Raw genomic sequence first — 288,358 nt, 5'->3', positions numbered from 1 at the left:
CGGCCAATCCCATTGTCAAGTTTGCTGATGACACGACAGTGGTGGGGCTCGTCACCAATAACAGCAAGCCGGTCCACAGAGAGGAAGTGGAAGAGCTCGAGGCCTGGTGCCAGGCAAATAACCTTTTCGCCAATGTCAGCAAGACAAAGGAGATGCTTATTGACTTCAAGAGAACTTGCACTATTCATACCCCTCTTTACATTGGCAGCACAGCAGTAGAATCTATGAGCAGCTTCAGTCTCCTGGGAGCGCACAACTCGTACAAACTTTCATGTTACCAGGACACATTCTACACAATCAGGAAAGCTCGCCAATGCCTCTACTTTCTGAGGAGGCTGAAGAGAGCTGGACTTTGCACATCTATACTCAAGTCATTCTACAGATGTGCAATAGGGAGCATCCTGATAATCTGCATCACTGCTTGGTATGGAAACTGCACTGTGGTGGACTGGAAGGCTTCACAACAGGTAGTCAAAACTGACCAACGCATCATCAGCACCAGCCTACCTGCCTTCAAAGACATACGGTATATAAAGAAAGGTGCTGAAATAGGACCAGTAACGTCATGAAGGATTCCACCCATCCTGCTCATGGAATATTTGTCCCACTCCCATCAGGAAGGAGGCTACATAGCATCCACAACAGGACCACCAGACTCAAAAACGGTTACTTATCCCAAGCAGTAAGGCTGATCAACACCTCCACCCACTAACCCGCCCTTCCACATCTCGAACCACCACTGCTTTATCATTTCCTGTCAGTCACCTTATGTACAGACGCTCCCAAACTTGAGAAAATCAGCAGATGCTGGAAGTCCAGAGCAACGCACACAAAACGCCGGAAGAGCTCAGCAGGACAGGCAGCATCTGTGGAAAAGAGAGATCAGTTGACGTTTCAGGCCGAGACCCTTCATCAGGAGTTTCTCAGCCCGAAACGTAGACTGTTTACTGTTTTCCATGGATGCTGCCTGGCCTGCTGAGTTTCTCCAGCATTTTGTGTGCATTTGTATATAAGCTATCTTATGTGAAGAGTAAACCTGCAACCTCGAGGACAGTGAGGAAATGGTCGGAGGAGGCTTATGAGGCGCTCCAGGGTTGTTTTGAGGTGACAGATTGGCAGGCACTCTGTGAGCCACATGGAGAGGATATTGATGGGCTCACAGAGTGCATCTCTGGTTACATCAACTTCTGTGTGGACTGCAATATTCCGACAAGAACTGTCCTTTGTTATTCAAATAACAAGCCATGGGTGACAAAGGATATTAAGGACACCCTGAACGCTAAAAAGAGGCCGTTTAGAGATGGAAATAGAGAGGAGCTGAGGGCAATACAGTGGGACCTGAAAGCCAGGATCAGGGAGGCTAAGGACAGGTATAGGAGGAAGCTTGAGTGGAAACAACATGAGAGAGGTCTGGAGTGGGATGAGGACCATCACTGGGTTCCGGCAAACTGGCAACAGAGGAGCTGAAGGCAGTGTGGACAGGGCCAACGAACTTAACCTGTTCTTTAACAGATTTGACATTGTGACCCCTGCCCACCCCCCACATGATTTATCTGTTGTCGGCCCCCAACCAACACATATTCCACTCTCCCCTCCTACCCCTCCTCACAGTCCCCCACCCTGCTCTCATGACTATACCCCTTCCCCACACAAAACCACCATGGTGGACTTCACAGCTGAACAGGTGAGAAGACAGCTGAAACGTCTCAACCCAAGCAAGGCTGCAGGCCAGGATGGTGTCAGTACCAGGGTGCTCAAAGCCTGTGCCCCTCAGCTATGTGGAGTACTTCGCCATGTCTTCAACCTGAGCCTGAGGCTCCGGATGGTTCCTGTGCTGTGGAAGACGCCGCGCCCCAGCGGCCTCAATGACTACAGACCGGTGGCATTGACCTCCCACATCATGAAGACCCTGGAGAGACTTGTTCTGGAGCTGCTCCGGCCTATGGTCAGGCCACACTTAGATCCCCTCCAGTTCGCCTACCAGCCCCGACTAGGAGTTGAGGATGCCATTGTCTACCTGCTGAACCGTGTCTACGCCCACCTGGACAAGCCAGCAAGCACTGTGAGGGTCATGTTTTTTGACTTCTCCAGTGCGTCCAACACCATCCGCCCTGCTCTGCTGGGGGAGAAGCTGACAGCGATGCAGGTGGATGCTTTCCTGGTGTCATGGATTCTTGATTACCTGACTGGCAGACCACAGTACATGTGCTTGCAACACTGTATGTCTGACAGAGTGATCAGCAGCACTGGGGCATCACAGGGGACTGTCTTGTCTCCCTTTCTCTTCACCATTTACACCTCAGACTTCAAATACTGCACAGAGTCTTGTCATCTTCAGAAGTTTTCTGATCACTCTGTCATAGTTGGATGCATCAGCAAGGGAGATGAGGCTGAGTACAGGGCTACGGTATGAAACTTTGTCACATGGTGTGAGCAGAAATATCTGCAGCTTAATGTGAAAAAGACTAAGGAGCTGGTGGTAGACCTGAGGAGGGCTAAGGTACCGGTGACCCCTGTTTCCATCCAGGGGGTCGATGTGGACATGGTGGAGGATTACAAATACCTGGGGATACGAATTGACAATAAACTGGACTGGTCAAAGAACACTGAGGCTGTCTACAAGAAGGGTCGGAGCCGTCTCTATTTCCGGAGGAGACTGAGGTCCTTTAACATCCGTCAGACGATGCTGAGGATGTTCTACGAGTCTGTGGTGGCCAGTGCTATCACGTTTGCTGTTGTGTGCTGAGGCAGCAGGCTGAGGGTAGCAGACACCAACAGAATCAACAAACTCATTCGTAAGGCCAGTGATGTTGTGGGGATGGAACTGGACTCTCTGACAGTGGTGTCTGAAAAGAGGATGCTGTCTAAGTTGCATGCCATCTTGGACAATGTCTCCCATCCACTACATAATGGACTGGTTGGGCACAGGAGTACATTCAGCCAGAGACTCATTCCACCGAGATGCAACACAGAGCGTCATAGGAAGTCATTCCTGCCTGTAACCATCAAACTTTACGACTCCTCCCTTGGAGGGTCAGACACCCTGAGCCAATAGGCTGGTCCTGGACTTATTTCCTGGCATAATCTACATATTACTATTTAACTATTTATTGTTTTATTGCTATTTAATCATTTATGATGCAACTGTAACAATAAAGTATGACTATGACTATTTATATTTATTGTGGTGTTTTTATTATTACTGTGTTCTTTATCTTATTGTGGGTATGTTTTGGGCTGCATTGGATCTGAAGTAACAATTATTTCATTCTCCTTTACGCTTGTGTACTGGAAATGACATTAAACAATCTTGGTTTCCCTGCTCCCAGACCTTGCACCACAGTAGAGTGGTGGTTAGTGCAATGCTATTCCAGCTCGGGGTGTCGGAGTTCAGAGTTCAATTCTGGCGGCCTCTGTACAGTACCCTCTCCCCGTAGAATGTGTGGGTTTCCCCCGAGTGCTCCAGTTCTCTCCCACAGTCCCAAGATGAACTGAGTAGGTGAATTAGTCATTGGAAACTGCCACATGATTAGGTTAGGGTTAAATCGAGGTTGTCGGCGGTTGTTGGTGTGGCACAGATCGATAGGCCAAAAGGGCCCACTCCATGCTATATCTCTGAATAAATATAGCGCTCTTTGGAGCAGCCCAGTTGCCTTAGTCTGTTACTGAAAGTGCTCCTCCGTTCAGCCGAGGAGGCATACAGAGGGTGAGAAACTCTGTCCAGAATTGTCAGGATTTTCTGTTGGGTCCTTTGTTCTACCACAGCCTCCAGTGTGTCCAATGTGACAATAATAAATCTATAGCAATTCCAATTCCAGTTCCTCGCTCTGCTACCATTCTCAGTTCCTTGGTCCCTCTACCTACCCATACTCTTCTCCTGGTCCCTTCTGCTCTATCCTTCTTCCTACTGACTGTTCTACTAGCACAGCTGGGAACAGACAGTGAGTAATAGAACATGGTCAATCTAACCATTTCCTCCTTCGTAACAATCCTCCATTTTTCTTTCACTCATGGCCCTATCTAAGAGTCACTTAAGCAACACACACAAAATGCTGGAGGAATTCTACAAGTCAGGCAGCATCAATGGAGAGGAATAAACAGTTTCATGCTGCAACCCTTCATCAGGACTGGAAAGGAAGGGGGCAGAAGCCAGAATAAGACAGTAGGGGGACAAGACACAAGATAATAGTGAGACCAGGCGAAGGGAAAGGTGGGTGGGTGACTGAGGCCATACTCAGGTTGGAGGAGCAACACCTTGTGTTCAGATTGGGTAGCCTCCAACCTGATTTTTCTAACTTCTGGTAAATTCTCGCCCTCCTCCTTCCCTTGTTTTCAATTCCCCACTCTGGCACCCCTCTTATCCCTTCTCTTCTCCTCACCCTGCTGGTGTCCCTCCTTCTCCCCTTTCTCCCATGGTCCTCTGTCCTTTCTTATCAGATTCTTCTTCTCCAGCCCTTTACTTCTTCCAGCCATCACCTCCCAGCTTCTTACTTCATCCCACCCACCTTCCCTCTCACCTGGCCTACAGTGACAACTTGTAATCTTATCCTGCTTACTCTTCATACAGATCAACTCATTGCAATAGTGTACTGAGGTAGTAGAAGATAGAACAGTTACAGGTTACATAATAACGTGTTCCAGTTGCAGATAACATACAAGGAAAGCCCATAACAACGTGGATTGTGAGGTCACGAGTCCATCTTATTGTGCTAGGGAATCGTTCAGTTGTCTAATAACAGTGATAGAGAAGCTGTCTTTGAGCCTGTTGGTACGTGCTTTCAAATCTTCAGTCTGATGGGAAAGGGGAGGGGAGAGAATGTCTGGGGTGGATGGGTTTTGATTACGTTGGCTGCTTTACTGAAGCAGTGAGAAGTGTAGACAGAGTCCATGGAAGGAAGGCTGATTTCCATGATGTGCTGTTTCCTTGCAGTCATGGGCAAAGCAGTTGCCATAACAGGCCATGATACATTTCTATGGTGCATCATTAAGAGATAGTGAGGGTTGAAATTCTTTAATCTCCTGAGGAAGTAGAGGTGCTAGTGAAATTTCTTGGCTGTGTCATTAATGTAGCTGGACCAGGAGAGGCTTGTTCAGGAGGGCCACAGCCTTGTCGTTGGGGATGGAGGCTTGTGTGCCTCAATGACCTGGAGAGCTCTGTCAGAGTTTTATGCTTTGGGTCTTGGTAGGGTCACCCATGCCAAACAGGTCAAAGGGTAGAGACCAGACTAAGAATGATCTACCAGTCCTCCAGGATCTGGGGGCTTCAGCTCAGGGCTAAGAACCCTGACCGGTAAAACAAAACTTATAGAAACAACAATGAAGAAACCCTCTACATCTGAGTGTGACGGTATTCCTGAGTCTCCACCCGGGACTTGCATAGTTGGCAGTAGTGAAAACCAAGAGTGAGCTACTGGCACAATGAAGGAAGCCCTGGACACCACCAGAGATGGAGGACCTTTGTTGCTGCCCTAAATGCCAGTGGCATAATGGACAGTAAGTAAGTAAGTACCAGGGTCAGGCTATTGGCGATGTTCACTCCTAGGAACTTGAAAGTCTCAACCCTCTCAATCTCAACTCCATTGACAGAGACATCGGCACCACTCCATTTCCTGAAGTCAATGAATAACTCTTTTGTTATGCTGACATTTACCTCAACCGAAAAATTCAGGAGTTGGAACATACTTATTTATAAAAATATATACATACTTATATATACTTGTACTGTGCAACATAGCTATCAAAATAACTACAGGTCTGTTTGTCCAACCCATGGACTAAAGTTGCAGGTGAGTGGAATCGATTTCCTCCCTTGCAGACTCCAGTTGGTTCGGATTGGCAACAACATCTCCTCCACAATCTCTATTAGCGTAGGTGCACCGCAAGGATGTGAGCTTAGCCCTCCGATCTGCTTGCTTCAATCTTATGACTGTGCAGCTCAAATGCCATGTTTAAGTTTGCTGATGACACCACTGTTGGCCAAATCAAAAGGGGTAACAATTTGGCATCTAGGAGGGCGATTGAAAACTTGGCTGAATAGTGCCACAACAATAACCTCTCACTTAACATCAGTAAAACCAATGAGCGGATTATGACCTACTGGAGGAAGAAGCCAGAGGTCCATGAATCATTCCTCATTAGGGCATTGGAGATGAGGGGGTCAGTAACTTTAAATACTTGGCATTATCATATCAGAGGATCTGTCCTGGGACTAGCATGTAGTGTCATTAGTAAGAAGGCACAACAGTGCCTCTACTTTCTTAAAAGCTTGTGTAGATTCGGCATGTCAGCAAAATCTTTGACAATCTTTGATAGATGCACAGTGGAAAGTATCCAGACTGGTTATAACACAGTCCAAGCAGGAACAGAAAGTAGGGAAAACAACCCACTCCTCTGCTAGGAGTGCTGCCAAAAGAAAGCAGCATCCATGATCAAGGACCCCACTATCTAGGCCATGCTCTCTTCTCTCTACAGGAGCCCTAGGACCCAGACCACCAGGTTCAAGAGCAGTTATTACCCTACAACCATCAGAGTGCTGAATCAGCGTGGATAACTTCACTCACCCCAACTCTGAACTGATTCAACAACCTATACACGCACTTTCAAGGACTTTGCAACTCATGTTCTCAGCATTATATATTTATTATTTTTAAATGTTGTCTTCTTTTGCACATTGGTTGTTTGACAATCTTTATGTATAGTTTTTCATAAATTCTATTGCATTTCTTTATTTTCCTGTGAATGCCCGTAAGAAAATGACTTTTGAGGTGTAGATGGGGACATGTACTGTATGTAATTTGATAATTCATTTACTTTAACTTTTACTTTGAATAGCCCAGTCACCATAAAGCAGGTTACTGAATTTGCCTCTAGATCTGACTCATTGTTGGTCTACCATGTTCTTTTCTTCCAAGGCATCAGGTTATTTAAGTCCCCACTGTCTGTGTCCTATCTTGCACCAGGTCCTGTCGAACCATTACCCCGTTTCTGTTGGACTCCACTGGCACCTAGGTGAAATAATGCTTCACTGTTAATACCCTCAATCCTTGTTTACAAATCTCTCATCAGACTGAGCCCTCCTCAATTCATTTTCCCCTTTTTTTTTTGTTGCAACCTCCTCCTATGCTACAAACCATCAAAATATTTGCAAGCTCCAATTCTGACTTCACCGATCTTAGTTGTACTATTTGGTCTCCCTATCCTTCAAGGACCTAAGCTCTAAAATTCCCTCATTTCCCACCTCTACACATCTTGTTCAGCCACTAAGATGCTTACTAAAGTCTCCTTCATGAAGGGTTGGGTCATCAGCTTAATATTTCCTTGTGCCTCAGCATCAGGGTTTGTTTTGTAATGGTCCTGTGAAGTACCTTGGCCTCTTTTCTTCTTTAAGTCACTAAATAAGTGTGTATTTTGAGTCAGGAGTCAAGATGAAGGGTCTCAAACTGAAATATTGACAGTCCATTTCTCTCGATTGCTGCCGCCTGCCTGATCTGCTGAGTTCCTCTGGCGGCTATATATCATTAGGAAGTTGAAGAGGTTTGGTTTGTCACAAAAAACACTCACAAATCCGTGGAGAGCATTCTAACTGGCTGCATCACCATCTGGTGTGGGGTGGGGGGCTACTGAACAGGATTGAAGTAAGCTGCAGAGAGTTGTAAACTTAGTCAGCTCCATCATGGGCCTAGCCTCCACAGTATCCAAGACTAATTGAAGGAGCGGTGGCTCAGAAAAAGGGTGTCCATCAGTGGAGACCCCAGCCACCCAAGACATGACCTGTTCTCAGAGCTTCTTCCCCTCTGCCATCCAATTTCTGAATGGACATTGAATCCATGAACACTACCTCACTACTTTTAAAATTGTTACTTTGGCTCTAATTATTTAATTTAACTATTTAATATACAGTATATATATTTACTGTAATTCACATTTTTTCTCTATTACTATGTATTGCATTTTACTGCGGCTGCAAAGATAACAAATTTCATGACGTGCTAGTGATATAAAATGTGATTTTGTTTCTGATTGTTTATGTTGCTCCAGACTGCAGCATCTGCTGTCTCTTGTGTCTATCTCAGTGCTCATTGTTACTGTTTGTTTGCGCTTTCTTTGCACATTGGTTGCTTGTCTGTCTTCATTTAATCAGAATCAGAATCAGGTTTAATATTACCTGTCAGTACTGATACAAACAGGAATGGCTGGTTGTCTGAAATGGTTCAATTTAGCATTGTTTATATTGGGTTTCATCGGAAAAATGTAAAGAGATTATACTGGGAGCATTGTTGGTTATACCTGCAGTTGTTTCACTCTAGCCAGGCTACTGATAAGATCTACATAGAGTCATAGAAAAGTACAGAACAGAAACATCTAGTCTATATCGAATGATTTAATCTGCATCCTCCCATCATCCTGCACTGGGACCATAGCCTCCATACCCCTACCATCCATTCGCCAGTCTAAATAACTCTTAAATGTTGAAATTGAGCTTTGATGCACCACTTGTGCTGGCAGCTGATTTCACACTCTCATGACCCTCCGAGTGAAGAAATTTCCCTTCATGTTCCCCTTTAACCTCTCACCTTTTTCCCTTAACCCATAACATCTGATTGTAGTCCCACCCAACCTCAGTGGAAAAAGCCTGCTTGCATTTACCCTATCCATACCCCTCGTAATGTTGTGTACTCTATCAAAGCTTCTCTCAGCCTTCCATGTTCCAATGAATAAAGTCCTAACCTATTCAATCTTATAACTCAGGTCCTCCAGACCCAGAAACATCCTTGTAAATTTTCTCTGTACTCTTTCAACCTTATTTACATTTTTCCTATAGGTTGGTGACCAGAACTGCACACAATACTCCAAGTAAGTCCTCACCAATATCTTATACAACTTCAACATAACATCCCATCACCTGTACTCAATACTTTGATTTACGAAGGCCAACGTACCAAAAGCATTTTTTACGACCATATCTACCTGTAATGCCACTTTCAATGAATAATGGACCTGTAATCCCAGATCCCTTTGTTCTACCACACTCCTCAGTTCCCGACCGTTCACTGTGTAAGACCTACCCTGGTGGATTCTACTGAAGTGCAAAGCCTCACACTTGTCTGCGTTAAATTCCATCTGCCATTTATCAGCCCATTTTTCCAGCTGGTCCAGATCCCACCACAAGACATGGTAGCCTTCCTCACTGTCCACTACACCCTGAATCTTGGTGTCTTCTGCAAATTTGCTGGTCCAGTTAACCACATAATTATCCAGACCATTGATATAGATAATAAACAACTATGGACTCAGCACCGATCCCTGTGGCACTTCACTAGTCACAGTCCTGCAGTCAGAGAGGCAACCATGTACTACCACTCTCTGGCTTCTCCCACAAGGGCAAAGTCTAATCCAAATTACTACGTCTTCTTGAATGTCGAGCGACTGAACCTTCTTGACCGACCAAGCAGGTGGGACCTTGTCAAGAGCCTTGTTAAAGTCCATGTAAACAATATCAACTGCCTTGCCTTCATCAGCTTTCTTGGTAACTTCTTCAATAAACTCCATAAGTTTGGTTACACATGGCCTACTGCGCACAAAGCCATGCTAACTATCCCTAATCAGTCTATGTCTATCCAAATACTTATATATCCAGTCCCTTAGAATACCTTCCAATAACTTTCCCCCTAATGATGTCAGGCTCAACAGCCTATAATTTCCCGGTTTTTTTAAGAGCCTTTCCTATTCAGCAGAACAACAGTGGCTATCCTCCAGTCTTCTGGTATCCCATCTGTCACTAAGGATAATTTAGATATCAGTTTCTGCACTTACCCCCCCAACCCCCACAGGGTCTGAGGGAACACCTTGTCAGGTCCTGGGGATTTATCAATCCTAATTTGCCTCAGAACAGCGAACACCTCCTCCTCTGTAATCTGTATAATGTCCATGAAGTTGATGTCATTTTGCCTCATTTCTATAGACTCTGTGTCTGTCTCTGAGTAAATACAGATGCAAAAAAAAAATTATTTAAGATCTCTCCCATCTCTTTTGGCTCCACACATGGATTGCCATTCTGATCTTCCAGAAGACCAATTTTGTCCCTTGCAATCATTTTGCTCTTAACATATCTGTAGAATCCCTTAGGATTCTCTTTCACCTTGTCTGCTAGAGCAACTTCATTCCTTCTTTTAGCCCCCCTGATTTCTTTCTTCAATGTTCTCTTACATTGCTTATACCCCATAGGCACCTCACTTGTTCCTACCTGCCAATACCTGCTATGCACCTCTTTTTCTTTACTTAACCGGGGCCTCAATATCTCTTGAAAACCAAGGTTCCCTGCACTGTTATCTTTACCTTTTATTCTGACAGACACAGACAAGCTTTGTACTCTCAAAATCTCACTTTTGAAGGCCTCCCACTTACCAAGTACACCTTTTCCAGAAAACAACCCGTCTCAATCCACACTTGCCAGATCCTTTCTGATACCATCAAAATTGGCCTTTCTCCAATTTGGAATCTCAACTTGCGGACCAGACCTATCTTTTTGCATATTTTCTTTGAAACTAATGGCATTGTGATCATGTCAGTGCCTCCAGTTGAACTCTGTCTTTTTGTGTGTTTCCCCCTCGCTGTCAGTCTGTGGCCCTGCTCCTGCTCCTGCTCCTGCTCCGGCTCCGGCTCCGGCTCTGGCTCCGGCTCCTGCTCCCACTCCCGCTCTCGCTCTCCTCCGGCCCCTGTATTACTGAGCTCTCTGTCTCTCACCTGTTTCTCATTATTACCTGTATTGCTGCACCTGTGTCTCATTGTGCTCCACCTATCATCTGCCTCTCTGTTTATTGTCAGTGTATTTCAGTCCTGTATTTTCACCTGTTAGTTGCCAGATTGTGCCAGTGAGATTTCCTGAGCCCATCCATCTTTCGTATCTGTACTCTGTCTGTCTGAATATCAACTCTGCCTGTTTCCCGATTCTGGTTTTTGGATTTTCTCTGGATGTTTTGATCTCTGCCTGAACTTTGACGCCGACTTTGTTTGCACCTCGGGATTTGTTACTCAATTAATATCACTGTGTGCACAGTACTGGGTCTGCAACTGGAGCCTTGCTCCAGCGCCCTGACAGATCACTAGATGCAAAGTGTTCCCCTATCCAAACTTCTGTCACCTACCCTGTCTTATTCCCTAATAGCAGAACAAGTATCTCATTGGGATTCTACATACTGATGAATGACATTTTGCTGAAAAAAAAGACAAACTCCCATCTAATCCTGTTACAGTATGGGAGACCAGTCAATATGTGGAAAGTTAAAATCACCTACTATAACAACAGTCTGTTCAACATGGCTACGGTAGGAAACTTTGTCACATGGTGTGAGCAGAATTATCTGCAGCTTAATGTGAAAAAGACTAAGGAGCTGGTGGTAGACCTGAGGAGAGCTAAGGTACCGGTGACCCCTGTTTCCATCCAGGGGGTCAGTGTGGACATGGTGGAGGATTACAAACACCTAGGGATACGAATTGACAATAAACTGGACTGGTCAAAGAACACTGAGGCTGTCTACAAGAAGGTCAGAGCCGTCTCTATTTCCTGAGGAGACTGAGGTCCTTTAACATCTGCTGGACGATGCTGAGGATGTTCTACGAGCCTGTGGTGGCCAGTGCGATCATGTTTGCTGTTGTGTGCTGGGGCAGCAGGCTGAGGGTAGCAGACATCAACAGAATCAACAAACACATTCGTAAAGCCAGTGATATTGTGGGGATGGAACTGGACTCTCTGACAGTGGTGTCTGAAAAGAGGATGCTGTCTAACTTGCAGGCCATCTTGGACAATGTCTCCCATCCACTACATAATGTACTGGTTGGGCACAGGAGTACATTCAGCCAGAGACTCATTCCACCAAGATGCAGCACAGAGCGTCATAGAAAGTCATTCCTGCCTGTGGCCATCAAACTTTACAACTCCTCCCTTGGAGGGTTAGACACCCTGAGCCAATAGGCTGGTCCTGGACTTATTTCCTGGCATAATTTACATATTACTATTTTACTATTTATTGTTTTATTGCTATTTAATCATTTATGATGCAACTGTAACGAAAACCCCGGGATCAATAAAGTATGACTATGACTATGACTAAATCTGTTCTTTGTATCATATCCTTTCTTTTAAGTTGCTCTCTTTCTGTCTTTCTCATTGTACTTTGTAAATTGTGGAAGAGAGGATTACAGGTTGAGTCGGTACTGAGTAAGGCAAATGCAATGCAGACATTAAAAAAGAGGATGTGCTGGAGCTTTTGGAAAGCATCAAGTTGGATAAGTCACCGGGACCAGATGAGATGTACCCCAGGCTACTGTGGGAGGTGAGGGAGGAGATTGCTGTGTCTCTGGCAATGATCTTTGCATCATCAGTGGGGACAGGAGAGGTTCCTGAGGATTGGAGGGTTGGGGATGTTGTTCCACTATTCAAGAAAGGGAGTAGAGATAGCCCAGGAAATTATAGACCAGTGAGTCTTACTTCAGTGGTTGGTAAGTTGATGGAGAAGATCCTGAGAGGCAGGATTTATGAACATTTGGAGAGGCATAATATGATTAGGAATAGTCAGCATGACTTTGTGAAAGGCAGGTTGTGCCTTATGAGTCTGATTGAATTTTTTGAGGATGTGATTAAACACATTGATGAAGGTAGAGCAGGAGATATAGTGTATATGGATTTCAGCAAGGCATTTGACAAGGTACCCCATACAAGGCTTATTGAGAAAGTAAGGAGGCATAGGATCCAAGGGGACATTGCTTTGTGGATCCAGAACTGGCTTGCCCACGGAAGGCAAAGAGTGGTTGTAGACGGGTCATGTTCTGCATGGAGGTTGGTGACCAGTGGTGTACCTCAGGGATTTGTTCTGGGACCCCTTCTCTTTGTGATTTTTATAAATGACCTGGAAGTGGAAGTGAGGGATAGGTTAGTGAGTTTGCTGATGACACAAAGGTTGGGGGTGTTGTGGATAGTGTGGAGGCTGTAAGAGGTTACAGCGGAACGTTGATAGGACGTAAAACTGGACCGAGAAGCGGCAGATGGAGTTCAACCCAGATAAGTGTGAGGTGGTTCATTTTGGTAGGTCAAATATGTTGGCAGAATATAGTATTAATGGTAAGACTCTTGGCAGAGTGGAGCATCAGAGGGATCTTGGGGTCTGAGTCCATAGGATTCTCAAAACTGTTGTGCAGATTGACTCTGTGGTTAAGAAGCCATACGGTGCATTGACCTTCATCAACCGTGGGATTGAGTTCAAGAGCTGAGAGGTAATGTTACAGCTATATAGGACCCTGGTCAGACCCCACTTGGAGTACTGTGCTCAGTTCTGGTCACCTCACTATGGGAAGGATGTGTAAACCATAGAAAGGGTGCAGAGGAGATTTACAAGGATGCTGCCTGGATTGGGGAGCATGCCTTATGAGAGTAGGTTGAGTGAACTTGGCCTTATCTCCTTGGAGCGACGGAGGGTGAGAGGTGACCTGATAGAAGTTTATAAGATGATGAGAGGCATTGATCGTGTGGATAGTCAGAGGCTTTTTCCCAGGGCTGAAATGGCTAGCACGAGAGAGCACAGTTTTATGGTGCTTGGAATTAGGTACAAAGGAGATGTCAGGGGTAAGTTTTTTACGCAGAGAGTGGTGAGTGCATGGAATGGGCTGCCGGCGACGGTGGTGGAGGCAGATACGATAGGGTCTTTTAAGAGACTCCTAGAAAGGTACATGGAGCTTAGAAAAATAGAGGGCTATGGGTAACCCTAGGTAATTTCTAAAGTAAGTATATGTTCGGCACAGCTTTGTGGGCCGAAGGGCCTGAATTGTGATGTAGGTTTTCTATGTTTCTATGTAATGTTAGCATTCATTTGGAGAGAACTAAGGATGTAATTCTGAGGCTTTGTAAGGCACTGGTAAGACCTCACTTGGAGTATTGTGAGCAGTTTTGGGCCCCTTATCTAAGAAAGGATGTGCTGACATTGGAGAGGGTTCAGAGGATGTTCACGAGAATGATTCCAGGACTGCATGGGTTACCATATGAGAATGGGTGGCGGTGGTCGAGAAATATCTCTACCAAAGGAGGTGTAAAGCACCTCCTTCTGTTTGCTAGCCTGCATGTCACCCTTGGACAAGGGGCAGCACCTGCTTAGCCCCTCCCCACCCCAATTAGGGTCACGTGAAGCCGCGGGAGTAGGTGGTGGATGATCGTTTGAGCAGCTGGTACATATCACAAGTCCTGGATATCAACCACTGACGCCAGACAGACAATCTCTGAAGGGTATTGGGAATGGCTGGGCTTACCTGTCTTGTCAAGACACTGCCCAGAAGAAGGCAATGGCAAACCTTGTCTGTAGAAAACTTTGCCAAGAACAATTATGGTCATGGGACCATGACTGTCTATGTCTTATGGCACTGCATATAATGATGGTGATGACCATATGAGGAGCGTTTGATGACTCCTGGCCTGTACTCACTGGAATTCAGAAGAATGAGGGAGGAACTCATTGAAACCTATTGATTGTTTAAAGACCTCAATAGGGTGGATGTGGAGAGGATGTTTCCTATGGTGGGAGAGTCTAGGACCAGAGGGCACAGCTCAGAATAGAGGAAAGTCCATTCAGAATGGAGATGAGGATGAATTTCTTTAGCCAGAGAGTGGCGAATCTGTGGAATTCATTGCCACAGGCAACTGTGGAAGCCAAGTCATTGAGTATATTTATGACAGAGGTTGATAGATTCTCATTTAGTCAGGGTATGAACTGTTGCAGGGAGAAGGCAGGGGACTGGGGCTGAGAAGGAAATTGATCAGCCATGATGAAATGGCAGAGCAGACTTGATGGGCCAAATGGCCTAATTCTGCTCTTATATCTAATGGCCTTAAATTCCTACTTATTATTAGGTTTGAAAGACAGGATCAGTGACTGTAGGCAACAACCAAACATCTCATCAGAAAGTAATCAAAGTGAGGTTTTATTCAGTATGTTAATGAGTTTTGCATGAGTTGCTCCATCTGGTAATGGTTTTATGAATTAAATCAGTGGATACAATGAGCTGATCCTGAGGGAAAGATCCAACAGTGCTACATGATATTAAGTCATGTAGGAACTGGAAACAGTTATCAGGTTAGGGCAGCCAATGCTAAATTTCAATATGCAAATCACTACTTTAAATCATTGCCATCAAGTGATATTGCAAACCTCTGCAATGACGTCAATGTGAATGAAGACTTTAGATCAGTACCTCTGACTAACAGCAAAATATTTATTTGCACAGACAAGAAAATCTCCAGATGCTGGAAATCCAATCAAAACACATAAAATGCTGGAGAAACTCAGCAGGCCAGGAGCCTCTATGGAAAAGAGTAAACAATTGATGTTTCCGGCCAACACCTTTCATCAGGACACACAGAGCAGTGAGAGAGTATCTCTGAACTCCCGTCGAAGCGAAGATTTAAACTTCTTCAGGGGAGGCATCCCTGGAACAGACTTCGCAGAGTAGTAATCCAATCACAAAACGGGAGAAAATCTGCAGACGCTGGAAATCCAGAGTGACACACACAAAATGCTGGAGGGACGCAGCAGGGCAATCAGCATCTATGGACTCCTGATCAAAGGTCTTGACCCGAAAAGTCAACTGCTTACCTTTTTCCATAAGCGTATAAGATGATCGTGTGGATGGTCAGATACTCTTTCCCAGGGCTGAAATGGCTAACACAAGAGGGCACAGTTTTAAGGTGCTTGGAAGTAGGTACAGAGGAGATGTCAGGGGTAAGTTTTTTACGCAGAGAGTGGTGAGTGCGTGGAATGGGCTGCCGGCGACGATGGTGGAGGTGGATACGATAGGGTCTTTTAAGAGACTCCTGGATGGGTACATGGAGCTTAGAAAAATAGAGGGCTATGGTAACCCTAGGTAATTTCTAAAGTAAGTACATGTTCAGTATAGCATTGTGGCCCAAAGGGCCTGTATTGTGGTGTAGATTTTCTATGTTTCTAATTGCTGCCTAGCCTGCTGAGTTCCTCCAGCATTCTGTGAAATATTTATTTGCTTCACTTACACATTAGTTTGGGTGAAGGTGACCTGTCTGTGCATAAACTGGTGTGTAAGCTCTCCATCTAAATGATACATGCAGGTGCAGATTCCATTTTGCAATACTTGGTCAAAATCTTGACAATGACACAGTCTTATTTCATATATGTCAACAAATGAACACCTCCAACGCATAGGATACAGTATGGCAAAGGAAATCAGACTCAAACTGGTCTGATGCGACCCTGCCTTTAACATCGCATCTAGTGATGGCCACCTGCAGTTCAAATATTCCGTATTCTCAGTTTGATCCTCAAATCTCCAAGCTCTGAGTGGTGCTCAGATTTTGTATGTGTATCTTTCTGTGATGAAGGTAATTTCAGCCAACAAGTCTACACCTGCTAGAACATGGAACATATAACAGTACAGTAAGTTCAATGTTCCAAAGTGAATTGCTGCGCACCTTGCCAGATTGGGCTCTATCTGCCACTTCCCAGTACGGCTCTGCACCCTGTTAAGGTCCTCTCGTAACACACAAAATGCCGGAGGACCTCAGCAAACCGGGCAGTGCCTATGGAGGGGAGTAAAGAGTTGACCCTTCATCAGGACTGGAAAGGAAGTGGGAAGAAGCCAGAATAGGAACGTGGAGGGTGGGGAATAAGAATAAAAAGGTGGAGCGTCCTGTTGTAATCTACAACAACCTGCTAAACTGTCCACAACACCACAAGTGTGACGAGAGACCTGGTGAGGATGGTTCGGACCCAAGTGCTGGAGCATCTGAGACTAGAATCAAGATACGATATGAGGCAGGGTTCTAAACTAGACGTCAGGTGAGAATGCAAAGTTGAGCTGGCGATTGAGCACCGGCCTCAGTTCAGGTGCTCGTTAAGTATTAAAGTCCTGGAACCATAACTTGGCTGCCAATTAGTGGGGTGGCCTGAATCTTTAAAGGAACCGCGTCAGCTATCCATATTCCGGAGAGTTAGAGCATCTAAACCCTGAAAACTGGCGCCCTTGGGTGTCTGTCGTAATAACCAATCCCCTACACACTTCCCTGTAACCTCCTCTTTCTAATAAGCCCACCAACGCTGTCCTAGAGTGCCCCACCACTCACCTGCACCAGGGGCCACTTGTCGTGTCCTATCACGTCTTCTGGAACGTGGGAGGGAACTGGAGCACCTGGAGAATGTGCAAACTCCGCACGTCGGAAATCAGGATCGAACCGGGGCCTCTGGAGCTGTGAGACAGAGGCACTATCTGCTGGGCCACTGTGTCGACTCCCCATCTCCCTCCCAGTAACTGAGGAATATAAATTAATTACCTCATCTGGGATTTTACAACAGAAAGTATCCAACTAATAGAGAGCTCGAATATTGTCGGCAACTTCTGGACAATAGCAGAGAAGAAGTCTACCATCCTTGCCCAGCTGGCTATATGCGACTCCAGACCAATGACTTTCTACAATACAGTGGTTTATGACATCAAGAAGGGAATAGATAAGGTGAAAGGTCACACTCTTTTCCTGTGGTAAAGGAGTCCAAAACTAGCCATCATAGGTTTAAAATGAGAGGGAAAGATTTAAAAGGGACCAGAGAAATAACTTCTTCACACAAAGGGTGGTGCATATGTATATGAAACAAGCTGCCAGAGGAAGTGGCAGAGATGGGTACAATTATTACGTTTAAATGACTTTTGGATAAGTACATGGTTAGGAAATATTTAGAGTGATATGGTTTCAGGCACAAAGCTGGGTGGCAGTGTGAAATGTGAGGAGGATGTTATGAGAATGCAGGGTGACTTGGACAGGCTAGGTGAGTGGGCGGATGCATGGCAGATACAGTTTAATGTGGATAAATGTGAGGTTATCCACTTTGGTGGTAAGAACAGGAAGGCAGATTATTATCTAAATGGAGTCAAATTAGGAAAAGGGGAAGTACAATGAGATCTAGGTGTTCTTGTACATCAGTCACTGAAAGCAAGCATGCAGGTACAGCAGGCAGTGAAGAAAGCTAATGGCATGCTGGCCTTCATAACAAGGGGAATTGAGTATAGGAGCAAAGATGTCCTTCTGCAGCTGTACAGGGCCCTGGTGAGACCACACCTGGAGTATTGTGTGCAGTTTTGGTCTCCAAATTTGAGGAAGGACATTCTTGCTATTGAGGGAGTGCAGCGTAGGTTCACAAGATTAATTCCCGGGATGGTGAGACTGTCATTTGTTGAAAGATTGGAGCGACTAGGCTTGTATAATCTGGAATTTAGAAGGCTGAGAGGGGATCTGATTGAAACATATAAGATTATTAAGGGATTGGACATGCTGGAGGCAGGAAGCATGTTCCCGCTGATGGGTGAGTCCAGAACCAGAGGCCACAGTTTAAGAATAAGGGGTAGGCCATGTAGAACGGAGTTGAGGAAAAACTTTTTCACCCAGAGAGTGATGGATATATGGAATGCTCTGCCCCAGAAGGCAGTGGAGGCCAAGTGTCTGGATGCTTTCAAGAAAGAGATCGATAGAGCTCTTAAAGATAGCGAAATCAAAGGTTATGGGAATAAGGCAGGAACTGGAGACTGATTGTGGATGATCAGCCATGATCACAATGAATGGCGGTGCTGGCTCGAAGGACTGAATGGCCTACTCCTGCACCTATTGTCTATTGAAATGGGACTAACTCAGGGGTCCAGTTTAATTGACATGGACAAGCTGGGCCCTAGGCCTGCTTCCATGTTGTTTGGCTCTGTGAGGGCAGCACAGTAACATAGCAGTTAGCGTAATGCTTTGTAGTGTGAACGATGGGGAGATAGAGGTTCAACTCCTGCCGCTGTACGTGAGGAATTTGTTCATTCTCCCCATGGCTGCATCTCCCGTATGCTCCGGTCCCCTCCCACATTCCAAAGACATTGTTGGCTATATTGACGCCAGAAGCATGGTGACACTGGCAAGCTGCCTCCGGCCCAACCTCAGACTGTGTTGGTCATTGACACAAAGAGCACATTTCACTTAATGTGCAAATGTACATGTGAGAAATAAAATAAAGTTAATAATAAACCTAAATACTTCTAATAGCTCTTTGTCAGGGGCCAGTGAGTCACTCAAGCTCCAAACTTCAAAGTACATTTATTATCAAAGTACATATGACATATACAACCCTGAGATTCGTCACCTTGCAGGAACTCGCCGGAAAACAAACACAATAACGACCACACACACACACACACCCAACAGACAGTCGAGCACCCAACGTGCGAAAGAAAATCGTGCAGACAACAAAAAAGTAAACAAACAGCATAACCCGCAGAGTCCCCGGAAGTGAATTCATGGATGGAGCCAGTTCAGCACTGCAGATGGTCCAGGAGCCTGATGGCTGTAGCAGACATCCTACCTCTCCCGGAAATTCCGGGAGTCTCCCGCATATCGATAGTGGCTCCCTGATGCCTGCAAATTATATACAATATCCCGGAAATCAATTATTTTGAGAGCGAGAGCGAGAGAGAGAGAGAACAAGAGACAGCGCGAGAATGCCATGGCAGAGCGTTCCAAAAAAAGAAAATGTGAAACATACGTCACCGCAGACTACACTAAAGTGTACCCCTGCCTAATAGGGGTCAAAAATAATGACAGTGTTGCTCGCTGCACTGTTTGCAACAGTGACTTTTCTATTGCCCATGGTGGGTTAAGACTGTAAAAGACTGTTGAGGTGAGTTTAACAGGTGTCATTCATTCATTAGCATAGCTAGCGTTATTTAAACTAGCTGGCTAGCTGCTAAGGAGCTACTCTATTGCAGACATCCCACCTCTCCTGGAAGTTCCGGGAGTCTCCCGCAAATTGATGGTTCTACCTCCCTGAAATGAGTTTTTGCAGGGTGGGATGTCTGCTGTAGGCCACAGACAGAACCAGTTTAGCGCTGCAGATGGTCCAGGAGCCTGATGGCTGTAGGCCACAGACGGAACCAGTTCAGCACAGAGGAGAGTGAAGCCTCTCCAAGTAGTGAGCTGAACACCAATTCATCCTTTGCCCTCAGCTTTGATCTTTTTAATCTGGCTCAGTTCTTAAATCGGCCAAACATCAGTTCATTTTCTGCTTTTGGGCCTAGGCCCCACCAATTTGACCCGGCACAGGGTTTCAGTCTGGCCCCAAGTCCTCTCCGGCAACGGCCACCGTGGCTGTACTTGCATTCTCGAGAGTCCAGTTCGTTAAATTCTTCAGGAGCCTGCAAAAATGGAAAGTCATAAAAATGGTTCAAAGCACAGCTTCCAAAGAAAAATTACAGGCTGCAGTCTGCGGGGATTGTAGTATAGAAAAAGTATAATTAATAGAATAGCTAGTAGTTTTGTTTGCTGCCTGCAAATTGTTGCTGTGTCTCACCAGCATCATCAGGAGTTGTAACGTAACCAATACATTGAAGAACAAGACTGTGGAGGTGGCCTCCCCCCCATCATCAACTATAGATGAGTGATAGTTTTACCCTCCCCAGGGACGACCACTTCCCGAGCGTTTAACGAAACTATGGTGAGTCATTGTTAGAATGTGGAAACCCTAAAACTGGTAAGAGGGGAAGAACTGGTTGTTTTACATCGGTGCAAATTAACAACAAATTAGTCTGCTGTATGCTGGCATTGTGTTAAGGCCAGGTTCAGAGTCGGAGTCACTGACATTGTGAAAGTCGTTGCTTTGCGGCAGCAGTACATTGTAATACATAAAAATGTCACTACAAGTTACAATAAGAAATATGAAAAAATAAATAAACAATTCAACAAGAGACCAAATGCACAGGGTTCATGGCCTGTTCAGAAATCTGATGGTGGAAGGCAAGAAACTGTTCTAAAAAGGTTGAGTGTGGGTCTTGAGGTTCCTCTACCTCCTCCCTAATGGTAGAAATGAGAAACTGCATGTCCTAGATGGTGAGGGTCTTTAATGATGGATGCTACCTTCCTGAGGCATTACCCTTTTAAGATGTCCTTAATGGTGAGGAGGGATTTGCCCGTGAGGGAGCTGGCTGAATTTACAGCCCTCTGCAGCTTTTTCCAATCCTGTGCTGGCACCTCCATACCAGACGGTGACACAACCTGTCAGAATGATCCCCACAGTACATCTGCAGAAATTTGATGAAGTCTTTGGTGACATAAGCATATCTCTTCAAATACTAATGAAGTATAGTGTGGTTTCTGAATGATCATATCAACATGTTGGGTCCAGGATCAATCCTCTGACAGTCACAGAATGGCGTAAGAAAATATGAAAAAAAATTAAGACCCAGAAATTCTGCATTAGTCTTCTGTCTAATAATGGAAACTTACAGAACTGGTGACCACTACTGTAAACAAAATATTGCCAGCATAAAAACCGTTTTGGTTATACACAGTAAAGGTTTAGATGTTCAAATAAAATTGCTTTGGTAGTCACTTAATCTGTTTTGAATATAAATAATAGATTAAGTTAATTTTCCATATTTCGAAAAGCATGCTGATTGTTTTGTGTTGTTTGTGTATTGTGGCAATGGTAATACTCCATGTTCAAAATGCTGAAGGAACCCAGCAGGCCAGGCAGCATCTATGGAGAGGAATAAACAGTTGGCGTTTCGGGCTGAGACCTTTCATCGGGGCAGGAAGGGGGAAGTAGCCAGAATAAGAAATTGGGGGAAGGGGTAGGGCTACAAGCTGGCAGGTGATAGGTGAAGACAGGTGAGGGGGGAAGATAGGTGGGTGGGGAAGAGGAGGATGAAGTGAGAAGTTGGGAGGTGAGAGATGGAAGAGGTAAAGAGCTGAAGGAGAAGGAATCTAATAGGATAGTGGGCCACGGGAAAGAGGGAAAGAGGAGGGGCACCAGGGAAAGAGAAGAAGTAAGAGGGGATCCAGAATGGGAAATGGAAGAAGAACAAATGGGGAGGAGAAAAATTACCAGAAGTTAGAGAAAATATGAGGCAAATAAATCTAAATCCGTTTCACAGAGAGGTGAACAATGATCGCATCCATATTGTACTGTCTGAGTACTTTTATATTTGTGTGCTGTAGCACTTACTTTTTATTCGCAGTTATTTTGTAAATAACTTTATTCTTTGCATTTTTGGTTAGATGCTAACTGCATTTCATTGGCTTTGTATCTGTACTCGGCACAATGACAATAAAGTTGAATCTAAGCTAATCTAATCTAATGACACGGCAGCAATGAGATAGATTGGAATGGTCAGATTACATGGAAAGGAATAAAGAGCCAATATTTCAAGCCGAGACTTTTCATCAGGTCTTGGCGCGAAACATTCCACTCTCTTTTTCCTTTCCATAGATGCTGCTGAGTTCCTCCATCATTTTCTGTGTGTTACTCTGGATTTTCAGCATCTGCACAATCTCTTACTGATGGAGGGGAGAGCCTGGAGCCTGCAGATGATGAAGGATTTGAATTTTGACTCTTTGAAGTCCTTAGGCTCTGCTCTCACCTTTTTTCCCCATTTACCTTTCATCTAGTTTAACAAGCCTTCATTGTTTCTTAAGCTTTGACATTTAATATCCATGGGACCGGGAAGAGGACAACTACCTCGGTAATGCAGCTATTCATTGTAAAAGTTAAAACAAAAGAAAAATCTGAAAGTTGGCCTTTGTTTTTTCTGAATTAGATTGTGTTACAGCTTTACAGTATGCAGCTCGACTGAAGAGTGAAAGTTGCTTTCACCACAATGAATCACTTCTGCATTACTGTAAATTGATTTAAAAAAACAATGCACTAAATTGGAATGTTTCAAATTTGTTTATTGTCATTCAACTATGCAAATAAACAAAACATCATTCCTCTGAGGCCACAGTACATATAGTCACACACAGCACATATAGTTAAGATCTAACACATATAGTCACAAAATGATATTAGCACATCCCTGAGATACATGGCCTGAAGGCTGACATGCTTATGTAAGTCAGTATAATCTTCCTGGCACTATTCGAATAAAGCAAGCAGTGGTATAAGTATATGAAACTGCAGCAATAAAGGGTGAAAAGTGACCAAAGCAGGATGAGAGTGGATGGGATGAGGTTTAAAGTTTTGAGTACTTGCTTATTAAAAAAATGACTACATTGATTCAACCAGTTTCCTTATTGTTGACACTTGTAAGGAGCTTGTGCATCCTTCATGTGACCGCGTGGGTTTCCTCCGCATGCTCTGGTTTCCTCCCACATTCCAAAGATGTACAGGTTAGGGTTAGTGAGTTGTGGGCATGCCATGTTGGCACAGGAAGCGTGGCGAAACTTGTGAGCTGCCCAGCACGATCCTCACTGATTTGATTTGATGCAAGTGGAGGGTGTTTCACTCTATGTTCCGGTGTACAGGTGACAAGTAAAGCCGATCACTCTTTAATCTCGTTTTCTCACCTTATCAACCACACTTTCATGTGGCAATGTAGCAACAAGCAATGGGGAAATGGAGGCATTAGTGATCGCTTTTGGACAATGGACAATCAAAATGTTGCTTGTGGCATAAACACACTCGCATATGCAACACACGTGTGCGCACATATGCACACACATACAGTGGATATGCACATGTGCACATACAGATACAAAATGTCACTTTCGCTACATCGTAAGATACTTCTGAATTTGATTTAAGATTAAGACAGCAACACACCTGAAATGATCCTAATCTTAAAGGAGCCAGAGATATGCACACCTCAAAGTCTGCTGCCCACCGTTTTATTCGGAAAGCCACTAAGGTGATTTATTCAGAGTTCTGTTTGGAGTAGTTTATCCCTTCACAGAGACAAGGTGGCAGATGACACGTGTTAGGACTCTGCTTTACCCATGGGGATCCATTCCTGGTGTACTGGCAGCAGCCAGGATGCTTTCAGTCTGTGGCAGGCTATGGTTGGAAGACTTTGGACCACATCCTCTCTTGTTATTTCCAGCATAAACTTCCGTTGCTGTTTCAGCCACATGACCACCACTTGCAGCAGTTCACTCTTGGTTTCCCCTCAATCACAAAATCCTCTTCTTCCTCAATTTATTTGGTTGTATATTTATTTATTGAGATACAGTGCAGAACAGGCCCTTCCAGCCCTTCGAGCTGCACTGCCCAGGAACCCTCAATTTAACCCTAGCCCAATCACCGGACAATTTACATTGAGTAAGTAACCTACCAACCAGTACATCTTTAGACTGTGGGAGGAAACTGGAGCACCTGGAGAAAATCCACCTGGTCATGGGGAGAATGCAGAAACCTCTTACATACTACGGCAGGAATTGAACCTGGGGTCGCTGGTACCGTAAAGTGTTGTGCTAACCACTATGCTACTGTGCCATAAGTCCTGCTTAATTCCTAACTTTTCCAGCCTTGACAAAATGTCCCTAAACTAAAACATTAGCTGTGTTTGTCACTCTTCTGATGCTGATCTGATGGTTTCACCGTTTTAAATAGAAATAATTGTAGACGATTGGAGGAAAGTATAGGATGGATGTCAGAGGTAGGTTTTTTTACACAGAGAGTGGTGAGTGCGTGGAACACCCAGCCAGGGGTAGTGTTAGAGGGAGATACCGTAAGAGCATTTAAGAGACTTTTAGATAGGCACATGGATGATAGAAAAATGGAGGACTATGTGGGAGGGAAAGGTTAGATTGATTTTAGAGCAGGTTAGACGGTCGGCACAACATTGTGGGCAGAATGGCCTGTACTGTGCTGTATTGTTCTGTGTTCTATGTATTTAGCAATTGTATCTCACACCCCTAACACGTGATTTGCTTTTATCTTTCTCCTGGTACATACTTCAATCATCTCTTCTTATTTACATCTTCCCCCAATATGACTTTTGTTGCTCCTTGACTTTCACTGCATCAGAGCTCGTAGAGAAGCTGTCTCACTGCTCCAGTGATCCAGGTCCGATCCTGACCTCCAGCGCTGTCCATGTTCTCCCTGTGACTGGCTGCCTCCTCCATGTTGGTGGGTAGGTTAAATGCACTATAATGTGTTCGTAGTTATGCTTTGTAACTTCAAAAATATTAAACTAATTCAAAGGAAGACACGGGGGAGTCCAGGAATGTGAGTCTAACTTTGTGTTTACTTTAAGCAGACCACACACATATCCCATGGTTAAGGGATGACGCATGCATTTCATATTTAAGTAGAACCCGTAATTAAATATTTAAACAAATAAGTATACTTAATCAACTGATGTATATAGAAGAATACTCAAATATTATTGAAATATTAAATACGCAACACAGGTGAGTGGTAGAGTCTGGGGGAGTAGATATAAACATGGAGAGAGTAAAAGGAGATTAGAGCAAATAATGGTCAGCATAGACCAGATGGGCTGAAGGGCCTCCTTCCCGGCTATTTGATCCTTATGGCTCCATTTACCTTTGTGTTTCACCTGCACCATTCTATCTGGACTTTTTCATTCTCTGCAGTGATAGAGACCAAGGTAAAACTTGTCTCCTTTTTAATGATTCTAGCTTCTGCCCCCTTCCTTCCTAGTGTTGATAAAGGGCCTAGGTCTGGAATATGGACTGTTTATTTCCCTAGATGCTGCCGGACCTTATTTATTTATTTTTATTTAGGGATATCAAATGGTAACAGGCCCTTCCAGCCCAACGAGCCCGTGCTGCTCAGATACACCCAAGTGACCAATTAACCCACTGACCCCTACGTCCTTCGAATGTGGGAGGAGACCAGACCCCCTGGAGGAAACACGTGCAGTCACGGGAGAACGTCTGCGCCGCCAGCATTTTGTGTATGTTGATGATTTCAAACTGAAGTGTTAGCTCTTTTTCTCTCTCTACAGATGCTGCCTCACTGGCTGAGCATTTCCAGAAATCTTTATCGTAATTCAGTATTTCCAGGATCATTAATTCTTCGATCACTGAAACAACCTGCAAGGATTCTTTCAAACTGAGGAATCCATGCGAATACAGTTGTGACTGAATCCCAGAATTGTACATGGTGAGATACAGTACATACAAAATACTCTGCAGATGCTGGGGTCAAAGCAACACTCACAACATGCTGGAGGAACTCAGCAGGTCGGGCAGCATCCGTGGAAATGATCAGTCAATGTTTCAGGCCGGAGCCCTTTGTCTGGCCCGAAACGTTGACTGATCATTTCCATGGATGCTGCCCGACCTGCTGAGTTCCTCCAGCGTGTTGTGAGATACAGTACATGTTCTCCGATAATACATTTACTTTGAACTTTGAACTGTGAGCTTTGAATGTACTAAGCTTCAAAATTGAGTTTGTTGTTGTTCGCACAAGTACACGTGTTCACAGGTGCAATGAAAAGCTTGCAGCATCAGAAGTTTATGGATTCACAAATCAGTAAGACCTTAGTTGGAGGGATTTGGTATGTCACCAAAGGCGGGCAAATTTCCACAGAGTATTCTAACTGAGTGCACCACCATCTGGTATGAGGGCGCCAATGCAGAGGTTTGTAAACTCAGCCAGCGTCATCATGGGCACCAACATTGAGGACACCTTCGAGAAAGCCAATGTTTCAAGAAGGCAGTATCCATCATTAAGAACCCTCACCATTTAGGACATGCCCTCTTCTCATTACTACCATCAGAGAGGTGGTACTGGAGCCTGCAGACACATACTCAACGCTTTAGGAACAGCTTCTTCCTCTCTGTCACCAGATTTCCAAACAGTCATGAGCCCACGAAAACTATTTTACTATTTTGCTCTCTTTCTGCATTACTTATTAATTTTTATATTTCTCATTGTAATTGATAGTATTTTTTTGTCTCACACTGTACTACAGCTGCAAAGCAACAAACTTCATGACATATGTCAGTGGTAATAAGCCAGCTTCTGATTCTGAGTTTAAAATCGTACTGTGCACTGGGTTGATTTGTCTCAGCTGGCCTGAGTGTGTCAAAGCAGCAGTGGAGAGTGGAAGTCAGTTTAGCTCCTTGCAGCCACCTAGTGGCTACTGCTGGTATTGGCATTAGGTCAGATCAGGCCTGCTGAACTTTCCTCTCTCAACCGCAAACATCAGTATGTGGGGATGTGCTACACACAGAGCTAGAAATAACGACACGCAGTCTGTAAGTTGCACTCGAGACTAGTTTATTCAAACTTCGCGTTCTGTTCCCACCCTCTCCGGGCTGAAATGATGTCAGAGGTGCATTACAAAAGTCTCTTCCCACGCACGGGCTTTCTCCCCTTGCTGGTGAAGAAGAAAGCCCAGCGCCATTTTGTGAGCGGGTTCGCCTGTGTAGAAAGTGGGTCGCCACATAACACCGCCCCCCCAGAAACGGCGATACACCCCCCAATGTCCACAGTCTGGATCAGTCTCTGTTTGGGCGGTCTGCCTCTGCGCTGTGGTGCCTGAACCTCGACCGGCTGCGCCAAGTCCACATGGGCTGGTTTGAGTCGGTTCACCGTGAAAACCTCCTCTTTCCCCCCAGTGTCCAGAACGTACATGGACCCATTGTTCCTGATCACCTTGAATGGCCCCTCATACAGCCGCTGTAGCAGTGCCCGGTGTGCGCCCCTTCGTACAAATACAAACTTACAGGCCTTTGAGTATGCAGGTCGGGATCTGTCCGTGCTGTGAAGTTGGTACGGGGGCCAGGTTGCCGAGTCTTTCACGTAGTCTGTCCAGGACTGCTCTTGCCCCCTTGGGTCTGGTATGAACTCTCCTAGGATGACCAGGGGTGTGCCGTACACCAGCTCTGCCGACGAGGTGTGCAGATCCCCTTTGGGCGCTGTGCGGATTCCGAGCAGGACCCAGGGAAGCTCTTCCACCCAGTTAGGCTCTTTCAGGTGGGCCATGAGAGCCGACTTCAAGTGACGGTGGAAGCGTTCCATTAGTCCGTTCGACTGTGGGTGGTAGGCAGTTGTGTGGTGTAGCTGTGTTCCCAACAGGCTGGCCACAGCCGACCACAGGCTGGAGGTGAACTGGGCGCCTCTGTCGGAGCTAACGTGGGCAGGTATCCCGAAGTGTGCTACCCAGGTTGCAATCAGCGCACGGGCGCAGGAATCGGCGGTGGTGTCGGTGAGCGGGACTGCCTCTGGCCATCTGGTGAACCGGTCTACCATAGTTAGGAGGTACCACGCTCCTCGCGACACTGGCAGGGGCCCCATGATATCCACATGGATGTGGTCGAACCTCCGGCGGGTGGGTTCGAACTGCTGCGGCGGGGCTTTGGTGGGCCGCTGCACCTTGGCTGTTTGGCACCGCGTGCACGTTTTGGCCCATTCACTGACCTGTTTGTGAAGTCCGTGCCACACGAACTTGCTGGAGACCATCCGGACAGTTGTCCTGATAGATGGGTGCGCCAAGCCGTGTATGGAGTTGAAAACTCACCGCCGCCAGGCTGCTGGGACGATGGGGCGAGGTTGGCCGGTAGCCACATCACACAGGAGGGTCCTCTCAGCTGGGCCTACGAGGAACTCTTGCAGCTGCAAACCCGAGACTGCGGTCCTGTAGCTGGGCATCTCATCGTCTGCCTGCTGCGCCTCCGCCAGTCCTGCATAGTCCACCCCTGGGACAGGACCTGGATAGCTGGTCTGGAGAGTGTGTCCGCCACGGCGTTGTCCTTCCCCGAGACATGCTGGATGTCCGTTGTGTACTCGGAGATGTAGGACAGATTTCGTTGCTGGCAGGCCGACCAGGGATCAGACACCTTCTTGAACACAAAGGTCAACGGTTTGTGGTCCGTGAACGCGGTGAGCGGCCTGCCTTCTAAGAAGTACCTGAAATGCCGGATTGCCAGATGTAGTGCCAACAGCTCCCGGTCGAAAGCACTGTATTTGAGTTCGGGTGGCCATAGGTGCCTGCTGAAGAACGCCAGGGGTTGCCAGCGCCCCTCGATGAGTTGCTCCAGCACCCCACCGACTGCTGTGTTGGATGCGTCCAATGTGAGGGCGATTGGAACGTCCGCTCTGGGGTGTACTAGCATCGCGGCGTCTGCCAAGGCTTCCTTGGCTTTAACGAAAGCAGCCGCGGCCTCTTTGTCCCAAGTAATGTCCTTGCCTTTACCCGACATCAGGGTGAACAAAGGGCACATGATACAGGCTGCTGAGGGGAGGAAGCAGCGGTAGAAGTTCACCATACTAACGAACTCCTGCAGGCCTTTGACTGTGTTGGGCCGGGCAAAGTGACGGATCGCATCTACCTTGGCGGGCAGAGGGGTTGCCCCGTCTTTGGTAATCCTGTGGCCCAGGAAGTTGATGGTGTGGAGTCCGAACTGGCATTTGGCTGGGTTGATCGTGAGGCTGAAATCACTCAGGCGGGAGTAGAACTGGTGGAGGTGGGACAGATGCTCCTGACGACTACCGCTGGCTATGAGGATGTCGTCCGACTAGATGAACGCAAAGTCCAGGTCGGGTCCCACCGCATCCATTAGCCGCTGGAATGTCTGTGCGGCATTTTTCAGGCCGAACGGGATCATGAGTGCTGTTTTGGGGATGTCTTCAGGGTGTACTGGGATTTGATGGTATCCCTAGACGAGGTCTACTTTGGAAAAGATGCTTGCCCTGTGCAGGTTTGCTGTAAAGTCTTGAATGTGCGGCACGGGATAGCGGTCTGGAGTTGTAGCCTCGTTCAGTCTGCGGTAGTCACCGCATGGTCTCCAGCCCCCAGCTGCTTCGGGCACCATGTGCAGCGGGGAGGCCCATGGGCTGTCGGACCACCATACGACCCCCAATTCCTCCATCCTCTTGAACTCCTCCTTCGCCAGGCGGAGCTTGTCCGGGGGGAGCCTTCGTGCGCGGGCATGAAGGGACGGTCCCTGTGTTGGAATGTGGTGCTGTACTCCGTGTATGGGCATGGCTGCCATGAACTGCAGTGCCAGAACCGATGGAAAGTCTGCCAGGATTCTGGTGAATTCGTTGTCAGACAGCGTGATGGAGTCCGGTTGTGGGGCCAGCAACTTGGCTTCACCCAGGGAGAATGTCTGGACAGTCTTAGCATGGACCAGTCTTTTCCCTTGCAAGTCGACCAGCAGGCTGTGAGCTTGCAAGAAGTCTGCCCCCAGGAGTGGTTGGGCCACGGCGGCCAGTGTGAAGTCCCACGTGAACCGGCTGGCGCCGAATTGTAGCTGCACTGTGCGGGTGTCATAGGTCCGTATCGTGCTGCCGTTTGCGGCCCTCAGGGTGGGTCCCATCGCCCTGTTGCGGGTGTCATACCCCGTCAGGGGTAAGACACTGATTTCCACTCCGGTGTTGACCAAGAAGTGGCGCCCTAACTGTTTGTCCCAGACGTACAAGAGGCTGTCCTGGTGGCCAGCCGCCGTAGCCATTAGTGGCGGCTGGCCCCAGCGTTTTCCTGGAACTTGCAGGGCAGGCGACAATGGCGGGCTTCTATGCCCCACTGCTGGTGGTAGAAACACCACTGTTCATTGGCCTCCTCACTCCTGCCTCTGGGTTGTGTGCGCTCCGTCGCCGGGCCTGGTCTGGCCTGCTGTTGGGCGCGTGGCTTGGTAATCTGTCCGATGGACGCCCTGCTCTCCCTCTTGGCTTTCCACAGCATGTCTGCCCTGGCCGCCACCTTCCGGGGGTCACTGAAATCTGCGTCGGCCAGCAGCAGATATATGTCCTCGGGCAGTTGCTCTAGGAATGCCTGCTCAAACATGAGACAGGGCTTGTGTCCTTCAGCCAGGGCCAGCAACTCATTCATTAATGCTGACGGTGGCCTGTCTCCCAAACCGTCCAGGTGCAGCAAGCGGGCACCTCGCTCACGCCATGAGAGGCCAAAGGTCTCGAAGAGTAGCGCTTTGAATGCTGCATATTTGCCTTCTTCCGGGGGTGACTGTATGAAATCCTCAACCTGGGCAGCTGTCTCCTGGTCAAGGAAGCTCACCACATTATAGTAACGTGCAATCAGAAGATATCTGCCGAATCTGGAACTGGGCTTCTGCTTGGTCAAACCACACGCGTGGTCACGCCACAGAAAGTTGGCAGTTTTAGTGAAACTGCGTGAACGGATGAAGAGTCGATCATCTTTGGTCCAAATCCCGTTTGGACAGTCGGGGTCACCAATGTAGCGACGTTCTACACACAGTGGCAGCTAGGTATAATTTCCGCCATAGACAGGCCACTGATGTATAGAGTACAGGTGGGAGAGAATGTTTGGAGACGTCATGAGGATCAAATCCTGGATGCTCAGGTGAAAAACTCAGCAGCACCTTGCCTGGACTCCCATGACATAGAAGTACATCATGTGGATCAAATCCTGAATGCTCAGGTGGAAAACACAACAACATCTTGCCCTGACTCCCCGGACATAGAACCAAATACTCCTGATGTGACCACATCAGCCTCGCCCACAGATAAGCCTGTCATCAGTGCTGAGGACCCACCAGATGTACCTGTGGAGACTAATTCCCCAAATCAATTTGCATTTCAACCACCACTCTTCTAGTCTCTTCAATTTGATTCCCACCCCCCAACCATTCTAGTTTAAAGTCTCCCCAGTAGCCTTCGCAAATCTCATTCTCGAAGGAGACAGACTGGTGAATAGTGTGTCGCCAGGCCTCGCGATCGGAGGCTAGATTAGACTACTGGCGATGGTCAATGTGACAGGCACCAAGAGATTTCTTCAGAGAGTCCTTGTACCTCTTCTTCGGTGCCCCGTGGAGAAGGGACCAGTGGAGAGTTCACCATACAGCACAATCTTAGGCAGGCGATGATCCTCCATCCTGGAGATGTGCCCTGCCCAGCGCAGCTGTGTCTTCAACAGCATGGCCTAGATGCTGGTGACCTCCGCCTGTTTGAGGACTTCGATGTTGGTGACGAAGTCACTCCAGTGGATGTTGAGGATGGTGCGGAGGCAGTGCTGGTGGAAACACTCAAGGAGTCGTAGGTGGTGGTGGTAGGTGACCCACGACACGGAGCCGTACAGGAGGGTGGTCAGTACAACGGCTCTGTACACGCTGATCTTTGTGCCTTTCTTCAAATGCTTGTTGTTCCAGACTCTTTTGTACAGCCTGCCGAATGCGCTGTTTGTCTTTGCCAGTCTGTTGTCAATCTCTTTGTCGATCTTGGCATCTGACGAGATGGTGCGCCCCAGGTAGCTGAACCGGTGGACTGTCTTCAGCTCTACCTCACTGATGGTGATGCAGGGAGGGTGGTAATCTTCCTGAGGTACGGGCTGATAGAGAACTTCTGTCTTCTTCAAGCTGACTTCCAGTCCAAAGAGCTCAGCAGCCTCTGCAAAGCAGGATGTTATACATTGCAGGGCTGTCTCTGTGTGGGCAACAAGGGCAGCATCGTCGGCAAAGAGTAGCTCTCTGATGAGTTGCTCCAATGTCTTGGTGTGGGACTGTAGTTGCCGCAGGTTGAACAGGCTGCCATCAGTGCAGTATCGGATGTAGACACCGTCCTCATCATCAAGGTCTTCTGTAGCCCTTTCGAGCATCATGCTGAAGAAGATGGTGAAGAGAGTCAGCGCGAGGACGTAGCCTTGCTTTACTCTGTTGCCTATTGGGAAGGGTTCTGAGAGGTCGTTGTTGTGTCTGACTTAGCCATTCTGATCTTCATGTAGCTGGATGACCATGCTGTGGAACTCTGGGGGGCATCCCAGTTATCCCATGATTTGCCACAGACCTTCCCTGCTCACAGTGTAGAATGCTTTGGTAAGATCAACAAACGTCACGTACAAGCCCTTGTTCTGTTCCCTACATTTCTCTTGGAGCTGCCTGAGAACAAATACCATGTCGGTGGTGCTCCTGTTGACTCTGAAGCCACACTGGCTCTCTGGGATATGTTCTTCTGCAATGATGGGCACCAAGCTGTTCAGGAGTACTCTTGCGAGGATTTTTCCTGCGATAGAGAGAAGAGTTATCCCCCGCTAGTTGGAGCAGTCGGACTTTTCCCCCTGGTTCTTATACAGGGCGATGATGACTGCAACACGGAGGTCCTGTGGTCGTTTACCTTGTTCCCAGCAGCAGACAAAGAACTCGTGGAGTTTGGTGTGTAACGTTGGGCCCCCATGCTTCCAAATCTCAAGTGGGATTCCATCAACTCCCACTGCCTAGCCACTTTCCAGCTGCTCTATGGCCTTGACTGTCTCTTCTAGGGTTGGAATCTTGTCCAGTTCTGTTTTCTCTGGCTGTTGCGGGATGCGATGAATTGCTGAGTCTTGGACCATGCGGTTGGCGTTGAAGAGAGTCTGGAAGTGTTCCGACCGCCAGTTCAGGATGGACCCCTTGTCTGTGAAGAGCGCCTGACCGTCTGCACTGCGCAAGGGACTCTGGACCTGGTGCGAAGGGCCGTACACTGCTCTCAGGGCTTCATAAAACCCTCTGTAGTCACCAGTCTCTGCACAAAGCTGAGTTCTCTTTGCAAGGTTGGTCCACCACACGTTCTGAATCTCTCAAAACTTGCGCTGGAGGTTGCTGCATACAAGGCGGAAGGCTGCTTTCTTATCAGGACAAGACAGCTGAGCAAGGTGTGCCTGGTGGGCGGATCTCTTCTTTGCCAGTAATTCTTGGATCTCCCGGTTATTTTCATCGAACCAGTCCTTGTTCTTCTTTGTGGAAAACCCTTGGACTTCTTCAGAGGTTTGCAGGATGATGTTTTTAGGTGTTCCCAAAGCACGTGTTGGGCACGTGGCCAAGTGGTTAAGGCATTTGTCTAGTGATCTGAAGGTTGCTAGTTCGAGCCTCAGCTGTGGCAGTGTGCTTGTGTCCTTGAGCAAGGCACTTAACCACACATTGCTCTAGTGTCTGTGTGAGGAGTGGCGCCCCACACAGACTTCCAATCTGCCCCTTGTAAGGCATGAAAATGTTCGACGCAGGCCTCTCATGGTCTGGGTCGATGTTCTCTCCCAAAGCACTTCCGAAGAGGAGTCTGTAGGGAAACTGGGATCCTGAAGCCTCAACTGAAGATTTGTCTGAAAGTCAGCTTTCACTTCAGCTGACTGGAGGTTGACAACCTGAAACTTCTTCCTTGGGATGCCTCCTCTCTGTCTTAAGTTTGAAATGGAGACTGAGTTTGCAGCGGACAAGACGATGGTCCATATGACACTCTGCACTGGGCATCACTCGGGTAAGATGTCCCAAAGGTCTCTGTGATGCACCAAGATGTAGTCTATGAGGTGCCAATGCTTGGACTGAGGATGCATCCAGGTTGTCTTCAGACTGCCTTTCTGCTGGAAAATGGTGTTAGTGATGGTGAGTTGCTGCTCTACGCAAAACTCTAACAGAAGGCGCCTGTTGTCGTTGCATTTTCCAATTTTTTGCATTTTGCTTGTTTGCCAAGTACTCCTTTCCAGGCTTCTGAATCTTGGCCTACTCTTGGCATTGAAGTCACCAGGGATGAAGACCTTGTCATCTGCAGGGGCGTTCCGTACGAGGTTGCACAGATCAGTGTAAAACTTGTCCTTTTCTGCAGGATCCGCTTGAAGAGTGGGGGCGTACATGCTGAACAGTGTGGCATACTGCTTGGTTCAAAGTGGGAGGCACATGGAGATGATGCGGTCTGAGTGACCCATTGGCAATTTTTCAAGTTTGGAGGCAATGGAGTTCCTGACCATAAAGCCAACGCCAGAAAGGCATCTCTCAGTCTCTAGCATTTTTATTAATGGTATTGTTGTATAAATGGCCACAGACACAGCACTGCTTGCTCCACACGGAGAAGGGCCTAGAAAAGGTGGCCTAATCAAAGGTCATTTCCATTTCCCCCAGTTGGCTAGCCACAGTCAACAGGCATCCTGAACACTTCCAATTTCAACAAAAAAACCCAAAGATGACTTGCATCATATCTAATCTCCTTCCTTTTGTAACACTATCCCAGTAATCAGCTGTGGATACAAGACTCTGCTACCTTACTAAGTAGATCATTCTAAGATCCATGCAGCAAATACACCATTCTAAGATCCATGCAGTGATACTACAGCTTGTGCAACTCCATCGCCAACCTGGATATCTTCTGCTACCCAACTAATTTATTAATCACTTCAATTAAACTATCATTTCATTGCTGAAGGATGCACCCAGGGTTGTTTGCAAGGAACTTACATACTGAATATTGAAAGGCCTAATCAGAGTGGACATGTAGAGGACATTTCCAATAGTGGGAGAGTCTCAGACCAAAGGGCACAGCCTCAGAGTAGAAGGATGTCCCTTTAGAACAGAGGAGGAATTTCTTTAACCAGAGTGTGGGGAATCTGTGGAAGGTATTGCCAGTCTGAGGAGGCCAAGTCAGTGAAAATATTTAAAGTGGAGGTTGATAGGTAATTAACTAGAAAGGGTGTGAAAGGTTGTTCAGAGATAGCAGGAGTTGTTGAGAGGGAAATTAAATCAGTCTTGATGGGCCGAATGGCCTAATTCTGCTGCTATGTCTTATGGACAAAAAGGGTCCGGTTTGGGAATTATTGTGGTTCGTCCATCGTCGCCGATGAAGACCTCGACACCATTAGTCACTTTGAGACTGGATGCGGTGTGTCCGAAGATGACTGGTCAGGCCAATTCGGGCACGGAATATCCTGGTACACGTTGGGCAGACCTGTGTGGGCACTGCAGTTGTCGCGCTGGTGGCTCTGGACTTGTGCAGCTCGTGCTTACATTCTGCTTCAGCAATGCGCTTTGCTTCGTAAGCTTGACAGCCCTTGTGGGTGAGGCCGCGCCAGGTAGGGCGTTTTTGTGCCAGCGTTTCCCAAGAGGTCGTGTCTATGTCAAATGACTTTAGGGAGGCCTTTAGTGTGTCTTTGTAATGTTTCTTCTGCCCTCAAGTGAGCATCTTCCAGCAGAGAGTTCCCCAAAAAGGAGCTGCTTGGAATTATACAAGGAATACCATAGCAGCTCTAATCAAATTTCCCAGCCTCTCAGATTTTAACACCTCAGCTGGTGTGAGATCACCATTGTTCAAATGTTTCCCTTCTTGTCACACACTGTCCTTACTTTCAAAGGGCAAATGTGTGACTTGGTAGACTGGATTCAAAATTGGTTTGGCCATAGAAGACAGAAGGAAGTGATGGAGGGTTATTATTCTGATTGAATTAGAACCAGTATCAAGTTTATTTTCATTGATATATGTCGCAAAATTTGTTCTGTGGTAGCGGTACAGTGCAATACATATAATATACTATTACCTGTAATAAATAAATACAACTTAAACATAAATTACTAAATAATACAAAGAGACCAAAAATAGTGAGGTAGTGTTCATGGGTTCATTGTGCATTCAGAAATATCATGACGAAGGGGGAGAAGCTGTTCTTAAAACATTGAGCTGTGTCTTCAGGCTTCGGTACCTCTTCTCTAATGGTAGCAGTGAGAAAAGGACACATCCTGGATGGTAGGGATCCTTAATGACGGATGCTGCCTTTATGTGGCATTGCCCTTTGATGATGTTCTCAATGGTGGGGAAGTTAGTGTCCATGATGGACCCGGTTGAGTTTAAATCCTTATGCAGATTTTTTCAATCCTGTGCAGTGGCCCCTCCGTGCCAGATGGTGATGCAACCAGTTCAAGTGCTCTCCACGGAACATCTGCAAAAACTTGCTAGGGTCTTTGGTGACATACCAAATCTCTTCAAACTCCTAATGAAATATAGCTGCTGGTGTGCCCTCTTCATAATTGCATCAATATGCTGGGTTCAGAATAGGTCTTGGTCTTCTGAGATGTCAACACCCAGGAGCTTTGTGAGCAGTGGTGTTCCACAGAGATCCTTGATAGGCTGGTAGAGAAGTCATACACCAAGCTTGCTTTCAGTGGTCAGGGAGTTGAGTATATAAGCTGGGTCATGTTGTAGTTGTATAACTTTGCCTTGGCTGCATTTGGAGCAGTTCTGATGATTGCATTACAGGAAGAATGTGGAGACTTTGAAGAGGGTGCAGAGGAGGTTCATCAGGGTGTTGCCTCGATTAGAAAGGTTGGGAAAACATGAATTGTTTTCTCTGGAGCACTGGAAACTCAGGGGCAACCTGATATTTGTTTACAAAATTGTGAGAGGGATAGGCAGAGTAGATAGAATCTTTCTCGCGGGGTGGAAATGTCAAATACTACCGGGCATACACAGTCTTAAAGGAAGGGGGGGAAGGTTAAAGGAGATATACGAGGCAAACCTTTTTACAGGAGTGGTAGGTGCCTGGAACATACTGGCAAGGGAGGTGGTGGAAGCAGATACGATGGCAACGCTTAAGAGACTTTCAGACACATGAACAGACAGGAGAACTGAGGGACAGAGATCACATGCAGGCAGATGGGATACATGGTTAACACAGATAAGGTGGGCGGCTACAACCCAATCCAATACATCCCTCCCCACCACTGAGTACATTTACAGAGAGCGCTGCCACAAGAAAAGCAGCATCCATCGTCAAAGACCACTGTCATCCAGGCCATGCTCTCTTCTCACTACTACCATCAGGCAGGAGGTACAGAATCCTTAGGTCCCACACCACCAGATTCAGGAACGGTTTTTACCCTACAACATCAGCGTGGTCAACTTCACTCACAACTCCAAACTGATTCTACGACCTACAGATTCAATTTCAAAGACTCTTTTACAACTCATGTTCTCCGTATTTTTTAATATTTTCACTATTTGTCTTCTTTTGTCTTTAAGTACGTATTTTCATAGATTTCAATTGTATTTCTTTATATTTCCTGTAAATGCCTGCAAGGAAATGAATTTCAAGGTAGTATAAGGTGACATATATATGTACTTTGATAATTAATTTACTTTGACTTTGAAGAGCATGTAACTCTGCTGTACAGTTCTACATTCATTTCAGAGTGCCTAGGAGTACCACTCACTGTAATTTGCCAGAGAAGGATCACTATGTACTTAAGCAGGGCAAGTTACAGACTCAGAATGCATCAGACTCTTTATAAATAGATTCCCTAAATAGACTTTGTTTGCTTTGCTATTACTTAAGAAAACTCTGTTTATATATTGTCTGCAGTGAGCATTCCCAGGCCCCAGTTTATTTGACAGACTCCATACTGTCAAGAGAGCAAAAAGTGCACACAGACTTCAATGGTGACAAGTTTTTAAAATTCTTAAATTATAGATGCCAGATTTAAATATATTAACCTGCCAGAGGTTAAGATACTTTCTTCTGCTGCCTGGAAAACTCTCAGCAACATAAAACAGTAATAACATTTTAACTCTTGAGGTGCTGGTACGTGGAGACAGATGTGAAGTGGTGTTGGAAGGAGATAAGAGATCTCTAATCAGCTCAGTGCATCCTGTAAGCAGCTCAGTGGGAGATCCTTCATACAACTGACACGAACAGGATGGACCAAATGGTCTCATTCTTTGCCCAGAACTTTGGATACTTCCACAAGCATTCAATGTCTTTCCAAACAAAGCAAGTACCGAAGTGACATTTAATTCTCAATAGTGTTTGTCCATTTTTTTTTTGAGATGTCTTAATATTTTGTATTCAGTTGTAGCAAAGGTAGTCGATGAGTCTTGGGGCAATGTTTAGCTGGTGGATATCTTGCAACCTTCGAGGACCAAGACTCTTCCTCAGGGTCAGTCTGCAGTGATGTGCCAAGCTCATTGGTGTACCTGGAGTCAAAACATAACCTTTAATAACAATGATCCAACACTGTACAATCCAAAAATACTTCAATATTTTAGAATGCACTTTCACAATATCCCACCACGCTCAATCAATCTCTCTGATTCATTCATTATGGTTACCACTCTCACTCCAGCATTATAAATGCCCCAAATTTCACTTCCAATGAACTATTAAGCCTGAACCAAGTCGATACGCAATGCCTCTAAAAAGTGACATCCATCATTAAGGAGTCCCTCTACCCAGGACATGCCCTCTTCCCATACTACTATAAGGGAGGTACAGGAGTCTGAAGACACACACTCAATGTTTTAGGAATAGTTTCTTCCCCTCTGCCAAGGGCTTCACTTATCACTTTCTAGTTTGTTCTCCTTCCCCTCTCCCAAACTCCTCATTCTGGCTTCTTCCCGCTTCCTTTCCAGTCCTGATGAAGCATCTCAGCCCAAAATGTTGACTGTTTGTTCCTTTCCATAGATGCTGCTTGACTTGTTGAGTTCCTCCAGCATTTTGCATCTGTTGCTCTGGATTTCCACCATCTGCAGAATCTCTTCTGTTTATGATAATAAATCTGATTCTGATATGTAGAAACAGAGCCCACCAGGGTTCACACAATTCCAGAATCCTGGAACTCTCTGCACTGAGAGTGATTCATTGCTGGGTTCAATCACAGAGAGCGAAGGACAGCATCCCAGACTTCACATTCAATTCGCACTTAACACGAGCCAGACTACAGAACTGAGAGCAGACTTCAGGAGGAGGAAGTTGGGAGAACACACACCAGGTGCCAGCAGTGGAAAGAGTGAGCAGCTTCAAGTTCCTGGGCATCAACACCTCAGAGGATCTATCCTGGCCTAATATACTGATGCAATCATAAAGAGGGCATACCAGCGGCTCTACTTCATTAGGAGTTTGAGGAGATTTGGCAATGAACAGGGACAATTCTTTTTAAATCAATGTGCTGTGGATTTACGTTTTATTCTTGTAATGAGAATCAGGGCTGGGTGTGGTACTGTGGGAGGTAGTAGTGGGCAGCCAAGTGTTGCCAGTAACAAATCCTGGAAGAATCGCATTTGGAAAACACAGAGCCCAGTTAAACTGCCTTTTCCTTCCTGCCAACACCCCACCCACTTTCAATGTTTTCACAACTGCTCAAAGTAAGTGGTTAAACACACTATTTCTGTAAATCACTTATGGAGTGGCAGAGTCAAACACATCAATAAAAAATGGCATAAAGGGGTAAGAGTCAGTGAAAAAATTAAAAAATCATTTGTGTGTGTGTGTCTGTGTCTATATATATTTGTGCATGAGACCAAGGATGAATCCTAGACCATGACTCAAACCATCTGGAACTTTCTCCTCAGGTTAATCGTGATGAAGGATCTTGGCCTGAAATACTTATTTCTCTCCACAGATGCTGCCTGACCTGCTGAATTCCTCCAGCATTTTGTGCATTGGAACTCTCTTCTGATGAGTTATAAACTAATTAAAAATTGGGGGCGGGGGGGGGAGAATCTTTCACTCTTGGAGTCTTTGAAACATCCCAAGAGAGCAGACAAACTTGATCTGAATAGGACTTTTCTAATAACTATATTGACTTGCTTTGCATTAGGGATCAGAACATAGAACACAGAACAGTACAGCAGAGTATATTCCCCCAACCTCCGCCCTTCCTAAACTCACTGTGGTGGCATCTTTCCTTGGCCTCTTTCTTATACACATGCTGACCCTTCACAACTAAAGATAAAAACATTGCATCGAACTTTGCACATGTATTGAAGACATGCTTCAACTGAACTTCAGCGCTGTCCTCAGCTGCACTTCCAACTTAATCTTTCCAAACTCTCAGCGCTTTCGATAAATGAATGAAAAACTATTTTGCACCACTGACACAATGGGAAAACCGATCTCACTTCCTACAGTCCTGACCCTTTTCTCACCCTGACAATAGTCTTAATATTAACCAGATCAGGAACAATCTTGGTGCTACATCTAAAACAAGCCGAGCCTTTGCAGCATCTTGGAGGCTTCCTATTTCCACCCCTAAACTGAGACCAGCCATACATAGATGGAACAAGTAGCTTTCTAGATCTGCATGACCCATTTGTGTAGTGATGTGAGGGATTAACAGTGCACCATTATTTTAATCTGTGCTGTTTGAGTACTTGTTGATAAAGTTTCTTACTCTGGTAATACTTGAGGCACTCTGCTGATGGGGATCCGGAATAAGTGTACTCCAAAGGTATCCGCCCTCGATTGTCTTGTGCATATACATTGGCTCCATAGTCGATGAGCATTTTAATCAACTCCGCATTCTTTATCTTGGCAGCAAGATGAAGAGCAGTTTCATGGAGTTTAGCACCATTCACATTTGCCCCTGGAGATCACATAACATACACAAGAACAAAAACAGATGACCAAAACTGCACTTGCATCACACCTACCACATTTTTCAAAATCAGATTACACTCACTGGCCACTTTATTAGGTATCTCCTGCACCTAATAAAGTGACCGCCGAGTGTATATTCGTGGTCTTTGGCTGCCGTAGTTCATCCACTTCAAGATTCGATGTGTTGTGCATTCAGGATGTTCTTCTGCACACCACTGTTGTAACATGTGGTTGTTTGAGTCACTGTCACCTTTCTGTCAGCTTGATAGCAATTGGTATACAACTAGATGTAGTGTGTAGTGAGGCTGTGAGAAAGGTCAGGTAGATGATAGGGCAAAATTGCAATCAGTGGGATCAAGTAAAGTGTAACAGGGGGCCAAAATCAAAAAGGGTGATGAGTACAGGAGTAAAGGTTTTATAATGGAATGCACTTAGTATACACAATTAGGTAGATGATTTCGTAGCTGAGTTAGAGATTGGCAGGTCTGATGTTGTGGGCAGCTCTGAGTCGTGGCTAAAAGAAGATCACAGTTGGGAGCTTACCATCCAAGGATACACGTTGTATTGAAAGAACAGGCAGGTAGGCAGAGGGGGTGGTGTGGCTCTGTTAGTGAAAAAATGAAATCAAATCCTTGGAAAGAGGTGACATAGGATCAAAGATGTAGAATCTTTGTGGGTAGAATTAGGAATCTGCAAGGATAAAAGAACACTGATAGGAGTTACATACAGACTTCAAACAGTAGCCAGGATGTGGGCTACAGATTGGAACAGGAGATAGAAAAGGCAAGAAATGGCAATATTCAGGTAGATTGCATGGTGCTGGACCCTGAAAGAATGAATTTGTAAAATGACTAGGAGATGGATTTTTACAGCAACTTGTGGTTGAGCCCACTCGGGGGACGGAAATTCAGAATGGATAGAAACATCGAAACACAGAAAACCTACAGCACAACACAGGCCCTTCGACCCACGATGCTATCCCGAACATGTACTTACTTTAAAAATTACCTAGGGTTACCCATAGCCTCTAGTTTTCTAAGCTCCGTGGACCTATCCAAGAGTCTCTTAAAAGACCTTATCATATCCGCCATCACCACCGTTGCCGACAGCCCATTCCACGCACTCACCACTCTTTGAGTAAAATACTTACCCCTGACATCTCCTCTGTACCTACTTCCAAGCAAGCACCTTAAAACTGTGCCCTCTTGTGTTAGCCATTTTAGCCCTGGGACATGTTATGTAATGACCCAGATTTGATTAGAAAGCTAAAGGTAAAGGAACCCTTAGGAGGCAGTGATCATAATACGACAGAATTCACTCTGCAGTTTGAGAAGGAGAAGATAAAATGGAATATTTCAGTATTACAGTGGAGTAAAGAGACAAGAACGAGGAGCTGGCTTAAGTTGATTGGAAGGGATCACTAGCAGGGATGACGGCAGATCAGCAATGACGGGGGAAATTCGGATGGCGCAGGGAAGATACATCCCAAAGAAGAAGTATTCTGAAGGGAGGACGAGGCAACCCTGATTGACCAGGGAAGTCAAAGTCACCATAAAAGCAAAAGTAAGGGCATATAATGTAGCACAAATTAGTGAGAAGGTAGAGGACTGGGAAGCACCACAAAAGGCAACAAGAAAAGCCATAAAGAAAGATGAAATATGAAAGTAAGCTACAATAATATAAAAGAGGATACAAACGTTGTTTTAGATATATAAAGAGTAAAGGAGAGGTGAGAGTGGATATTGGACCGCTGGAAAATGACGCCCAAGAGGAAGTAATGGGGGACAAAGAGGAACATCGTAAGTATATTACATCAGTCTTCACTGTGGAAGACACTAGCAGAATGCAAGAGAGTCAGTGGGGCAGAAGTGAGTGTTGTTGCCATTACTAAGAAGGTGCTTGAGAAGCTGAAAAGCCTGAAGATACATAAGTTACCTGGACTACACTCCAGGCTTCAGAAAGAGGTAGCTGAAGAGATTGTGGAGGCATTAGTAATGGTCTTACATGAATCATTAGATTCTGGAATGGTTCCTGAGGACTGGAAAATTGCAAATGTTACTCTACTCTTTAAGAAGGAAGGCAGGCAGAAGAAAGGATAGGCTAAAGGATAGCAAAAAATAGGCTAGTTATCCTGACTTCAGTGGTTGGAAATATGTTGGAGTCATATTAAGGATGAGGTTTCTGGGTACTTGGAGGCACATGACAGAATAGGCCAAAGTCAGCATGTTTTTCTAAAGAGGAAATCTTGCCTGACAAATCTGTTGGAACTCTTTGAGGAAATAACAGGCAGGGTAGATAGAGGAGAGTCAGTGGATGTTGTTTATTTGGATTTTCAGAAGGCCTTTGACAAGGTACTGCACATGAGGCTGCTTAACAAGAAAAAAGCCCATGGTATTATGGGAAAATTTACTGGCATGGGTAGAAGATTGGCTGACTGGCAGAAGGCAAGAAGTGCGAATAAAAGGGGGCTTTTCTGGTTGATTGCCGGTGACTAGTGGTATGCCGTAGGGGTCGGTGCTGGGGCCGCATCTTTTCACATTGTATATCAATGATTTGGATGACGAAATTGATGGCTTTGTGGTCAAGTTTGCGGATGATACAAAGATAGGTGGAGAGGCAGGTAGTGTTAAGGAGGCAGGGTATCTGCAGGACTTAGACAGATTGGGGGAATAGGTAAAGAAGTGGCAGATGGATACAGTGTAGGGAAGTGTTTGGAAGTGTGTCCTAAATGGAGAGGAAGTTCAGAAATCTGAGGTGCAAAGGGACTTGGGAGTCCTCATATAGGATTCCCTAAAATTGCAGGTTGAGTCTGTGGTGAGGAAGCCAAATGCAATGTTAGCATTTATTTCGAGAGGACTGAAATATTAAAGCAAAGATGTAATGTTGAAGCTTTCTAAAGAACTAGCAAGGCCTCACTTGGAGTATTGTAAGCAGCTTATGCCCCTTATCTAAGAAAGAATGTGCTGACATTGGAGAGGGTTCAAAGGTGGTTCATGAAAATGATTCCACGATTGAAAGGCTTGTCATATGAGGAACATTTGATAGCCTGAGGCCTGTATTCACTAGAATTCCCAAGAATGAGGGTTGACCTAATTAAAACCTATCGAATGTTGAAAGGCCTCGATAGAGTGGATGTGGAAAGGATGTTTCCTATGGTGGTGGAGTCTAAGACCAGAGGATACAGCCTCAGAATTGAGGGGTATCCTTTTAGGATGGAGATGAGGAGGAACTTCTTTAGGCAGCGAGTAGTTAATCTGTGGAATTTGTTGCCACAGGCAGTTGTGGAGGCCAAGTCTTTATGTATATTTAAGTCAGAGGCTGGTAGATTCTTCTTTAGTCAGGGCATGAAGGGATATGGGGAGAAGGCAGGATATTGGGGCTCAGATGGAAAATGGATCAGCCATGATGAAATGGCAGAGCAGACTTGATGGGCCAAATGGCCTACTTCTTCTCCTATATCTTATGGTCATGCACTTTGGTAGAAGGAATAAAGGCATAGACTATTTTCTAAACAGGTAGAAAATTTAGAAATCTGAGGTGCAAATGGACCTGGGAGCCCTCAAACAGAATTCCCTGAAGGTTAACTTGCAAATTGAGTCTCTGGCAAATTGGGAGGACTAGAATACAAAAGCAAGGATGTAATGCTGAGGCTTTATAAGGCATTGTTCAGATTGCACACGGAGCAGATTTGGGCCCTTTATCTTGGAAAAGATGTGCTGGCATTGGAGAAGGTCCAGAGGAGGTTCACGAGATTGACCTCAGGAACGAAAGGGTTAACATATGAAGAGTGTTTGATGGTTCTGGGCCTGTACACATTGGAGTTAATAGGAATGAGGAGGGGAATCTCATTGAAACCTAAGATCTGGATAAAGTGGATGTGGAGAGGGTATCTCATAATAGTGAAAGTGTCTAGGACCTGAGCTGAGAAAAATTTTCTTTCGTCAGAGGGTGGTGAATCTGTGGAATTCATTGCTACAGATGCTGTGCAGGCTAAGTCATTGGGTATACTTAAGGCTCAGGTTTATAGGTTCTTGGTTAATCAGGGAGTCAAAGGTTATGAGGAGAATGGGTTTGAGACGGATAATAAATCAGCCATGTTGGAATGGTGGGGCAGACTCAAAGGGCAAAATAGTCTAATTCTGCTCCTATGTCTTATGACCTTGAACCAGTCTGGTCATTCTCCTCTGATCTCTCTTATTAACACAGAACTGCTACTCACTGGATTTTTTGTTTGCTTTTCATCTCATTCGCTGTAAACTTTAGAAAATGTTTGTGTGAAGATCCCAGCAGTTTCTGATACGACCCTCCCTGGCACCAACAATATTCCACGATCAAAATCACTTGGATCACATTTCTTCTCCATTCTGATGTTTGGCCTGAACAACAACGGAACCTCTTGACCATGTCTGCATGCATTGCATTGCTGCCACCTGACTGGCTGATTAAATATTTGCATTAACGAGCTGGTGTACAGGGAGAACCAAACAAAGTGGCTACTGAATGTAGAATAGCAAGGAGGGTCAACACAAAGAGGAAGTAAATAGGTTCATCGGGGAGCTTTGGAGGATGGAGTGGCAGATTGAAGGGAATTGCGTAGCAATGGAAGGTTCTAAGTTTATGGTTAATTCAGCTTGCTGCTTCAGAATATGGCAAGTCCACTTTCTGAACAGAGTCTGCTCTAGGATACACTAACAAAAGACTGCACAATACCAGGTGTGAGAGGGAATGGATCCCTGGATCAGAATCAGGTTTATTCCCTCTGACATATGTCATGAAATTTGTTTTGTGGCACCAAGAGAAACACTAAGTCACAAAATTAAATAATGAGGTAAATTATGAGGTAGCATTCAGGGTCCATCCAGAAACCTGACGGTTCCCGTGCCTCCTCCCGCGTGGTAGTAATGCAAAGACAGCATGTCTCTGACGGTGAGGGATGCCACCTTCTTTAGGCTTTGCCTTTTGCAAATGTCCTCAATGGTGGGTGGTGGATGGGGTGCTTGCACCCATGATGGAGGTAGCCGAGTCTGCATCCCGCTGCAGCCTCTTGCCACTCTGTGCATTGAAGCCTCGACACCAGGCTGTGACGCAACCTGTCAGAAGGTTCACCACCTTATATCTGTAGAAATTTTTTTATAGTCTTTGGTGACATAGCAAACCTCCTCAAACTCCTCCTTCACGAATGCATCAATGTGTCGGGCCCAAGGAAGGTCCTCAGTGATGTTGCCATGCGGGAACTCGAAGCCGCTCGCCTTTTCCAACACTGACCTCTCAGTGAGGACTGGTGTGTTCTCTCCCGACCTCCCCTCCCCGAAGTCCTTGGTTGTGCTGACATTGAGCGTGAGGCTGTTGTTGCCACTTGATCAGCTGATCAGCTCAATCCTGTAGGCGCCCTCATTGCCTTCTGAAATTCTGCCAACCACAGTGACCATCAGCGGGTTTATATACGGTGTTTGAGCTGTGCCTGCTCACACAGTCATGAGCACAGAGAGAGCAGAACAGTGGGCTAAGCACACATCTTTGAGGTGATTGTCAGTGAGGAGGATATGTTATTACTGATCTGCACTGATGGCAGTCTCCTGATATGGAAGTCAGGGATCTAATTGCAGAGGGAGGAACAGAGGCCCAGGTTTTGAAGTTTGTTTATTAGTACTGAGGGATGATAGTGCTGAAGACTGAGTAGTCATCGACAAACAGTATTGCTGATATCTGGGTGATCCAAAGCCAAGTGGAGAGCCAGTATGATTGAGTCTGCTGTAGACCTGTTGTGATGGTAGGCAAATTGCAGCAGGTCCAAGTCCAGGTCCTTGTCTAGGCAGGAGTTAACTCTAGCCATGACCAACCTCTCAAAGCACTTCATCACAGTAGATATGAATGTGATAGTGGTTGAGGCATCTCACCCTGCTCTACTTGGGCACTGGCATGATGGATGTCCTTTCGAAGTAGGTGGGAACCTCTGACTGCAGAAGTGAGAGGGTGAAGATGTCCTTGAACACTCCAATCTTTTGGCTGGCACAGGCTTTCAGTTCTCTGCCAGATGACACAGGATGTTCTAACTTTGGCCTCTGAAACAGAAGTCACTGGGTTGCCGAATGCTGTGGGGATTTGCACAGTTGTAGTTTTATTGTCCCATTCACAGCCTCCCTCAAAGGCACTGAACTCACCCAAGAGTGAAGCATGACGACCACTTATGCCATTAGTCTTCACCGTATAGGAACAAGTGGCCCGAAAGTCCTGCCACAACTGCTGTCCTTCCAGTTGTGTCTCTAACTTCACATGGAATCGCCTTCACCACTCTCATGATGGGCTTCCATAAGATGTACCTGGACTTTTTGTAGGATGCTGGATTGCTAGTCTTGAATGCCACATATCCAGCCCTCAGCAAACCGTGGATCTCCTGGTTCATCTAGGGTGTCTCGAAGGTACACACTCATCTATGCAGGTCCAGATGAAGTTGGTGACAGTTGTGGCATATTCATTCAGATTCGGAGATGAATTCCTGAGTATGCTGCAGTCCACTGATTGAAAGCAGTCCTGTAAACGCTCCTCTGCCTCCCTTGATCAGACCTTCACCATCCACACGCTGGTCCTTAGTCCCTGCCTAGATTCCAAGAGTACAATTACAGAAACACTCTTGATGGTGCTGTAACAGAGATTGAGTGTGCTGGCTCCTCTGGTTGCACCGGTGACATGCTGGTGGTAGCTTGTGAAAGTGCCACACGCCGATAGACAAGGCATCAAGGTCTGCTGTCTCGTGACTGTTGGTTATGGTGCACAGCTCCTCCAGTGCATCACTCAATGCACCAGATGTCAGGTTGGCACTGGAGGTTCACAAGAAAGCGAAAGTTCTGAGCAGGCCAACAAGAGCACGTTACATTGACAGAAACTCACCTGCATTAAGCAAAAGCTTTGCACAATCAATGTGTGGCACAGCGCAAGCCACATGTAATGGGGTTCCAAAGTGGCAGTCATAAGCCTCTAGGTTTGCACCTACGTCAATGAGCAGCCTCATACATTCTGCACTACCTGAAACAGAGGAAAGCACAGTTAGAACAAAACCATCAACATGCTCTCGTCCTGCTTCGCCCTTCCTCAGCCCTTTGGAATAGAGCATTGCACTTCACTTTTTAAATTCAGAGACACAGCACAGTCACAGCGGCCCACGAGTTCAGGGCTGCCCACTTACACCCATGTGACCAATTAACCTACGAACTGGTTAATTCTGCTCCCATGTCAGATGGTCTTTACATATATGGTTTTTTTTTACGGTCAACAACTCATCCTGCCTTGGAAAAGTAGCCAACGCAATCAGGGACCCCACTCTCCCAGTCATTTCCCTCTTCTCCACCCTCCCGTCGACAAAAAGATGGAAAACGAACCTTGCTCAAGGACAACTTCGTCCCAGTGATATCAGGTTCTTGAACAGACCTCTAATATGCTAAAGATGAGCTCATGATATTTCAATCTGCCTTGTTGTGACCCTTGCATTTTGTCTACTTGCACTGCTCATCCTTTGTAACTATAACACTATATTCCGCATCTGTTTTCTCCTTTCGTATTACCTCGATGTTCTTACCTATGGAATAATGTCAGGATGACCTGCAAAGAAAGGTTTTTCACTGTATTAAGATAAAGATTAGATTTATTTATCACACGCACATCAAAACTTGGAAACATACAGTGAATTGTGTTGTTTGTGTCAACGGCCAACACAGTCTGAGGATTGCGGCAGCCCACAAAGGTGCTGCTATACTTCTGGCACCAACGTAGCACAACCACAACTTACTAACCCTAACTGTACTTCTTTGTAACGTGGGAGGAAACTGGAGCACTTGGAGGAAACCCACATGGACAAGGGGAGAAAGTAATAACTCCTCACACACAGCAGTGGGAATTGAACCCCGCTCACTGGTGCTGTAAGGCGTTGTGCTAGTTGCCACACTACTGTGCTGCCCCACGTATCTCGGTACACATGACAATAATAAACTAAGGAAGAGGTTGTCAAATTGTTAGGGGCAGCATGGAAGCCGTAGCGGTTAGCGTAACGCTATTACAGCGCCAGCGACCTGGGTTCAATTCCCGCCACTGCCTGTAAGGAGCTTGTACGTTCTCCCCGTGACAGCGTGGGTTTCCTCCCTCATTCTGAAGATGTACAGTTAGGTTGTGAGTTGTCGGTGGCAGAATCACAGCGACACTCGCGGAATGCCCTGCACAATCCTCGCTGATTTGATTTGATCTAAATGACACATCTCACTTTATTTGTACATGTGACAAATAAAGCTAATATTTATAAAGAATAATGGAAGTTCCCCGGTTTTCTTGTTTACCAGGAACAGGTCAAAGCAGAAGAATTACTGAGCTATACTCATGGTTTTGAAGCATATTCTCTTGTTGTTGTCTCCTCTTGAGAGATACCTCCACGAAGAATCCTATTTATCCCAGATACAAGGTACAGTCTTTAATTACTGTAAGGACTTGCAGCTTACCAATCATACAGGCCTCATGCAATGGTGATGCGGTGAAATTAAGTGGATTTACATTTGCTCCGTAGGTCAACAGCATCTTGACACATTCAGTGTTACCACCAGCACAGGCATCACAAAGTGGAGTACTCCCATCAATGTTTCTGGCTTCGATCTGAGAGGCAGATTTTAAAGACATGAATAAGTTTGTTATTTTAAGATAGAATTATGTTTCAATCACAAACAGCATAACAAAACTCCTTCAGACATTGTGCTCATCTTTGACCCCCACCGACAATCCAGAAAGAGAAAAAAACACTTAAGTAGCTTAACTAGTACGAGATAAATCTTCAGAATATTGAACAGATATTGATATGGCTAAGATCTGCTTTGGTTGCGTGTATTCAGCAACTTAATGGCTTAAGAAACTCAACAAAGTTAAATTCAGCAATAATTAGGCAATATGTTTCTTTTAATACGATGAAAGGTACAAGGTAAAACTTGTGCAACATGCACAAAATGCTGGAGAAAATCAGTACGTCAGGCAGCAACAAAGGAGGGAGCAAAATAGTTCACATTTTGGGCCGCGCCCTCTGAAGGCTCTCAGCCTGAAATGTCGACTATTTATTCCCATTTATAAACGCTGCCTGACTGAGTTTCTCCAGCATTTTGTACGTTACACAAAGCATCCCACTTTTCCCACTGACCTCTAGATGTCACTGTTGACCCAGTTTCCCACTAAGCAAACTCATTGCAGTGCCACCCTGGAAGCTTGAACACAGAATCAGAGCTTCATCATCATTGACGTACAGTGTGTCGTGAAATCTGTCGTTTTGCGGCAGCAGTACAGTGCAATAATAAAAATTACTGCAAGTTACAATGAGAATATATTAAAAAATAAACAAATTGGGCAAAATAGTCAGGTAGTGTTCGTGGACCATTCGGGAGGTGATGGTGGAGATGAAGAAGCTGTTTCTAAAACATTAGGTGCGTGTGTCTTTAGGCTCCTGTACATCCTCCCTAACGGTAGTAATGAGAAGAGGGCATATCCTGGATAGTGAGGGCCCTACGTGAAGCATGCCACCTTCTTGAGAGGTCGCTTTTTGAAGATGTTCTCAATGGTGGGGAGGCTAGTGCCCATGAAGGAGTTGGCCAAGTTTACAACTCTCTGCAGTTTTTTTGATCCTATGAGGTGGTCCTTTCATACCAGAAAGTGATGCAACCAGTCACAGTGCTCTCTATGGTACATCTGTAGGAGTCTGCTAGATAATCTTTGGTGACATACCAAATCTCCTTAAATTCCAACAAAATATAGTTGCTGGTATGACTTCTTCATAACTGCATCAATATGCTGGACGCAGGATAGATACTCTGAGGTGTTGACATCCAAGAACTTGAAACTGCTCACCCTTTTCACTGCTGGCCCCTCAATGAGGACCAGTATGTTCTCCTAAATTGTCCTTGAAGTCCACACTCAGTCTCTTGATCTTGCTGATGTTGAGTGCAAGGTTGCTGTTGTGACACCACTCAACCAGCCGATCTATACCACTCTTGTATGCTTCCTCGTCACCATCTGAGATTTGGCCCACAGAAGTTGTGTCATCAGTGCACGCATCGATGGTGCTTAAGCTGTGCCCAGCCACACAGTCTTGAGCATAGAGACAGCAGAGCTGTGGGCTAAGCTCACATCCTCGAGGTGCTTAGCCTGTGCTGATTGTCAGCGAGAAGGAGATGTCATCACTGATCTGCATCGACTGTGGTGTCCCACTGAGGAAGTCAAGGACCCAGTTGCAGAGGAAGGTACAGAGGCCCAGGTTTCAAAGCTTGTTGATTAGCACTGACAGGATAACAGCGTTGAATGCTGGGCTGAGTTGAATACAGCCTGACTCTCTGTTGTACTATGCTGTATCACCGTGTGGTACCAAAACTACACTGCAGTGGACAGGAGGGCTCTACAGGAGTAGTTAAAGCTGCCCAACATATCACTGGCAGCAGCCTACCCATCACCAAGGACATGTATACAGAAAGGCCAGCAATATCATGAAAGATCCCACCCATCCTGATCATGGACTGTTTGTCCCACTTCAATTCGGGAAGTGGCTAAGTAGCATCCGCACTAGGATCACGAGACTCAAAAACAGTCACTTCCCCAGAGCCGTCAGGCTGATCAACACCTCCACCCATTAGCCCACTACACCAACCCCACCACCACGATATACACATCACCTAGTGTCATTTTATTCACAGACTATCAGTCTACGTACATTATCGTTGCTCGTACTTTGTGTTTTACAGGATTACTGTTATATTTATTCAGTATTTTTTGTTTTTCTTTATTGTTCTGTTGATGCTTATTCTGTTTTTTTTATGCTGCACTGGATCCAGAGAAACAATCATTTCATTCTCCTTTACACTAGTGCACTGAAGAATGACAAGAAACAGTTTTGACTCGTGAGAGTCCCACACTGTTAGCACTGGGATTATTTGGGCAAGACTTCACACAGAAGTTCTACAATAATTCCCTGATGTGAGGAAGAGACTTTGGTACTTTCCAGATAAGAACAGCAGAGAGCTTGTCAGAAGAATTCTCTCAGGAGAACTTGTCCCCTGTGTCTTGGACATTTTTACTTCCCCCCCCCACCCCGCCACGCGTCATTGCAAACTGATTATCAACACGAGTTGGTTGTTGTCTGAAAAAGCACACTGTATTGAGATTGGTAAATAAAAGAAAGGATCAAGGAAACAACAGGAATTCTGCAGATGCTGGAAATTCAAGCAACACACATCAAAGTTGCTGGTGAACGCAGCAGGCCAAGCAGCATCTATAGGAAGAGGCGCAGTCGACGTTTCAGGCCGAGACCCTTCGTCAGGACTAACTGAAGGAAGAGTGAGTAAGGGATTTGAAAGCTGGAGGGGGAGGGGGAGATGCAAAATGATAGGAGAAGACAGGAGGGGGAGGGATAGAGCCGAGAGCTGGACAGGTGATAGGCAAAAGGGGATACGAGAGGATCATGGGACAGGAGGTCCGGGAAGAAAGACGGGGGGGGGGGGTGACCCAGAGGATGGGCAAGACCGCTTTGCTGAACATCTACGCTCTGTCCGCCAGAGAAAGCAGGATCTCCCAGTGGCCACACATTTTAATTCCACATCCCATTCCCATTCTGACATGTCTATCCACGGCCTCCTCTACTGTAAAGATGAAGCCACACTCAGGTTGGAGGAACAACACCTTATATTCCGTCTGGGTAGCCTCCAACCTGATGGCATGAACATTGACTTCTCTAACTTCCGCTAGGCCCCACCTCCCCCTCGTACCCCATCTGTTACTCATTTTTATGCACACATTCTTTCTCTCACTCTTCTTTTTCTCCCTCTGTCCCTCTGAATATACCTCTTGCCCATCCTCTGGGTCACCCCCCCCCCGTCTTTCTTCCCGGACCTCCTGTCCCATGATCCTCTCGTATCCCCTTTTGCCTATCACCTGTCCAGCTCTCGGCTCTATCCCTCCCCCTCCTGTCTTCTCCTATCATTTTGCATCTCCCCCTCCCCCTCCAGCTTTCAAATCCCTTACTCACTCTTCCTTCAGTTAGTCCTGACGAAGGGTCTCGGCCTGAAACGTCGACTGCGCCTCTTCCTATAGATGCTGCTTGGCCTGCTGCGTTCACCAGCAACTTTGATGTGTGTTGAAAGGATCAAGGATCAACTTTATCCACCAGATACATTTACATGCATTAGGAATTTGCTGTGGTGAGTTGGTCAGGGCGTGACATGCAACAACACTCAACAATTATAAAAAATAAAGGATCATATAAAAAATAAAGTTGGATGTTAAAGTACAGATATGGAACAAAATGTGCATAAATACATAAATACCAGCATGTGTTTACATTATAAACAGCACTATGAGATGCTGTCTTCCCACTTCCTCTGTTCCCCACTCAGACCTTTTATCTCTGCTCATCTGCCAATTATTTCACCCTGGGTCCCTCCTTCCCTTTCTCCTATGGTTCACTCTCCTCTCCTCTCTCTTCTTCTTCTTCACTCTCTTCTCTTCCAGCTTTTGACCTTTCCCACCCACATGGCTTCACCTATCATCTTCCAGCTAGCCTCCTTCCCCTCCCCCCACCTTTTTATTCTGGCATCTTCCCCCTAAATTCTCAGTCCTGAAGATGGGTCTCGGCCCAAAACTTTGACTGTTAATTCATTTCCATGGCTGCTACCTGACCTCCTCCAGCAATTTTGTGTGTGTTGCTTTGGATTTCCGGCATCTGCAGAATCTCGTGTTCATGAAATGTGGTTTAAAGTGTCTACGGTGCAGTATGGTGACAATTGATAGATGGCTGTGGAGGAGGGCTAATTAGAATGGTTCATCAGATTAACTGCCTTGGGGAAGAAGCTTTTAAAATGGCTTGAAGTTTTTGATTTAATAGCCCTATAGTGTTAGACCATAAGATATAGGAGCAGAAGTAGGCTATTCAGCCCATCAAGTCTGCTCCACCATATAATCATTGGCTGATCCAATTCTTCCAGTCATCTCCACTCCCCTGCCTTCTCCCCATACCCTTTGATGCCTTGGCTAATCAAGCACCTACTTATCTCTGCCTTAAATGCACCCAATGACTTGGCCTCCACAGCCGCTCGTGGTAACAAATTCCACAGATTTACCACCCTCTGACTAAAGTAATTTCTCCGCATTTCTGTTCTAAATGGACGTCCTTCAATCCTGAAGTCCTGCCCTCTTGTCCTAGACTCCCCTACCATGGGAAATAACTTTGCCATATCTAATCTGTTCAGGCTTTTTAACATATGGAATGTTTCTATGAGATTCCCCCCTCATAGTGTTAAACTGAACCCATTAGCACTGCTCAAAGAATGGAACATCAATTTAAGATTTTGGGCAAGAAAAATAGAGGGAGATAAGAGAAACTCATGGCAAGTAGGCCTGGGCAGGGGGTGTGGTGAAGCAAAGCTTTGAGCAGCACCCACTCGGAGGGATTGGAAGCCCGAGAAGACATAGTTCACTCAGGTTCACCAACTGAGTGGAAAAGGCAGCGACTCGTGGCAGTTTGGAGCTTTGAGCAGCGGCCAATGAGCATCTGGGATTGATTGGCAAGAACAAGCTAAAGTAGGGCAGGGGCAAGTGGAGCGGCCATTGCTGGAGTTGTTAGTGTTAAGAGTGGGGATTTTGAGGCTTTAACTCTTCAAGGCGTCAGCAGGAGAAGGCAAAAAGGCTGTAGGTAGAGCCTCCCCACCTCACCCCACAGTTTATTGTTCTTCCCTTTTTATATTTGCTCAGTTAGAACAGTAGAGATGCCAGGGAGGATAGAAGAATGCTCCCTCTTGTGGGATGTAGGAAGGCAGGAAGACCTCCAGTGTCCCTGACAACTACACCTGCAAGAATCGCATCCAGCTGCAGCTTCTAACACACCACATTAAACAGCTGGAGCTGGAACTGAATGAACTCCAGATCATTTGGGAGGCTGAAGGGGTGAAAGATAGGACATGTAGAGAGGTAGTTACACCCAATGTGCAGGGCACAGGAAACTGGGTGCCACTCAGGAAGGGGAAAGGGGTTAAACTGCCAGTGCAGAGTAACCTTGTGGCCTTCCACCTCAACAAGTATACCACTTTGGACACTGTTGGGAGAGGATGACCTAGCAGAAAAAAGTCACAGCAGTCAGGTCTTTGGCACTGAGTCTAAGTCTGCAACTCAGGGGGCGGGGGGAAGAAGAGGTGAGCTGTGGTGATAGTTAGGGGAACAGAAAGGAGGTTCCAGAAACACAGAAACATAGAAAACCTACAGAACAAAGCTGTGCCAAACAAGTCCTTACCTTAGAAATTACCCAGGGTTACCCATAGCCCTCTATTTTTCTGAGCTCTATGTACCTATCCAGGAGTCTCTTAAAAGACCCTATTGTATCTACCTCCACCACCATCGCCCGCAGCCCATTCCACGCACTCACCATTCTCTGCATAAAAAACTCACTTTTAAAATCTTCTCTGTATCTACTTCCAAGCATCTTTGAACTGTGCTCTCTCGTGCTAGCCATTTCAGCCCTGGGAAAAAGCCTCTGACTATCTCCTCTGCACCCTTTCTGTGGCTTCCACATCCTTCCTGTAGTGAGGCGACCAGAACTGAGCACAATACTCCAAGTGGGGTCTGACCAGGGTCCTATATAGCTGCAACATTACCTCTCAGCTCCCAAGTTCAATTCCACAATTGATGAAGGCCAATACACCATATGCCTTCTTAACCACAGAGTCAACCTGTGCAGCTGCTTTGAGTGTCCTATGGACTCGAACCCCAAGATCCCTCTGATCCTCCACACTGCCAAGAGACTTACCATTAATACTATATTCTGCCACCATATTTGACCTACCAAAATGAACCACCTCACACTTATCTGTACTGAACTCCATCTGCCATTTCTCAGCCCAGTTTTGCATCCTATCAATGTCCCGCTGTAACCTCTGACAGCCCTCCACACTATCCACAACACCCCCAACCTTTGTGTCATCAGCAAATTTACTAACCCATCTCTCCACTTCCTCATCCAAGTCATTTATAAAAATCACGAAGAGTAGGGGTCCCAGAACAGATCCCTGAGGCACACCACTGGTCACCGACCTCCATGCAGAATATGATCTGTCTACAACCACTCTTTGCCTTCTGTGGGCAAGCCAGTTCTGGATCCACAAAGCAAGGTCCCCTTGGATCCCATGCCTCCTTACTTTCTCAATAAGCCTTGCATGGGGTACCTTGTCAAACACCTTGCTGAAATGCATATACAATACACTACATTTACTGTTCTACCTTCATCAATGTGTTTAGCCACATCCTCAAAAAATTCAATCAGGCTTGTAAGGCACAACCTGTCTTTCACAAATGTTTATAAATCCTGCCTCTCAGGATCTTCTCCATCAGTTTAACAACCACTGAAGTAAGACTCACTGGTCTATAAGTTCCTGGGCTATCTCTACTCCCTTTCTTGAATAATGGAACAACATCCACAACCCTCCAATCCTCCGGAACCTCTCCCGTTCCCATTGATGAAGCAAAGATCATCGCCAGCAATCTCCTCCCTCACCTCCCACAGTAGCCGGAGTACGTCTCGTCTGGTCCCGGTGACTTATCAAACTTAATGCTTTCCAAAAGCTCCAGCTCATCCTCTTCCTAACTATCTACATGCTCAAGCTTTTCAGTCTGCTGTCAGTCATCCCTACAATCACCAAGGTCCTTTTCCGTAGTGAATACTGAAGCAATGTATTAATTAAGTATTTCTGTTATCGCCTCCGGTTCCATACACACTTTTCCACTGTCACATTTGATTGGTCCTATTCTATCACGTCTTATCCTCTTGCTCTTCACGTACTTGTAGAATGCCTTGGGGTTTTCCTTAATCCTGTCTGCCAAGGCCTTCTCATGGCCCCTTCTGGCTCTCCTAATTTCATTCTTAAGCTCTTTCCTGCTAGCCTTATAATCTTCTAGATCTTTATCATTATCTAGTTTTTTGAACCATTCATAAACTCTTCTTCTTGACTAGATTTACAACAGCCTTTGTACACCACAGTTCCTGTACCTTACCATCCTTTCCCTGTCTCATTGGAATGTACCTATGCAGAACTCCACGCAAGTATCCCCTGAGCATTTGCCACATTTCTTCCGTACATTTGCCTGAGAACATCTGTTCCCAATTTTTGCTTCCAAGTTCTTGCCTGATAGCCTCATATTTCCCCTTACTCCAATTGAACGCTTTCCTAACTTGTCTGTTCCTATCCCTCTCCAATGCTATGGTAAAGCAGTTAGAATTGTGATCACTATCTCCAAAATGCTCTCCCACTGAGAGATCTGACACCTGACCAGGTTCATTTCCCAATACCAGATCAAGTACAGCCTCTCCTCTTGTAGGCTTATCTATATATTGTGTCATGAAACCTTCCTGAACACACCTAACAAACTCCACCCCATCTAAACCCCAATTGATATTTGGGAAATTAAAATCTCCCACCACAACAACCCTGTTATTATTACACTTCTCCGGAATCTGTCTCCCTATCTACTCCTCAATGTCCCTGTTATTATTGGGTGGTCCATAAAAAACACCCAGTAGAGTTATTGACCCCTTCCTGTTCCTAACTTCCACCCACAGAGACTCTGTAGACAATCCCTCCACGTCTTCCTCCTTTTCTGCAGCCCTGACACTATCTCTGATCAACAGTGCCACGACCTCACCTCTTTTTCCTCCCTCCCTGTCCTTTCTGAAACATCTAAAGCCTGGCACTCAAAGTAACCATTCCTGCCCGAGCCATCCAAGTCTCTGTAATGGCCACAGCATCATAGCTCCAAGTACTGATCCACGCTCTAAGCTCATCCACTTTGTTCATAATACTCCTTACATTAAAATAGACACATCTCAAACCATCGGACTGAGCGTGTCCCTTCTCTATCACCTGCCTATCCTCCCTCTCGTCCCTCTCGCACTGTCTCCAAGCTTTCTCTATTCATGAGCCAACCACTTCTTCCTCCGTCTCTTCAGTTTGGTTCCCACCCCCCAGCAATCCTAATTTAAACTCACCCCAACAGCTTTAGCAAACCTCCCCGCCAGGATATTGGTTCCCCTGGGATTCAAGTGCAACCCATCCTTTTTGTACAGGTCACTCCTGCCCCAAAAGAGGTCCCAATGAATCAGAAATCTGTATCACTGCCCCCCTGCTCCAATCCCTCAGCCAGGCATTTATCATCCACCTCACTCTATTCCTATACTCACTGTCACATGGCACAGGCAGTAATCCCGAGATGACTACCTTCGTTATCCTGCTTCTCAACTTCCTTCCTAACTCCCTGCAGTCTGCTTTCAGGACCTCCTCCCTTTTCCTGTCTGTCGTTGGTACCAATATGTACCATGACCTTTGGCTGTTCTCCTTCCACTTCAGGATACTGCGGACGCGATCTGAAACGTCCTGGACCTGGCACCTGGGAGGCAAACTACCATCCGTGTTTCTTTCCTGCTTCCACAGAATCGCCTGTCTGCCCCCCTAACTGTAGAGTCCCCTATCACTGCTGCCATCCTCTTCCTTTCCCTACCCTTTTGAGCCACAGGGCCAGACTCTAAGCCAGAGGCGCGACCACAGTTGCTTCCCTCAGGTAGGCCGTTCCCCCCAAAAGTACTCAAGCAGGAATACTTATTGTCAAGGGATACAGTCACAGGGGTGTTCTCTAGCCTCTGCCTCCTGCCCTTCCCTCTCTTGACTGTTACCTACTTACCTGTCTCCCCAGGCGCCGGTACGACTATCTGCCTATAAGTTATTCTCTATCACCTCCTCACTTTCCCTGACCAGACGAGGTCATCAAGTTGCATCTCCAGTTCCCTAACATGGTCCCTAAGGAGCTGCAGTTTGATGCACCTGGTGCAGATATGGCCATCCGGGAGGCTGGGAGTCTCCAGGACTTCCCACATCTGACACCGAGCATAGAACATCGGCCTCACACACATAGTTCCTGTCTGTATTCTACACAGGCAACCTACCTCGCCTCGACCCATTATCGCTGAAGCCTCATTGAACCAAAGCCTTCCTACTCTGTCTCCCTCTACTCCGACGCCCACTCTATAAGGTATCTCCTTTTAAACTCTTCTTGCTGTTCTCACTAGCTGACATCCACACACTTGCGCAGTCGTGCCCCAATCAAGCCGCTGAAGAAATAACCATCTCTCTTTAAACTCTTCTCACTTTTAACTCTTCTTGCTGTTCTCACTGGCTGACATCCACACGCTTGCACAGTCGTGCCCCAATCAAACTGCTGTGAACAAGAACGAGGTTCTCAGATGGTATGTTGCCACCCGGGTACCAAGGTGGGACACCTCGGATCGAGTCCTCAGCATTCTTAAGTGAGAAGGTGAACAGACAGAGGTCGTGGTCCATCCAGGTAGGTACCAATGACATAGTGATGAGGTTCTGCAAGGTGAGTTCAGGGAGTTATGTGCCAAGTTGAAGGGCAGGACCTCCAGGGTTGTGATCTCAGGATTGCTACCCGTGCCATATGCTAGTGAGGCCAGAAACAGGAAGATTATAAGATGCTAAGGAGTTGGTGTAGGAGGGAGGACAGAAGATTTTTGGATCATTGGGCTCTCTTCCAGGGAAGTTGGGATCGGTATAAAAGAGATGGTTTGCACCTAACTGGAAGGGGCCTAATAACCTAGTGGGAAGGTTTGCTAATGCTGTACGGTAAGGTTTAGAGTTGCAGGGGGATGGGAACCAGAGTAATAGAACAGGTAATGGGGAGGCTGAGGAGACAGATGCTGTTAAGACTTCAGACAATGTTAGGAATTAAAAAGTTGAGCATGGTGCGACTAGCAATCTGAGCTGTGTATATTTCAATGCAAGAAGTATCCCAGGAAAAGCAGAATAGCTCAGGGCACGGATCAACACCTGGAATTACAACGTTGAAGATACTAGTGAGACTTTGTTGCAGGAGGGGCAGGATGGACAGCTCAGTATTCTGGGGTTTTGTTGTTTCAGACATGACAGAGTGGGAGGGATTAAAGGAGGAGCAGTGGCATTACTAGTCAGGGAAAATGTCACAGTAGTGCTTAGTCAGGATGGACTGGAGAACTCGTCTACTGAGGCGCTATGGGTGGAACTCAGAAATAAGAAAGGTAGGACCACGTTAATAGGGCTATATTATAGACCACCCAACAGTCCAAGGAATTTAGAGGAATAAACTTTCTAGCATACAAAACCTGAAATGCAACATGCCACTAAAGATTCATTTTCTGCATTCCTGTTTAAACTCCTTCCCTGAAAATCTTGGTGTTGTCAGTGACGAGCATGGTGAAAGGTTTCACCAGGATGTTGCAGTCATGGAGAAACGGTATCAGGGTAACCAGAATCGATCAATACTGGCTGATTATTGTTGCACACTTAAGCAAGGAGCCTCAGACACTGAGTACGAATGAAAATCAACACAACACTTTTAGCTTAGTTACTATTGCAAAGCATCAGCACCGTTATGCAATTAAACACATTATATTCAATGACAGCTAATTTCTTGTTTCTCCAAATTCCTACATGATACAAGTAGTCTGAAATTATATTTCTGTCCGGCTTCAGGTGGCCTATCATAAACAAGAAAAAAAGTTCTGAGAAAGTAACACTTCCAAAAAAAAAATTGTTGTCCAGTGATATCAGTGCTTCAATTTTATGCCGTCATCTTTCTGCGAGATAAACATGTTGTGAACTTCTCTGAAAGGTCACGCCATCAGGATTGCTTCACTCAGTACACATTACTCATGAATTCTCTGAAGTAAAATGATACTTCCAGATGATCCTGCAAATGTAAAAATCACATTGCAGCAGGGGCAGTCATTTGGCAGGCCACTTGCCGTGTTATAGGGTAAAACTCTGAAGCAAAATAAAACTTCTACCCCCATTAAACTGTGATGGAAAAACAGCTTCAAATCCCAGTGCAAATTCACTCTGGAAACAAAGTGAATGCAGACTACGAGGAAATATCGCTTTCAAACAGAGGGAAACCCATCACTTCAAGTTCAATCTACTCTCTTCTGGGGGTGGCACGGTACCATAGCGATTAGTCTGGGGTTTGATTCCAGCTGCTGACTGCAAAGTTTGTATGTTCTCCCTGCAATTCCATTGCTTTCCTCTGTGTGCTCTGGTTTTCTCCCACATTCCAAAGATGTACAGGTTAGGGTGAGTGACTTGTGGGCATGCTAGGCTGGTGTCGGAGACATGGCGACATTTGTGGGTTACTCAGCACAATTCTTGCTGATTTAATTTGACGCAAACAACAGTTCACAGTATGTTTCGAAGTACGTGTGACAAATAAAGCTAATATTTACTCTTAATATTTACTCTTGTTCAAAAAAGATAGTAGGGATAGTCTGGGTAATTATAGACCAGTGAGCCTTACGTCTGTGATGGGAAAGCTGTTGGAAAAGATTCTTAGAGATAGGATCTATGGGCATTTAGAGAATCATGGTCTGATCAGGGACAGTCAGCATGGCTTTGTGAAGGGCAGATCATATCTAACAAGCCTGATAGAGTTCTTTGAAGAGGTGACCAGGCATATAGATGAGGGTAGTGAAATGGATGTGATCTACATGGATTTTAGTAAGGCATTTGACAAGGTTCCACATGGTAGGCTTATTCAGAAAGTCAGAAGGCATGGGATCCAGGGAAGTTTGGCCAGGTGGATTCAGAATTGGCTTGCCTGCAGAAGGCAGAGGGTCGTGGTGGAGGGAGTACATTCAGATTGGAGGGTTGTGACTAGTGGTGTCCCACAAGGATCTGTTCTGGGTCCTCTAGTTTTTGTGATTTTTATTAACGACCTGGATATGGGGGTAGAAGGGTGGGCTGGCAAGTTTGCAGACGACACAAAGGTTGGTGGTGTTGTGGATAGTGTACAGGATTGTCGAAGATTGCAGAGAGACATTGATAGGATGCAGAAGCGGGCTGAGAAGTGGCAGATGGAGTTCAACCCGGAGAAGTGTGAAGTGGTACGCTTTGGAAGGACAAACTCCAAGGCAGAGTACAAAGTAAATGGCAGGATACTTGGTCGTGTGGAGGAGTAGAAGGATCTGGGGGTACATGTCCACAGATCCCTGAAAGTTGCCTCACAGGTAGATAGGGTAGTTAAGAAAGCTTATGGGGTGTTAGCTTTCATAAATCGAGGGATAGAGTTTAAGAGTCGCGATGTAATGGTGCAGCTCTATAAAACTCTGGTTAGGCCACACTTGGAGTACTGTGTCCAGTTCTGGTCGCCTCACTAGAGGAAGGATGTGGAAGCATTGGAAAGGGTACAGAGGAGACATACCAGGATGCTGCCTGGTTTAGAGAGTATGGATTATGATCAGAGATTAAGGGAGCTAGGGCTTCACTCTTTGGAGAGCAAGAGGATGAGAGGAGACATGATAGAGGTGTACAAGATAATAAGAGGAATAGATAAGAGTGGATAGTCAGCGCCTCTTCCCCAGGGCACCACTGCTCAATACAAGAGGACATGGCTTTAAGGTAAGGGGTGGGAAGTTCAAGGGGGATATTAGAGGAAGGTTTTTTACTCAGAGAGTGGTTGGTGCGTGGAATGCACTGCCTGAGTCAGTGGTGTAGGCAGATACACTAGTGAAGTTTAAGAGACTACTAGGCAAGTATATGGAGGAATTTAAGGTGGGGGGGTTATATGGGAGGCAGCGTTTGAGGGTCGGCACAATATTGTGGGCCGAAGGGCCTGTAATGTGCTGTATTATTCTATGTTCTATGTTAAATTAGAGCAGATGAATCCAGATTTTTGAAAGGAATGGGAGAGGAAGAGAAAAGAGAATGGATTAAACTAATTATCTCTTACTCAATCAGGATCACCATCTTAAGAAGGCAGCAAAAACAACCAGGGAATTAGAAATCAGCAAGTATAATGCCAGTAATGGAGCAAATTCAAGAAATTAATGTAAAAGAACATAGGATCAGGCCCTTCAGCACGAGGTCTGCACTGACTGTGATGCAATTTTAACTGCACATCATTGATAAGACCATAAGGTATAGGAGCAAAATTAGGCCATTTGGCCCATCGAGTCTGCTCCACCATTTCATCATGGCTGATCCAATTTTCTGCTCAGCCCCAATCTCCTACCTAATCATAAGATTACATATATGAAAGAAGGTCCTCATTTCCTGTCATTAGTGAGTCCCAGGGTCAATACCAAAGATTGAGCTTGAAGGTGGGTGGGCACAGCCCTGTTCTGTGAGTCTACAGGTCCACTGGGGAAGTCGAAGGCCTGATGCCTGTGAGTCTGCAAGTCCACCGAAGCTTGTGGCCTGGAAAAGGCTTATCCTTGGGTTAGAGGTGTGTGTGTCAGTGTCTGTGTGCCTCTGTGCAAAGACTGACAAACAACCAATGAGCAAAAGAAGAGAAACTGTGCAAATAAAAGAAATTACTGTATACTGAGAAGAGGAGTTGTAAAGAGTCCTTGAAAGTGAGACTGTAGGTCAGAGTAGTGGTGATTGATGAGTGGGGGAGGATGAGAGGTGACTTGATAAAGGTGTGTAACATGATAATAGAGTGGACACCCAGCACCTTTTTGTCAGGGTGGTAAGAACTAATATGAGAGGGCATAATTTAAGGTGATTGGAGGAAAGTGTCAGGGAGATGTCATAAGGTTTTCTTTTAAACACAGAGCGGTAGGTGCATGCAACTCTATGTCAGAGGTGGTGGTAGAGGCAGATACATCGGGGCACTTAAGAGACTCTTAGATTGGCACATGCATTTCAGGCTATGTGGGAGGGAAGAGTTAGATTAATTTGGAGCAGGTTAAAAAGTTGGCACAACATAGTGGGCTGAAGGGCCCGTACTGTGCTGTATTATTCTATGTTCTAACCAGTTTTACTATTTCTCACATGTTACAGATCTTACAGCACATACTGCAGTAATACATACCACATGTAAGGGTTTCTTCTTTTATGTTACCGCTAAGGCTAATAAAGTGGCTTCTTTGTTATGTTATAATAAAATGGCTTCTCTGTAATGTTAACTGCTGAGTCAACGGTAGCAGCTTGTTTGGATTATAATTACTGATAACGGGAATTGTACTCATTTGCTAACCAATTAGGATAGATGTTATTCTTTCTTGTGTGTCTGTAAACTATTGTTTCACGGGCTTTGGGCAGAAGGCGCGATGGGGACAGAGAGAGGAGACGCGATGAGAAAGATGCTGTAAGCTGGGCAAGGATCGGACCCATGAGGGAGTCCGAGGCCCAGAGCTTTTCAGGAGGAGAACCGAAGAGGAAGGAAGTGCTGGACGCACTCTGGTCGATACCCGTGGGTGGACCCAGGCGGCGGGTCGAGAAGGTCGGAGGAGATCGACCGGTGGAAAGAAGACTCCATTAATTGAGTTCCAACAGCTGTGCACGAAGTGGTTGAACTCTGGTAAGATTGGCACCTTTTACTTTCCTTGTATATTGTATCTCTATTAATTGTATAGTTCCAGGAAGATATATAAACTGTAATCTGTAAATCGTATATTGTGTGCTGTCTGTTAATTGGTGGTGTGGGATACATCACACAGCATCCACACAAACTTGATTACCCAGTTTGGCAGGGCCGAAGGCTGCTCCCCCTAGACGAGAGTGAGCTGAGCAAGCCTGAGGCTTACCAGGAGGCTACACACACACACGAGATGTACATTTTGAACCTGGTACTGTTGGATCCTTGCTATTTTCTGAGCCCTTAGGGTTCTTCCTGAAGTCAAGAATGCCGTTTATTTTAAAGTACTAACAAACATACAAATGTGAAGCAAACTAAGTAAGGAGCTGAGAAACACAGCGGAGATGAACGAACAGCAAAGGAGGTGAAGATAAAAAGATGGCACCTCTGAAAAATCCATCACCTTTATAATCAAAATAAGAGAAATTCCTTAAATAAACTAAACCAATCACTGGTTGCACAGTTATATCAGGTGGGTAATGTGCTAACACTTAAAGCCTGATTTATACTTCTGCGTTAACTCGACACTGTAACCTACACAAGTGACTTACACGCGTTGAGAGCATTTATACTTGTGCGTTGGTGTGTCTGTGTCGCTCTGCAATTCGCGCATGTCACGCATGTGCACACACCTGCCCGTGCAAGGCTTCATGGTCATGGTAGTCTTTCTCGGGGTAAACAAGAAGCGAGCCTCTTTTTTCGTAAAAGCGAAATGTGTCCTCCATAATTTCGGAAGTCTGTAAAGCTTTATGGAAAGCATTGCAGCCAGAGTTCCTTCCCTGCCCTTCAGTCGCCCAATGGGAAGCTATTGCAGCATAGGAGGAAATGTGATGCTATGAAGTGGACCAATCACAGTTCTTACGGTCTGCGTTGCTGCAATGCACAGTTACATTTTGGGAGAGGTGCGCGTCACAGCAACGCAGGCTCTGGCATAGGGATCCGTGTCGGGTTTGCAGCGATGCAGTACTTATGGCATTGCGTTGACGCGGAAGTATAAATCAGGCTTCAGGCTGATTTATACTGGTGCATACTAGCTTACGCCGCAGCCTATGCAAGTGGGCTACGCTGTTGTGAGCATTTATACTTGTGCGTTGGTGTGTCTGCATCACTGCAATTCACCGCCAAAATGCTAGTTGGCGGTGGAGTTTCTATGCCAATGTGTTGAGTTTCTTCGTGTTGAAACTCAACACGAAGAAACTCAAACTTCAAACAATGGTGACTGAAACTGAAGGAGAGTGAATTTTCTGTGCTTGTCCGGCCACTGAGAGACAAGGACGAGGAAATGCATTTCAAATATTTTCAATGTCGGCAGGTAAATTTGTCGATTTGGTTCATCGTCTCCAACCATTTATTTCGCATCAGTGTTACACACAGTATACTCAGAGACTGGCATTCACCATTCGAGTTTTAGCTTCAGGTGGAAGTCAACAGGCTGTAGCAGCTAGCTACAAACTGGCGTCAAGCATAGGGTCCTCCATAATTTCAGAGCTCTGTAAAGTTTTATGGAAAGCATTGCAGCCAGAGTTCCTTCCCTGCCCTTCAGTTGCCCAATGGGAAGCTATTGCAGCGTAGGAGGAAATGCGATGCTACCAAGCGGACCAATCACAGTTGTTGCAGTCTGCGACACCGTGACACGTAGTTACATTTTTGAGAGAGGTGCGCATTAGGCTACGGTGTAGGGCTCAGCGTAGATACAGCGTTAAGGTTCGCGGCTATGCCGTACATTTGACACACAAGTATAAATCAGCCTTTAGTCAACGAAAAAATGAGACTGGTGATAAACTGTTAGCTTAATTGCTATACTGTTTTCTGCCAATAGATGAGGCGAATCATACATGGGGTGAAAGATAAAAGTTTGTTAAAAAGTACAAATGGTTAAACTACAACTTTAGTAGAGTACAAATGATTAAACTACGACATCAGTATCTTATAAAAAATATTTTAAAAAAGTGGTTTTCAACTGTACATACAGCACTTGAACCTGTGCCTGGTATCTATTCAGAATGAAGTCTGGTATGTCTCACTGAGTTAACAAGTTCACAACAACAATATTGTTGACACTTGCGGCAGTGTTTATACTCAATAATATTTGATACAACCTCCACATGAAGGCCTAATGTGGCAAGATTTAATCTTGAGTATGTTTGTATTTCCATGCAGTCAATAGTGATTGCACAGCTCCGTCCTTGGTAAGGTTTCTTCACCGTCCTGTGCAAGGATGATGACTCAGAACAGGGTTTTGAAAGATGATGCAGAGCATCAAGGAAAGTCATGGAGAACAGGGCATGTCCTGGGTGATGGGGGTCCTTAATAATGAGCATCACCTTTCTGCTCCTTGAAGATGTCTTGGGTACTACGAAGGCTAGTACCCAAGATACAGCTGACTAATTTTACAACTTTTTGTACCTTCTTTCTTTCAGACCTGTGCAATAGCAACCCACCACCACCATGCCAGACAGTGATGCAGTCTGTCAGAAAGCTCTCCACGGTACATATATAGAAGTTCTCGAGTGTTTCAGCTGACAAACCAAATCTCTTCAAACTCCTAATGAAATATAGCCACTGTCTTGCCTTCTTTATAGCTGCATTGGTATGTTGGGACCAGGTTAGATCCTCTGAGATATTGACACCCAGGAACCTGAAATTGCTCACTCTTTCCACTTCTGATTCCTCTATGAGGACTGGTTTCTGTCCCCTTGTCTTACCCTTCCTGAAGTCCACAATCAGCTCTTTCGTTTTACTGACAATGAGTGCAAGGTTGTTGCTGTGACACCACTCAACTAGCTGGTAGATCTTGCTCCTGTACGCCCTCTCATCTCCATCTGAGATTCTACCAACAATGGTTGTATCATCAGCAAATTTAAAGATGGTATTTGAGCTACGTCTTGCCACACAGTCATGGATATAGAGAAATTAGAACAGTGGGTTAAGCACTCATTGCTGAGGTGCGCCAGTCATCAGCGAGGAGGTGATATTATCACCAATCTGCACAGATTGTGGTCTTCCAGTTTAGAAGTCGAGGATCCAATTGCAGAGGGAGGTACAGAGGCCCAGGTTCTGTAGCTTATCAATCAGGACTGTGGGAATGATGGTGTTAAACACTGAGCTGTAGTCAACGAATAGCATCCTGACATAGGTGCTCGTGTTGTCCAGGTGATGCAAGACCGTGTGAAGAGCCATTGAGATTGCGGCTGCTGTAGACCTATTGTGATGATCGGCAAGTTGCAGTGAATCCAGGTCCTTGCTGAGGCAGGAGTTCATTCTAGCCAAGAACAACCTCTCAAAGCATTTCATCACCATAGATGTGAGTGCTACTGGGCGATAGCCATTAAGGCAGCTCGCACTACTCTTCTCAGGAACTGGTATAATTGTTGCCTTTTTGAATCAGGTGGGAACTTCTAACCATAGCAATGAGAGGTTGAAAATTTCCTTGAATACTCCCGCCAGTTGGCTGGCAAAGGCTTTCAGAACCTTACCAGGTACTCCATTGGGGAATGCCGCCTTGCAAAGGTTCACCCTCCTGAAAGACAGCTTAACATCTGCCTCTGAGACAGAGATCACAGGGTCACCGGATGCAGCAGGGATCTTCACAACTGTAGTAATATTCTCCCTTTCAAAGCGGGCATAGAAGGTTTTGAGCTTGAATGGTAGTGAAGCAATGCTATTGGGTTTCACTTTGTAGGAAGTAATGTCTTGCAAACCCTGCCAGAGTTGTTGCACATCCGATGTCGCCCCCAGCCTCACTTGGAATAATCCTCTGCAAGTCATACCTGATTTTCTTTTACAGACCTGGGTCACCAAACTCGAATGTCACAGGTCTAGCCGTCAGCAGGCAACATACCTCATGGTTCATCCACGGCTTTTGGTTTGGGAATGTACAGTAAGTCTTTCGGCACACACTCATCCACACAGGTTTTACACAACTGTAGCATACTCATCCAGATTCAAAGACGAGTCACTGAATGCAGACCAGTCCACCGATTCAAAGCAGTCCTGTAAGCACTCCTGTGCTTCCCTTGTCCATACCTTCTTGGTCCTCACTACTGGTGCTGCAGTCTTAGTCTCTGCCTGTAGTCAGGGAGTAGAAATACAGCCAGGTGATCAGACATTCTGAAGTGAGGGCGTGGAATAGCACGGTAGGCATTCTTGATGGTGGTGTAACAGTGGTCCAGTGTGTTGTTTCCTCTGGTACTACGTGATTTGTTGATGACAATTATTTAGCGACTTTTTCAAGCTGGCCTGGTTAAAATCCCCCAAAATGACAGTGAAGGAGTCAGGGTGTACTATTTCATACATGTTGACCCCATTGCTCAGATCATCTAGAGCCTGTTTGGCATTGGCCTGAGGTGGAATACATACCGCTTCCAAAATGATCACAGAAATCTCCCACGGCAGGTAAAATGGACGGTACTTAATTGCAAGATGCTCCAGGTCTGGTGAGTAGAGCTGGGACAACACTGATACATCGGTGCACCAAGAGGAGTTGATCTTGAGGCATACACCTCCACCTCTGCTTTGAGAGATTTGACAGTCTTACCCTGACGGTGTATACTGAACCCGTCAATCTGAAACACTGCTTCCAGTATGGAAAGGGTTAACCAGGACTCTGTGAAACGAAGGATGGAAGTGGTCCTAACGTCCCTCTGATACAGCAACCTAGCTCTGAGATCTTTGATTTTATTTACTAGAGACTGTACATCTGCCAGCAAGATAGTCTATATTAGGAGTCTAAAACTCCGCTTCCTAAATGCACCTGTATCCCTGACCTGCAGCCACGTTTCCTACGTGGAATCCAGTGAGAAGTACGGCCACAATCGGCATTGCTTCCATCGGTTTTAAGTAGCGATAGTTTATTCGATCGCAAAAGAGTAAACTATCTATCAATGTCAATAAGGTATATAAGGTAATCTGACTCCAAATGTAGGGGCGAATAAAATGTGATTATCACAAAATAAAAACAAGAGATCTGGGGAGCATCTGGGGATGCTGGAAATCTTGAGCAACACACACACACACACACACACACACACAAATGCTGGAGGAAATTAGGACAGGCAGCGTTCATGGAGAGATCTTTAGGGCTGAGGTTCTTCATCAGGTCTGGACAGGAATGGTGAAGAACCCAGAAGGGGGATTAGCATGAATTCATAAGTGTTGGATCGAATGATAATATGATCCAGAGGTTCTTTGGCAGTCAAGAATGAGGCTTAAAGGCATAAAACTTGGTGGCTACAGTTGTTCATTAGGTATAACAAGAACAAAGGAAAGACAAAGTAGTCATGGTCATCTCATACTAAAAGCTACTTCAAACGAGAGAGATAACAAGACTTTCCAGTGATAAGGAGTATCGTATGAAATAATCAGATCACAAACAACAGAAAATCTGCAGATACTGGAAATCCAAGTAACACACACAAAATGCTGGAGGAACTCAGCAGGCCAGGTAGCATCTATGGAAAAGAGTAACAGTCGACATTTCGGGCCAAGATCCTTCAGCAGGACTAAAACGTCGACTGTAATCTTGAAATAATTAAGCTGAGTAACGTGACACAGGCTTGAGATAAACTTTTAGAAAATACAGAATCAACTATAGAAAAGTCAAACTACAACAAAAATACACTCTAAGACCATAAGAGACAGAAGCAGAATTAGGCCATTCAGTCCTCCGAGACTGCTCCACCATTCCTTCGTGGCTGATTTATTAACCCTCTCAACCCTGTTCTCCTGCCTTCTATCTGTAACTTTTGAAGCCATGACAAATCAAGACCCTAATAAAAGCAAACCAACATTATACATTATTGGGTGGTTGGTATGGATTCAGAGGGCTGTAAGATTCATTTCCATGTCTTGTGACTCTCTATAACTCTAGAAATCATAAACCCCCTGACTTCTTGTACAAGGAATATTCTGAATTTATATAGCACCCATCATAGCAACCCAAACATTGAAAACAGTGAAGTATTTCAGTGTAGCAAATGCCCTAACAGAGAAATTAGAGACAACTTGAGCATAGCATCTCCCACAAATAGCAACACGACAGCAATAACCTGCTTTTTAACAATGTTAAATTCAAGTTCAAGTTTATTGTCTGACTGTGCATAAATACAAACAAATGAAACAACATCCCTCGGGATCACAGTGCACCCACAAAATATATAGCACACACAGCATATAAAACAGTATGACAAATGAGTAAATAAAATATAATTCAAAATGGATCAAGTGTGCAGCACATTTAAACTGTAAACTGTACATTATTGCCCTTGGCACTAGGATAAACTTAAATTTTGAAATATTAACATAATTAACAATTAAGTTCACTTGACATAGCCAATGGTTTAATTGTAAAAGGCTGCAAACACACAAAATGCTGGAGGAACTCAGCAGGCCAGGCAATATCTGTGGATAAGAGTAAGCAGTCGATATTTTGGGCCGAGGCCCTTCATCAGGACAGAAGATTTGAACTTCTTCAGGGTAGGCATCCCCGGAAGAAAAAATCTGCAGATGCTGAAAATCAAAATAATATATACAAAATGCTGCAGGAACTCAGCAGGCCAGGTCACATCTTTGGAAAAGAGTAAACAGTTGACGTTTTGGGTAGAGACCCTTTATCAGGCCTGCTGAGTTCCTCCAGTATTTTGTGTGTGTTACTTTGATTGCCAGCATCTGCAGATATTCTCTTGTTTGTGAAAATCTCTGAGCTGTGCCACTTGTTAAATTTGCAATTAATTTCATGTGGAAACTTGAACCAACATTTCTTGATAGAGAGTGTGCCACATTTTCTGTAACCTTCACGGGTTGAAAATTTAAGGATGTTATTGTGTATGGGACCCGGCTGGTGGCGTAGTGGCATCAGTGTTGGACTTTGGGATGTAAGGTCCCGAGTTCGAATCCAGCTCCAGCCGGCTCCCCTACACGCTTTCTATCCGTGCTGGGTTATGAGCTGGTGATCTCTTTGGAAACTCACCCGGCAGAAGGCAATGGCAAACCACTGCTGTAACTTGCCTAGTATGCGGTTCCCCACTACGTCAGAGAGGCGTGGAGGGAAATCGTCCGCTAACCGGAGAAACTCCGGATGCGACGTTCCTTTCCTTTCCTTATTGTGTATGGGTGTGGCTTCTCTCTCCATCACAGTAACACTTTACAAGCCAAGCCATTACCTCTGGCAACCAACCCTCCATTCCTGTTGAGGAATACATAATGGGCAGTACCCAATGAAGATTGTACCTCTGCTCCAGCAGCAAGCAGCAACTGTAGACATTGAAGTTGACCCCGGAGGCTTGCCTCATGCAGTGGGGTTATGGAGTCCACAGTAACCACATTCACACAGGCCCCACTTTCAATTAATTGCTTCAGCTTAAACACGTGGCCTTCTTTAACTGCTTCATGTATTGGTGTACGGTCAGCCCAGAAACCTAAAAAAAAAGAAGACACGTGCAAGATTACTACTTAAATAAAAATCGCAGGAATTTTCCCTTGTTCCATAAATGTTCATGTAATTTCCTGAGCTTTGGTGTTCCTTTGATTGTCTTCTTTTTATAGACAACAAGATAAAGAAGGTGCTTCTACTAATGACGATTCATTAAAATGAATGCCATTTCCGTTTATCTTTGGGTTATAGACGATGAACTCAAGGCTCAGATCGATTGTCCTAATTGTTCCCTTTGTTCCCTGTGGGGGGGGGGGGTAATCTGGCCACACATTTCAGAGCGTTAACAGGTCTGTAGATACATGCAGGACAAAATCAAGTGGGAATGACAATTTCCATTGAAAGACCATAAGATATAGGAGCAGAAGTAGGCCATTCGGCCCATCGAATCTGCTCCACCATTCAATCATGGGCTGATCCAATTCTTCCAGTCATCCCCACTCCCTTGCTTTCACCCCATACCATTTGATGCCCTGGATAATCAAGAACCTATCTATCTCTGCCTTAAATACACCCAATGACTTGGCCTCCATAGCTGCTCGTGGCAACAAATTCCACAGATTTACCACCCTCTGACTAAAGTAATTTTTCCGCATCTCAGTTCTGAAAGGACGCCCTTCAATCCTGAAGTCGTACCCTCTTCTACTAGAATCCCCTACTATTGGAAATAACTTTGCCGTATCTAATCTGTTCAGGTCTTTTAACATTCCGAATGTTTCTATAAGATCCCCCCCTCATTCTCCTGAACTTCAGGGAATACAGCACAAGAGCTGCCAGACGTTCCTCCTACGGTAACCCTTTCATTCTTGGAATCATTCTCGTCAATCTTCTCTGAACCCTCTCCAATGTCAGTATAATAAGGAGCTCTCGGGCCGGTTGGTGGCACAATGATATCAGCGCCGGACTCCTGAACAAAGGTTCCCGGGTTCGAATCCAGTTGGGGCCGCTCCCAAGTATGCTTTCCATCCGTGCCGGGTTGAGTGTTGAGATCACAACTCGACCTCACAAAATAAAGGGAAAAATACAGCAAAATGTCTGTGTGAGGAGTGGCGTGCTACACAGTATCTCTCTTGCTCCACGCCTTGCAAAGGCATGAAAAAGACATCGTCCCGCCAACATCACACATGCACGGACGCACACGCATGCATACGCCAAAAAAAAAGCCCAAAACTGCACACAATACTCCAAGTGTGGTCTCACGAGTGCCTTATAGTTCCTCAACATCACATCCCTGCTCTTATTTTCTATACCTCTAGAAATGAATGCCAACATTGCATTCGCCTTCTTCACAGCCGACTCAACCTGGAGGTTAACCTTTAGGGCATCTTGCACAAGGATTCCCAAGTCCCTTTGCATCTCTGCATTTTGAATTCTCTCTCCATCTAAATTAAAGCCTTCCCATTTATTTCTTCCACCAAAGTGCACGACCATACATTTTCCAACATTGTATTTCATTTGTCACTTCTTTGCCCATTCCCTTAAACTAAGTCTCTCCGCAGGCTCTCTGTTTCCTCAACACTACCCACTCATCCACCTATCTTTGTATCATCGGCAAATTTAGCCACAAATCCATTAATACTGTAGTCCAAGTCTTTGACGTACATTGTAAAAAGCAGCGGTCCCAACACCGACCCCTGTGGTACTCCACTGGTAACCGGCAGCCAGCCAGAATAGGATCCCTTTATTCCCACTGTCTGTTTTCTGCTGACCAGCCAATGCCCCACGCACGCTAGTAACTTCCCTGTAATTCCATAGGCTCTTATCTTGCTAAGATAATAGTGAGCCAGCCACAAAAAACAGCTGGAAGAACTTAACAGATCAGGCAGCATCTATGGAGGGGAATGAACGGCCAATATTTCAGGTTGAGGCTCTTCATCAGGAAAGGAAGGACATAGGTGAAGTGCCTCAGCCTGAAACATTGACTGTTTATTCCCCTCCATAAGTGCAGCCTGACCTGCTGAGTTCCTCCAGTATTTTGTGAGTGAGCAATTAGATTAAGACCATAAAATATAAGAAATTTTTTAATCTGTATACACATGACTGCATCGCCACCCACAGCTCCAATCTGCTAATTAAATTTGCTGAAGACACTATAGTGATTGGCCTTATCTCAAATAATAACAAGGCAGCCTACACAGAAGTTATCACCCTGACACAGCAGTGTCAAGAAAAACAACTTCTCCCTCAATGTCACAAAACAAAGGAGCTGGTTGTGGACTACAGGAGGAATGGAGACAGGCTAACCCCTATTGACTCAATGGATCTGGGGTTGAGAGGGTGAACAGCTTTAAGTTCCTCAGCATATAAACATCACTGAGGATCTCACGTGGTCTGTACATACCAGCTGCAATGAAAAAGGCACAACAGCGCCTCTTTCACCTCAGAGGGTTGAAGTAGTTTGGTATGGGCCCCCAAATCCCAAGAACTTTCTATAGGGGCAAAACTGAAAGCATCCTGACTGGCTGTTTCACTGCCTGGTATGGGAACTGTACTTCCCTCAATCACAGGGCTCTGCAGAGAGTGGCGTGGACAGCCCAGTGCATCTGTAGATGTGAACTTCCCACTGTTCAGGACATTTACAGAGTTAGGTGCATAAAAAGGGGCTGAAGGATCATTAGGTCACCCCAACCACAAACTGTTCCAGCTGTTACCATCTGGGAAACAATACCACAACATAAAAGCCAGATCAATAGGCTCCAGGACAGCTTCTTCCAGCAGGCTATCAGACTGATTAATTCACACTGATACAATTGTATTTCTATGTTACATTGATTGCTATTTATTATAAAGTAGACAACGGGGTGACCCGTTGGGGCACCCTTTGAGAGAAGACTAGTGCAGCCTGATGTGACCGGAATGAACATTAAATTTTCCTGAATGCTATTGGTATCGCTTTGCTTTGGAAACTGAAGTAGTTTTATTAAAGAAGAACGACGCATAGCAAAATATAGTTGTTCCTCATTTAACGAAGGACACTTTTGATGGCATCATTTCTGGTTTATCTGCCACCCTTGTGCCTCTTGTTGTCATTCTGGAGACGTGCAGTCCTTTCATCCCCCATCTCTTCATCTCTTCTGTTGTTTGTCTCTGATCCTGGAGATGTGCTTGCCTCTCCTCCCCTGTCTCTTCTTCTCTCATCTTTTTTTGTCCTGACTCTTTGATCCTGGAGTTGTGCGGCCCTGGCCTCAGCCGATTCTTGTTCTCTCCCTCTCCTTGCCGCTTCCTGACGATGTTTGGCCTCATCTCTTGACCATAATGTCCCCCTTCCCTTTCCACGCAACATAATTAGGCTATTTTTTTTTAACCTAATGCTGGATAGAAGATACGAAGCAGTAACATCAAAGGATGCTGATTATTCTTGATGATGTGGTTGGCGCTCTCCTATATGGACGTGATAGTCACCGCTGTCCTTTGACTACAGCAAAGGGTTTTATGGGTGTCTCGAAGTATGTCATTACAATAAGATTTAATTATCTCTTATTGATGGGTGGCAGTTAGATCTGTCTCAATCCTGCACATGCTGATAGTGATTAGCAGAATGTGACCCCGCGAAATAGAGCTGCCCTGCCCTTTTGCTCTGGTAGGTGTCGCTGCTGAGGCTGGCCGTGCGCATGCGTCGGGCTGTCGCGTCCCGATTTCCATGATGGCGGATCGGCTCCAGAGTTAAAAGGGAGCCTTTTGATTTTTGCAAATGAGCAATTTTATACAAATATATAACCCTGAACTTTGCCTGCATTCTGTAAGTTAGCGCATTTTAATTTGATTGAGCCGATAAAAGTGCCGCTGTAATGCACCGTTTGCGCTAATTGGAGGTCACAGACGGACATGAGAGTTTTAGTAGTATATAGATTACTATAAATTGCACATTGCACATTTAGATGGAAATGTAACGTAAAGATTTTTACTCATGTATATTAAGGATGTAAGTAATAAAGTCAATTCCAATTCAACAGGATTAGGCCATTTGGCCCATCGAGTCTGCTCTGCCATTTCACCATGGCAGATCCATTTTTCCTTTCAGCCCCAATCTCCTGCCTTCCCCACCCCAATAGCCCTTTATGCCCTGACCAGCCAAGATTTTATCAACCTCTGCCTTAAACATACTTACAGACTTGGCCTCCACAGGTGCCTGTGGCAAAGAATTCCACAGATTCACCACTCTCTGGCTAAAGAAACTCCTCCTCACTCTGTTCTAAATGGACACGCCTCTACTCTAAGGCTGTGTCCTCTGGTGTTACAGACACTCCTACCAAAGGAAACATCCTCTCCATATCCACTCTATCAAGGACTTTCACCATTTGATAGGTTTCAATTAGGTCACTCTTTATTCTTCTAAATTCCAGTGAATACAGACCCAGAGCCATCAAACGCTTTTTATATGACTTGTCATATGAATCCTGGAATCATTTTCGTGAAATTCCTTTGATCCCTTTCCAGTTTCAGCTCACAATACTCCAAGTGAGGCCTCACTGGTGCTTTATAAAGTCTCAACATTACATGCTTGCTTTTATATTCTAGTCCTCTTGAAATGCACTTGCACTTGCCTTCCTCCCCACAGACTCAATCTGCAGATTAACCTTTAGGAAATCCTGCACAAGGACTCCCAAGTCCCTTTGCACCTCAATTTTTTTTCAATTTAGAAAATAGTCAACCCTTTCATTTCTTCTACCAAAGTACATGACCATACACTTAGCAACGCTGTATTCCATTTGCCACTTCTTTGCCCATTCTCCTAATCTGCCCAAGTCCTTCTGTAGCCTCCCTACTTCCTCAAAACTACCTGCCCCTCCACCAATCTTTGTATCATCTGAAAACTGTGCAACAAAGCCACCAATTCCATCATCCAAATCACTGACATATAACGCCAAAAGAATCAGTCCTAACACAGACCCCTGTGGAACACCACTAGTCACCGGCAGCTAAGCAGAAAAGGCTCCCTTTATTGCCACTCTTTGCCTCCTGCCAATCAGTTGCTGCTTTATCCATGCTAGTATCTTTCCTTTGACTTTATTTGTCACAAGCACATCGAAACAGCTTAATTGGCTATTGCAAATTGTTGCATAATTAGGTGAGGGTTAATTGGGTTTGCCGGTGTTTGCTGAGGCGAGTGTGGCTCGAAGGGCTGTAAAGGCCGACTCGGTGCTGCTTCGTTAAAATAAAACAAAAATAACCATCAACACTATGAAAGATTGGAACACCATCATCTATGCTTCTGCTGCCATTGCACGTTAATCTTACTCAGAACAGCGTTAAGATCCCATGAACTATTTGCAGCAACAATGCAAGTTAATGTGATCAGTGTGCTAATAAGAAAAACAGTAATATCATAAAAATTTGTCAGACCCTCATCAATGCCCTGACCACATCTCCAGGCTGAACTAGCTCTCAAAACTATCAAAGACCTTAAGCGTTCGGGGATTTCTGACATTTAAAATTAAATGTATTATTACAAAATGGAAAGATTTTCATTACTTATTATAATTAAAATTAAATTCCAATTAAATATTGTTAAATTAGTCAAAGGTATTTTTAAAAAAGCATTCTCCCTTGTAGGTTTTGCTTTCTGCTGATAAGAAGGAAGGTGGTGAACTTGGATCAAGTCTAAACTGGACATTCTCTCTTCTCTCAAGAGGGAGGAGATACCGATGTGAGATGTTCAAGGCAAGATTGAGAGGAAGAACACCTCCACCCATTAACTTATGCCCCCAACCACTACCATTTCCTATCAAGTCCCTTATGTACAGACACGCCTGTACTTGGGGTCACTTAACGGACATACAATTTATCTTGTGTATTTATATTTATTGTGGTTCTTTTTCTTATTGTGTTCTTTAGCTTATTGTATTTTTTATGCTGCTTCAGATCTGGAGTAACAATCATTTGGTTCTCCTTTACACTTGAGTACTGGAAATGGCATTAAACAATCTTGCACTGGATTTCTTGAAGACAAACTAAAAAGAAAGTTAAAGATCACTGGGAGGGCAAGAGAAAGTGGAGAATAAAAATCAATAGAAAGTGAAACTAAAAGACAGAAAGTGAAAAAGGGCAGAGGATTATGAGGAAACAGATGCATAGTTTCAATGACTGGTAATAAAGAAACCAACCAGACTCCATTTCATGGTGTTCAGCATGTTTCATTTGAGCAAAATTATATTTATTTAAATTTTATGTTGCTATAGTACAAATTGATGTACAATTATCCCTTAAATCCAGAAATTACTACAAAATGAGCCTTTTTAAAAACCTTTCATGCATTCTCCCTCTGATTACCTGGCTATCCTCTGGATGCTGCAGTTTCTGCTCTGATCAAAGACCTGCAAACAATTTTATTTCCACTACACTAGCTGCCGTCTGGTCATCAAATAACCCAGGTCTCTAAACAGACTTGGAGAGACCACTGTCATCTGACTGTAATCCGATTCAGAGTTTAAATCCAGTATTATCTCCATCAAGACATCACCTGCTTACCGTTGCCCATTCTGCATCTTACTAATGTCCTTCTCTATGCCCTTGTTTCCTCCAGTCTCCACCATTTGCCTCTAACCAACCCGGAATCATTCAGATTCCAGAAACAACTTTCCCCTGTGTCCAGGAACCTCCATTCATCAATGACGCGTCCTCCTTGATCTACAACGGGCTGTTGATTCACCAATATCTCAAACTTAATAAGGAAAACCGTCTCTGTGCCCTTTCATAACACCATCCATCTCTACAAATAGGAATTCTGCAGGCCTCCTCATTCTGCATCCCCGATTTCCTTCTCTCCATTGTCGGTGGACACGCATTCAGCTCTGGTCCTCAAACCGCTGTCAAAAACTCGCGCTCTTCAAGGCCATACATCCTTTTAATCGCGCTTTAAACCGCCAGGTCGGGCTGCTGGACGTGAATCTACTTGTCCGGTCACCCTCCTGGACCTCAGCGTTCGGGCGCGCTGTACAAATGCAGGTCGCTACTCATGTCGGTAAAGAGACGGTAAGCGGCTCAGAATAGAAGCACTCTGCGGCCAATTCCCCCGCAAGGTCTCAGCCAGCAGCCACACTCCCCGCGGTACTCACTGATGTCTCCTATGCCCCTCTGCAGCAGGACATCGCCGCTACTGTCAGCTTCATCGTCCATGGTCACTCACATCGGCGGATGCCCGTCACCTGACCTGGGCACCACCGGCTCCGCTCCAAACACACGCGCTTCGGGAGCCGCTGGAAATCCGGCGCCACACGCAGACGAGATGCCGGGGGGACTCAGCGGGCCAAGCGGCGTCTCTGCAGAGGAATAAACAGCCGGCGCTCCGGGCCGCGCATGCGTGGACGGCGAAATCGACCCGCGGAAGTGAAGAAAATGGCCGTCAACAAGTTTTCACGCTGGCGTTAGTAAAGGAGGCCGGGTTTACATTCACAGCTAAAATAATCTACTGCTAAAGATCCTCCTCCCTGCGGCGAAACCACGGAGCGCCTGTCGAGAGTCGCCGGAGGTGACGAAAGAATGCCAAGGCAGGCCTCAGCGTGTTCTTCCTCAATCGGCCCTTTCGTCACCCCGAGCCGGAAGACGTTGTACTAAAACTAATTGTCGCCGTCCATTTTAGTTACGAAAAAAGCATTACAGCGCCGTGATAGGCCCCCGTCCCACTGAGTCTGCGCCGTTTATCAAGCGACCCGAAGACAGACGAGCAGGAGTGGGCCTTTCGGCCCATCGAGTCTGCACCGCCATTTTAGCATAGCTGATCCATATTCCCTCTCAACCCCATTCTTCTACCTTCTCCCTGTAACTTCTCACGTCTTAATTAATCATGAACCTATCAACGTCTGCCTTAAATACAGCCAGATTCCACAGATTCATTCCCTCTGGCTAAAACAATACCTCCTTATCTCCTTTCTAAATGGCTGTGCCCTCTGTCCTAGACTCTCCCACTACAGGAAACGTCCCCTCCACATTCACTCTATCTAGGCCATTTTTTAAAGATAATTTTACCCTGATCCACTTCATCCTCACAATCCCATCAACTGCTCCCACATTCTACCAGTCATTACACATCAGGGAAAGTTTTCAGTGACCAGCTGTATTAGGATGCGGGTGCAAACCTACGCGGTTGCAGGGAGAACATGCAAACTCCACACAGCAAGCACTGCCAGGATTGAAAAAGGATCGCCAGAACCTCATTATGATCTTGCACCTGCACTTTATTGTTTAAATGCACTGCATGTTCTCTGTAGCTATTACACATTATTCAAAGGTACATTAATGTATACAGTATATGTCCTGAAATGCTTTTTCTTCGCAACCATCCACGTTGCTATTCTGTATTCTTATTGCCTTACCTTGTACTACCTCACTGCACTGTGTAATAATTTGATCTGAATGAACAGTATGCAGGACAAGCTTTTCACTGTATTATTGGTGCATGTGATAATAATAAACCAATACCAAAATCACTGTGATGCACAATTTTCTAAAATAGTAGCAATCAGGTGTTACATTTGATTGCCATATTTTTCAGTTCAGTTACCTTCTTGACAATGATGCTTTTAGCTTAAGGTCTGAACATAACCACTGCTGCCTGTATCCTTTCTTCCAGGTGCTCTGGTTTCCTCCCACAGTCCAAAGATGTACTGGGTCAGTAGGTTAATTGGACATTGCAAATTGACCCGTGATTAGGCCAGGGTTAAATTGGGTTTTGCTGGGTGATGCAGCTTGAAGGGCCAGAAGAGCTGTATCTCAATAAAGTAACAGTCTGGGAGTATAAGAGGAAAACTCAGATTTGCATATTAGGTTTGAAATTATAATAATGGGGCGGAATTTGCGGGCTATCACTGCTGATGGATCAGTCACTGTGCTATCTTTGGGCTATAAATGGAATTAACTGAGTTTCTCCAGTGTACTGCTGAGGAATTGCCTTTGAGATTCTACACCAATGCAGGCTTAGCTAGAGATGCCTTTCTTTTTAATGGACATTTTTGTACGTGGAGGTTTTTAATTGTGGCTTATCATTTTATCAAACGGATTGAGAGCCGGGAGGTAATTTCTCCATATCTGGACAAAATGAGAACTGATGAGTCACAATTTTTGGCACCAGTTCTGGGTGGCAGGCAAGACAGAGGAGGACCTGAACATCTTACACCTGTCCAAGACTAAAGCAAACTCTTCATGAAGGTTATTAACATTTAGACATGATATTATTTTTATCCCAAGAATATTATAGAAAAACAAAACAATTTTTTCAAAAACTGGTCAAATTTTAACACACATAGTTCCTTACTTCTCTGGAATTTTAAAGTATTCTACATATATTAAAAAACTGCTAGATTGTAACAGAATGATAAAGGGAGAGTAATAGGAAATTTGCCAATGTTCCTGTCTTCGAATGTGGAAGTTTTAAAAAGAACAAAAACAGACATACACAGGAGTGTAAATTCCATGTACCGATAGGCTTTGGAGGAATGTTTTTATCTCTGAGATCTTAGGACATGGATGTATTTGTCAAAGGGATTAGTAGAGACAAAGATAACCTAATTGTGGAAGTATGTATATTTACGACAGAGAGAGACGGCCTACTGGCAAATTCTGTTCATATGGGCTAAACCCAGATCCCAGTACCTACCATGTAAACTTAGTGACTCCTAAATGCATGGATAGTTATTGCCTCCAGTTCTGTTTCAGACAACAAGTTTGAGAACCCTACTACTCTTTGGATAAAAGTAGTTGCCGTCAACCCCTCTCTTATAGTTCCACCTGTAGATCATTAATCACAGGGGAAATAACTTCTTCTTCTTCACACTTCCTAAGCATTTCATCATTTTATAGACCTCAATGAAATCTTCATTTCCTTTGTTCCAAAGAAAATAGTCCAGAATAATTAATATTTTCCCCCACACCTTCATTTGCACTGTCACTTCCCACCATGGTACCGGACCTGTATGCACTATTCTTGTCCAGCTAATGGCTTTTACAATTCTAGCTTGTTTTTATATTCTACGCATTTTCAAGGGGGAAATAAATTAACAACTGAAGCAGAGAAAACTCAGAGGACTGGGCGATCCTTGAGACACCGGAGCTGTTTACATTTCTGTACTAAGAATTTAGCATAGAAACAATTTTGTGTTGTACATGTCCAAGGCTAAACTTAAGTACTTTCCTATTTATGCTGGAGAGCACATCACAAATTTGAAAATATCTTTTCATAAGTTAGTTTAGTTACTACCACTATAAGGTAGCGTAGAACTCTTGAATCTGTTTCAATAAATGTTGAATTGCTTGGAAGACAGCAATCATTTAAGTGCTTTGTTATATTGAATTAGACTGTACAGCAGACTCTCAGCTGCTTCGCAGATACATTGCTTAAAGAGGAATCATAAATAGTTTTGACTGAGACTCAAGAGACTGCAGACACCAGAACCTGGAACAAGAAACAAACTATTGGAGGAACTCAGCAAGTCAGACAACATCTGTGGAGGCAGAGTCCACATTTTGAATTAAGCCTCTGCATCAATGGTTCTGAAAATGCATTAAAATGAAGGGAATATAAGACAATGCATTGAATTGAATGTAAAATGAATATAGAGAAACATGTGACCTGATTGTATTTACTATTTATATTATGAATAAGGTATATATATTTTTGGGAAAATATCTTACGAGAAGGTTCTCAGGTGCACTTGGACTTGCACCCACTCACTCACTCACTAGACTCTGGGGTGTCTGTATATTCTCTTTATTTTGGTATATTAAACCATGCAGTTTTCATTACCAGTGGGGCAGCTGGCCAATCTTCATTCCATGATTTCTTCACATTGCTCTGAATTGAATTGACTTTATTACTTACATCTTTCATATACATGAAGAGTAAAAACATTTACGTTATGTCTCCTAATAACTAGTATTTACAACAGGAAATAAATATAACATAGAAATACAATTGTATCAGTGTGAATTAATCAGTCTGATGGCCTGGTGGAAGAAGCTGTCCCTGGAGCCTGTTGGTCCTGACTTTTATGCTGCGGTACCATTTCCCGGATGGTAGCAGCTGGAACAATTTGTGGTTGGAGTCACTTGGGTCCCCAATGATCCTTCAGGCCCTTTTTACACACCTGTCTTTGTAAATAGTGGGAAGTTCACACCACGCTCTCCAGAGTTCTGCAATTGAGGGAAGTACAGTTCCCATACCAGGCAGTGATGCAGCCAGTCAGGATGCTCTCAATTGTGCCCCTATAGAAAGTTCTTAGGATTTGGGGGCCCATACCAAACCTCTTCAACCGTCTGAGGTGAAAGAAGTGCTGTTGTGTCTTTTTCACCACGCAGCCGGTACGTACAGACCACATGAGAACCTTGGTGATGTTTATGCCGAGGAACTTAAAGTTCTTCACCCTCTCAGCCCCAGATCCACTGATGTCAATAGGGGTTAGTCTGTCTCCATTTCTCCTATAGTCCACAGCCAACTCCTTTGTTTTTGTGACATTGAGGGAGAGGTTGTGAGGGAGAACTTACACTTTCTCCAATCACTGACAGAAAGCATGTCTTGAGAGTAGCACTGAATCTGAAGCAATGTCATTCCATACAGCTTTCTGGTTGTTCTTGTACTGCACTGTTCTCAACCTGGGGTCCATGGACCCCTCGGTTCATGGTCAGGCTCCATGGCATAAAAAAGGTTGGGAACCCCTGATTTACAGGGTGTGGACATCACTGCCAAGGCCAGCATTTATTGTTCATTCTTAATTATCTTGAACTTCAAAATGTAATGGGCTGGGTTGATCAGAGCCAAACTATTCGAGCGTCCAGGAGATGTTTTAATAAGCATATAAGCACAACAAAGTAACTAAAGCCTAATTTATTATCATAAAAATAAAAAGCACAAATAAAGCACATAAAATACTACGTAGTAAGTCACAAAGATTTCCACAAAGGTTTCAGGGCTCACGATTCTGAGTCACCACTTGATTGTCGCTATTGTCAGCAAAACTCCGAATTCCGGCCCACTCATGAAACCACCCTGGATCCCTGGCACCGATTGCGGTCTAGGCAAAGTTAAAAGAACCCAAGGAAAAGTACCCCACTAAATTTCACAAGTGTAGAGAGACACACACAAATAGACAAACTCTTTGATGTTTGGTACTCAAGCCATTAACTCAGCCTGGTTTCTTTCATTCAAACAATATATGTTCATTAACAGAGTTCAGCATATCCTTATAAAGCAACTAGATATTTTAATAGTCATACTTTATCCGTTAGTCCACCAGTGTTTTAGTTAACTTTAGTTACAAAAAAATTAATATTGCGTAAAAGTGATGAGCCTGAATGCAAATGAAAGAATCCATCAAGCCAATTTGATAGACAGTAAGAAGGAATCCACCAAACTAGCTCTCAAAGTGACCAAGAGCCATTAACAGACATCCTCATGTTAATGGTAACTGAGACTGAGAAAGAATCCAGCTGCAGACATTAACAGACTTACAGTGTTTACCTTGTATAGACACTTTAAATGCTGCAAGCTCAGAAAGAGTTAAAAATTGTAATTTTGAACTGTTAAGACTGTCATTGTTTTACAGAATTTAATATAACACAATAATTGGATAAGAATTGACTGCATCACTTAAGCAAAGATATGGAGATCATGGAGGAAACTGTCAGAAGATTAGCTGTGATCTAGAGTGGCTGGGGAGAGGCTGGGCAAATGGCCACCTCCTGCTCCTTTTTCTTATTAGGCTGTATTTTCCTTCTTGGAGGCAGCTATAGGATAGGCTATTTCATTATCACTATTATTGATACCAGTGTTCTGTTACACAAAGGGCGGCGTGGTAGTGGAGTGGTTAACAGAATGCTGTTCCAATGCCAACTGCCGACGTTCAATTCAGCCACAGTCTACAGGCAGTTTGTTTGTTCTCCCCAAGAGAGAGGGTTTTCTACAAGTGCTCAGGTTTTCTCCCACCTTCAAAAGACATATGGGGGGAGGGGTTAATTCAACAGGTTTCAATAGGTACATTTAATGTCGGAGAAATGTATACAACATACATCCTGAATTTTTTTCCTTGCAAACTTCCGCAAAAACAGAGACATGCCCCAAAGAATGAATGACAGTTAAATGATAGAACCCCAAAGACCCCCACCCACGCATAAGTAGCAGCAAAGCAATGACACCCCTCCCCCACCATCAAAAAAGCATCTTCACCCTCCACCGAGCACTCAAGCATGCAGCAAAGCATCAATAAAGACACAGACTTGCAGTACCCCAAAGACTACTTGTTCACCCAGTATTCAACATACCACAAGCTCTCTCTCTCCCTAATAAGAGAAAAAGAGGTGTCCCCGTTTCACAGCGAGATGGGAGACATAACAAAACAACTCGCTGATTTATGGTGTTAAAAGTCCATTGCGTCACTTTTTCCAAGCTCTGTGCCCATGAGTGGGTCACATGAGTGTAAAAGCGCTAGCTTGTTGGGCCTGTTACTGTGCTGTATCTCTAAATAAAATAAGTGATCTAATCACTTAAATTTAAATTCATCAGTCATAAATGTGCAATTTTAATCTATGTCACTGGATTTTCCAGGCCATGAGATGCTTATTTAACTTCTCTGCTATCAGACCTTCAGACTATACCAATGCTTTTTAAAAAATCTCTTTCCACATGTCTCAGTTTTCTTTTAATGACAAATGAGGCTCATCCACCCATCGAGTCTTTGCCGTCCCCTAGAGCAATGCCACCAGTCCTACTCTTTCACTTATTTCCCTGTGATTTACTCTCACTCATCAACCTACCCTGAATTCTGCTGCCACCAGCTACACGGGGGTGATTTCCAGAACCACCAGCCAGTGCCTCATCAGAATACGAGAGCATCAGGGGATATTTGTGTGGAGTTCTGCATAGGTACGTTCCAATGAGACAGGGAAGTTATGGTAGTGTACAGGAACTGTGGTGTACAAAGGTTGTAATAAATCTAGTCAAGAAGAAAAGCTTACAAAAGGTTCAGAGAGTTAGGCAATGTTCAGGATCTAGAAGATTATAAGGCTAACAGGAAGGAGCTTAAAAAGGAAATTAGGAGAGCCAGAAGCGGCCATGAGAAGGCCTTGGTGGGCAGGATTAAGGAAAACCCCAAGGCGTTCTACAAGTATATGAAAAGCAAGAGGATTAGTCGTGAAAGAATAGGACCTATCAAGTGTGACAGTGGAAAAGTGTGTATGGAACTGGAGGAAATAGCAGAGATACTTGATGAATACTTTACGTCAGTATTCACTATGGAACAGGATCTTGGTGATTGTAGTGCTGACTTGCAGCAGACTGAAAAGCTTGAGCATGAAGACATTAAGAAAGAAGATGTGCTGGAGCTTTTGGAAAGCATCAAGTGGGATAAGTTGCCGGGACTGGACGAGATGTACCCCAGGCTACTGTGGAAGGCGAGGGAGGAGATACTGAGCCTCTGGCGATGATCTTTGAATCATCAATGGAGACAGGAGAGGTTCCAGAGGATTAGAGGGTTGCGGATGTTGTTCTTCTTTCAAGAAAGGGAGTAGAGATAGCCCAGGAAATTATAGACCATTGAGTCTTACTTCAGTGGTTGGTAAGCTGATGGAGAAGATCATGAGAGGCAGGATTTATGAACATTTGGAGAGGTATAATATGATTAGGAATAGTCAGCATGGCTTTGTCAAGGGCAGGTCATGCCTCACGAGCCTAATTGAATTTTTTGAGGATGTGACTAAACACATTGATGAAGGAAGAGCAGTAGGTGGATTTCATCAAGGCATTTGATAAGGTACTGCATGCAAGGCTTATTGAGAAAGTAAGGAGGCATGGGATCCAAGGAGACATTGCTTTGTGAATCCAGAACTGGCTTGTCCACAGAAGGCAAAGAGTGGTTGTAGACAGATCATATTCTGCATGGAGGTCGGTGACCAGTGGTGTGCCTCAGGGATCTGTTCTGGGACCCTTACTCTTCATGATATTTATAAATGACCTGGAGGAGGAAGTGGAGGGATGGTTTAGTAAGTTTGCTGGTGACACAAAGGTTGGAGGTGTTGTGGATAGTGTGGAGGGCTGTCAGAGGTTACAGCAGGATATTTATAGGATGAAAAACTGGGCTAAGAAGTGGCAGATGGAGTTCAACCCAGATAAGTGTGAAGTGGTTCATTTTGGTAGGTCAAATATGATGGCAGAATATAATATTAATGGTAAGACTCTTGGCAGTGTGGAGGATCAGAGGGATCTTGGGGTCTGAGTCCATAGGACGCTCAAAGCAGCTGCGCAGGTTGACTCTGTGGTTAAGAAGGCCTACGGTGTACTGGCCTTCATTAATCGTGGATTTGAATTTAGGAACCGAGAGGTAATGTTGCAGCTATATAGGACCCTGGTCAGACCCCACTTGGAGTACTATGCTCAGGTCTGGTCGCCTCACTACAGGAAGGATGTGGAAGCCATAGAAAGGGTGCAGAGAAGATTTACAAGGATGTTGCCTGGATTGGGGAGCATGGCTTATGAAAACAGGTTGAGTGAACTCGGCCTTTTCTCCTTGGAGCGATGGAGGATGAGAGGTGACCTGATAGAGGTGTATAAGATGATGAGAGTCATTGCTTGTATGGATAGTCAGAGGCTTTTTCCCAGGGCTGAAATGGTTACCGCAAGAGGACACAGGTTTAAGGTGCTGGGGAGTAGGTACAGAGGTGATATCAGGGGTATGTTTTTTACTCAGAGAGTGGTGAGTGCGTGGAATGGGCTACCGGCAACGGTGGTGGAGGCGGATATGATAGGGTCTTTTAAGAGACTTTTGGATAGGTACATGGAGCTTAGAAAGATAGAGGGCTTTGGGGAAGTCTAGTAATTTCTAAGGTAGGGACATGTTCGGCACAACTTTGTGGGCTGAAGGGCCTGTATTATGCTATATGTTTTCTATGTTTCTAGCAACTGGAGAAAACCCATGCTGTCAAAGGGAGAATATGCTGTGCCTCTACTTCCTCAGGAAGCTATATACATTCTGCATGTGCCTGTTGAACCATACCAGATTTTAATTGATGAACCACAGAAAGCATCCAATCTGGATGAAAATGCTTTGCCCATGACTGCAGAGAGTTGTGGAAACAGCTCAGCACATCACAGCCATTAGCCTCGGCCATACTTCTTGTTACCTCAGTAAAGCAGCCAGCAAAATCTCTCTTCTCATTAGGCAGAAGATGCAAAAGATTTGAAGCATGTATCAGGAGGCTCATGGGCAGCTTCTATCCTGCTGTTACCAGGATAACCTGCTTTCTAATTTTCCCTGGTGTGCCTCTCTCTGCTTTAAATGTATTGATGATATTCACTTCAGTGTAGCAGAGAGTTTCACTTTCATATCGAGCACTATTGAGACTGGGAAGCATGAAACGTTGGAATTGCTGAAACAGACTTAATTGTTGCACACTGGATCTACAGAGTGCTTTGATAGTCTCTAAATTGCCTTCATCGTCACAAGCAATGATCCTCTATCCAAGAATTTTATAACTGTACACATTGTGGTTGTTCAGATATTGTGATCAGTTAATTTTGAGGTTCTGAATGTTTGCAAAGAACAGCAATATTAACACAAAATATGGATAGGAAAGGATATGCATCTATAATACTATAGAATTACTGGTAAATTCCAGCCCTTGGAAAATATGGGGCAATGCTTTTTAAGACCTATTTTTAAAAAGCAGAAAACATAATCTGGCAACAGTATCCTAAAACGCATCGATTTTGTGTAGGGATGCCACTTCTGCTTGCATTCAAAGTTAACAATGGATGAGGGAAACAAAATATATTAAACTTCAGTGAAAAATGACTCAATATGGTACTGGTCATAAATCAACTGTTCACATAGCAGCGGAAGAATTTCCTCTCTGACAATGCTGGAACAAAAAACTAGTAGGAAGTGATTTGGACACATTTGCCAGAGACTAACATTAAGTTAAATAAGTTAAAGTCTGCGTTACATGTTGAAAATCTTGTAAATTTCCCTTACATTTCTTTCTATCATTCCCTTCTCAGCATATTGTTCAATTAAGCTCACGTAAAGCTCTGCCAATCCCTGACCATCCCTACAAACAAGTTCAAACTAGACTCTGAAGCAATACGTTTAGCAGTGCACACTTTCTGAGTTCAGGAAGTGCATTCATTACCTAAGAGGAATGCACGGCACCTCCCTTGCAGTGAAGATTAATTAAAGCAGTAACTTATATAGGCAGCAGTGCATACCAAACACAGTGACTGAGATTTGCTTGGGTAAGCAAGCACTTTCTTACATACATAGAATGAACACTTAGAGCTCTACTTGCCTTATGCTCTATAACCCATGATTGTGATGTATGGCAAAATAGGTGGAGGAACCAAATTCCAAATTACCTAATCTGACTAATCTATTTCTATGTCATTAAAATTGAACATAATATCTATGATACAGTATCAATGGGAATAATAGTTTTCTTGTGTATTTCTCTTTATGCATCTCAATTTATCTCTGTATTATTGCAGAAATGAACATTTGCTTGTTTCTTACAATAGAAGGACATAGAACAGTACAGCACAGCACAGGCCCTTTGGCCCTCAATGTGGTGCTGACCCTTTAACATACTGCAAGTTCAATCTAACCCTTCCCTCTCACTTAACCATCCATCTACGTGACTATCCAAGACTTTGTTAAATGTTCTTATGTTGTGGAATCAGTTCAGAGTTATGGTAAGTGAAATTATCCATGCTAGTTCAAGAGCCTAATGGTTGTAGGTTAATGACTGTTCCTGACCCTGGTGGTGTGGTTTTTGTACCTCCTGCCCAATGTGTGAAGAGCCCATGGACTGGATGGTGGGGGTCTTTGATGATGGATGCTGCTTTCTTGTGCAAACAATGGTGAGGAGGGCTTTGCTTGTGATCGACTGGGCTGTATCCACCACTTTCTGTAGCCTTTTCTGATCCTCGGCATTGAGTTTCCATACCAGGATGTGATGCAATCGGTTAGGATACTCTCCACTGTACAGCTACAGGAGTTTGTCAAAGTTTTTGTCGACATGCTGAATCTACACAAACATCAAAGTAGAGATGCTGTTGTGCCTTCTTTGTGGTGTCACTTACATGCTGGTCCCAGGATAGAGCCTTTGATATGTTAACGCCAAGGAACTTAAAGCTACTGACCTTCTCCATAACGAGCACTAGCTCACTGACCTTCAGCTTTTTCCTCCTGTAGTCAATAATTAGCTATTTAGTTTTGCTGACATTGAGTGGGAGATTGTTGTGGCACCATTCCACCAGATTTTCTCTCCTATATGTTATTCTGTTCTGTGAAACTTAAAATGAAAATACATTGGGGTAGGGATCTCCTGGAGGACTGGCAGCCCAGGCAAAGAGATTTCTATCTGGTAGCTTTTTATTAATTCTTTAGCTCTCAAAGATAGAGAGCGAACAATAGAAGAACCTGTGGGCCATACTAAACCACATAGAAACTCTACAGATGCTTATCAGTATTATTGCAGGGCCTAGCAAAATAATCCATTAATATGGAGTCAAGGAATTGTACTTGGCTGTTTCATAATCAGCTGTGCTACGATAATAATCAAGTCCCACCTTAGAAAATCTGATTTCTAGATTCTAACATGATTAACATAAGTCTCATTTTTAAACATAGAACATTACACCACAGTACAGGCAGCCCTTTCAGCTTACGATGCTGTGCCGACTCTTTTAACCTGCTAAAATCAATCTGACCTTTCCCTCCAACAAAGCACCCCATTTTTCTTCCAATTAGATATGCAAGCTTAGAAGAAGCGATTAAAATTGTTCAGTAACTTCAACCGAAACGAGTACTGAGGCTTGTCTGAAGAGATGGGTTTATGTTTCTTTGAAGCTGAGGAAGACCGGACAAAAAAGTCCAGGGACCAAGACTGAGGGGATTAAGGACAGGGCGAAGGAATGATCTGGATGATTAGGATGTAGAGGATTGGGCCATTTGGGAATGGATTCGGCAAACTTGCAGAGGGAAGGAGGAGTCAGGGAGAGGTTTGTAAACCAGAGGTTCAGGGACATTAGAAAGTAGCAGAGGTCAGTGGGGGATTGGATGATGAATGAATGGAGAGTGAGAATGGCAGCATATAGAATTTGAGGAGGAGGTGGTGAGCCTCTTTTATTACAACAGTCACTCTGACCAAGATAATTCATGGATGCTTCAGCAGGAGGAAACCAGAGGTCCATGAGCCAGTCCTCATGGCGGGGGGTGGGGGGGTGGTGGTGGAGAAGGTCAGCAACGTTAAGTTCCTTGGTGTTATCATTTCAGAGGACATGTCCTGGGCCCAGTACATAAGTGCAATTACGAAGAAAGCAAGGTTGATCCTCTACTTCCTTAGGAGTTTGCAAGGATTCAGCATGACATCTAATGCGAGGATCTGGAGAACAGAGGGCTCCGACATTTTTAACAGCACTTGAATGGTTAACCAACCTCATAGTTCCCTTACCCCACCCCTACCTCCTACCCAAGATCCACAAACCTGCCTGTCCAGGTAAACCCATTGTTTCTGTTTGTTCCTGCCCCACCAAACTTATGTCTGCATACCTCGACTGTTTTATCCCTCCACCCCACCCCGGACCCCTCCTTTCAGACCCTTCCTACCTACATCCATGACACTTCACATGCTCTTGATCTTTCCAATGATTCAGGTTTCCTGGCCTTGAGCATCTCACTTTCATGATGGATGCCCAGTCCCTATACACCTCTATCCCCCATCAGGACGGACTTAAAGCTCTCTGATTCCAACCTGTTCCCCTCCCTGACTACTCTCCTCCGTCTGGCAGAACTGGTCCTCACTCAGTAGTTTCTCCTTCATCTCCTCCCACTTACTTCAAACAAAAGGTGTAACCATGGGCACTTGCATGGGTCTCTGCTATGTCTGCCTTTTTGTCGGCTACGTGGAACAGTCTATGTTCCAAACCTACACTGGTATCACCCCCCACCTTTTTCTACACATCGATGACTGCACTGGTGCTGCTTCCTGCACCACGCTGATCTCCTCGACTTCATCAACTTGCCTTCAACTTCCATCCTGCCCTCAAGTTTAACTGGGCCATTTCTGACACCTCCTTCTCCTTTCTTGATCTCTCTGTCTTCATCTCTGGAGACAGTCTATCTACTGATATCTTTTATAAACCCAGTGATTCTCACAGCTACCTGGACTATGCCTCTTCCCACCCTGTTAGTTGTAAAAACGCCATCCTCCGTCTCTGCTCTCTTGATGAGGCTTTTCATTCCAAGACTAAAAAGATGTCCTCCTTTTTAAAAAAAGGGTCTTTGCTTCCTCTACCATCAACGACATCTCTTCCATTTCATGCACATCTGCCCTCACCCCATCCTCCTGCCACCCCACCAGGGATAGGGTTCCTCTTGTTCTCACCTACCAACCCACTAGCCTCTGTGTCCTCCATAACTTCCATTAACTCCAATGGGATCCCATCACCAAATACATCTTCCCCTCCCCCCATTTTCCACAGGGACTCCCTATGCGGCTCCCTTGTCCATTCATCCCTCCCCACTGATCTCCCTCCTGGTACTTATCCTTACAAGCTGAACAAGTGCTACACCTGCCCCTGCACCTCCTCCCTCACTACCATTCAGGGTCCCAAAAAGTCCTTCCAGGTGAGGCGACACTTCACCTGTGAGTCTGTTGGGGTCATCTTTGTAATGCGGTCTCCAGGTGCTTTCTGTTTAAACTTTAAACTTGTTACTTGTTTTGATAGGCTCAGGCATTCTGTGTTGCTTGTATTATTTAAGGGGATGTCCTATTAGTGCTGATCACTGGGTACTAATTTTGAGAATGTCACATCTCGTGCTATCACTGGGCTGAGCCATTGACATTCTATTGGAATTTTTATGAATAAACTCAGATCACTGTCTCTACATTGGAGTCTGTCTTTCCTCTGCACTTGAGTTCCCATAATGCCAGCACATATCATGACATCTAAAACTTTGACAAACTTCAATAAATGTGTGGTGGAGAGTATATTGACTGGCTGCATTACAGCCTAGTATGGAAACACCAAAACCCTTGAACAGGAAATCCTACAAATCTGACAGGTAAAGCCCTCCCCACCATTGGGCACATCCACATGGAGCATTGTCGCAGGAAAGCAGCATCCATCATAAGGAACCCCCACTACCCAGGTCAGTCTCCCTTCTCACTGCTGCAATCAGGAAGGTGGTGTGGCAGCCTCAGGACTCACACCACAAGATTCAGGAAGTATTACTCCTCAACCATCAAGCTCTTGAACCAGAGGGGATAACTTCACTTGCCCCAACACTGAACTGTTCCACAACCTATTGACTCACTTTCAAGGACTCTTAATCTCATGTTCTCCATATTTATTACTCATTTATTTTTTTATTTGCAGTTTGTTGTTTTTGGCATTCTGGTTGTCTGCCATTTTGGGTACCGCCTTTCATTGATTCTATTACGATTATTGGATTTACTGAGTATGCCCACAAGAAAACGAATCTCAGGGTTTTATACTGTTTGTACTTTGATAATAAATTTAATTTGACATTAAAGGTGAATCAAGGACTAGAAGCTATGCTAGCTAGCTGCTTTCAGTAAGCATACACTTCATCATGTGCTTTGTGTTTTTTTCATCCCTAAACTAAACCATTAGACTTTGAACTTGGTTCGCAAGAAGCAATGACTCATTTTAGTAACGGTGTCCTAACCATATTTGGAAGATGAAAGGCTCGCATTCTTAACAAATTTCGGAAATATGAGCAAGACTCATTTCAGTAAGTCACTTATTAATAGGTTTTGAGGAACAAACTTGACTACCACATCATCTCCAAACACAAAAGGTGGAAGTCTTGCATGGGTATATTTGCAGAATATGACTTTTTAATTCATAGGTTAATTTATACAAAGAGGTTGTGCAGTTATGTAAGGTTGCAACTCTATACAGCCCTGGACAAACCACATTTGGAATATTGTATTCAGTTTTGGTTGCCTCATTTTGCGGAAGTTTTAGAGAGGACGCGGAGATTTACCAAGGTGCTGCTTGGATTAGGGAGCATGACTTAAGTGAGCTGGGCTTTTCTCTCTGGAGTGAAAGAGAATGAGAGAAAGTGGTGGGTGCCTGAACTCCCTAGCAGGGGTGGTGGTAGAGGCATGTACATTAGGGGCATTTAAGAAACTCGTAGAAAAGTACAAGGATGATAGAAAAATGTAGGAGGGATGGGTTAGATTGAATTTAGAATTGGTTAAAATTTTGGCATAACATCATGGGCCAAGGACATGAAAGGTGCTGTAATGTTCTATTACTACATCTATTAAAGAGTCAATTATATTCAAATTCAATCATCCTTAATACTTCAAGTGCTCCGGATTTATCAGTGACTTGTCTGACGGTTCTGGAGTTAAGTACCACCTTGGGGATCTTGGCTGGTGAACCACTGCAGGAACGAGGGCATGTTGCATTGGAAGAGGAGCTACCCCTCAGACTGATTGTTGAATCTACTTCACCTTTTCAAGAGAGCCCATGTGCCATTCCGAAGATGAAACGGGCTCTTCACAACAGATTGCTGGCATCTGGAGCAACAGGCAAGAGTTCAGACGGTTGAGCAACACCTGTGGGAGGAAATTGGATGAGGTGGAACTTCTTTTGCCAGCGGGTGGTGAATCTGTGGAATTCATTGTCATAGACGGTTGTGGGGGCCATGTCAATGCGTATACAGTATTTAAAGCGCAGGTTGATAGGTTCAATAGGCACATTTAATGTTAGAGTAATGTATATATGTGGGCACGTGGCCAAGTGGTTAAGGCATTGGACTAGCGACCTGAAGGTTGTGAGTTCGAGCCCCAGCCAAGGAAACGTGTTGTGTCCTTGAGCAAGGCACTTAATCACACATTGCTCTGCGACAACACTGGTGCCAAGCTGTACGGGTCCTAATGCCCTTCCCTTGCACAACATTGGTGTTGTGGAGAGGGGAGATTTGCAGCACGGGCAACTGCTGGTCTTCCATACAACCTTGCCCAGGCCTGCGCCTTGGAGAGTGAAGACTTTCCAGGTGCAGATCCATGGTCTCGCAAGACTGTGACTTTATACTACAGTATAACTATGACTATGACTAACGGATGCCTTATATAATATACATCCTGAAATTCTTTTTCTTCCCAAACATCCACAAAAAGAGGAATGAATGACAATTAAATGTTAGAAAGTCCCAAAGTACCCCCCCAGCTCCCCCCTCACACACAAGCAGCAGCAAAGCAACAACCCACCCCCACCCTCACCAGCATAAAGCATCAGCACCCTCCACTGAGCACTCAAACGTGCAGCAAAGCATCAATAAAGACACAGACTTGCAGTACCCCAAAGGCTACACGTTCACCTGGTAATTCGAATTACCACAGGCTCTTTCTCTCTCCCTAATATGGGAAAAAGAGGTGCCCCTGTTTCACAGTGAGAGGGGAGTCATAACAAACAACTCGCTGATTTATGATGTTCAAAGGTTGTTGCATCGTTTTTTTCCCGAGCTCTGCTCCCAGAGAATCAGCCCCGGAAAGGCTTAGTTCTCTGGACACACCGCTCCCAATGTTCTCCTGCGATGCCTCAGTCAGGGATACCGGCCTTGAATCAGCCCGTCTCCAGAGCTACGAAAATCTGGCGCCCTGAAGATGCGCTAATCTTCCAGGCCGCGTCCTTGGCACATCAAAAAGCGACTGGTTGTGAGGCCCTGAGAGCAGGTTCCATTCCCGCAAAGAACCGATTAGTAGGGATATCAAGGTTACGGGGAGAAGGCAGGAGAATGAGTTTGTGAGGGATGATATACCAGCCATGATGGAATGGCAAAGAAGACTCGATGGGCCAAATGGCCTAATTCTGCTCCCATGTGTTATGGTTAATATTTCAGGTCAAAACTCTGCATCAGGACTCAAACATTGTCAATTCCAGGGTTATTTTACTGCCAAATGCCAATTTCTCAGTCAATATCAGGGAAACAGGATTCCAGGTATTATTAGGGTGCATTTCGGATAGCACTGACCACAGTTCAGAATTAGCCTCCCCTTGAGAAAAACACAGTAAATAAAGTATTTGTTTTAGAGTACACAATTGTGACTGAGAAATCTTCTCAATCGCTGACACTTGAATGAAAGCTTCTGCAAGAGATTTAAGCTATATACATCTTCTGTTCCATTCCCATCAAGAAGGCCTCAAAGCCCTCCGCTACTTTCTGGATAATAGGCTTCACCAGTTCCCTACCACCACTACCCTCCTCCGGTTGGCAGAACTGGTTCTCACACTTAATACCTTCTCTTTTGGCTCTTCCCACTTTCTTCAGACTAAGTGTGTAGCTATGGGCACTCGCATGGGCCCCAGCTATGCCTGTCTCTTCGTTGGTTATGCGGAACAGTCTGTGCTCCAAACCTATTCTGGTACTGCTCCCCAACTTTTCCTTCGGTACATTGACGACTACATTGGTGCTGCTTCCTGCACCCGTGCTGAGCTCGTCAATTTCATCGACTTTACTTCAAATTTCCACCCAGCCCTCAAATTCACTTGGTCTATCCTGGACACCTCTCTCCCCTTTCTCGATCGCTCTGTCTCCATCTCGAGACAGACTGTCCACTGACATCTTCTACAAGCCCACTAACTCTCATAACTACCTCGAGTATACCTCTTCCCACCAAGGGGCTGGAGACTACCTAAATGATATATGAGGTGTTGTTCCTCCAACCTGAGTTTAGCCTCATCATGGCAGTAGAGGAGGCCATGTATGGACATATCTGAATAGGAAGGGGAAGCAGAGTTGAAGTGGGTGGCTACCGGGAGATCCTGTTTGTTGTGGCAGATGGAGCAGAGATGCTCGATGAAGCGGTCCCTCAATCTGCGTCGGATGTCACTGATGTAGAGGAGGCCACACCGGATGCAATAGATGACCCCAACAGACTCTCAAGTGAAGTGTTGCCTCACCTGGAAGGACTGTTTGGGGCCCTAAGTGGTGGTGAGAGAGGAGGTGTAGGGACAGGTGTAGCACTTACGCTTACAGGGATAAGTGCCGGGTGGGAGATCCGTGGGGAGGGACATGTGGATCAGGGAGTCGCGGAGGGACCGATCCCTGTGGAAAGCTTAGTGGTGGGGTCCTGTTGAAGGTGGCGGAAGTTGCGGAGGATAATGTGCTGGATCCGGCGGCTGGTGGGGTGGTAGGTGAGGACAAGGGGAATTCTGTCCCTGTTGTGGTGGCAGGAGGATGGGGTGAGGGCCGAAGTGCGAGAAATGGAGGAGATGTGGGTGAGGGCATCATTGATGACGACACAAGGGAAACCACGATCCTTAAAGAAAGAGGACATTTAAGATGTCCTGGAATGGAAAGCCTCATCCTGGGAGCAGATGCAGAGAAGACGGAGGAACTGGGAATAGGGAATGGCATTTCTGCATGTGGTGGGGTGGGAAGGTTTCCACGGATGCTGCCCAACCTGCTGAGTTCCTCCAGCGTGTTGTGAGTGTTGTTCTGAATAGCTGATCAGTGAATATCAAAGGAATTACTTTTGAGAGGGTTGTTTTTAGCTTTCTCAACTGTAGTCTGGTGAATAACCTTTACATTAAAAACAGAAATAAAGAAATATTATTCTTTAGGAGAATAATATAAAGAATTATATTCTTTAGGAGGAGAGAGTGCAGCGCACCATGCGTGCGCAGCCCTCTGGTGAAAAATGATATCGTATCCGTTAAATAGAGGCCGTGGACAATTCTGATTTGATGGAGACAGACGTGAAAGCACAGAGGAACATCTGGAGAAATTTCTGAAATGCCCATTCGTTGCTGTCGTTACCGCGCGATTGTGAATCTTCCAGAGGGAAGGCCTCAAAATCCCCGGCTTTGCTTGCTGTTGGCGATCGAGATTGAGGTCGAATCGCTCGGTACTCGGTGTCGGAGAGCTGATCGGAGGCTCGAAGTTTTCAAGTGACTCAGAGTCGGACTGTGGTCAGGCATGGCAGGGAGAGTTTTTCTTCCTTCTCCCGTCTGCGTGAGATGTGGGACATTTGAGAGGCTTTGAACTTTTTACTGTGCTCATGGACTGTTCTTCATCAAGTTATGGTATTGTTGCACTGTTGTAACTATATGCTATAATTATGTGGTTTTGTTAAGTTTTTTCAGTCTTGGTCTGTCCTGTGTTTTGTGATATCACACCGGAGGAAATATTGTATCAGTTCTTAATGCATGCATTACTAAATGACAATAAGAGAGGACTGCATGTCTTCAGAATCTATACTTGTCACCTGTACAACGAAACATCAAAAAACGCAGTGAAAGGCTTGTCAATGACCAACAGAGTCTGTGAATATGCTGGAGGAAGCCCTCAAGTGTTGTTGTGTTTCCGGAGTCAACATACTTACCAACCCTAATCCACGTGTCTTTGGGTGTGGGAGGAGACCAACATGATCACGGGGAGAACGTACCAACATCTTACGTACAGTGGCGGGAATTGAACCCCGATCGCAGATTGCTGGCACTGCAGGGTGTTGCGCCAACCACTAGGCTACCATGCTGTCAAGCAAGGAAGCTTACAAAGAAGGCATTCTAATGGTCTGCAGCTGGAAACTAGTTAATATCCAACAGTATACAACACAGTTCATCTTGTTCATTCACTTTTCAAAGGCCTGTAATTGTGTCCAACCCTGGTCCAACCACTCTTGGTCCTTTAGTGCCAGATTACAAAATAAGCAAAGTAATGTATTTAATTCTCCATTTTGTGATGGCTTGTTTCAATGCATTATAAAGATAGCAAAATTTATTAAATGCACCCAGTTGAAACCCGTGCAGTTCCTTAGTGACAATTAGAACTAATGTTTTGTTTATACAAGAGATTTTGCAGATGCTGGAAATAAGAAGAATGCACACAAAATGCTGGAGGAACTTGGCGTTTCAAGCAGCATCTACGGAGAGGAATAAACAGACAGTATTTCAGACTCAGAACTTCCTTGTTAACATTGTTATTGTAGTGTTGGTACAACAATTTGTATTAATTATATATCATCTCTCTTGGGGATCGAGAGCAAACACCCATTGGGGGATCAGCTATTTGGATGCCCAAGGCAGGCTTGCATGTTCAGTTTACCAATAAACTACAAAAAATATTTTGCAACATTTGTTTTGTATTTCTTCCTGACTGTAAACTGATGAGTGCTTTTATAGTTTAAAAAAATGAAAATCCCCCAGGGAAGGATATCTAATGCTCTAATCTTAAGCAGCTCTCCAGAAAGCCAAGTCCAAACTCTAACCAGTGGTCAACATTTCAAAGACACAAATAAAAAGTCAAAAATGTAACAACTGTTAATGCCAAGATAATTTTTGTGAGTTTAAAATATGCAACTTTGAACTAAAATATAAATGTGCTGTTCTTACTGGCACATTGTTTCTGTGGCACTGCACAGATACATGAAAAAAGTTAATTCCCCCTAATCTTGGAACACATGAACACCATTAATAGAAAGCTGTTGAGGTTTGTGCAAGAGCCTCATACCCCTGAGCTGGGGGACAAGAGTTATCATTCACAGAGCAATGGGATACTTCACATGTACCACCACCAACATGCCAGCTAATGCTCTGAAGGAATATTATCTGTTTATTTATTCTTTAGTTACCGCCAGGATTTGACAACACATACAAGGATGACATAAATTGCTATTGTATATACCTCATGAAGAAATAGACATTCTCTCACCCCTTTTCTTTTTTCATTCCTCATCTTGTTACCCTCTCACCACTTCTCTTCTCCTCATCTGCCCATCACCTCCCTTGGGTTCTCTGCCTCCTTCCGTGGTCCACTGTCCTCTCATTAGATTTTCTTCTTCAGCTCTTTCAACTCTTCACTTATCACCCTCTCCACCACCCCCCCTCTTCTGAGCCCTTTCTTTCCGATCCTGGAAGGTCTTGGCCCAAAATGTCAACTCTTTATTCCCCTCCATAGATACTGCCCGACTTGCTGAGCTCTCCAGCATTTTGTGTGCTAGACAATAAGATATAGGAACAGAATTAGGCCATTTGACCCATTGAGTCTGCTCCATCATTCAATCATGGCTGATTTACTTTCCCTCTCAATCCCATTCTTCTTTCTTCTCCTAGTAACCTTTGACACCCTTACTAATCAAGAACTTATCAACCTCCATTTTAAATATGCCAGTGACTTGGCATTGAATTCTACCAATTCACCACCCCTCAAGGTTTCCAGCATCTGCTAAATCTCTTGTGTTTAAGAGATGACATGTTTTGTTTTTGAACAATATCATCCACAGTGGAATTAAAGCATCTTGACCTGATGACGGTGGAGTTTTAAAAAAAAGCAGCCTATTGCCTGAACAGGACAGTATTCAGTTGTGAAGGAGATGTGCCTAGAAAAAAAAGTGTTTATTTTATCATGTTCACTTTTGATTAACACTGTCACTGACAGAACAATTTTCTCTGTGTGGTCTCCTTTAGATTTTCAATATGTGTTTTTTTAAAATACTGTCAGCAAAGGTATTTCAATAGTAAATAATGCCTTCTCCTTTTGTATATTTAGTAGGCAAGTAACATATTTAAACATGTGTGTATTTATGAATCTTGTACGTGACATCAATTTCTTTTCATATCTTATTTCCTGTTGACCTAACAATCTTTCCAAACAATATTATGACTGTGACGAAAGAGGGTTACAAAAAGTACACATAGACTAAGATGTTAACTGTCCTGTGCTGGCACCAGTGGGATCAGCAGTTGATCTGCCACCTGACTTCAGGAGAAAGAGAGATAAGGAAGACAATGGAGCAGCATTTGGAAATGTTAATGAAGGGACGAGAGAGTTTAACGGAAGGAGACACCGGTCTGAGAATTGTCAAGATCGGCTCCCCCTTTGAACCCTGAACTGTTTGAAGTGTGATGGACAGGCGATACCCCAGCAGGGGGATAAAAAGGGACAGGTTCGCTAAAGCAGGGGACACATGACACCATGAGGTAACGAGACCCTGGAAGCAGTGCACCTCCCAGGAGGGCTGGTCGCGGGACCAAGCCATAGACGCACAGGGTGGAAAGGTACCATCGGCGGGAACCTGGTGTGTGTCCGCCCTTGCCTGGGTGCCAGGTTCACTGCAGAGGAACGATCGTATCTGAAACGGAGGGGTCACAGTCGGTGACCTCAGAAGACATTACAAAGGGCTCGCCTGAAAGCTGACTGTGAGGAATATTGAAGGTCTGTTTGGAATCCGATTTGAATATTCATTCGCTCTCTCTCTCTCTCTCTCTCTCTCTCTCTCTCTCCCACGGCACAGCAGTGATTACTGTGAACTGAACTGAACTTTGCGTCACTTTGAAACTGGTCATTTACCCCTAGACGACGATAGAGCTTGATTGATCCTATTATCCTAGTTCTGTGTACATGTGTGTTTATTCATTGCTAACCTGTTGCATTTATATCCTTACTATTAGAGTACTGTGTTGCTTATTTCTTTAATAAAACTTTCTTAGTTCCAGTAATCCAGACTCCAACTGAGTGATCCATTTCTGCTGGTTTGGCAACCCAGTTATGGGGTACGTAACATGACAAATAAAGTGCAAAGGTGATATGTAGTTTTGACAAGGATAAATCTTTATACAGCTGGCTGTCATAAAAAAACAATGAAACATGGTAATAGGTTAGAGATCTTTTGGACAGTTGCAAAAATCAGTTTCATGTCCAGAGTCAAACAGTATGGAAACAGGCCTTTGGTCCAAGTCATCCATGGTGACGAAGGCTCCCTTCTCAGCTAGTCATGTTTTCCTGCATTTCACCCGCATCCCTCTGAAGCTGAACACAACATTCAAAAGCACACAAAATGCTGGAGGAATTCAAGTCAGATAGTATGTACTGTACAAATAGGAATAACCAGTTAGCATTTTGGGCCGAGATGCTTCATTGGCACTGAAAAGGAATAGGGAAGAAGTCAGAATAAGCAGCTGGGGGGAGGGGAAGGAGTAGAAGCCGGCCGGTTGTTTATGAAAGATTTCCAGCATTCCCGGAATCTCCTGTGTTTATGAAAACCTGCCAGATTGTACTCCTTCCTCCTTCCCACTTCTTATTCTGGCTTCAGCCCCCTTCTTTTCCAGTACTAATGAGGGGCCTCGGCCAGAAACGTTGCCTTTTATTCTTCTCTATAAATGCTGACTGACTCTCTGGGTTCCTCCTGAACTTTGTGTGTGTTGCCCTGGATTCCCAGCAGAATCTCTTATGGTTACAACATTTCAAATGCAACCTCAAATTTGGATTATAAAACCACATTTTAATTCCACATCCCATTCCCATTCTGACCTGTCTATCCACGGCCTCCTCTACTGTAAAGATGAAGCCACGCTCAGGTTGGAGGAACAACACCTTATATTCCGTCTGGGTAGCCTCCAACCTGATGGCATGAACATTGACTTCTCTAACTTCCGCTAATGCCCCACCCCACTCTTGTATCCCATCCGTTATTTATATACACACATTCTTTCTCTCACTCTCCTTTTTCTCCCTCTGTCCCTCTGACTATACCCCTTGCCCATCCTCTGGGTTTTCCCCCCCTCCCCCTTTTCCTTCTCCCTGGGCCTCCTGTCCCATGATCCTCTCATATCCCCTTTGCCAATCACCTGTCCAGTTCTTGGCTCCATCCCTCCCCCTCCTGTCTTCTCCTATCATTTTGGGTCTCCCCCTCCCCCTCCTACTTTCAAATCCCTTACTCACTCTTCCTTCAGTTAGCCCTGACGAAGGGTCTCGGCCCGAAACGTCGACTGTACCTCTTCCTAGAGATGCTGCCTGGCCTGCTGCGTTCACCAGCAACTTTGATGTGTGTTGTTATAAAATCTGTTATGTTTTGTAAATCCAAAACATGAAATTAATTGAAAGGAAAACAAGGGAGCTGATAATGTGAGTCTAACTTCATTTTTACCTTCAGTGAGGAGCGCACATATCACGTAGTAGTGTCAAAACGTATGTAATTCATGTGTTTTTACATAGAACCCGCAATGAATTATTTAAACAATAAAGAGTGCTTAATCAGACAATATATTTACAATATTACTCAATTATTACTGAGATGTTTGGTTCCTTAAGGTTGTTATAGCCTTAAGATGGTAATGGGGACAAGCTCCTACCACCTTTCATACATTCCCAATTGTGTGTGCCTCAAATAGACTCTGAGAACCAACCTGGCCTTCAGGTGTGGCTTAGCTACCAAGTCTGGCGGAACTGTTTCTACTGACAAGGGGCGAAGGCGGGTTACAGGCACCTTAAAACCAATTACTTCAGGCAGGTTGGGCTCGTTAGCTGTAGTTGGCAACTCATCTATGAGAAGGAAAACTGACCTCAAACCTCTGCTGCCTTGCAGCTGTACCCACTAAAGGAAAAATCTGGAGCCGGAGTCCCTAAATCAGTCCTACATTGAGCTCAATGCTGAATGGCAATTCCTGTGATGCTGCTGGTGACGAATTGTGTCGGTCTCTGCCACTTCTTTGGGTTCATCTGATGCATGGGGGGGGGGCTTGCTACATGGTCAACAGCTTACCCTCTATATTCTACTGCCCAGGTTTGCATATCTAAACAGCAAGAACGCAACGTGCATGGCCCACCCTGAGTGATGGACATTCAACCCTGAAGATTTATTCGCTCAAATGATTTCTTACTCTTGTGGGACAACATCTTTCCTCTCAAGGGAGATCACTCTGCTTTGCAGGCAAATCTTGTGGCTTTGAAACAATGTCAGTTCTGGGGCCTCCTTTGGCCACCTTTCTTCTCGAACAATTGACTCTACTTTCCTCCACTGATTGACGTGTCGTCTCCAGATGATATCTCCACTGTGTCGAAGAGTGGTCCAGTTCTGACCTTAATCTTTCTGAGTACTCACTTTTGATCACCTCCGTAGTCCCTTGCCAGGACTGTTCCGCTCCTGGACATGCATCAAACTGTTTTGCTTCAGGAGCCTTCAATTGGCCCCAGCTGTTTGTCCTGCATCTTCCTTCTGAGATTGGATTTGAGGAGATCCAAGCGTGAACACAAGGGACAACCCAGGAACAGCATAGTGGGTGAATTGCTGGTTGTGGAGTGTGCTGCATTACGATGAACAAGGAGGAAACCGGCAAGCTTCTGTCTCAGTGCTTGTGAAGTGTGTTCTGCTGATATTGCTCAAGCTGTTTTTTAAACTCTGGGTGAACCATTTGTGGCTGGGTGGTAAATGTAATATGCCTTATTCCATTCATTTCCAGGAATGACAAACTATTCCACCAACAACTGTAGTCCATGTCACTGACTAGGTGTTCTGGAACACCAATCCTTGCGAAGAGGCTTCTTAACACATCAACAGTGTAGCCAGACCTCTGCCTCCTGTTGTCCTAATCTCTGGAGCTTTGCTCTTTAGCTTCTGTCTATATGCAGGTAGGAGGACAGGCAAGTGATCAGATTTCCTGAAATGCGATCTGGCATGGAACAGGAGGCATTCCTTCTCTTAGTATTACAGTTGTCTAGTGTGTTGGGACCTCTGGTGTTACAGGTTATATGCTGATGGTAATTGGGCAGGGATATCTTCAAACAAGCCTAGTTGAAGTCCCTGATTATGATTTGAAATAAGCCAGGATGGACAGCTTCTTGTCTGGAGACAGCATTGTGCAGTATCTCAAGTGCTTGATTACAGTCGGCTGCTGGTGGCATATAAACTCGGTCAGGGTCACAGATGAGAACTCCCCGGGTAACTGGAACAGACGGCATTTGTGCTCTATGTCGGGGGAACACGAGGCTCAGCAAAATTGCCATATCAGAGCACCACAGAGTTTACCATGAAACACACACTTCTACCTTTTGCCATTTCCGAATCAGCTGTTCGGTCCATCTGGTGAATCGAGAAGCCCTTGGGTCTGATTGCCATATCTGGCATGAAGGCTATCCAGTCCTGTGTCACTTTTATCTTTATCAGATTTTTCATCAACAGCATCCAGATTAGTGCTGTTTTTGAAAGTGCAACTTGATTTTTTAATCTTTTACTCTTCCCTGCATAGTCCATTTTTTGTCTGCCTGACATGCTCTTTGTGTGTGTCCTACCTTGCTGCATTTTCTGCAAGTTTCAACTTTAAACCTGCATTGGTCTGGTGAATGTGAGACTCTGCCATAACAGTAACACAATTTGTTTGGCCAGGCCACTTTCTGTTTAGACATTCAATTTTGTACACTCTCACTTTCATTTCCAATTGCAGTCAATTGCATCTCTACCTGCTGTTTCCATTGATACAGCTATTTCAATTGCTCTTTTAAATGTGTGTGCCTCAGTTAAGAGCAGTTTTTGAATGTTTTCTTGTAAGATTCCACAAACTAAATGATCTCTCATTAGATCATTAAGCCCAGTACCGAACTGACAATGCTCTTCAATTCTGCTTATGAAACCTAAAGCGTTCTTCAATGGTTTCAGTTCTAAATGATCCTCCATTGCTTTCACAATATTAACAAAGCTGTTGTACAGTCAAACTTCTAAGCAAATTGTATGCCTTTAAATGCAATGCACTCAGCAAAGCCAACATGCATTTCCTATCCGCTATTTAATTTGCTTCAAAATACTGCAAGTCATGGGGACAGAGGGGCACAGGGCAGGAACAGGTCACAGGGGCAGTGGAGTCTAGTGTGAAAACAGGTCATGGGGACAGTGGGATGAAGGGTGAAAGCAGTTATGGGTACAATGTGCAATGCAAACTAGTTTTAGTTTCATTCCTTTTCTTTTTCTGATTTAGCAGCAAGAGGCAATTGCAAACAAAAGAGGCAATGTATTAAAAATGCTTTAATAGGTATGTAAAGGGACAAAATAATACTTATCCACACCACAGAATCTTCAAGTGACCAACAGCTTTGCCAGCCTCTGTCTTCCAATGTCTTTCTGTCTCCAACTCTTAGCCCAAGAGAAGATTCCCTACCTGCACAAACAAATTGCCCCTTTTGATAACCTTAAAGACCCCCATTTTAAAAAAATCTCTCCCAACCTTTGGCCAAGACGCAACTTAAAAAATAGTTTGGCAAGTGTGAGAGGAAAACATTTTTTCACCTAATTCATTCAAAATGGAGACAAAACATTGGTCAGTAATGGGGAAAACAGGCCATCAGCACATTTTGTCTCACACATTGCAGCATGCACCAAGGAATCAAATTTAACTCTTTCCTTACAGGGTGGGAGTAGGTTATGTTGACAGTGGGGTGCAGGGTGGGAGCAGATCACAGGGACAGTAGGGTGGAGAGTGGGAGTAAAACAACAAATTTCATGACAAGTCAGTGATAATAAGACCGGACTCTAAAGAGTTTAGGACATTATTGGTGGGAGGAAGTAGCTGAAGTGTGGGATAATGATAAGGGTGGAAATAGCTGTGGAGGGGTGGATTAGTGATGGGGTGAGGTGATGGGGGGGGTGGATGTAACTGGAGAGGTAAGTTGGTGATCAGAGAAGGTTGAGGGGTGGATCAATAGAACATGTGGAAGAAAGACCAAGACACAGGAGTGAAATTAGACCATTTAGCCAACTGAATCTGCTCTGCCACTCGATCAATTCTGATCACTCTCTCAACTCCATTCTCCTGTAATCTTTGACACTCTTACTAATCAAGAATCTATCCACCTCAGCTTTAGATATATCCATGATGGGGCCTCCCTAGATTCACCACCCTCTGGGTAAAGAAATTCATCCTTAGTTCAGTACTACCGGTACAGCCTTCTATTCCGAGGCCTAGACATCCCCGCTACAGGAAACTTCCTCTTCACGTTCACTGTCTAGGCCTTTCAATATTCCAGACGTTTCAGAGGTCGGAGGGGCGGCTGAGTGAACGGAGGAAAAGCGGTTGATGTGGCTTGGCGGGGCAGGGTCGGTGATAGGGAGCCTTGGAAAAAGGCAGCAGTGAACGGGGACAGAGGGACGTGCTGGTGGGATGGAGGCGGCTGGTGAAGGAACGAAGGGGCGGTGTGGGTTAGCGATAGGGGGATGGGTCCAGGGCCAGCGGAATTTGACACTGGAGATCGTGATCGGGTGCTAAGCAGTTGACAACAGACGTAACGTTAAGGACCGGAAGGTCCCCCTTGTTCCCAACCACTGCTGATTATGACGCGATAGAACCCCAGTCAAACTCAAACTCCCTGTTACAACTGGTAACATTGTGGCGGCGAAGGATACATCAAGCCCGGGAAACAGCGCGACTGTGTGCCCGCGTCTCCGGCGATCATCGGAGATTTTTCTCCCCTCTTTTGTTTTAAAAGTAGTCCAGCTCGAGTCCTCAGGCGAATGAGTAATGCGTTTCCCTGCGAGAAGCTGAGCCGGGATGGGGGTCACGACCGCTTCCCAGGAAGTCCGGAGCAGAACCTCCTTCCGCAATGTAGCACCGTCACGCACACAGCTTTCTCTTTCTTTATTTTCCTCCCGATGTAGTGCTTCCGCCCCAGTGGAAGAAACGCCTCCGTGTCTCATTATTTTCTGAGCACGCTGTCGGCCACCGAGAAACCAACTCGTGTGATTCCCTGCTGGAGAAAGAATATTCGGGAGCGCGTCCACCGTGCCTGCCGACGGCGCCGTGTTTGTTCCTCTCACCCCCCGGGGAGGGGACCCGCTCATGTGGAGTTTGGCTGCATTTCCAACCGCCACTTACACGTGCATAAATATATATGGGAAAGAAGAGGGGGGAGGGTGAAGCTCACTGTCGGCCCAAACGAGGACGCATGAAGGGGAGAGGCGAGAGGCTGCGCTGCGGAGAAGGGAAAAAGATGTCGTCCGCTCGGCGGTCGCCCGATTGTCAACAGACGTCTCCCCCCGTTCGGGAGACAGGTGAGTCCCATGTCGGGCAGCATTCCCCCCCAGCTGTAGCTTTCCGCCCGCCAAATCACTCCAGGAGCTGCGCAGACCCGCATTTTGTCTCCCTTACCAGATTTACCCATCCCACTTTATCCAAGAGGTGGATGTGCCTCGGTGGTTTTTGAAGCCAAGCCAACTTGCAGTAGAAAGTTTATAGTGTCGCAGGGGAAGAGGGGAGGTTTGAGAACGTCGTTGCACCTGGAAGTAAATGGGCAACCATCAACAAGGTCGTAGTTAGAGCGATTAGGCTGAACAATGTTAATTCGGTTAACGTCATGGGTCAAATGACCTGATTTTGTTTTCCGTTTTGGGGCCAGTGGTGATTTGACCTTTGGAGCTTTCAGTTGGTTCTTGAGCGTAGGCAATGGCATGGGGCTGGCCAACAACATGTTCCCAGTTTGATAGGCTCTCTGATCAAAAATTCCAGAAACTATCAGTGGAGAGAGAACAAATGAACATTCTAGAAATAATCTGCTTCTCTTTCATAGAACATAGGACACTACAGCACAGTTCAGGCCCTTTGGCCCATGATGGTGTGCCCGCCAATATAAATCTACATCACAATCTATCTATCCTCTCCTATGCAGCCCATTTCCCTCCATTTTTCTTACCTCCATATGTAATCTTTTAATTGTCCCTATTTTATCAGTTTCTACCACCATTACTCTGCCCATCTGATCTACAATTTTCCACAGATGCTGCATCACATGGGAGAGTGGGCCAAGTAATGGCAGATGGAATTTAATGTGACATTTGGGAAGTTAGGCCAGAGCAGGTCTTGTCCAGTTGTGGAGACTGTTGTAGAGCAAAACGACCTAGAAGTACAACATATCATTCCCTGAAAACATTGTCAATGATCCCTCCCATTCCTCCAACAATCTCTATAAACTCGCAGGCAGGAGGTACTGTGGCATGAGAACATGGACTTGTTAGGGTGGGAAACAGTTTCTTCCCCTGGACACGAGACTACCGAATTCCCTACCACCTTCTCATCATGACAAAGTCATTATACAGACCACTTTTTGTAAATGCATCTTACTATTTGTCAATTTATTTGTGGTAATACTACAATATGTGAAGAGTATTGATAATGGCTGGGGTCACCCGCCACTGCCCAGAAGGAGGCAATGGCAAACCGCTTCTGTAGTATTTGCCAAGAACTATCATGCACATAAACCATGATCAACATCATACAACATGGCACATGATGACAGCTTTATGCCTTCTGAGCTACGGAATGTTTTTGGCACTTTTCCTTTTAGCATCTTGATTTAAAAGAAAATTGGCAGATCTGTGTACTTACTCTGGTGCCAAAAGTAAGGCCTTATTGAACTTTCCCATTGAGAATATAATAACCATTTAAAGGCATGCAGCTAGTTTTAATTTGATAAAATGAATATCAGTGCTTTTTGTTTATTTCTCTGACAAACGTGGATGCATTTTTATACTATGGTTGTAGTTATAGGAAGAGATGTTTACATAGATATTTTTTAATGTAAAATATAAATTAAAGATAAGTGTTTTAGCCTTGGAGATGTGCATGTGAAGATTAATCATTTCTGACTTCAGAAATCTATGAGGATCTTGAATTGTCCTAGATCCAGTTTAAGGTGAAATGTGCCAGTTTTGGACTTCAATCTGCAATCCTGTGTTCGCAATTATTCCGCGTAGATCTACATTATTTAAACAATGCATGGTAGGAATACTGAGGAACGGAGGAAGTTTGGTGTTCAAGCCCAAAAATCTCTGAAGGTGGTAGCACACATTCACGCAATGATGAAGAAGGTATATGGGATATTTGCTTTCATTAGCTGGGGCTTTGGTTATCTGAGAGATTATTGCACGTCTTAGGATTCTTAGCAGCATGGACGAACAGGGATTTTGAGGACAATGCCCATAGATCCTTCAAAGTTGTTGTGCAAGTTGATAGGGTGGTTAAGAAGGTGTGTGGTGTGTTGGTCTCCATTAGTCAGGGAACTGAGTTCAAGAGCCGTGAGGTAATATTGCAGCTTTATAAAACTCCGGTTAGACTGCACTTGGAGTATTGTGCCCAGTTTATGTTCCCCTCATTATAGGAAGGTTGTGGAGGCATTAGAGAGAGTGCAGAGGAGATTTACCAGGATGCCGCCTGGGTTAAAGAACATATGAAGATAGGTTGCACAAGCCTGGGCTTTTCTCTTTGGAGTGAAGGGTGATGAGAGGTGACTTGATAGGAGTGGAGATGATAAGAGGCATAGATGAAGTGGACAGCCAGAGACTTTCCCAGGGCGGAAATGGCTAATATGGGGGTGGGGGGGCATAACTCTAAGCTGATCGGTGGAAAGTGTAGGGGGAATGTCAGAGGTATCTTTTTCACACAGAGTAGTGGGTGCAAGGAATGTGCTGCCGGGGGAGGGGTGTGTTAGAGACAGATATATTACATTTAGAAGGCTCTTAAGCACATGGATGAAACAAAAATGGAGGACTATGTATGTGGGAGGGAAGGAATAGATGATCTTGAGGGTAAAATGCGCTGCACAAAATTGTGGGTTGAAGGTCCTGTACTGCTTTGAGTTCTATCTTTATAAAACATTGTTTAGGCCATGGCTGGACTATTATGTACGTTTCTGTACACACAGAATTGGAAGGCATGGTTGTATTTGGAGAGTATGCATAGGAAATTTATCAGGATATTTCTGGGATAGAATGTTCAATTTATAAGGAACAATTGGATAGGTTTGCTATTTTTCCTTGGAAGTTTGTGAGGGGTTTGGATAGGAGGAATCATTTCTCAAAATAGCACAACTGTCCAAGAATAGAGACTGTTGGTTTGGGATGAGTGGTGAGAGGTTCAGAGAAAACTTGAGGAATAAGCTTTTCCAACCAGAAAGCAGGTAGAATCTGGAATACGCTACCTGAGAGGTAGAGGCAGGTAACTCTCACAACATTTCGAAAGTATGGAGAAGAATTTGAATTGGCAGCGCACTGAAGACTATGAGCCAAATTCATTTAAATGGTATAATATAGATGAGTACTTGATAGTAATGTGGTGGGCTGAATGAACCTTTTCTGTGCCGTAAGACTTAAATAAGAGTGTTAGATTGTCTCATGAACTCAGAATTGTCTTTTGTAGGTTAGAAGTTCAAACATTACTTCAGAAAGGCTAGCACTGTAACACAGCCAGGCATTTTGGCGTAGTGCAGAGAATTATGACAATGTTTTTAGCTTCTGTTTCTGGATGAGATATTAGAAAGAAGTGATACCATCCACCATTTCTGGAGAATGTGAAATGATGCTTTGACTCGATCATTCAGGGCAGAGCAGTGATTCCTCCCAGTGTCCCAGCCAGCATTTATTTGTCAGGTATAGTGCTTGCCCAAAAAAAGATTAGTCAGCCATTGTTATCTATACATAGCTGCATGCAGTTTGGCTTCTAGGTTTTCTTACAAAATGACTTTTGAGAGCAATTCTGTAAGAGGTGACCAGTGCAAATTGCAAATGTCAGCAGCCTTTTTCAAAAATAACTGGAGCCAAGAAGTGTGAAGCATTTGGCATAACATCTGTTGGGAAAGTGCAGGGTGTAAAAAAACGAGGAAGAAGAGACAATCAGTTATTGAGAAGCTTAATGCAAACAAGTTGAGTCAACATGCCTTTGAAAGGTAAATCATATTTGGCAAATTTGCTAGAGTAGTTCAAGAAAATGACCTTCAGGAAAACTTGAGAAGGTTGTGCACTTTGAAGGAAGGAATCAATAAGTATACTATTATCTAAATGGAAGGAGACTGCAGATTGACTTTGGAGGATCCAGGTGTGCTTCTGCAAGAAACAAGAAGTTAGCATATAGGTTGCAGCATGTAATTAAGTAGGCAGTGACATTTTAGCTTTTATTATTGGAGTTCATAAATAGAGAAATATTATTATAATTTTGCTGGGCATTGTTGAGGCTACACCTGGAATACTGTGTTGAGTTTTGGTTCCCTTATTTAAGGGTAGATTAGAACTGGAGGAGGTCTAAAAGAGATTCTCCAGACTTATTCCTGGGACCAGAGGGCTTTGTTATCACAATCAGCTAAAACATTTATGTTTGTAATTTTAAGCATTTAGAAGGCATGTCAGATCCTGACCGAGTGTGGATACAAAGTAAAGGCGTGATCATTTAAAGCTGATATGGATAAGATTTCTTTTGTGCATTGATGGTGGATCCTCTGCTCTCGAGAATTGTGGAAGTTGCGTCATGATGTATTTGATGATTTGCATCACAAAAGTGAATTTGTGTGTCTCAAATTGCCTCTGACTACCAAGTTCAGCTCCTGGCCTTCACGTGTGGCTTAGCTATTAAGCCCACCGGAGCCATTTCTACTGACAGGAGAAGGCGCAAGGGTGAGTTACTGCTGCCTTAAAATCAGACATTCTGGGCTGATGGGGCTCGTCAGCCATGGTTGGCAGCTCACCTAGGAGAGGGGAAACCCTGATCTTAAACCTCCGCTGCCTTACGGCTATACCCATTCACAAGGAAGGCTTTGGGAGTAAACCCCGAGGAAAAATCCGGAGCTGGAGTTCTGAAGGTAGTCCTATGTTAAGTTCAACGCTAACTGGCAACAACTACAATAATGCTGGTGCCAAACTGTATCGGTCTGTGCCGTTCCTTTGGATTCATCAGCTACATAGAGAGGGGGAGCCTGCTGCATGGACAACAGCTTGCTCTACATATTGTACTACCCTGGTATGCATACTGGTTTTTGTATGGGCTTAGCTAGGATGCCACATCCACGGTCGATCTCAACTAGTGGAGGACTGTAGTGTGAAGGAGTTTGAGATTGGACAGCAGTGCAGACGTACTGGGAGCATTCCCGCGCAGGTCTAGAGTGGAGCTTAGAAAAGCGGCCACTTTTCAGCGGGAATCTTTGATTGGACAGCGGTGCAGACGCAGTAGAGGTATTCCCGCGCAGGTCCAGAGTGGAGCTTGAAAAAGCAGCTAGTTTTTAGTGGGAGTCTTTGATTGGACAGCAGTGCAGACGCAGTGGAAGCGTTCCTGTGCAGGTCCAGAGTGGAGCTTGACAAACCCAGTCTCCGTAATAGAGAGGTACCATCTAGCGAAGCAGTCACTGTGGGACTGGTCTGAGTCAGAGTGATAAGGCTTTGGCTCAACAGGCTTTGGCAAGAACACGCAGCAGCGAGATAAGTAGATAAGTTTATTTCTTATTTCTTTTTCTTATTTAACTCTTGAATGAATAGGGGGTATGTCTGCAGGGCTGGTGTTCTGTTCTGGGTGTCAGATGTGGGATTTTGAGGAGACTTCCAGTCTCCCCGATGACCACATCTGCACCAGGTGCATTGAGATGCAGCTCCTTGGAGACCATGTAGGGAACTGGAGCTACAACTTGATGAGCTTCGTCTAGTTAGGGAAAGTGAAGTAGTGATACAGGGAAGTAGTCACTCGAAGGCTCCAGGAGACAGATAAATGGGTGACTGTCAAGGGAGGGAAGGGAAAAGGTCTGATAGTGGAGAGCACCCCTGTGACCATCCCCCTCAACAATAAGTACTCCATTTTGAGATGTAGTAGTGGTCATAATACGATTGAATTCATACTGCAATTTGAGAGGGAGAAGCAATAGTTAGTTGTATCAGTGTGGCAGTGGAATAAAGGGAATTAAAGAGGCATGAGAGAAGATCTTGCCCAGGTGGATTGGAGGGGATACTGGTAGAGATGACGGCAGAGCAGAGGTGGTTGAAATTTCTGGGAACAGTTGACAAGGCGCAGGACAGACGTGTCCCACAGAAGAGTTTGTTCTCAAATAGCAGGGATAGGTAACCGTGGCTGATAAGGGAGGTTGAGGACTGCATAAAAACCAAGGAAAGGGCATATAATGTAGCAAAAGTGAGTGAGAAGTGGAATCAATGAGAAGTTTTTAAAGTCCAACAAAAGGCAACTAAAAAAGCCAAAGAAGGGAAAAGATGAAATATGAAGGCAAACTAGCTAATAAAGCAGGATACCAAAAGTTCTTCAGCTTTATAAAGAGTAAAAAGGTGAGAGCTGATATTGGGTCACTGGAAAATAATGCTGGTGAGGTAGTAATGGAGGACAAAGAAATGGCAGATGAGCTTAATGGGTACTTTGCATCTGTTTTCGCTGTGGAAGATACTAGCAGTTTGCCAGATGTCTCTGAATGTCAGGGAGCAGGAGTGAGTGCCATTGCTATTGCAAAGGAAAAGTGCTAGGCAAACTCAAAGGTCTTAAGGTGGATAAGTCACCTGGACCAGTAAAACTACATCCCAGAGTCCTGAGAGAGGTTGTAAAAGAGATAACGGATACATTGGTCTTGATCTTTCAAGAATCACTTGATTCTGGCATGGTCCTGAAGAAGTGGAAGATTACAAATGTCACTTCACGCTTTAAGAAGGGAGGAAGGCAAAAGAAAGGAAATTATAGGCTAGTTAAACTAACCTCAGTGGTTGCAGAAATGTTGTAGTCTATTATTAAGGATGAAGTTTCAGGGTACTTGCAGACTAATGATAAAATAAGTCAAAGTCAGCATGGTTTCTGTAAAGAGAAGTCTTGCCTGATGAATTTGTTAGAGTTCTTCGAGGAAGATACAAGCAGAGTGGACAAAGGAGAGGTAGTGGATGTCATTTGCTTGGATTTTCAGAAGGCATTTGATAAGGTGCCACTCATGAGGCTGCTTAACAAGTTAAAATCCCATGGCATTACAGGAAAGATACTGGTATGGATAGAGGAATGGCTGACAGGCAGGAGGCAGTGAACATAGTGTTGGGAAATGTATGATAATGCATTTTGGTAAAAGGAACAATAGTGCAGACTATTATCTAAATGTGGGATAAAATTCAGACATCAGTGGTGCAAAGGGACTTAGGAGTCCTTGTGCAAAACATCCAGAAGGTTAATTTACATGTTGAGTCTGTGGTAAAGGAGACAAATACAAAATTGGCATTCAGTTCAAGGGGAAGAGAATAAGAAAACAAGGAGATAATGCTGAAGCTTTATAAGATACTAGTCAGGCCACATTTGGAGTATTGTCAAAAGGTTTGGGCCCCATATCTCAGAAAGGATATGTTGTCATTAGAGAGGAGGATCACAAGGATGATTCTGGGAATGAAGGGGTTAACATATGAGGAGCATTTGTCAGCTTTAGGCCTGTGCTCATTGGAATTTAGAAGAATGCTGGGGGATCTCATTGAAACCCTCCGAATGTTGAAAGGATGAGATAGGGTGGGTGTGGGGAGGATGTTTCCTATGGTGGGCGTGTCCAGAACTAGAGGGCACAGCTCAAAGTTGAGTGGTGACCCTTTAGAACGGAGGTAAGGAGGGATTGTGTTTTAACCAGAGAGTAGTGAATCTGTGGAATGCAGTGGATGCAAGCCTGTGGTTTCCTGGTTGGTTAGGGCAACAAAGGTTATGGTGAGAAAGCAGGTGTATGGGGTTGGGTGGGATCTGGGATCAGTCATGATGGAATTGCAGAGCAGACTCGATGGGCTGAAAGGCCTAATTCTGTTCCTATGTCTTATGGTCTAATGCATTAATTGAAAAAATGGAGTTGAAAGGGGAATGGAAAGTATTTCATATATCTTCTATTGAATCCTTTAAGAACTTTGTAGCCCTGTGAGCATATACGGTATCATTGCTTAATTCTAATCCTTGAAAACAGCTGGTAAAAGGCCAGATAAAATGATTCAGACAGCCAAATCCCATCACATATAAATCTCTCCCCACTAATGAGTGCATTTACATGAAGCATTGCCACAAGAAAGCAAAAGTTTGGAGGAAGTCAGCAAGTCAGGCTGCATCTAAGGAGGGCAATGTATGGTTGAACTGAGACCCTTCATCAGGACTGCAAATGAAGAACAGAAGCCAGAATAAGAACATTGAAAGGGGGAAAGAATACAAGCTGGCAGTTGATGAGTGAGCAACACACATCAAAGTTGCTGGTGAACGCAGCAGGCCAGGCAGCATCTCTAGGAAGAGGTACAGTCGACGTCTTGGCCCGAAACATCAACTGTACTTCTTCCTAGAGATGCTGCCTGGCCTGCTGCGTTCACCAGCAACTTTGATGTGTGTTGCTTGAATTTCCAGCATCTGCAGAATTCCTCTTGTTTGAGGTGATGAGTGAGACTAGTTGAGGGGGAGATAAGTGAGAAGCTGGGAGGGGTAGGTGGAAGAGATAAAGGGCTGAAGAAGAGGAATCTAATAGGAGAGGACAGTGAATCATGGAAGAAAGGGAAGGAAGTGGGGAACCAGAGGGAGGTGATAGGCAGGTGAGGAGAAGAGAATGGGTGAGAGGTAACCACTGTCCTTATTGTTTTCCATTGATGGAGAAACTGGGTGAATGGAATGGAATCATTACAGGAATCAGGATGGGCAGAGGAATGTTAATCGTGGGAGCTGACAGACTTCCCTTCGGTAATAGTGATCATTTGGCATATCTTGAAATGCATGTGATAACAGATGGACACTTCACTGATATACAGTCATGGGGCAGGTTTTCTTGCCATGGTAACTGACCTCCAGCTGAAAACATGAGGTGCTTTTGATGTCGAAGTAGAATGACTGTGAACAAATTCCTTCTGATAAAAAGTCTTGAAAGATGAGGCACTGGCACAAAAAGTCTGTTCGGTGTTGTAAATTCAGCATTTGGATAACCTACGAATTTTGGCCACTGGACAAGTTACATAGTGGGATTTGGGGTTGATGATCGTGCTGCCTTTCTTTCTTGGTTTCATGGCTGCCCTCAGAAGAAGAATTTCAGAGTTGTGTACCCTGATAATAAATGAACCTTTGCTGCCCCATTGGATGTTCAAAAGCCACTCTGTCATTTAATATAAGTTGAAAATGTTTCGATCTGGGACTTTCTAGGAGGTGCTCATGGAGGAAGGTATACTTTGGCTTTGCTCCATTCCCTTTACTTCTTTTTAACCCGTAACCACCCTTATTCATTTTGTTTAAACCTATGCTCACGGGTTTATATACCTTTTTTTTGAACTTTGATTTTAAGTTGTTGGAAATGGCAACTCTAAGACGAAGAGACGTTAAAAACAGCAAAGATTCTGATAGCAAGGAAAGAAAAAATGGAGACCCTAAATCATCTACGGATATCCCATTAACTTTTGACACAATTTTGAACCTTCTGGATGAAAAATTCAACCGTCAAGATGAAAAATTTAACCACAGATTTTCAGTGATTGAAGGAGTTTTAAAGACAGTTGAAGATAATCTTAGGTCGCTTAGCTGCGAATTTGAACAACAACAAACAAGAATCTCAGAACTCGATGAAGCTGCATGGCGAAGAGATCGAAAGATTGAAACCTTGGAGCAAAATTTATCTTCGACATCTCAAATGTTGGAACGTTATAAATCCAAGATTATCGACCTTGAAAATCGCTCCCAGAGATAGAATTTGCAGATAATTGGACTTACCGAAGACGTTGAGGAGGGGGATCCGGTTAAATTCTTATCGCAATTCTTAATGGACGTGTTTGGACCGGAAGTTTTGGATACCCCTCCATTAATTGACCGGGCCCACCGTATTCCTTTCGCCAAACCAACCATAGGTTCTAAACCAAGAGTTGTTATTTTTCGGTTTCATTACATTCACGTCAAGGATCGTCTGATATGAGCTGCTCAAAGAAGAGGAATGATTGAATTTCAAAGTTTCAGATTTCATTTGGTTGAGGATTTCAGTCCCGAAGTTTTAAGGGAACGGATGGCTTTTAAACCAATGTCTTCAGAATTTTTTCAAAAGGTTTCAAATCAGCTCTCCTTTACCCAGCTCATCTGAGAGTTGTCCTTCCCAGTAATTCCCACCGTCTCTTTAAATCCCCGATCGAAGCTCAAAAATTTCTTGATCTGGATTTGTGTCCTAAGATCTAATTATTCTACTGCTTTTTTCATTTTTGTTCCTATTGGATTTTTTTGTTAGTAATAGATTTACAGATTTGGATCTTTGATAATTGGAGGGCTTAGGTTCTTGGTCTGTAGTGTAGGTATTTTTTTGTTATATACTTTTCGATTAAAGTTTTTCTTTCTTAATGATTCTGTCCGTTTTTCTTTAATTTCTATTTTTATTCTTACTTTCTCTGCTTTTTGAAGGTAATTAAGTAGAAGACTTGGGGCTTAATTTTGTTTTTGAAAGGTTTGGGGATATATTTGGTTCTTTTTGTTTCTTTACATTTCAAGATGGCGTTTATGCCTTTCTTCCCCTACGTTGTTTTTTCTATCTTGTTGCGTCATTTTCTTATTGTTTCGATTTGAAAAGTACTAACAATATTAATTGACGCTTGTTTTTTTCTAAAAATACTAATAAGATGATATTTTGTCCTATGCTTTGAATAACTGTAGCTTTCATTTACTTAGATTAATTTTTTTCATTTTTTCATATAAATATATATCTTTTGGGCTGCCTTTTAGAAAGATGGGGTTAGATTTAGTGTTAGATTACTTTTTGGCTTCTCTTTGCCTTTTTTTCTGGGTCTTTATGGGTGGGGGGTAGGGGTCTTTCTATTTTCAGTCTAGTTTTTTCAAAGGGGCTAACTTGGAACTACAAATATGTCTGAAATGTCGTAACTTCCAGTTCCTCTTCAAACCATTATTTCCTCTTCCGGAGTCATGAGTTTGTGCTCTGGTTAACCCTTTACATACCAAATAGTTAACTTTAGTAATATGCACAAGATTATTAACTTTGTTTTGTGGAATACAAACGGTTTAAACCACCCGATTAAACGGAAATTTTTTTTCAATGTATTCCACAGAATGAACGCTCACATTATTTTTGCACAAGAAACTCGTGAAGAGAGAGGATAATCAGCATTTTTTTAAGGATTTGGTGGGGTCAACAATATTCGAACTCGAGCGCCAAAGTGAAAGGAGTTTCCATTTTCATAGATTCTTCAGTATCATTTATTCATTATGAAACTATTTCAGACCCAAATGGTAGATTACTGTTAATTACCGGTTTACTTTTTAATAAAATGGTTGTTATGGTGAATGTTTATGCTCTAAATATTGATCATCCTGAATTTTTTAAGTACTTGTTTACAGCTCTTCCTAATTTAAATGATTATATGCTGATAATGGGTGGAGATTTTAACTGTTGTTTAAATCCTTTGATGAATAGATCAGTTTCTAATCAGACACTTCCAAATAAATCTGCTACTTCTATCAATTCTTTTATGGTTGATACAGGAATTGTAGAAATTTGGAGATTTTTACACCCTAAGGATAAAGAGTTTTCATTCTTTTCTCATTTATAATCATAAGTACTCTAGAATTGACTACTTCTTTATTGACTCTCATTTAATTCCATTTGTTATTGACTGTAAGTATGACTCCAGTGCAATTTCCAACCACCATAAGATCAATGAAATTGACAAGGAATATTCTATTGCTTGTAGTAAGGAGCTTTATAAAAAGAGAGTTGAGCTTTAAATGGAGCATAGCTTATTACTAACATCCTCGATCAAAAATCAGTTAAGTAAAACTAGGAGTCAGTTCTGTATACACGGTGATAAATCTGGTAAATTATTGGCTAATCAACTGAAAACTGCTTTGGTTAAATGCCAGATTCTTAAGATTCGTAAAAGTGATGGTACCCTAACCATTGATCATGATGAGATAAATAAATCCTTTCAAGAATTCTATATTTCACTATACCAATCAGAATCTTCCGATGATCTTATTTTTGAGGAAATGAATTTTCCGAAATTATCATCTGATGAACGTTTAATATTAGAAACTCCCATTACTGAAGATGAAATTAAAATTGCTATTTTTTTTGATGAATTCAGGTAAAGCACCTGGTCCAGACGGTTTCACAGTAGAATTTTTCAAATACTTTTCTAATATTCTTTTACCTTGGCTGTATAGAATTTTTAAGGATGCATTATCTATAGGTAAATTACCACAGTCCTTTTATGGTGCTTCTATTTCCTTAATTCTTTATAAAGATAAAGATCCCACTGAATGTGCATCATATAGGCCTATATCTTTGTTGAATGTAGATTCCGAGATTTTTTCTAAAATTAGTGACTAGATTGGAAAAAGTATTGCCTCAAATTATTTCTGTTGATCAGACGGGATTTATTAAAAATCGTTATTCTTTTTTTAATATTAGGAGATAAATGAATATTGTTTATACTCCTTTATCTAGAACTCCTGAATGTGTCATTTCACTAGATGCTGAGAAAGCGTTTGACAGGGTTGAATGGGCATATTTATTTGGTGTACTTGAAAAATTTAATTTTAGTCCGACATTTATATCTTGGATTAAATTAATATACCTTACCCCTTCAGCGTCGGTATTTACCAATAATCAAAGATCTCCCTTTTTTCAGTTGTTTCGCGGCACCAGGCAAGGTTGTCCTCTTAGTCCATTGCTATTTGATATTGCTTTAGAACCTTTGGCCATTGCTATTCGTGAATCAACTAATATAGTTGGTATCACCCGTGGGAATGAAAGACATAAGTTATCACTATACGCTGATGATTTATTACTATATATTTCTAACCCCAAAAAATCTATTCCGGCACTACTATCCTTGCTTGGTAAGTTCAGTAATTTTTCGGGATATAAATTGAACCTTAATAAGAGTGAACTCTTCCCTTTAAATATGTAAGTTCCAATTTATAGATGTTCACCATTCAGACTGGTTAATGGTTATTTTACTTACCTGAGTGTTAAAATTACTAAGAAACATAAGGATTTATTTAAGCATAATTCTTTACCTTTAATTGATCAAATTAATCAAATTTTTATTGAATGGTCCGCATTGTTTCTATCAATGCTTGGTCGAACTAATGCTATTAAGATGATTCTCCTACAAAAATTTTCATACTTGGTTCAAGCTTTACCAATTTTTATTTCTAAGTCCTTTTTTGATACTTTAGATTGTAAAATCTCTTCATAAATATGGCAGAACAAAAATCCTAGATTAAGTAAAAAATATTTACAGAAGTCTAAAAAGGATGGTAGTTTGGCTTTACCAAATTTTAGATTTTACTATTGGGCAATTAATATCTGGTATTTAATATTTTGGACACAAGATTTGGATGCCCACAATGGGTAAACCTGGAATGTAAATCTATACAAGGGTTTTCTTTGACTTCCATTTTAGGGACTTCTTTACCATTTGTTATTTCTAAATTAAATAAATAAATGGTTAATCCAATAATTAAACATACAATATGAATATGGGTTCAATTTCGTAATTTTTTGGCTTGACTGAATTTATTTTATCAAGCCCTATTACGTCTAAGTTTTTCTTTCAACCTTCTATTATAGATCAAGCTTTTTCGGTATGGAAAATGAAGGGTTTACTAAGCTTTCATGATTTATTTTTGCATAACTGTTTCATGTCTTTTGAACAGTTATCTAATAAATATAATTTGTCTAGATCTCACTTTTTCAGATATTTACGAATTAGAAACTTTTAAGATATTAATTTACCCACATTTCCAACTTCACATCCAATTGATATTACGGAAAAAATTCTAAGTTTAAATCCTTTTCAGAAGGGTTTAATAGCATTCATTTATGATTTGATTATGAAAATAAATTCAGGTATATCTGATAAAATTAAGATTGAATGAGAAAGAGAACTCCAACTTCATTTACCTATAGAAAAATGGGAAAAAATTTTGCAATTAGTTAACATGTCCTCTTTATGTGCTAAACATACATGGATACAGTTTAAGGTGGTGCATAGGGCACATATGTCTAAAGACAAATTAGCTCATTTCTATTCATATATAAGCCCAATTTGTGATAGATGCCATTCTGAAGTTGCTTCTTTGACTCATATGTTTTGGTCTTCTTACATAAATATTAGAAAGATATTTTTGATATTATTTCTACTGTTTTGCTTATTAATTTACAACCACGCCCTGTTACTGCAATTTTTGGGTTACCAATGATGGAAGATAGTTACTTATCACCTTCAGCCTGTCGGATGATTGCTTTTTTAACATTAATGGCTAGAAAATTTATCTCATTGAACTGGAAAGCGGTCAATCCCCTACTACATTTCAATGGTTTTCTCAAACTATATCTTGTTTAAGTTTAGAGAAAACTAGAAGTTGCACCTCCGACCCTTCGATTAAATTTGAAGAAACTTGGAAACCATTTATTCAACATTTCCATATGATGTAGTTTGACCTTTTCGAATCCTTTTTTTAAAACTTAAAATACACGGATAGAGGAGTGGGGTTAACGACATTAATGATTGTATCCAATGTAATATGTTAGCCTGTCTTTTTTTTCTCTATAGTTTTTTTTAGTTTTATTTAGTTTAGGTTAATATCGCTTAGTTTAATTAATATGTCTTTTTTTTTCTTTTCTAATTTGGGGGTTTTTAAAAAGATTTTTTCTCTACCATGTTTAATTATATTTAGAGTTTGGGAAACTTTATACATCTGTATTATTACCAGTGCTATATTTGCAATGTCAATTATTAATGATGTAATCCCAATCTCTCTTCATTAATATTGTTGTTAGACAATAGACAACAGGTGCAAGAGTAGCCCATTCAGCCCTTAGAGCTAGCACCGCCATTCACTGTGATCATGGCTGATCATCCACAGTTAGTATCTAGTTCCTGCCTTATCCCCATTACCTTTGATTCTGCTATCTTTAAGAGCTCTATCCATCTCTTTCTTGAAAGCATCCAGAGACTTGGCCTCCACAGCCTTCTGGGGCAGAGCATTCCATATATCCACCACTCTCTTGGTGAAAAGGTTTTTCCTCAACTCCGTTCTCAATGGCCTACCCCTTATTCTTAAACTGTGGCCTCTGGTTCTGGACTCACCCATCAGCGGGAACATGCTTCCTGCCTCCAGCATGTCCAATCCCTTTATAATCTTATATGTTTCAATAAGCTCCCCTCTCAGCATTCTAAATTCTAGAGTATACAAGCCCAGTGGCTCCAATCTTTCGACATATGACAGTCCCGCCATCCTGGGAATTAACCTTGTGAAACTACGCTGCACTTCCTCAATAACAAGAATGTCCTTCCTCAAATTTGGAGACCAAAACTACACGCAGTACTCCAGGTGTGGTCTCACCAGGGCCCTGTACAGCTGCAGAAGGACCTCTTTGCTCTTATACTCAATTCCCCTTGTTATGAAGGCCAGCATGCCATGAGCTTTCTCCACTGCCTGCTGTACTTGCATGCTTGCTTTCGGTGACTGATGTACAAGAACACCTAGATCTCGTTGTGCTTCCCCTTCTCCTAACTTGACTCCATTTAGGTAATAATCTGCCTTCCCGTTCTTACCGCCAAAGTGGATAACCTCGCATTTATCCACATTAAACTGCATCTGCCATGCACCTGTCCACTCACCCAGCCTGTCCAAGTCACCCTGCATTCTCATAACATCCTCCTCACATTTCACACTGCCACCCAGCTTTGTGTCATAGGCAAATTTGCTAATGTTACTTTTAATTCCCTCATCTAAATCATTAATATATATTGTAAACAGCTGCGGTCCCAGCACTGAACCCTGCCTACCCCACTGGTCACTGCCTGCCATTCCGAAAGGGACCCGTTAATCACTACTCTTTGTTTTCTGTCAGCCAGCCAATTTTCAATCCATGTCAGTACTCTGCCCCCAATACCATGTGCCCTAATTTTGCCCACTAATCTCCTATGTGGAACTTAATCAAAGGCTTTCTGAAAGTCAGGTACACTACATCCACTGGCTCTCCCTTGTTCATTTTCATATTTACATCCTCAAAAAATTCCAGAAGATTAGTCAAGCACGATTTCCCCTTCGTAAATCCATGCTGACTCGGACCGATCCTGTTACTGCTATCCAGATGTGCCGTAATTTCATCTTTTATAATTGACTCCAGCATCTTTCCCACCACCGACGTCAGGCTAACCGGTCTATAATTCCCTGTTTTCTCTCTTTCTCCCTTCTTGAAGAGAGGGACAACATTAGCCACCCTCCAATCCACAGGAACTGATCCTGAATCTATAGAACATTGGAAAATGATTACCAACGCGCCCACGATTTCTAAAGCCACCTCCTTAAGTACCCTGGGATGCAGACCATCAGGTTCCAGGGACTTAACAGCCTTCAGACCCAACAGCCTATCCAACACCATTTCCTGCCTAATATAAATTTCCTTCAATTCATCCATTACCCCAGGTCATTTGGCCACTATTACATCTGGGAGATTGTTTGTGTCTTCCCTAGTGAAGACAGATCCAAAGTACCTGTTCAACTCGTCTGCCTTTTCCTTGTTCCCCATAATAAATTCACCCGCTTCTGTCTTCAAGGGCCCAATTTTGGTCTTAACTATTTTTTTCCTTTTCATATGCCTAAAGAAGCTTTTACTATCCTCCTTTATATTCTTGGCTAGTTTACCTTCGTACCTCAGTTTTTCTCCATGTATTGCCTTTTTAGTTGCCTTCTGTTGCTCTTTAAAAGTTTCCCAATCCTCCAGCTTCCCACTTGTCTTTGGTATGTTATACTTCTCTTTTATTTTTATACTGTCCATTACTTCCCTTGTCAGCCATGGCCTCCCCTTACTCCCCTTAGGATCTTTCTTCCTCTTTGGAACGAACTGATCCTGCACCTTCCGCATTATTCCCAGAAACACTTGCCATTGCTGTTCCACTGTCATCCCTGCTAGGGTATTGTTCCATTGAACTTTGGCCAGCTTCTCCCTCATAGCACCATAGTTCCCTTTGTTCAACTGTAATACTGACACTTCCGAGTTTCCCTTCTCCCTGTCAAATTGTAGATTAAAACTTATCATATTATGGTCACTACCTCCTAATGGCTCCTTTATCTCGAGGTCCCTGATCAAATCCGGTTCATTGCACAACACTAAATCTAGAATTGCGTTCTCTCTGGTAGGCTCCAGTACAAGCTGTTCTAAGAATCCATCTCGGAGGGAGTCCACAAACTCCCTTTCTTGGGGTCCAATACCAACCTGATTCCTCCAGTCTACCTGCATGTTGAAGTCCCCCATAACAACTGTAGCGTTACCTTTGCGACATGCCAATTTTAACTCTTGATTCAACTTACACCCTACATCCAGACTACTGTTTGGGGACCTGCAGATAACTCCCATTAGGGTCTTTCTACCTTTAGAATTTCTCAGTTCTATCTCTGCGTCTCCTGATTCTATGTCCCCCCTCGCAAGGGACTGAATATCATTCCTCACCAACAGAGTCACCCCACCCCCCTGCCCATCAGTCTGTCCTTTCGATAGGACGTATATCCTTGAATATTTATTTCCCAGGCCCTGTCCACTTGAAGCCATGTCTCTGCTATTCCCACGACATCATACTTACCAATTTCCAACTGTGCCTGAAGCTCATCCACTTTATTTCTTATACTCCGTGCATTCATGTACAATACTTTTAATTCATTACTCCCCTCACCTCCCATATCAATTCCTATTTCACTTGGCCATACTGTACGATCCCTTCCTGAACTTTCTGCTGTGTTGATTCTGCTGTCACTCTTAACTTTTCTTACTCTCACTTTCCCTTTATCTCCATCCTTATGTTTCCAGTTCGTCCCCTCCCACCCACTACTTAGTTTAAACACACCTGTGTTGTTATGTTTATCATTTTGAAAATTAATAAAAAGATTGGAAAAGAAAGTAAATGTTTGGATCTGGGAATCGTATAAAGTATTTGTGAAGAACGAAGTAGGGTGGAACCAGTGGAGAATAATCCCAGTTGAGGACTAGCGTTTGGAGGATGAGCTAAGAGATCTATGATCCAGTCCACATTAAGGGGACAGAGATAGATAGGGTCAGTAGCTTTAAACAACTTGGTATCAACATATCAGACCACCTGTCCTGGGACCAGCAGCAAGTGTCATCACAGAGAAGCATGATAGCGCCTCTATTTTCTTAAAGGTTTGCATGGACTTGGTATGTTATCAACAACTTTAACAAACCTTTGTATTGGAGAGCATTTTAGTTGGTTGCATCATACCCTGGTATGGAAATACCAATGCCCAAGAACAGAAAAGGCTATAGGAAGCGGAGTATACTGCACAGTCCAGCACAGGTGAATCTCTCTCCACCACTGAGTACATTTTCATGGAGCGCTGCCACAACAGAGCAGCATTCTTCATCAGAGACCCCCTACCACGCCATACCCTCTTCTCACTACTACCATCTGGCAGGAGGTACAGAAGCCTTAGGCCTCATAGCACTAGGTCTTGAGCGGTTATTACCCTACAACCATCAGGGTCCTGAACCGGTGTGGAGAACTTCAATCGCCACTATTCTGAAATAGTTATCACTTTCAAGGACTTTTTACAACTCATGTTCCAAGTATTATTTTTATTTGTACATTTCGTCTCTTTTTTGGATTTAGATGTTTGTCAGTCTTTATGTATAGTTTTGTTTTGTAGAATTCGATTGTATTTTTTTCCTGTGAGTGCTTGCAAGAAAATGAATTTCAAGGTACAGTAGATTCCGGGTAATTGGGCCATCGGTTAATCAGGGAAGCTGCTTGTTTGGTACAACTCTTAAAGGACAAAAGCAAATTGAGAAAATAGCTGGGGTTTCCTTTGTTTATTTGGGACACTATCTTTCTTTTTAAATCTTTTTATTGAGTAAGTATACAAAAAAGGTAAGCCATATAAACATTAATACAATGTTAAAGTATAATAAAATTCCAAAAGATAACAATACCAAAAAGAAAATACTACAAACAATGTAATTTAAGCATAAGAAACCAAGATAACATAATAGTATACTAGATTTTATATATATCAATGGAAAAAAAGAAAAAAAAAACCCCAAAAAAAAACCCACCGTGCAACTAACTAAAAGCAAAGCAAAGCAATGGGCTAACTTGAAACCAAACAGAGTTAAACTTAAAATCACGTCCTCAATCCCGACCTCCATTAAAACAGTGAAGAGAAAACAAGAAGGGTAAATATTACATTAAATGAAAATATCGAATAAAAGGTCCCCAAATCTGTTCAAATTTAAATGAAGAATCATAAAGGTTACTTCTAATTTTCTCCAGATTCAAACATAAAATCGTCTGAGAAAACCAAAAAAAGGTAGTTGGAGCATTAAGCTCTTTCCAATGTTGTAAAATACATCTTTTCGCCATTAAAGTAAGAAATGCAATCATTCTACGGGCTGAAGGGGAAAGATTACTAGAAATTTTAGGTAGTCCAAAGATAGCAGTAATAGGGTGAGGAGAGATATCTATATTTAATACCTTAGAAATAATATTGAAAATATCTCTCCAAAAAGTTTCCAAAGTAGGGCAAGACCAAAACATATGAGTTAAAGAGGCTATCTGCCCCGAACATCTATCACAGAAAGGATTAATATGCGAGTAAAAACGCGCTAACTTATCTTTGGACATATGTGCTCTATGAACCACTTTAAATTGAATTAGGGAATGTTTAGCACAAATAGAGGAAGTATTAACTAATTGTAAAATCTGCCCCCAATCATCCACAGAAATGGTAAGCCCCAATTCCTGTTCCCAATCTACCCTAATCTTATCAAATGGAGCTTTCCTAAGTTTCATAATAATATTATAAATCATAGCCGATGCACCTTTCTGACATGGATTAAGGTTAATTATCGAATCTAAAATATATATAGGAGGAAGCATTGGAAAGGAAGTAAGTATAGTACTTAGGAAATTTCTAACTTGTAAATATCTAAAAAAATGTATTCTTGATAAGTTATATTTGTTAGATAATTGTTCAAAAGACATAAGGGAACCATCTAAAAATAAATCCAAAAACCGTAAAATACCCTTAGTCTTCCAAGTTTGAAAAGCGCGATCCGTAAAAGAGGGAGGAAAAAATATGTTACCTAAAATAGGAATCGCTAACCCGAATTGATTAAGATCAAAAAATTTTCTGAATTGAAACCAAATGCGCAAAGCATATTTAACTATCGGGTTAGAGACCTGCTTAAGACGTTTCGAATCAAAAGGAAGAGAGGAACCTAAAATAGAACCAAGTGTATAACCCTGAACAGATTGTAATTCCAATGCTACCCATTTAGGAATAAATAGTATGTCCCGATCAAGTAACCAAAATTTCATATGTCGAATATTAATAGCCCAATAATAAAATCTAAAGTTAGGTAATGCTAAACCTCCATCTCTCTTAGCTTTCTGTAAATGTATTTTACCCAGTCTCGGATTCTTGTTCTGCCAAATAAATGAAGAAATTTTAGAGTCAACTTTATCAAAAAAAGATTTAGGAACGAAAATTGGTAATGCCTGAAACACATATAAAAATTTTGGCAAAAAAAACATCTTAACTGCATTAATACGACCAATCAAAGTTAAATATAAGGGAAACCATTTAGATGAAAGTTGAGTAATATGGTCTATTAATGGTAAAAAGTTAGTCTTAAATAAATCTTTATGTTTACAAGTAATTTTAATCCCAAGATATGAAAAGTAATTATTAATCAATTTAAATGGAAATTTATAATATAAGGGAAGATGTTTATTAATCGGAAAAAGTTCACTCTTACTAAGATTTAATTTATAACCTGAGAAAAGACCAAATTGTGCTAATAACTCTAAAACAGCAGGAATGGATCTCTCAGGATTAGAAATATATAAAAGTAAATCATCAGCATAGAGTGATAATTTATGGGACTTTAATCCCCGAGTTATCCCAGTAATATTTAAAGATTCTCGAATAGCAATTGCAAGAGGTTCTAATGCAATATCAAATAATAGGGGACTAAGAGGACAGCCTTGTCGAGTACCACGAAAGAGAGGAAAAAAAGGTGAGTTTAAGGAGTTAGTACGAACCGAGGCTACAGGGGAATAATATAACAGTTTAATCCAGGATATAAATTTCAAGCTAAAATTAAACATTTCAAGCACCTTAAATAAATAAGGCCATTCTACTCTATCAAAAGCTTTCTCGGCATCTAAAGAAATAACACACTCAGGAACATTTTGTGAGGGAGTATAAACGATATTTAACAATGTACGAATATTATAAAAAGAGTAACGACCTTTAATAAAACCCGTTTGGTCTTCCGAAATAATAGAAGGAAGTACTTTTTCTAGTCTATTTGCTAATAACTTAGAAAAAACTTTAGAATCAACATTTAATAAAGATATTGGTCTATAAGATGCACATTGAGCAGGGTCTTTATCCTTCTTTAGTATTAAAGAAATTGATGCTCTATTAAAAGATTCCGGAAGTTTACCAAGTTTCAAAGAAGCCTCAAAAACCTTATAGAGCCAAGGAATCAATAAAGAAGCAAAACATTTATAAAATTCAACGGTAAACCCATCAGGGCCAGGAGCTTTCCCCAGATTCATAGAAAAAATAACATTCTTAATCTCATCCATTGTAATGGAAGTATCTAATAAAGAAGACATATCCTGTGAAATCAGAGGGAAGTCTAACTTATCTAAAAAATCATTCATATATTTAGAATCTCGAGGAGACTCTGATTGGTATAAAGAAGAATAAAAATCACAAAAGGTTTGATTAATCCCCACATGATCCAATATCAATCGATCATTTTGGTTATAAATCTGATTGATTTGAGATTTAACATAATTAGATTTCAATTGATTAGCCAGCAGCTTGCCAATTTTATCACTGTGAACATAAAAATCACTTCTTGTTTTCTTTAATTGGTTTACAATCGAGGACGAGAGTAGTAAACTGTGTTCCATTTGAAGTTCAGTTCTTTGTTTGTATAGCTCCTCAGAAGGAGCCATAACATATTTCTTATCAATTTCTTTAATCTTGTCCACAATTACCATCTCCTCCTGCTTCTGTTTCTTCCTCAAAGCAACGGAATACGAAATAATCTGACCCCGAATATAGGCTTTAAAAGTGTCCCAAAGAGTGTTAACCGAAATATCTTCTGTATGGTTAATTGTAAAAAAAAGCTCAATCTGTTCATTCATAAAATTAACAAAGTCCGAGTCCTGAAGCAACAGCGAATTAAAACGCCATTGTCTATTGTTTGGTATATTGGCCATAATTTTAATAGAAAGCTTAAGTGGAGCATGATCCGAAATGGTTATAGAATCATAATCACATTTAATCACTGAAGAAATGAGACGAGAATCAATGAAAAAATAATCAATTCTTGAATAGGAATGATGAACATGTGAAAAGAAGGAAAAATCTTTTTCCTGAGGATGCAGAAAACGCCAAATGTCCGTCGACCCAGAATCAGAAAGGAAAAAATTAATCAAATTTGCAGATTTATTAGGTAAAGTCCGTAAAGGAGCCGAACGGTCCAAAGCTGGAGATAAACAGGTATTAAGATCTCCGCCCCAAATCAATGAAAACTCGTTCAAATTCGGAAACTGATCAAACAATGATTTATAAAATTCCGGACAATCCATATTAGGAGCATAAACATTAACCAAAACTACTTTTTTATTAAATAATAAACCACTAACCAATAAAAATCTACCATTCGGATCAGAGATAATATCCTGTTGTATAAAAGTAACTGAGGAGTCTATAAAGATAGAGACGCCTCGAATCTTAGCATTGGAGTTCGAATGAAATTGTTGTCCCTTCCAAAATTTGAAAAAACGTAGTCTGTCCCCCCTCCGTACATGGGTCTCTTGTAAAAATAAAATTTGTGCTTTAAGTCTCCGGAACACTTTAAAAACTTTTTTCCTTTTAATAGGATGATTAAGACCATTAGTATTCCAGGAGACAAAATTAATAATAGACTCCATAAATCCTAAAGTCAACCCATAACAAGGAGGATTGACAATAGGCGCGACCCACAGACCCGGAGAGGAAACAGAACATACAAAAGATACCGGGGAAAAGGACGTAACCAATACTTCAATAATGTATATAGCCCAAAGAGAAACAAACTAAAACGTGAAGCCCCTCCCACCGCCCCCCACCCCAGGACCCCAAGGCGAAATCTAAAGCAGACCCGCCAGAAAGAAGCAAGCGCTAAAACTACCCCCATGACTTCCGGTATACGCTCCCTAAAAAAAAGGTATAAATATGAAAAGGATCAGCTAATTGTAAAACAGTAAAAAATAAGTAAAAAAAAGTTAGCTCAATTAAAATACACACAGAACAGAACAAAAGCCGGAAAGTATATATTAAAAAAAACCACAATAAACCTCAAACTCATGAATAGACACAGCAACAAAAAAAATAGGATTATTAACATAAAATGATTATAAAAAGCAAAACAGAATAAAATTTAAAAAAAACTACAAAATTTAAGGCCGCACAGGAAATACGTAAGATGACAAAAGGGAAGTAACCACCCAGAATCCCCTGGGAAAAGAAAGAAATGACGCAGTTAAAAAGAAAGTTTAGCAGCCATATTAAAAAATCGAAAGTAAACTTTTCTGCCCAAATAGGGCACAGAAAAGTTAAAACCAACCAATTCACAGCCTCCGATCAACGGAGAAAATTAAAAAAAGGCAATTAAGATGTTGAAGATGAAAGTTGATCCAGATAACTCTGGGCATCCGATGGAGAATCAAAAAAACGAAGAGCTCCATCTAACATGCGAATCCTTAGACGTGCAGGGTACAGCAGCGCTGGTCTTAAATCCATCTTATAGAATTCCGACATCACGGATCTGTAACGGACCCGTTGGTCCCAGATTGGTTTACTGAAATCTTCCACGAATCGGAACTTAAGATCCGAAAAATCAATGAAACCTTTAGATCGAGCGAATCGAAACAGTCTCTCCTTATCTTGAAAGTAATGAAAACGTAAGATAACATGCCTAGGTCTATCTGACCTAGACGAGTATGATGGGATTCTGTGAACACGATCCAGTAGCGGTGGTTGGTCAGGAAATACAGTAGGGAATGCATCTTTTAAAAGTTGGGAGAAATATTTCATAGGGTTGTTAGCTTCCACGGCTTCCCTGACGCCAATCATTCGTAAATTCTGCCGTCGCATTCTAGATTCCAAGTCAGAGTTTTTAAAAGTCAAAAAGTCAAGTTTCTTCTTCATTACATTAATTGTTTCTTCGACTTTCCCCATCTTAAGCTCACTTTGTTGCGCGGATTTTTGAAGACCAGATATAGCCGACTGATGTTCCGCAATACATGTTTGCATCTTATCAATTAAATCGGCAATTTTCTGGAACTTAGTTGAGATTTCCATATGAATCAGGTCTTTAACAAAGCCCATAATTTCTGTACGAATCATCTCCCTAACAGAGGTTGAAATTTCCCTCTGAATTAACTCCGATATAGCTTCCAAAGTCACCGGTGATTCAGTCGGAGGGAGATCCGTAGCTTTCGGTTTAACCGGAGGTTTACCATCCTTGCCGTCTTTCCCGTTCTTAGACATAGCAGATCTAAGTTCCATCCAATTGTCAGAGAATTCAGTTTAATTCAAAGTATTGTAAAAATTGATGCCTTAATAGTTAATTAAAGTATAGCTGACCATAGAGAGAAAAAACTCAGAGGTAATGGAGCGAGTCAAGAACGCGACTTCACTCCATGAGCGCTACCGGAAGTCTCTATTTGGGACACTATCGATTAATTGGGACAGGAGACTTGCCAAACGGTTTCTAACTAGTGTCAGTTGTGTGCATTTGTGTGGCTGTTAGACACTACTCTGTGTTTAGAGTGAGCAGGTTTTAAATAGCATTAATTGTGCATGCTTGTGTTATGTTACTCATTTGGGCCGACCGACTGAATTAAAAAGCAATTTTTTTGACACTACTTCATGCTGGAAGGCAATGTAGGCAGTCCGTAATCTGTTCTAGATGTCTGTGCTGATTTTGTTCATTTGCACTCAATCAAAATAACACAGAAGTGTATGCTGTTTGAATTCCTTTGTCGAAAACGATTAGACTATAAGAGAAAAGAGCAGAATTAGGCCAATTAGCCCGTCGAGTGTGCTCCGCCATTTCATCATGGCTGATCCATTTTCCCTCTCAGTCCCAAACTCCTTCCTTCTCCCCATATCCCTTAGGAACATATCCAGTTTTATAGTGTTGTAGTTATATTGGTAGTGTTCTAGATTTTTTTTTATTTTATCTAAATATGTAATTTGTTATTCAGTTAAATGGTAGTTTGTCTTATTTAAACTATTTCCATGAAACTTTGGTGTTAGGCCAAAATGTTCTGGTCCAATGTGTTTCAATTAAGCGGAATCCAATGTATATGGTAGCATATACATAGTTTGATAAATTCAGTTTGAAATTGAACTTTGAGTACTCTTAGTACTGTACTTCGAGTACTTTGCAATGGTAGTCAACGATCTGGTAAGACCATACATCATTCCCTACAGGATCAACGTGTTTACATTGTAAACAAATAACAGTATTTATGCACATTTTATTCCATATTGTGCTTTAACCTTTAAATGTATTTTTTATGTAACCCTTTATTCTTGTAATTGTTGAACGTTGTTCTTTGTCACATGGCATGCCAACCACCACAACAAATTCCTGATATATTTAAATGTATATAGAGTCATCGAGAAGTACAACACAGAAAAAGACCCTTCAATTCTTCTAGTCCATGCCGAAATCATTTAGACTGCCTACTCCCTTTGTCTTACACGACAACCATAGCCCTCCATACCCCATGTACCCATCCAAATTTCTCTTTAAAAGTTGAAATCGAGCTCGCATGAACCACTTGTGCTGGCAGCTTGTTCTACATTCTCATGACCCTCTGAGTGAAGAAGTTTCCCCTCATGTTCCCCTTAAACTTCTCACCTTTCACCCTTAAGCCATGACCTCTGGTTTGTCATCCCACCCAACCTCAGTGCAAAAAGCCTGCTTGCATTTGCCTATCTATACCCCTCATAATTTTGAAAACCTCTATCAAATATCCTCTCAATCTTCCATGTTCTATCGAATACAGTCCCAGCATATTCAATTGATCTTTATAACTCAGGTCCTCTAGACCCGACAACATCCTTGTAAATTTTTTCTGTACTCTTTCAACCTTGCTTACATCTTTCCTGAAGGTTGGTGACCAGAAATGCACACAATACTCCAAATTAGGTTTCACCAATGTCTTATACAACTTCAATATAATATCCCATCTCCTGTACTCAGTACATTGATTTATGAAGGGCAATGTGCTGAAAGCTTTCTTTACGATTCTATCTACCTGTGAAGCCACTTTCAACGAATTATGGGCCTGTATTCCCAGATCCCTTTGTTCTACCACACTCCTCAATGCCCCACCATTCACTGTAAGACCCACCCTGGATGGGCCTACCGAAGTGCAAAGCCTCACACTTGTCTGCATTAAATTCCATCTGCCATTTTCCAGCCCATTTTTCCAGCTGATGTAGGTCTCTCTGCAAGCCTTGGTAGCCTTCCTCACTGTCCACTACACCCCTAACCTTGACGTCGTTATCATCCAGATCATTGATACAGATGACAAACAACAAAGGACTCAGAACCGATCTCTGTGTAACACCACTAGTCACAGGCTTCCAGTCAGCGAGACAACCTTCTATTATCACTGTCTGTCTTCTCCCACGAAGCCAATGTCTAATCCAATGTACTACCTCATCCTGAATGCTGAGTGACTGAACCTTTTTGACCAGCCTCCCATGTGGTACCTGGTCAAATGCCTTACTAAAGTCCATGTAGACAACATCCACTGCCTTGCCTTCATCCAATTTCCTGGAAACTTCCTCGAAAAGCTCTTTAAGATTGGTTAGACACAACCTACCATGCACAAAACCAAGCTGATTATCCTTAATCTGCCCATGTCTATCCAAATACTTACATATCTGGTCCCTTAGAGTAGTGGTCGCCAACCTTTTTAAGCCCAAGATCCCCTATCTCGGCCTTAGTGAAAGGCAAGATTGACCTACTAAATCGTTTAGTCACACGCATGTGCATGTGCAGAAAAGACCCGAAGTAAAACCCGGAAACAATCTTTCTTTACAAACAGCTTTCAGTAGCTGGAGTATTGCTATATTACCATTATCTTAATTAGTATTAATTATTTTTATAATGCTCACATTACAACACCTTTAATTCTATATTTCAATATTTAATTTTATTTCAACACGAATAATAAATGAATAAAAATTGACTGTTGCACTCAGTGTGATGACTGGGGCTGAATACTTTCTGCTAGTTCCCTGAAATTTGGCTCATAACTATACACAGCCAGTCTGAGACAGTCTGTGAGGTGTCTGTCAGTAAGACAGCTCCTGTACTTAGATTTCATAATTTTCATCTGTTGCAGCACAGCACCCTCGCAAACCTCCTGACAGACTGAATATTTGAATGGACAATTTCCTTTGTTAGACTGAATGTTGAATCTGCCACGTCTTTCAGGTGTTTTGTATTGGTAAGCTGTTACTGAGACACTCAAGATAATGACACCACTGTTTTTCGTTTCCCAGTTATTTACATTTGGGGAATGTTGGAATCTAAAGGGGGAGAAGTGTTGTAATGTGAACATTATAAAGATAAGTTGATACAAATTAGGATAATGTTAATATAGCAATACTCCCGCTACGCGGCTATAGAAAGCTGTCTGTAAAGAGGGGTTGCTTCCGGGTTGCGGGGTTTTACTTCCGGTCTTTTCTCCCACGGTGCATGGCGAGGGAGCTACACACATGCGCACTGCGCAGAAAGAACGGAACTAAAACCCCGCAACCCAGAAACAATCCTTCTTTACAAACAGCTTTCAGTAGCTGGAGTATTGCTATATTATCATTACAGGTGTCCCTCGCCATCTGAAGGTAGAGCGTTCTTATGAAACAGTTCGTAAGCTGGAATGTCGTAAGGCGAAGAAGCAATTACCCTTAATTTATATGGGAAAAATTTGTGAGCGTTCGCAGACCCAAAAATAACCTACCAAATCATGCCAAATAACACATAAAACCTAAAATAACAGTAACATCATCTCCTCTGATCTGGGCCCACATTTACGTGCCGGGCGGCACCTAATTAATTAGCTTGTTTATTTTGGCTTTTTTTCTTAAAGATGTGCTGTGTGCCTCCCAGCTACTGCTGCATTCTTCGCGGATCGGTATCTGTCCGTGGCCCGGGGGTTGGGGTGGTGGGACACTGGGGTGTCGTCTGTTTCCATCAGGGAAGCAGGTCATTTTCTATGACTGCCTGCCTCAATGTCAAAGGTCGAGGTTCGTCGTCTGCTGTGGCTGATGCGGAAGGCTTGCTTGACTGCTTAGCCTCGCGCATTTTTCTATCATACAGTTCTTTGTAAGCACTCAAACCATCCTGCAAATATGCCCTAAACCGACGTACCCTTTCAAAATTAAAGTCGTACTTTATTGTTGCAGCGAAAATCTCACGCAGTTGCTTCACATTCAGTTCCTGGACGACTTCACTTTCGGTCTGTTTGCTACTGCATTCAGTTTCAATTGTTATCCTTTCCTCTTCCAATTGCATCAGCTGTTCATCTATCAGTTCTTGGTCATGAGATGCCAAAACCTCTTCAACATCATCTTCGTCAGCTTCCACAAGCCAAACTCACTTAGTCCTTACTTCGTTCACCACGATCCAAACGCTTAATTATGCCTAGTTTTACGCTAAGTCTAACACCCCTTATGAGCTCTTTTAGGCTTTTCTGATACTTTAGAATTCATCTTGCTAACGGCTGCTCACAGGCACATGTTTAAACTATGCCGGCAAGAATGCAGTTCCGAATCCGGGGGAGAGCGGCTGCTCGGGGCGTGTGCGCTGCCTTTTTTTGTAACAGTGAAAACACCTTCTTTTAGCGAAAACAGGGAATTAATGTAGGTCTTTAGTAACAGTGAGGTTTCGTAAAGCGAACGTTCTGAAAAGCGGGGGATACCTGTATCCTAATTAGTATTACTTACTTTTATAATGCTTACATTACAACAGTATTTGTGTATTTATTTATTTTTCATTGTTTTTGGGATCTACTGGGAAAGTCTCAAAGATCGACCGGTCGATCGCAATCGACCGTTGGCGACCACTACCTTAGAATATATTCCATAAGACTGTAAGCTGCAGGAGCAGAATTAGGCCTTTTGGCCCATCGAGTCTACTCTGCCATTTTATCATGGCTGATCCAATTTTCCTCTCAGCCCCAATCTCCTGCCTTCTCCCGTATCCCTTCATGCCCTGAACAACGAAGAATCTATCAACCTCTGCCTTAAATATACTGTGGCGAGCATTTGGTCCATAATGACAGACGAGGAAGCTCTTTAACTCAATAACCATTTTATTGTGATAAACACAAATCAGACCAGGCACCATGACCCAGAGAGTGAACCCAACCAGTCTCACACCGACGGAGGAGGTGACCATCACACATCCTGGTTACAGTTAGGGTGACCCACAAGTACACAAGCATATAACTGTATAACCCAAGCTAAAATGTAACAATAAACGAACTGGAACTTCCCACCATAATCCCACAAAAGCATTTTAACACAAGAACAATAAACAGTCCTGGTCATTAGAAGTGCAGGGGCGGGCTGTGGACCATGCCCCACCCAGAACGTCTCAATATGTAAAGACTTGGCCTCCACAGCTGCCTGTGGTAACAAAGTCCACAGATTCATCACTTTCTGGCTAAAAAAAATTCCTCCTCATCACCATTCTAAAAGGTTGGACCTCTCTTCTGAGGCTGTGTCCTCTGGTGTTAGACTCTCCCACCATAGGATGCATCCCTTCCACATCCACTCTCTCAAGGCCTTTCACCATTTGATAGGTTTCAATGAGGTCACCCCTCATCCTTCTGAATTCCAGTGAATACAGACCCAGAGCCATCAAACACTCTTCATATGACAAGCCATTCAATCCTGGAATCATTTTTGTGACTATCCTTTGAACCCTCTCCAGTTTCAGCACTTCCTTTCTAAGATAAGGGGCCCAAAACTGCTCACAGTACTCCCAAGTGAGTTCTCACCAATACTTTATAAAGTCTCAGCATTACATCTTGCTTTTATATTTTAGTCCTCTGGAAATGAATGCTAACATTGCACTGGGCTTTATTACTGCAGGCTCAAACTGCAAATTAACCTTTAGGAAGTCCTGCACAAAAACTTACAAGTCCCTGTGCACCTCAGGTTTTTATATTTTCTCTCCATTTAGAAAATAGTCTACCCTTTCACTCCTTCTACCCAAGTGCATGACCATACTCTTCCCGACACAGTTTTCCTTCTGCCATTTCTTTGCCCATTCTCATAATCTGACGAAGTCCTTCTGTAGTCCCTCTGCTTCCTCAGAGCTCCTGCCCCTGCGCCTATCTTCATACCGTCTGCAAACTATGCAACAAAGCCATCAATTCCATCATCCGAATCATTGACATATAATGTAAATAGAATCTGTTCCTACACAGACTTGTGTGGAACACCACTAGTCATCAGCGGCCAACTAGAAAACGCTCCTTTTATCCCCACTCTTTGCCTCCTGCCAATCAGCCGCTGGTTTATCCACGCTAGAATCTGTCCTGCAATACCATGGGCTCATAGCTTGTTAAACAGCCTGATGTGTGACACTTTGTCAAATGCCTTCTGAATATCCAAGTAAGTAATATCCTCTGATTCTCCTTCGTCTATCCTGCTTGTCATTTCTTCAAAGAATTCCAATAGATTGGTCAGGTAAGATTTTCCCTTGAGGAAGCCATGCTGACTACAGCCTATTTTATCATGAGCCTCCAAGTACTGAGACCTCATCCTTAATAGTCAACTGCAATATCTTCCCAGCCACTGAGGTCAAACTAATTGGCCGATAGTTTCCTTTCTTCTGCTTCTCTCCCTTCTTCAAGAGCTGAGCGATGTTTCTAATTTTCCAGTTTTCTGGAATCATTCCAGAATCTAATGTTCTTTTTTTTTGTAATATAATTTTTATTGAGTTTTCAAAAAGAATACATGAAAAGATAAAATCTACCCTCCCCCCTCCCCCCCTCATATATCCTACCTGAAAAGAAAGAAAAGAGAAAAAAAAGAGCCGCCTGGGTATTGGAAGGTTTCCACATGCTCCATTGGATTCAAAATAAATTTGGTATAATTATTCGTTACTTTCCCCAAGGGACCAAGATCTTTATCGGAGCACTTAAATATGCCATCCTATCTTTTGTAAATAAGGGCGCCAAATATTCAAAAATGTTACATATTTATCTCTCAAATTATAAGTAATTTTTTCGAGTGAAATAGAACTAGCCATTTCATTATTCCAATGATCCATACTTAAATACGAATCAGATTTCCAAGTAACTGCTATAGTCTTCTTAGCTACTGCCAATGCAATTTTTATAAATTCTTTCTGATATTTATTCAATTTAAGTTTCGGCTTTATCCCTTCAATATCACCTAGTAGAAATAATACAGGGTTATGTGGAAGTTGAGTTCCAGTAATTTGTTCCAATAAGACTCTTAAATTTATCCAAAAGGGTTGAATTTTAAAACAAGACCAAGTAGAATGTAAAAAAGTACCAATTTCTTGATTACACCGAAAGCATTTATCGGATAGATTTGAATTTAATCTATTTATTTTTTGTGGTGTAATATATAATTGGTGTAAAAAATTATATTGTACTAATCTAAGTCGAACATTTATTGTATTTGTCATACTGTCAAGACAGAGTCTTGACCAATTTGTTTCATCAATATTAATATTCAGATCTGTTTCCCATTTTTGCTTTAACTTATGGGTTCCTTGTTTAATTGTCTGTTCTTGAATCAAATTATACATACAAGAAATAAATTTTTTAATTTTCCCTTTTTGAATTAAAATTTCAATTTCATTAGGTTTTGGCAAAAACATTGTTTGACCCAGCTTACCTTTTAAGTAAGCCCTTAATTGAAGGTAACAAAAGAAAGTATTATTTGATATTTTATATTTATCCTTTAATTGTTCAAATGACATCAATATACCTTGTTCAAAACAATCTCCTATAAATTTAATCCCTTTTTGGTACCAATTATATAAAAGTTGATTGTCCATTGTAAAAGGAATAAGTCTGTTTTGGAACAAAGGTCTCCTTGCTAATAGAGATTTCTGTGTTTCATTATCAACATTTATCTTATTCCATAGATCAATCAAATATGTTAATATAGGAGATTCTTTCTTTTCCCGTATCCATTTAGATTCCCATTTATATATAAAATCTTCAGGTCTATTTTCTCCTATCTTGTCTAATTCTATTTTAATCCATGCTAGTTTTCGATCATCGAAGAAAGATGCAATAAATCTAAGTTGATTTGCTTTATAATAGTTTTAAAGTTTGGAAGTTGTAACCCTCCTAACCCAAATTTATATGTCAATTTTTCCAATGATATTCTTGACATTTTACCTTTCCAAAGAAATTTTCTCACACATTTGTTTAACTCTTGAAAAAATTTCTGTAGCAATTGTATTGGCAATGTTTGAAACAAATACTGTAATCTAGGAAATATATTCATTTTTACAACATTGACTCTACCTACTAATGTTATTGGTAGTATCATCCATTTGTCAAAATCTTCTTGAATTTTTTTCAATAGTGGTAAATAATTAAATTTATATAAATTCTTTACATCATTATCAAGTCTTATACCTAAATACTTTATACCATTTACCGGCCATCTAAATTTGGTTAGTAATCGACATTGACTATAGTCTCCTTTAGTAAGAGGTAAAATTTCACTTTTATCCCAATTTATTTTGTAACCTGATACCTTCCCATATTCATCCAATCTAGAAGATAATTTATGTAACGAATGTTGTGGGTTTGTTAAGTAGATCAAAACATCATCGGCAAAAAGATTAATTTTATATTCCTCCTGATTAACTCTAAAACCCATAATATCTGGATCAATTCTGATTAGTTCTGCTAATGGCTCTATCACCAGTACAAATAAAGCAGGTGATAATGGACAACCTTGTCTAGTTGACCTTTTTAACTGGAATGGTGTTGAAATTTGAGAGTTTGTCACTACTTTAGCCTTAGGGTTAGAATTTAAAGTTTTAATCCAATTTATAAAAGATGTTCCTAACCCATATTTTTCTAATACTTTAAATAAAAAATCCCATTCTAATCTATCAAATGCTTTTTCTGCATCCAAGGCTACTGCTATACTCTTCTCGTCCCTTTTTTGTGCCAAATGAATTATACTGAGTAGCTGGGTTACATTATCTGCCAATTGCCTATTTTTAATAAATCCTGTTTGATCCATATGTATTAATTTTGGTAAATATTTAGATAATCTATTTGATAAAATTTTTGCTGTTATTTTATAATCCGTATTCAATAAAGAAATAGGCCTGTATGATGTTGGTTTCATAGGATCTCTGTCTTTTTTTGGCAATACTATTACAATCGCTGTTGAAAAAGATTCTGGAAGTTTATGTATTTTTCCTGCTTGACGTATTAGTTCCATAAAGAGAGGAAATAATAAATCTTTAAATTTTTTATAATCTAATGTTCTTGAAAGATCATTAGTAATGTCTCCACAATCTCTTCAGCCACCTCTTTCGGAACCCTGGGATGGACACCATTTGGTCCAGGTGACCTATCTAACTTCAGACTTTTCAGTTTCCCAAGAACCTTTTTTCTAGTAATGGTAACTTCACACACTTCATGACCCCTGGCACCTGGAATTTCCATCAAACTGCTAGTGTCTTCCACAGTGAAGATTGATGCAAAATACTTATTCAGTTTGTCTGGCATTTCCTTGTCTGCCATTACTACCTCTCCAGCATCATTTTCTAGTGGACTAATATCCACTCTTGCCTCCCTTTTACACTCTATATATCTGAAGAAACGTTTGGTATCCTCTTTAATATTATTGGCTGGCTTACTTTCGTATACCATCTTTACCTTCTTAATGGCATTTCAGTTGCCTTTTGTTTTTTTTTAAAGCTTCCCAATCCTCTAACTTCCAGCTAATATTTACTCTACGCCCTCTCTTTGACTTTAACTTCTCATTAGCCACCATTGTGTTATCTTGCCTTTAGATTCCTCTTTGGGATGTATATATCCTGTGCCTTCTGATTTGTTTCCAGAACTTGCAGGCATTGCTACTCTACTGTTACCCCTGCCAGTGTTCTTTTCCAATCACTTCTGGTCAATGCCTCTCTCATGCCTCTGTAATGCCCTTTACTCGATAGTAATACTTTAGCTTCTCTTTCTCAGATTTCATGGTGAATTTGATCATATTATGATCACTTTCCCCTAAGGGTCCTTTTACCTTAAGCTCTCTAATCAATTCCGGTTCACTGCACAACACCCAATCCAGAATAGCTGATTCCCTTGTGGGCTCAACCGCAGCTGCTCTAAAAAGCAATTTCGTAGTCATTCTAGAAATTCCCCCTCTTGGAATCTAGCACCATCATGATTTTCCCAATCTCCCTGCATATTGAAATTCCCCATGACGTTTGTAACACTGCCCTTTTAGCATGCATTTTCTATCTCCTGTTGTAATTTGTAGACCACATTCTTACTAGTGTTTGAGGGTCTGTATAAAACTCCCATCAAGATCTTTTTACCCTTGCAGTTCCTTAGCTCTATCCACAATTATTCAACACTTTCCGCCCCTGTGTCACCTCTTGCTATTGATTTGATTTCACTTTTTACCAACAGAGCTCTGTCTTCCTGCCTGTCCTTTCAATATGATGTGTATCCTTGGACATTTAGGTCCCATCTTCTTTCAGGAATGATTCAATGATGCCTACGATGTCATACCTGCCACTTTGCAACTGTGCTTCAAGTTCACCTACCTTATTCTGTATACTGCGCGCATTCAAATATAACACCTTAAGTCCTGTATTCACCCTTTTCAACTTTGTCCGCCTTTTACATTGCAACTCATCCTGATGACATCAATTTTGCCCCATCAGCAGCCTCTCCTCACTACACATTGCCTCTGTTTGTAAACCAGTTACCTCATCTTCAGCACTACCACTCCGATTCCCATCCCCCTGTCAAATCCCCCTTCCAGTAACTTTCCCACAACTGATGTCAGACTCACTGGCCTATAATTTCCTGGTTTATGTTTAGAGCATTTTTTTTATACAGCGGAAGAACATCAGCTATCCTCCAGTCTGCTGGTACCTCTCGTGTCACTAAGGATGATTTAAATACCTCTAGCAGGCCCCCACCAGTTTCTGCACTTGCCTCCCGTAGGATCTGGGGGAACACCTTGTTAGGCCCTGGGGATTTAATGCACCCTGAATTGCCCCAGGGTAGCAAACACCTCCTCTGTGATCTGTACAGGGTCATGAAGTTGAAGCTGCTTTGCCTCACTTCTATATGTCCATCTCCACAGTAAACACAGATGCAAAATAATATCATTTAAGATCTCCCCCATCTGTTTTGGCTCTGCACATGGATCATCATTCTGGTCTTCCAGAGGACCGATTTTGTCCTTTGCAATCCTTTTGCCCTTAGCGTATCTGTAGAATCCCTTAGGATGCTCCTTCACCTTGTCTGCTAGAGCAACTTCATTCCTTCTTTTACCCTTCCTGATTTTTTAACTGTTCTCTTGCATTTCTTATCCTGCAGAAGCACCCCATTTGTTCCTACCTGGCTGTACATGCCAAGCACCTTTTTTTTCTTAATCAGGGCCTCAATATCTCTTGAAAACCAAGGTTCCTTACACTTGTTATCTTTACCTTTTATTCTGACAGGCACATACTGTACAAACCTTGTACTCTCAGAATCTTAACTTTTGAAGGCCTCCCACTTACTAAGAACCCCTTTGCCAAAAAGTGGCCTGTCGCAATCCACACTTGCCTGATCATTTATGATACCATCAAACTTGCCCTTTCTCCAATTTAGAATCTCAACCCATGGACCAGGCATATCCTTATGTATATTTACTTTGAAACTAGTGGCATTGTGATCACTGGATACAAAGTGTTCCCCTACACAAACCTCTGTAGCCTGCCTGTCTCATTCCCTGATAGCAGATCCAGTATCGTACACTCTGTCATTGGGACTTCTGTGTACTGATGAAGGAAACTTTCCTGAACACAACTCTGTCTCATCTAGTATGGTATTCCGAGTCAATATGTGAAAAGTTAAACTCACCTACTATAACAACCTGTGTTTCTTGCAACAGTCTGCAATTGCTTTGCAAATTTGTTCCGCTAAGTCCATGGGACTGTTGGGTGGTCTGTAATATAGTCCCATTAATGTGGTCGTTCCTTTCCTATTTCTCAATTCCATCAGTATTGCCGTACTAGTGGAGTTCTTCAGCCTGTCTTGACGGAGCACTGCTGTGACAATTTCCCTGATGCCACCAGTCCTCCATTAATCCCTCCCGCTCTGTCACGTCTAAAACAACGGAACCGGGGAATACTGAGCTGCCAGTCCTGCCCCTCCTGCAACCAAGTCTTACTAATGGCTACAGACTCCTAATGCCGTGAGCTCATCCACCTTTCCTACGATACTTCTTGCATTGAGATAAAGGCAGCTCAGGCCACTAGCCATACCGTGCTCATCCTTTTGATTCCTGACTTTGTCTGACCAACATCTGCCTCCACACCCTCTCCACTATCTGTTCTGGCATTCTGGTTCTTATACCCCTGCTACTCTAGTTTAAACCCCACCGTGCAGCATTAGCAAACCTTCCCACCAGGATATTAGTCCCCCTCCAGTTCAAGTGCAAACCGTCCCTTCTGTACAGGTCCCACCTTCACTGGAAGAGAACCCAATGATCCAAAACTCTCATGCCATTCCTTCTGAGCTGTGTGTTAAAGCTGTATAGTCTTCCTAATTCTGGCCTCACTAGCACATGACATAGGTAGCAATCCTGAGATCACAGTCCTGGAGGTCCTGCCTTTTAACTTAGCACTAACCCCTGAGCTCCCTATGCAGAACCTTGTCACTCATTCTACCCATGTCATTGGTATCTACATGGTCCATGAGCTCTGGCTGTACACCTTCCTACATAAGAATGCTGAGGACTCTATCTGAGATGTCCCGGACCCTGGCACCTGGGAGGCAACATGCCATCCAGGAATCTTGTTGTCACCCACAGAGCCTCCTTTTTATTCCTCTAACTAACCCTAGCATGCCTCTATCCCCCTATCACCCTAGCATGCCTCTTCCCTCCTTCTCTTCTGAGTCACAGTGCTAAATAGCCGACTGCTGTAACTTTCCTCTGTTAAGTCATCCCCCAACAGTATCCAAAGTGGTTTACCTGGTGTTGAGTGGGATGCCACAGGGGTACTCCGCACTGGCTGTTTAACCTCTTTCTCCTCTCTGACTGTCACCCAGTCTCCTGTGTCCTGCACCTTGTGTGTAACTACCTCTCTTTGTCCTATCTGTCACCCCCTCAGCCTCCCGAATGATCTGGAGTTCATCCAGTACCAGCTCCAACTCATTAATGCGAATTGTTTGAAGCTGCATTTGGAAACACTTCTCGCAATTGTATTTGTCAGGGACATTGGAAGTCTCCCTGCCTTCCCACATCCGGAAAGCGGAACTATCTTGCCTAGCATCTCTACTGTCCAAGCTGAGCAGAATTGAAGGGAAGGAGAAAAAGAACCTTAGCTAGAGCTTTTTTTTTTGCTCTCTCTTCACTGAAGCCTCGAAGAGCTAAAGCTTCAAAATCCCCAGTCTAACTCTGTCCACTCCAACGATGGCCACTCCACTTGCCCTTGCCTTCCTTTAATTTGTTCTTGCTAATCAATCCCAAACGCCAATTGGTCACTGGTCAGAGCTTAATTTGTGTTCCTGCCATCCGATGCTGCCTTTTTCTACTTAGTCAGTTGACCTGATTGAAATCCTGTCCTCTCAAACTTCTGATGTCCGATTGGTCGCTGGTCAAAATGGTGAATAAAGTTGATCCTTGATCCTTGTTCCTTGGACTTAACTCTTGAGAGGGTGGGAAGGGCCTTTATTTCTGCTGTAGAGTTAGCCTTAACTTTATTGCAGTTATGGAGGAGTAGTCTGGTGTGAGAAGTTTACAGTCCAGGGTTATGGATGAAGTGTGGTTTGTAGCAAGATTTGTCAATGCCTCTGGAATCGTCCCACAGAGTTAGTAATTCTTGGCTAATCAGCCAAGGTGCTAGAAATTTAAATTGTAGTAGCATATGGATTTTGAAAACTGCATGCTGCACCCTCTTTGTTATCAATAGAATGCTTATCTGCATTCAAGTGTCATGTTAGTTTAAAAAGCGAGACCACCTTGCACTCATTTTTTCCATTGCGTGGATGCTAACATATTATTGAAACATGTACTGTAACTTGGAAAACATGTGCATCTTTGTGCGTATTTCTGCAAGAACAGCTGTTTTCAAAGTACAATGTAATATAACATTGTATTTTATTCTGTTTGCAGATATCTTTTGCTCCATATCTCTCGCCTCCAGCCAATTCACGCAGGAAGTACTACCAGTCTTGCAGCAGGCATACTTAGATGAAACATCAATGGATTATTTTCATTACAGCCAAGTGACCTTAGTGAATAATACAAGGCTGCTAAATCAGGTATTATGATCTATTTTTATAGGAGTCTACTTTACTGATGCGTTTTCTATCTCGGTCTACTTTCCTGCATGTCCTCAAATTCGTTGATATCTTAATTTTCAAAAGTCTACCGTCTTTCCTTGAATAAACCCGAGCTGCTGAAGATCCACGTTTATCCAATGGTTCACAGCCTGCAGACTGAGATAACTTCACTTAATCCTGCCTCTCATCGGGCCGTGACCCTCAGCCATTTGCTATCCGTGCAAAGTATCTGTCACCTATGCCCAGGGAGTCCACATTAACCACTTACTTGGACTAATCCCACATTAGAACCTGAATCGGGTTTATTATCACTGACATATGTCATGAAATTCATTGCTTTGCTACAAGTTACATTGAGCAAATTGTGCAAAAGAGGAATATCGATGTAATTAAGCACATATTTCATTCCCTCAGCATTCTTGTCAATTCAATTCCCCCCAGATTCTAAAGCTCATTTGCTTACCGGGGCAATTAATGTGGAATTGCGTCATGTGGAATATACTTTCTGTTAATCTGGGAGGAGGTGCCTGGGTAATCCAGGTTAATTAAACCCAAAGTTGCAATGTTAGAAAGCTCCACCTATGGAGGGATGAAAACCAGGTTTACTGAATTTTAAGAAAAAAAAGACATGGGGAAAAAAATAACTATGCGATGAGGCAAGGCTGATGCAGGCAGGGACAAACGACAAAATCACAGCAAATTACAGAAACTATTAAAAGATATAAACTGTTAAAAGTGGAATTGGTAGTTAATATCTCTACCCTACTTTTTGGAAATCCTCGGGGTGAAACCCCTGGAGGCGAGGCAGTATCGATAAAAGATTTAATGAAACTACGGCTATAACGAATACCAGCTATAGCAGGATGATATCGGCAGAGAGTAGTGGCCAAGATCTCTACTGTGTAACCAGGAATTAGTTCTGTTAAATTATACCAAGGCCAAGGCATTTGGTCAGATTTCTTTTTGTTTAATGTATTGTGGATTGACTTTCTGTGGAGGACCCACCATTTCATCCAACAAACCAAGAAACAAGATGGCGAGCCACCCAAGACCGCTGACCCAGCACGAGAACAGAATGCTTCAAGACGCCGAGGATTTAATATGTTTGGATGTATTATTTTATTTCTCATTCAAAGAATCTGAATTTGATTTTCTGGTAGAACTGATTATTTTTGCAAGGACTTCGATAACTGTCTGAATAAGACTTCGTTTAGAAGTTGTGATGTTGGAGAATTTGTTGTGAAAGGAGTTATGCTGTATATAAATATTTTTGAGGGGAGGGTTTGAGTTTGTATTTGTAGATATACAGACCTGAAAGTGAAACTGAGGTTAACTATAATACTTAAAAATTGGAATTCAGTTAGTTTCCTAACTAACGAGGGATAAAGAAAAAGGCAAATGTTAGTCTGTAAACCTTTAAATAGGCAATAACACTAGATCTAATTAGAGAAATTGGAGTAATAAAGGTTATTCTAATGAATCTCACTGAATCTAACTAAAAAGGAACTTGTTTTTTGTTGATACTTGAGATTTGGAACCTAAAACAGAATGTTTGAACTTTGAATTGTTCCTACTGGTGTAAATATTTTGTATATATTGCTATTTTTTATAAGCAAAACTTCCCTCCAGAAGTGTGTGTTTTGTGTTCACTGCCTCCTTTCGATTCCTAGAGCTTCTGATGGCCCACATGCACCTAGTGTAGATTTTAAACTAATTAGATTTTTCTCATAAAGTAGTGCAGCGACCAGTCACATGAGGTAAGACCAGGCACCTCACAGGTGTTACACCTGAGAAGCTGAAGAGCTAGCAATGCAATGCCCAGATCCCAAAATGGGATAAGTAAAATTTATTTAATCAGTTGTAGAGCTTGCAATTATTTCACTTGACAGGGAGGCTGAATGAAGAAAAGAAAGCTGCTTCATATTGGCTGCAGGATTTATTTCAAATGGGCAGAAGGTTACGTATGTGGCTAACAAGGGTCGTATAAACAAAAGGCATTAAAATGAGATGGAAGCCTCTTGAATAGCAACATGGTAGAATCAGGTTAACGATTCCGCTGTCTCAAGCAACTTTTCTTTCACTTTATTTTGTGTGTGTGTGTGTGTGTGTGTGTGTGTGTGTTTCTTCCCGTAGTTCAAGGATGTTCTGGTTAGATTAATTGGTCATTTTGTAAATTGTCCCGTGATTAGACTAGGGTTGCTGGGTGGCGTGGCTTGAAGGGGTTGTTCTGCGTGGTATCTGAAAATAAATAAATAAAACTTTTAGTTTCCATGTAGGGAATTGGTTATGTGCTCTATGTGCATAAGCCTATATAGGTACATGAGGGTAAAATTACATGGTGAGATCTCTCTGATATCACAGTTCTATTTACTTTTAGCCATAACTATGCACAAATAAGTAGTCAGCGCTAAGGAAATGTTTGACATGCCAATGTAACATGCGGCCCCTTGAATCCAACTTAAAAACTGAACACATTAGAAGCTCACTAAAGCCAGCCTCTCCATCACTAAAACGTTAGTTGAAAATTCACCCTTTCTTTCCAAAGAACTTCAAGTTCCGAGGTGCATACATCGTCTGTAGCCCATCTTGGTCCAACCATGTTCGTCATGGCCAAAAACACTCGCCAGCGCCTCTATTTCTGGAAGCTAAAGAAATTCTTCATTTCCCTGTTGACTTTTAACCTATTTTTCTCATTGTACCGTAGAAAGCATTCTGTCTGGATGTAAAATGGCCTGGTACGGCAGGAAACCACAGAGAGTTGTGGACACAGCTCAGCACGTCACAGTAACCAGCCTCCCCTCTGTGGACCTTGTTCACACTTCTTGCTGCCTCACTAAAGCGGCCAGCATAATTAAATACCCCACCACCCCAGACATTCTTTCTTCTCCTCCGTACTGTCAGACAGAAATACAAAAGCCTGAAGCACCGACCAACAGGCCCAAGAATAGCTTTTATCCCATTGTTATCAGAATCTTAAACGGATTCTTGAATGATAAGATGGACTGATGGCCTCACAATTTACCTTATTATGATCTTAGTATCATTTATCTGAACTGTACTTTTTGGGTAGTTTTTACACTTCACTTCTACCTTATTCTAGCACAATGCACTGTGTAATGATTTGATCTGCGTATATAGTATGTAAGACAAGCATGTTCACTGTATCTTGGTACATGTAACAACAATAACAAATACCAATAATAGTGAGCCAAGCTCGAATATAGCCAGCTGATGGTGTAGTAGCATCAGCACCGAACTTCGAGGAGAACGGTCCTGAGTTCGAATCCAGCCGGCTCCTTGCACGCTTTCCATCCGTGCTAGGGTGAGCACTGAACTAGCAACTCAGTCTTGTAAAAAAAAAAGTCAAACACTATAGAAATAGCAAAAACATCACCCAATGCACCACAAGGCACGTAAAGGAACAACAAGCTTGAATATAGCTGACGACTTTTCCTGAACTTTTAGTTTCCTGAGCTGTAAACAGCCTTGCAGAAGTACATGGGGACTGTTGGTAAAAGTTCATCTACAATGCAGGTCCACTTAGACCCAGCAGAAATGAAGAAACACCATCATACTTCCATGTTGGCAAGGACTCAGATTCTGGTTTAGATGTATTTATCGTGTGTACGGTACACTGAAACATATAGTGAAATGCAATATTTGCATTATCTGCCAGCACAGCAAAAATGAAGAAGCACCATCGTTTTTCCAAGTTAGCAAGGAATCAGATTCAGGTTTAGATGTATTTATCACGTGTCAGACATCCCACCCTACAAAAACTCATTTCAGGGAGGTAGCACCCCTGCCCCCCCACCCCCCCCCTGCAACCCCACATACCCTCCCCCCCCCCAGTCGACCTCCAAGGGTGTATATAATACTTTGTTTAGTGTTTTTTGTCTAATCTGTAAACCAAGTTGAGTATATGCAGAAAATGTGACATTAAAATATGTACTTATATTATCATGTTTATTCAATTACAACTTTAAGCAAGTCTACAGGGAGTTTGGCCTCATCACGTAGGACATCAATAGAGTAGCTCCTTCGCAGCTAGCCAGCTAGTTCAAATAACGTTAGCTATGCTAATGAATGAACGAATGGCACCTGTTAAACTCACCTCAACATGTCTATTACATTTTAACCCACCTCAACATGTCATTTATATTTTAACCCACTTCAACATGTCGTTTACATTTTAACCCACCATGGGCAATAGAAAAGTCACTGTTGCAAACAGTGCAGCGAGCAGCACTGTCATTATTTTTGAGGTCGACTGTAAAGCCTGCCCACAGAGAAAACTGATAGGTCTACTTAGCACGAAGAGAGACCAATCAGAATGCTCGCTCTCCCTCTCCCTCTCAAAAAGATCGATTTCTGTGATATTGTATATAATTTCCGGGCATCAGGGAGTCGCTATCAATATGTGGGAGACTCCCAGAACTTCCGGGAGAGGTGGGATGTCTGCACGTGCACGTGTACAGTACACCGCAGTATACAGCGAAATGCAACGTTTGCGTTAACTGTCAGCACAGCCGAGGATGTGCTGGGACAGCCCACAAGTGTTGCTGCATGTTTTGGCCCCAACAGAAGGTGCCCACAATTCTCGGCAGGACAATACAAATGGCGACAACAACAAAACAGAGCAAAGCAGACAGCAACAGCAAAAAAAAAACCCTTTTTCCCATCTCTCTCACACTCCCACCCACCAATGACTGGTAGGCAATGTTCACATGTCTAAATGATAAAAGTTGTGAGTTTGGGAGGTACTGTTGGAGTATCCTAGACAAGTAATTGCCGTGTATTTTATAAATGGGTGGAAGGAATAAATGGTAGTGTTTGTTTGAGCCTGATTGCAACTCCTAGATGCTTTAGGAGGTCGTAATTATGGTTCCCTTCCAAGTTGCATGAATATGTACATACATGCACGTATACATACGTAGCTGTGTGGAACACGCTTCCAGCAGAAGTGGTTGAGGCAGGTTCGATGTTGTCGTTTAAAGTTAAATTGGATAGCTATATGGACAGGAAAGGAATGGAGGGTTATGGGCTGAGTGCAGGTCAGCAGGACTAGGTGAGAGTAAGAGTTCGGCATGGACTAGAAGGGCCGAGATGGCCTGTTTCCGTACTGTAAATGGTTATATGGTTATACATTAAAACATACAAGTTAGGATCAGGAATAGGTCACTTGGCTCCTGAAGTCTGTCTTGTCACTTGGGTGATTTGATTATTATCTCATGCTCAGTTAACATCGCCTTGATTAGTAATTGTTAATCAAATGTCTACCCACATCTGCCTTAAAAAGTACTCCAGAGCTCTCTTTACTCTGCTTTTTAGGGAAGAGATCCCCAAAGACACTGAGTCCTCATGAGAGAAAGAACTTTGGTTCATATCCTTTTAATGGGTGATCACTTACTTTTAAACTGAGGCATGCTGGTTTTAGATTGCCCCGTGTGCTAGCTCCTTACCCACTCCCTTTCTCTGCTTGATGTCCTCTAAGTCCTCTTCATAGCTCACTTTTCTCCCACCCTTCATTTCATCAGCCAACGCAGCAACCATTACTTCCATCCTTTCATCCATGTCAGTTAAGTAAATTGTAAATTTCCTGTTCTGGAAATATTACCATTCTTCTTCATCACTGGGTCTAAACCCTGGGCATGATTCCCGACAGCACTGTGCGAGAACCTTCACCAGAAAGGATATGGTGGTTAAGAAACTGGTGAATCACCATCTTCTCAACAGGATTTGAGAATGGACATTAAGTGCTGGTGTTACCCTGATCGCAAAATTGAATAAATTATATGAGTTGTTTTAATGCTATTTTGGGCTAAATTGTTTTCTGGTAACCGAGAACTGATGATGATGCTTTTATTTATTTATTATATAGCGCAATAATTGGCTGCTGGAAACGAAGCATAAAGGATATACTGAGGAGGAGCTTGCTGAATCCTTTGCTTTTTTACTGTTTGACACGGAAGATCAGGTAAATCCAAAATCATAAGTTTGGCGGGATTGAAGGGAACGGACAGCTTTTTCCCGTAGGTTGTGAGAATACCAGACTCTCTACCACCAGCCAGGTCGCATCACATATAAAGCGCCAGTAACATGTACTATTTACTTTCTGACTTGTGAATGCTCCTTATTATATGTTGATTTATTTGTGTTAATGTTACCTTATGTGTTGTGTGTGAGCTATACCTACTGTTGTGCACCTTGGTCCAGAGGAATGATGTTTCATTTGGTGGCACACATGTATCCGGTTGAATGACAGTAACCATGAGCTTTAAACTAATTTATGATTATACTGAAGACTGCTTAATAATGCAAGCCCATTGGCATGTGAAAATATGAAGAGCAGAATGGCTAGTTGTGACGGAACTGTGCACTATATGTTCAGTTAACTTCATAAGCAGTGAAAACAGAAGTTAAACAGTTTATTTCTTCTTTCCTTTTTAAAAAAAAAAGTTTAACGCATCCTTGTAGAGGGTTGTTCGAGTGTAAAATTAAAAACTGACTTGTGAATGGCCAGGTCAATATACATTAGACAGGCTCAAAGGAGCTATTGATCTTTTAAAGCTCAAGATAGAGTGGAGGTCACACACAGTGAATATATCTTGACCAGTAAATACTGGACACCTTGATCTTGTTCGAATTGCCAACATTTTATCAGAATGCCTACCAAACCCAGTACACGTTGGAGCCCTTTGGACTTGAGCCAAGATCCATGCTTATACAGGCAGTGATTGAGAATATTCGGGAAGTCATCCTGCCCGAGCCCTTAGATAAAGAAAGCTGTGTGATGCAAGAGAGAATAGTTGTGTACTAGTTTAATTGCCTCAGGATGTTTTTGATTTTAGTTTCCTGTTCAATGTTGCTTTCAAGGTTCAAGATTGTTTAATGTAATTTCCAGTATGTAAACGTAAAGGGGAATGAAATAATTGTTACTCCCAATCCAAGGCAGCATTAAAAAACACTAATATAAAGAAAACAATAATAACAAAAACACAAATACTATTTAAACTTGTAACTAACTCTTACAGCTATCTGGACTATACCTCTTCCCACCCTGTTATTTGTAATCTCTGGAGACAGCTTATCTACTGATGTCTATTATAAAGCCTCTGACTCTCACAGCTACCTGGATTATACTTCCTCCCACCCTGTTACTTGTGAAAACGCCATCCCCTTCTCACAATTCCTCCTTCTCTGCTGCATCTACTCTCAGGATGAGGCTTTTTATTCCAGAGCGAGGAAGATGTCCACCATCAACTGCATCTCTTACATTTTGCACACATCTGCCCTCACCCCATCCTCCTGCCACCCCGCCAAGTATAGGGTTCCTCTTGTCCTCACCTACCACACCAGCAGTCTCCCTATCCAGCACATAATTCTCTGTAACTTTCGTCATCTCCAATGGGATCCCACCACCAAGCAATCTTTCCCTCCCCCTTTCTGCTTTCTGCAGGGATTGCTTCCTACACGACTCCCTTGTCCAATTGCCTCTCCCCACTGATCTCCCTCTTGACACTTATCCTAGCAAGGGGAACAATTGCTACACCTGCCCCTACACCTCCTTCCTCACTACCATTCAGGGCCCCAAACAGTCCTTCCAGCTGAGGTGACACTTCACCTGTGAGTCTGTTGGGGTCATCTACTGTATCTGGTGCTCCTGATGTGGCCTCCTCTATCTCGGGGAGGCCCAGCGCAGATTGGGAGGCTGCTTTGCTGAGCGCTTATGCTTCGTTGGCCAGCAAAAGTGGGATCTCTCAGTGGCCATCCATTTTAATTCCACTTCCCATTCCCGTTCCAACATATCAGTCTATGCCCTCCTCTGCTGTTGTGATGAGGCCACAGTCAGGTTGAAGGAGCAACACATTATATTCCATCTGGGTAACCGCCAAACATAGATTTCTCGAACTAATGGTAATTCCCCACCACCCCCTTTCCTTCACCATTCCCCATTCCCATTTCCCTCTCTCACCTTATCTGCCCATCACCTCCCTCTGGTGTGGCTCCTCCTTTTCCTTCTTCCATGGTCTTCTCCCTTCTCCAGCCCTGTATCTCTCTTACCAATCAACATCCCAGCCCTTTACCTCATCCCCCCCCCCGCCCCGGTTTCACCTATTACCTTGTGTATCTTCCTCCCCTCCCCCTACTTGCTTACTCTGACTCCTCATCTTTTCTCCAGTCCTGAAGGGTTTCAGCCTGAAACATGGACTATACTCTTTTCCATGGATGCTACCTGGCCTGCTGAGTTCCTCCAGCATTTTGTGTGTGTTGCTTGGATTTCCAACACATGCAGATTTTCTCTACTTTATAAATACGTAGGATAGCTTATACACATAGATTGATTATGTGTACATAAAGTGATGCTAGGCACAGATGTGTCTGTGCATAGGGTGACTCTGACAGGAAATGATAGAGTGGTGATGAGTGGTGTGGAAGAATGGGTTAATGGGTCGAGATGTTGATCAGCCTTTCTGCTTGGGGAAAGTAACTGTTTTTATTCCTGTTTTATTGTAGGCAAAAGCAGTTTGTCAAAATGGATTGGAGACTGGGCGTAGTGACATAACAACACTTGGAGATCCAGTGAAGGGTATATTTATTTTTATAAAATTAGTAATGGATGAGTGTGAATGAATGAGACCATCTGTTACAGGAAGTGAAACTTCTGTTGGGAAAGAGAAGACTTCCTTTTGATTGAGAAACGTAAAGGCATTGAACAAGTAAAGGCATGTTATTCATGAGCATATGGTTTTGTGCTAAAGATGTTTTCAAAGACTCCTAAGTGTAGGATTTGAACAAAGCGTTGTAAATTTTATTATTATTTCTGCAAATTCACTGTTGTTTCTAAACATTGAACTGCATCAGTTTTCTTTCTGCATTGACTATCTTTAAGTTAATTTTTGACAGTTTTATACTTTAGAAGAATATAGTGCACCAGTTGACTTCCAAGGTGGGATGTGCTTGCTGGGAGGGAGCGCTGTTTTGATTTGGAAGCGTGTGGGCACGGTGGGTAATAGGATTCAAGAAAAGTGTCCCTAAAGTGGCATTAAGTACTGTTCACATAACACATTCAAAGTAAACATAAATGACCCAAAGCAACAACACCAGGACATTTTCTACTGCTCCTCCTTGTTTTCTGTCTGTTGTACTGGAGGAAGTGGGCTGACACACTGACAGGGCCCAGACTTTTATAAACTCCAACTTGTTGGAGGGAAAGGCACTTGTTAGCGCGGCCCATTTGTTGGGGCCGGGTCCGCGAGTCTCTGCAAGTCCTCTGGGGGAAGTCGAAGCCTGGTGTCCGCAGGCCCAAATCTGCTGGAGGCCTTTTCCTGGGTTTAAAGGACTGTGTGTGTGCGCGTGAGTAGGAGGGAAGAATGGGGCTGGTTTTGCCATTCTGGGTTCATCCCTCTTCCTTTCCAGACCTGATGAAGAGTCTCGGCCCGAAACGCCAACTGCTTATTCAGCTCCTGATCATCTGAGTTCCTCCAGCGTTTTGTGTATGTTGCTCTTGACTTCCAGCATCTGCAGACTCTCTTGTGTTTTCATTTTGCTCTTTTTGTTCTGTTGCTTGTTATGTTCTGTGTTGTTCTACTAAGAATTGTGGGCATGCTATGTTGGTGCCGGAATGTGTGGTGACACTTGCAGGCTGCCCCCAGCATACCCTCGGGTGTGTTGGTTGTTCATGTGAATGGCGTATTTCACTGTATTCTTTGATGTACAGATAAACTTGAATATGTGGCATATGTCAGTCCATTTCAGACCCAAAACTTCAAAGGATATTTTAACCTTGTTACACACACAGTGGAAGGCACATACGCAGAATGGCACAGGCTGCGTGATTGGAATGGCAGTGTTGTGCTCCATTTTCTGACATGCACAGAAAGAAAGATTACCCCTGGTAATATCTGATTACAGCTGTCTACATCTACAGCTGGGCAGATTAGCACCATACAGATAGTCCAGACTAAATGTTCAGCTTCTGAATACCCTCAGCTATGGTCTGTGGAGGAAAATCACTGAAGATGTTGTGTAACATTAATTCAAGCAGCAGATGTGTAGTTATTTGGTGCAGTGGCCAGCAAAGGTGGGAGAATTTTAAAAAAATGAACCACACAGTTTTCAATGAATGAAAGCAAGTGATGCAATAGCTTTGCACTCAGTTAATAACTCTGCCTTTATGTATAAGCTGGTTATAGCTCAATCTCTTTGCATCTGTTTTATGGCTGTGGATTGACGATCACACTCATTTGACTTTCAGTTTTACACCTCCAATTGTATTATGGTTTCAAATTATGTGAGGAACTTGTGGACAGGGTACTTTGTTTCAACGCTTTGAGGGATCCAGCTGGCAGCACCTTAACATTTCAGAGCTTTAAACAATGCTTGACTGAAGCTTAAATGAGTAGAAAGCCAGATTTCATTAACACTGTTAATAGATTTTGTACTAATCTCCCCATGACCTCGTATTTCCTCTGAGCGTTGTGGTTTCCTGCCACGTTCCAAGGATGTATGAGTTAGGGTTAGCAAGCTGTGGGCATGCTATGTTGGTACTGGAAGCGTAGCGACACTTGCAGGGTGCCCAGCACCATCCTCGGACTGTGTTGGTCTTTGACGTAGAGTGACACATTTCACTGTACATATGACAAATAAAGCTAATTTTTAAAAAGTTTCTTTCTTTGTAACTTGATGTCCTCTGTCCTTATCTCTGTCTATACCCTAAGCATCAGAATCAGGTTCCGAAAACCTGTACTGGTTGTGGTTAGTGAGTTATCGGCACGCTATGTTGGTGTCAGAAGCACGACAACACTTGTGGGTTAACCCCCCCCCCAGCATATCCTCGATGCAAATGACATTTCTCGTTGTATGTTCTGATGTGCATGTGGCAAGTAAAGCTAATCTTTACCTCTTAGAACCCGAGTCACTGGGTGATGTTCTTTCATTAGGAAGGTTCAATTTCCATCTGTTTTCTCTTTAAGCTTTGGAGTTGAGTCAGTATTGCCAGCTGTGCTAATAAGGGTATCAAATGCCAAAGGTAGGTAGTTTTGCACTTTGTTCCCCAGGTGACAAACTTTTGCAAAAAAGTGGCTAAAAGTCAGGATGTTTGCACATATGAAATAGAGCAACAGCAGCAAGTTTAAAGACTGTGATTTCCTCTCTTTCGTGCCTGCAGACTTTAGCTTTCTCTTTCTTGAGCACCAGATAAGACAATTTATAAGTAAAGCAAGAGCTTTTCTATAAACTATATTTGATTCTGCCTCGGCTAGGATGGTGTAGCTCTTTCAATAAATTGTGAAGTGTAGTGTCACAGTGGGCCACCTGTAAATTTTTTATTGGGAACTTGCCAGTATAATCAATTCAAATAGCAGTTGTTTGCTTAGGTTGAAGTGTAGTGTGAAAGTTAAAAACACTACTGTTGAAAATATACACTTGCAACATGTTAGATATGGACTTTTATTTTCAAAATTGCTTTGTCACTGTATTCCTTAAACTGTGATATGTTTTAGACTTGGATAATGGTTTGCTGGATATGTGTGCAAAATGTTTGAGATTGTTATGTTTATAACAATGGCTGGGTGCTGTACAGAGAGAAAAACTATGTGCCAACATTTGGATTGGGTTCAATTTGGCTTTTGTTCTGCTCAGTTTGGATTGGATTTGGAGCAGGCTTTAATTTTACTTCCTGTGTCTCTAACTACTGATGTCACATCTGCTTTGCGTCAACTTCCGCTCAGAAGTAGACGCTGATCGTGCCAATGATTGCATTCCATGCGTCTGCTACCCTAAAGGAAAGGGAACAGTCTAATCTCCAGTCTGTTCCTACTCTTGATGCTTGGACTTGTGGCGTAAGTTCAAAGCCTTTGGAATAAGACTTTGGCTTTAGAGGGTTTAAGTTGTGCATGATTGTTGCTGTGGAGACTAATTAACTTCAGTATTTCTTATTGTTTTACAGGAGTGTATCTTTGTAAATTTTCTGACTTTCTTCATCCTACACCATGGTGGCATGGGAAGCAAGGCTATATTCTTATATTTAAAATAATTAAGGTAAAGTAACAGAAAATATTGTGCTTGTATGTTAATCAGATGATCTCATTTTAATTTTAAGTTATTTTTAGTGCAGCCACTTCTTTCTGTGAAACTGGTTCTTGGAGCTTTCTGTATTGTCTATCCATAACAAAGACACTATTATTTGCTGTACACAGCTCTATTCCTGCCATAGTATTTTAAACAGTTGGTATCCTTTACCTGCTGGGAATTTCAGAAAATGCATCTCTTCAAACTTCTCAGAATTTCAGCAAACTAATCTTGGAACAGGGTGTGTTTCATTTATTGATTGTATTGTGCTATCCCTTACATCTTCAGTATGTCCTTTTTCATAAGGATATCTCGGACAAAGCTAGTGTTAATACTCTGCATTAGTTAGCTCACTGTTTGCCAGCCACAGAACAGGAGTTCTAAATTTACCACAAGTAGATTTGTCCCTCTAATCACACCCATTACATCGGAGTCATTTTCTTTTTATTGCTTTGTAATTTTTTTTGTAATTTCAAAGCTTCTGAATTGGAATTGGTTTATTATTGTTGCACATACTGAAACGCAGTGGAAAGCTTGTCTTGCATTCTGTTCAAACTGTTACACAATGCACTGAGGTATTACAAGGTAAAACGATAACAGAATACAGAATAAATTGTAACACTGCAGAGTGCAATGCAATTAGACCGTAAGGCGCAAGGTTCTAACGGGTTAGGTTCTGAGGTTAAGAGTCCATTTTATCAGATCAGCGAACCATTGAACAGTCTTATAACAGCCGGTTAGAAGCTGACCTTGAACATTGCGGTACGTACTTTCAGGCTTTTTTATCTTCTTCCTAATGGAAGAGGGGAGCAGAGAAAGTGTCCAAGTGGAAGGTGTCTTTGTTTATGCTGTCTGCTGTACTGAGACAAGAAGTGTAGATTACAGGCCATAAAGAGGAAGTTGGCTTCCGTGATGTGCTGAAAGATCCCTGCAGTTCCTTGCAATCAAAGGCAGAGTAGTTGCCAAGCTATGATGCATTTCAGATAGCATGCTTCCTATGGCGCATTAATAAAAATTAAGGGCATATAGTATCACAAAAATTAGAGGGAAGCTTTTACAAACCAATAGAAAAACCGTAAAGAGAGAAAAATTGAAATATGAAGGTAAGCTGGCCAATGATATAAAAGAAGATACAAACCATTATTTCAGATATATAAAGAGTGAAAGGGAGACGACAGCTGATAACGGACAGCTGGAAAATGACACTAGTGAGGTAGGAATGGGGGTCTAAGAAACGGTGAACAAACTTATAAGTATTTTGCATCAGTCTCATTCCAGCAGTATGCCAGAAAAGCTAGAGTGTTATTACTAAAGAGAAGGTGCTTGGGAAGCTGAAAGGTCTGAAGTCACCTGGACCAGATGGACTACACCCCAGGGTTCCAAAAGAGGTAGCTGAAAACATTGCGGAGACATTATTAATTATCTTTCAAGAATCACTAGATCCTGGAATGATTCCTGCGGAATGGAAAATTGCAAATGTCACTTCACTCTTTAAGAAGGCAGAAGTAAGGAAATTATAGGCCAGTTAACCTGAGTCAAAGTCAGCATGGATTTCTAAAGGGGAAACCTTGCCTGACAAATTTGTTGGAATTCTTTAAGGAAATAACTGGTAGGACAGACAAAGGAGAGTCAGTGGATATTGTTTATTTGGATTTTCAGAAGGCCTTTGATAAGGTGCTGCATGTGAGGCTGCTTAACAAGATAAGAGCCCATTGTACTACAGGATAGAAGATTGGCAGCAGGCAAAGAGTGGGAATAAAGGAGGCCTTTTCTGGTTGGCTGCTGGTGACTAGTGGTTTTCCATAGTGGTCGATGTTGGGACAGCTTGGTTTCACCTTTTTACTGTATGATGGAATTGATGGCTTTATGGCCAAGTTTGAGGATGAAAACTACATAAGTGGAGAGAAGGGTGGTGTTGAAGAAAGAGGGGGTCTGCAGAAGGACTTACACAGATTAGAACAATGGACAAAGAAGTGGCAGATAGAATATCGTGTTGGGAACTGTATTGTCGTGCACTTTATTAGAAAGAATACTGGTGTGGACTGTTTTCTAAATGGGGATAAAATTCAAAAATCAGAGGTGCAAAGGGACTTGGGAGTTCTTGTGCAGGATTCCCTACAGGTTAACTTGCAGGCTAAGTCAGTGGCGATTGGTGTAAGGATTGCTTCTTTTCACATTGTATGGCAGTGATTTGGATGATGGCTTTGTGTCCAAGTTTGTGGATGATACGAAGATAGGTGGACGGCAGGTAGTGTTGAAGAAGCAGGTTGTCTGCAGAAGGATATAGCCAGATTGATGTAATAGAATCACAGATTCATAGAAAAGTGCAGCACAAAAATAGGCCCATCTAGACCATGCCAAATCATGTAAACTGCCTAGTCCCATCGACCTGCACTGGGACCATGGTGCACCTGTGTTGGTAGCTCATTCCACACTCTCACGACCTGCTGAGTGAAGAACTTTCCCCTCACGTTCCCCTGAAATTTTTCACCTTATACCTTAACCCCTGACCACTAATTGTAGTCCCAACTACGCTCAGTGGAAAAAATTACATACATTACTCCAAAATTAGACCTCACCAGTGTCTTAGACAACTTTAAAATAGCATCACGTCTCCTGTACTCAGTACTTTGATTTATGAAGGCCAATGTACCAAAAGCTTTCTTTACGACCCTATCTACCTGTGCCGCTACTTTCAATAAATTATGGACCTATATTCCCAAATCCCTTAATTCTACCGCACTCCTCAGTTCCCTACTGTTCACTGTGTAAGACCTACCCTGGTTGGTCCTGCTGACGTGCAACGGCTAGCACGTTTCCGCATTGGATTTCATCAGTCATTTTTCGGCCCATTTCTCTAGCTGGTTTAAATCCCACTGTAAGCTCTGTGCTGTCCACTACACCGCTAATCCTGGTGTCCTCTGCATATCTGCTGATCAGGTTTACCACGTTATCATCCAGATTGTTGAAATAGATGATAAACAAAGCAGACCCAACTTCAGTCACAGGCCTCATGTCAGAGAGGTAGCCATCTACTACCACTCTGTAGTTTCTCCCACAAAACCAATGTCTAATCCAATTTACTACCTCATCCTGAATGCCGAGCAACTGAACCTTTCTGACCAACCTCCCATGCGGCATCGAACAAATGTCCTGCTGAGGTCCATGTAGACAACATCCACTGCCTTGCCTGCATCAACTTTCTTGGTAACTTTGTCGAAAAACTATAAGGTCGGTTAGACGTGACCTAGCACACACAAAGCCATGCTGACTATCCCTAATCAGTCACAGTCTATCCAAATACTCATTTATACGGTCCCTCAGAATACCTTCCAGTAACGTTCCCAGTACTGATATCAGCCTCACCAGCCTCCAATTTTCTGTTTTATTCTTAGAGACTTTCTTAAACAGCAGGACAACATTAGCTACCTTCCAATCCTCTAGTACCTCACCGGTCATTAGGGATGATTTAAGTATCTCTGCTACTGCCCCTGCAAATTCTTCACTTGCCTCCCACAGGCCCTGGGGATTTAGCCACCCTAATTTGCCTCAAGACAGCAAACACCTCTTCCTCTGTAATCTGTATGGTGTCCATGACCTCACTGCTGTTTTGCCTCACTTCTATAGACCCTGTGTCTGTTTCCTGAGTAAATACAGGTGCAAAAAATCCATTTAAGATCTTCCCCATTTATTTTGGCTCCATGCAAAGATTACCATTCTGATCTTCCAGAGGACCAGTTTTGTCTTTTGCAATCCTTTAGCTGTTAACATATCTGCAGTATCTCTTAGGATTCTCCTTCACCTTGTCTGCGAGGGCAAGCTCATCCCTTCTTTTAGTTCTCCTGATTTCTTTTTTAAGTGTTCTCTTGTGTGTCTTATACTCCATTTTTTCCTACCTGCATAGCCGATGCTATGCACCTCCTTTTTTTTAAAACCATGGTCTCAATATCTCTTGAAAACTGAGGTTCTCTAAGCTGGTTATCTTTACCTTTTATTCCGACAGGCGCATGTAAGCTTTGTACTCCAAAATTTTCACTTCTGAAAACAGCTTGTCCCAATCCACACTTGTCAGATCCTTTCTGACACCATTAAAATTGGCCTTTCTCCAATTTAGAATCCAACCTTTGGCCCAGACCTATACTTTCCCAATACTTACTTTGAAACTAATGGCATTATGATTATCAGCTGCAAAATATTCTCCTACACAAACTTCTGTCACCTACCCTGTCTCATTCCCTAATAGGAGATCAAATATTGCACACACTGTTATTGGGACTTTTATGTACTGATTAAGGAATCTTTCCTGAATACATTTGACAAACTCTATTCCATCTAGCCCTCTTACAGTATGGGAGTCCCAGTCAATTTGTGGAAAGTTAAAATCATCTACTATCACAACCTTATGTTTCTGCGATCTCTATACAAATTTGTTCCTGTAAGTCCTGCAGACTGTTGGGTGGTTTATAACATAGCCCCATTAATGTGGTCATACATTTCTCATTCCTCATTTCCACCCGTAAAGTCTCACTAGATGACTTCTACAGTCTGTCCTGATTGAGCACGGCCATGACATTTTACCTGACTAATAATGCCACCCCTCCCCTTTTAATCCATCCTGCTCTGTTGCATCTAAAACAACAGAAACTCAGAATATTGAGCTGCCAGTCCTGCCCCTCCTGCCACCAAGTCTCACTAATGGCTATATAGGGCAATGTTACAATAGTCATGGGGGATTTTAATAGAAACATAGAAACATAGAAAATAGGTGCAGGAGTAGGCCATTCGGCCCTTCGAGCCTGCACCGCCATTTATTATGATCATGGCTGATCATCCAACACAGAACCCAGCCTTCCCTCCATACCCCCTGACCCCTGTAGCCACAAGGGCCATATCTAACTTCCTTTTAAACATAGCTAATGAACTGGCCTCAACAGTTTGCTGTGGCAGAGAATTCCACAGATTCACCACTCTCTGTGTGAAGAAGTTTTTCCTAATCTCGGTCCTAAAAGGCTTCCCCTCTATCCTCAAACTGTGACCCCTCGTTCTGGACCTCCCCAACATCGGGAACAATCTTCCCGCATCTAGCCTGTCCAATCCCTTTAGGATCTTATACGTTTCAATCAGATCCCCCCTCAATCTTCTAAATTCCAACGAGTACAAGCCCAGTTCATCCAGTCTTTCTTCATATGAAAGACCTGCCATCCCAGGAATCAATCTGGTGAACCTTCTTTGTACTCCCTCTATGGCAAAGATGTCTTTCCTCAGATTAGGGGACCAAAACTGCACACAATACTCCAGGTGTGGTCTCACCAAGGCCTTGTACAACTGCAGTAGTACCTCCTTGCTCCTGTACTCGAATCCTCTCGCTATAAATGCCAGCATACCGTTCGCCTTTTTCACCGCCTGCTGTACCTGCATGCCCACTTTCAATGACTGGTGTATAATGACACCCAGGTCTCGTTGCACCTCCCCTTTTCCTAATCGGCCACCATTCAGATAATAATCTGTTTTCCTATTTTTGCCACCAAAGTGGATAACTTCACATTTATCCACATTAAATTGCATCTGCCATGAGTTTGCCCACTCACCCAACCTATCCAAGTCACCCTGCATCCTCTTAGCATCCTCCTCACTGCTAACACTGCCACCCAGCTTCGTGTCATCCGCAAACTTGGAGATGCTGCATTTAATTCCCTCATCCAAGTCATTAATATATATTGTAAACAACTGGGGTCCCAGCACTGAGCCTTGCGGTACCCCACTAGTCACCGCCTGCCATTCTGAAAAGGTCCCGTTTATTCCCACTCTTTGCTTCCTGTCTGCTAACCAATTCTCCACCCACACCAATACCTTACCCCCAATACCGTGTGCTTTAAGTTTGCACACTAATCTCCTGTGTGGGACCTTGTCAAAAGCCTTTTGAAAATCCAAATATACCACATCCACTGGTTCTCCCCTATCCACTCTACTAGTTACATCCTCAAAAAATTCTATGAGATTCGTCAGACATGATTTTCCTTTCACAAATCCATGCTGACTTTGTCCGATCATTTCACCGCTTTCCAAATGTGCTGTTATCACATCCTTGATAACTGACTCCAGCAGTTTCCCCACCACCGACGTTAGGCTAACCGGCCTATAATTCCCCGGTTTCTCTCTCCCTCCTTTTTTAAAAAGTGGGGTTACATTAGCCACCCTCCAATCCTCAGGAACTAGTCCAGAATCTAACGAGTTTTGAAAAATTATCACTAATGCATCCACTATTTCTTGGGCTACTTCCTTAAGCACTCTGGGATGCAGACCATCTGGCCCTGGGGATTTATCTGCCTTCAATCCCTTCAATTTACCTAACACCACTTCCCTACTAACATGTATTTCGCTCAGTTCCTCCATCTCACTGGACCCTCTGTCCCTTACTATTTCTGGAAGATTATTTATGTCCTCCTTAGTGAAGACAGAACCAAAGTAATTATTCAATTGGTCTGCCATGTCCTTGCTCCCCATAATCAATTCACCTGTTTCTGTTTGCAGGGGACCTACATTTGTCTTTATCAGTCTTTTCCTTTTTACATATCTATAAAAGCTTTTACAGTCCGTTTTTATGTTCTCTGCCAGTTTTCTCTCATAATCTTTTTTCCCCTTCCTAATTAAGCCCTTTGTCCTCCTCTGCTGAACTCTGAATTTCTCCCAGTCCTCAGGTGAGCCACTTTCTCTGGCTAATTTGTATAATATGCAGGTAGATTGAGAAAATCAAGTTGGTGCTGGATTCCAAGAGGGAAAATTTATAGAATGCTTATGAGATGGCTTTTTCGAGCAGCTTGTGGTTGAGTCCAGTAGGGGATCAGTTATTCTGGATTGGGTGTAGTGCAATGAACCAGAATTGTTTAAAGAGCTTAAGGTAAAGGAACCCTTAGGGGTCAGTGATCATAATTCATCCTGCAATTTGAGGAGAAACTAAAGTCAGATGTATCAGTATTACAGTGGAGTAAAGGGAATTACTGAGGCATGAGAGAGGAATTGGCTAAAATTGATTGGAAAGAAGCACTAGCAGGGATATTGGCAGAGTGCAATGGCTGGAATTGCTGGGAGCAATTCAGAAGGTGCAGGATATATACATTCCAAAGAGGAAGAAGTATTCTAAACACAGGATGACACAACTGTGGCTGTCAAGAGATTTTGGAGGGCATATAGTAGAACAAAAATTAGTGGGAAGTTAGAGGATTGGGTAGCTTTTAAAAACCAACAGAGGGCAACTAAAAAAGTCATGAAGAAGGAAAAGATGGAATGCGAAGTTAAGTGAGCCAATAATATTAAAGAGGATACCAAAAATTTCTTTAGATGTATAAAGTGTAAAAGAGAGATGAGAGGAGATATCAGACCACTGGAAAGTGATGCTGGAATAGTAATGGTGGATAAGGAAATGGCAGATGAACTGAGTAAGTATTTCTCATCAGTCTTCACTGTGAAAGACACTAGCAGTATGCTGGAGGTTCAGGAGTATCAGGAGTCATGAAGTGAGTGAAGTTGCCATTACTGGAGAGAAGGTTCTCGGGAAACTGAAAGGTCTGAAGGTGGATAAGTCACTTGGACCAGATGGTATACACCCCGGGGTTCTGAAAGAGGTTCCTGAAGAGATCGTGGAGGTATTGGTAATGATCTTTCAAGAATCAGTTGATTCTGGCATGGTTCTGGAGGACTGGAAAATTGCAAATGTCACTCCACTCAAGAAGGGAGAGAGGCAGAAGAAAGGAAACTATAGGCCAGTTAGCCTGACCTCAGTGGTTGGGAAGATGTTGGAGTTGATTGTTAAAGATGTGGTTTTGGGGTACTTGGAGGCACAAGATATAATAGGCGATAGTCAGCATGGTTTCCTCAAGGGAGAATCTTGCTTGACAAATCTGCTGGGAATTCTTGGAAGAAAATAATAAGGATGGTAGAAATCGGAGAATTGGTTGATGAAGTGTACTTGGATTTTCAGAAGGTCTTTGTCAAGATGCCACGCACGAGGCTGCTTAACAAGCTACGAACCCATGTTATTACAGGAAAGATTCTAGTATGGATAAGACCGTGGCTGGTTGCTAGGAGCAAAGAGAGTGAATAAAAGGAGCCATTTTTGGCTGGCTGCCGGTGACTAGTGGTGTTCCACAAGGGTCTGTACTGGGACTGATTTTTTTTTTAACGTTATAAGTGTCGGGAAGCGTATGCTCATTCAGCTTAGTAGAAGAAATAAACGCTTAGACTATTTTCTAAATGGAGAGAAAATTCAAAAATCTGAGGTACACAGGGACTTGGGAGTGCTTGTGCAGGATTCCCTGAAGGTTAATTTGCAGGTTTAGTCTGTGGTGAGGAAGGCAAATGCAATGTTAGCCATCATTTTGAGAGGACTAAAATATAAAAGCAAGGATGTAATGTTGAGGCTTTATAAAGCACTGGTGAGGGCTCACTTGGATTATAATGAGCAGTTTTGGGCCACCTATCGAGGAAAGGGTGTGCTGACATTGGAGAGGGTTCAGAGAAGTTTCACAAAAATAATTCCAGGATTGAAAGGCTTGTCATATGAGGAGTGTTTGATGGCTTTGGCTTCTACTTACAGGAATTCAGAAGAATGAAAGGTGACCTAACTGAAACCTATCAAATGTTCAAGGGCCTTGATAGGATGGATGTGAAGTGGATGTTTCCTATGGTGGGGGATTCTAAGACCAGAGGATCAGGCCTCAGAATAGAGGGGTGTCCTTTTAGAACGGAGATGAGGAGGAATTTCTTTAGCCAGGGCATGGTGAATCTGTGGAATTTGTTGCCACAGTCGGCTGTGGAGGCCATTAGTAGGTATATTTAAGGGAGAGATTGATAGATTCTTGATTAGTCAAAGCATGAAGGGATATGGGGAGAAGGCAGGAGATTGGGCTGAGAGAGAAAATGGATCAGCCATGATGAAATGGCGGAGCAGACTCGATGGTCCAAATAGCCTAATTCTGCTCCTATATTTTATGGTCTTATAACCAAATATAAAGAAAGAAACATTAAATGAACTGAAAAAATTAATCTAGAAAATTATCACTGAAGCCTCTCCTTGCTGAAGCCTGGAAGAGCCACTCTAACACGCCACTAAATTCCGCTCCAAGATTAATAGAGAAAGAAATGGCTGATGGAATATAATGTAGGGCACAGGGTCTTGTACTTTGTTAGAAGGAATAAAGGCATGGACTATTTTCTACATGGGGAGAAAATTGAAAAACTCATTAGATGGACAAAGGGACTTGGGAGTCCTCGTGCAGGTTTCTTTAAAGGTTAACTTGCGGGTTGAGTCAGTGGTACAAAAGACAAATGCAATGTTGGCATTCATTTCAAGAGGACTAGAACACAAAAACAAGGAGGCAATGCGGACATGCCAAATTTCTTTAGCCTCCTGAGGAAGTAGAGACATTGGGGAGTTTTCTTGGCTGTGACATCTATGTGGTTGGACCAGGTCAGGCTGTTTGGTGCTGTTCACTCTTAAAAACTTGAAGCCTTCAACCCTGTTTGTGAGTTTGTGCATGGTAATTCATGTCTAACCGTCTTCACGTGAGTTTTTTGTGGAAGTTACCAAGTAAGTTCGAGCTAGGGTCTCGGTCCAAAAAGTTGACTGTTTATTCTTTTCCGTAGATGTTACCTGACCTGCTGAGTTCCCCCGGCATTTTATGTGCATTTCGTTGATTTCCAGCATCTGCAGATTTTCTCTTGTTTGTGATTTGGCTACTACACTGCTAAGTCTCTTCCAGGGATGCCTAGCCTGAAGTAGTTTAAATCTTTCCTTCAACGGGAGTTCAGTGAAACCCTCTCTCACTGCTTCCCCTCTGTGATCTCTGCTGCCCTTCGACATGTCAGTCTATGGCCTCCTCCACTGTCGCGATGAGGCATACTCAGATTATGTGCACTGGCCCTCCTCCCCTTCCTCAGTTATCAGCTCTTTTGTTTAGCTGATTCTGAGGGAAAGGTCACCAGTCACCATGTCACTAAGCTTTCTAACTCCTTCCTGTACTCATTATTTGAGATGCGGCCCACTTTGGTGACATCATCTGCAAACTTGTAGATAGAGTCTACCATGAAGCACTCAGTGTTTTCACTAACATGTATACAAGATGAAATGCTGCCATCTATTGATCGCTGATGATCAGAAGTCATTAATGATTGTCAGAGAACAAGAAGCTGTGTGGTAACAAGCCTTTTGGGCAATCAGGTCCAGGCCAACCAGCAGCCATGTATTAGCACTGATCCTGTGTTAATACCACTTTTTCATTCTCTACATTCTCTTGAGCTCCACTGAGTTTCCATCACTGATGTACACACTAGGGGCAATGTACAGTGGCCTTTTAACCCACCAGCTATTAGATCCTGATGCTTTTGCGACCCGGCGATCCTTGGGAAGTCAAGAGTACAAGAGAGAGGCGTAAAACTTATTGCTTACAGCTGTTACTGTAGCAAAGAATGAGTAAGAAAGAGGTGTTGAGTGCACAAAGAAAAGACGAGACAGAGGAAAAAGCGACACACACAAAATGCTGCAAGACCTCAGCAGGCCAGGCAGCATCTATGGAAAAGAGTAAACAGTTGATGTTTCAGGCCGTGTCCTTTCATCACGACACAGTCATGGTTGTCTTCCCATGTGCACGTGGGTTTCCTCCCACAGTCCAAAGACATACTTGTTAGTAGGTGAGTTGGTCATTGCAAATTGCCCTGCGATTAGGCTAGGGTTAAATTGCTGGGCTGTTGGGCAGCGTGGCTCGGAGGGCTAGTAGTGTCTGTCCATTCTCTTTCTCTAAATAAATAAATATTCCCAGACCTCACTTGTCTGCTGCACTCCTTAGTGCCCTGGTTTATCTGTGGTGCTATTTTTTTCATTGTTTGACTGGAGGCTTGTATGCATCTTAATATTTCTTTGAGAGTCTGGCTTCTGGTTGCTCAATCCACTTATGAAATTAATAGATGACCAATTGTGTAATTCTCCAAGGTCAGTACGAAGCATTTTTCTTAACTCGATTTAAAACTACTTTATTTCTCTCTCCACTTGTTTGAGAGTAAATCCATTCTGATGTTTGCTTAACAGGGTAGAGTGAACCGTGTGACTGAAAATTACACTTCTGATTTCACCAGTCCAACTCCTGGCTATGACTGCCATATCTCCACAAACAGTGAGAAGGTTTCTTCCAAAATCAGCCACTTTCAGGCCTTTGAACTGACACAGGTAAAGTTTTTTCCTTTATTTTGCATTTCAGAATCAGACTTATTATCACTGACTTACATGCTGTGAAATTTATTTTACAACAGTACAGTGTAAAGGCATTGATATAAATTACAAATTAAAGATGCAAAGAAAAGAATTCTGAAATAGTGTTCATTGGTCCGTGGAACTGTTCAGAAATCTGATGGCTGAGGAGAAGAAACTATTTCTGAATCATTGAGTGTGGGTCTGCTGGCTCCTGTACATCCACCCCGATGGTGGTGATGAGAAAAGGGCATGCCTTGGATAGTGATGGCCTTGATGATGGTTGCTACCTTCGTGAGTTAATGCCTTTGAAACCGTTCTCAGTAGTGGTTCTGCTTGTGCCCATGGTGGAGCTGGTTGAGTCTATAACATTCTGAATTTATCTGAAACTCTTGTTGAATAGGTATTTATGATGTTTCTTCCTCTTTCAATTTGATTTTTAGTCCTCTCGCAGTCATTACACTTTTTTGTAAGATACTATTTCTAATTAGGTTTTGAAAAGACCAATACAGGGTGAGTGATCTTTCACAAATTAGGAGTTAAGGAGGAAAAGGGGGAAACTGCTGTGTCTATCCGTGCCCAATGTAGAACTGATCTTATTTTAGTTTGTTGATTCATTTTCTGAAATTGTGCTCTTAATAAGCCATACTAATATATTCTGACTTTTTAGAGTGAAATGCTCATATCTTGTATCCTTTCAGTGACCAGTTTTATTTTCCTTTGTTGCAGTATTACTTGTATGAGTTTGAACAATGCGATGTTCAGTACTGTCCTAGACAAATTTATCCATATGCTATTGTAGCATTTCAGTACTGTGACTACATGTGCATCACGGCACAGTCAAGAGAGATTGGGATGTGAGTTATCTTTTCCTGTTTGGGATAATGCAATTATTGTTTTACAAATGATCCCTGAAAGTCCTGTGATTGTATCTAATTACTTTTTTTATGTCACTTTTCTCTTTGCCAGAGATGCTCCTAAAATTCAAGGTAAATATCATTTCCTTTTAAATTCTTGCATTTAGACTTTTACTGTTAAACACTCAGTGGCCTTTTTTTTTAAGTACCTCCTGTACCCAATAAAATGGCCACTGGGTGTACGTTCGTAGTCTTCCACTGCTGTATCCCATCCACTTCAAGCTTCAATGTCTCGTGCACTTAGAGATGCTCTCCTGCACACCACTGTTGTAATGCATGGTTATTTGAGTTACAGTCGCCTTCCTGTCAGCTTGAACCAGTCTGGCCATTCTCCTCTGATCTCTCATTAACAAGGTGTTTTCGCCCACAGACTTGCTGCTCACTGGATGATTTTTTTTTCTGCACCATTTTGTGTAAAATCGTGAGATTGTTGTGCATGAAAATCTCAGGAGATCAGCAGTTTCTGAGATGTTCTAAACCACCTAGTCTAGCACCAGCAATCATTCCACGGCCAAAGCCACTCAGATCACATTTCATCCCCATCCTGATGGTGGGCTGAAAATATCTGAACCTCTTGACCATGTTGCTGCCACATGATTGGCTGATTAGATATTTGTATTAAAGAGCAGATTACAGGTGTACCTGATAAAGTGGCCACTGAGAGTAGATTTGTAGAGACATACAGCAGAGAATCAGACCCTTCGGCCCATCACATCCATGCGGACTGTCGGCACCAATTCCACTTGCCTGGATTAGATCCATATCTTTCCTGTTGAAGCGCCTGTCTGATGTCTCTTAAACATTGTCGATGTATCTCATTCCGGATCGGTCAGAAGCTGAATATTTTAAAGTACTTTTATCTTGAATTTAAGATGTTGATGTTAATTCTAATATGCCTCCAATCTGGTGCAATATTTGATGATTCAGATTTACTGATCACATGTGCATTGAAACACACAGTGAAAGATGTCATTCGTGACAACAACCAGCATAACCCAGGGAGCATTCGAGTGTCGCCACACATTCTGGCGCCAACATTACATAGGCACAATTCTCAGCGGAACAGCACAGAACACAACAAGTAACAAATCATCAACAGCAAAGCAAGCCCATTCCGCTCCCCGCCTTCCGTGTACTTGCGCCTACAGACAGTACTCCAACCCCGCAATGGGCCTCTGGGCCTCCGGTCTTTAGCTGCCAGGCTCCAGCGAACCTTCCGATCAACCTTCGGGCTCTCGTCTTTGGTATGGATCCCTGGACTATGTAGCTGATGACAGGACCCCGAACTCCAGGCACGCCAACTCACTGGCTCTCGTAGCCATCTGATCCTGGGAGCCACTATTTTAGGCCTTCAAACATGGAGCGGAGACATCGACTGTCATAGTGGCTCGTGGATGTCTTTTGGCTCCATAGTACATGAAAAATGGAATCCATAAGGATTCATAAGGCATGTTAAAAGGAAGAATGTTGTAAGGGGGCAAAATCCCAAGGGCAATCTGTTCATGGTGATAGAGCACAAGGGCAAAGCTACTAATATGTGCTTTTATATTGGTCTTTACCAGGTGCTTTCAGCAAAGGGAAATGCAGTTTAAGATACTGTTTGGACTAAAAATTGATATAGACAGTGCCAGAAAGGTTTGCTCCACCAGTACACAAGAGTGCTCTACATAACACCGAGGGATAGCATGGTAGTGTAGCGTTTAGCGTAACACTCTTACAGCGTTAGCAACCTTGGTTTAAATTCGCCACTGTCTGCGGGGAGTTTGTATGTTCTTGCTGTGACCTGGGTGCTCTGGTTTCCTCCCACACTCCAAAGATATACGTGTTAGTTGGTCACATGGATGTATTTGGGCAGTGGGGGCTTGCTCGTTTGGAAGGTGCCTGTTACTGTGCTGTGTTCTAAGTAAATTAATATAACAATCGGCTCAAGTGGCTGAGGGAAATAAATGTGAGGAAATTGCAGAAGCTCTGACCACAATCTCCCAGACCTCTTTTGGTTTGGCGATCGTGCCTAATAACTGCAAAATAGTTCAGAGAATGTGTGAGGACAAATACAACCATTAGAAAGCTGTCAGCTCAACCTTGGTGGCAGAGGGGTCTCTAGGTACAATAGACAGAGACTGAATTAGCAGTCACTCGGAAAAGGCCAGCGTGGATTTGATAAAGAGCAGACAAAAGACACTACAGATGCTGGAATCTGAAGCAACAACCAATCAGCTGGCGACGCTCAGCTGGTCGAGCAGCATCTGTGTCTGTGGGGGGAGGGGGAGCAGTGGGGTGGGGAAGAAATTCTTGATGTTGTGGATTGAAGCCCTGCATCAAGATTTGATAAAGGCAAATTGGGTCTAACTGCAGTAACTTGGAGAGTTGAAGGGGAACTGATCACATTGCTTCAGGAGTTAGTACCAGAGGATGTAAAATGAAGAAGAATTAAAAACTATTATTTAAAAGTTTAAACTGTTAGTAATCTGGAATAAACACCAGAAAACACTAGAAACACTCAGTGGGTTCAAGCATCATCTATGGAGAAACAGAACTGATATTTCGGGTTAAAGATAATTCAACCTGAACTGTGAGCTCTAGTGACTCTTTTCGCCAATACTGCCTGATCTGTTGACTGCTTCAGGCAGTTTCTGTTTTGATTGCACCCTTTTTTGCTGAAGTGTTTTAAATGGCAATGGGATGGAACAAAAATGACGGGGAACTTTCCAGAAAGTTGGAGATGCAGAACAAGGTAGCCTAAAGACAAGATTTTTGCCTTCAATGTTTAATACAAATACAGGTACTTAAAAGATAGGAAGAGAAATATTTTGTGCAGACTGTTGTTATGTTGTGGGGATGCACTTCAGGTGTTGGGGATTGAAGCAGGGAGCAAGTCTATTTTTAAAAGTAGTTCAGGTAAATAGTTGAGGGTAAAAGGGGAATTACAACCTGAGGAACCAGAAGAGAATGTGGAATTAGGTAGGTACATGTGAAAAATGCCAGTCTGAATTTAATCTCCCCGTTCTGGATTTTACTGTAACTTTACTTACTAAACTTACAAATCATGAGTTCTAAAAGGCAATTAAATTATATTAATTTCAGTTAATTTTAATTATTTACTTTCAACTCAACTAACAAATCTAAGCTAATGAGAGCCGACTACGTATTTCTCATTGTGGCTTCGCTCGATATCTGTAATGGCATTGTTGCCGATTAATGTACCATGTGCAAATGCAGTTCTGTTTTCAGATCATTTCATTTGTTGAAACCTCATCCTTTCTCTGCAGCTGTGCACTATTATCCATGGAAAGGAAAACTCATCAACAAATCCAAAGCAATCAGTGTGGCTCTGAAGTCGAATGGCAGTGCATTAATGCCAGTTACTTTGTAAGTCTGTTCTTTTTCTCCTCCACTGCTCTCTCCCCCCATAATTACTGGAGCTAATCTTTTCTTATATGACTCTGTGTCAATTCTAATGCCTCTGTGAAGGACTTTGGGGGTGCCTTATGGTGTAAAGTTATGAATAAAAGTACCTGGAAAATGTATCCCCTGTTAGTTGAAATTTTGGAAGCAGAGTAGAGGATGTAAGCTGGTGAGGTACCACATGCACTGCACAGATTTCTAGACAAAGTTGACTGTAACTGATTTAATATGTGAACGATTAGGGTTACAAAAGAAAAGTTCTGTCACGCTGATGGATTACAGAATTCAGTCGCCCTGTTCTAGGTACATCCAGCAATAAGGGCGAGTGGTTTTGGAAAGCAGCTGTTAATAATTTACGCTGTTAATAATTGTTGGCAGATATCCTGTGATGTAGTGCTACAGTATACCTTCATCTGGTTACTTTAGAACTGTTCCATAAGCATGAAGTAATAACTACAACAGAGCGGTATAATTAAACTTTGGTACTGAGTCTCGTTTGTAGCTGTACGTGTTGGGCAACTTACAGTGTGGGAGTGATGAACTGGTCCTGACGAGACAAAATGGACATGCGCACTCAAAACCTTGCAGCAAAAGGAGAGTGTCTCCCATGCATAGGAGACTCAGTCAGTTCACTTCACTGTGTTATCAAACAGCTGCACGCACACGCACCACCTTCCGGCAATGGATCTGATATAGTTCAAGAAAAGTGTTTATACTTCTGCTTTGGGATAACATTTCCCCCCACAATATTCCCCAGTCAATTTTTTTCTATGGAACTGGGAAGTGGAAAGACCCTGAGAGGGTGATGTCAAGGTGGCCCTTTTCATGGGTGAAGGGCAGTTTGGTGAATGTGACCAAAAATGTCATCCTCATGGTCAAGCAGTTGACCTTTTGCACGATCACAGAGGGCCTTGTGACTTAGTGACCTGTTCGTGTGACCCATTCAACAGCCACAGTCTGGACTGCAGTGCTACATTTCTTCATCGTGGATGACTTCTGCTAAATGTTTATCATTTTTTATCTGCGATGTTTTGTTTTCAGACCAGCGAAGCTTGAAATTGAATACGTGATCGAGATCAATGAACTGAAAGTTAAATTGCCACCAGCAATTTTTGAAGGAAAAAATTACACGCTAAAAGAAGGTACTTGAAATTGATTTACTCCACTTGTTAAGCTACAATATGCAATATGTTCAGCTGAAAGACTAACCTGTTGTCTGTCTCAGTTTGTTTGGAAGGTTTATATTGCAGTTGGTATGAGCTGGTGGAATGCCTGGAAGAAGAAGACACCCCTCAGTTGGCTCCTCTATTGAATGAGTTGAAGGAAAAGAACTTGGTAAGAAGTGTATTGGTTATGAATGAAAGGCTTGGTGGTCACCTCTAGTTGCAGCCTACTTCAAAGCCAGGAACTGCAGACTAGATAGTTCAGTCTTGGTGGGGAAAGTTGGAGAAGCAATAATTAAAAGGTGGAATTAACAAGTGTAGATTGATTTGTCAGATAAGTCAGAGTAACAATGTTTCTTAAAAACGAAATAGCTGAGAGAAATGTGGTTTGCGTGACTTAGATAAACTGAGAAAAAAGGCATTTGTTCAGCTGCCATGTTGTGCTTTGTTTTGTGATTGAAAGCCGGAATAAAAGTGGAGATGGCATCGCAGATGGGAAGTCAGTCAAGTGCAGGTGAAAGGGATTCGAGCCACAGACGGAGCAGATAGAGATAAAACATTTTCAGTTTTGCAAAGGTTAAGAACGGGGGCGAGGGGTAAGAGTGGTGGGGGGGGACCAGGGTGACTGGCAAAAGAACCAAAAGCGACCAGGGACCTTTTTTTTAACATACTCTGAACAATTATGATTACTCTGAATATGGTTATGATTACTCTGGAGCTATGATGTTGTGGCCATTACAGAGACTTGGATGGCTCAAGGGCAGGAATGATTACTTCAAGCGCCAGGCTTTAGATGTTTCAGAAAGGACAGGGAAGGAGGCAAACGAGCTGGGGACGTAGCACTGCTGATCAGCGATAGTGTCACGGCTGCAGAAAAGGAGGAGCTCATAGAGGGATTGTCTACGGGGTCTCTGTGGGTGGAAGTTAGGAACAGGAAGGGGTCAATGACTCTACTGGGTGTTTTTTATAGACCACCCAATAGTAACAGGGACATCGAGGAGCAGATAGGGAGACAGATTCCGAAAAGGTGTAATAATAACAGGGTTGTGATGTTGGTAGATTTTAATTTCCCAAATATTGATCGGCATCTCCCTAGAGCAAGGGGTTTAGATAGGGTGGAGTTTGTTAGGTGTGTTCAGGAAGGTTTCTTGACACAATATGTAGATAAGCCTACAAGAGGAGAGGCTGTACTTGATCTGGTATTGGGAAATGAACCTGATCAAATGGCAGGTCTCTCAGTGGGAGAACATTTTGGAGATAGTGATCATAATTCTATCTCCTTTACCATAGCAGTGGAGAGGGATAGGAACAGACAAGTTAGGAAAGCGTTTAATTGGAGTAAGGGGAAATATGAAGCTATCAGACCTGGAACTTGGAAGTATAAATTGGAACAGATGTTCTCAGGGAAATGTACGGCAGAAATGTTCAGAGGATATTTGCGTGATGTTCTGCATAGGTACATCCCAAGACAGGAAAAGGATGGTATGGTACAGGAACCGTGGTGTACAAAGGCTGTTGTAAATCTAATCAAGAAGAAAAGAAAAGCTTACGGAAGGTTCAAATAACGAGATAATGATAGAGATCTAGAAAGTTATAAGGCTAGCAGGAAGGAGCTTAGGAAAGAAATTAGGAGAGCCAGAAGGGGCCTTGAGAAGGCCCAGGTGGACAGGATTAAGGAAAGCCCCAAGGCATTCTACAAGTATGTGAGGAGCAAGAGGATAAGACGTGAGAGAATAGAACCAATCAAGTTTGACAGTGGAAAAGTGAATGGAACCGGAGGAGATAGCAGAGGTACTTAATGAATACTTTGCTTCAATATTCACTACGGAAAAGGACCTTGGCGATTGTAGGGATGACTTACAGCAGACTGAAAAGCTTGAGCATGTAGATATTAAGAAAGAGGATGTGTTGGAGCTTTTGGAAAGCATCAAGTTGGATAAGTCACCGGTACCGGACAAGATATACCCCAGGCTACTGTGGGAGGAGGGGGAGGAGATTGCTGAGCCTCTGGCAATGATCTTTTCATCATCGGTGGGGACGGGAGAGGTTCTGGAGGATTGGAGGGTTGCAGATGTTCCCTTATTCAAGAAAGGGAGAAGAGATAGCCCAGGAAATTATTGACCAGTGAGTCTTACTTCAGTGGTTGGTAAGTTGATGGAGAAGATCCTGAGAGGCAGGATTTATGAACATTTGGAGAGGCATAATATGATTAGGAATAGTCAGCATGGCTTTGTGAAAGGCAGGTCGTGTCTTACGAGCATGATTGAATTTTTTGAGGATGTGACTAAACATATTGATGAAGGTAGAGCAGTAGATGTAGTGTATATAGATTTCAGCAAGGCACTTGATAAGGTACCCCATGCAAGGCTTTTTGAGAAAGTAAGGAAGCGTGGGATCCAAGGGGACCTTGCTTAGTGGATCCAGAATTAGCTTGCCCAGAGAAGGCAAGGAATGGTTGTGGACAGGTCATATACTGCATGGAGGTCGGTGACCAGTGGTGTACCTCAGTGATCTGTTCTGGGATCCCTTTGTGATTTTTATAAATGACCTGGATGAGGAAGTGGAGGGATGGTTAATAAATTTGCTGATGACACAAAGGTTGGGGGTGTTCTGGATAGTGTGGAGAGCTGTCAGAGGTTACAGCGGGACATTGATAGGTTGCAGAACTGGGTTGAGAAGTGGTAGATGGAGTTCAACCCAGATAAGTGTGAGATGGTTTATTTTGGTAGGTCAAATATGATGGCAGAATATAGTATTAATGGTAAGACTCTTGGCAGTGTGGAGGGTCAGAGGGTTCTTGGGGTCCGAGTTCATAGGACACACAAAAGCTGCTGTGCAGGTTAACTGTGTGGTTAAAGGCTGATTTATACTTGTGTGTACTAACTTACGCTGTAGGCTACGCAAGTGGGCTACGCCGTTGTGAGCATTTATACTTGATGTGTCTGCGTCGCTCTGCAATTCACTGCCAAGACACTAGTTGGCGGTGGGGTTTCTATGCCACTGTGTTGAGTTTCTTCGTGTTAAAACTCAACAGGAAGAAACTCAAACTTCAAACAATGGCGACTGAAACTGAAGGAGGGTCAATTTTCTGTGCTTGTCTGGCCACTGAGAGACATGGACGAGGAAATGCATTTCAAATATTTTTGGATGTTGGCAGGTAGGTTTGACAATTTGGTTCATCGTCTCCAACCATTTATTTCGCATCAGTGTATGCACAGTATACTCAGAGACTGGCATTCGAGTTTTAGCTTCAGGTGGAAGTCAACAGGCTGTAGCAGCTAGCTACAAACTGACGTCAAGCACAGTGTCCTCCATAATTTCAGAGGTCTGTAAAGCTTTATGGAAAGCATTGCAGCCAGAGTTCCTTCCCTGCCCTTCAGTCGCCCAATGGGAAGCTATTGCAGCGTAGGAGGAAATGCGATGCTACCAAGCGGACCAATCACAGTTGTTGTGGTCTGTATCGCAGCGACGCATAGTTACATTTTTGGGGAGGTGGGCGTCAGGGTATGGTGTAGGGTACGCAGCTACGCCATACTTAAGGCGTCAATTTGACGCACAAGTATAAATTGGCCTTAAGAAGGCATACAGTGCATTGGCCTTCATCAACTGTGGGATTGAGTTTAAGAGTCGAGAGGTAACAGACTAGAAGGGCCGAGATGGCCTGTTTCTGTGCTGTAATTGTTCTATGGTTATATGGTAATGTTACAGCTATATAAGACCCTGGTCAGACTCCACTTGGAGTACTGTGCTCAGTTCTGGTCACCTCACTATAGGAAGGATGTGGAAACTATAGAAAGGGTGTAGAGGAGATTTACAAGGATGTTGACTGGATTAGGGAGCATGCCCTATGAGTATAGGTTGAGTGAACTTGGCCTTTTCTCCTTGGAGCGACAGAGGATGAGAGGTGACCTGATAGAGGTGTACAAGTTAATGAGAGGACTTGATTGTGTGGATAGTCAGAGGCTTTTTCCCAGGGCCGAAATGGCTTACACGTGAGGGCACAGTTTTATGGTGCTTGGAAGTAGGTACAGAAGAGATGTCAGGGGTAAGTTTTTTACGCAGAGGGTGGTGAGGGCCTGGGATGGGCTGCCGGCGACGGTGGTGGAGGCAGATACAATAGGGTCTTTTAAGAGACTCCTGGATAGGTACGTGGAGTTTAGAAAAATAGAGGGCTATGGGTAACCCTAGGTTATTTCTAAAACAAGTACATGTTCGGCACAGCATCGTGAGCCGAAGGGCCTGTATTGTGATGTAGGTTTTCAATGTTTCTATGATTAGGTCTGAGATGCTTTGCCCAATGATAATACTGAAAGGAAAAAATTTACAAGACAATGCCATAGCTTTGTAGGATGGTACATCAAGCACTTATCTGGATATCTCTAAAATGCAGTGAATGTCTGCATCTGCTGCTTGGGTAGTTCCAGCCCCCTGCTTCTTGGGTAGAGATAGCTAAACTAGTCCCATTTGCCTGCATTTGAGCAAATCCCTCTAAACCCTTCCTGTCCACGTACTTATTGACATGCCTTTGGTTGTCAGGTCTGCTGACTACAGATTATTTTAACTCCAGGTGGGTTTGCCCATTTCTTTTAATCTCCCACACCACTCCTTGCTCTTTCTTGTAAACCTCAAGCCTCCCCACCAGCATAAATGTGTGTGACTTACCTCAGGCTTTGAGTTCCACATCTTCCAGTGTCTATCAATATCAGCAGCGTGATCGTCTCTTTGTGATGCAATAGTTGAAAGATTCTTCCGAAGGCAGTTACATTAACTGAATTTTGGACAGGGCCAGGGTGTTTCCACATCCTCCCCCTTTTCATTCAGACTGAGTTTTGTTGGGCTATAAATTTCAGCAAAGCGTGGATATTTGACCTGCGAGTGGACACTCCATGGTAGATGTGGAAGGGACTAGATTCCATGAAGTAACCAGCATCCAGAGGACGAGCTGTTCCAGGACAGCGATTTTGTTTGGTGGTGTGAAAAGCCATAGAGTAAAAACAGAAATAGACCCTTTGTCCCATCATGTCCACCTATACCAATTCCATTTGACTGCATTGGCATCATATCCCACTTTGCCTATTTTAAGTGCCAGGAATTAACAAATTCTACCCCCGGTGGTTGTCCTTGGATCAGTGAAGATTAAGGGGTGATTTTGCACAATTTGAAGATGACGAGCGACGTGGAGTGAGGTCACAGATTTGAAACTGTCAATGTTAGAATCTCTAGCATTGTGCTCTGGATCTCTTCTCTGTGAGTGTGTTGAAAGCTGATTGCAAAAGTAATGTTAAATGGGAGTGGGATTGGTTCTTGGGGGGGGAAGTATACAGGAATGTGGACAATGCTTTGTTTCACCCTTTCTGTCAGAGAGCTGGCTTAGATATGGGGAGCTGCATGATCTCCTCCTGTGCTAAAGAATAGCAGATGAGTCATATTGTTCAGATTGATAGCTTTCCCCTGCTCCCCACTCCCACCCTAATGTTCCCCTCTAATGAGATGTAAAGTTTTCTGGTTACCTTTTATGAAAAGGGATCTGGATTTACTCGTGTATGACTCGTGAAACAATACTCTACAATGTATGATTAGAAAAATTAACAGCGTTATGCTTTATTGCTGGAGGAACTGAATACAAAAGTAGGGAGGTTATAGTTCAGTTACAGAGAGCTTTGGTGGGACCACATCAGGAGGACTAGCTACAGTAATGCCCTGATTTAATGAAAGACATTAATATGTTGGAAGCAATTTAGAGATTTAATTGACCAATAACTGGGGCGAGTAGCTTATTTTATGAAGAAAGATTAGACAAGCTGGACTCATTTCCATTGTAATTTAGAAGAATAAGAAGTGACTTAATTGAAATTCATTAAAGTCCTGTGCGTTCTTGACACAGCTGATGTTTCCTAGTACTAAGGGGTCACTGCTTAAAATAAAGGATTGCCCATTTAAGATGCAGATGACCAGAATTTTTTCTCTACTTAAATTTGAGATTTTATATCTCTGTTCTTCAAAGGGTGGTGAAGCAATCTGTGAAATTTTCGAGGAAAAGGTAGATAGATTTATGATGAGCAAGGTGGTGAAATCTCAGCCTGGATGGCCAGGAATGAAAAATTGAGATCAGCCATGATCTGATTAAATGGTAGAACAGGCTCAAAAGGTCAAGTGGCTCAGTCCTACTTGTTTAAATATATCAGGGCCATTCATAGAACTGTGGATGAGCCTAGAGTTGCACAGGGTGGGGAACCAGAGTGTCAGAACGGGTAGTGGAATGATTGTGGCAAAACATGTCAGGAATCAAAAGGTTGAGCATGGTAGGAGTAATGTTCTGAGTTGCATAGATTTTGATGCAAGGAGTATTGTAGGAAAGGTGGATGAGTTTAGGGCGTGGATCAGCATGTGGAATAATAATTGTAGCCATTAGTGACACTTGTTTGCAGGAGAGGCAGGACTGGCAGCTCAATGTTCCGGGTTTATGTTGTTCTAGACGTGATAGAGCAGGAGGCGGGGTAGAGATGCGTCTCTTCCAAAGGCACTCCTTCCCTCCGCTAGCCTGCAGGTCACCCTTGGGCAAGGTGTAGCACCTGTTTACCCCCTGATCTGGGTCACTTGAAGCCATGGGAGCAGATGGTGGATGGTCATATGAGCAGCTGCTGCATATCACAAGTCCTGGTTATATGACCACTGACACCAGGCAGACAATCTCTGAAGAGTATTGGTAACGGCTGGGGTCACCCATTTTGTGAAGACACTGCCCAGAAGGAGGCAATGGCAAAGCACTTCTGTAAAAAAAAAATTGCCAGGAACAATCATGGTCATGGAAAGACCATGATTGTTGACGTCATACGACTTCGGGCATAATGAATGAATGAAAGCGAGAGGCATTAAAGGATGGAGGGGTAGCATTACTAGTCAGGGAAAGTGTCATGGCAGTTCTCAGTCAGGAAAGACTGGAGAGCTCACCTAGTGAGTCTTTATGGTAGAACTTTCATACAAAAGGTATGACTATGTTAAAGGGATTATATTAGAGACTACGCAGCAGTCCACGGAATTTAGAGGAGGAAATTCGTAGAGAGATTGCAGACTGTTGCAAAAAATATAAGGTTGTGACAGTAGGTGATTTTAACTTACCACATACTGACTGGGACTCCCATACTGTAAAAGGGCTAGATGAGGAAGAGTTTGTCATATGTGTTCAGGAAAGTTTCCTTCATCAGTAATGGAAGTCCCAACTAGAGAGAGTGTGATACTAATCTCTGTGTAGGGAATGACATAGGACAGGTGACAGATGTTTGTGTAGGGGAACACTTTGCATCTAGTGACCATACTGTCATTAGTTTCTAGGTAACTATGGAAAAGGATAGGTCCAGTCCTAGGGTTGAGATTCTAAATTGGAGAAAGGCCAATTTTGATGGTATCAGAGAGGATTTGGGAAGTGTGGATTGGGACAGGTTGTGTTCTAGAGAAGTACTTGGTAAGTGGGAGGCCTTTAAAAGTGAAATTTTAAGAACGCATAGCTTTGTGCTTGGTTGGTCGTATCTAACCAACCTCCTGGAGTTTTTCGAGGATCTTATCAGGAATGTTGATGAAGGCAAGGCAGTGGATGTTGTCTGCATGGAGTTTAGCAAGGCTTTTGACAAGGTTTTGGGTGGGAGGTTGGTCGAGAAAATTTAGTTGTTTGGCATTCAAGTTGAGGTGGTAAATTGAATTAGACATTGGCTTTGTGCGAAAAGCCAGAGATGGTTGCCGCTCTGACTGAGGCCTATGACTCGTGGTGTGCCGCAGGGATTGGTGCTGGGTCCATTGTTGTTTTGTCATCTGTATCAATGATCTAGATGACAATGTGGTTAACACTATCAGCAGATTTGTGGATGACACCAAGATTTGGGGGTGTAATGGACAGCAAAGAAGACTATCAGAGCTTGCAGCGGGATCTGGACCACTGGGGAATAATAGGCTGAAAAATGACGGTTGGAATTTAATGCAGACTTGTGTGAGGTATTGCACTTTGGGCAGACCAACCAGCTTAGGTTTTACACAGCGAGTGGTAGGACACTAAGGAGTGCAATACAACACAAGGATCTGGAAATACAGACGCATAATTCATTGAAAGTGGCATTACAGGTAGATGGGGTTGTAAAGAAAGCTTTTGGCACATTGGCCTCCATAGATCAAAATACTGAATACAGGGGTTGGATGTTATGTTGAAGTTGTATAAGATGTAGGTGAGACCAAATTTGGAATATTGTGTACAGTTTTGATCACCTATCTACAGGAATGATGTAAGGTACGATTGAAAGAGTACAGAGAAAACTTACAAGGATATTGCTGGGACTGGAAGACTCAAGTTGTAAGGAAAGATTGAATTAGGTTAGAACTTTATTCCCTAGAACGCACGAAGAATGAGGGGAGATTTGATAGATATATTCAAAATTATGAGGGGTATAGATCAGGCAACTGCAAGCGGGCTTTTTCTGCTGAGGTTGGGTGAGACTACAACCAGAGGTTATGGTTTAAGGGTGAAAGGGGAAATATTTAAGGGAACATGAGGGGGAACTTCTCTCACAGGGTGGTGAGAGTGTGAAATGAGCTGCCAGCACAAGTAGTGGATGCGGAGTCGATTTCAACATTTTAGAGAAACTGGGATAGGTACATGGATGGAGGGGGTCTGGAGGACTTTGGTCCAATGCAGGTCAATGGAACTAGGCAGATTAATGGTTCAGCATGGATTAGGTGGACCGAAGGGCCTGTTTCTGTGCTTTAGTGTTCCTAACGTTAGCATGCTATGATTTTATAACTATGTGTTCCAGCCTAATAAACATCAACTGTTTATTCCCCTGCAGAGATGCTGCCTAACCTGCCGAGTTCCTCCATCATTTTGTGTGTGTTACTAATGATCACATCTAATCCTAGTGGTGCAGGATGGATCCAACTTTCACACTCGTCCCGTTGTCTTACTGTGAGATGGGATTGCAATGGAACAGGACAGCATAAGAGCATAAAACACTTTCTGTGTTTAAAATGATACTAAGAAATCACTTTACTCAGATGAATAAGTAAAGTTGCCATGTCATGATACATGGCCACTCCCAAATAGTTCATTGTGAGACTAAGTAAAAATAAATTACGAAGGGCTTTAGGGCTGAGATATCTAGAACTAGAGTTCATAGACACATATTGGGGGTTTCCTCTTCATTAACTGAGATGATGTTTTTCAGAGGGTTGTAGATCTTTGAAATTCTCTATTCCAGAAAGTTTTGGATTTGCCAAGTACATACAAGTAAATTTTTGGTCACGTAAAGGGAATCATGGGCTATCGGATTAGACAGGAAGTAGATGGGATATAGGAGATTGGCTGCATTTTTTATTTATTTAGAGATACAACGTGGAACAGGCTCTTCCCGCCCAATGAGCCGCACCGCCCAACAACGCACATGACCCTGGCCTAATCACAGGACAATTTACGACCTACTAATCGATAAGTCTTTGGACTGTGGGAGGAAACCGGAGCACCTGGACGAAATTCACACGGTCACGGGGGGAACGTACAAACTCCTTGCAGATGGCGCTGGAATTGAACCCCAAGCTCCGAAATGTTCCAAGCTGTGACGGCGTTGTGCTGACCGCTACACCACCGTGGCACTTCATGGCTGTAATCTTCTTGAAGACAGAACAGACATAAGTAAATGGAAATTACAGTATCCCTTTGTTCCTCCCTGAAGTCCAGTAGATGCTTTATATGATAAATATTCCATCCAAACACACGTCGTTACCCCTTTAAAATACTTGATGCTCTTTTCATTGTCAGCCTATTTGTATTTCTAATAGAATTCCATCCATGGTCTTTTTTCTTCCCAGGCAATTGTGAAATGCCTACAGGATCAGGGGCTTCTCATATTGTTCAGCAGATTTGTTGCCAACTCTACTAGAGGTAAGCGTGAGTAGAAAGGTTACAGTAAATACAGGTTGACCGGAATCAAATCCGGAAAGATTGGGACCTGTGCGGTGCTGGAGTAGTGCTTTTGCCGAATCACAGGTGATTAGATAAACAAACACCTCCAACCCACTTGGTGGTCACCCCACCCTACCTTTAAAGCACCCTGTAGAAATAGTCTGTCTGTCTGTCTGTCTAGGTACCATATCCGATGCAGACTTTGGTGACCATGGTTTTCCATATAGATCTATCCTTTGTTTTTTGGATGACTTCCATTTCCTCGATGTGTAGCCACCTGGCTGTGTTTTTGATGTACATAAGCTGAGGTCTTCCTCTAGGTTTACTCCCCTCAATCTTTCCAGAGAGTATGAGTTTTTCCAGTTCATCTTTCCGCATGATGTGTCCTAGGAATCTGAGTTATCTTTCTCTTATTGTTGGCATGAGTGATCGAACTTGGGCTCTTCTGAGAACTTCTTCATTTGATGTGTGCGCGGTCCATGATATTTTTAACATTCTCCTGTAGAACCGTAATTCAGTTGTTTCTAGTCTCTTCTCCATTGCTGAAGAAATGGTCCAGCATTCACTTCCATAAGTCAGGATAGAATAAATGTAGCACTGCAGTATTCTGTTTTTTGTGTACGTGCTCATCTTTCTGTCTGTTAATATAGTCTTCATTTTTTGGAAAGCTTCTTTTGGCATTGCTATTCTGTATTTGATATCTGTGTCGCACCTGCCATTACTTTTTATTAAGCTGCTAAGATATTTGAATTTGTTGACTTGTTTGATGTTTGTATTTCCGATCTTGATCACACATTGTGGGATGTTTGTCTTTCTGGAGATGACCATGCTTTCTGTCTTCTTGATGTTGATTGAGAGGCCTCTGTGATTATTTTCTGCTGCCACTATAGTAAGTAGTTCTTGAAGTTTTGTTTCTGAGTCAGCTATTAGTACGATGCCATCAGCATATCTGATGTTATTTATATTATGACCTCCAATTGTGAATCCTTTGATGTCTTTGATACTTCTCAAGATATTTTCACTATACAGGTTGAATAAGTCAGGTGAAAAGACACAACCTTGCCTGACTCCTCTCATGATATTCACATACTCACTCACTTCTCCTTCTATTCTGATGGATGCTGTCTGGTCCCAGTATAAGTTTCTTAAGAAATGTATATCTTTCCCATCTATGTCAAGATCTTGAAGCATTTCTGGAAGATCTTGCTGTCTGACAATGTCAAAAACTGTTGTATAGTCAATGAAACATAGGTAGATGTCTTTTTGTACCTGGATGGCTCGTTCACAGATCATCCGTAGCATGAAAACAGTACAAGCTGGATAATAAAGAAAAAAGAAGTGTTGGGGAAACCCAACACAGTGACATAATCTTTTGATGCTTTATAACCTGTTGGTGATTTTGCTTCCTCTGTAATCATTGTTCATCTTGGAGTACAACGCCAATATCAGGCGGTTTCATCTATAATTGTAGGCCTTCACGGGACTTAAATTTAACTTGGTGAACTCATCAACAAACTCAGCAGTTGTTTCCTTGTCTGCTGACTGTTTTTCACCCCACGCTGCATGAAATTGTATGCCTTGAAATGCTGAAACCACCCCCCCCCAACTGTAACCACACTCATAACCCAGTTCTAATTCTTCAGGAAATAATTTCACTTGTTCCGTCACCATCTCTCCTGACAGTTCTACACTTTTGCTGACGCGGCGTTTAAACCACTTTATGAGAACTTTATCTAGTTGTGAACATCTTCCATCTTTCGTCGTTTTCCTGATGCACGTCTTGTTTTTGGATTCACTGTCAGCAAAGAACTGGATCAATTTTTCTTTTTGTTCCTTTATATCATAAACTGTGGAAGAGCCAATGTTATACAAATTGCATATGCTTTTCGCGCACCACTGTCGTTTTTGTTTAGAACTTCAACCTTGTGTTGTGTAGGTAACAAATGGTGTTTGCGCTTTATACCACAAGAAGCATTTCCTTTCTTCTATGAAGTCGTGACTGGGGCTAGGTGGACACAGGTTGTAAAAATACATGCAGAATAACACAGGAACGACTTCTTTCAAAGACTGTGCCAACGTTGATTCTGCTAATGGCAACACAGGAAATCTGAAATTAGGCTGGCGAAAATTATGTCTGAACCAACGGTGGAACCGGATTACTGATTGCCGGATCTGAGGTGGCCGACCTGTATTGGAGCTATTGCACCAAGGATGGTGGGGAGGGCTTTATAGATAAGGCTTTCCCCACCACGGAACACATCTACAAAGAGTGCTGTCGCAGGAAAGAAGCATCCATCAAGAACCCACAGCGTCCAGGTCATGCTCTCTTCTATAGGAAGAGGGGGAGATCCAAAATGACAGGAGAAGACAGGAGGGGGAGGATGGAGCCAAGAGCTGGACAGTTGTTGGCAGAAGGGATATGAGAGGATCATGGGACGGGAGGCCTAGGGAGAAAGAAAGGGGGAGGGAGGAAGCCCAGAGGATGGGCAATAATGGATGGGGTACGAGGGGGAGGTGGGGTGTTAACGCAAGATGGAGAAGTCAATGTTCATGCCATCAGGTTGGAGGCTTCGAGACGGAATATAAGGTGTTGTTCCTCCAACCTGAGTGTGGCTTCATCTTGACAGTATGAGGAGGCCGTGGATAGACATATCAGAATGGGAATGGTATGTGGAATTGAAATGTGTGACCACTGGGAGATCCTGCTTTCTCTGGCGGACAGAGCGTAGGTGTTCAGCGAAACGGTCTCCCAGTCTGTGTCAGGTCTTGCCGATATATAGAAAGCCACACTGGGAGCACCAGACGCAGTATATCACCCCAGCCGACTCACAGGTGTCGCTTCACCTGGAAGGACTGTCTGGGGCCCTGAATGGTGGTAAGGGAGGAATTGTAAAGGCATGTGTAGCACTTGTTCTGCTTACACGGATAAGTGCCGGGTGGGAGATCGGTGGGGAGGGATGGCGGGGGGGGAACGAATGGACAAGGGAGTCGCGTAGGGAGCGATCCCTGCGGAAAGCGGGGAGGGGAGGGAAAGATGTGCTTAGTGGTGGGATCCCCCCTCCCCCTCCCACTTTCAAATCTCTTACCAGCTCTTCTTTCAGTTAGTCCTGACGAAGGGTCTCGGCCCAAAACGTCGACTGTACCTCTTCCTATAGTTGCTGCCTGGCCTGCTGCGTTCACCAGCAACTTTTATGTGTGTTGCTTGAAATTCCAGCATCTGCAGATTTCCTCATTTTTGCATGCTCTCTTCTCACTGCTGCCATCAGGAAGAGGGTATAGGAGCCTTGGGACCCACACCACTGGGCTCAGGAACGGTAATTACCCCTCAACCATCAGACTGTTGAACTTCATTCACCTCGACACTGAACTGATTCCACAACCTATGGACTCAGTTTCAGCACTCTGTAACCTGTGTTCTCAATACTTATTATTTATATATTATTATTATTATTTTCTTTTTCTTGCATTTGCACAATTTGTTGTCTTTTGCAAGTTGTTTGTCCGTCTTTCTTGTGCAGTCCTTCATTGATTCTGTTGTGGTTCTTTGTATTTAGTGTGAATGCCTGTGAGAAAGTGAATCTCAAGCAGGTATATGGTGACATATCTGAACTTCGATAATAAATTCACTTTGAACTTTGAAACCGTTCATAATTATGTCTATTTTATTTTATACAGAGAGCAGCAAGACCACCCAGTGTACCGCACAGGCTGTGTTCATTTTTAAATCACCCAGAATCTCTCACCTTAAAGGTACTATCTCTTTATTCTTGATTATATTACAATATAAACATAGTTCCTTCTCTTAAAAGCCATACAAGAATATTGAACAGATTTTAAAAGTGGTCTAAAAACTTTACCATTTTATGTATTTTCATGTACTAACTGATAACTTGCCACCAAATGACAGTCCTTGTTTCTACATTTAACACATTCCTAATGAGGGGAATGAAGGAAAGCAAACATCCGTTAAATTAGAGGGTGCCACAGCAGCGTAAGAGGCAGCGGAATGCTTTACAGCATGCTAGTCCTGGAAGCATGGTGTATTTGCGGTTTGCGTTCAGAACTTTCTTGATGCAAATGACACATTTCACTGTATGTTTCAATGTACATGATAAATAAATCAAATCTTTAATCTCTTTAAAGAATACCATATAGTAAAATGGAACTCACAGAAGGGGCTTCCCCCCCACCTTACCCTCCAGATGCATTGATTGCAGGTGTGATCCAGTTTAGTGGGTACCATCCATTGACTACAGCTTGCCCCAGAGGAGGTTCGTCAGAATGATCCCAGGAATGAAAGGGTTAATGTATGAGAAGCGTTTGATGGCTCTGGCTGTACTCACTGGAGTTTAGAAGAATGAGGGGAAATCTCATTGAAACCTATCCAACACTGAAAGGCCCAGATAGAATGGATGTGGAGAGGATGTTTACGATAGTGGGGGAGTCTAGGACCAAAGGGTACAGCCTCAGTATACATCCTTTCAGTACAGCATTGAGGAGACATTTAACCATATAACAATTACAGCACAGAAACAGGCCATCTTGGCCCTTCTAGTCTGTGCCAAACTCTTACTCTCACATGTATTTTTAGAGAGAGTGTGGTGAATCTGGAATTTATTGCCGTGGAGGCCAAGTCATAAGGTATATTTAAAGCTGAGGTTGATATGTTCTTGGTTAGTGAGGTCATCAAACGTTCCAGGGAGAAGGCAGGAGAATGGGGTTGAGAAAAATAATAAATCAGCCACGATGGAACAGATGGACGGAGTGGCCTAATTCTGCTTCTATGTCTTGTGGACTTCCTTTTGGTTTGGGAGATGAGCACTGACAGCATGATCCCCACTGAGAAAGCTGGTGCGCTCTACCTTGCTATTATTCTTGCCACTAGTTCCCAATTATTGGATATTGTTCAGGACTAGGAGCTGCTTACTGAAGGAGCTTCTCCTCCTTTGGCAAGTCCAATGCTAGAGAATAACTTGAGAGGTGACTGTTATATCTGCAATGAGCTGTGTGGATAGTGTCAGCAGTGCCTTCAAATTCTGTCTTCATTGTATTTATTTATTGAGATCCAGCATGGCATAGGCCCTTCCGGCCCTTTGAGCCTTGCTGCTTAGCAACCCCAATTTAGCCCCAACTCAATCACGGGCCAGCTTACAATGACCAGCTAACCTACCGGTATGTCTTTGAGCTGTGAGGGTAACCCTGAGCACCCAGGGAACACCCTACTGATTACTAAACCTAATATGGCCAGTAACTCCCCTCTCTGTTCCCAGAGCTATCCCTATGAGCTGGAATGTGGAATATGTTTTGCATCATTTGCTGTAGGGTGCTCCGTTCTCATCCTCCTCTGTGCCTAGTATCCCCAGGCTGCGTTTCTACAAGAGAAGAACTGGACCCAAGTATCCCTAGCCTTTGAGATCAGACTGGATCAAACATCTCTTATAGGCAGCGTATTGTAAAGGAATGGATTGAATGAAATATTGGAAAACTAGCAATATATTTTTTGTACTTATAATTATACTGTTTTTTTTTGCCAAACAGATGCAGGTCAGGTAAGCCAACCAAGACAGAGCTCACCTTTCTCAGCCAAGATATCTCCACTTCTTCCTGCTGTAAATTATGCTGTGGCAGAAGGTCTGAGATCTGCTGGCATTCAGAAGGCTCCACGTAACAAATTGGTTGAAGACCACCTCAACAAGTACTTTATAATGACGCCAGACGTGCCTCCAAATTCCTGCCAGATGGGCAGGAAGGCAGAGTGTAGCCTTTCACCTGTTGCCAATGCCACAATGTGTGATGGGGAGCCACCTATTCCCGGAAACTGCCAGGAATCAGCCGTCTCCCAACTTTCTCCCTACCTTAGTGACCCTGCAAGCTACATACTGTCTGTGTCAGCAGTTTTGGAACTTCAGGCAAAATGCCTCAAGCTGTGTCAGAAGTCCGGCGCCAAGGTTGTGAGCCCTACTCATGCATCAGTGCCTGCGCCCAACAAGGCTGCAATCCCCTTGGAGAACACAAAGGTGGAAGAACAAAATCCCACGAGCTCCCTCGTGGAGAGTACGTTTCCTCATTCTGGCTTGAAGATGAGGGCAATTGCACAGAAGCAAACAAAGCCACCCGTTAGAGGGCTATGTTCAAGTGTCAGAAGAGCTGGTAAGACTTTCAACAGAAGTACCAGTACAATGAAAATTAAAAGTGATTGCGTGTCCATTAGAGTGTCGAGCAGACTGGCCGCCAAAGTGGACAAGCCAGCTTCGGACGGTGGCGGCAACCAGACTGCATCTTTGAGTGTCTGCCAGTTGACCAGGTCACGGTCTGCTTGCGGTAACAAAAGAGCTCTTGCGGAGGTAGCGAAAGGTAAGTCCGCAGAACAGCCTGCCTCTCCCGAAGTGAAGGCAAAGAGAATGAAAGCTACCAAGGTGCTTTGTAAGACGGGTTCTGACCGAAGGGCAAAGGCAAAGAAAGCTGCCGGTGACTGCTGGGAGGAAAAGCTGAGCCAGCAGCATAGTGAAACAGGTAAGGAGGTTTTTGGATTGTTTCTTTGCTCCCCACCACTGCCAAAAGTGGTACTGGTGTATCTTGGCATGACCTTACTGCTGGCAGATAGATGTTATTGCTGGTAGATTTTGGCATGATGTTACTCCTGGTAGATCTTGGCATAAGGTTATTGTCAGTAGCTCTTGGCACGACGTTACTGCTGGTAGATGTAGGCATGACAGTGATACTGGTAGACCTTTGGCATGACATTACATTCTGGTTACAGTTTTAGGAAGATGACTCTTGTATTAACATTTAACTTGGAACAGTCTTTTAGGGTAGCCACAGGAGTACAGATGTTTCTATATGTACACACACACACACACACACACACACACACACCCCTCCCTCCAAATGTGGCTCAGCAGTTGCCCTTAAACTGTGAGTTTAAATTCAACTCTTGTGTTTTAAATACAAAATATCCAGTCTAACTTTTTAGTGCTCTCCTTCAACTGAGGTGTTAAATAGTCAAAGTCAACTTTATTGTCATCCACATGAATACATGTGTGCACAGGTGCAATGCAAAACTTGCGGTGCAATCATCGGTACAGAGCATCATATAAGTAGCAGTCACAAGAAAAATATAATTAAAGATAAATTATACACAATTTTTACAAGAAAGAACACAAGTTGAACAAAAAAAAAATCATTTTAGTGCAAAGGATCATGGTGTTGAGTCCTGTCAGCTGGGTATTGTTGGATCCTAATGCTTTTGTGATCTGAAGTTTCTTTGGAAGTCAGGAATGAGGCATAGAACCTGTTGCTTGTGGCTATTTTATTAAAAGTTTTACAAGTGCAAAGAAGAAGAAGAAATGTCAAGAGAAACAAAGGAAAGGGCAGACTAAAAAGTAATTGTGGTCTTCTCATATCAGACTGGAGATAGCAGTTGACTAATGAACTAGCCAGATTCAAGTAATGCCACTGAAACCAAGGAGCTTCCGGTAAAATACAGAGGCAGCTTCTCTGCAATTACTGGAAAATCCACTGAACAATTTCATATATATATAAGTGATTTAAAAAAATAGAAGCAAGCATAGGATAGCATAGAAAGAAAAATACAAGAAAATATAACAATTCTACAGCCCAATCCAACAGTATTAAAACTCCTCTGACATTGCAAAGGGCTACAGTGATTCCTTGAGTGTCCTGGCCAATGTCTATCCCATAATAAATACAGATTGTTTCCTCACTGTCACTTTCTGGTTTGAGTAAGCTTGCGGAATGCATATCGGCTGCTGCTGTTCCGAAAGTTGCCAGATGATAAAACGGCCAGGTTCTGCTGGTGTCTGTTAATGATATGAAAAATCTGATCTGATAGCTTCTTGGTCTCTTTGGCTGAACCTTTGAAGGATGTAGGGTAGGGTAATTGTTTGAAGGTGATGGGGAAACTTTGGAGTGTGCTGTTTGGAAATGGGAGGGGAACATGGTGAAACATATCCATGTTGTCACATCAAACAGCACAAAACTGGGCCCTTCGATTCACCACATTCGTGACGACTATGTCCGTCTAAACACATTTCCGTGCATTAAATCCATATCCTTCTATGCCTTGCCTGTTTGTGTTTGCTGTCTAACTGCCTCTTAAATGTAGTAAAATGAGTTATGAGAGCATTAAGTTCCATGCCGCCAGGTTCAAGTATAGTTATTACCCTTCAACCACCAAGCTCCTGAACCAGCTTGGACAACTTCACTCACCACAACTGATTCCCCAACATGAGGACTCACGTTCTCAGTGTTTACCCATTCATTCACCCAATCTGTTTGTTTATTTATTAAGTGTTTGTATTTGTACAGCTTGTCTTCTTTTGCACATTGGTTGCTCGTCAGACTTTGTAGTTTTTCATTGATTCTATATTTCCTTGTTCCGCTGTGAGTGCCTGCAAGAAAGTGAATCTCAGGTATGTACGTACTTGGATAACAAATTTACTTTGAACTTTAATTGTATCCGATTCCACCAGCACTTTTGATAGCATATTCCAGCTATCAACCACTCTCTGTTTAAAATTTTAAAAAATCTTGTCCCTCGGGTTCCTTAAGCTTAAAACTATGCCATGTTGTTAAAGATTAGCTTTCTTTGTCACAAGTACATTGAAACATACAGTGAAGTATGTTATTTGCGTCAACGACCATGACAGCGTAAAGATGTGCCAGAGGTAGTCGACAAGTGTCGCTATGCTTCTGGTGGCTAATATAGCATGGCCACAACTCACTAACCTGAAACCCTACACCTTTGAAATGTGGGAGGGAAGTGGAGCACCCGGAGCAAAGCCAGAAGGTTCCCGGGGAAAATGTACAAAGTCCTTACGCACAGTGGTAGAAATTGAGTGCCAATCACTGATGCTGGAAAGCATTACTCTAACCTCTACGCTACTATGCCACCCCTACTGCAAAAAAGATTTTCGAAGTTATTATCAAACTACATGCAGTTTACATCACCATATACTACCCTGACATTCATTTACTTGCAGGCATTCATAGTAGAACAAAAAAAAAGCAATAGAATCAATGAGAAACTACACACAGATTGACATACAACCAATGTGCAAAGGAAGAAAATCAGTGTAAATAAAAAGAATAATAATACTGAGAAGATGAGTTGTAGAGCCCTCGAAAGTGAGTACACAGGTTGTAGAATCTTGATTAGTAAGAGTATTAAAGGTTACAGGCAGAAGACACGAGAAAGGGGTGGAGGGGGATGATAAGTCAGCAATGATAGAATGGTGGTGCAGACTTGATGGGCCAAGTGGCCTTGTCGTGATCCTATATCTTGTGGTATTTTGGAATCAGTTCAGTTAAGACAAGGGAAGTTATCCATGCTGGTTTAGGGGCCTGATGGAAGGGTATTTTAGTTGCTTGGACAGCCAAGCAATGGAACTGATGCTCCTTCTCTCTCTTCTGCTTCAAGAATTCTGTCGGTATAATTAGGTGGCATGCAATTGTGAATGACTTCTTTAAACCATGTTACTTTGTGTTACAGGGGTGAACACAGAGCAGATTTCCTGGAACTCTGTAGAAGGCGAGTCTGCTGATAACGCATCAGCCTCCCTGTATCCTCTGTGCTTGGTCATAAGCCCAAACGAAACACAGACAAAGAAGTGTTCAGATGAGGGAAATGGTGACTACTCACAGAAGGATACTGAAAACAATGTTTTGGAAACAGACGCACTGAATATTCTTGCCGACCTTGCAATTAGCTCAGCCATCGCAGCACTACCAAAATATAAACAGAAACGATCTGTGTCATTGCATATGGTATGTGGCAAGGATGCGTCCAAAAAGACAGGTTCCGTTAGGAATAACAGGCGATCAAATTGTTCTGTTGATGTACGTGCAAAGAGCAGTGCTTGTTTGCCTGGCACAGAACTGAGTGGACCAGAAGGCCACCAGAAAGGAGGTAGAGAACACTCCAAAAGTCCACTTGTGTCTGAGAGTTTAAGATACCATTCAGATGCCACGTTGGCTTTTCCCAGCCAAGAAGCATTGGAGGTTCCCAAACCTACAGCCCAGGTACACGAGGAGGTGGCTCCCGGGTCTTCAACTGTTCCGTGCGGCTCACATTTCTTGGATGACCACTCGTACTCTCGGCCACCGAGGGACAGGGAGAACGTGTACCTGGCGGTCACTAACCCAGTGTTGTCGGAGAAGGAGGACGTAGTTTATCAGTCTATGTCAGTGACTGTGGAGAGCGAGAAGGGGCAGCCCACCACATTTGAGCATCAGGGCTGGACTCACCCTGAGGCTTCCTCCAGAGACGAGGAGAGAAGCTATGAGGAAGGGACGTTAGTTGGAAGAGTTTTGCCTTTCAGGCGCGAAGACAGTTGTTGGACCAACAATCCTGCCCCAGATCCACAGAAGGAAAATGATGCAATAGCGAAGCATCCACAGGTACCTGACGATAAGCTCACAGATCCGGTACAGGGCAGGGGTGATGAAGCTTTCCAGCAGTCTCGTTATGTGCATGAGGAAAAGGACACTGTGAAGGTGACATTTCAATGGAACGGGCCATATCTGTACCAGTGGGACAGCAAGTACACCAATGATCCACTGGAGAAATCTGTGAATCGGGCCCTTCATGGGTAAGTTGCTAAAAGCTTTGGAAACGAGGATGCTGAAAAATGGTGCTGGATTCTGTGCTTATCTCTTTTTAACATTGGGGCGCCACGGTAAAGTAGTGGTTAGCGTAATCCTATTACAGCTCGGGGCATCAGATTTCAGAGTTCAGTTCTGGCATCCTCTGTAAGACAGTCTGTACGTTCTTCCAGTGAGGGCATGGGTTTCCTTCGGGTGTTCTGGTTTCCTCCCACAGTCCAGAAATGTTCCGGTTAGTAAGTTATTTGGTCATTGTAAACATCCTGTGATTAGTGTAGGGTTAAATAGGTGGGTCCCTGGGCGGCACAACTCGTTAGGCCAGAAGGGTCTGTTCTGTGCCTTCTCGCTAGATAAATAAATATTTATTTTATTTATTTCCTTGCTAAGTGTTATTTCATAGATTTGGAGATGCCTGATAAAGTGTTTTCATTTTACATTACAGATTTGTGCATGAAACGGCGTGTAATTAGTATATTGGAAATATTTATAGAATGCGTATAGACGTGGCACATGTTCCTGTCCACAGTTATATTTCTTTCCAGGAAGCAGTATGTTTCAGCTCTTTCAAGTGGACATTGGAAAGATCATGTGTAGTGCAGTGGCAGCCCCCATTCATTTCAGAGCCTTCCTGTCTGATATAGTAATTCTCGATCTACTAACTGATGTGAAATGGGTCAGGGACCCCCTCCGATGGCTCATTTGTCCGATATCCCTGCAGGAGACTGCTCAGTCATTCTGATGCCCCATTGCCAATATCCAACTTAGCCGTCTATATCTCCTTGCAAGTGGATGCAGACATAATGTTAGCCGGCTGCTCTGGTTGGACTTCCACTGCTCAGCTGCGTCGATTAGATTAGTTTTATTTGTCAAATGTACATCAAATCATACGGTGAAATGCTTTGTTTGCATCAGCGACCGCAGCCTGAATACGTGCTGAGGGCAGCCTGCGAACGTGGCCCTGCTTCCAGCACCAACCTAGCATGCCCACAGCCCACTACCCCTAACCTGTTCCTCTTTGGAGTGTGGGAGGAAACTGGAGCACCTGGAGAAAACCCACCCCATTACACAGAGAATGTATAAGCTGCTTATGGACAGCGACAGGAATTGAAGCCGTGAAATGTTACGCTAGCCGCTACACTACCTTGCCTACCGTTGGTGACTGTGCAGAGGATGTTTGGTGTCCTTTTACTCACCTGGCTGCAAAAGCAGAGCCGGTTGATGGAGGTACGACAGAGACCAGCTAAGGATAGCGGAATAGACGTCCTGGGCTAAAAACCATTTTTAAAAAGTGCAGATGCTGAAAATCTGAAATAAAAGCAGGAAGTGCTTAAAAACATTCAGCAGGTCTGGCAGCATCTGTGGCAGGGGCAACGGTTTCAGGTCCGAGATTCTTGGTTAGAACTTCTGTTAGATTTCCCACCCTAATAAAGCCTGATTGTGCAGAATTTGTGTTTGTAAAGTGATTTCTTTCAATGACTTTTATTCTAGGCTTTGGGATCCCACCATCCAGGAGACCATGAAAGATGTGAAGCTTATCCTTCATATGTGGATTGGGCTTTTTTATACCAAGTCTAGTATGATGCTGCAGAATTCCATAAGGCATGTACAGGAATGCACTGATTCCCCAGAGGCAGAGGGAGCAGGTGATCTGCACAGCAGCGAGTCAGCTGTGGTTCAGGACCCCACCCTGGATGAAAATGACTCTGAGCCTGCCGTTTCAGTACAACAGCAAGCACCGGGAATATCCGAGTCGTCCGTAATTAAGAGGATCGAGAAGAATTCGAGCCTCAGCACTTCCTGTGACTGCAGCACACCAGTTTGTGGGGAGGCACTCCCCGGCGCCAGTCCCTGCTCAGAGGAAGAGGGCAGAGAGGGTGACAGCAATGAAACTGTGTCAGAGTCAGCAACAACACAGACTTGCAGGGGAGACCTGGTAGAGACTGCGAAGAGCTTTGCCGAGGATGTGAGTATTACTACCGGTTACGTCTTTGTTTTCAGTTTCAGCTTCAGATCCATTTGCTTATCGCGTGTACGTGGAAATGTTCAGTGAAATCCGTTATTCACGCGAACAGCAAACACAACCCAAGGATGTCCTGGGGGCAGCCCGCAAGTGTCGCCACACGTTCCAGTGCCGACAGAGCACGCCCACAGTGTTCAGCAGAACAACACAAGCAGCAGTGACAACAACAAAACAAGCCCCTTTCCTCCCTCCGTCTCACCCACCCATCCACTCACACAGACAGGCCTCCAACTGGAAATTCTAGGAGTTTTGCAGTAAGTAGTATTTTGTATAATCTGGTTTTAATAGGGCACCAGTGATGTCCAAAATGTCTTGTGTGGGGCTCTTCCATTGAACCTTTTGTCTTTTGGGCAGTAACTTTAATGGGAATTGGTGTCTACTGTAATCTAGAGTAAACCCATGCTTAGTGCTAGTTTGATAAGACCATAAGATACAGGAGCAGAATTAGGCCATTTGGCCCATCGAGTCTGCTCCGCCATTTCATCATGGCTGAGTCTCAGCCCCAATCACAATGATGCAATGTTCCAAGAATTTGAACTATTCCAAAATATGTCACATGTTCCTGAGTGATACTCACAATAAGCAATATCTCAGAAGTCCAGTCACCAAATGCATTAGATTCTTAAAATAAAACTGGAAAATAGCTCAACGTAACTCAGCCTTTCTCATTATAATTTAACTGCCTCAGTTGCTAAATTTCAACCCACACCTTTGAGCGATAGAGTCACAGAGTGCAGACCTTTGAAGTTATTAAAATCACAGTATTCTGGTAGCAGGGTTATCACTGTAGATTGTTCCCCAGGCAAGCTGTTGATGTACTGTGATTAAGAAGAGTGGACTGACCAATTGCTGTTGCTTTCAATGTATATTGATACCCTTCTCAAGTGTAGGGAGCTGCGTCGTCACAGCATTGCTATGCCAGCGGGGTGGCACCTATCCAGCAACACATCATCCTACCGTTTGGTGTGGATTGACAGTGGAGGACAGACAAAAGAAAGAGAAAGAAAGACAGACTAGCTCTGGCTTCTGCCCCCTTCGTTTCTAGTCCTGATGAAGGGTCTTGGTCTGAAACATCAGAAGATTAGTTTTACTTGTGACGTGTAAATCGAAACTTACGGTGAAATGCGTTATTTGTGTAAATGCTGAAGACAGGTGTCCTGGGTTAGCCCACAGGTGTTGCCACGCTTCCGACGCCAGCGTAGCATACCCGCGACTCACAAACCTATCCTAGACCTGTACGTTTTGTGGAGGTGAGAGGAAACTGGAGCACCCGGAGGAAACAACCCACGTGGTCACAGGGAGAATGCACATCCTCCTCACGGACAGGGATGGGGAGTTGTGGCCGGGTTGCTGGCGCTGTAAGGCGTTACGCTAACCACTATGATACCACGCCACCCATGTTGTACTTGTCAGGGTTGAACAGTGTGGCCATTTGTGGGGCTCCGGCATTGTTGGGTGCTGGCAGCATCAGTCTAAATCCTGCGGCCGTCCTCATCAAGCCAAGATGAGACTGCTTTCAGCTTGAGGAGCAACACTTCATATTGAGTCTAGGAAGCCTCTATCCTGATGGCATGAACAGCGAATTAATTAATTAATTTGTTTGGTTTTTGTTTATTTAAGGATTATATATTTACCTGAGCTTCAATTTCCCCGGACCCTCGTGTGGGATTTGAACCTGTGCCTTTAGATTAAAGGTTCAGAATCAGGCAGCTTGTCCAGAAATATGGGTGTGGCACTAATGTGCAAAGCATTATTTTATGTGATATTTTAAACTCTGCTTTCTTTTCAGGAAGAACCTGGCAATCAGGAACCTTTGGATGATGTGAGTGATGCGAGATCAGAAAATGGGAGCCAAGAGCACAATTTGGACCAGGGATCTACTCCATTATCAGGTTTGGGATTGTGAATGTTGCTGCCCGGATTCGTGACACTGACCATAAGCCTAAAAAGTTGCAGTAGATTACACATTCTTTAAATAATTTACTGTGGGTATTAAAAATTCACGTTAAAGCAAATAAAGTTTTTAGCAGTGGAATTAGTAGTTCTAATTAGTAACATCTCTTTCCTTTGTAAATACAACTCTAATTAAAAAAAACATTCATAGCATTCAATTTTCTGATGGTGGGCTCCGGGAGTGGAATGGCCGAAGTGGACAGCCTGTTATGTTCAGCCATTAGAATTCTTGTTTCCGGAATTAATTTTCCCGGTGGATACACATAAAGGATCCCCACCATTCAGGCCATGTTCTCTTCTCGCTCCTGCCATCTGAAAGGAGGGTCAGAAGCCTTTGGTCCCACACTACCAGGAACAGTTATTACTCATCGACCATCAGATTCCTGAAGCAGCGTGGATAATTTCAGTCACCTCAACACTGAACTTATTCCATAACATGTGGACTCACTTTCAAGGACATTATAACTTACATTCTTTGTATTATCTATCTGTCTGCTGTCTTCTTTTGCTCATTGGTTGCTTGTCAGTTTGTTTGTGTGTCATTTTTTATTAAATCTGTTTTATTTCTTTGTTCTACTGAATGCCTGTAAGAAAATGAATCTCAGCGTAGTAGATAGTGACATTATGTAATTTGCTAATAGATTTACTTTGAATTTAAACATCCTACACTAAAGGGGTGCGGTGCCATTGTAGTTATGTACCGCAACTTGATTAGTAATTCAGACAACTGAGTTATTGAGACATGAGTGTACCACTGCAGTTGGGGAATTAAGATCCTGATAATTAAATAATTCTACAATAAGATACCAGTAGTGATGACTATGGAAATACCAATTTCCCTTTCAAAAATTAAATCAGTACTTAATGAATGAGCTTCAGGGAAAGAAGTTAGCATTGCTGTTCCATTCTGTCTTGTATGTGACTTTGGACCCACAGTAAAAATGCCCAAGGAACCATTCTGTGCAAGGGCAATGAACTATCAGCAAGGACCAGCCATAAATGCATTAAAATAAACTCCTTTTGTAATTGTTTTTAGTTAGCTGATTAATTATTTTCCTCTATATTGAATTTGCCAGCTGGTGGCGTAGTGGCATCAGCGCCGGACTTCAGAGCGAAGGCTCCCGAGTTCGAATCCAGCCGGCTCCCTTGCACACTTTCCATCCGTGCTGGGTTGAGCATCGAACAAGCAACTCGGCCTCGTAAAAATAAGAAAGCCTGCTAAAAAAGCGCTGTCATGACGGCGTCCCGATGACTCCTCTCGGAGTTGAGGGCTTTCTTCTTCTTCTTCTTCTTCTTTTTCTTCTTCTTTGAGTTACTTTTTTGTGTATTACTGCAAAGTGTTTTGTTGTCAAACATTAAGTGGCATCTGTACAGTAACAGGGCAAGTTTGTCTCATGAGCAAGGACCCACAAAGGTTCTCGCAGTCTAGGTAAATGCAAGGAGCAGCCAGCAAGTGTTGCCATGTTCCGTGTTCCTGGCACCATCACAGCACGCCTACAGCTTATTAACTCTAACCCGTACATCTTTGGAATGGGAGAGGAAACCGGAGTATCTGGAGGAAACTCACAGTTTCTCAGGGAAAATGTATTAACTCCTTACAGAGAGCGGCAGGAATTGAACCCCGGTCACTGCCACTTCAATAGTGTTATGTTAGCCACTACACTACTGTACCACTCAAATTTATTAAAATATTTATTAGCCAAGTTTATTAAAAACTGTTTAACTGATCACTATCACCCTGCTACTTTTGGAGGTTGGAGTGTACAAATTGGCTGCTGTGTCTCCCATATAAACACTGTGACTACACTTCAAGCATGTTTAATTGGCTGTAAAATATTTTGGCATCTTTTGGAAGAGGAAAGGTAGGAACCTATAACAGAGAAGCAGAGTAAAGTGGGAACGGGTGTAGATCATGGGACCCTTTTGAGCCAACTGCAGATGTCAGTGCAATCTTGTCTAATCCTCATATCTCACTATCATACAGCTGCTCTCTGATACAGACACCGCAAAGATGTAAATATCTCTCCTCTGTCAGTTTTAGCAACCTGAGCCAGCATTTTGATTTTAAAGTATTTTAGGTAATGCTTTTGAAATAATATGTAACAGAACTCTGTGACGTGTATCCAACAGAAGAAAGGCACACAGCAGAAACGATACAATACCACAGTGTGCCGGATAATGCTGCGGGATATCTGCTGGAAAGGGATGAGATGGCTACGAGCCCAGCTGTCAATCAAGCTGAAGTCACTCAGCAAGACGCAGTGGATGGATCTGAAGGTAACAAGATAACTGAAAACAACTTCAAGCCTCCTCAGTGTTGACTGTGATCACCAGAGTTGAGTGTGCCAGTAGGATTTTGTAAGGATGAATCTGATGTGATTCTGATAGCGAGCTGCATTTGAAAGGAATGTGCTTCAGAGATCTGGTGCCATGGAGTGAGTACAGGTCCTTGTATTTACACTGTAGTTAATATAATTAAGAACTAACTCTCCGAGCTATGAAACCTGTACAGGACTGCTCTCATTTGAGTTGCATCTTAGCTAAACAATTTCTGTCAAATCATTTCCAGCAGCAGCCTCTCTTCCTGTCCGTACCTCAAACTGTGGCTGCGCCTGACTCCACCTTTGATTCCAGTATCATCTTCCTGTCCACTTGCTTACAAACACTAGATAGCCAAGGTTCCTTCCTGCAAGAGATCTGTAAGCATTTTTATTTTCAGAATTCATTGGAAATTGTGGTTGAGCACTGCAGTTCATTAATTCATTCTGGAGTTAGAGAATTCCAAGCTCAGACATAAAATAGAGTTAAAGAGTGTAAAAAAAAAATCTTAAATTCCATTTAAAATTGCATATTTATTCACAAATAAGTGAGTCACTGTGCATGTGTTAACCCACGAGAAATCACTTTGTTAGGATTATATAAAGAATACAATACAAAAAGGTAAACAAATGGTTGTTGAAGTAGCAGGACAGAAACCAAACTAATACTTGTCATCAACAATGAGCTGATCTGCAGATTGATCTGCAACCTTCCATGCAGCCCCCTCTCCCCCTCCCCCACCCCTCTCTCTACCCCTCCCCTCTCTCACCCCCTCCCACACTCTCTACCCCCTCCCCTCTCTCTCCCCTCCCTTCTCTCTACCCCCTCCCCTACCTCTCCCCATCTCCCTCTCGCCCACTTATCCCTCTCCATTCTCCCCCTCCACCTCCCCCTATCCTGCACCTCCCCTCCCACTCAACCCCCCTCCCTCACCTTCTTCTCACCTCTCTCTCTCCCTCTCCTCTCACCCTCTCGACATATTTGCCCTTATCTTCCTCAACTCTTCTTTTTCCCCATCTTCTGCTCCCCTTTCTTCCTCCTCCCAATCCCCCTCCCCCTTCCCCCAATGCTAATAATGGACAAACTTGGTGTGTTCCCATTCATGAGCTCCAAGAAAACACCAATAATAAGATCAAAAAGCACATGATGAGCAGAATTAGACCATTTATAGCATAAGCATCTCAGAGTAAGTAATTTAATATATTTTTTTTTCCTGCTGTAACAGAGAGCTGGAATTCCTCAGTGACACCATTAACTCGTCCAGTTTTGACTGTGGACATGGCTGGAAGTGTGGATAATGAGGGTCATTCTGCTACCGACAGTGACCAGCTGGGAATTATTCGTCAGTCTTCAGTAATCAGAGAGCTACTTTGTGCTAAGCCCCAAGCTCAGCCTCCTTCTCAGAGTATTGAACTGAACAGTGCACCTGCTTCAGGGGGTTGTGAAAAGCTCAAATCAAAGGAAAGTGCCCTTAACGGGAAAAGGTCTGATTATCTCAGTGATGGGGAAAACAGAATTTGCGAGGAAGACTTGCAAAGCATCAAAGGCACATGTTCAGCTGAGGGAGACATGCAGCAGGATGAATTTGAACATTTGAACCCTACTGAAGCTGATACAGAAAGCTTTGCTTCTACAAAAGATGTGCAGCTTCATTCTGAAACTCCAAAAGTCATCAGTCATGATGGGAACAGAAGCTTGGATGTCCAAAGTCCTGTGGATGTTACAGGTAGGGCACCGGGGGAGGGAATTACTGGCTCCCATACTGAAAATCATGCTGGTGTTGAGAGCAGAGGTGAAACAGAAACACAACACGAAAGAACCATGGTGAAAAAGTTTGTGGGAGAGGTGATGATTACAAGTGCTTCCGATTCTGAATATCTGGACCAGGTGGAATGTTTGCCCCCTAGTGATGTCCGTAGAAACCTAATGAAACCTATCCCCAGTCAAAAGCATGTGGAAAAGCAGGATATTCACCAGGAGGAGGAAATTGGATCACCGAATCACCAAGACAACTTTAACACTGAATCGGAAAGATTTGATTTCAGCTGTGATCTATCTCAAAAAGCATGGGGTTCCTGCGAAGAATATTCTTCCTGTGAAGAAGGTACCAATAGTAAAATTCCTATGAGTGCTAAAGGCTTCCTGGAGGATGATGTGCCCAGGATAAGCCACAGAGCAAGCTGTCAGCCACTGAGAAGGAAAGGAGTACGCTGCAGAAAGAGAGCTTGCTACCCTTCTAATACAGATTCAGACTGTGGAAGTTTCAGAGGGAAAAGGGGGGCAATCAATGGTTCTCTGCAGCTGAGACATGCAGAAAGGAATTATCTAGCTCACAGTTTTGACAAAGATGATGAATGCTACGAGATGAGTGACTCTGATGTGCATGTGCCTGTGCTTATTAAAAATCCAAACATTTTGGGCAGACACCAAGTCTTGCAAAACCTCAGCATCACATTTCAGACAAAACCCACCAGGTCATGCATGTGCGAAAGAATCACAAGGACGTTTTACAATTCCGAAAGGAAAAACTTCCACGTCTGCCCACCTCGGCTTTTCACAGAGTCTGACACAAGTTGCTGGAATAGTCCAATTCAGGACATTATAGATCTGGAATTTATCCACTTCTCTCAGAAGGTTAAACAGTTACTAACCAGGTCTCACACTGCACCATGCACAAGCATCAGGTCCAGGAGGCATGGCCGTAGAACAGCTCTGGGGAGGAACAATGTACAAAGAGGGTTCAGTGAGAAGAAATCCCCATTGACTGTGACAATACCTCATCAAGTAACTGGCCAACGTAGCACGAGATGCTTATGTAATAAAACTCAAATGCCGGAACTGGCTGATAGAGAGCACTGTCCGAGGAGTTGGAAGTATGAACTACAACAGCCTCACAAACCTGAAAGCTACAGACTGTATAGGAAAAGACCAGGAGGTCAATCTCATGGTGTCAGTTGCTATAGCAATAAGCAAATGAACAAAATGCCAAAGAAGCAGTGTCCAACTGCAGAGAGAGAACTTTTCTTTGGGGATGAGCAGGCCTGTGTAATGCGCAAGAAATGCAAAGAACTTCGAGGAGAGACAAGGAAACGATGTGATTCCTTTCTAACCAGTGTCAGCAATAGTTTTCACCAGAGCTTGAATGAAGTAGTAAAGGAATCGTGGAAAGTCAGCTGCAAATTTTATGTTTGTGAGACAAATTCTGATCCGTTCTTTAAGGAAGTTAAGGTAATTATACTTTTCATTTTATTTTATATAGTGTAGATAAACCAGTCTCAAACCTACACCAACTGCCTGGTAACTTGGTCCATGGTTCAATGCTCGGTTTAGACAGTACTTGGGTAGTACAGTAGCGTAACGTTATTATAGCACCAGCTTCAATTCCACTCCCGTCAAAAAGGAGTTTGTACATTCTCCCCATGACCACGCGGGTTTCCTCCAGGTGCTCCAGTTTCCACTTTAATTCCAAAGACTGGGTTAGGAGGTTAATTGGTCACATGGGTGTAATTGGACGGTGGGTGCTTGTTGGGCTGGAAGGCCTGTTACATAAGACCATAAGACAAAGGAGCAGAAGTCGGCCATTCGGCCCATCGAGTCTGCTCCGCCATTTTATCATGAGCTGATCCATTCTCCCATTTAGTCCCACTCCACCGCCTTCTCACCATAACCTTTCATGCCCTGGCTACTCAGATACTTATCAATCTCTGCCTTAAATACACCCAATGAGTTAGCCTTCACTGCTGCCCATGGCAACAAATTCCATAGATTCACCATCCTCTGACTAAAAAAATTTCTTCGCATTTCTGTTCTGAATGGGTGCCCTTCAATCCTTAAGTCATGCCCTCTCGTACTAGACTCCCCCATCATGGGAAACAACTTTGCCACATCCACTCTGTCCATGCCTTTCAACATTCGAAATGTTTCTATGAGGTCTCCACTCATTCTTCTAAACTCCAAGGAATATAGTCGAAGAGCGGACAAATGTTCCTCATATGTTAACCCTCTCATTCCCGGAATCATTCTAGTGAATCTTCTCCGTACCCTCTTCAACGTCAGCACATCCTTTCTTAAATAAGGAGACCAAATCTGCCCACAGTACTCCAAGTGAGGTCTCACCAGCGCCTTATAGAGCCTCAACATCACATCCCTGCTCCTATACTCTATTCCTCTAGAAATGAATGCCAACATTGCATTCGCCTTCTTCAGTACTGACTCAACCTGGAGGTTAACTTTAAGGGTATCCTGTACGAGGACTCCCAAGTCCCGTTGCATCTCCGAACTTTGAATTCTTTCCCCATTTAAATAATAGTCTGTCCGTTTATTTTTTCTGCCAAAGTGCATAGCCATACACTTTCCAACATTGTACTTCATTTGCCACTTCTCTGCCCATTCTCCTAATCTATCCAAGTCTCTCTGCAGACTCTCCGTTTCCTCAGCACTACCCGCCCCTTCACCTATCTTCGTATCGTCAGCAACCTTAGCCACAAAGCCATCTATTCCATAATCCAAATTGTTGATGTACAGTGTAAAAAGAAGCGGCCCCAACATGGACCCCTGTGGAACACCACTGGTAACCGGCAGCCAACCAGAATAGGATCCCTTTATTCCCACTCTCTGTTTCCTGCCAATCAGCCAACGCTCTATCCACGTATGTAACCTTCCCATACTTCCATGGGCTCTTATCTTGTTAAGTAGCCTCGTGTGGCACCTTGTCAAAGGCCTTCTGAAAATCCAAATATACAACATCCACTGCATCTCCCTTGTCTAGCCGACTGGTAATTTCCTCAAAAAATTGTAATAGATCTGTCAGGCAGGATTTTCCTTTAAGGAATCCATGCTGAGTTCTGCCTATCTTGTCATATGCCTTCAGGTACTCTGTAACCTCATCCTTGACAATCGACTCCAACAACTTCCCAACCACCGATGTCAAGCTAACAGGTCTATAATTTCCTTTTTGCTTCCTTGTCCCCTTCTTAAATAGCAGAGTGACATTTGCAATCTTCCAGTCCTCTGGAACCATGCCAGAATCTATGGACTTTTGAAAGATCATCGCTAATGCCTCCGCAATCTCCACAGCTACTTCCTTCAGAACACGCGGGTGCATTCTATCTGGTCCAGGAGATTTATCTACCTTTAGACTATTCATCTTCCTGAGTACTTTCTCTGTCGTAATTGTGACTACGCACACTTCTCTTCCCTGCCACCCTTGAGTATCCGGTATACTGTTGATGTCTTCCTCAGTGAAGACTGATGCAAAATACTCGCTCAGTTCCTCTGCCATCTCCTTATCTCCCATTACAATTTCTCCAGCATCATTTTCTATCAGTCCTATATCTACTCTCACCTGTCTTTTACTCTTTATATACTTGAAAAAGCTTTTAGTATCCTCTTTGATATTATTTGCTAGCTTCCTTACATATTTAATCTTTTCCCTCTTAATGACCTTCTTAGTTTCCTTTTGTAAGGTTTTAAAAACTTCCCAATCCTCTGTCTTCCCACTAATTTTTGCCTCCTTGTATGCCCTCTCCTTTACTTTAACTTTGGCTTTGACTTCTCTTGTTAACAATGGTTGCATCCTTTTTCCATTCGAAAATTTCTTCTTTCTTGGAATATACCTGTCTTGCACCTTCCTCACTTCTCGCATAATCTCCAGCCACTGCTGCTCTGCCGTCTTTCCCGCTAGTGTCCCTTTCCAGTCAGCTTTGGCCAGTTCCTTTCTCATGCCACTGTAATTTCCTTTACTCCACTGAAACACCGACACATCAGATTTTGGCTTCTCTTTTTCAAATTTCACAGTGAACTCAATCATGTTATGATCACTGCCTCCCAAGGTTTCCTTCACCTTATTCTCTCTAATCACCTCTGGTTCATTACACAATACCCAATCCAGTACAGCCGATCCCTTAGTGGGCTCAACAACAAGCTGTTCTAAAAAGCCATCTCGCAGACATTCTACAAATTCTCTCTCTTGAGATCCAGTGCCGACCTGATTTTCCCAATCCACTCGCATGTTAAAATCTCCCACAATTATCATAACACTGCCCTTCTAACAAGCCTTTTCTATTTCCAGTTGTAATTTGTAGTCCACATCCTTGCAGCTGTTTGGAGGCCTATAAATAACTGCCATCAGGGTCCTTTTACCCCTGCTATTCCTTAGCTTAACCCATAAAGATTCTGCACCTTCCGATCCTATATCACCTCTTTCTAATGATTTAATATCATTTCTTACCAATAAAGCCATGCCTCCCCCTCTGCCTACCTTCCTATCCTTCCGATACATCGTGTATCCTTGGACGTTCAGCTCCCAGAGACATGCATCCTTTAGCCAGGTGTCAGTGATGGCCACAATATCATACCTACCAATCTGTAGCTGTACGAAAAGATCATCCACCTTATTCCTTATGCTGCGTGCATTTAAGTATAACATCTTAAGACCAGTATTTGATACTTTTCTCTTTGATTTACCGTGGCGAATCTCTCACATGGGTGTAATGGAGTGGTGTGCGCCATTGGGCCAGTTACCATGGCGAATCTCTCACATGGGTGTAATGGGATGGTGTGTGCTCATTGGGCCAGAAGGGCCTGTTACCGTGGTGAATCTCTAAATTAAAATAAGAAGTTACCCACATTTACAATGAAAGCTGAACATGTAAACTTGATACTAATTTCGAGTATTGTGTGCAATTTTGATCACCCACCTACAGGAAAGGTATAAATAGGATTGAAAGAGTACAGAGAAAATTTACTAGGATGTTGCCAGGACTCCTTTTGCCAAGAGAAAATTGATGTGAGTTGTAAAATATTAGCAATAAATAGATAGAATAAAATTATAAAATAAGGAGGGACTCCTTCCCTGAGCAGTGATCTGAAAGTAATCAAATTGAATCAAATCATGTTTAATTATCACTCAATGCATACATAAATACAGCTGAACGAGACCAAGTTCCTCTGGGACCAAGGTGCAAAACATTCAAATTAGTGAGTAACATAATTCAAAATAGTGAGCAAGGAAATGTATTCATTCAAAATATGAAGAGAAGGCAGAGGAGTGGGGATGACTGGAAGAATGCGATCAGCCCATGATTGAATGGCAGAGCAGACTCGATGGGCTGAATGGCCTACTTTTGCTCTTATATCTTATGGAAGCTGGGGTGAGGAAGGCCATTCAAAGGGCCTTGCAAGACCATTGTGCAGGTAACAGCTCTTCAAAAGAGCTCCTTGAAACTGCACCTGGTGCCAGTGAAAGACATGTCTGCCCAGCTTGGATGCTGGCCCCTGTTTTCAACCAGATAACAAAGGAGGTTAAATCTCAGTCTCTAGTCTGTAACCACAGGGAACGTGGTCATCCAGGAAAACCATAAGACCATAAGGCACGATTCGGTCATTCGGCCCATTGACTCTGCTTTACCATTCCATCCTGGCTGATTTACTATCCCACACAACCCCATTCTCTCCATACTGTGCAGTGAGTATAGGGAGTTTGGGGAAGAGGCTAAAGAGTAGCACCTCCAAGGTAGTAATCCCTGGATTACTCCCAGTACCATGTGCCTGTCAAGGCAGGAATAGGACAATAGATGAATGTGTGGCTGAGGAATTGGTGCAGAAGGTAAGGTTTCAGGTTTCTGGATCATTCAGATTCCTTCTGGGGGAGGTATGAAAAGGAGAGGTTATACCTGAACCCAAGGGGGACCAATATCCTTGTGGGCAGGTTTGCTGGAGCTGTGGAGGAGGGTTTAAACTAAGTTGTCAGGGGGTTAGGAAACAGAGTATTAGAGCTGAGGATTGGGCAGATGGTGCAGTGTATAGTGAGACTGTCTGAAAGAACGGGCAGGTGATAGGGCAAAATTACAGTCAGTGAGATGAGTTGAAGTGTAGCCTGGGAGCAAAATCGAAAAGGCAGATGAATATGAGACTGAAGGTGTTATATTTGCATGTGCACTGGATACAGAATAAAATAGATGATTACAGTTAAAGATTGGCAGGTATGACATTGTGGCATCATTGAGTCATAGCTGAAAGAAGATCATAGTTAGGAGTTCAACATACACCTTGTGTTAAAAGGACAGTAACGCAGGCAAGGGGGATGGTGTGGCTCTGTTGGTTAAAAAAAAGAAATCAAATCCTTAGAAAGAGGTGACATAGGATCGGAAGATGTAGAATCCTTGTAGGGTGGAGTTAAGAAACTGCACGCATAGAAAGACCCTGATGGGAATTGTATACAGGCCTCCAAATTATAGCCAGGATGTGGGCTACAAATTTCAACAGGAGATAGAAAAGGCATGTAATAAGGGCAATGTTACAATAGTCACGGGGGATTTCAATAGGCAGGTAGATTGAGAAAATCACGTTGGTGCTGGATGCCAAGGGAGGAATTTTGTAGAATGCCTACGAGATGGCATTTTAGATCAGCTTGTAGTTGAGTCCACTAGAGGAACGGCAATTCTGGATTGGTTGTTATGTAATGAATCATATGTGATTAGGGAGCTTAAGGTAAAGGAAGCCTTCGGAGCCAGTGATTATAATATGATAAAATTCACTCTGCTGTTAGAGAGGGAGAAGCTAGTCTACTGTATCAGTATTTAAGTTTAAAGTTCCAAGTACACTTATTATCAAAGTATGAGATTTGAGATACTTGAGATACCTTGAGATTTGTCTCCTTAAAGGCAGCCACAACACAAAGAACCAATAGAACCCATTAAAGAAGACCATCAGACACCCAATGGGCAGAAAATAAAACAAACAATATACACAGCAAATAGCATTCTGACCTGAAGTTCACGAAAGTGGGTCCACAGCTATTTCAGGAACCCGTTAATTGTAGGCCATAGCCTCAGTTAAGCACAGAAACAAGGAAACTTCCTGGAGCTGGGAGCTGAACCACTGCGTCCCTCACCTCTGGCCTTTTCAATCTTGCTTGGCGCTTAAATTGTCCAAGCCTCAGGTCGTTCGTGTTGTTTTGTAACTTCAAAACATTGAACTAATTCAAAGGAAGATGCAGGGAGTCCGAAATGTGGGTGTACAGTTCGTCTTATCATTAAGCGAGGCACGCACGGATCATGTGGTAGCGTGATAACGTGTGCAGTTAACAATTTTACATTTAATCCATAATTGATTATTTAAACAAACAAGAATACTTAATCAACCTGTATAGATAGAGTCTCTTGCGCTCGGGCCTGGGCCCTGCTCCTCGATTCAGCCTGTACCCAACCTTGTTTCCTGACAAGGGAGATGACTGTGATTGGCAGGTGAGACTTGTGACTGCGAAGCAATTTCAGGTTCTGGGGCCTCCTTCGTGATGTTTGTAGGAGTTGACTCTGAGACTGCAGGAAATATCTCTGGTAATGGTAGCCAACTTTCTCCTCTTATCAATTAACTCTGCTCTTCCTCAACTGATGGATGTGTCATCCCCAGATGATATCAGGCTCAATCTCCGCTGAGTAGGAGAGTGGTCCAGTTCTGTTGTTAATCTTTCTGAGTACTCACTTTTGATCCCCTCTGTAGTCCCTCATCAGGACTGTTTGTCCAGGAGTGAAACATGAAACCTCCTTGTTTGAGGAGCCTTCAGTTTGTCTCAGCTGTTTGTCCTGCATACTCCTTCTGAGATCGGGTTTGGGGAGATCCAAGTGTGAACGCAAGGGACCACCCAGGAACAGCATAGCTGGTGAGATGTTGGTCACGGAGTGCATTGCATTTCAATATGCAAGGAGACTGGCAGGCTCCTGGTTCAGTGTCAGTGTAGTGTGTTCTACTGCCATTGCTCACAGTGCCTTCTTCAAACCCTGCACTAACCTTTCTGCCAAGCCATTTGTAGCTGGGTGGTACAGTGCAGATGTAATACATCTTATTCCATTCATTTTCAGGAATGACTGACTGAAACTGATTAACTGTTCTGGAACACCAGTCCTTGCAAAGAGGCTTCCCAACAGTGTACAAGGCTGTAGTGGAGGCTATTGATTACACTTCTGGCCACTTTGTAGCTGCATCCACTGCTACCAAGAAATTTGTGCCCATGAATGGTCCAGCAAAATCCACATGAATCCTCTGCCAAGAGAATGCAGGCCATTCCCAGGGATGGAGAGGCGCTGCTCTTGACACCTTCTGGACATGCGGGCATCCTGAACAGCGTGTGGCAAGTTTCTCAATTTGCTATCTATCCCAAGCCACCAGACAAAGTGTCAAGCCAATGTTTTCATTTTAACCATGCCTGGATAGCTGGCATATAACTCCTCCAACATTTTGGCTCTCAGTTTGGCTAGTACAACAACTCTCAACCCCCACACAAGGTAATCACTTCAAGGGTGAGTTCATCCTGGTGCTGGTAAAAATGGGGGAAGTGGGATTCCTGTTGTATGTTCCAGTCATTTTGGGTGGCCATGTAGACCTGAGACAGTGGGAGGTCTTAGAGTTTTCCCTTTGGATCACCTCTGATGTAATAGGGAAACTTTCAATTTGCATTAGGGAGAATACGTCAAGAAGAGTGTCTTCTTTAGTAAAATTTTCTGGTACTTCCCTTTCCAAAGGTAGACTGGGCAATCCATCAGCATTTCCATGATTAGTCGCCCTCTTGCAATCAAACTTATAATTGTGTCCTGCACGAAACAGAGACCTTCTCTGCATTCGTGCTGTTGCTGCTAGTGGAACATCCTTCTTTGTTGATCAGTAACAGGGGTGAACTCTCTCCCATACAGGTTAAAACATTTTACACCCCAAACCAGAAATCAAGGTCTCTGACAGTTTTTCCCTGCAGTGGGTAAGGGGCTATGGGCGTTCACTTCCATCACTTACAGTGTTATACAGTATGATTGCACCTACGTCATAACTGCTGCATCATAGGCAAGTTTCACTGGACAATGTGGATCATAAATGTGGTGTCAGTACGGTGTCTGAAGTCACTATTTACTTCAGTTTAGTATTTTTTGAAATGCCATTCGAACTCATTTTGTAGAATGACGGAAACAGCCAAACCAATGTCCAGTTCCGTTTGAATTAATTTGTCGTTCACTTCTGGCATAAGCCATATTGCTTGTCTTCAAATTGTAAACTTCAAAGCTACATAATCCTGCGTCATTCTCATCATTATCAGACTTTTCATCAACAGCAAGCAGATTCGTGCTCTTTTTGAAACTGCAAATTGACTTTTTAGAGTTTGCTCTTCCCTGTGCAGATCATTTATTTTTGTCTGCCCGACATGTTCTTTGTATGTGTCCTACTTTTTTACATTTTCTGCAAGTTTCACCTTTAAATCTGCATTTTTTTGGTGTATGTGAACCCCTGCCACAGTGGTAACACTATTTGTTTGGCCAGACTGGTTTCTGTTTAGACTATGCAATTTTGTTGACTCATCAATCTTTCCGATCTTATCTAGCCATTTCTGACTTCTTTCAATGATTAGTATCACTCAGTACTCATTCTTTATGAACACTGAATCCTTCTGTTTTCTGACTTTAAAAAAAACTTTATCATGTCTTCCCTTCTGAAGACTGTCTCTCCATGTGTCTGGCTGCACTAAGCTGTTTATTTTTAGTTCAACCGTCTCGCTCTGCTTTAACAGCTTGGTAGCCAATTCAGGTTCTTTTTATAATGCCTCGTCATTGAGGTTATGTTTTGTAACTTCAGAACATTACATTAATTCAAAGGAAGATGTGGAGAGTCTGAAATGTGGGTGTATACGTTGCCTTTACTTTGAGAGAGGCATGCACATATCACTTGGTAACATGATGACATATGCAATTAATGTATTTTTATATATAACCTGTAATTATTTAAATGAACAAGTATTTTTCACACACACACACACACACACACACACACACACCTGTAGCCAGGCACTTAAATTTATCAAACCTTGGGTCTTTCCTTGCTCTCGGGACCCGGGCTCCACCTTGACTATGCCTTGCCTGCATGCACCTCACCTTGGATCTGCCCCATCGATTCGCCTCCAAGTCTGCTCCAGCAATGGCCAAATATTGACTCATTCCTTGCCCTTGTGTCTGGGCCTAGTCACCTCAGTTCAGCCTGTAACTCAGGAGGCCAGGCAGCATCTATGGAGAAGAGTAAACAGACGACGTTTTGGGCCAGGACCCCATCAGGACCATGTGTCCTGATTGTGTGTTTGTTGCTTATAGGCTAGTTGGCCTGACTTCAGTGGTTGGGAAGCTGTTGGACTCCATTATTCAGGATGAGGTTTCTGGGTATTTAGAGATGCATGAGTAGGGCAAAGTCAGCATAGTTTCCTTAAGGGGAAATCTTGCCTGATATGTCTGTTGGAATTCTTTGAGGAAATAACAGGCTGGATAGACAGAGGAGAGTCAGTGTGTGTTGTTTACTTGAATTGTCAGAAGGCCTTTGACGAGGTGCTGCATATGAGGCTGCTTAACAAGACAAGAACCCATGGTATTACTGGAAAAGAGAGGCAGAAGGCGAAGGGTCTGAATATAGGGGGCCTATTCTAGTTGGTTCCCCGTAACCAGTGGTGTTCCGCAGTGGGTGCTTCTTTTCATGTTGTATGTCAGTGATTTGGACGATGGAATTGATGGCTTTGTGGTCAAGTTTGAAGATGATACAAAAATAGGTAATGGGGCAGGTAGTGTTGAAGAAGCAGGGAGTCTGCAGAAGGACTTGGACAGATGGGGAGAATGGGCAAAGAAGTGGCAGATGGAATATAGTGTCGGGAAGTGTATGGTCATGCACTTTGGTAGAAGGAATAAAGGCGTGAACTATGTTATAAACAGGAAGATACTTAAAAAATCCAAGTTGCAAGGGGACTTGGGAGTCCTTGTGTAGAATTTCCTTAAAGGTTAACTTGTAGGTTAAGTCGGTGATAAGGAAGGCAAATGCAATGTTAGCATTCATTTCTGGAACTTTGGGACCTGAGTCACCCCAACCACAAACTGTTCCAGTTGCTACTGTCTGGGAAACGGTACCGCAGCATAAAAGCCAGGACCAACAAGCTCCGAGACAGCTTCTTCCACCAGGCCATCAGACTGGTTAATTCACGCTAACACAACTATATTTCTATGTTATATTGTTGTACATGCTATTTGTTATAAATTGCACATTGCACATTTAGACGGTGACGTAACGTAAAGATTTTTACTCCTCATGTATATGATGCAAGTAATAAAGTCAATTGAATTCAATAAAATGGACTGGGAGTCTTCATGAACTGGAACTTGTATAAAAAGACATTTGATGAAATAGCTCAGCTATTTAAAGCTAAGATTGATGTGCAGAAAGCAGAGGAAATCCCTGTATTTAGATCCATGCAAGTAAAAGGGCAGCAGTGTGTTTCCAAGTCGGGATATTGTGCAACTTGAAGGAGAGTCTGTGAGTGCTGGTGTTCTGTATCCCTGAAGACACCTTCTTGATGGTAGAGGTCGCAGGTTTGGAGTATTAGTTTCCCAGTTGAGTAAGTACAGTGGATGGTACACAGTGCAGACTCGCTGCTGGTGGACGAACGAATGAATGGTCATTGAGGTGGGTGAGGTGTCAAACAAATGGGCTGCTTAGTCTTGGATATTGGTAAGATTCTTGTGTGCTCTTGGTGCTGCAAGCATCCAGTCAAGTGGAGAGTATTTTGTCATATTCCAGATTTGTACCATGGGCATGGTGGAAAGACTGGGGTGTCTGGAGATGAGTCACTCACTAGAGAGTGCCAAGTCACTGGACCAGCCACATTAAGTCTAAAAATTAGAGCCAGTCCTTTAAGGATTATAGATGGGAAGGGCTACTGCACTGTAATAAAGGTTTATCTTGGTTGGCATAGCATTGTGGGCCAAAGGGACTGTACTATGTTGCAGTGTTGTATATTCTAGGAGTAAAAGCAGATACGTGGAGTTAGTTCATGGATTAGAATTCATTGAGTGATAGAATAGGCTTGAAGCAATAAGTGGCCTACGCTGGCTCCTAATGAGAGTTGCCAGTTATTGGAACTTTACCTTAAGCATAGAGCATTCTACTTGGTTCGATGGGTTTACAGGAATGCTCTACTCATTGTTTTTTCCTGAAGCATAATTTTGTTTGAACTTTTATAAAAAGACTATAATCATTTATAAGACTTGGGAGCAGAATAGGCCATTCAGCCTATCGAGTCGGCAACATTTTGCATCTCAACACCAATCTTTTGCCTTCTCCCTGTAACCTGAGACACCTTTAATAATTAAGTACTTAATCAACTGCCACTTTAAATATACCCAGTGACTTGGCCTCCATAGCTGTCTGTGGCAATGAATCCACAGATTCATCACCCCTGGCTAAAGAAATTCCTCCTCATCTCTGTTCTAATGGGATGCCCTTGTATTCTGAGGCTGTGCCCTCTGGTCTTAGTCTCTCGCACGACTGGAAGTCCCCTCTCCAAGTCCACTCTCTATCTAGTCTTTCAGTATTCATTACATTTCAATGAGATCCACCCTCATTCTTCTAAACTCCAACAACTACAAGCCAAGGCCCATCAAACGCCCCTCATGCATTAACCCTTTCATTTCTGGAATCAATCTCATAAAATCGAAGTGATTGTGAAACAGGCCAAAGTTGCTTAAATTTCTCAGATGGTAAACAATGGAGTACAGAGTGATGATACTGTTCACTTAGTCTTCAGATAATGTTATCCACGTGCTGAAAGTTAGCCATTCTAACAAAGAGAGAATGACTTGAGTTTTGAAGGAACACATTTCAACCTAAGCAACTCTGAATGAAGTATTCTTGAGTTTACTGGTTACATTAAACAGTGTGCTGACAAAAATTTTGGAATTCACAGAAGAATATCATTGATAATTTACATTGAAGTCTATGACCATATAAATGTTGTGTATTTTGAGAGGAATAGGCTTGTGTACTAAATAGTTGCTGCTAAAGCAACTGATGTGACTGACCACTGATTTAGTTCTGACAATTGGTGCTGAAAAACAACTTTGATTGATAAACCACAGGACGGTAATGCAGTGAGATAACTTCATTCCACCCTTCGTGTTACTGCTAGCCCCCTCTGTTCCCATTACCCCTCAATTCTATTTCTGCTCCAGTACTCTCCGGTTTCAGAAGCTAAGATTAGATCAGTCTCTATCACCCTATCAGGCAATGAATTCCAGATGTAAACCAGTTGTGGCATTTACATTTTTAAAAAATGGCATCTGGTCCTTTTTCCAATGATCCAACATCTGTGGTATCTGGCCTTCCATGTCAGACACCAATATAACATCTTCTCTCAAACTTCTTTAATTTGGAACATCTATTGACTTCAAGGTTTCATTACCATACAGAAGATGGACATCAAGATAACACAGGTCATGAGCTATGCTTTTACTCCATGTGGAAACTACCATAAGTTCCCGTAAAAGCCATATCATGATTATTCAGTTAATAACTCCTTCTATGTTTCAGGAATTCCTAAAGAAAGAAGGTCACGTGGAAATTAGCCTATCGGATCTCTCCATGATACAGCCACACCATTCGGGTAAAGTGCTTGTGGTTATCCGGAATGAAGACATTGCAATGCATTTGCATCAGGTGAGGAACCTGCTTATCCTTGCTCTACCGAGATGGTGTTTCTTAACTCGTCATTTCTGTGCTGGCTCTCTTAATAATTCTCCCATTCTTTTCCCAACTAGTTTCCTTTTCAATACATCTTGGAATCTTTAATCTTCAAATGTATTCCCAACAGCAGTGTACTGTGGAACAAACCAAGCTGCTGTTCTCTTTCTTCTGGTCCTTTTTTTGGTTTTGACATTTTTTGTAAACCTGTGACAAATAACTAACTACCAAAGGACCTTTACCTTGTGTCAAGGATGCTCTTTGTAGATGAGGCATATTATATTGAGAGATGGGTCCGCTATCCTTGACCCTGGAGCATAATGAACAGCCAAGTGTGCAAACGTAGAGCATGGAACATAGAACAGTGCAAGGCCTTCAGCACATAATGCTAGGCCAACTTTTAATCTGCTCTATAAAATCAATCTAACCCGTCCCTCCCCTATAGCCCTCTATTTTCCTTTCATCCATGCGTCTATCTAAGAGTCACTTAAATGTCCCTACTGTATCTGTCTCCACCATCACCCCGGCAGTGCATTTCATGGACTCACCACACTCTATGTGGAAAAATAACTTACTTCTTACATTTCCTGTTTTATACTTTCCTCCAGTCACCTTACAATTGTGCTCCATCATTTCCACCTTGAGAAAGAGTCTCTGGCTGTCCACACTGTGCCTCTAAGCATCCTGTATACCAAAGTACAGATCATTGTAAACCTGATGGGAAAGCCAGTGCTACAAGGTTGGTCCACAGTGAGTGCTTCAGCAGACAGAGAGGAGGGTGGGCAGTTTTGCTTTTTAATAGTTGTTCAGATGACAGGAAAAGAAAAAGTGTGTTGTTCAGAGACCTGCATCAGAGCGCATGGTATTCGAGGCAAGGCATTACCATGGATAGAAGAGGGGCTGACTGGCGGAAGTCAGAGGATGGGGATAAAGGTGTCTTTTTCAGTCTAGTAACCGGTGGAGCTCTGCAAGAGTCAGCGTGACGACCGCACCATTTCGTATTGTTCATTACTGCACCGTATGAAGGAACTGATGGCACCGGGGGCAGGTTTGCAGGCAATACCGAGACAGGTGGAGGGGCAGTTAGTGTGCTGGAGGCATGGAGTCTGCTGAAGGACTTGGACAGGGTGGGAGAGTAGGCAAAGGAGACAGTGTAGGGAAATGTGCTATTTGGTAGGAAGAGTGGAAGGTATAGATGACTGGGGAGAGATTTCAAAAATCAGAGGTGCAAATAGACTTGGGTCCTAGTTCAGGATTCCCTTAAGGCTGACTTGCAGGTTTAGTCAAAGTAAATTTACTATCAAAGTACATGTAGGTTACGTATACTACCGTGAGATTCATTTTCCTGCAGGCATTTATAGGAAAATAAAGAAATATAGTAGAATTTATGAGTAACTACAGTAAAGTGAAGAAGGTAGTAAAAAAGGGAAATGTAGTTTTAGCCTGTCGTCGTTTCAAAACGAGGATATGCTGCTGAGTCTTGGCCAGGCTGCATTTGGAATGTTGTGAGCAATTGTAGGCCCTTTATCTGCGGAAGGACATGTTGGCACTGGAGAGAGTCTGGAGGTGGTTCACAAGTATAACCATGGGAATGAAGGATTGATGTACGAGGAATGCTTGATGTCCTTGGGTCTTCACTCGATTGATGAGGGGGACCTCGCTGAAACCTACTGGATACTGAAAGGCCTGATACAGGATGGTTCCATTAGTGAGAGAATCTGAGATCTGAGGACACAGCTTCAGAATAAGGGTTAGTGCCTTTAAAAGTGACATGAGGAGGAACCCCTTTAGACAGAAGATGGTGAATTATAGAATTCATTGACGTGGAGGCCAAGTCGTTGGGTATATTTAAGGCAGAGATTGATAGGTTTTTGACTAATAAAGAGGTTAAGGGTTACATGGAGAAGGTGGGAGAATGGAGTTGAGATGAAAATCAGCCTTGATTGAATAACAAGAGCAGACGAAATAGGCCAAATGGCTTAATTCTGCACTTAGATCTTGTGGTTCTTGTCATTAAGCAAGCAAAATGTTTGTTTCCAAAGGGAAGCCGTAGATGCACAGCGGGAAGTATAAGGATTGGAATTTTTGAACATCAAAATTTGCTGAGCAACACACACAGAATGCTGGAGGAACTCAGCAGGTCAGGCAGCATCTGTGGAAATGGGTAAACAGTCGACGTTTCGGGTCAAGACCCTTCTTAGGGACTGGAAAGGAAGGGGAAGATGCCAGAATAAAAAGGTGGGGGGGGCGGTGGGGAGGAGGACTAGCTAGAGGGTGATAGATGAAGCCAGGTGGATGGGAAAGGTTAATCTAGCTCAGGAAGGTTACAAGACTGTGATAGTGAGACTGGGTGAGTACATAGTCAAAGAGTTGGAGGGCAGCAGGTCGACTGTTTATTCATTGCCGTAGATGCTGCACGACCAGCTGAGTTCCTCCAGCGTTTCCTGTGTGTTTCTGAGGATTTCCAGCATCTGCAGAATCTCTTGTGTTTCTGATTTACTGCAAAGTCTCTTTGAGGGATGGCTATCCTGAAGAGGTTTAAACCTTTTCAGTGGGAGTTCAATGAGGCCCTTTCTCACTGTTCCCCCTCTGTGATCTCTGCTGCCCTCCAGCTCTTTGACCATGTACTCATCCAGACTCACTACTCATCCACCTATCATCTTCTAGCTAGTCCCCCTTCCCCTCCCAACACCTTTTTATTCTAGCATCTTCCCCCTTCCTTCCAAGTCCTGAAAAAGGGTCTCGGCTGAAATGTCAACTGTTTATTCATTTCCATAGATGCTGAGATTTCTGGCATCTGCAGATTTTCTTGTATCTGCAGAATCTCTTGTGATTATCAAAAGCCAAATGCTGCAAATACAGGAAATTCTCAGAATTTTAAAAAGTCAAACAGAGAGAAAGAAGCTCTTTAAGATTTTTCTAAAGTTGCTGTGGTCATTCTGCACCAATAAGTTGCAAACATTTGTATTACCTTGCATATATTGGTTAATCTATTGTTTCACTTAAGACTGTGATGGGTCTATGGCAAAAATGCAGAGTTAGCATTTGCATAACATGAGCAATGTTATTGGGAAAGGATTAAACAAGCTCATGCTTAAACATAAGGGAATATAAGCAATAATTCTGGGGAAACTGGAGGTTCTAGAGGTATCTGGTATCTTTTCATCTGAGGGGAAACATTGAAATGACAGAAATGCAATGTTAGCATTTTCATTTTGAGGACTAAAACATAAAAGCAAGGATATAGTGCTTGAGGCTTTATAAGGCACTGGCCAGGCACATTTGGAGTACTGTGAGCAGTTTTGTGTGCTTTGTCGAAGAAAAGATGTGTTGGCACTGGAGAGGGTCCAGAGGAGCCCAGGGTTAATGTATGAGGAGCATTTAATGGCTCAGGGCCTGTACTCATTGGAGTTTAGGAGAATGGGGGGGCGGGGTGGGGGAGTCTCATTGACACTTACCAAGTACCGAAACACCTTGATAGAGTGGACGTGGAGGGGATATTTCCAGTAGTGAAAGAGCCTAGGACCTGAGGGCAAAGGCTCAGAATAGAAATATGTTTCTTTAGCCAGAGGGTGTTGAATCAGTGGAATTCATTGCCACAGGTGGCTATGAGGGCCAAATTATTGGGTATATTTAAATCGGAGGTGATAAATTTCTTGATTAGTGATGGTGTCAAAGGTTATAGGGAGAAAGCAGGAGAATGGGGTTGAGAGTCATGATCATGGCTGACAACCCCGGATTCAGGACGGCACCCACTGACTGGCTGACTGATCATGGCAGGCAGATTCGATGGGCTAAGTGGTTTAGTTCTGCTCGTATGGCTTATCGTCTATGGAATCTTCCTCTCAAAGGTTTGCCTTTTGTAGGATGTGGTCTTGGTACGTGGAGCCTTTTTAACTAAAATCACTGGGCATGAAGCCCAAGGGATGAGGTGGAATGATGCTGTTGCACCACACCCAACAATTTTCTGTGCTATCTATAATATCTAACCCTAAGATATAAGACAGGACAGACAGGAATAACAGCAAATTTGACTAACTTTGCCTTCTTTTACTTTTTGGTTATAACATGTTACTTACCACAGGCATTGAAATCATATGTTTTGTCACTCTCTCCCAGATTCCTTATTTGGTGAAGCTGAAGCGGATGCAATGCGTTCAGTTTGCTGGAGTGGATAATCCAAGAGACATAAAAGACCAGACCTTTCAAGAGCTGTGTAGTTCGGGAGGCTTTATTGTTTCTGATGGGACTGTGTTGGACAAAGTGACTCCTGGTACGTGTAACTGCTTTCAACCTGAGTTAGTTTCAACTTTGCTTTAAGATATTTATAAGTGTTTACGTTGTGCTGAAATAAAACAAAGTCTCAGTAATATTCACATTATTATTGCTGATTTACAGTACTAAAAATCTGTCAAATTAAAGTTTTATTTTTAACATTCACAATACAATGTCACATGACATCGATAGAAAAATAACATTTCAGTATCCCAAAGGGAGATTGAGAATTTAAATCCTGTCTATAGATTAATTTGGACATGTGGGCATATTTTGAAATTTGGGAAAAGAAATTCAATGATTTATGACTGAAAAAAATCCACACAACAAAAAGGCTTTGGTAGAAAGCCAGCTGAAAGGAACCAAGCCCTCTATTGAAAGTTTCTATGAGAATAGGTGCTTGCTGTGGTAGAACTACATACTCCTTGGCCCATTTATCTACTACAAAGTAACACTGATGCTCAACTGTAACAGAACGGATGAGGAAGGTGTACTGGTTAACTTACTGCACCAGCAACTGGAGCTTTGGGCCATGATCCGTAGCTCTAAGTTTGAACCTCAATAAGGAAGGTGGGGAAGTTAAGTTCAAGAAGTTAGATAAAAATTTGGTGGAGGCATAAAAGAACTCCGGTCTCAGTAACAGCACAAAAATACTGCATTATCACTAAAAAACCCAGATTGGTTCACTAATGTCCTAAGGGAATCTGCCATCATAACTCAGTCACTCCCATATGTGACTGCAGGTCCACTAATGCTAACTGTTAACTGCCCCCTCAGTTTTGGGGCAATTAGGGATGTAAATGTTGACAGTGTCAGTGACATCCACATCCTGTAAATGTTTAAATATAAAGAAGTTGAGTACTGGTGATAATAGTTGAATACTGGTGCCATGGTCCCAAGGACATCTCTGATCGGGACCATGACATTCTAAAGCAGCCAGAAGTGTTGGTACATATTGGCATCAATGACGTAGATAGGAAAGGTGAGGGGGTACGGAAGAGAGATTAAATTTAGAGAATACGGTAGAAAACTGAAAAGCAGGACTGCTATGGTAGCAATCTCTGGATTGTTGCCTGTGTCACGTGCCAGTGAGGGTAAGAATAGGAGGGTTTGTCAGATAGATGCGTGTCTGAGGAAGTGGTGGAGGGGGCAGAGGTTCAGACTTCTGGGTCATTGGGAGCTCTTCTGAGGAAGATACAGCCTGTAACAAACGGGGCGAGTTACGCCTGAACCCGAAGGGGATGAATAATCTTGTGGGCAGGTTTGCTCGAGCTGTTGGAGAGGGTTTAAACTAATTTGACAGGGGCTTGGGAGCCGGACTGAGGATGAGGCCAGTTGATTTACCAACAGGCTGATGATAGGGCAAAATTGCAGACAGCAAGATGAGTTGCAACTTAAAAGGGAGACAAAATCGAAAATGGTGATGAATACAGGACTGAAGTTGTTATATTTGAATGCATGTGGTATATGGAATAAGGTAGGTGAACTGGAAGCACAGTTAGAGATTGGCAGGTATGACATTGTGGGCATCACTGAGTCGTGGCTGAGGGAAGATCATAGCTAGGAGCTTAACACCCAAGGATACAGATTGTACTGAAAGGACAGACGGGTAGGCAAAGGAGGCGGGGTGGCTTTGTTGGTAATAAAATTAAATCAAATCCTTGGAAAGAGGTGATACAGGATTGGAAGTTGTAGAAACCTTGTAGGTAGAGCTGAGAAACTGCAAGGGTAAAAAGACCCTGATGGGAGTTGCTATATACAAACCTCCGAACAGTAGCCGGGACATGGGCTACAAATTATAAGACAAAACAGAAAATGCATGTCAAAAGAGTGTTGCCACAATAGTCATGGGTGATTTCAATATACAAGTAGATAGGGGAAAATCAGGTGGCTAGATCTCAAGAGGGGACATGAGATGTTTTTTTAGAGCAGCTCATGGGTTCAGGTATTCTGGATTGTGTCTTGTGCATTGAACCAAAATTGATTGGAGAGCATGAGGTAAAGGAACCCTTAGGACAAGTGATCATAATATGATCGAATTCACCCTGAAATTTGAGAAGGAGAGGCTAAAGTCAGATGTATCAGTGTGACAGTGGAGTAAAAGAAATTACAGAGGCACGAGAGAGGAGCTGGCCAGAATTGATTGGAAAGGAACATTGGCAGGGATGACGGCAGAGCAGCAATGGCTGGAATTTCTGGGAGCTGTTTCGAAGATGTAGGACATGTACATCCCAAAGAGGAAGATGTATTCTAAAGGCAGGATGACAAAACTGTGGCTAACAAGAAAAGGCAAAGCCTGCAAAAAAAATCCAGAGATATAATAGAGTGAAAATTAATGGGAAGTTAGAGGGTTGGGAAGCTTTCAAAAACCAGCAGAAGGCAACTAAAAGAGACATAATGAAGAAAAAGATGGAATATGAGTGTAATCTAGCCAGTAAAATTAAAGAGGATGCCAAAAGTTTCTTCAGTGTAAAAGTGTAAAAGAGAGGCAGGAGTAGATATTGGACCACTGGAAAATGATGCTGGAGAGGTGGTAATCGGAGCAACAAAATGGCAGAGAAACTGAAAAAGTATTTTGCACCAGTCTTCACTGTGGAAGACACTACCAGATTGCTGGAGGTTCAGAAGTGTCATGGGGGCAGAAGTGTGTGAAATTGCTATTACTAGGGAGAAGCTGCTTGAGAAACTGAAAGGTCTGAAGGTAGATAAGTCACCTGAACCAGATGGTCTATACCCCTAGGTTCTGAAAGAGATAATTGATAAGATTGCAGAGGCATTAGTAATGATCTTTCAGGAATTGATTGACTCTGGCATGGTTCTAGAGGAATGGAAAATTGCAAATGTCACTCCACTCCAAGAAGAGAGAGAGAGGCAGAATAAAGGAAATTATAGGCCTCTTAGTCTCATCACGGTGGATAGGAAGATGTTGGAGTCTATCTTTAAGGTTGTGGTTTTGGGGTACTTGGAGGCACATGATGAAATAGGCCATAGTCAACATGGTTTCCTTAAGCGAAAATCTTACCTGACAAATCTGTTGGAATTCTTTGAAGAAATAACAAGCAGGATAGACAAAGAAAAATCAGTGGATGTTGTGTACTTGTATTTTCAGAAGACCTTTGACAAGATGCGGCGCGTGAGGCTGTTTAACAAGTTGAGAACCCATGGTATTAAACAGGGAAGATTCTAGCATGGATGAAGTATTGGATGATGGCAGGCGGCAAAGAGTGGCAATAAAGGGAGCCTTTTCTGATTGGCTGCCCGTGACTAATGGTGTTCCACAGGTGTCTGTGTTGGGACCTCCTCTTTTTAGGTTATATGTTAATGACTGGGATGATGGAATTGATGGCTTTGTGGCCAAATTTGTGAATGATACAAAGATAGGTGGAGGACCAGGTAGTTTTGAGGAAGTAGAGAGGCTGCAGAAGGACTTGGACAGATGGAATACAATGTCAGGAAGTGTATAGTCATGCACTTTGGTAGAAGAAATGAAAGGGTTGACTAATTTCTAAATGGAGAGAAAATTCAAAAATTTGAGGTATGAGGGACGTGGGAATCCTTGTGCAGGATTCCCTGAAGGTTATTTTGCAGGTTGAGTCAGTGGTGAGGAAGGTAAATACAATGTTAGCATTCATTTCAAGAGGGCTAGAATATAAAAGCAAGGATTTAATATTGAGGCTTTATAAATCACTGGTAAGGCCGCACTTGGAGCACTGTTAGCAGTTTGGGCCCCTTATCTAAGAAAGGATGTATCAACATCGGAGAGGTTTCTGAGGAATTTCATGAAAGTGATTCCAGGGTTGAAAGGCTTATCTTTTGAGGAGCGTTTGATGGTTCTGGGCCTCTACTTAGTGGAATTCAGTAGAATGAGGGGTGACCTCGTTGAAACCTATGGAATGTTGAAAGGCCTCGATAGAGTTTGATGTGGAGAGGATGTGTCCTATGGTGGGGGAGTGTAAGATCAGAGGACACAACCTCAGAATAGAGGGACGTTCTTTTGGAACTGAGATAAGGAAGAATTTCTGTAGCAAAAGAGTCGTGAATCTGTGGAATTTGTTGCCACAGGCAGCTGTGGAGACGAAGTGATGGGATATATTTTAGTCAGGGCATGAAGGGACATGGGGAAAAGGTAGGAGATTGGGTTAAGCAGGAAAGTGGATCAGCCATGATGAAATGGTGGAGCAGACTTGATGACCCATGTGGCCTAATGCTGCTCCTGTATCTTATGGATTGGGAGATCAAGAATTTAGCGTATGAAAGATCTGTTCAAGAGTCAGATAACACCAGGGCAGAGTTCATACTCTCAGGCTTTTGTATCTTAAGAAGGAACATGATTGAAGTATACAAGTTCATGAGGGATAGTTACAGGAGATCTGCAGGAATTTCCCTTTATTATTTTGAAATTAGTCTGGATGTAATGGGCTGAAGTGCCTATTTCTGTGAATCGGAATCTGGTTTGTTATCACTCACGTGTGTCATGAAATTTGTATTTTGTGGCAGCACTACAGTGCAATTCATAAAAACTATAAATTTCAATCAGAAATATTTTTAAAAAACAATAAGTGCAAAAAGGAAAAATAGCGAGGTAGTGTTGATGGGTTCGTTCATTGTCCGTTCCATGCTAACCTCTAACCTCACCCTCAGACAGCTTGTTTCATAGTGTAGTCATAGATTTATAGAGAAGTACAGCACAGAAGCAGGCCCTTTGGCCTGTCTAGTCCATGCCACCACCACTTAAACTGCCTACACCCATTGACCTGCACCATGACCATAGCCCTCCATTCCATGTCCCTATCCAAATGTCTCCTAAACATTGAAATCAAGCTCATGTGCACCACCTGAGCTGGCAGCTCATTTCATATTCTCACGACCTTCTGAGTGAAGGGGTTTACCCCCCTCTTCCCCTTAAACTTCTCACCTTTCACCCTTAACCGATATTTTCTGTTTGTAGTCCCACACAACCTACATGCATCAACCCAACCTACACGCCTTTTAATTTTGTATCCCTCTATCAAATCTCCTCTCAATCTTCTACATTCTAAGTACTACAGTCCTAATCTATTCAGCCTTATAACTCAGATCCTCCAGACCCAGCAACATCCTTGTAAATATTCTCTGCACTCTTTCAGTCTTATTTCCATCTTTCCTGTAGGTAGGTGACCAAAACTGCACACAATACTCCAAATGTCTTAAACAACTTCAACATAACACCCCATCTCCTGTACTCATTACATTGATTTGTGAAGGGCAATGTGCCAAAAGCTTTCTTTACGACCCTAGCTACCTGTGATGCCACTTTCAGTGAATCATGGACCTGTATGTAATCCCAGATCCTCTTGTTCTACCACACTCCTCAGTGTCCTACCATTCACTGTGTAAGACCTATCCTGGTTGGTCCTATGGAAGTGCAAAACCTCACACTTGTCTGCATTAAGTTCCATCTGCTATTTTTCAGCCCATTTTCCCAGCTGATGCAGATCCCACTACAAGCTTTGATGGTCTTCCTCGCTGTCCAGTACACCTCTAATCTTGGTGTCGTCCACAAATTTGCTGATCTAGTTGATCATATACCATTCAGGTCATCGACATAGATGACAAACAACAAAGGACCCAGCACCAGTCACTGTACACCACTAGTCACAGGCCTCCAGTCAAAGCAGCAACCATCTACAGGTTGACCTTCACTAATCCGGCACCATTGGGACCCAAGGAGTGCCGGATTAGTGAAAATGCCGAATTACAGAAGGATCACTTTAAGCATAATTAGTGCCGGATTACCGAATGATTACAGGCAGTCGGATTAGTGAAGGTTGATCTGTACTACCACTCTCTGGCTTCTCCCACAAAGCCAATGTCTAATCCAATTTACTACCTTATCTTGAAGAATACCAAGTGACTGAACCTTTTTGACCAACCTCCCATGTGAGACCTTGTCAAATAGCTTATTAAAGTCCATATAAACAACATCCACTGCCTTGCCTTCATTCACCTTCCTGGTAACTTCCTTGAAAAACTCTATAAGCTTGGATAGACCTGACCTACCATGCACAAAGCCATGCTGACTATCTTTAATCAGTCCATGTCTATCGAAGTACTTAAAATATCTGGTACCTTAGAATACCTTTCCCACAACTAATGTCAGACTCACCGCACTATAATTTCCTGTTTTATGTTTGGAGCTCTTTTTTTTTAAACAGAGGAATAACATTGACTGATTTACCTCAGGACAGCAATTACCGCCTCCTCTGTTATCTGTATAGTGTCCATGACCTCACTGGTGCTTTGCCTCACTTCTATAGATTCTTTGTCTCCTGAGTAAATACAGATGGAAAAAACTTATTCAGGATTTCCCTCATCTGTCTTGGCTCCATGCATAGATCACCATTTTGATCTTCCAGAGGGACAGTTTTGTCCCTTGTCAACCTTTTGCTCTTAACATATCTGTAGAGTCGCTTAGGATTATCCTTCACATTGTCTGCTAGAGTAGCTTCATGCCTTTTTTTTTAAGCCCTCCTGATTTCTTTCTGAAGTGATCTCTTGCATTTCTTATACTCCATATGCACCTCATTTGTTCCTTCTTGCCTATACCTGCTATGAATCTCCTTTTTTCTCTTAACCAGAGTCTCAACATCTCTTGAAAACCAAGGTTCAATACACTTGTTATCTTTACCTTTTATTCTGATAAGCACGTACAAACTTTGTACTCTCAAAATTTCACTTTTGAAGCCTTCCCACTTGCCAACTACATCTTTGCCTGTCCTGACAGCCTGTCCCAATCCACACTTGTCAGATCATTTCTGATACCATCAAAATTGGCCTTACTCCAATTTAGAATCTCAACCTGTAGACCAGACCTATCTGTTTGCATATTTATTTTAAAACAAGTGGAATTGTGGTCACTGGATGCAAAGTGTTTCCCAATGCAAACTTCGGCCATCTGCCCTGTCTCATTCCCCAATAGCAGATCTAGTACCACGCACTCTTTTGTTGGGACTTCTTCTACTGATGAAGGAAACATTCCTGAACACATTTGACAAACTCTATCCCATCTAGTCCTTTTACGGTATGGGAGTACCAGTCAGTATGTGGAAAGTTAAAATCACCTACTATAACAATGTTATATTTCTTGCAACAGTCTGTGATCCCTTTACAAATTCGTTCCTCTAAATCCATCGGACTGTTAGCTAAGGTGTAATATAGCCCCATTAAAGTGGTCATATCTTTCTTATTTCTCAGGTCCACCCACAATGCCTTGCTAGATAAGTCCTTCAGTCTGTCCTGACAGAGTACTGCTGTTATATTTTCCCAGACTAGTCATACCACCCCTCTTCCTTTAATCAATCCCTCCTGCTTTGTTATGTCTAACACAATGGAAGCCCAGAATACTGAGCTGCCAGTCCTGTTCCTCCTGTAACCAAGTCTCACTGATGGCTACAACATCATAATTCCAGGTGTTAGGCTATGCCCTGAGCTCATCTACCTTTCCAACAATACTTCTTGCATTGAAATATATGCAACTAGGGATAGTAGCTGCACTATGCTCAACCTTTTGATTCCTAACTTTGTCTGAGGTCTGTCCAACATCGTGCCTCCACAACCTCTGGTTCCTATCCCACTCTAGTTGAAACCCACTGTACAGCATTAACAAACCTTCTTGCCAAGATATTAGTCCCCATCCAGTTCAAGTGCAAGCCCTCCCTTCCATACAGGTCTCACCTTCCCTGGAAGCGAGCCCAATGATCCAAAAATCTGAAGCCCTCCCTCCTACACCCAACTCCTTAGCCACATATTACACTGTATAATCTTCCTAGTTCTGGCCTCACTAGCACATAGCATGGATAGCAATCCTGAGATCACAACCCTGGAGGTCCTGCCCTTTAGCTTAGCTCCTAACTCCCTGAACTCTCTATGTAAAACCGCGACATTCAACCTTCTCATGTCATTGGTACCTACATGGATCATGACTTCTGGCTGTTTACCCTCCCACCTGAGAATGCTGAGGACTCGATTTGAGATGTCCCAGACCCTGGCACCCGGGAGGCAACATGCCAACATGCCCACTGAACCTCCTTTCTGTTCCCCTAAATAGCGAATCACCTATCACTGCAGCCTGCCTCTTCGCCCCCCCCCCCCCTTCCCTCTGAGTCACAGAGCCAGAAACCCGACTGCTGTGACTTTTCTCTGCCAGGTCATCCCCACCAACAATATCTAGTGTGATATATTTGTTGTTTTGGTGGGATGGCCATAGGGGTACTCTGCCCTGGCTTAATCCTGCCTGGCATCTCTACTGTCCTAACTGAACAGAGATAAAGGAGGGAAGGAAAGAGAAAAAACAACCTCGAGCTTTCTTTGCTTTCTCTGACTGAAGCCTCTCCTCACTTAAGCCTTAAAATTACCACTCTAACTCTATCCGCTCAGACGTTGGCCACTGCACTAGCTCCTGACTTCCTTTCATTTGTTCCTGCTAATGAATCCCAAACGCTGACTGGTCACTGCTCAGAGCTTCAAAAAATAAACTGCCGTGAGTTGCTACCTTTTTCCACTCCATCAGTGAGCCTGAGTGAAATTCCCTCCTCTCAAGCTTCTGATCTCCTGATCGGTCACTGGTCAATGCTCCTTTATCCTTTCTGTGAAGCGCAGTTCCACTCACTTTGCGTTTATCAGTGAATGTTATTGGCATGTGATGCATGGAAATGCTGACTGGCTCCTCCTGCCTGGCTTAGAAATGACAGCCTCTCCACTCCTTCACTTCCTCCAACCTGGAGCCTGGGTCGATGGCAGTAGCAGACTCAAGGACAGCTTCGACCCTGCTGATATAAGATTCTCTAGTATGACAAGATGGACTCTTTAACCTTGCAACCTGCCTAGATACAATCATGAACCTTATTGTCTACCTACACTGCACTTTCTCTGTAGCAGTGACACTTCATTCTGCATTGTTATTGTTTTACCTGGTTCTCGCTCAGTGTACTGTATTGATCTGTATGAACAACATGCAAGACAAGCCTTTCACTGTACCTCAGTGCATGTGACAACAGCAATCAAATTCTAATTCCTAAATAAATGGCAAGGCAACTCTGTAGCACATTTATTTGAAAGTTTTACAGTGAAGGCTCTTCTCTTCTTCACAATCAGAATACTTGCAACAGATCTTTGCAGTGCTGGAGAAACTTGGCTCCAAGTCTAAGTGGAAGTGGATGGTCCATTTCAGAGAACTCAAACGGCTGAAGGAGATGATAAGGTTAGTCTGCGTTATCAACTGTGAAGCTCAATTTCCAGTGCAGACATCCGTCTTGCTAGGATTTAGTTACTGTGGAGGGTGGTTCCCACTGCTGTGCAGAACAATTTGCAAAATGTTGATGTTACCAGCTGCAAAGAGGGTCGAGCTGATCATGATTACAAATCCTTTTAAGTGTACTTTATGTGTAAAAAATCATTAGTTTTTTAAATTAAATTGGTGGAATGGAGTCAAAGCAATCCATGTTGTTTTGAACTGGAATTATAAATGGATATATTTGTGCCTGATAGAATTAGTGTAAATCTCACAGTGCATTGTACCTCAGAGGCATAGTGTTAAACAGCATGGAAACAAGCCCTTTGGCCAACCTTGTCTGTGCTAACCAAGATGCCTTCCAGAGTTGGTCCCATTTGCCAGTATTTGTCACATATCCTTCGAAACCTTTCCTATCCATGAACCCATCCTACCATCCTAATGTCTGGCCATTTGGCAGCTCGTTACATATAACCACCACCCTCTGTGTGGGGGAAAACTTGCCTCTCAGGTCCCCTTTAAATCTCTCCCGTCACCTTAAACCTGTCTGAGTCTGAGGCCTCCGTTGTCAGAGTCGACCATGGATGTTGCATCCCAGCTGTCTAGATACGCAAGCCTGGGCAGCACGATATGGAGAACAAGCTGTTGCCCATGTAGCAGGTTCCCCCTCTCCAAGCATCTGATGAACCCAAAGGGGCAGCAGAGACCGATGCAGTTTGGTACCAGCAGCGTCGCAGGAGTTGTCAGTCAGCATTGAACTCAATGTAGTGCTGCCTTAGGGACTCCAGCTCCAGATTTTTACCTCGGGGTTTACTCCCGAAACCTTTCCATCAGTGGGTATAGCCACAAGGCAGCGGAGCTTTGAGATCAGAGTTTTCCTTCTCCTAGATGAACTGCCAGCCATGGCTGACAAGCCCCATCTGCCCCATCTTAAACCAGAAGGCACAGGAGCAGATTTAGGCTATTTGGTCCATTGAGTCTGCTCCACCATTTCATCATGGCTGACGCATTCTCCCATTATTCTGCCTTCTCCCTGTAACCTTTAATACCCAAGAATCTAGCAATCTCTGTTTTAAATATACCTAATGGCATAGCAATTCTATAGATTCACTACTCTTTGGCACCTCCTCATCTTGGTTCTAAAGGGATGTCCTTCTGAGGCTGCGCCCTCTGGTCATAAACTCTCCCACTATTGGAAACATCCACTCCATGTCCCTCCTTTCCCTTCCTTCCCTATTATCCTCACATTCCCATTAATTCTCCCTGCCCAAGGTTCCAGCATTCACCTACACACTCGGGGCAATTTACAGCAGTCAATTCACACACTAACAGCCAGATCTTTGGAAATTGAGAAAACTGGAGCACTAAAGTGAAGCCTATGCTGTTACAGAGAGAGCGTGCAAACTGCATACAGACAGCACCATAGATCAGGAAGAAATCCATGTCACCATAGCCGTGAGGTAGATTTACTACCTCATGATGTCAATGTTAAAAAGGGTGTGAGCTGTGTTCTGTCAATATTATGTAGAATTCAAGTTTCCACCATCTTCACGGTTGTATTTTTTTTAACTTTGGAATCGTCTTCCGTTGGGACTGTGACATATCATCGATCGGCACAGGGAGGAGAGTGCAGCCAGGAGGAAGATTTCCCTACTGAATCAAAAGGTGGAAGCGAATATCGTGGAAGTTCTTCCTTTCCACGGGTGTGATTCAAAGTCCCAGGCAAAGCCTGACTATCTCAGTTGTCTTATGAAGCTGCAGGTTCAGAAAATAAGCTCCCGGTTTGCCGTGTTTCTCTCAGGTAAGGCACAACTAAGGAATCGGAAATTTGGTGGCCATAAACCTAAAATGGTGCAGACAGTGCTGTGTTTGAGAAAACATTGTCGTAGAATCAAAGAGCATGAAACTCATTCTTGCTGAATGTAGGATGAGAGGTAACTTGATAAAAGTGTAATCAAATCACAAACAAATGTACAAACAACTTGATATAAGTGTACAAGATTAGAGGCGTATAGCCAGTGACTTTTTCCCAGGGCAGAAATGGCCAGTATGAGGGTGCTTAATTTTAAGATAATTGTTGAAAAGAATAGGGAGGATGTCAGAGGTTAGTTTTTTTAAACAGTGGTGAATGCATGGAACGCCCTACCAAGGGTGGTGGTCGAGGCAGATACATTAGGGAATTTAAGAAACTCTTAGATAGCACATGGAGAGAAGGGTTAGATTGATCATAGAGTAGGTTAAAAAGTTGGCTCGACATCTGTACAGGTTTCCCCGCCATCCAAAGGTAGAGCGTTCCTATGAAACGGTTCGTAAGCCGGAATGTCGTAAAGTGAAGAAGCAATTACCATTTATTTATATGGGAAAAATTTGTGAGCGTTCGCAGACCCAAAAAATAACCTACCAGATCATGCCAAATTACACATAAAACCTAAAATAACAGTAACATATAGTAAAAGCAGGAATGATATGATAAATACACAGCCTATATAAAGTAGAAATACTTTTCTACAACCATTGCCGCACTGTTCTCCGTAGCGAAAATCTCACACAAGAGCTCTCGGCAGAAACACAGCGTAAGTGCTCTTGGCAGAAACAATCTCTCCAGTAACCTTTAAGCTATGAAGCTGCCAAATCATACCAAATAACACGTAAAAATACACAGCCTACATAAAGTAGAAATAATGTATGTACAGTGTAGTATCACTTACCGGAATCGGGAAGACAGCGCCGAGCACACTGACGATGGTGTGTTAGACTGAGTCGTTGGAGGTTGGGGTGGTGCAGTGGCACCCCACCCTCCGGGCAGCGAACCGATACCGATCCGCGAAGCATGCAGGGGTCCAGCGGTGGCCGGAACGCACCCAGCACATCTTTAAGAAAAGAGCTGAAATAAACAAGCTAATTAATTAGGTGCCACCTGGCACGTAAATGTTGGCCCAGATCAGAGGTGGTTGTCTCAGCCGACATTTACGTGCTGGGCGGCACCTAATTAATTAGCTTGTTTATTTCGGCTTTTTTCTTAAAGATGTGTTGGGTGTGCCCCGGCTACCGCTACATTCTCCACGGCAATGTATCAGTCCGTGGCCTGGGGGTTGGGGTGGTGGGACACTGGGGTGTCATCTCATCGTCGCCTGTTTCCATCAGGGCAGGCAGGTCATCTTCTTCTATGTCTGCCTGTCTGCTGTGGCTGATGTGGAAGGCTTGAAAAACGACAGTATGCTTGACTACTTAGCCTCGCACATTTTTCTATCATACAGTTCTTTGTAAGCACTCAAACCATCTTGCAAATATACCCTAAACCTACATACCCTTTCAAAATTAAAGTCGTACTTTATCATTGCAGCTAAAATCTCATGTAGTTGCTTCACGTTCAGTTCCTGGACGACTTCACTTTCGGTCCATTTGCTACTGCATTCGGTTTCGATTGTTATCTTTTCCTCTTCCAGGTGCATCAGCTCTTCATCTATCAGTTCTTGGTCATGGGATGCCAAAACCTCTTCAACATCATCTTTGTCAACTTCCACAAGCCGAACTCACTTTGTCCTTACTTCGTTCACCACGATGGAAACGCTTAATTATGTCTAGTTTTACGCTAAGTGTAACGCCCTTACGAGCTCTTTTAGGCTTTTCCGATACCTTAGAACTCATCTTGCTAACGGCTGCTCACAGGCACGTGTTTAAGCAATGCCGGCTAGAATGCAGTTCCGGGGGAGGAGTGGCTGCTCGGGGCGTGTGCTGCCTTTTTTTCGTAACAGTGAAAACACCTTCTGTTAGCGAAAACAGGTAACTAATGTAGTCCTTTCGTAACGGCGAGGTTTCGTAAAGCAAGCGTTCGAAAAGCGCGGGACACCTGTACTATGCTGCATTGCTCTATGTATGTATGACTCTGGGTCTGCAGGAAGTGGTTCTGATGGCTCAGGGCATCTTTCTTCTGGACGTGTTGGCATCCCGTACAGTTCATGGAGAGCTGCTCGATCTGCTGATCTATCCCAGGCCACCAGACAAAGCTTTGAGCCAACACTTTCACTGTGACCACGCCTAGATGACTGGCATGTAGCTCCTCCAACACTTTAGCTGTCAGTTTATAGGTACAACAATTCTCAATCCCCACATAAGGCAACCCCCGTCAAGGGCAAGTTCATCCTGAAGCTGGTCAAAATGGATGAACTGGAATTTCTGCTGCACATTCCAGCCACTTTGGGTGGCCATGTAGGCCTGAGAGAGTATGGGATCTTTTCTGGTTTCCCTTCGGATCATCTCTGATGTATTAGAGAGACTTTCTATTTGCATTAGGGAGAATACATCAAGAGAAGTGTCCTCTTGTAAATTGTTCAGGTATTTCCTTTTCCAAGGGTGAATGGGACAATCCATTGACTTTTCCATAATTATTTGTCCTCTTGAATTCAACCTTGTAATTGTGTCCTCCAAGACACAAAATCCATCTCTACATTTGTGCTGTGGTTGTTAGTGGTACACTCTTCTGTGGATTGAAAATGGACATCAGTGGTTGATGATCAGTAATGAGGGTAAACTCTCCCATTCAAGTAGTAGTTGAAACGTTTTACATCCAAAACCAGACTCAAGGCCTCTCTTCCAATCTGTGCATAAGTTTTCTCTGCAGCGGTAAGGGAACATGATGCAAAGACTATGGGGCGTTCACTTCCGTCACTCATAACATGTGACATGACTCTACCTGTACCATAAGGTGAGGCATCTCGGGCAAGCTTCACAGGGTGATGTGGATCATAATGTGTGAGAACAGTGTCTGACGTCACCAATTCCTTTACCTTTTGGAAAGCCACCTCACACAGCTTTGTCCATTGCCATTTCTTCCCGATCTGTAGTAATGAGTTCAAGGGGTGGAGCACAGTAGCCAGGTTTGTCAGGAACCTGTTATAATAATTGATGAATCCTGAAAATAATCGCAACTTTGACACTTACTTTGGCCTTGGGTCATCCACCACTGCTTGGATTTTCTCAGCGCAGTTGAGTATCAATGGTGTGACCACAGTAAGTGATACTTGGTTTAAAGAATTCACACTTGTTGCATCATGCTCCGAGCTCGTAATCTTCTAATTTTTTTAACACTGTCTTAAGAGTTTGGAGATGTTCCTTGTCATCCTTAATGGTAACAACAATGTCATTGAAGTAACACTGAGTGTCTGGGCAGCCTTGCAGTACCTGGTCCATAGTTTTTGGCCTGAATACAGATGTTACTCCAAAAGTAAGCCTGTTATAGCGATAAAGCCCTTTGTGAGTGTTTATGGTGAGAAACACTGAACTTCTCTTTCATCTCCATCTGTATGCAGGTCTCAGCTAAGTTCAGGAAGGTTTGCAAAGATATCCTCCATCCTGGGCAGAGGGTATTGACCTTAAAATCAACCCCAGATCCTGACCGACACATTCTTCTTAGCTATTTTGACATTTCCCATGGGCTCCACTCAACCTTGGAAAGAATTCCTTCAGCTCCATGCAATCTAGCTCACTGGTAACTTTGTCACAGATAGTGTACAGAAGTAGATGGGCTTCGAAAACCTTTGGTGTGGCATTTTCATTTAACACAATTTCACACTTGATATGTTTGAGTTTTCCAATGCTATCCTTGATCACTGGTGTGGCATCATCCAGTATCTTTCTTAATTCACTTTCAGTTTCAATAGACTCAATTACAGGTGATGTTGCATGCAAATGGTGGCTGGATCTCCAAACAAGTCATAGTTGTCTCAGCCAATTATGGCCCCACAATGCTGGCCCTCCTGTTTTTACCACATACAAGCCCAATGTGGCTTGTTGATTGTTGTATTTCACTGTTATGAATGCCATTTGCACAGGAATTATCTTTTCTCCAGTATAAGTTTTGAGTTGGATATCTACAGGCTTCAGCTCAGAATCTTTGAAATGCCGTTCAAACCCATTTTGAGACCACTTCTATTTTAATTACAAGTACTGTGCAAAAAGTCTTAGGTACATATAGACAGCTGAACTTTTGCACATTACTGTACTTGTCAACGTGGAGCAGAGAGTGAGTTTGTAAATCTGGCGGGAACAGAAGATGTTGGGAATGGTGAGGGTGGAGAACCACGGGAGGGATGTGGGACAGCTGGCAGAGAAGGAGCACTAGTGGTGGGGATGGCGTGGGTGCAGACACACCCAGCCCTCAGACTCTTGACAAGGCCATTTGATTACATGCAATTTGTTTACTGATTATTACAGAATGTCTCTCTGGTGCTTTCTGCTCTCTCTTCCTCCTTTCCCAACCGTGATTCCCCTCTCCCTGTCCCCTTCCCACTCTCAGTCCACAATACAGACCCATACCAGAATCAGGTTTATCATCACACACATACGTCATGAAATTTTGTGGGGTTTTTTTTTGCAGCAGTACAGTACAATACATAAAATTACTACAGTACTGTGCAAATGTCTTAGGCACCCCAGCTATGGTATATATGTGCCTAAGACTTTTGCACAGTACAGCACAGTAATTTGCCATTCACATCTGGTGTAAGCCATATTTCTTGTCTCCTGATGATAGTTTTCACATTGTAAAATTAAAGCTACACAGTCCTGTGTCACTCTCATCATTATCAGATTTTTCATCAACAGTAATGCTCTTTTTAAAACTGCACTTGACTTTTTATATTTTTCTCTTCCCTGTGCAGTCTGTTTATTTTTGTCTGCCGACATGCTCTTTGTATTTGTCTTACTTTGTTGCATTTTCTACAAGTTTTGCCTTTAAACCTGCACTGGTCTGATTAAGTGAGCCCATGCCACTACAGTAGCACGGTTAGTTCAGCCAGAAACAGTTTCTGTTTAGACGTTGTAATTTTGTTCACTCTCGCTTTCGTTCCGGACAGCAACTCATTTGCACCTCTGGCTGCTGTTTCCATTGATGCAGCAGTTTCAGCGACACTGTTAAATGTGAGTTGTGCTTCAGTTTGGAGCGGTTTCCTTGTAAGATTCCATAAAGGATATGATCTCTCAGTGCATCACTAAGCCCATTACTGAGCTGACAATGCTTGGGCAATTTCTTCAATTCAGCCACGTAAGCTGAAGTGGACCTTCTTCCTTTTGACTCCATTTATGAAATCTAAAGTGTTTTGCAGTTGTCCATGCTATTATTTCCTTCGAATCAATTTTAGCAATTAATTCTATCATATTATGATCACTGCACCGGCTGGTGGCGTAGTGGCATCAGTGCCAGTCTTTGGAGCGAAGGCTCTCGAGTTCAAATCCAGCCGGCTCCCTTGCACGCTTCCTATCCGTGCTGGGTTGAGCGTCGAGCTAGCAACTCGGCCTTGTAAAAATAAGAAAGCCTGCTAAAAAAAAACGGCATCATGATGGCGTCCCGATGACTCTACTTGGAGTTAAGAGCTTTCTTCTTCTTCTTCATGATCACTGACCCCTAAAGGTTTCTTTACTTAAGCTCCCTAATTAATTCCGGATCATTGCACAACACCCAATCCAGAATAGTTTATCCCCAGTGGACTCAACTTTGAGCTGCTCTGAAAAGCCATCTCATAGAATGTAGTATGTTCAAACATAGAATAATACAGAGGAACAGGCCCTTCAGCCCACAACGTTGTGCCAAACCAGCTAAAAAGTAAATCAAAACACCCCAAAAACTAAACCCTTCTCCCTACACAGTGTCCATATTCATTTATCTCCCTCACATTCATGTGCCTATCTAAATGTCTTTTAAAAGCCTCTAATGTATTTGTCTCTACCACCATACCAGGCATCCACCACTCCCTGAGTAAAAAAAACTTAGCCACATTCCTTTTGAACCTACCTCCTCTCAGCATCAATGCATGCCCTCTGGTACTAGACATTTCTACCCTGGGAAAGCTGTCACTGTCTGCTCTATCTATGTCTGTCATAATCTTATAAATCACTACTAGATCTCCCTTCAGCCTCTGCTGTTCCAAAAAAAAACAACCCAAGTTTGTCCAGACTTTCATGTTAGCACATGCCCTCTAACCTTGGCAGTATCCTGGTAAACCTCTTCTGCAACCCTCTCCAAAGTCTCAACATCCTTCCTATAGTGGGGTGGCCAGAACTGTATGAAGTACTCTAGATGTGGCCTAACGAGAGTTTTATAAAGTTGCAGCATAACCTCCTGACTTTTGAACTGAATGCCTTAATGAAAGCAAGCATTCCATAAGTTGCCTTAACCACCGTATCGACCTGTGTAGCTACTTTCATGGAACAATGAACTTGGACCCCAAGATCTCTCTCTGCTCAGCAGGATTTTGCCATTAACAGTGTACTATCTCCTTGCATTTTCCCTACTGAGGTGCAACATCTCACATTTATCTGGGTTAAACTCCATCTGCCATTTCCCTGTCCATATCTTCAACTGATCTGTATCATGTTGTATTCTTTGCCAGTCTTCTATACTATCAACAGCTCCAGCAATCTAGGTACCATCTGCAAAGTTACTAACCCACCCATCTACATTTTCATCCAGGTCATTTATAGACATCATAAACAGCAGAGGCCCCATCACTGATCCCTGCAGAACACCACTAATTACAAACCTCCAGCTGAAATACGTCCCTTTGAGCACTACTCTGTGTCTTCTACGTGCTGAATCCAAACAGCCAATTTGCTGCGGACCCTATGCATCTTAATCTTCTGGATTAGTCTCTCATGAGGGACTTACAAAAAATCCACATAGACAACATCCACTGCCCTAACTTCATCAATCTCTCTCGTCACCTTGTCAAAAACCTTAAGTTGGTAAGACACGACCTGCCCCGCACAAGGCGATGCTGGCTCTACCTAATTAGGCGATGGGTTTCCAAATGGTCTATATCCTATCCCAAAGAATTTTTTCCAGCAATTTCCCTGCAACTGATGTAAGACTCAAGATTTCCTGGGATTTTCCCTTGTTCCCTTCTTAATTATAGATGCAACATTAGCTACTCACCAGTCCTCCGGGACGTCACCTGTGCCTCAACAAGACTCGAAGACACAAGTCAAATTGCAAGCAGTCTTACCTCTTGCCCCCTTCAGTAACCAGGGGTAATTCCTATGAGGCCATGGGGACTTAACCACCTTAATACTCATTAGGACACCCACCACTTCATCCTCCTTGACCTCGTAGGCTGAAATCACCCATGACTATCATAACATTGCCCTTTTGACATGCATTTTCTATCTCCGTTGTAAATTGTAGACCACATCCTTACTACTGTTTGGGGGTCTGTATACAACTCCCATCAGGGTGTTTTTACCCTTACAGTTTCTTAGCTCTATTCCCAATGATTCTACACCTTCAGATCCTATGTCATCTCTAATGATTTGATTTCATTTTTTTTTAAACTAACAGAGCCACCCCTACCCTCTCCTTCCTGTCTGTCCTTTTGATACAATGTGTATCCTTGGACATTAAACTCCCAGCTATAATCCTCCTTCAACCACAATTCAGTCATTCCCACAATGTCATATATGCCAACCTGTAACTGTGCTACAAGTTCATCTACCTTATTCTATATACTGCGCGTCTATACTTGCCCCATTTGTCTGCATTAAGCCTGTATCCCTCTAATCCTTTCCTGTCCAAATACTTTTTAAATGTCTTGTATATATTTTGTTTCGCCACTTCCTCTGGCAGCTCATTCTATGTAAATACCACGCACTGTGTGGAAGAACGCCCCCTCAGAACATTGCCTCACCATCCCTTATTTGCACTTCTATTTATTTTGTAATTTATAATATTGTATGACTCTAGTGCAAAAGAAAAAAATTTGAGTCTTGTAAGATGATGCGAATAATAAATTGGATTCTGAAATAGTGACTGTGCATCAGGTAATGAAGTGTCAGGTCATGCAGCAGAAGCAGGCCCTTCAGCCCGACCAGTCTTTGCTAAGATGCCCCATCTGTCTTTTAAAAGTTGAACCTGCTCAACCATTTCCTCTAGCAGCTGATTCCACAGACACCACTTTTGTATACAAAAGCTGTCCCTGAAATTCCTTTTAAAGTTCTCCCCTTTCACTTCAAACTTAAGCCCTCTAGTTTTTGATTCCTGAATGCTGCTCAGAAAGAAAAACTGAGTGCATTTACTCTATGCCCCTCATGATTTTCTATCTCTCACTCAGTCTCCTGCGCGCTAGGGAATAAAGTCCGATTTCTTCTTATAACTCAGTCCCTTAAGTCCTGGCAGCATCCTTGTTAATCAGTTCAATAATCTTTTCCAGTTTAATAACTTTTTAAAAGAGTTTTGACAAATAAATTAATATTTTGTTTAACTAACATGCTTAAGTTGCAGGATGAAGCTATCAAGGGTCAGGTAATAAGGTTAAAGTAAATATGAACAACAGGAATTCTGCAGATGCTGGAAATTCAAGCAACACACATCAAAGTTGCTGGTGAATGCAGCAGGCCAAGCAGCATCTATAGGAAGAGGCGCAGTCGACGTTTCAGGCCGAGACCCTTCGTCAGGACTAACGTTAGTCCTGAAACGTCGACTGCGCCTCTTCCTATAGATGCTGCTTGGCCTGCTGCATTCACCAGCAACTTTGATAAAGTAAATATGGGTTCTCACAAGAGGTTTGATAAAGTATCACAATAACAATGCAATTACTAAGAACTAAAGGGACAAAAAAACTTTGGAAATTTCCTGAAGGTGCAGTAGTCTCAATAATCTGTAATTTCAAAGTATTGCTATAATTTCAAAAGAGAGATTTTATTGTTGAGAGGGAATATTAAGGGCATGCTTGTTCTTGCAGAAACCTGGCTTCAGGACAAGCTATATACCCTCAGTGTTCAGGCCGTGCAACTTAGAGATTTGTGCTAATATTACTTTAGTGACCGTACAGTATGTGCTGTCATAATACGTGCGCTGTGTGTGACTGTATGTACTGTGCTTTGCACCTTGGCCCTCGATGAACAATGTTTCATTTGGCTGTATACATTGAATAACCTTGAACTACAGAACTTGTATGAACTATAGAAACAGGCAAAGGAGGACTTTAAATATAAAGTTGCAACCTAAACCTGTAGGAATTGCTCCTGTTCCTACATCAATGTGTTTCTTGCACATCTCCAGAATTTGCAAACTTTTCAAATTTATAATAATTTGTTTTTACTCATTACATTTCTCATTCTTGGCAATTTTTCCAGGTAAACCTGAAAACAAAGAAGTCTTCACCCAAAATGGAATTATAGTTTTGGATATAAATAATTTCACCAAGGAGTTAAGAAACCTGACCACTCCTTTACAGAGTACCTATGTTACAGAAAATGGTAAGATGTTTATTTACTTTTTTGTCATAAGTATATGGATCTCCTTTTACAGAAGGCATTAGTCCAAAAGTGACCAATGAGTAAATTGAATACATTTAACTATTTGAAAAGTATTTGAATATTTAAATAATAAACCAATGAGCCCAGTGAAAACTAATTCACTTGTAAATATTCACTCTAATTCTCTCTCCACAGATGCTGCCTGACCTGCTGAGTATTTCTAGCATCTTCTGTTTTCAGATTTCCAGCATTTACAATCTTCTGCTTTTCATAGTAAGGGACACCAGACATCTGAGGGTCCAGCAATTTTTTTTTATATATACAAAAATATTTTATGCTGGACATCTGAAATGTAGAAGGTAATGGTCAGCATCGCATATGTCTTTTGATCACGTTTTCTAAGTATGTTGCCACTTCAAGGGAGTTATATGCTTGTATTCTAGGTCTCATTGTTCTGCAACACTCTGCAGGGCTGGCCATTTACTTTGTATGTCATGACCTGCTTTAACTACTCAAAAATAAATACCTCTGAGTTAACTGCTGTCTGCCATTCCATGGCCCACATTTCCAATTATAGAAACATAGAAACATAGAAAATAGGTGCAGGAGTAGGCCATTCGGCCCTTCGAGCCTGCACCGCCATTCAGTATGATCATGGCTGATCATCCAACTCAGAACCCTTTACCAGCCTTCCCTCCATACCCCCTGATCCCTTTAGCCACAAGGACCATATCTAACTCCCTTTTAAATATAGCCAATGAACTGGCCTCAACTGTTTCCTGTGGCAGAGAATTCCACAGATTCACCAATCTCTGTGTGAAGAAGTTTTTCCTAATCTCGGTCCTAAAAGGCTTCCCCTTTATCCTCAAACTGTGACCCCTCGTTCTGGACTTCCCCAACATCGGGAACAATCTTCCTGCATCTAGCCTGTCCAATCCCTTTAGGATTTTATACGTTTCAATCAGATCCCCCCTCAATCTTCTAAATTCCAACGAGTATAAGCCTAATTCATCCAGTCTTTCATCATATGAAAGTCCTGCCATCCCAGGAATCAATCTGGTGAACCTTCTTTGTACTCCCTCTATGGCAAGGATGTTTTTCCTCAGATTAGGGGACCAAAACTGCACACAATACTCCAGGTGTGGTCTCATCAAGGCCTTGTACAACTGCAGTAGTACCTCCCTGCTCCTGTATTGACCTAGATCATGTTGTAGCCTTAGAAGCCTTCTTCACTGTCTGCCACACCACCAGTTTTAGTGATATCCAAAAATTTACTAACTTTCTCATCCAAGTTGTTGATATATATGACTGACAACAGGGTATTCAGCACCAACCCCTGCAGTCACAGACAAACAGCACTCCCCTACCACCCTGTGCTCCTCTCCCCAAGCCAGTTTTGTATCCAGCTGGCTAACTCGCTCTAGATCCCATTGTGTTATAACCTTCCACACCAGCACACTTTTGCAGGATCTTGTCAAAGGCCTTGCTAAAGAATTGTGGAATCTCATATTTGTCATGGCAGCATTGTGGTTAGCGTGACACTATTACAGCTCAGGGTGTTAGAGTTCGGAGTGCAACTCTGACACGGAGTGTGAGGAGCTTGTATGCCCTTCCCTTCCATGCATGGGTTTCCTTCGGGTGCTCCGGTTTCCTCCCACGTTTCAAAGTAGGTTAAATGGCCATTGTAAATTGTTCTGTGATTAGCCTAGGATTAAATAGATGGGTTGTTGGGTGGTGCAGCTAGGTTGGCTGGGAGGATCTGTTCCATACTGTCTCTGAATAAATAAATAAAGTGTTCGCACCAACCCGTGAAACCAACATCAGGGTTTTTTTTCTTTTGTAGAGTGAGTTATATTTTCTTTGGGATATTCAGCTTGAGATCACTAGATTTTGTGACAAGTTATTCGAGTTAGAATCATCACTGCACTAACAATAGCTTGTTTTATTTGCCTATGTTTCTATGTGTATATCCTTCCCACATAGAAATCCTATATGTGTCTTAGAATGCCTTATGTGTTTCTACTATGTACCTAATAAAACATAAATCTAAACACAGGCAATATTATTTTTTGTTTTTTTTTTAGCTATTCGGGCTAAAGAGCATCACACTACTGAGACCCAGTTGGGATTGTTCTTTGGGAAAAGCACAAGAACTCAAAATTCAGAAATGGATCAAGACATGTTCTAAGTTGTAATTTAAAATTGGGATGCCAAAGCTTTAGTTGGGTGTGTGGAGGTGAGGTTGGGGGTTGGGTAAGTCTTTTTGGTCATTCCTTTTTGGTTTTTTGGAAAACCAGAGAAAAATATGTAGTCATCTTTGTTCAATTTCCCTGTATCTTGTCCATGCTTGTGTATTTTCATGTCTTTATCTTTTCAATGTCCATTGCCTTAAATGGGTTATTTTTCAGGATCTTTGCCTGATCATAGCAAACGTTTAGCTGAACAATCTTTAACAAAACTTTGCAAATACTTGTTCTGTTGTTTTGGGTACTTTACAGAAAAAATATTCCTGTTCCAAGGGTAAGAGGATTGTCTATCCATCTATCAAACTTCAGATTTCTCGATTTATCGGTTTCCCACTTGGGCAAGTATAGTTGGGGGTTCAGAGTTCAAAGTAAACCCACAATGACTTCAGATGCAAATGACAGGAGGTTCTTGGATACACAGAAATATGTTTCCATCTTCTCAGCAGGGATTTAGACGGGACTTGTCAAACTACCTGATTACAATATTTTGATTTATTGACATTCGGCATAATATAATCCTCTGCTGATGAATAATCCACTCATTATCAAACTGCAAAACATTAGAAAAATATGCAATTGTTGAAATATTTGAAAAATATTTCGGTAAATGCTATTTGTTTTGTTTATGTTTAATACTGGTTTTAAAAAAATATTTATAATAGTGTTTTTCCTTTTGTTATCCCTGCATCAGGCAGTTTTTATGACCTAATGGTGAACTCCATGAGTTCAGTGTCCTTCCATTTATTCTTCTTTCCCCTTCTGTTAAAAATGAAATAAAGTTGGATATGTTAATTAGAAATCACTAAACTAAAACCTACTTCAGATTTCTTAACTGATTGTTGAAAAGCCTTGTCAAGAATAGAAGTAGAAAAGTAATCAATATTCTTTGGTGTTTGGTGGAAAGTACCACATTCAATCAGCTTTATTTATCAGCTGGATGTGCTTTTTTTTAACCCTTATTGGTTCACACTAATTTTACCATCACCTAAATGGCTGAATGTATTTTTATATTTATTTGTAAACATGTACATATTTAATGGGCGTCAGAATAAAAAAACTGTATTTCAAAAGTGGGAACATTGCATTTTTAGTAAATTTTGTTAAAATAAAATTCTGAACAACTAACTTTTGGAGTATTCTGCTTTGTGGAAGAGATTTCTCTGTATACAAAAGAATTCTCTGATTGTAGGTTGGATGGGAGGCCAGTCAGAGTTATATTCTTCACAAATAGATCACATGAACAATCTTCTATGCAATTAAACTACTAGAATCTGCTTCCTCTCTGCGGAGTTTGCATGTTATATTTTTAGCTTCTTTCCTTCTCTGTCAATAAAATTGGGTGCCATAGCGGTTAGCACGATTTCATTGTAGGTTTTTGCAAAGGAAATGATGTGAAGCATTTTATGTTTAAGAAAAATTCTAACGACTCATTTATTGCAATCCAAACACTGAACACAAAGTGTGGTAAAAGTCCTTCACATAATTAAGTCATTACATCAGACCAGCCTCTTAAAGTGTACTCCAAAACAATGTTGGTGGTTGAGAATTATGTACGTTTTCACCAGTTACATTACTCTACACTATTACAGCTCAGGCCGTTGGAGTTCAGAGTCCAATCCTGTCATCCTCTGTAAGGTATTTGTATGTCCTCCACACGGAATGTGTGGATTTCCTCTGAATGCTGCAGTTTCCTCCCACAGTTCAAAGACACACCAGTTAGTAGGTTAATTGATCATTGTAAATTGTTCTGTGATTACGCTAGGTTTAAAACGGGTTGTTGGCAGTGCGGCTCAAAGGGCCGATTCTGCACTATATCTCTAAATAAAATAAAAATAAATAGCATTTTAAAAGTTGACAGCATAAAAGAATGTCACAGTGTCATTAATAAAGGTCCATGTAACATGATTATTGCTCTGAACAAGTCCAAAATATTTCCAAGGTGACACACAAAATGCTGAAGGAACTCAACAGGTCGGAGCAGCGCCAATGGAGAGGAATAAGGAGTTGACGTTTCAGGCCAAGTCCTTTTGTCAGGAAGGGTCTTGGCCTGAAACATCAACTATTTATTCCTCTTCATAGATGCTGCCTGATCTGCTGAGTTTCTCCAGTATTTTCAGAGTGTTTCCAGCAACTGCAGAATCTCTTGTATTAATATTTCTGAGATGAGGTGTTTGGTCTTCAGATAATATATTTAAGTTTTGTTTTGGCTCAGCAGATCTGTACAGCTTTAGTTATGGGTTTGTAATGATCCTAGAAGCAATCAAGCAGTATGTTTGTCACCGAATTAAATGGTAGAAATAGCCATCCAAGTCCAAACACTTTTGCAGTAACTTTTGGAAGCCATTCTCCAAGATACTTAGCTCAGATATAACAACTATGTGAAAATGTGGTTAAGGCTGATAAGATCTCAGTTTTTTTTAATGGGACTGAAGGATCCTGCCCACCAAACAGGGTATACGAAGGATCTATCACCATGCAGGCAGAGATTGTATGGTACCTTCTGTATGGTGAGGTTTAAGAAATAATCTGAAGCAAAGGCTCCCGAACACATTATCTGAATTAGTACCCTGCTCGGATACAAGTCTAATTCACACCAGTTTGTTTTAGTAAATTGTACGGTTCATCTAACTGTTCCTGAACAAGGCGAGATCCCTTAAATGCTTTACATATTGCAACTAAAGTATTAATTTTTAACATTTTGTAGCAATTGTCTGTAAGAACATCTGGGTTAGTGAACATGCAAGACCAAAACGCCTGAGGTGATTCATCTTTTGACAAACATTTCATGTTGAATTAATGGAATAAATATGAGTAGAATTAACGCCAAGAACAGCTCTGAATTAGTGTTCAGTGTGGAAAATGTGTAATATGTAAAAAGTCATGGATAGTACTGAGCAAACGTAATAACATGGATACATGGCTAGGATAATCCAAATTAAACATTGTGCCTTTATATAAATGTTTAAGTACAGTTTACATTACAGGCCCTCCCAGGTTCAGTTTCTGGGAAATGTTTTAAAACAATAGTTTGGGAGTCACAAATGTGGCTGTGAACCAAGTTGCAACACTGTGGAAGATACCTGGAGACCCACAGCAGCCAACAAACACCCATCCCACTGATCTGGAGGGCAGTTGAATGTGTGGGTTTTACTTAAGTCGTAAATTGGGGACGACTTAAAATATAGCTGTCATTCTCATAGTTTGAGGTACCAAATTGCTCAGGAGGTTTCTGGATTATCTCTCCAATGCCAAGATTATGAAATAAAATAAATTGATTGCAAATTCAATTATTATTTAAATTGTTTAATTAGGGGCATGTTCACATTTAAGTGTAGAGCCCAGTCAGATGGCCAGATGTTTTACCCAGTGCCACAGTGAGTGCTTGACAGTTTCAGAGCACGCATTCAAAGGGTTTGTAAAGTACTTATATTTAACCAGGGATAACAACTGGTTAAATGTCAAATATTAAACATTGCTTGGAATAGGCCATTGGAGGGTTACTCTTGATCAACCACCTACAACATCAGAAAAAGAGAGGTTTAACCTTGACTGGTTAAGGGCAAATTAGGAAAGACTGCTACATCTAGTTGCCTTTGAATTAATTAGAATAATGAAAGTTGTTAGCATATAGAAGTTAAACTGAAGGCTTCATAGTTCTGTGTGCAATGCTGTTGTGGTTCAGAATCAGCCAAGCTGTCTCAGTATAGCCATAGCACTGATATTTAACACATGCAGAAAACAACTCATGTATTTAGAACATAAATGAAAGGAACAAGCCATAGTGTTGAACTGAACTAATTAAACTAACAATGCCTAATTACATTAATCCCTTCATTGTCTGCATATTTGTGTGCCTAAGAAAATCGAAGATATCGCCAGTATATCAGTCTCCACCTCCATCCACTGTGTTAAAATAAACTAGCTTACATTTCTCTTCTGAACATTGCTCTTTTCATCTCAAATGCATGCTCTCTAGCATTAAATATTTTATCATGGACTCCCATTGCAGCTTAGCTTGTGCCCCAGCTTACTGAAGTGGATGTACTATCAAATACTGGTAATACAAATACAGCTTTAGTAAAGTTGAGGAATTTACATCTTATACTGAAAATTAATTGTTTGATCAGTGCAACCCCATAAAATTGAGGCAGGCATTTTCCTGTCCTCTAATAGGAGCAGAAACAAGAATATTTGCTGATGATTGTATTAATTTGCAGGAGAAGGTGAGAGATGGAACATCAAGCACAATTACACTGATGAAACAGGCTCAGAAAGCACTGAGTTCCCCTTCTGATAGCACATCATGGTGACAACTACCATTTTCAAGTACCCTGCACCAAAGCTGCTTGATAATCTCTACCAAATTTACCACCGAGGATTCTGTTTCAAGCCTCACTTTTCCAGCTTAAGAATGTATCACTGAATCCCAGAATCAAATAGTGAAAGCACGAGGCCAGAATAGAGTGGATGTTTAGAGGATGTTTCCTATAGTGGAAGAGTCTTAAGACCAGAGTGCACAGTCTCAGAATGTCAACACAAGGACTCACAAGGACCTTTAAAACAGATGAGGAAGAATTTCATTAGCCAGGAGTGGTGAATCTGTGGAATTCATTCACACAGATGGGTATAGAGGCCTATCATTGGGTATATTTAAAGCAGAGATTGATAAATTCTTGATTAGCAAGTGTGTCAAAGGCTATGGGGAGAAGGCAGGAGAATGGAGTTGAGAAGGATAATAAATCAGCCATGATGGAATGGCCTAATTCAGCTCCATTAGGTAACTTGGAAGACTTGCAATTTATTTCTGAAACTAGCTCTTCATTTGGCTAAATTGCTTTTATCATCTACAGCTTGAGATTTGTTTTTGAAATGTGATTTATCCTAAGTACAAGGCCTTAAGTCCTAGGAGCAGAATTGGCCCATTCAGCCCATTGAGTCTACTCCGCCATTCCATTATGGCTGATTTATTATCCCTCTCAACCTCATTCTCCTGCCTTCTTCCTGAAACCTTTGATGTCCTGATTACACTAGAACCTATCAACACCTGCCTTAAATTAACCCAATGACTTGGTCCACAGATTCACCACCTTCTGGCTAACAAAATTTTTCATTATCTCTGTTCTAAATGGACATTTCTCTTTTCTGAGGCTATGCCCTCTGGTGCTAGACTCCCCAATATCTTCTCCACATCCACTCAATCCAGACCTCTCAATATTTGGTAAGTTTCAGTGAGATTCCACCCCCCACCCTTCTTCTAAACTCCAGCGAGTACAGAACCAGATACACTCTCATACATTAACCCATTCATTCCTGGGATCATTTTCATGAGCCTCCTCTCGACCCTCTCCAATGCCAGCACATCCATCCTTTGATATGGGATCCACAACTCCTCACAATACTGCTAACTGTGGTCTAACCAATGCCTTATAAAGCCCTAGCATTACATCCTCAGTTTTGTATTCAAGTCCTCTCAATATGAATGCTAGCACCACATTTGACTTCCTTGCCAACTCAACCTGCAAGCTAACCTTTAGGGAATCTCGCTTAAGGACTCCCAAGTCCCTCTACATTCGATTTTTGAATTTCTCCCATATACAAAATAGTCCACTTCTTTATTCCTTCTGACAAAGTGCATGACCATGCACTTTCCCAGATTATATTCCATCTGTGACTTCTTTGCCCATTCCAATTGTCTTAAGCCCTTCAGCAGACACCAGATTCCTCAACACTACCTGCCCTTCCATCTATCTTCATATTATTCACAAATTCAGCTACAAAGCCATCAATTCCTTCATCCAAATCATTGACATACAATGTGAAAAGAAGCGGTCCCAACACTGACTCTGACACACCATTAGTCATTGGCAGCCAACCAAAAAAAGGCCCCCTTTATTCCCATTCTTTGCTGCCTGCTATTCAGTCTACTCCAGTATCTGTCTCGTAAAATCATGGGCTCTCACATTACTAAGCAGCCTCATGTGCGGCACATTGTCAAAAGCCTTCTGATAATCCAAATAAACACCACCACTGACTCTCCTTTATCTACCCTGCATGTTATTTTCCCAAAATTCCAACAGATTTGTCAGGCAAGGTACTACTTAGAAACTACTTTATCATGTACCTCCAAGTACCCTAAAACCTCATCCTTTATGAACTCTAACATCTTTCCAACACTGAAGTCAGGCTAACTGGCCTCTAATTTCCTTTCTTCTGCTCCCTCCCTTCTTAAAAAGTGTAGAGCCATTTGCAGTTTTCCAATCCTCAGGAAACATTCTCAAATCTATTGATTCTTGTAAGATTATTAATAATGGCTCATCAATTTCCTCAGCTACCTCTTTCAGAACCTTGGGGTATAGTCCATCTGGTCCAGATGACTTGTCTACCTTCAAACTTTTCAACTTCCCAAAGGCCTTCTCCTTATTAATATCAACTTCTGCCCCCTGCCATTCTTGCATTTCTGGCAGTCTGCTAGCATCTTCCACAATGAAGACTGATGCAAAATACTTAGTAATGGCAGTGAAACTCCAGTGTCATTTTCTAGCAGTCTGATTATCTATTCTCATCTCTTTCACTGTTTATATTTCTCAAAAATCCTTGTATCCTATTATAGACTAGCTTAACCTCATATTTCATCTTTTCTCTCTTTATGGCTTTTCGAGCTGCCTTCTGTTTGTTCTTAAAAGCTTCCTGATCATCTTACCTACCCAGTAGTTTTTGCTATGTTATATAACCTCTTTTCCTTTTATTGACTTTGACTTCCCTTGTCAGCCAAAATTGCCTCAAACTCTCTCTAGAATACTTCATTTTTGGAATGCATCTTTCCTGCACCTTTCAAATTTTCCCAAGGAACACCAGCCATTGCTGGTCTGCCATTGTCCCTGCTAGTGGCCCCTTCCAAACAACTTTTGCCAGCTCCTCTCTCATTTCTCTGTAATTCCCTTTACTCCACGTAATACTGATACATCCAATTTTAGCATATCCTTCTCAAACTGCAGGGTGAATTCTATAAGATTAAGACTACTCCCTCCCAAGGGTTCAAGTTCCCTAATCAAATCTGGGTCATTACATAACATGTAATTCAGAATTGCTATGCCCTAGGCGGCTCAACAAGATGCTTTAAAAAAAACATTTTATGGGTATTCTACAAATTCCCTCTTGGGATCCAGCATCAATGTGAATTTCCCAATCTACCTGCACATTGAAGTCCCCCATGATTACTGCAACATTGCCTTTTTACATCATCCCATTGTAATCTGTAGCCCACGTCTTGGCTACTGTTCAGACACTTGTATACAAATCCCATCAGGCTCCTTTTACTCTTGCAGTTCAACTTTACCCATAAGGTAGATCCAATCTTATGTCACTTAAAAGGATTTGATTTTTTTTTTAAATCAGAGCCACCCCACGCCATCCCTCTGCCTGTCCTTTCAATAAAGTGTGTACCCATGGATGTTAAGCTCCCAACTATAATATTCTTACAGCCATGATTTAGAGATGCACACATCTTAACTGCCAATCTCTTAATACAAGTGCATCTACCTTAATGCGTATACTGTGCAGATTCAAATAAAACACCTTCAGTCCTGTATTCCCTACCCTTTTTGATTTTGGCCCCTGTTATACTAAGTCATCTCACTCACATTTTGCCCTATCATCTGTCGGTCCCTCCTGACAGTCTCACTATAGATGACCTCTGCTGGTAAACTAACAGCCCCATCACTGCTATGCCAATTTAGTTTAAATGCCCCTGAACAGCTCTAGCAAATCTGCCTGCAAGGATATAGGTCCCCGAGGTTCATGTGTAACCCGACGTTTTTGTATAGTTCATACCTTCCCCAAAAGAGATCCTCATGATCCGCAAATCTAAAACCATGACCCCTGCACCAACTCTTCCGCCGCACATCTACTGCCAAATCAGCCTATTCTTACTCACTGGCAAAGGCTGCAATCCAGAGATTAATACCCCGAAGGTCCTTCTTTTCAGCTTTCTACCTAACTCCATATATTCTCCCTTCAGGACCTCCTCTCCTTTTCTACCCATGTCACTGATACTAATAAGTAATATAACTTCAGGCTGTTCACCATCCTCCTTTAGACTGTTGTGGACTCAATCCAAGACATCCCTGAACCTGGCACCTGGGAGGCAACATACCATCCAGGTGTCTCTTTCACACCTACAGAATCTGATTTCTGCTCTGCTAGTTATGGAATCCCCTACCACTACTGCTCCCTTCATCTCCCCCCTTCCCTTCTGAGCCAGAGATAGACTCAGTGCCAGAGACCTGGTTGCTGTGGCTTCCCCTGATAGGGTGCCCCCCACCCACCCCAACAGTATCAAAAGCACTATACTTATTATTGAGGGGTAACAGTCACAGAGATATTCTGCACCGGCTGCCTAGTGCCTTTTACTCTCCTGCCAGTCACCTACCCCCTGCAACTTAGGGGTGACTACCTCCCTCTGGCTCCTCATTCCCCCGGATGAGCTGAAGATCATCAAGCTGCAACTCCAGTTCCTTATATAGTCTCTAGGGAGCTGCATGTACCCCAAATTATTTGAATCCAAGAAGTGAAAATGATGAACAATCATACAAGGTTCTATAATATTTAGAAATGGCAGGTGGTACATACAACTTTATTGTGAAGTCGCAGTTCTAAACAGAATCAATCCATCATGAACAGTTAGTCAATTATGTAAGTGAAATTTTAAACCATTACATGTTCCAGCTGATGTTAAAGCAAATGGCAGTAAATACTTCCACATACAGTTATGGAATATCAATTTAGCATTTTTACACCTTTCCATTTTACAGTAAAGAATGCATCCAAATTTAGTCACTACTTTGCCCTCAGCAACCCTTCTCCAAAACCTTTGATCAGAACAAGAGACACAAGCTGTCATCTTTTTGAATAGCACCCCTTAGATATCAGCAAAATTTACACATGATGCCAAAGACAAATGATGGGGTTACCATCTACAATCAGTGCAATACTTGTCAGGATCTTGAAGATGCAATTTAAAATTAAGCAGCCCCCACATTACAAACTTTGCCTGCAGACCTCCTCGACACCAGCTGATCATCAGGTTTAGTTTGATTCTTTCTGCTCATCTTCTCCAAAGATGTCATTCTGCTTGCGCTTCATTTCTTCAAAGTCAAAATCGACCCCCGTCATCCTCCTGTAAATATCTTTGATATCATCACAGGTGGTCTCAAAGTGGGTGGTTGCATCATAAGTTCTTGAAATGAAGATCTATTAAAAACCAAAAGTAACCATTAGTAGAAACAAGAATGCTTCAGCACTTTAATGACAGATTAGCAGAAAACAATCTACTTCCCCCAAACTAGTGAGCTCCTCTGGTTCAGTGTGCTTTCAGTTATAGTGATCAGCACCAGAGCATTCTGTACCGTTATCTGAAATCCACCTCGCAAGAACTTAAACAAAGAGCCCCCATCCTGATTATTAGCCTAACAGCTTGTAGAATATGACTACTAGTCTACTTGCTTGAACCATTCCCGCATATAAATGATCAACTACTCATGATATTTGACCATCATTGGAAAATCTAACATTTGTCATTCATCAAAACATACAAAATGCTGGAGGAACTCAGTAGGTCAGGCAGCACCCATGGAAATGAACAGTCGATATTTCAGGCCAAGATCCTCCTTCAGGACTGCAAAGGAAGGGGGAAGATGCCAGAAGAAAAAAAAGTGAAGGGAGGAGGAGGAGGACAGCTAGAAGATGATAGATGAAGTCATTCTCCTTCCCCTCTATTCTGGTGTTTGAACTGTGGGAGGAAACCGGACCACCCAGAGAAAACCCACACATTCCACAGGGAGGACATACATACTCCTTACCAAAGACTTTGGGATTGAACTCTAAACTGTTTAACAACCCAAGCTACAAGTGTCACAATAACCACTATGCTATCATGGCACCCAATTGTTATGATTCAAATGACAGTTCCATTGATAGAATGTTCATGAATGATCAGTAACTTACAGCAACACCCTCTTACCTGTGTTTCAGTACCCAAATCAACCGGAACATACATATCACTGATGCAAACAAATCTGAAAGAAGAGATTAAAAATTTTGTTTTATATGAATGATCCCAGAAAGAATACGCAGACCAGTGCAATCCAGTCTAAAGGCTCAAGGACATTATTTAAAAAGAGAGAAGGCTACATAGTCGTGCATCTAATAATAAAACCATCTTAACTGTCTAAATTATTTTGCAATTTTAACATCTCTTCAGACACAAAGCCTACAGACGACGTGCATGTTATTAGACATTGCCCCTAATTCTCCTCCTCACCCTCTTCTCAAAATAAAGGAAATGGCTTGCAGCAAAGAGGCAACACAACTACAAGACCTACCTCATCTGTCTTTTCAAAGATTCGATAAAAATAAATATTTAGGTTCAACACCTGAACATCAGGCCAAGGTACTGATGCACCATTCAACTCCAGCGTCTGATAAAAGTAATTATGTACCATGAAATCAGTGATACAGATCTGATGGGTAGAAGAAACCATCTCATGGGTACATCATTCATTCAGGTGCCTTGCCGTTCGGCGTGGGCGATCATGTCTCTCCATCCATCACGGTCCCTGACCCTCTGAATTGTAGTTGTTGCCTCCCCTGTTTCTAACCATGATGTTATTCCATCTATCATTTTCATTCGCTGTCTGCCTCTGCTTCTTTTTCCTTCCAGCTTTCCAGTTGTAACTAAATGTTCTAATGTCTCTTTGCATGATGTGTCCAAAGAATTTTGATTGCCGTTTTCTGATTTTTTAAAATAATGTACATTTTGTTTTCGTTCTCTGTCGAACTTCTTCGTTAGTTATCCTGTCCGTATATGATATGCATAGCATTCTTCTGAGGAACCACATCTCTGCTGCATTGATTCTTTTTCCCATTGCATTTGTGATGGTCCATGACTCGCGGCCGTACATCAATATAGGAAGAATGTAGCAGCTGAGAGTTCTAAGGTGGATGTCAATTGCTATTTTCTTGTTCGTTAGGATGTTTCTCATTTCTGTAAATGCTGTTCTTGCCATTGCTATTCTTGCTTTTATGTCTGTTTCGTGCCATCAGATGTTACCCATGATCCAAGGTACTTGAAGTTGTGAACTTGTGTACATGGGTACATGCTGTTTGCAATTTAAAGTGTAGATTCCACAATTTGACAAAGTTTCAATTCAAATGTCCGAATGGGTGTGCTGATTTAGTGATTTTAATGCTAATTATCTCTGAATTTTATCATAAGTCTTTTTTTTTGTGCCCTAATCATGACAGCTCAAGCAAGTTTTTGATATTATGTAACAGCCTAATAGTTAGACATGCATGTGTAAGTAAAATAACTCTACACATCCCACAGTAGATGTTCTACAGTGCTTCTGTATAATTTGAGTCTCATCATTATATTAAGACCAACAAAGAGTGGCAAAATAAACTCGAGGTTATGAAAAGAATTTTGTGCCATATTTGGAGTTGGCCTTTTTACTGAATCAGATCATTAAAAGTGAATGAAAGATCCTTCCTTCAAACTACTTGCCATATATTTTTAATCAAGATTTATAAACATTCTTCCCAGGTTTAAGAGCAAAATATTATAAACTTACTTCTGATCCACAGGCTCCAAAAGATCCAATGCTGGTTGAATTTCATTTTCAGGATCACTGGTCTCCACTGTTGTGCTAATGATGGCAATGAACTTTCCTTGAGCAGCCACATTGTGTGCATGGGATATCATGCAGATGTAGATGTCTAGGGAATGTTTCAAAGATTGAGACCAAGCAAATTAATGTAACTTGTAACATTTCAAACTCTTCAATTGATTACAAAGTATTACTGCTCTAGAAATCTCAGTCTTTACATTTTCTAGTCCTGACATTTAATGGCCATTAATACTGCAAAAATCTTCTGCTGGTAATGAGAACCCCACCGATACTGTAAACCAGGTAAAGGGGCATAAATGTATTATAATTCCAAGACCAAGAAAAAACCTTTTTAATTGGCTTATTCAGTGAACTACCGCAGCTGTAAAGTGTTGGCACAGACTTTCCTTGGGAGGACAAATACACAAACAAAATTGTCCACTGCAGGCCTTTGCACTCGCTTCCCGAACTGCAAATTGAAATGCAGATTTGTGCAAGCTACTCACCAGATTTTCTGTTGACCTGATTTTGTGGAATGATGATCTGACAGGAATTTACATCTGCTATGGTCTTAATGGGGTGGTTCAAGATACAGATGATTCGAATCACCTGGCCAATTTTCTTCACACGGTCAGGCACATAACTTGGGTCACAGATCAGTTGCTTACAGCGTGCAATCTGTAAACAGAATCTATTTTAATCAAGTCTGTTTTACAGAAAATGGTCTCAGCCAGCAAGCAGTGGTTTATGGACAACTTCCAAAATAAGGATTTCTTGTAGAAAAGCACCAATTTCTCAAAATGCACTAAAAAAAAAATCCCTTAATACTCAAAAGATTTCATGCATTCTAGATGGAGGACTGATCTTTTACTTATTGGTAACCAATCACAGCATCTCAAATAAAATTATGTTGGTTAAGGTGTGCACTTTATTCAAATTGGCTTTGTTGGAACTCAAAGTTTTAAACACCTTTGAGAGGCAATGTCAAATGCCAACAAAGGTGAAGCTTCAAGATCAAAGCATCAGATTTTTTTAAAAACTCATTTGAACTCATTTCAGCTATGATTGGAATGATGAAAGTAATTTCTTCTGAAGTCAACACCAACTTCTGAAACATGCACATGCTTGGTTAAAAGTAGAAATTCAGATGTTGCTCTGAAGAACGGGTGATTCTTTGGTAAAATAGGTTGATGGAGTGAGGATTATAATCTGTGGCATGCTTGCTTTCATAGGTGAAGGCTTAGACTATAAAAATCAGGACATTATGCTAAAACCACAAGTTGGAACAAATTTATAGAATTTGGGTTTGGAGGAGGGAGTTCATGGAGAGAATGGAATTGCTCTGTGAGGTAGCAGAAGTGGCCACTTCCGCCTATTAAACCTACAGCAAATCAAAAATTTAGCCAGCCAGCACTGGATTTGAGGCAAATGGTCCCGAGTTTGAATCCGGCTGGCTCCTTAAATACTTTTCATCTGCGCTGGGTTGAGTGTCGAGCTAGCAACTCTGCCTCGTTTAAAAAAAATCAAACACTACAAAAAAGGCAAAAAATGCTGCTCCATGTGTGCAAGGAACAACATCTCAAAATTGTGCTAAAACAAATATTCAAACTAGTTGAACTCAAGTTTTAGTATTTGGGAGTCCTGATTAAACCAGATTTAAGCTAGCAAAGCTTAAGTTCTCACCTCTCCTTCAGACTTCACTCCAACCACACGCCCATTTTCCATTACTATCTCTTCAATAGGCTTGTTTAACATATAGGTCCCACCGTAAATGGCACTCAACCTAGGAAAAGAAAACCTTGTTTTCAACAAGTCTTCTCAATATGCATGTATCTAGAGGCAGTATCAAGCTCTTAATAGCAATCCTTAAGTGATCACTGTTCTACCTCAGCAAAAAAATTGAGAAATAATGTAGACTTGAACATTTTAATCCAAGCATACAAATTAAATTAATTTCATTATGATTAATGAATTTTATATGTCATTATCATTTCCTGACACCCAGCTTGGGCCTACACAGACAAAACCATTAGTGTTTCTCTTATACTCATTGTGTATTTAGATACTTGAGAAATGTTTCCTCCATTCTTAAAAATAACTAAGCGTAGAATCCAAAACTTGCAGAGAAACCTATAAGCAGAATAAATATTGAATACACGCGATTCTGCAGATGCTGGAAATCCAGAGCAACATTAACTTTAACTCCAATCCCCATTCATAGTCTGACATGTCAGTCCATGGCCTTCTCCACTGCCATGATGAGGCCACTCTCAGGTTGGAGGAAAAACACCTCATACTCTGTCTAGATAGCCTCCAACCTGATAGCATGAACATCAATTTCTCTTTCTGGTAATTTTCCTTCTTTGCCCCTCCCCCTTCTATTTCCCACATTGGCCTCTTATCTCTTCTCCTCACCTACCTATCACCTCCCCCACTGCCCCTCCTCCTTCCCTTTCTCCCATGGTCCACTCTTCCCTCCTATCAGATTCCTCCTTCACTCGCCCTTTACCATCCACCACTTCTCACCTTCTTGGTGCATCCCCCGCCCCCACACACCTGGCTTCATCCATCACCACCTAGCTGGTACTTCTTCCCCTCCCCCACCTTCTTATTCTGGCTTATTCCCCCTTCCTTTCCCATCCTGAGGAAGGGTCTTGGCCCAAAACATTGATTGTTTATTCATTTTCATAGATGCTGCCTGACCTGCTGAGTTCCCCTAGCATTGTGTGCGCTACTCTGGTAAATAACTGAAATTTCATTATGTAATTACACTACTGAAAACTTCATTTCACACTACTGGGATGTAAACAAAATGTGACACAGCTGTCATATGCAAAGTAAAATTTAAAATGCTACCATAAGTATAATATGAATCAAAGATAATTAGTAAAATACCAGACTTATGTCACATATTTTACTTAACCAAAGTCCTGGAGAAATTTTCCTCAATTCCACGAAGAATCTTTTAACATTAATATTGCTATAATGAAAGACCATTCATATTTTGCTAAGCTATTAATATTGTGGTAACTTAGCAAAGCATGGTGGGTCCTAAAAATCATCTAATCATATGGCATTTGAAAACAACTAATCTTTCCGTTTATTGGTTTCTGGGATACAGGTATTGTTGGTAAAGCCACCCTTTATTGTTCATTCCTGGTTCTCCTCTCCAGAGTTGTATGCAAAACAATTTCAGAAGGCAGTGTTACATAAATGCCAGACGGTCTCTCTGTAGAGGACACACAGGAATTATATACGTATACAGCACCTTCATTTGTTTGGGCAGTTTTGTAAATGTTACGCAAAGATTAAGGGATACAACCAACAAGCAAAACTAGCTGGAAGACAAGGAATGGGTGAAATGTTTGAAAGGAACGAAGATCCATACATTGGGCACCAGGCTGCAGTGGCAAAACTATTAACCCGAGTATTGGAAGCAGCCAGAGATGCAGACACCAAAAGACAAAAGGCACTTGAGCACTTGCCTGACAATGTGTTAGAGTTCTTCAAGGAAGTAACAAGCAGGGTGGACAAAGAAGAGACAATGGATGCCATTTACTTGGATCTTCAGAAGGCGTTTGATAAGGTACCACACGAGGCTGCTTAAAAAGATAAAGCCCTTTGGTGTTTCAGGAAAGAAATCGGCGTGGATAGAGGAATGGTTGACAGCCAGGAAGCAACGAGTGGGAATAAAAGGGGCCTTTTCTGGTTGGTTGCCAGTGACTAGTGCTGTTCCTCGGGAGTCAGTAATGGACCATTACTTTTCATATTGTTTGTCTATGATTTGGATAATGGAATTGATGGCTTTGTGGCAAAGTCTGCAGATGAAATGAAGATAGGTGGAGGGTAGGTAGTGCTGAGGAAGCAATGTGATTGCAGCAGGACTTAAACAAATTGGAAGAATGGGCAAAAAGATGGCAGATGGAATACAGTGCTGGGAAATACACAATAATGCATTTTGGTAAAATAACAAAATTACAGACTATTAGCTAAACAGGGAGAAGGTTCAGACATCAGGTGCAGAGGAACTTAAGAGTCCTCATGCAAGATTCCCAGAAGGTTAACTTACAGGTTAAGTCTGTGGTAAAGAAGGCAAATGCAATGTTGGCATTTATTTTAAGGGGAATAGAATGTAAAAGCAAAGAATTAATGCTGAGCCTTTATAAGACAATAGGCCAGCCTAATTTGCAGCATTGTCAAAAGTTTTGAAACCCATATCTTAGAAATAATGTGTTGTCATTGGAGAGAGTCCAGAGGAGGCTCATGAGGATGATTCTGGGAATGAAGGGGTTGACATACAAGGAGCATTTGGTACCTTTGAGCCTGTACTTACTGGAATTTAGAAGAATGGAGGGGGATCTCATTGAAACCTACGGAATGTTGAATGGATTAGATAGGGTGGATATGGAGAGGATGTTTCCTAGGGCAAGGGTATCCAGAACTAGAGGGCACAGCCTCAAAATTGAGAAGGCAGGTATACGGGGTGGAGTGGAATCCGGGATCAGCCATGATGGAATAGCCCAATACTGCTCCTATGTTTTATAGTCTCCAATCCAGTAAAAAAATTATGTGGAAGTATTCTCTGAAGTGGATTTCTTTTGTTTTGGGATACAGGGACAAGAAAAAAATATTAAGATGGTATAAGCTACTTAGATAACTCTTCAAAGAGGTGGTGTTTACTTTGTTTCTCAAACAGGAATGGGCTAGCAGGCCATACAAAAAAAAAGGTACCAAAATTTGCAACCCTCAAGTGTATCTATTGAAGCAAAACCTTTAGAAGTCACTATAGGCTAGTGTGGACTTGGCACTGTACATAAGCCTCTAGTAGATGCTTAGTATCTTCCAAGTGGCAAAGAAAAATACCTCACAGCAGCTTTTGCATATGATGTTTGAGATTGGGCTACAATTCAATGCTCATTGTTACAGTATAAAGACAATACTCAAATTACCTATGAATGCATTTACTGTGGCCTTTCTAGAGTACTTCACAGAATGTTCCACTTTGCTAAAGACGACAATTAATAGTTCATTTATTAATTTCATAGACAAACAGCTCAGTTAGAATTCTCACCTGGCAAAACCTTGAGGCAACTCTCCAAGGCCATAAAGTGGATAAAGGTATGGACTTTTCCCATAGCGAGCTAGCGATTCACTATAAAGTTTAATCCTGTTTATCGTCTCAAGGCAAGGCTGGTCAAGGTAACTGAAAAAGGGATGAAAATTATTTTCAGAAAACATTAAAAAATAATCACAGGGTCAGAGTGTAACAGGTGTCAGACAACACCAGCAGATTTACAACCTCACTCACAGGAAGTGGCAGCAGCATTGAAGCCTGCTTCTCCCAAAGGGCAGAGATTAAAATACATATTCCTAATATGGCAGATGTCTCACAGTAATTAAGTAAATGATGCACACAGTCTAAACCACAGAACTGTAGCTTTGGTAGGCATTGGTAAATGAAAAATTCCCAAACCACCAGATCAAGTCGAAGAGATGGACATTGTTCAATCAAGAGAAATTGAATAAATGTAGAAAAAAGCAAAGACATCAAATACAAATCGGAAACTTGCACTGAATACAATCAAATGGGGGAGGAAAGAAAAAGCACAAATGCTTCAAAACCGACTGCACTCACTGGAGACAGGGATTGTCCTGGCCAGGGCTTTGGTAATGTTCAGGACTAAGACACCTTATCCCAGCATGAAATTTAACCAATCTGGGAATATAATCCTGCAAATTCAAAATGGACCAAATTTAATGAAAACACTTTGGTAGTCAAGTAGAAGACAATCCCAAGCCTGGAAGGCAATGGCACCCCTTCGTAGCATTTTGTGCTACGTTTCACAAGTCCAATTACTGGGATGGTGGGTCTATTATAGACAAACTGGTCATCTAGGTCTGTTTTCATTAAAACAAATTGGAGAGACAATATTTAAATAACATTCTGACAGCTTTAAAGGCCAGATGCCATGAGGAGATTTCTTTTGGCAAAAGGGGGATTTAAAACTAGAGTCAAGAGTCTCAAGATACAAGGCAAAACATTTAGGGCAGAAGGAGGTGAAGTTGTGCAAGCCATAATATTCAATATAACTAGAGGCACAGGTTTCAAAATACATCAATGTTTATGGGAAGAGAGCAGGTACTTGGTATGCAGGCAGATGTTCAACCACAATCATAAGGAAATGTGCACCAGCTTTTTTTGCTACTATTAACTGCTAAAATGATAAAGCACGAGACTAAATTAGATCAATTAGGAATAACATACAGGGCTTGTACAGTGTCTATAAAAAGTTCACCCTCCAGAAGTTTTCATTATTTATTGCTTTACAACGTTGAATCAGTTGAATAATTTAAATGTTTTTTTCCTGTTGATCAGTGTCAAAAAGACTTGTCAAAGTGAAACAGATCTCTACAAAGTGATCTAAATTAATTACAAATTATAATACAAAATAATTGATTGCACAAGTATTCAGCCTCTTTAATGTGACATACCAATCATCACCAGTGCAGCTAACTGGTTTTAGAAGTCACATAATTAGTGAAATGGAGATCATCTGTGTGCAGTCAAGGTGTTTCAACTGACTGTAGTAAAAATACACCTGCATCTGGAAGGTCCAACTGCTGGTGAGTCAGTATCCTGGGAAAAATTACACCATGAAGACAAAAGAACCTCCAAGTAACTCTGCAAAAAGGTTATTGAAAACCACAGGTCAGGAAACGGATACAAGAAAATTTCCAAGACACTGAATATCCTTTGGAGTAAAGTTAAGTCAGTCATTAAGAAATGGAAAGAATATGGCGCAGCTGTACATCTGCCTACAGCAGGCCAACCTCAAAAACTGAGTGACCATGCAAGAAGGGGACTAGTGAGGGAGGCCACCTAGAGACTTATGACAGCTCTGGAGCAGTTACAAGCTTCAGTGGCCGAGGTGGGAAAGACTGCCCATACAACAACTGTTGCCCAGGTGCTTCAGTCGCAGCTTTATGGGAGAGTGGCAATGAGAAAGCCACTGCTGAAAAAAAAACAAATCTCAGCTAGAGTTTTCCAGAAAGCACGTGGGAAAGTCTGAAGTCAGCTGGAAGGTGGTCCTATGAGCTTTTTGGCTATCAAACTAAATGCTATGTTTGGCATAAGCCAAACACTGCACATCATCAAAAACACACCAGCACTACTGTGAAGCATGGTGGTGGCTGAATCATGCTGTGGGAGTGCTTCATTGTAGCAGGCCCTGGAAGGCTTGTGAAGGTGGCGGATAAAATGAATGCACAAAATACAGGGAAATCTTGGAGGAAAACCTGATGCAGCCTGCAAGAGAACTGTGACTTGAGATTTGTTTTCCAACAAGACGATGAACCCAAGCAAAAAGCTACACAGGAATGACTTAAAAACAAAGTTAATGTCCTGGAGTGGCCATGTCAGAGTCCAGACCTCAATCCAATTGAGAATTTGCGGCTGGACTTGAAAAGGCCTGTTCATTCACGATCCCCATTCAATCTGACAGAGCTTGAGCAGTTTTATAAAGAATGGTGAAAAACTGCAGTGTCCAGATATGCAAAACTGATAGACCTATCCATACAGACTCAAGGCTATAATTGTTGCCAAAGGCGCATCTACTAAATACTGACTTGAAAGGAATGAGTAATTATGCAATTATTTTGTATTTGACAATTGCCACGAGCCTCACCCAGGGGCCGTACACTTGGCAGCATAACCAAGTTCTCAGACAGCTGGTATCAATCTTGGAACAGAGGCGAATCACCACAAATGCTCTCCCACAAACATCGGCAAGAAATGTCCACATCACACGATTTGTACCAGCAGGCCAACCTCCAGAGCACCATATAACATCAAAAGATGTTGCATTCTTCAAGTTGCTCGGGATTGGAAAATGGACATGGACTTGGAAAAAAAGCTTGCGTTTCCCCCAGACATTGCGGCTACAACACTCCGGCCAGACATGGTCCTGTGGTCCACAACAGCCAAGCTGGCATATGTTGTGGAATTGACAGTACCATGGGAAGATGGTGTCGAAGAAGCTGATGAGAGGAAAAAGACCAGGTACTCTGAATTGGCAACTGAAGCTGCCCAGAATGGCTGGAAGACCAAGATTTTCCCTGTAGAAGTGGGATGCAGGGGATTCGTTGCTACATCTACGACCAGTCTAGTGAAGAAGATGGGGGTGAGGGGTCACTCCCTCCAACAAGCAATCAAGTCCTTGTCAAATGCAGCAGAAGAAAGCAGCAATTGGATTTGGATTAAAAGGAAAGCCAACAACTGGGCTGCAAGATGAAGACAGGAGGGTATGGAACTGAGGGGGGTGTATCTGGGATGCCAGGTAGCACCGTTGAGCCCTCTGGAGACGTCATGGACTTATCAACGAAACGTCAAAGGAGGGTGCCCACCCGATGACCCCGATGACGTACCTATCCTCCCTCCTTGTTGCCACTCCAAGCCCACTGCCAACATCGAGAGTGCCAACTTACCATAGAGTTTGAAACATTGTCCTGGTAACTCTACTGTAGTAAATTTAGACTAATTTGCAATCGTTTTCACTTTGACACAAAACAGTATTTTCTGTTGATCAGTGTTAAAAAGTCAAATTAAATCCACTGTGATCCAATGTTGTAAAACAATAAAACATGAAAACTTCCGAGGATAATACATTTTATAGGCACTGTATGTCAAACAAGTTACATTGCAGTAGTTAAATCAATCAGAAGTAACAAGATAGATAGAATCATTCGTGTTTAACACTTACTCATCAGTCCTATATAAAGCCAGGGCATGGCCCGTGAAATCCATGACATCCTTCCCCAAATTACATTTCTCAAATACGCTCCTCATGGTTGTCTCTTTGGGGTGATAACCATCCCAAGTTGAGGGGTCATTTTCATCATAAAGAAAAACACGCTGTAAAAACTTCCTATATCTATTCTTGTCCATAAGGCCAAGCATACCTACAGAACAAAAAGTTCACATTTCAGCCAAATATATTGTGCAGACAATTCTACAGCTCAGAAACGCACCATTCTCAATTGTTATTGCTGCTGCACTATAAATTTTGCTGAGCCAGTGGGAAAGTTATCAGTGGAATAGACAGGAAGCAGCAGTATATTAATACATATTAAGCATTAATATCTAGGTTACTGAGACTCAGAATTAATGCCTTAGTGGAGTTTCATTACATAAGCAAAGTTGTTAATTCACTGGTTAAAAAGTAACAGTAATTCACTGAATTTAAAAACTTTGATTAAACTTCTAACAATTGAAAATAGTTTTTCAGCTTGTCATGTGTTAGAATCAGTAAATCTGCAATCAAGCGTGGCTCATTTTAAAAGATGCAGACCAATAAACAACCCTATCCAAAAACAGAAAATGAGCTATCTTTTAAGATTAATACACACAAAATGCTGAAGGAGCTCAGCAGGTCAGGCAGCATCTATGGAATGATGCTATCTTCACTAACATTAAGGTCAACTGATATCTAACTTTAAGGTTAACTTTTTGCAGGACACATTTTAGTCTATGTTGGCTCTCAAAGCACCCCAATCAGTTCATTCCCATATCCTGTTCTCTATAACCTTTTCGCTTACCATCAACACCCACATACAGATTCTCCTGCATCAACATTCGGGATATTTTACAGTAACCAATTAACCCAAGGCACATTAAGCATCTAAAGAAATATACACAATCAGCACAAGGCCTGGATGGAACTTGCATCACTACAGCTGCATAGCAGCAGCTCCAACTCCTGTGCTAATTTACTGACCTAAGACACAACTACTTGTATTTCCCTTGTCACAGATACCAACTGACCTGCTCAGAGCTTTCCATTTCAGGATTCAAGTTTTCATTTATCATTTACAAAATGATGCAATTTATCCACAATTATGGCCAATAGTCCCAAAGCTGATTTGCAAAACTAAAGCGTTAATTCATTCTCTGGTAACACCAAGATTCCACACTCCATCCCACAGAGAAGTTTCTGAACAAACAAAACATGATTTTCAATTGGGTCAAGTGTTCTGCAGAAACTAACTTTCTGAATTATATCGACAACATACGCCAGTTATCCCCCATATTCTTTAACAATTTTTTTTACTCACTGGAACCCACAGCTTCTTTCTCAGTGGATGGGACTTTGTAGATTTTGCCTTTTTTGTAAACATAGCTGCCTTCAACAACCTTAAAATCAAGGTAACGAGTGACCTCTGTATACAGCAGCATCTTCACAAGTTGACCTGCAAAGAGAACATTATATATTTTGAATCCATGTCAAATTTTAGTAAAAAAAAAGGGAAAAAAAGAAAAGAAATGGAGAAAATTGAGCTCTTTGCTTTTCCTTTAGACAGGGTTGAACCCAGGATTACAGAACACCTAGTCATGGTTAATACGCCAGTCATTCAGCTGCTTGTGTATTATTAGTGGTGTAACAATCTGCACCCAAGTTACAATCTGCCCTACGAAGATTTAAAGATTAGCTTTGTCACATGTGCTTCAAAACATACAGCGAGTTGTTTCCGTCAAATCAAATCAGCCAAGATTGTGCTGAGTAGCATGCATGTGTCGCCGCATATCAACACCAACACAATTTATCCACAACTCACTAACCTAAATATACATCTTTAGAATGTGGGAGAAGCTGAAGCACCCAGAGGAAATGTGCCTGGTCACGGACAGAATGTACAAACTCCTTACAAATAGCAATGGGAATCGAACCCCGATCGGTGATTACTGTTACAAGATTGCGCTAAGTGCTAGGTTACCATGCTGCCCTATGCAACATGGCAATTTATAGGGGTCAAGAATAATTTGCATCCACACTAGTTCTATGGTTTCAGAAGAGGCTGTACGAGACCTGCCCCCAAGAGATACTTTTCAGGGCAAAGTGTTTAATTAGGAATATTGCATGCTAAACTTGCACATGGCCTTCATGTGCTTTAGTCATATAGACAGACTCATGATCCTAAGTGCTTTATTGAAGTCAAGGACCTGGAATGTCAGTGAATCTGTGAGGATGTTATATTTCTCTGCCCCACCCCCACCACCCCTCATTGACAAAAGAGACTGAACACCTTATGAAAAAATTTTGTTAAATCAGTACTAATTTCAAAATTAATTAATATGAGGTATTTAGCATGCCAATAAAACAGACCATCCACTGCTTGGAGGTGTGTTATCAGAACTCTCAGGATGCAGATGCTGTACAGAGAGGAAGGACAATGATACTAGTCAATGTTCTGCCATTCCGTTGAAGATTCTGGCAGATCATGGATGCCTCTGTTTGTCCATGTCGCCAATGTACATAAAAGCTGATCAGCACACAGACTGGTGGAAATGTGAAGGCCTGGTCTTAGAATACTTTTTAGTAGGAAAAAGTGGTTATAACTTTTATCAATGATGTCTGTATTCACTACAAGTAGCTGCTGAGATTACAGGAGTGATTCTTGTTTCTACCGTTTTGCTACAGATTTTCATTGTTTTATCCTGTGAGAGGAGGGTGTAGTTATTGGCTGTATAATGAGATTGACTGGTATATAATCTGTGTTTTGGGGTTGTTTATTTGCAAGATAGATCCTTCTAGTCATTTCACTGAATTCAAGTGGTTACGTGGAGTTGGATGCCAAACACGCACATCTGCAAGTGGTGTATCCGTATTGCTGGTCAAAGGCAGAGATTGGGACCATGTTGACCCTCAAGTGAAGAACTTCAGTAACAGTTTGGCTTTTAACCTGTAGATCAACTCCAGTCCAGTGTAAGCCTTGGAGGAGTACAATATTACAATCAGCAAGATGAGACAATGTAGTGAAACTTGTTCAGCTTGAGCCTGCAATGGGATTGGGGGCTGTTACAAGCCCACTGGCCAAGATCACAATTTGCACACTTTGCAGCAAGATTTAAAAGTAAAAAAAGTTCTACCGTTGTTGAGTGCCATCGAGTTGTCGCCGCCTCATGGTGACCCTACAGATAGTGTAGTTGTTCGTAGGGTTTTCATAGCAAGATATGCAAGTAGATTGCCAGGCCTTTCCTCTGTGCAGAGACTGCTGCTGCCCAGGTTGGGACCAGGCTAAATTCAAACTCAGGACCATTCGCCTCAAAGTCCAGTGCTGATGACACTACACCACTGGCCAGTCCAATCAAATTCTAAAGCGATCTAAATATGAGATGCCCTTCTAAACTGTGTTTGAATCAAAATTCTTAACCACATTGGAGAAGGCTAGGTACAGAAATTGGTGTTCTTGGATAGGACAATGCACCTTGATGTACCACAAAACCTGATAATAGCAATAGCAGACAAAATATAAATGCACTTGTGCACTCCTCAGGAAGCTCCTGCAAATTACTAAGCTTGGGACTAATGCAATTCTTAACAACTTAGTGGCACCACCTTCCATTGTAATTAGAAGCACAGACTTCCATCCAAACTCAATGTCAATATGATCTGGAGAACAACGCCAGAGTTCAAATGTATATGGCCATGAGCTAGCACAAAATTACAGCTCTGCCTAACTGGTTGCTCCACCAGTTAGATGGAGCTGTAATTTTGTTTAAAACTGTTTTCAGTTAAACAATTTCAAATCATTCGTCCTACCATTTGCCATAAGAAACTTTGGGATCAGGTCCACATTCCAGTCTCTTCCCCTACCCATGGATTCTGGTGGCGAACCAGGGATGTTAAATCTTTTATATAGCTGAGGAAAAGAGTACAAATTTAGAATAGTCAAACAGAAAGTGTGGGCAATAAAGCAATTTCTTTCAATTGCATATGCAGACAAATAAACATTCAAACCATTGCAATCATGAGTAGCTCATTTTTTCACTCAAGGACCAAAATTTTAAATCTTAATTTTTCCTTCATGAATGATTAAGGCAATTCTGACTAATGCAATAAAACAAAGCAACTGTTTTTTTTGTGGATACAACCCCACAGTAAAACCATGTTAAGATGTCATTGACTCAAAACTATTCTGGTTCAGGTAGAGAGAAAATCCTCATGAACACCACTAGGTGCAAATCTTTAAAACCTGATGCAATATCTCATTCTGAACAAAGTTAAAAATTTCCAAATGGATGCTTCAATGAGCCATCTGAAACAATTAGAATAGTGGTCTGATGCAGGGACCCAACTTACAACCAATCCAAAAGAAAACCTTCTACATCTTAATAGCAAAATACCAGCAACTGTTCCAAATTCAACCCAGTACCAGAACTGGTATTTCCCATACACCAAATTTGTTTTTTTAACCATCAATCATGGGAAGGCAAATCCCAGATATACCCAACTGTGGAAAATTTCTGACCCAACATTTTCTTCATTCCAAGCCAGAAAATGAAATTACAGACCAAAATATTTGTTCTGAATTCTTGCTTGCAAAGATTCACAAGAGTAAAGTAAGCATTATATAATATTCCAATTCATCTAAGGATTTCAAAATCAAACATTCCAGTTTAGTTTAGTGTGGGCAACTGAATAAACCAATTAAGTCATAAAGCTTTTTGATCAAGAAATCAGGCCTAGGATCAAAAAGTTCATGATAATAACGCAGAATCTTAAGAATTGGAATATTTCCATTACTTTTATTTTGAACACAGGAAGTTAAAATTTTATCAGGACCTGGAAAACATTCAAGTATGGGTTGATGTGGCAAGCATGATAATTCCTAGCTTTACAAATCTGCCAGTGATCCAGCAGGGCTTGTGTCTGACCGAGGGCTATTCATCATATAATGAATAGAGCACTATGTTCTGTACATAGATCAAAATGCCTTATGAAATTTCATTTAAACCTTTTCCAAAAATGTATTCTTTTCTCAATCTAGGAACGGCTGTAAACCTCACACCATATGGTACTACATGAAATCCAGATACTAACAGCAAGTAAAACCACATCTCCTTAATATTTAATGACATTAACACTACGAAGTCCCATCATCAATCAGAAACAACCACAAAATACAGCAAAGACAGAGCAGGAGCTGGGCACCCTGCAATGAGCAACTCAGGCAGATATTAGCAATATGTCAGTATATTCTTTATTTCAGTTGTGAGGAGAGCCTCCAATAACACTGGCAGCTTGAAGTTTATTCAGCAGAAAGCAGCTTAATTTGCACACCATTCATCACCAGCAATGTATTGTGTATAAATTCCACTTCAGTTGCTTGTAAAGACTACATCAGCAGTACTTCCCAAACACATAGCCTTTATTAATCGGAATACAGGCAGCATACACTTGCCTTCCCTTCAAAGTTGCTTGTCATTTCACTGTAATAACCACCCCTTCATCATCTTTTGACAAACTTAACACTACAGTAGGAATTCCTTCATCTTAAAGACTCCAACAGTTCACTGCTGCCTTCTGAAGGGCAATTAGGAATTCACATCATCCTTGCCAATAATAGCCATAATCCTGAAAAAAAGGTTTTGAATGCAAGGGAAGCAAGCAAACAATTTATTATACTTACATCTTCCAAAGGAGTTATAGATGCACTTTCACCCCCATAATAGGAGTTGCGATCCATGTGAAGGACTTTCTTGCCTTTTACTGACATTATTCCAGAAAGGATACATTCCTATGAAAAAGTAAATTAAAGTAAGGGACTGGACTGCTGGACCAAACTAAAAAATAATCATTTACTAAATCAATAGATATGTATAATTGAATTGTGTGATGCTCCCTTGTCCATCTTTTCCCAACATTTTCTGATCAAAAATCTCTGTTACATTGCACGATCCTGTGAATGGAACACTGCACTTTCTTCCAGTTTGAAAACATCGATCAGAACTAAACAAGTATGAACAGTAATCCAGATATAATCTTTAAAAAGCATTCAGGGTAAGTTTTAGTATAATAAATACACAGAATGCATTAAACCAAACCATATTCTCAAAACGCTACAATGAAAAAGCTATAATCCAAAGTTTTAAATATTTAAACTACAGTTCTTTACATGGCTACTATGCAAGGGAGAAATTGGTAACACAGAAGCTAAATTTCCACTTGCAATCCATTGACCTGGATTTGCAATCCTAATATTTAAATTTAGATCCCATCATGCAATTGCAGGATTTTAGTCAAAGTAGCAAACAAAAACTACTGGACTATTGAAAAAGCCTCTTCTGGTTCACCAGTATCATTTAGGGGAGAATGTCTGGTCTGACCCATGCAAGATCTAAAAGTCTCGAGTTCACACACACAACACATATACTGTAGCTACGATAGCAGAAAAAATATAGCCCAGGCCCTTGAGTGTCATGGCCTGTATAATGATGATGCATGGGATGTTGTCCTGGTGTCACGTTTCTGCAAGAACAGGCATTCAGTTCTCATGCGCTACTGCAGCTATAGACAAGTGCAATCCAGCTTGTCTTCCACTGAGTGAACTCTGGAGACCAGCACCAACTGACACCACAACATAGTGTCTGGTTCACGCAACAACTGAGGCCAAACAGCTCCCGTTATTGGTCTCGCCAATGAACCAGTTAACTGGACTCACAGTATTCTACATTACCATGTCCAACAGAGGTTTGCAATTACAGACAATCATTTGCACTGTTTGTCAGACCACACACTGCCTCTGACACCTTCCTCCTTGGGTGCTCCAGCTTTACTCCTATCAACCAATTTGCCAGTGGGACAGACCTGCAGCACTTAAATGTTCTGAATATCCAGCAATGTTTTACAATCACACAAAAAATGCAAAAGACAAATAATTACAAATAATTGGTCCTAAAGAAACCACTGCAATCGAGCATGTCACCATCTGACCAGAAGTTTTATTTAGAATTTATTTAAATCTTACACCCATCCCACAATGTGGGGGAGCAAAGATCTTTGTGTGATGACTCTGTCGCAATATATCAAGACCTGTGAATTAAATGTGAATTTAGAAGTCTAATGGCTTGTAGAAAGAAGCTATCCCGTAGTCTGCTGGTCCAGGCTTTAATGGTGAGGTACTGTTTGCCAGACAGAAACAGCTGAAATAGTTTATGGTTGGAGTGGTGTCCCCAATAATCTTCCAGGCCTTCTTTCTGCACCCGCTAGTATAAATGTCCTCAATGGAGGGAGATTCACATCCACAGATGCACTGGGCTCCACCACTCTCTACAGTGCCCAACGATTAAGGTTGATGCAGTTCTCGTACAAGGTGGTGATACAGCCAGTCAGTATGCTCTCAATGGTGCCTCTGTAGAAGGTCTTGAGGATTTGGGGGGCCATACTGAACTTCTTCAGTCATCTGAGGTGGAAGAGAGGCTGCTGTGCTTTTTTTTTGCCACAAAGCCGGTGTGTACAGTCCAGGTGAGATCTCAAATAGCCTTAAATTAGTCAGCAAATGCAGTAGAGGATGGACAATAAATGTTAGTCATGACACCCAGATCACCAAAATAAACAAACCAGTTTCATTGCTCAACAGTGAAATGTTACACTTCACCATAATATCATACCTTGTGAACTATCTGCATTGCATTTGATGGAAAGTTTGGCATTAGATTGGGTCAGGATGTTTCATCAGGCCATGCCATTATTGATAAATCAGCATGACCTACATACAGTCACATACTACAGATCCTAGAACAGGTTTTCCCAGGTTACATCTGGGTTTGATCCCGAGAACTGATCATAAGCTTAATTGATCAAAGTTGGAAATGAAGCCATCCAGCAGTATTTCAATAAAAACGTAACCCTACCAAGGGCACTAAGTGATTTAACCAGGGTGTTTTAACTCAACCACTCAGATATTGCCACGTACCGAGTTCCCACACAGCAGAAGATGTCTTCAGCAGATGGCAAATCTATCCCCCAAGTCATGCAAACACTTGTATGCACCAGCTTGCACCATAAATCAGTTGCTCATAATCTGGGAAAGATCTGCATGGGTTTTCACCAGGAGGGTAAAATACGGTTATTCTAGTATGATGTTTAAAGCCAACTTTAAGAATTATTTTTAAATCTATCAAGAAAATCCTCAAAATGAAACAGCAAATTTAGATATCAAATAGAAATTTTAAATTAAACTGCGAAACAAGTTGGTTAATAAAGCTGTACAATGTTTCAAACAATCCAGACTAACTTATTGCAAAACAATTTTGGAAAACACTTAATTTAATTCTGAAAATTCTGATCTGCAAATGCCAATGTCGTAATGCCAATGGGAGATCCTGCTTTGTGGCAGATGGTGCCAAGATGCTCGGTGAAGTGGTTTCCCAATCTATGTCGGGTCTCACCGATTTACAGGAGGCAACACCGGGAGCATCAGATATAGTAGATGACCCTAGCAGACTCGCAGGTGAAGTGTCACTTCACTTGTAAGGACTGTTCGGGGCCCAGAATGGTGAGAGGGAGGTGATCTAGGGGCAGGTGTGGTACTTGTTCTGCTTGCAAGGAGAGAGGGCTGAGGGGACAATGGAATCGCATAGGGAGCGATCCCTGCAGAAAGTGGGGGGTGGGCGGGGTGAGGGAAAGATGGAGGATGGCTTGATGGTGGAATTAATCCAAAACTTTTTTCTGCACAGATGCTGCCTCAGATCTTTTCCCACAATTTTCCAATCACTAAACTACCCACATTGCATTGCATGCATTGTGTGAATAAAAAACTGCACTTTTTTCCAGTTAGAAAGACTAATTAGAGCTGAGTATGAACAAGAATACTTTGTTATGCACCAAGGACAGGACCACAGTGTCCATCAACTATGCAAGGCATACAAAGTGCAAGTCATAGTGGCCAGTCTGCAAAATGCAAAAATTAATAAAAAATTAGGATCAAGCAGAAACCAAATCCCATTTATAAAATAACTCCATAGAGAGCAAAATGCATGTCCTCTTCTCAGTGGTACCATGAGGGAGGAGGTACAGGAATCTGAAGGTGCACACTCAATGATTCAGGGACAGCTTCTTCCTCTCTACCATTAGATTTCTAAATGGACTTTGGGCCCGTGAACACTACCTCACTACTTTTTTTTGCACTACTTATTTAATATACACGCACACAGAGTGAATCAATTTTTATTACGTATTGCAATGTACTGCTGGGGCCTAACAACAAATTTCATGACCTATGCTAGTGATATTAAACCTGATTCTGAAATGAGCCTAAGAGTTTAAAGAGCTCATTTCTTGCAGTGTTCACCATTTTGTGTACAAGTGGTTACCCTCTCAAGCCTGACCTACTTTCTAACTATAATCAGTGACACCAAAGGAAGTAGATTGACTCTAGCAGTGGACTCGACTTCCTTAACAGAGACAAGAGCTGGTCAATTTTTAATTTTACTTCAATTCTGCATCCACCTGAGTTTGAAAATATTTTCCCTTATTAATGCTTGGTACATTGGTTTTTATTACAATACTTATCAGCTTAGATCAATTTCTGCATCCTTTTAGAGTAAAATAAAAATGAAAATTTCAGAGTCAACAGTACAGCACAGGTAAAGGCACTTTTTGCCAATAATGTGCTGAATCAATTGACCAACTAATCTTTTGTGCTTACACAATGTCCGTATAGCTCCATTTCCCTCATATTGTTATACCTATCTAAATGACTATGTATTTGCCTCTAATACCACCCCAGCAGCGCATTCCAGGCACCCACCTCTAAAAAAAAACTGCCCCTCATCTCTTTTGAAATTACCCCCTCTCACCTTAAAAGCATGCCCTCTGGTACAAGATAGCTATCTTTTCTGTCCATCCAGATGATTCAGCAATAAGACCCTATAGTAGTATCATATTGAAGGCAAGATTCTCAAGGTGACAAATCATCTATACAAAGATTATTAGTAACATAGCAAGCTTTTAGTGATTTGAGAAATCCTTCCCATTAGCTGCAATACAAGCAATTAAATCTCAGTGTCAGTCTGTATAAACCTTGTTCTATACAACAGTAGATATCTTATCTACAAGATACTGATTGTCCTGTTTCTCTAAACTCATTAGTAACTGATTAGCATTTTTAAAAAATTTTGCATATATCCAAACAGTGACAAATGCAGGTTTGAAACAATTTCATTAGGAATACATAAATCACAGCCTCAACTCACTAATTATCAAGGGAATTTTCTAAAGATGCTTAGGAATTAACTACCAATTAAAAGTGCACATTTCAATCTCAAACATGATATGCAGACAAAACTGGAGAAAGTGATACCAATTAATTTGGTTATTTGACGTGTATCAGTGAATTTCAATGACATTCTCTCCCATCTCATGCTTGCACATTAATCTTCCTAGTCTAAGATATCTCACTATATTCCTTACATAATCCAGATACACTGGCTTTTTAAGTCCAAATCTGAATGCAACTGCCAATATTTGATCTAGTAGCACAAGAGACGTTACAGGTATAGTCCCAGTCCTTTGGCTAAAATTCTGACTACAGTGCACAAGCTGAATGTGTAAACAACCTATAGAACAGAAAAATGTCCTCCAGCCCATCAATAATAGTTGAACTATTATTCTGCCTAGTTCCTCCATACCCCTCTCATCCACGTAGCTGTCCAAACTTCCCTTGAAAGCTGAAAACAAACTCATTCACTGCCACTGGCAGCACATTTCACACTCAAAGGTTTATTTTACTGACTCATCACTTGAGTAAAGTTCCCCTTAAACAGTTCACCACTCACCCTTACCCATAACCTCAAGTTGTAGTCCCAACCATTTTAGTGGAAAAAGCCTGCTTACATTTACCCTATCTATACCCCTCAATTTTGCATACCTCTATCAAATTACTCATTTTAACACTCCAGGGAATAAAGTCCTAACCTACTCAACCTTTCCCTTTAACTCAGGTCCTCAAAACCCAGCAACGTCCTTGTAAATTTTCTCTACTCTTTCAACCTCATTGATGTTTTATGGTTGGTACGTGACCAGAACTGCACATAATACTCCAAATTAGGGCTCAGCAATGTTTCATACAACTTCAACATTACATCCCAACTCCTGTATTCAATCTCATACTCTCAAGCTCCTATATAACTTCAAGTCCCCTGGACCTGACCACCTCATTTTCAACACGGAAGTTCAGTCCCTATATACTCCTATCCCCCCATCAAGAAGACCTCAAAGCTCCCCACTTCTTCCTTAACAAAAGAACCTACCAATTCTCCACCAACACCCTCCTCCATCAGGCAGAACTGCTCCTCACCCACAACAACTTTTCCTTCAGCTCCTCTCACTTCCTCCAGACTTGATGGGTAGCCATGGGCACCCACAAGGGGCCCAGCTATGCTTGCCTCTTTGTTGGCTATGTAGTATATAATCCATCTGCAACCTTCCCCGATAATACTCTCTAAATCTATTTTGACGACTGCACTGGTGCCATGCTGAGCTCGTCAATTTCATTAACAATGCCTCCAACTTTCACCCTGCCCTTAAATTCACTTGGACCATTTCGGACACCACCTTTCCCTTTCTTGACTCCTCTCACCTTCTCTGGAGGCAAACTGTCAACCGACATCTATAATAAACCTACCATTCCCATGGTTATGTTGACTATACCTCTTCCCACCCCTTCTCCCGTAAAATTGCTATTCCGTTTTCGCAGTTCCTTTGCCTCTGCTTCATCTGTTCCCAGGATACGGCTTTCCTTTCCACAATGTCAGAGATGTTTTCCTCTTTCAAGGAACAGGGTTTTCCCTTTCTACACTACTGATGTTGCCCTCACCCACATCTTCTCCATATCCCAAATACCTGTGCTCACCCCATCTTCTCACTTTAAAAGTGATAGATTTCCTCTTGACCTTACCTACCACCCATGAACCTTGGCATCCAACACATCTTACACAACTTCCACCAGCTCTAAAGAAATCCTACCACTAAATCACATCTTAACCCTGAAAGAGGTAGCAGTAGAGATTGTGGAGAAATTAGTATAGATTCTTGAAAAGTCACTGGACTCTGGCATGGTGCCTGAGGACTGGAAAATTGCAAATGTCACTCTACTTTAAGAAAAGAGAAAGGCAACAAAGAAAATTATAGACAGTTAGCCTGATCTCAGTGGTCGGGAAGATGTTGGAGTCAATTGTAAAGGATGAGATTATGGAGTACTTGGTGACACAGGACATGATAGGACAAAGACAGCATGGTTTCCTTGAGGGAAAATCTTGCTTGACGAACCCTTTGGAGTTCTTTGAGATTACAAGTATGTTAGATAAAGGGGAGCCAGTGAATGCTGTATATTTGGACTTTCAGAAGGCCTTTGATAAGGTATCACACGAGGCTGCTTACCAAGTTAAGAGCCCATGGTATTACAGTAAAGTTACCGGCATGATTAGAGCATTGGCTGATTGGTAGGAGGCAGCAAATGGGAATAAAAGGATCCATTTCTGGTTGGCTGCCAGTGACTAGTGGTGTTCTGCAGGGTTCAGTGTTGAGACCGCTTCTTTTTATGCTGTATATCAATTATTTAGATGATGGAATAGATGGCTTTGTTGCCAAGTTTAAAGATGATGCAAAGATTGGTGGAGGAGCAGGTAGTGTTGAAGAAACAGGTAGGCTGCAGAAGGACAGACAAGATTAGGAGAATGGGCAAGAAAGTGGCAAATAAAGTACAATGCTGGAAAATGCATGGTCATGCACTTTGGTAAAGAAATAAATGTGCAGACTATTTTCTAAACATGGAGAAAATCCAAAAATCTGGGAGGCAAAGAGACTTGGGAGTCCTTGTGCAGAAAACACCAGGTTAACTTGCTGGTAGAGTCAGTAGTGAGTAAGGCAAATGCAATCTTAGCATTCATTTCAAGAGGTCTAGAATGTGAGGCCTCACCTTGAGTATCATGAACAGTTTTGGACTCATCTAAGAAAAGATGTGCTGGCATTGGAGAAGGATCAGAGGAAGCGCACAAGGATGATTCCAGTAAAGAAAAGGTTATCAAATGTTCCTCGTATGATAGCTCTGGATCTGTACTCACACAAATTTAGAAGGGTGGGGGGGGGGGGGAATCTTATTGAAACCTTTCGAATGTGAAAAGGCCTGACAGAGTAGATGTGGAAAGGATGTTTCCCATGGTGGGGGAGTCCAGGACAAGACTCAGGATAGAGGGGTGTCCATTTAAAACAGATGTGAAGAAATTTCTTTAGCCAGAGGGCGGTGAATTTGTTTCCACGGGTAGCTGTGGAGGCCAGGTCGTTGGGTGCATTTTAGGCAGAGCTTGATAGGTTCTTGATTGGGCATGGCATCACAGGGAGGAAACCGGGGAGAGGGGCTGAGGACGGGGGAAAAAGAAATGATCAGCCATGACTGAATGGCAGAGCAGACTCGATGGGCCACATGGCCCAATTCTGATCCCACAGCTTATGGTCTACACCCTCCCCCACAACTCCACTTTCCACAGGGATTGGTCCCTCCGTGCTTCCTACTAATCTACCTCCTGGCACTTACTCCTGCAAGCAACCCATTCATCTGTCCATTCACCTCCTCCCTTACCTCCATTCAGGGCCCCAAACAGTCCTGTCAGGTGAGGCATCTGCTGGGGTTGTTTGTTGTGTCTGGTGTTGCCTCCTCTGCACTGGCAAGACCCAGCATAAACTGGGGGATCACTTGGCGTCGAGCACCTCCTCCGCTCCATCCACCAAAAGTGGAACTTCCCAGTGGCCAAACTTTTCAACACCCCTTCCCACTCCAACATGTTAGTCCATGGGTTCCTCCTGTGCCAAGATGAGGCCACACTCAAGTTGGAGGAGCAACACCTATATTTCACCTGGGTAGCCTCTAACTTGGTAGCATGAATCTAGATTTCTCCTTCTGGTAAAAAATTTCCCTGCCTATCCCCTCTTCAAATCCTAATAAACGACCACTGGGTGTATAAACAAATGTTATGCTATACTCTCAGCTTACATTCTAAGCCATATGCTCAAGAATAATTACTAAAGAGCCAAAACAAAATACTAATTTAAAATCAAAGGCTCACCGTTTGCGGGGCAAACCATGGATGTCGCATGCCAGCTGTCTGCATGATATGCAAGCCAGGGCAGTACAACATGGAGAGCAAGCTGTTGCCCATATAGCAAGCTCCCCGGCCCCCCCACACTGCTGATGAATCCAAACGAAAGGGAGAAGCTGATACAGTTTGGCACCAGCAGCATCGCAGGAGTTGAACACAATGTAAGACACCCTTTGGTACTCCAGCTCCAGATTTTTCTCAGGGTTTACTTCCAAAGCATTCTCCATGAATGGGTATAGCCACAAGGAAACAGATTTGAGATCAATTTTCCTTTTCCTAGATTAACTGACAACCACAGCTAACAAGCCCCATCTACCCAAAGGACCAATTTTAAGGTGCCAGTAACCCACCTTTGACCCTTCTCCTGCCAGTAGAAACTGTTCCGCTGGGCTTAGGAACCAAGCAACGTGCGAAGGCCAGGAGCTGGGCTTAGTTGTCAGAGGTCATCTGAAATGCATGCCACTGGGAGTATTTAACAGATAGTAGGTGCTTACCTGCACTATCCCCACTGGCTATAACAACTTTAAGGAACTGAATTTAAAATTAAAACATGCGATTTTACTACCACAATTTGGTATCTTTTCTATAAATGTACTGTCAACTAGCAACATATAATCTATGTCCCACTAACATGCATTTCTCCCCCTCACTTTTCAAACCATCCATCTCCCTCAGGTCTTCCTCTTTACAAATGCCATATCTTTACTCCTATTCATCTAGCTGCAACTTGATTTCTGTAAGGTAGACTAATTTGACATACCTAGATATAGCTTGCCCCTTAAAGCAAGCAGCACAGGCCCCTGATAAAGAAAGAATTTTAATAATTAACTGTCACAACCTTCTAATCATGTTCCTGTTGAATCACTTCATCCCTCATTAGTTTCAGAAAAACAACTTGCGCCTGATAGAGATGGTTACTAAAATTTTCATTTCAAAGCAGAACTGAGAAACTGGGGTCACACACTTCCACTTTAAACAGTGTACCATCTGTGACTATTTTTGCTCCTATCCAATGCTATGAATTGTTTCTCACTTCTGCTTACTGCAGATCCTCACTGACACCAAATTACTAACATACCGAAAGACTACAAGGAAAATTTAAAACAAACGATCTTTAGCTGTACAAGTTGTTCATTTAATTCGGTGGTCATGGGTCACACCTTCATCTGGAAGTTGAAAATAGGCAACATATGGAGAGAGAAAATTTTTCCGGATGACAAACTTCCATCAAAACACAATCTAGCCTGAAACTGTATATGGACAGATTTCTATGCTGACATTCCATTTAAACATCCATAAGAGACCACAACATATATGAGCAGAATTAGGCCATTTGGCCCATCGAGTCTGCTCTATATCCCTTCATGCCCTGACTAATCAAGAATCTATCAACCTCTGCTTTAAATAATCCCAATGACTTGGCCTCCACAGTAGCCTATGGCAACAAATACCACAGATTCACCACACAGGCTAAATAGTGTCTTCCTCATCGCCATTCTAAATGGACATCCCTCTATTCTGAGGCTATATCCTCCGGTCTGAGATTCCCCACCACAGGAAACATCCTCTCCACATCCACTCTATGAGGCCTTTCAACATTCAATAGGCTTCACTGAGATCTATCTCATTATTTTGAATTCCAGTGATTAAAGGCCCAGAGCCATCAGAACCTTCTCATAAGCTAGAATATTTGTGAACCCCCTTTGAACCCTCTCCAATGTTAGCGCATCCTTTTTTTAGATCGGTGGCCCAAAACTGCTCACACTTCTCCAACTGCCTTACAAAGGCTCAATAATACATCTTGCTTTTACATTCTAGCCCTCTCAAAATAAGTGCTAACATTGCATTTGCACTCCTGACCACCGATTCAACCTGCAAACTAACCTTTAGGGAATCCTGCATGAGAACTCCTAAGTCCCTTTGCACCTCAGATTTTTAAATTTTCTTTCCATTTAGAAAATAGTCTACGCTTTTACTTCTTCGAAGTCCATGACCTTACACTTCCCAACACTGTATTCCACCTGCCACATCTTTGCCCATTCTCCTATCTGTCCAATTCCTTCTGTTGCATCTCTGCTTCCTCAAAACTACCTGCCCCTCAACCTGTTCTTCATTTCAGCAGCAAACTTGGCCATACAACCATCAATTCCATAATCCAAATCATTAACATGTAACATAAAAAGCGGACACAACATAGACCCCTATGGAACACCACTAGTCACCAGCAGCCAACGAGAAAAGGCTCCCTTTATTCCCACTCTGCCTTTTGCCAATCAGTGCTTTATCCATGCTCATATTTTTTCCTATAACATCACAGGCACTTAACTTGTTAAACAGCCTCATGTGTGGCACTTGTCAAAGGCTTTCTGAAAATCTAAGTACACATCTACCAATTCTCCTTTGTTTATCCTGCTTGCTATTTCTTCAAAGAATTCCAACAGATTTGTCAGGCAAATTTTTCCTGTAAAACATAAACATGCTAACTATGGCTTATTTTATCGTGTGCCTCCAAGTACCCCAGAACCATGCCAAAATACATTGATTGCTTGAAAGATCATTACCAATGCCTCCAATCTCTTCAGCCATCTCTTTCAGAACCCTGGGTGTAGACCATCTGGTCCAGGTGACTTATCTACCCCAGACCATTCAGTTTATTAAGCACCTTCTCCCCAATAACGGCAACTTCGCTCACCTCTGTCCCCAAACTGCTAGTGTCTTCCACAGTAAAGCCTGATGTTAAGTACTTATTCAGTTCATCCGCCATTTCCTTGTCTCCTATTACTACCAGTATCATTTTCCAGCTACTCTTGCCTCCCTTTTACACTTTACACATCTGAAGAAACTTTTTGTATCCTCTATTATTGACTAGCTTACCTTCATATTCCACCTTTTCCTTATGACTTTTTTTTTTAGTTTCTTTCAGTTGTTTTTTTTAAAAGCTTCCCCAATCCTCTAACTTCCCACTAATTTCTGCGATATTATCTGCCCTCTCTTTGGCTTTGGCTTCTCACCAGCCACAATTGCATCATCCTGCCTTCAGAACACTACTTCTTTAGGGAGAGTCTGTCCTGCAACTTACAAATTGCTTCCAGAAACTCCAGCCATTTTTACCCTGTTGTTCTCCCTGCTAATATTCCCTTCCAATCAATTTTGGCCAGCTCCTCTCTCATGCCTCTAGAATTCCTTTTACTGCACTGTAATACTGATTACAGTATCTGACTTTAGCTTCTTCTCAAAATGCAGGGTGAATTCTATACTACTGTGATCACTGATTTTCCCCCCCCCCCCATCAATTCATCATGTGGCCAAAGGCTCCATATCAACTTTTCCAGAGGAATATGGGTACTTTCTTGGATGCCTTGGTCAGTATTTAGCCATCATCTAACAAATTGCTATTTAGAAAGCTTCTGTTACACAAACCATAACATTAAAGTAGTAATGGCATTGTAATTAATTGTCTTTAATGTGCTTTCAGAAACAGGATTCATGAAAGCCACTTTACAAAACTGCTATGCTCCATCAAATTTTACCTGCTAACAAAAGAGATGAAAGCAAAGCAGAACTTCTACATCCAAAGGGGAAAGGGCGTGGTACAAGTATTTACTGACAGAACATGGGAAATGAAGTGATGAAGTAACATTCCTGTATAGAACAGAGTTACATTAATCTGGGATACACAAAGGCATGAGAACAAAGGCATGCGAAAATTTGTAGTTATTATATTTTAATTGTTTTACTAACTTGAATAATAGATGCATTTCTACTGCAAGATGGTAATGACACAACAGTTGCTCCTGACGTATAAACAACTTGCCTCAAATAAACAACTTAATGCAACAATTTACATTTCTTTGTAAAATCAAAGAAGTACAATAAAAACTAAGACTCAGTTGAGAACAGTGCCATATATTCAACCCAAATTACGGACCTAAAAGGGATCTGGCTTGAGAATTTAATCTTAAACTCAACCATTCCGTCAATTGTATCCACCTACAGGAATATACGTGGGGCAGGAGGCGGAATTGGAAGGATGAAGCGAATTACCATGATTGTAACTCTACTACATCTAACTACGATTCACAATGCTATGCAGAGTGCCGCTTCGCCTCATGACGTGATGGGATTGCATTAAAATGCAGGAGGTGAAAGGAATCGCCATTGTATTGCTGCATAATGCACTCATTTAAGGTCGACACGGTTGAATACACAGCCATTCTCCCTCACTAGCCAAACCAGCAGGAAAACACTGCAACGAGGGAAGTTCTACTTCTAGCACTTCACTATAGCCCAGGTCGCTGGTGTTAAAGGTAAAACAACCAAGAATGTGAAACAGAAACCCACTGATGGGATGGGATGGGATGGGGGGGGGGGGAAGCAAAAAGGGGCTGCACCGAACACGACGGAGGAATGCAGAAGACAGACAAAACGAGTGGGATGAAAATCACACCAGCCACTTTCGTGTGAGTGACTTTGAACGGTTGCAGCCGCCGAGCCGCAGGCTGACTCAGCTCGCAGGCCAGATGCTGAGACGGAGGCCTCAACGAAGCGGGTGGGCGGTGGCTGCGGCGGCAACACCCATCCCCATCCCTATCCCTGTCGTTAACCCTAACCCACCGTGAGTCCGGTGCCCAGCACGATCACGTCATACTCCTCATCCATGATGATTATTGTTCTCGGTGCTCAGCGGCGAACTCGACCCGTCACTTCTCCCCCCTCCCGGGACTGCGCACGCGCACCACACCCTCCACTCTTTTTGCCCGTTTGTTCAAAAAAATTCCTCCGCGGCCAGTACGCATGCGCCGAAAACCTCGCCGCCCTCCACCTCGCCTCCTCCCGCACATGCGCACTGGCCTTCGCTCCACGAAGCGCGCAGGCGCAGATAGGCGCCGGCGAGGGCTTCTAACGCATGCGTAGGTATTTTTTCCCGATTGCTGCGTAGAAGCATTCCTCCGGAGGAACGTGCTGCGCTTGCGCGTTAAAGGCATGCATTCAACCGGCATTTTTTTTGCAGATTAAAGCTACCGAGGTTGGATTTCAGCTCTCAATATGAATGGGGTCATATTCATTATCATCTGTTATGAATGGGGAAAATGTTCGTAGTTTATTAAACAATTTTGTCTGTTTTTTTTTGAATTATCACATTCTAAAGACATGACGGCTCAATCCAGATTTTTTTCAAATGCCCTGCAAACTCTACACCTGATTATGCAGGGCATTTGTATGCAAAACGGGCAACTGCAATTGACGCCGACATCAATGCCAGTGTGGTGTCATCTCGGGGCTATACGAAAGAGACTCTAGGACTGGGAAGCTCAGAATCAGATTTATTGTCACTGGCATTAGTCATAAAATTTGTTGTTTGTGGCAAGGCGGAAGTTATGGTAAGGCGAAGGTGAAAGACAACGCCCAGCCAAAGATACTCTGCACTGGAGTCGACCTTGCTTACTGCAGACAGACTCAGAATCAGGAACCATGTCGTGAAATTTGTCAACTTTACGGCAGCTGTACAATGAAATACATGATAAATAGAGAGAAAATCTGTTACATTGTATATATTGTCTATTAAATAGTTAAAATAAGTATTGCAAAAAAACTGATCATGGGTTCAATGCCCATTCAGAAATCAGATGGATGGCAGAGGAGAAGAAGCTGTTCCTGAATCGCTGAGTGTGTGCCTTCAGGCTTCTGTATCTCTTTGTGAGGGTAACAGTGAGATGAGGCCATGCCCTGGGTGCTGGGGATCCTTAATGACGGACACCACCTTCCTGAGGCACTGCTCCTTGAAGATGTCTGGGATACTACGGACACTAGTTCCCAATGATAGAACTGACTAATTTTACAAGTTTCTGCATCTTATTTCGATATTGTACAGCAGACCATCCCCACCCCCCAAACCAGACAGTGTTGCAGCCAGTCAGAATGCTCTGCGTGGTATATTTAGATTATGAAGACACGCAGTCCTCTTTTATTGTCATTTAGTAATGCATGCATTAAGAAATGATACAATATTTCCTCCGGTGTGATATCACAAAACACAGGACAGACCAAGACCGAAAAAAACTAACAAAACCACATAATTATAACATATAGTTACAACAGTGCAACAATACCATAACTTGATGAAGAAGTCCATCTTCTTCATCAGTAGTAAAAATCTTCTTCATCAGAAGTAAAAAGTTCAAAGTCTCTCAAATGTCCCACATCTCACACAGACGGGAGAAGGAAGAAAAACTCTCCCTGCCATACTCGAGCACGGTCCGACTCTGAGTCATCCGAAAACTTCGAGCTCTGATCAGCTCTTCGACACCAAGTACTGAGCACCATCTCTAACCCAACGATTCGATCTCCATCTCGGTTGCCAACAGCAGGCAAAGCCGGGGATTTTGAGGCCTTCCTTCCGAAAGATTCCCGATCATGCAGTAACAACAGCAGCGAACTGGCGTTTCAGAAATTTTTCCAGATGTTCCTCTGTGCTTTCACATCCATCTCCATCAAATCAGAATTGTCCACAGCCCCTATTTAATGGATACGATATAATTTTTCACGGGAGGGCTGCGCTCTCTCTTCTCGCCATTATTTGTCGAATCTCCTCAAGCTCCCAATGAAATATGGCTGCTGTCTTGCCTTCTTTGTAGCTGCATCAATATATTGTATCCTGTTTAGGTCCTCAAAGATATTAACAGCCAAGAACTTGAAATTGCTCACTCTCCCCACTTTTGACTCCTCTATGGGGATTGGTTTGTGTTCCCTCGTCTTACCAATTATCGCAAGTTTGAGAAATTGATGTTCGTGCCATCGGGTTGGAGACTACCCAGATGGAATATAAGGCGTTGCTCCTCCAACCTGAGTGTGGCCTCATCACAGTAGTAGAGGAGGCCCTGGACTGATGCGTCGGAATGGGAATGGGAAGTAGAATTAAAATACGTGGCCACTGGGAGATCCCTCTTTTTGGGGCGGATGGAGTGAAGGTGCTCAGCAAAGTGGTCTTCCAGTCTTTGTTGGGTCTTAACTATATACAGGAGGCCTCACGGGTATGCACTGGATACAGTAGATGACCCCAACATACTCAGAGGTGAAGTGTCGCCTCTCCTGGAAGGACTGTTTGGGGCCCTGAATGGTAGTGAGAGAGGAGGTGTGAGGGCAGACGTAGCACTTGCTCCATTTGCAAGGGTAAGTACCAGGAGGGAGATCACTGGGGAGGGCCGAGAAGACGGGAATCGTGATGGGAGCGATTCCTGCAGAAAGTTGTGGGGAGGGAAAGACGTGCTTGGTGGTCGGATCCCATTGGAGATGGAAGTTTTGGAGAATTACGTGCTGGACGCGGAGGCTGGTGGGGTGGTAGGTGAGGACAAGAGGTACTCTATCCCTGGTGTGCTGGCAGGAGGATGGAGTGAGGGCAGACCTATGTGAAATGGAAGAGATATGGGTGAGGGCAGCGTAGGTGTTACAGGAATGGAAGCCCCTTTCTTTGAAGAAGGGGGACACCTCCTTAGTTCTGCAATGAAAAGTCTCGTCCTGAAAGTAATTGCGGCAGAGACAGAGGAACTGAGAGAAGGGGTTGGCATTTTTACAAGTGACAGGGTGGGTGATGTATAGTCCAGATGGCTGTGAGAGTCAGTGTGGTTTGTAAAAGATATCAGTAGATAAGCTGTCTCCGGAGTTGGAGCCAAGAGAGATCGAGAAAGGGGAGGGAGGTGTCAGAAATGGACCAGGTAAATTTGGGGGCAGGGTATAAGTTGGAGTCAAAGTTGATGAAATCGACGAGCTCAGCATGGGTGCAGGAAGCAGCACCAACGCAGTCATCGATATAGCATAGAAGTATCTACAAAGAGGCAGTCAGGATTAATGGAAGGATGTGAAACACACCCAACAACTAAGGGACAATTGCTTGACTAACTTCCAAGTGTCATCGGTTGTCAGCTTGTAGAATCTACTGACTTTTATTATTTCTGTTGTGAATGCCGATTGATCTTGTGAGTACGGAATTCAAATATATACAATTTACTCAACGGTCATTATCCATAACTGATCAGCCACTTCTGTATAAAAACAGCAGTTTTCCCTCCTGGTTTCAGAGCAGTGTGGTAACAGGGGCCATGCTGTTCTTGTGCACAAGTCAGGTGGCATGGTAACGTAGTGGTTAGCCCATCGCTTTACAGTACCAGTGACACGGGTTCTAAGAGAACTGCTCTGCTCCAAAGAGCGCTATATGAGGTCATTCTTAGCTTCGGCCATTAGGATCTATAATGAGTCAACCTATAGTCAGGGAAGTGATGGCCCCCTCCTGTTAGACTGTTTGAAGTAACTTATTTTTATTCTTTCTATTTCTCTTCTAATATTTTTATCTGTGCACTTGTAATGCTACTGTGAAACTGTGATTTCCTTTGGGCACCATCCACCTCCTGGAGTGTAATAGTTCTATAAAATCCATCTGTGAATGCACGAACGGTCCATCAGAGGGTGGTTTGTGAGATCTTTCCACCTTCACTAGTTTCCCAGATTACGTAGAATACATATCATACATTGTTCAGAAACTTGATTTAAGCTTGCAATAAACCAGGGGCATACTGTGATTGATTTATGCAGTCTATTAATCGCCTCTTCAGCCTCTGGGGAAAGAGGATAATGTGCCCTGCGGGACAGTGGAGAACTTGGGCTGATGGTCACTTTATGTAGCTTAGCTGTGAGCATCTTACCTGTTTCATTTGGCTGGAGGACCCAAAGTTGCGGTGGGAACTTGAAGATATAAAGGTTCCACGTCAGCACTGAACAACAACTCTCCTACAAATTCCTGTTCAAAGGTTGTCCAAGCTCCTAATGTACTAGGGAGCAATAAAAGAAAGCCCTTATGTCCTTTCAATTGCTACAGACTCCATACAGACGTTTCCAGGACCTTCTGTTATAGCAGTCCTCACAGACCATTGACCATTGGTCCAAGGTCCTTTGCCACCTTACTCTGGAAACTGCTAGAGTTCTCCTGATCTTGTGTCATCCACTGGACCTCCAGGGGAGGTTGCACTGCTGCCACAATATCGGAGCCACCCACAGATACTTCAGAAGTGTATAGACAAATTTCTTTACCACAATTGGGTTTCAATTTCTGATGCGTTGAATGGTCATTTCCAGCCGAGTTATAATAAGCTGTACAGTGAAGGTAACAGTGCCTCTTACTGAGTTATAGGTCTAAACAAAATCTGGAGAACTCTCCGAAGGCCTTCAAGGCACGCTCATAAAAATGTTCCAAACTCTTTGATAAGTGGGTAGTGAGTAACTGCCACTTATACTAATTAGGTAGAAGAAGAAGAAAAAGAAGAAAGCCCTTAACTCCGAGTGGAGTCATTGGGACGTTGTCATGACGGTGTTTTTTTAGCAGGCTTTCTTATTTTTACGAGGCCGTGTTGCTAGCTTGATGCTCAACTCGGCATGGATGGAAAGCGTGCAAGGGAGCTGGCTGGATTTGAAATTGGGAGCCTTCTAAAGTCTGGTGCTGATGCCACTACGCCACCAGCCACAAATTATGTTGACTGCTACTGAAATAGTGTAGTCTACAATGGCTCTCTGGTCTACACATATTAAGTCCCTCAGGAGCGCAGGTAATAGCAGGTATTTTACACAATAAAACTCTTCCACATAAGTTTACAGGCACATCCGGAGAAAGTAGAAAG

At 42.8% G+C, this 288,358-nt stretch overlaps 3 protein-coding genes across 5 annotated transcripts; 1 reads left to right on the top strand and 2 right to left on the bottom strand.

Annotated features, from left to right (window-relative positions):
- Positions 1 to 34,624: 34,624 nt before the first annotated feature.
- Positions 34,625 to 79,320, bottom strand: LOC134359444 (ankyrin repeat and SOCS box protein 13-like). Its single transcript, XM_063072685.1, has 6 exons — positions 78,793 to 79,320; positions 71,536 to 71,723; positions 49,344 to 49,494; positions 47,749 to 47,883; positions 40,655 to 40,846; positions 34,625 to 38,459 (listed from the first exon to the last, which is right to left on the bottom strand). Exons 1-6 carry the CDS (start codon positions 78,851 to 78,853, stop codon positions 38,332 to 38,334), a joined length of 855 nt encoding a protein of 284 aa, XP_062928755.1. The 5' UTR covers positions 78,854 to 79,320; the 3' UTR covers positions 34,625 to 38,331.
- Positions 79,321 to 104,205: 24,885 nt separating this feature from the next.
- Positions 104,206 to 252,548, top strand: LOC134359441 (protein TASOR 2-like). 3 transcript variants are annotated; one of them, XM_063072681.1, is made up of 25 exons: positions 104,210 to 107,506; positions 145,713 to 145,861; positions 151,764 to 151,859; positions 154,400 to 154,472; positions 157,833 to 157,924; positions 169,035 to 169,172; positions 169,923 to 170,050; positions 170,163 to 170,182; positions 173,380 to 173,479; positions 174,557 to 174,657; positions 174,741 to 174,850; positions 184,525 to 184,597; positions 188,294 to 188,368; positions 190,157 to 191,131; positions 194,130 to 195,228; positions 196,730 to 197,204; positions 199,051 to 199,153; positions 201,345 to 201,491; positions 202,759 to 204,761; positions 216,912 to 217,037; positions 221,181 to 221,334; positions 230,469 to 230,574; positions 232,224 to 232,405; positions 241,729 to 241,851; positions 243,936 to 252,548. In XM_063072681.1, exons 1-25 carry the CDS (start codon positions 107,347 to 107,349, stop codon positions 244,037 to 244,039), a joined length of 6,912 nt encoding a protein of 2,303 aa, XP_062928751.1. In that variant the 5' UTR covers positions 104,210 to 107,346; the 3' UTR covers positions 244,040 to 252,548. The 3 variants fall into 3 exon arrangements, with proteins under 3 accessions (XP_062928752.1, XP_062928751.1, XP_062928753.1); XM_063072683.1 differs by lacking the exons at positions 104,210 to 107,506; positions 145,713 to 145,861; positions 151,764 to 151,859; positions 154,400 to 154,472 and adding an exon at positions 157,622 to 157,725; XM_063072682.1 differs by lacking the exons at positions 216,912 to 217,037; positions 221,181 to 221,334; positions 230,469 to 230,574; ... (1 more) ...; positions 241,729 to 241,851; positions 243,936 to 252,548 and adding an exon at positions 211,394 to 216,830 and having other exon boundaries at positions 104,206 to 107,506.
- A 150-nt stretch (positions 252,549 to 252,698) lies between these two features.
- LOC134359442 (rab GDP dissociation inhibitor beta) lies at positions 252,699 to 283,465 on the bottom strand. Its single transcript, XM_063072684.1, has 11 exons — positions 283,308 to 283,465; positions 270,227 to 270,334; positions 268,357 to 268,456; positions 265,871 to 266,005; positions 264,520 to 264,718; positions 260,832 to 260,963; positions 257,444 to 257,543; positions 256,267 to 256,438; positions 255,725 to 255,869; positions 254,116 to 254,170; positions 252,699 to 253,346 (listed from the first exon to the last, which is right to left on the bottom strand). Exons 1-11 carry the CDS (start codon positions 283,350 to 283,352, stop codon positions 253,182 to 253,184), a joined length of 1,356 nt encoding a protein of 451 aa, XP_062928754.1. The 5' UTR covers positions 283,353 to 283,465; the 3' UTR covers positions 252,699 to 253,181.
- Positions 283,466 to 288,358: the final 4,893 nt, after the last annotated feature.

The sequence above is a fragment of the Mobula hypostoma genome, chromosome 20 (assembly GCF_963921235.1).
Source record: "Mobula hypostoma chromosome 20, sMobHyp1.1, whole genome shotgun sequence".
In the NCBI taxonomy this organism is placed as follows: domain Eukaryota; kingdom Metazoa; phylum Chordata; class Chondrichthyes; order Myliobatiformes; family Myliobatidae; genus Mobula; species Mobula hypostoma.
Note: the sequence above shows the minus strand (reverse complement) of the source record. Positions and strands in the feature narration are given on the sequence as shown.

Coding starts and splice junctions, on each gene's coding strand:
- LOC134359444 (XM_063072685.1), bottom strand. CDS start 78,853: ATGGACGATGAAGCTGACAGTAGCGGCGATGTCCTGCTGCAGAGGGGC. Junction 49,495..71,535: donor TGCTTGCTGCTGGAGCAGAG/GTACAATCTTCA, acceptor TCTGCCTCTCAG/ATCGAAGCCAGAAACATTGA. Junction 40,847..47,748: donor AAAGCTTTTGCTTAATGCAG/GTGAGTTTCTGT, acceptor TGTGATCTCCAG/GGGCAAATGTGAATGGTGCT.
- LOC134359441 (XM_063072681.1), top strand. CDS start 107,347: ATGGGAAAGAAGAGGGGGGAGGGTGAAGCTCACTGTCGGCCCAAACGA. Junction 170,183..173,379: donor AGATGCTCCTAAAATTCAAG/GTAAATATCATT, acceptor CTTTCTCTGCAG/CTGTGCACTATTATCCATGG. Junction 241,852..243,935: donor TACCTATGTTACAGAAAATG/GTAAGATGTTTA, acceptor TTTTTTTTTTAG/CTATTCGGGCTAAAGAGCAT.
- LOC134359442 (XM_063072684.1), bottom strand. CDS start 283,352: ATGGATGAGGAGTATGACGTGATCGTGCTGGGCACCGGACTCACG. Junction 264,719..265,870: donor GAAAGAAGCTGTGGGTTCCA/GTGAGTAAAAAA, acceptor TTTGTTCTGTAG/GTATGCTTGGCCTTATGGAC. Junction 256,439..257,443: donor GAGTGAAGTCTGAAGGAGAG/GTGAGAACTTAA, acceptor TTCTGTTTACAG/ATTGCACGCTGTAAGCAACT.